Genomic DNA, 288,358 nt, shown 5'->3' with positions numbered 1-288,358 from the left:
TGATTATGTTTTCATGATCCTTTGGAAAAAAATTTTTTCAAACGATCATACAGAGGAATGTAAAAAATAGACTAGAATACAGGACTACAATCCCCACAAGCCTTTGCTCCACTTCCCCAGAATGCCTTGTAATCTCACCTGGGCCGAGATCGAGAAGGTATTTAAGCTGATTCAAAGGCTTTTGAGGGCTCTCTTGGACTTCTGTTTGGGGCAGACTTTGATTATTTGGGACCCTAATGTAGGTGGTTTTGTGGACATAGTAAAAATGTTAAATGCCTTTTATTTGTTTTAGAAGCTTCTCTTGTTAAAGTTCTTTCAGAAGTCCAGCTTTTAATTTGACCCTTGCCTTTGTAAAGGGTATAGAGGTTATAGCATTGATACCCCTGAGGCTGGCTATAAATCCCTTTGCAAACCTTTTGAGGTTTTTCTCTGCAGGCTTCCTGTACCTAGTTCTCCAGAAAGTTATAAAGCGCCCCAAAGTTCAGTCTCTTTTTGCAGTTGGCGTCAGAGCTGGCATCTATTTTGGTGTCATTCCCAGAGATAAGTCCCCAGAGTAGCCAGGGTGAGGGCACTGTGTGGTATTTTGGCACTGGGCTCTGTGTGGTGGCCAATATTGAACCTTATCCCTTTTCCTTATTAAAGACTAGGTTTTTCTGACTACTTTGGTAGTTCTGAGTTATTTTCAAGTTAACATCCCTTTTTCTGCATTTTACTTCCCCAACTTCTTTCAGTTGATGTTGGAGAATACCTCAATCCAGAGAGTCTCCTGGAGAGTCATTCCACCTACCTAGATCTATTTGACTAGAAGTTAATAAATCAGGAAGCAAAACTCAAAAATAAAAAATTTTAATTAGCATCAACCCAGGGACAGTTGAAAGGAGGTTAGCAACTACAGAACAAAGGGAGATACATATACATAGAGAATTTTATACAGCTTTAGGGCAGGTTACCTCAGCCATTTTCCTTATTTAGGAGAACTATTTAGAAGGCTGAGTATAAATGACAGGATATCAAGTGATATGGGGCAGAGAATGTCTTAATTTGGTTACAATTTTGGTTTTACCCCAGGATCAGGTCTGTTCTGTAGTTAATCCTATCAAAACTTTTTGGGCCTGGAAGTTTCTAATTAGTCTCATCACAGTGTGGAAGGGCAAGGAATGGACCAGTGAAATAGAATCAGCCTGAGACTCATCTTTATTTACCCAGTCCTGTAAGCTATACTTCTTTGACGTCTGCTGTTACTTTTGATTATTGGAAAGGGAAGAGGGCAGGGTTCTCCTAAAGTCATAGTATTCCGTACGCATCTTTCCCAATGATAATTGCATCATCATGGCAATAAGGTTGATAACTGATATAGAGATCTACAGATAATATCTAAAACTATATCTAGGTCCATTTCTTCATATAACTGGCATGGGCATTGTACTGCAGAAACTCAGGCAAACTATTATCAGGGAAATTCCTTTGCTCTCTTATATCCTCATGACTCCTAACCCAAAATATCTAATAACCACTATAAAACCCTTAGAGAATTATCCTCCTTTGATACTCCTTTAGGTTTAAGATGGACTGAGTGATGAACCTCCAAGCTACATCTCCATACCATTGGGCTGAATCTTAGGCATCAATCTGTTCCCTAAAACTAAAGAATCTTTTATGAGCATCATTCCCTATGTCTCCAGTCAGATGATGCCCCATTGAATGTCTGAGTGGCTACCACTCTAGAGTCATGTCCACACCATGACACAGCATCTCTTGTAAAGAGTATAAAACCCCCAGAATTGATTTTGTCTGGGGGACAGCTTTTCCATCCATGCTGTCCTCCCAAGGAGCAGCCTTCCATCTTGCTGTTCTACCTGTACTATTCCCCTGGCCATTCTCAATATTACTTTCTAAATTAATAAATTTCTCTTTTTATTTTTAAGCTAAGTTTCAGAGTCTTGCATTCTTGCAAAAGGTATCCTTCCTGAACCCTAGGGGTTCATCTCTATACCCCCACAACATAACCACTATGCTATGGATTATTTTTCCATATGTTATGTACTTATCTCTTTATAGACAGACATACTGTATATTATCTATATATTATCAAATTAGAGAAGTTGAGTTATGGAAAAGAACAAAAAAATATAAAACTAATAAGCATTTTATTTGGACAGATCAAATTAATTTCCAATCAGGACCCTGCATATATTTGATACAAAGAGGCCCACCATGTTCTAGTTACACAGAGTTTATGAAGAGAAAAACCACAAAGGTTTTGGTAAGGTATACACAGTGAGGATTACCTTTTGGTTGGAGGTGGGGCAGATATAGGGAAAAGCACATAGTAGCATAAAGTTTTCTTGGAAAAAAATGTACTACTAGGTACAGGAGGAGAGACTGTAGCTTTAAAGGGCAAAATATTGGAGGTAGCTGGGTGGCTCAGTAGATGAGAGCCAGGACTAGAAACAGGAGGTTCTAGGTTCAAAACTGATCTCAGACACTTCCTAGCTATGTCACCTTGGGCAAGTCATTGTCTAGCCCTTTCCACTCTTCTGCCTTGTGTCAAGAGGAAATTTGGATGCCTCAATTTTACCCCTGCCCTTTGGGAAACCCCAGGACCAGGCAAACCTGTTTTGGTTTGAACTATAGACCTTTAGCTGTTTAGAGATCATAGTGTGGGTGGATTCTGTGGACATAGTAAAAATGTTGAGGGCCTTTGCTTATTTTAGAGGCTTCTCTTACTATGTTAAAGTTTTCTCAGAAACCCAGCTCTTAATTTGACCCTTTATTTTTTAATTGTTGTAGTGACTGCTCCCTGACACCCCTGAGGCTAACTGCAAGACCTCTGTGCAACCTCATTGCAGTGTGTTCATGCAGGCTTTCCATACCTAGTTCTCTAGAGAGTATGAGACCCCTAAGCTCTGTCCCTCTTTGGAGTTGGCATCTTGCACAGTGCCTTCTCCTAGGGGGACCTGGAATCCATCATGGTTTCATTCCCAGGGATATGTCCCCAAAGTCCCCAGGGTGATAGGCTCTGTGTAGATCTTGGCTCTGGACTCTGTGAGGTGTCTGATTATTGAATCTATCCCTATTCCTGATTAAAGAGTGATTTTTCTAACTACTTCAGTAGTTCTGTGCTATTTCCAAGTTGACACTTGTGTTGTGAAATAGAAATCTACACATTCCATATAGACAATTTAGGTAAATAAAGTCAAAAAGTCAAATTTCTCCAAGTCAAGGTAGAAAGTTAGATTTTATTGGAAGAGGGCCACGTCCTTCAATAAAACTGTTCTCTAGCATGTATTACATTGTCGGACCCTGTCAAGAGACAACACCCAGAGGCTGAGACCTGGTTTATATAATGAAATGACATATCAAAAGACATAACATCATATAGACATTATTTTAGAAACAGTTACTCAATTACAAAGCTGATTGGTTAGTTCATTTTGGAAAGCCCATATTAATCTAAAGGTCAAGTCAAATGACCATTATGTCTCTCTCATCTGATCTGGGGGGAAGGATGGTTATTTTCAAACAGGGAAGGGTGTGTGATGTTTGTTCCATATTGGGACATGATATTCAGATAGTCAGCATCTTATGATAAAGGGAAGTACAAACTTAGGGAGGGGCTAGAAATCCCTATAGAAGTAATTTTTTATGCTTTAGTTAGAAATCCTTGTAAAAATCATGAATTCTACTGATTGTTTTAAGATTAAAATGGAACTTATAATAATCACTTTAGAATCAAAATACTGATTTTTCTTAAACCTATCACTATCACTAAAATCCAATCAAATATAAGGGGGTAGAGGTCTATTTTCCTTATACATGGAACCAATACCCAGTATTGATTCTACGATGTAAGGTAAGCATTTTAAAAAATAAAATAACGGGCAAAATATTGGGGGTATAAATTGGTATGGGCATTGTATCCCCAGAAACTCAGGCAAAATATTATCAGGGAAATTCCTCTGTATCCTTAGGCTCTCTTGACTCCCAACCCAAAACATATGACTATTAATATTACCCTCCTTTGATTGTCCCATTGAATTGAGATGGATAAAGATACACATCCCATTCATTCATCCTACAAATCAAGAGAAACCCCCCATGCCCTTGAGTAAACCTTTCCCCACACCCTTGCTCCAGAATCACACCATCACTGTTGTAAAGAATATAAAAACCCTGGGGGCAGCTGGGTGCTGGATAGATTGAGAGTCAGGCCTGGAGACAGGAGGTCTTGGGCTCAAATCTGGCTTCAGACCTTTCTGTATGGCCCTAGGCAAGTCACTTGGCCACCATTGCCTAGTCCTTACCACTTTTCTTCCCAAGAACCAATATACCCTATTGATTCTAAGACTGAAGGTAAGGGTTTAAAAAATAAGAATATAAAACCCCCAGAATTGAGTCATTTGAGGAGCAACCCCCCAGGTTGCTCCATTCATGCTGTGTTGCTGGTCAAAAATTCAACATTATTAATAAATCTTTCTCTTCACTTTTAAGCTATGTTTTGGAGTCTTGCATTCTTGTGAAAGGTATCCTTCCTGAATCCAAGGTGTTCATACTCTTAACTGCATAACAAAATTCCTTCATTACATATGTGTATACATGTATATATATATGCATATTTGCATATTATATATGCATTATTCAAATATAATTTTCTGTTAATTTTTAAAATAAGTACTGGAATAATTAACCTTTGAAAAAATGCTTTAAACATTTGATGAATATAGTTCTTCACAACTCAATAAGTAACAGTTATCTCTGCAACTGTTGCTCATTGTACATAGCAAACTTTTAATAAATATTTTAGCTAAATTAATAAATTTTCATTTGCTGATAATAAAATATGAACAAATTCTATTTTAATTCTGTTCTTTTTCCCCATAATAATTTTATTTTATGAAACACCAAATTAATCCATGCCTAATGGGATTTTCCTTCAAGAAACTTCCTGACTAAATTTTGTCCCACACTGAACAATAGATCATCAAGCAGGCATTGAGCACATTGGATGGTAATCAAATTTTCCCTGCCCTTTTCTCTCTTAAATTTAGTTTATTGTATATAGGCAGTTTCCAGGTACAGTAGATTCCCTTATGTAACCAATCAGTTGCTTCATTTTTTTAAAAATTGTAGTCCCTAAGGTATAACTAGTACCTCAATTTCTTCAGTTGGGGTAATTCTGATTCTTGTTTTTTTTTTTCTTTGTTTTGTTTCCCTCTTCCTCCTGACAGTGTTCCCAGAGTCTCTGTATAGTGTGTGTGTGTGTGTATGTGTGTGTGTATGATTCTATATAGTGGTCATAAGAGCATACATTCAGAGGGGTAATAGAGCCGATAAAATCTGAGAATTTTCATTTCCAGTTTTCAGGTTCTACCTTTGGCTCATAAAACTATATCACCCTGGGGAAATTACACATAGTTCCAGTGAGCCAGGAAACTATATAATAATAGTATATGTTAAAAAGCAGGTGCCAAACTGCATTGCTAATCTGAATTTCCTTAAAGGGAATTTCCTATATCAATGGGCTCATCAGTATCTGTGACGGCATATTCTACCTATAAGTCAAGTTACTTCTATTATGTGGATAACAGGAGACGAAAGCACCTAAAAATTAAAGGTAACAACTTAGTGATCCAGCTATACTACCAAAATATTCTATTGTAAAACATATTTAAAAATATACATTATAACTTACCTCAGAGTATGTGATGAATATGACAAAACATTTACCTGAAATGACATTTAATAGCCAACTATAGCCATCATATTTTTATAGTTCTTTTAAAGTTTGAATATTTATTATGATCAGCCTTATTTTCTATAAAAGAATAGGAAAACAATATTTGTTGACAATTAAATATTTGTTTAGTCATTCAGATAAAACTTGCATTTTTCTGCTTATGAAATAATTCACATTTGGTAGTACATATCTATATCTAGATCTAATAAATCAATTATGGCACTTCCATATGTAGTTATGTAGATATGCATATAAGCACATATATCAATATATACATAAAGGTATTTATCACAATGATATTTTAGAAGTAGATATATAGATACATACATAGATGTATGTGTTTTTGCAAAAACATGTATAGTAGTCAACCTGAGAGAATTAAACAGTCCTGAACTTAGAAAGACTTAGAAATCATCTCCATTTACTCAATATTATGCAGCCTATCATCTGACAAGGATACTATATGAATATTTGGCATCCTTTTGTAAAAGGGACTATCATAGTTTCTGGGTATACAAATATAACTACAATAGTTTCAACCAAAGAACCTCATTAAAGAAAACTTTTGAGTTTGAAATCTTGTTCTAAAATGTTGGGGAAATTTTCTTGGATAATTTCCTATAGGATGATTTCCAGTCTTTTTCTTTTGTCATAGTCTTTCAGCAGACCGGTGATTCTTAAGTTGTCTCTCTTAGACCTGTTTTCTAAATTTTGTGGATGAGGTGATTCATATTTTCCTCAATTTTTTCATTCTTTTGATTTTGTTTTATGGTTTCCTGGTGTCTTGTGAAGTTCCTTGCTTCTAATTGCTGTATCCTAGTTTTTAAGGACTGAATTTCATCCGTGGAATGTTGCTCATCCTTCTCCTTCTAGTCTGATTTTCTTTGGAGGTCATCTTTCATTTTCTTTGCCTCATATTTTATCTCCTTTGCCTCATTTTCAATCTGATTAATTTTGGCTTTCAAGACATTATTTTTTCATTTTAGTTCAAGTGCCTCTGTTTCCAGATGACTTATCTTACTTTTTAAGTTCTCTTCCAAGTTGTCTTCAGCCTCTCTTAATTGTGTTTTGAATTGTATTTTGAGTTATTCCAAAGCCTGTGTCCAATTCACTGGAGTTTCTGTACTTTTGCTTGGTATTCCTTGATCCTCCTCTGTTATATTTGTTCTTGTTTCATTGCCTGGATAGAAGCTGTTGATTGTAATTTCTTTTTTCTTTTTCTTTTGTTTGCTCATATTTGCCCCTTTTTTCCTTCTGCAGTTGCCTGTAGTCTTGTTTCTCTCATTATGTGCTGGATCTTTGGGCTTGGGCTTTTCTGTCAGCCTTCATCCTTGAAACTTGGTCAGTAAGGCTCTCAGAGCAGTCTGAGAGGGAGTGGTGTTGGAGCTTCAGTTTCCCTGCCCTCTGAAGGCTTGATAAGATTAAGCCCAGGTGGAGATGAACCTGCAGAGCTGGATATTCCCTGAGGCCAAAACCCTGTGAAGGAGGGAGGCAATATAGAGTGTCTCAGCTGTAATTGGGCTGCCTTCTCTAAGGTTCTCCTCAAGCTGACTCCCCACCAGCTGTGTTCAAAGCCCTGAGCCTGACACAGCTTTGCCTACGAGGTACTATGTCCAGACTACTGCCTTTGCCTGCCCAGAGATTCCAGCCATTGCTGGAGGCTTAGTACTGTAGGTGGGGAAGGGTCCTGGGACCTTCCTTCTTTCTTCCCCTTAAACCTGAGTGTTCTCAAATTCAGACTTTTGGGGGGTGTACCTTTTAAGTTGAATCCAGCAGGAGGGTTCATTAACTCTGTCCTGTTTTTACATTTGTTTTTCAGTCCCCAAGGAGCATTTTGGTTTTAATTGGTGAGGAAGGATTTTTGGAGGTCTGAACTTTCACTGCCTCTATGCAACCATCTTGACTCTGCCTCCTGAAATTTTTAAAAATGAAAATAATCAGTAATATCTTGTAATAAGTTAGTAAAACAAATCATGTTCTCATTTTCTTGGGGAAATAGAGTGATGTCAACTGGATGATGAAATTTTGATAATGACTACCTTTAAAATTAATCAAAATACAAAACAGTCTTTAGTCCATGAGGCCTTCTTTCTATAGTGATGAGAATAGCCACTAGGAAAAAGGATAGGATTATAAAAGCCATGTAGTTCTTATTTTCTGTGATAATCATTTTTATGGGATATGGAAATATTTTTTTAAATTACTGGCAATCTAACATTACTTTCCACATTTTCAAAAAAGAAATGTGGAATGGGGTGGTGAAAGGGTGAGCATTATAGTTAAAAGAATTCTTGCTAGTGAAATAGAGTAAAACAAAGTCCCTGATTAGTTGGTAAAGGTAGTAATCAACAAAGTATATTTCCCTTATAAAAAGCAGGCTTTAGGAATACGTTTTCTCAAGACATAACAATAGATGGTCAGGGAATGGTTCCTCAAGGAAGAGATAAATCAAGTATAGGAGAAGATATAAAAAGAATGTCCATCATCTGTATTAGGTGGTTTCTTTACTGGGTTGTTCATGGTAATTGGAGGTCCTGGGCAAACACACTGAGAAATAAGGTAATAGGAAGACAGAATTCTTTCCCTCCACCCCCCAACTGCTGCTGTCTTTTTCAGTTGGAATCAAGGTGGAATTCAGAATGGGCAAGTTGACTAAAATTTTAATAGAAAATTCACTCTCTAAAATACCAGAAACAGGGATTTATTTTAAGGAAAGAGAGATAAAGGGAATTTGGATAGGAAAAAGGGAGTTTAGGATTTCCCTAATCTATTATAAATGTCAAGATGAATAGGCAAAGGAGTAGAGTTTTTAAGAGGGTTACTATTAACAGCTTTCTAAGGTCTTCAGAGCTAAGCTCCAAATCTGTCAGAGAGAAACCAATAACCTGAAAGGCAGAGAAGTCTCCTTTACCTCTTTCTTCTAAAGTCCCAGGAAAAAAGAGTTAGAGTAAGAAAGAGTTTGTGTCTCCTCATTCAACTGCCTTCTCTAGCCCACATTCTTCTCTGGAATTTTCCTTGATGGATACGTCTCTAAGCTTCCATTCATTGGATCTGCTTTTGCAGGTTTTCTGTAGCATTAATCCCTTACACCTCCCCAGTAGATGGTAGATCTGGCTTGTGTCTGATAAGACTTGATCCTCCTGGTCAGTCTGCCCCAGGCCACATTTCACTTTTTTTTTAAACTTAAAGCCATATATCCTTCATTAGCTTTGTATCACCATATTCTATTTTTCACATCTCTCACCTATATAAACCTATAAAAACTGTCTATAACTTTGCCTTGGTGCAGATTTCACTAGGAAGGCAGCCCTGGCCAGTTAGGTGTGTATTATTAATCAATATATTAATAAAAACGAATAAGACTAGAAGCTCGTACTTTGAAAAAACAAATAAAATAGACAAAGTACTGGTCAGTATAATTTAAAAAAGTAAAGAAGAAAAAGAAATTGATGGTATCCAAGATGAAAAGGGAAACCTTACCTCTAATGAAGAGGAAATTAAGGCAATCATTAAAAACTATTATGCCCAATTATATGGCAACAAATATGGCAATATAGATGATATGGATGATTACTTACAAAAATATAAATTGCCTAGACTAACAGAGGGAGAAATAGATTACCTAAAGAACCCCATATCAGAAAAAGAAATTGAACAATCCATCAAAGAACTCTCTAAGAAAAAATCCCCAGGTCCAGATGGATTCACAAATGAATTCTATCAAACATTCAAAGAACAACTAATCCCAATATTATACAAACTATTTGACAGAATAAGCAAAGGAGTTATACCAAATTCATTTTATGACACAAATATGGTACTGATCCCAAAACCAGGCAGGTCAAAAACAGAGAAAGAAAACTATAGACAATCTCCCTAATGAATAAAGATGCAAAAATCTTAAATAGGATAGTAGCAAAAACTCTCCAGCAAGTCATCACAAGGGTTATTCACATTGACCAGGTGGAATTAATACCAGCAATGCAAGGATGATTCAGTATTAGGAAAATCATCCACATAATTGACCATATCAACAAGCAAACCAACAAAAATCACATGATTATTTCAATAGACACAGAAAAAGCCTTTGATAAAATACAACACCCATTCCTATTGAAAACAATAGAAAGTATAGGAATAGAAGGGCCTTTCCTAAAAATAATAAACAGTATATATCTAAAAACCATCAGCAAACAGCATCTGCAATGGGGATAAACTAGAAGCCTTCCCAATAAGATCAGGAGTGAAAAAAGGATGCCCATTATCACCTCTGTTATTTAACATTGTTCTAGAAACACTAGTAGTAGCAAAGTGAGAAGAAAAATAAATTGAAGGTATTAAAATTAGCAATAAGCAGACCAAGCTATCACTCTTTGCTGAAGATATGATGGTCTACTTAAAGAATCCTAGAGAATCAACCAAAAAGCTAGTCAAAATACTCAACAACTTTAGCAAAGTCACAGGATACAAAATAAACCTGCTTAAGTCATCAGTATTTCTATTTATCTCCAACCCATTTCAGCAGCAAGAATTAGGAAGAGAAATACCATTTAAAATCACCCTAGAAAATATAAAATATTTAGAAATCTATCTGCCGAGACAAACACAGGAACTATATGAACACAACTATAAAACACCCTCCACACAATTAAAACAAAATCTAAGCAATTCGAGAAAAATTGATTGCTCATGGGTAGGATGAGCTAACATAATAAAAATGACAATCCTGCCCACATTAATTTACTTATTTAGTGCCATACTCATTGCACTACCAAAATTTTTTTTTACTGAATTAGGAAAAAAACATAACAAAATTCATTTGGAAGAACAAAAGATCAAGGATATCCAGGGAAATCATGGAAAAAAATGCAAAGGAAGGAGGACTTGAAGTCCCAGATCTCAAACTACACTATAAAGCAGTGATCCTCCAAACAATTTGGAACTGGCTAAGAGACAGAAAGGAAGATCAGTGAAATAGACTAAGGGCAAATGACCTCACCAACACAGTTTATGATAAACCCAAAGATCCCAGTTTTGAGAACCAATACCCAATATTTGATAAAAACTGCTGAGAAAATTGGAAGACAGTATGGGATATATTAGGTTTGGATCAACATGTAACACCTTACACCAAGGTAAACTCAGAATGGGTATATGACCTGAAAATGAAGAAGGAAACTATAAGCAGATTAGGTAAACAGAATAGTATAATTGTCAGATCTTTGGGAAAGAAAAAACTTTAAAACCAAGCAAGAGCTAGAAAAAATCACAAAATTTAAAATCAATAATTTTGAATACACTAAATTAAAAAGTTTTTGTACAAACAAAATTAATGCATTCAAAATTAGAAGGGAAGCAACAATTTGGGAAACAATCTTCATTACAAAAACACCTGACAAAGGTCTATTTACTCAAATTTATAAAGAAATAAACCAATTGTACAAAAAAGTCAAGCCACTCTCCAATTTATAAATGGGCAAGGGACATTAATAGGCAATTTTCAGTTAAAGAAATCAAAACTATTAATAAGCACATGAAAAATAAGCACATGCTCTAAATCTTTAATAATCAGAGAAATACAAATCAAAACACCTCTGAGGTATCATCTCACACCTAGCAGATTGGCTAACATGACAGCAAAGGAAAGTAATGAATGTTGGAGGGGATGTGGCAAAGTTGGGACATTAATTCATTGCTGGCAGAGTTGTGAATTGATCCAACCATTCTGGAAGGCAATTTGGAATTATGCCGAAAGGGCACTAAAAGACAGTCTGCCATTTGATCCAGCTGTAGCACTGCTGGGTTTGTACCCCAAAGAAATAATAAGGAAAAAGACACGTACAAAAATATTCAGAGCTGTGCTCTTTGTAGTGGCAAAAATTAGAAAATGAGGGGATGCCCTTCAATTGGGGAATAGCTGAACAAATTGTGGCATATTGTTGATGTAATACTATTGTGCTCAAAGGAATAATGAACTGGAGGAATTCCATGGGAACTGGAACAACCTTCAGGAATTGATACAGAGTGAGAGGAGCAGAAACAGGGAAACATTATACACTGAGACTGATACACTGTGGTACAATCAAATGTAATGAACTTCTCCATTAGTGACAATGCAGTGATCCTGAAAAACTTGGAGTAATCTATGAGAAAAACCACTATCCACATTCAGAGGAAACATTGTGGGTGTAAAAACACCAAAGAAAAACAACTGCTTGAATACATGCTGTTAATTTGCATTTCTTCTTTCCTTTTTTTAATTAGATTGACCAGTACTTTGTCTTTGTTTGTTTTTTCAAAATACCAGTTTCTAGTCTTGTTTATTAGTGCAGTAGTTCTATCACTTTCTATTTTATTAATTTCTCCCTTAATTTTTAGGATCTCTAGTTTGGTTTTCTTTTGGGGGGGGTTTAATGTGTTTGCTTTCAATTTTTTTTATTTGCATTTCCAATTCATTCATCTCTGCTCTCCCTAGTTTGTTAATATATTCACTCAGGGATATGAATTTACCTCTGATTACTGCTTTGGCTGCATCCCAAAACGTTTGAAAGGATGTCTCGCCATTGTCATTTTCCTCTATGAAATTATTAATTGTTTCTATGATTTCTTCTCTAACTAAAAGATTTTGGAGTATCATATTGTTTAATTTCTAATTAATTTTTGATTTGGTTTTCCATGTACCATTACTGATCATTATTTTTATTGCCTTGTGATCTGAAAAGGCTGCATTTATTATTTCTGCTTTTCTGCATTTGTATGCCATGTTTCTGTGACCTAGTGTATGGTCAATCTTTGTGAATGTGCCATGTGGGCTGAGAAGAAGGTGTATTCGTTTTTGTCCCTATTTATTTTTCTCCATATGTCTATTAACTCTAATTTTTTCTAAGATTGCATTCACTTCTTTTACCTCTTTATTATTTATTTTTTGATTTGATTTATCTAAATTTGATAATGCTTGGTTCAAATCTCCCACTAATATGGCTTTACTGTCTATTTCTTCCTTCAATTCTCCTAGTTTCTCCATTAAAAATTTGGGTGCTATATTATTTGGTGCATACATGTTGATTAGTGATATTTCCTCATTATCTAAAGTCCCTTTTAACAAAATACAATTACCTTTCCTATCCCTTTTAATCAGGTCTATTTTTGCTTTGGCTTTATCAGATATTATGATTGCAACTCCTGCCTTCTTTCTGTCAGTTGAGGCCCAGAAGGTCTTAATCCATCCTTTAATTCTGACCTTGAGGGTGTCTACCCACCTCATGTGTATTTCTTGAAGACAACATATGGTAGGGTTTTGGATTCTAATCCATTCTGCTATTTGTCTACGTGTTATGGGTGAGTTCATCCCATTCACATTCAAAGTTATGATTGTCACTTGTGGACTTCCTGGCATTTTGATATCCTTCCCTAATTCTAACCTTTTTTCTTTAGCTCTAACCTTTTAATACAGTGATTTATTTTAAATCCGTTCCCCTTGTCCCCTCCCTTGATATGTTTCCCTTTCTAGCCCCACCCTTTTTCTTCCCTCCCCCTCCCCCCTCTCCTTCCCTCCCTTTTTGTGTTCCCTTTCCCCCTACCCCCTTGGTCTTCTCTTCTCCCTACCCTTGTTGGGTAAGATAGTATTCAAGATCCCAATGGATCTGGATGTTTTTCCCTGTCAGAGTTGATTTCCCTGAGAGTAATTGTTTAAGTAAAACTCTCGTCCTCTCCTTCTTATAGGAGTTTTCTTCCCCTTCCCTTCCCGTGTGAATCTTTGTGTGAGAAAGATTATTCTATATGGTTTTTCTTTTCCCCCTATTTACACATTAAATTTTCCACACATTTTAATATATATATATATATATATATATATATATAAATGTAGTCCTCATAGAAGAGAGTTTGAATAAAAGAAAAAGATAACATTTTCTCCTTTTACCTTTTCAGATATTCCATGCTCTTTGTTTTTCAATATCAACTTTCCACAAAGCTCTGGTCTTTTCTTTGCAAAAACTTGGAAATCTTCTATTTTGGTGAACGCCCATACTTTCTCTTGGAAGTATATAGTCAGTTTTGATGGATAGCTGATTCTTGGTTGAGGACCCAGCTCTCTTGCCTTTCTGAAAATCATGTTCCATGCCTTATGATCATTCAGAGTAGAAATTGAAAGGTCTTGTGTGACCCTGATTGGCATTCCTTTATATCTAAATTGTCTTTTTCTGGCTTCTTGTAAGATTTTTTCTTTTGCTTGAAAGCTTTGGAATTTGGCAATTACATTCCTGGGAGTAGTCTTTTGGGGATTTAGTGTACAGGGTGTTCTGTGAGCTCTGTCAGTGGCTGTATTGCCCCCTTGTTCTAGAATCTCTGGGCAATTTTCTTTGATTATATCTTTTATTACGATGTCGAGTTTGCTGTTTATTTCTGTCTTTTCTGGTAGTCCAATTATTCTCAAATCGTCTCTTCTTCCTTTATTTTCCAGGTCAATGACCTTGTCAGTGAGATATTTTATGTTCTCTTCTAATTTCTTGGTCTTTCAGTTTTGCTTTATTAATTCTTGCTCTTTTGCAAGATCATTGTCTTCCAGTTGCCTGATTCTGAACTTTAAAGCCTTTTCAGTTTGGTCAAACCAGTTTTGTAGTTGCGTGAATTCCTTTTGCATTATTTTCCACTTTTCCTGTAAGAAGGCTTCCATCTTTTTGATCATTTTCAATTCAAATTCTTCAAGAGTTTGTGGAGAGTTCCCATTTCCTTTGGAAGGTTTTGGAGCATTTGCTTGTGTTTCCTCTTCTATCCCTCAGTATTTTGTATTTTTGCTCCATAAAATGTGTCCAAAGTTGCCCACTTCTTCTTGTTTTTCTTGGTTTTTTGAGGCTTTTGTACCTCTGTACTGTTTGCCATTTCTATCTGAGTAAGGAGGACTAGCTCTTCTTGTATATGTCTGATGTTCAGAGGCTTTATCCCCAGGCAAATTTTCCGTTCTCTGCAGCTGTTCTGTCTTCCCAGGGAAGCCCAAGGTTTGTTGGTGTTTTGGGTGTCACTGCTCTCAGTTCCCTCCTGATGCTTCTCTGCTGCCTTACTTCCATGCTCTGAGCCTGATTAATCACTGTCCTCAAGGTATTTCAGTGCACTTGCCAGCCCTGAGTTTACTGTTCTTTCAGAAGACCCTGCACTCTGAGGGGAAGGGGCCGTGGCTTCCCAGAGTCCCAGGGCTCCTGATAGGATTAAGTTCAGCTGGGTTGGACTGAGTGTGCCCTGAGGCAGGGACCTTCAGTGAGACTCAGATAGAAAGATCCAGCCAGGAGGCTACAGGCTCCCCTCCACCCCCCGTCTCTCTCTCTTTCCCTGCTCTCTGTGTTGGGTGCCCCCTTTACTGGCTCAGGTTGTTTTCAAGATGCGGCCTTCAGAATAGCCAACCCTGAGGTCCTTTTGCTGGCCCTGAGGTTCCTGCTGCTGCCTCCGGCTCATCACTCTGGGTTGGGGGGATGGGTCCTGGGACCTTCCTTCTGCCTGCCCCTTAGGTCCGAGTGATCTCGGGTTCTGGCTTTTGGGGGGCCATACCTTTTGATCAAGGTCCAGGAGGAGAGTACCCGGGGTCTATCCTGTTATTTGTTTTGAATTTTGGTGCCCTAGAAGCATACAGTTTGTGATTGGTTAGGAAAGGTTTTCGGAGATCTGAACTTTAGCTCTGTCTAAACCACCATCTTGACCAGAAGTCTTCTCTAGCTTCTTTTTAAACTCTTATGGAAAGGTGACTCCAAATAATATATTTTTTTTTCTGCTCCACTACTGTTAATGTCTCCTTTCCCAAAATTAACTTAGCATTTAATTTTAATATATTTATTTTCTACTTTTCTCTGTGTATATTATCTCTAGTAATAGAATGTACGTTTATTGAAATCAGGACTTATTTTGATTTTTATTTGTATAGCTAGAATTTCATGTAATCTGGTATATAGCACATATTCATAAAATGATATTAGATTGCTACAGTGGAGAAATTTACAGATTCAAGAAAGTCCAAGAAGGGTCTATGTATCTTTTTGGTTCAATGTAATTGAAAAATCTAATAGAAGGAAAAAAGCAACTCCAAGATATTTGTGTATTACTTGCTATATATCACTCTTTTTATTACATGGAAAATAAGAGCTGCCCCAGAATATACCAAAAACTGTCCCCTGGAAAATAAAGGCCTTCAAGTATACTCTGTATAATATTCTCCATCATTTTGGCTTACCAAAAATAACCAGTAACCTCATGAATTGCTTGCTGTATTGCTTTTATAACCCAAAACTTTTATAAAAGATAATAAAATGACAAAAAGTGCTTCCTGGCCAAGAGCACATTAATGCATAATGCTCTTGCTAATGAACTACTGAGCATACTTTAAACAAATATTTTAGGCTGAATATAGGAAAGACTATTAAGTTAATTAAAAGATAATTACTTTACTATATTAGGGCAAAAGTGCAAGAATTTCTTTTAAATTATTTTCATTTTTTACTTTATCTAAAATTAGCATATTAAAGAAAAATCAAACACTGTGTAAGAAGGAAATTTAATTAAGAAGACCCTCATTTGTATTAACTTAAGATCTCCTTTACTTTCATATCTTGCAATTGTGTGATTTGTAGTAAGGCAATAGTTCCAGGCAAAAGACTGTGTGTGAAACCATTAAGAATGTAGTTCTAAGGTGGTACCTGAGTAATAGTTTTAAGTGTGTGTTACCATAAGTGCATTACTACATTAATAATAAGTATGTGATTATACTATATACTATTCTTTATATCAAATTGATTCATCTAGGCAGGCAGCATGAGGAAAGCTGGGGATTTCCCAGAAATGGGGATTTGGATGTACTACATTAAGAATGACCTCCAAGAAACCTATGTGTCCTAATGTGCTTTGTACTGTAAGAAGTCCTAATCTGTCCATGACCAAAGTTTCTACTACTTACATCAAGAATTACCCCTATAATTCTTACCCCCACTCTGTAAATTCCTCTTTTTTTCCTTTAAAAATCTATCAAAGGTGATGGTGAAGTATCTTGGATTCAACTGTGGAATCTGTAGACCTCTCACTTGTTTGCCTTGCCCACCAAATAAAGTTGTACTTGGCTGAGAGAATACTTTGCTCAGTCTTTTTCTTTCAAATACCTCATTTTCATGAAATTGTTTTTTAAATATGACAAAAATAAGCAGAGATTCTAATTACTATTTCATATATTCTTAAAATGAATAATTTGTGTCTTTGTTTTTAACCCATGGTTACTTTTGAATATATATCCTATTCCTACCACTCCAAAGCTTCTCCATATCTGACAAAACATACAACTTCCTGAATTCATAACTTCATACCCCAGAGATTCTTTTGGAGAATAATTTCTCTCCCCTAGGTTGATTGAAAAGCGATCAATAAATCAAGATTCAAGACAAAAGAAAAAATTAATTTAAAACATCAGCTGATAAAAATTGGTCAGATGGCAGAACAAAAGGAAAGATACAAATAGTAGCTACTCAAACACTTTGTTTTTTTGAGAGATATATGAGAGGATTCAGGTGATTTAGAGTGAGTATGTCTTAAAATTGGTGTAATCTTATAATATTAGAAGCTAGGTGGAACAATGTTTATAATATTGGACCTGAAGTAAGGAAAACTAATATTTTTCAGTTCAATTGTGGCCTCAGATGCTTATTATGTATGTGACTGTGGACAAGTTATTTAACACTATTTGAAAAATGAGCCAGGGAAAGAAATGATTAAACCAGTCCAGTATCTCTGCCAATAAAACCCCAAATGGTGTCATAAAGAGTTGTACACAACTATAAAATGGCTGAACAAAAAAAATCTTGGTATTTAATTCCAAGTTATCTGGAATGTCTTGAATGTTTCAAGGCTATTATTGTTCCTCTAAAATTTAAAATTTCTGTGTTTGGCTATTTCCAAGTCTTGCAATTATCTTGGAATTTTGTGATTTTTTTAAAGGGATAAATGGAGGAGACTGAGATAAGAAGTCCCAATATTTTAGGATTGGGAGAACACTGCTAGTTCTTAGAAATATTGAGAAGTTGGTGTGTTGGTCTTTGCATATTACCTTTAATAATTCTTGTCTACCACAAATAGTTTTCTCTTCATCTCTTATATTCCAGACCTCCATGTGAGCATATTAATTTATACTGTTTTATTCTCTGGAGGCTTTACACATATCAGTATTAAATGCTGTTATCAGAATGGACTACACTGATGTCACTTGACCTCATGGTTGGAGCAGGTCTTTTGAAATCTTTGGAAATGCATTACTTCTAGAGCCTGTGATTTGATCAGACTTCAGTTACATATAGAGCATTCAGGCTCATTAAATGTTAGCCATTCCATCACACCTAGAGCCTTAAGTCTCACAAAATGTTAGATTCCTCCCCCCTTGCTGCCTGTTCTGATCCCTCTTTCCAGTTGACTTTTTTTAAACCCGTTCTTTCACTCTCAGAGGAGGTACTCCTATACTATCCCATATTGTCAATAACCCCCAACTATAATTTTTCCTCCCTGATTAAAGACCCTTATTGTCACTTTCCTAGTCCTCTTTATTTTCAGGTTGACACATAGTTTATAAAAGATCCTCCCTAAAAACAAACAAACAAAAAAATCATAAAACCTCTTTTGGAAGGGCTCTTGGGTGATATCTACTCTACACTTTTGCCTATACATGAATAAAAATCCCCTCTATAATATATTTACTACATAGTTAATCAACCTTTGTTTAAATCTTTCACTAAGGGAAATTCTAATTCTGGATATTGCTCAGGAAACTCATCTGACTGCCCATTCCATATTTGTTAAGAAATGTTTTACTATGTCAATTTAAAATATTCCCCTTTGCATATCTAACCTGTTATTCCTAGTTCTGACATCTGGGACCAAACAGAAAAATCTATTACATCTTCTTGTTTAATGTCCCTCAGACTCTTGAATATAGCTATTGAGCAATTGTCGTTGATTTATTCCTCCTACTCCTGCTTTTTTCTACTTCTCCAAATATCCTTGAGAAGTCAACAACTAACTCTACTGGCTCTGGAACAGCAGCATCACAGACAGAACAATTTCCCACAATTTTCTAGAAATAAAAAAAATCTTATAAGTTACTGTAAAACTCATAAAATCTAGTAATATTTCATACTCAATCTCTGTGAGGATAGAAATGATAAATTCTCAAAATATAATAAGCTGGAAGAAGAAATAAAAACATGTAGGATAATAAGAATAGATACATTATATCCCCATTATCTTAGCCTCAGTGGTGTTTTATTATCTTAGTCTCACAGGTGTTTTCTGTGCAACTTCAAAAGATGAATTTATATTCCTATATGATAATTAAATTTCAAAGAGTAATCTTTTTATTCACCTATTTAATAGTCTGACAGATCTAAAAAGAAGAGGATAATGATACAAAGACAATATCTAGAACTATGTCCATTTCTCTTACTTCAAATGAATTTAAAATGAGAATGATAATATCCAGGTGAATTAGTAATAATTATCAAGATGCATTTTTTTTATTCTCTGGTTTTATTCATTTAAATAACTGTATGAAAAGGAAGACAGTCACCATCCTTTTCCAATTCAGTTCTGATAATTGATTCTAACCTTCATTGTATTTTACCCATTTCTATTTGCTTCAGGCTTATATCAGTCTGTGGATCTAATTCTTGTCTTCTCAAAAAGATTATTATCATTCTTGATACTCTCTCCTCCCTTGGTTTCCATGACATTATCTTCTCTGCAGTCTCCTCCTACTTATATACTTTGCTGGTTCATCCCTTGCCTTCTTTTCATTACTTTATATTCTCTCTCTTTCTCTCCTCCTCTTCTTCTCTTTATTCTCCCTTTCTTCCCCCTCCTCTCTTCCCTTCCCAAACCTCCTCCAAACTTTCCTAATTCTCTATTAATGGCATTGCTATTGTCCCAGACACCTATGCTCAAAATCTGAGTCATTTTTGTCTCCTTCCTCTAGCTTACTCACTACATTAAATTAATTGCCAAATTTTGTTGATCCTACCTTTGTAATATTTTTTGAAGTTGTTCTCTCCTATGTTCTCTCCTCTGCCACAACCCATATTTCAAAGCCTTCATCACCTCTCACCTAGACTAATGTAATAGTTTCTTAACTAATCAATCGCTCTTTCCAATTTCTCTCTTCCCCAATTATAAGGCTAGTAACTTTTTCTTGTTGCATCAATATGCATTATTAATGTACATGAGATTAGATAGATTTATTATTTGATAATAGGTAATCACTTTGGTTATCAGTATTTAACTATGATTTGATCCAACAATTTAAAGAGTTATCATGTGGTGACAAAAGAACATCCTTGTTCTATTTGTCTCCAGAGGCCTAAATCATTAAAATATGTTGGAATTTGTAAAATAAAAAAAAATTTGGTTATTTTATAGGAGGGAAAAAAGAAAACTCCTAATGATTAGGGCTGCTTATAAATCACGTGAATAGAATTATGACAAAAGGGCTTTAAATGACTGCCTGCCCTTTGATCCAGCTATACCACTGCAAGGATTATATCCAAAAGAGATAATAAGGAAAAACACTTGTACAAAAGTACTTATAGCCATTCTCTTTGTGGTGGCAAAAAATTGGATAATGAAGGGATGTCCTCTGGTTGGGGGATGTCTGAGCAAATTGTGGTGTCTGTTGGTGATGGAATACTATAGTGCTCAAAGGAATAATAAAGTGAAGGAATTCCATGTTAACTGGAATGACCTCCAGGAATTGATGAAGAGCAAAAGGAGCAGAACAAGGAAGATATTATACACAGTGACTGATACACTGTGGCACAATTGAACCTAATGGACTTCTCTACTAGCAGCCATGCAATGACCCAAGAAAATTCCAAGGGATTTATGAGATAGAATGCTATCCACATCCTGAAAAAGAACTGTGGGAGTAGAAACACAGAAGAATAACAAGTGTTTGATTACATGGTTCAATGGGGATATGATTGGGAATTTAGACTCTAAATGATTACTCTACTGAAAATATTAATAATATGAAAATAGGTCTTGATTGATGATGAATATAAAATTCAGTTGAATTGTGTGTTAACTACAGGAGGGGGGAGGGACCAGGGGAGGGAAAGAACAAGAATCAAAACCATGGAAAAATATTCAAAACTAATATTTAAATGAATACATTTAATTAAAAGATCAATCAATCACATGAAGAGTCTAGAAACAGTCAGGAGTCTAAAAGAAGAGATTGTGATGTATATATAATAGAAATTCTTTCAGATTTATTTTGGATTATATGTTACCTAAAGTCCTTTCAAACACTCAAAGTATAATTATATGACATTGCCATGACTTTTATCATTGTTGCCTGACATATTTAAGCTGTAAATATCATTTCAGGATTTTTTTCCTTATTTAAACATATATATATATGTATATATATGTTTTACATATATATAAACATTTCCAAGTCTAAATATACTATATAGTACCATTAGCTATAACATCTATTTATATGGAAAAGAGCAACTTTTATTAGAATCACAGAAATTTGAAATTTTCATGAAACCAATTAACCTGATATTTCAGATGATGAATCTCAATAGAACAAGTGAGAACAACAAGGAAATAACTTTTCATTTTGAAGTAATCTTTCATAGTGGAATTTCTATTTCCACTCTTAAGCTACACAAAATGATGTTTCAGAGGCAGATAAGTGATGCATTGAATAGAGCAATAGATTTCAAGTTAGTTCATATCCAGTATTAGATATTCAATAACTAGTTAATTCTATTTTCCTCAGTTGCTTAAACTAAAATGGGAATAATAAAAATACCTACCTCAGAGGGTTGTCATTAAACTCAAAAGAGATATTATTTGAAATAAACCTAGCACAGTATTTGGAACATTAATGAATGTTTGATCTTTCTTCCTTCCTTCCTTCCTTCCTTCCTTCCTTCCTTCCTTCCTTCCTTCCTTCCTTCCTTCCTTCCTTCCTTCCTTCCTTCCTTCCTTCCTTCTTTTCTTCTTCCTTTCTTTCTTTCTTTCTTTCTTTCTTTCTTTCTTTCTTTCTTTCTTTCTTTCTTTCTTTCTTTCTTTCTTTCTTTCTTTCTTTCTTTCTTTCTTTCTTTCTTTCTTTCTTTCTTTCTTTCTTTCTTTCTTTCTTTCTTTCTTTCTTTCTTTCTTTCTTTCTTCCTTCCTTTCTTCCTTTCTTCCTTTCTTCCTTTCTTTTTCTTCTTGTGCAGGAAATAATAGCACCTACTTCCAGGGGGTTGTGAGAAGCTCAGAATAGGTTCTCTGATAGTTCAAATATGTTTTAGGCTGGAAATAATTTAAACTATTTAACAGCGTTGATGATAATTGAGGGAATAAATTGATCCAATATAGGGTTTGAGGATTGTATTTTCATTCAAAATATGGAGTTTTATTTACCATCTTTTTTTTTTCAATTACTAGTTGACATTTGCTTTGAGTGAATCAGAATAACCTTTATCTACTAGAATAAGTATGAAATCAGTGATCAAAAGATAAACAAGAGAGAAAAAAATACAGCTACATCTGCATGGCAGCAATTTTCCCCACATACATTGTGATTAAACAATGCATGCATTACTTTAATGTTCAGAAAAAAGCATTTGTCTCTTTTAAAATTCCAGCCTGCAATGGGAGGCCATGCTTAACAAGTACAGCAGCTGTTGTTCTCCTCCTGACGACTTACTGTATGTTATTTCTGTGCAAATCAGATGCCTAGGAGACAAGAAATTAGGAACAGTATGTTTTATATTATACTACTTTTAAAGTAGACTATTATGCTTATGTTAGTAACAAACATGTTATAAAAGAGTAGTTTTTAGAATGATGCGAGGAAAGGAGACAACCAAATGGTATAGTAAATAAGTGAGTATAGTAAAATTCAAATGCAATTATGCTGTTGACTAAAAATGAATTGTAGATAACTATGCAAGTGAAAAATGATGCCCTTCCCACATACAGCTGGAGAGGTCCTCCACAAACACACACACACACAAATTTATTCCTTTTTAGTATAAAGGCCAATATTTATTTTATATTTATTTTCCTTATAAAAAAGACCACTAATCTATACTTAGAAAACACTATAAATTAGACTACTTGAAAATTATCCCCTTTCAAAATTTAAACATCTCTGAATTCATTGGAGTAGATTTTTTTGGGCCACATTTGAGGTGAAATTGTCATGAGTTAGAGAAAAGAATGGTTGTAACCCCCACAAAAATAAATATTATTTTAAAAACAATCACCTCATATTGACTTGATGACAATCTTAGATTAAAACTGTCAATTAAACCATTTATTTAAGCATACAAAATAAGTTTTATGAAATTAATTTTACATCTTTTATATGACAATTTTATCTAAAATCTAATAGAAGTAGTTAGAGAGAAACAACCTGTCACTTTAAATATTTTACTTATCCAAGATATATTGGGTTCCTTTAATTTTCTTTCTTCTTTTCTTCTTTTCTCTACTACTTAATCCATTGATTTATAAAAATATTTCAATCATTCAATTTGTATTTTAAAATTGTTTTCTATTTTTCATGTTATATATTCCCAGCAAGAAAAAAAATGTAAAAAAAAACCTCATGACAATATGTGTAAACAAGCAAAACTAATTCCTACTTGACTTTGATATTGGCATTGTATTGTATTGTTTTTAATTAATGTATTGTATTATTTTATATTAATATTATATTTTATTGTTTTGTATTATATTTTATATCATGTATATTTTCTTGCATTGTATTGTATTATATTATATTATATTTTACATTATATCATACCATAATCATATCCTATATCATATGACATTATATTTTATTATATTTTAGTATATCATATATCATATCATATCATATGTCATATCATTGTATCATACTGTATTGTATCATTGTTGTATTGTATTGCATTGTATATTATCTTACATAAATTTCCTCAATATTCTACTTCTTTTGTTCTTCCAGATTAATTTGATTATTTTTTCCTAGCTCTATGAAATGATTTTTGGTTAATTTGATTGATATGACACAAAATAAGTAAAGTAATTTGAAGAATCATAATTTTTATTATATTCTCTCATCTCACCCAGAAGCAAGTAATATTTTTCAGATTATGTGAATTTGATATTCTTTGTGTTAAAAGTATTTATTAGCTGTGATCATAGAGTGCCTAGGTTTGTCTTGGTAGCATAGAGAAATTCTGGTGATTTCAATGACTTTATTTTATATCCTGAAACTCTCATAAATTCGTTAATTGTTTGAATTAGTTCTTTGGTTGATTATCTTGAATTCTCTAGGTATATCACAAGATCAAGAGCAAAGAGTGATAACTTTGTTTCCTCATCCCCTATTCTAATTTCTCCTATTTCTTCTTCTCTTATTGTTATAGCTAACATTTCCAATGCAATGTTAATAATAATGGAAATAATGCACAAAAATTTTTTCACTCCTGATCTCATTGGGAAGACTTCAGGCTTATATCCATTGTCACTAATGGTTTGAATAGATACTATTTACAATTTTGAAGAATGTTGCATTAATTCTAATGCTCTCTTGTGTTTTTAATAGGAATGGATGTTGTATTTTCTCAAAAACCTTTATTGTATCTGTTGAAATATCATATAGTTTCTCTTGGCTTCATTATTGATATGGTCAGTTATGGTGTTAGCTTTCTAAAACCGAACCATCTCTGAATTCCTGGAATAAGACACATGTGTTCATAGTGTATGATTCTTGTGATGAATTGTTGTAATCCTCTTTGAATATTTTTAAAGACATTTGTATAAATATTCATTAGGAATATTACTGTGTAGTTTTTTTCTTTTTGTTTTTTCTGGTTTACTGATCAGCACTATTTTTGTGTCATAAAAGGACTTCAAAAGCATTCTTTCCTCACTTATTTTTCCAAATAGCTTATATAGTATGGAAACAAATTTTTTTTTCAAATATTTAGAAGATTTCACTTGTGAATGCATTTGGCTCTGACAGTTTTTTTTTTTTGTAGGAAATTCATTGATGACTTGCTCAATTTATTTTTTTTTTAATTTAGATTGGTTAAGTATTCTATTTCCTCTGTTGTGAATATGGACATTTTATATTTCTTTAAATATTCATCTATATCACTTAGAGTAGCAAACTTTTTGGCATATACTTGGTCAAAATAACTTTAAATACTTGTTTTAATTTATTTCTCAGGTTGTAATTCCAGTGTTTTAATTTTCAATAATGATATTTTGTTTTTTCTTTCTTTTTTCTGTTCAAATTGATCAATGGTCAATCTATTTTATTGATTTTTTATAAAAGTAATTTTCTAATTTTAATTTAATGGTTTTCTGGCTTTTTATTTTATTAAACTCTCATTTGATTTTCAGTATTCCTAATTTTTTAATTAATTGGAAGTTTTGAATGTGTTCTTTTTCTAGTTTTCTGTTGTTGTTTTTGCATACCCAATTCATTGACCTAGTATTTCTCTGTTTTATTGATGTAAGCATTTAGAGGTATAATTTTTTTCCTAAATTCTGCTTTGGCTACATCCCAAAACTTTTGGTTGTGTTGTCTTCTTATCTTGCCATTCTCATTAATGAAATTGTTGAGTGTTTTGTGATTTGTTCTCAAATTCCCTCATTCTTTAAGATGAGGTTATTTAGTTTCCTATTAATTTTTGGACCTTTCCAAGCCCTTTATTCAGTATAATTTTTCTAACATTGTAGTCAGAAAAAATATGAAATTTATATTTTTGCTTTTCTAAATTGGGTTGTGTTGCTTTCATATGGCATTATATAATTTCATTCTTATGAAAGATACAGTCCTTTTGATTCCCATTTGGTTAGCTATGGAGGTCTATCAGGACTAATTGTTGTAAAATTCTATTCACCTCATTCATTTCTTTCTTGCTTACTTTTTGGTTTGATTTAACTAATTCTGAAAGGGTAAGGTTAATGTCCCCTACTAATATAGTTTTATTGTCCATCTCTTCTGATAATTCAAATAATTTCTCCTTTAGAAATTTGTAGGCTATGCCATTTGGTGCATCTATGTTTAATACTGATATTAACTCAGTATCCATAATTCCACTTATCAATATAATTTCCTTCTTATGTCTTTTAATTAGGTAATTTTTTACTTTTGCTTTGTCTGAGATCATAAGTGCTCCCCCTGACTCTTTAATTAACTCAAACATAGTTTAGAAGGGCTCTAGCCCTTCACCATCACTCTGTACTTGTCTCTCTACTTTAAACAAATTTCTTGTAGACAGCATATTGTAGAATTTTTGCATTTTAGATGAATTCATCCCATTCTCAATGACATTCATAATTACTGCATATTTTCCTCCATCTTATTTTTAATAATTAATTCTTTTCTTTCTGTCATTTCTGGATTTCCCTTTTCATAATTTTTTTCTTCTTTTTACCCACCTCCTTGACTTCTCCCTCCCTTCTCTCTGTTCTCTCCATCCCCCCCTCCTTTATAACTTCCCTATTGAGCTCCTTACATTTCTAAATTGGTGTGAATTTTATTTTTTATTTGTGCCAATTCAGATGAAAGATTGCTTAATTGCCCATCCCTCCTCACTTGTACTGTTTTGATTATTAATGTCTCTTCATATGACATAACTTATTCCAACCTTCTTTCCTTTTCTCTTTATTCAGAGTATTCCTTTCTTATCCCTTGAAATTTTTCAGTACCTTTATATCATGTTCAATTTATTCCTTGCTCTCTGCCTATATATCCTCCTATTCATTACCCTAAGATTGATACATTCTTAAATATCTTTTTAACCTTATGTAGCTAAGTAACCTTAGGTATCTTAGATACTTAAAGTACCTTATATATATGTTAAGAATCTTTATAATAGCTTTTTTATGTTTCCTTGATTATGTTACATATCTTCATTCTTCTACTATAATTATGTTGAGTAATCTGATTTCTACTTTACCATGTAAGAAATATAATCACTTTGACCACTGTTTCCTTTGATTACCTTAAACATTCAATTCTTTATGTGGATCTTACATCACAGAAATCTGAAATTACTACTTTTTACTTTCCCATGTAGGGATGTTATTAAAATAATCACACTAATTCCCTTGAGTTTTTCTTTTTTTCTTTTTCTCTTTTTTATGGTTCTCTTGAGAGTCAAATTTTTTCACTTAATTTTCTTTTTAGCTCTTGTTATAAATGCCTGGAAGCTATCTACTTGAGTATGTGTTCATTTCTTTCCAAAGAGTATAATACTTAGTTTTGTTGGGTAGATGATTTTTGGTTATAGGCCCTAAAAATAGCATATACATACCTTCTGATTTTTTTAATTTAGAAGGTCCTGTGTAATCTTGACTTTAGTTCCTTTATAATTTGACTTTGGTTCCACAATATTTCATTTTTTCCCCTTGTTGCTTATAGTATTTTTTTCTTGACCTGGGAGTTCTAGAATTTCATTGTAATATTCTTGGGTTTTTTATTTGAAATGTCTTCTAAGAGGTGATCCATGTATTGTTTTGATTTTCCAATCTTGTTCAAGAACATCAGAGAAATTTTCCCTGATAATTTCTTCCAAGATGATGACCAGGTTCTCTTTTTCTTTTGCATGATGACTTTAAGGCAATCCAACAATTATTAGATTATAACACACACACTCATGCACACACACACACCCTGGATCTTTTTCCAAGGTCAGTTATTTTTCCAGGGAGTGATTTCAGATTCTCTTGGTTTTTTTCCCCCATTCTTTTGAATTTTTAATTTTTCCCCCTGGTGCCTAATGATGTTATTAGCTTCCATTTGTTGAATTCTAATTTTGAGGACAATTGGAAACTATTTAAAAGAAAAAATAGCCGTTTTCTTCTTTGAGATTCTTAACTTTCTTAGACTTTTTTATCTGTTTGAGATATTGGGTTTATTTTGGGGAATGGGGGACAGTTTTCTTCAGCATATTTTGTAAACTCTTGATTTTTTCTATCCTTTTCTATTCTAAATTTTCTTCTAAGTATCTTGCTATTTTCTTTTCTTTTTTTTGTAACTTTTCTTGGAGTTCATTTTTGGCTTTACATTTGTTCACTTTTTTCTTTGATTCTTCATTCACTTTTGTTTTTCTATTGTAATCCTTTTGTGATCTCACATTTTTTGTCAATTCTCTTGTTGAAATATTTTTCTTATATAGATTTTTTCCTCTGTCTTTGCTTATTTAGGAGTTATATTTTTCCCCTTGATTTTATAAGCTTAGCTCCATTCCTGGGGTGTAGTATCTTGGATACTTTAAGTTACTCACATGATTCAAGTGTCATATATATCTTAAGTCTCTTTAGAAATTGAATAATAACATCTATATCTTTTTGGTCCCCAACAGAATATTGTGATTTTAAGGAAAATACAATACATTTGATGTTAATCCTGAAGATCTGAACTGACTCTTCCCCTAGTCTTGCTTAAACCAGATGGAGAAAAATTATTTCTTTATGTGTAAAAAAAATTTAGTTAATGAATGTCTTTCTGGGAAACACCACATCCACAGTAGTATCATTCTAAAAACCACATGATTATTCCTGGCATCCAGAAACCCCTCATTTTGTCCTGATTGCAATCTGAATCTTCCAATTGGAGAATCTCAGGAAAGGGATATCATGATGAGCATAAGTTGATAGAGAGGAGAGGAAGTAGTTCTTTTTGCTTGGAACCACATACAGGAGGGAGTGTGGTCTGACTCAGAGCTGGCACAGCCTGCTCAAGGAGGAAGTGCCTGAAAGAGCTAGATAGCCGCAGTTGGATCATACTTTCTTTCTCTGGCCTGCTTTATTTGTCATTTAATAAATAGTAATGATAAAATTAAGATTTGGTCACAAAAGAATTTTAGTCACAATAAATAGTGACCAATGAATAAGGAATTTGAATTCTTCATTTTTAATTTTTGCTTTTACTAAGTTTTTTTTCCCCCACAAAGATTGACTTACCTGAAGAGTAGAATTTTTTTTTTAATTCTAATTTCTTGAAAAACTGAAACTGTCAAGAAACAACTTTAAGTAAGATTTTAAGTTCTTTGTAACTTTTTCATGTCTATTTTTTTGTGTGAATAGGTCTCCTGTAGTTTTGTATATATGTATTTGCTAATAATAGTGTTTTCTTTTCAGTTGGAAAGAAAAGAACAAGCCAGAAATATAAAAGGAAAACCTTCCTTAAGGTCAGGAATGGAGTAAAAATACCACAGTAAAAGCAAAAGGAAAAAAGTTTGGAAGAAAAACAACAGTTTTAGCTTACTTTTAAGAATATAGGAGTAAGAAAGAGATGACCTTCAGTTTGTTTTATGTTTTTGTGTTTTTTTAAACAAACTAAGCTGTCGATAGGTAGTTCAGCCAAACTTCATGACCTCATGTTTTTCTTGTAGTCTTTGGATTCAGTGCTTTATTCTATTGTCTTACTTTTTGTCTTCTTCGGAGTTTATGTTTTGATCTTCCTTGTCACCAAAATACCTTTCTATGTTGAGATTTGTTTTGCTCATTTTTCAGTATTTTTCTTCCATTTTTAATTTTAAAAACTAATAAAGTTGAGATCTGTAAGTGAGACAATCCTTCAATTCATAGATATCATTAATGGAATGATTGGTTCAGTTGGGGATACTAACATGTCCCCCAATTAATCAGAGGAAGGAATGTGGAAAATTAATATTAATTTTTACCCCTTATTGGCCCACACAATATCTTTTAGATTTTAAAGCAAAAAAGAAAAGTTTTTCTTTGTCTTAAGACTGGCACTTCAAACTAACTTGTACCCCTTGCTGAGCCAGGCTAAAGAAAAGTTCTATTTTTATCTCTAAACTAGTCTCTTAGTAGATGATACCAGGCTGAAAAAGACTGCATGTGTTCTGAGGCCATTCTAAAAGACACCTGGTTACTCCTGGATACAGGAAGCCATAACTCTTGTGTTGTTTGAGGTCTTAATTGTCCAGAGAGACTTCGGAAAGGAACATTATGAAGAACAGAAGTTGATGAAGAAGAAAGAAAGATGGTCTCTTTCTGGAACTAAGGCCTTAGGAGAAAGTAAAGTTTGGATTGGCATAGACTTGTCTGCTTGTTAAGGAGGTGGATGAAAGAACTAACCACCTCTATGAGAATTGTGCTTCTCTCTTTCTCTGGCCTATGTTTTACTATTTAATATATCATAATTATAAAATCAAGATATAGTATTCTGAGAAATTTAAATAATATAGCTTAATTTAATAACATGAACATACTAAATTCCACCGTATCCAACTTTTAAGTTTTCAAATTCTTCTTTATCTTTTTATGCTTCCCTTCATTGTTTAATTCAGTCATCAGATTGGTTTTTGGCAATAATACCTGAAGTCTTCCATTTCATTAAATGTCACTTTTTTTTTGTCCCTGGAGGTTTATGCTCAGCTTTGTTGGGTATATGTTTGTTGCTTATAGGCCTTTATCTTTCAAAATATCACATTCAATGCCTTCCAATCCTTTCATGCAGAAGCTGCCAGGTCTTGTGTAATACTACTGTAACTCCACAATATTTGAATTGTTTCCTTCTTGCTGCCCACAGTACTTTTCCCTTTGTATGGGAATTTATGATTTTTGCTATAATAATTCTGGGATATTTTATTTCAGGGTCTCTTTTAGGAGGTGATGACTGGATTCCTTCAATTTATTTTTTCCTTCCTACTTGAAAATATTATTAATTTTTGTAATATGATCTCCCAGCACTATTTTTTTTTTGGTTTACAGCTTTCAGATATTTTAATGGTTTTTAGATTGTCTCTCCTGGATAGAATTTCCAGGTCAATTAATTTTCCCAGGGAAGTATTTGAGATTTTCATTATTTTTTCATTCTTTTAATTTTGTCATTATTTACTGATGCCTCATGGACTCATTAACATCAATTTTGCTCAATTCTCATTTTAGGAAACTTTTTTTTTCTTTCTTGAGGTTTGATGTTTCCTTTTCATTTTGGTCTATTGTAGATTTTAGGTTGTTTTTTTTTCTTCTTAATTGGTGAGTTTTTTTGCCTCCATTTCCATTTGGCCTATGTTACTTTCCAACTTACTGAATTTTTTTTATCATTTCTTTTCTTTTTCCTTTGTTGACTTATTTCCAAGTTCTTTCAAGAGGTCTTTTGGGGCCTGACATCATTTCTCACTTTTTCTTTATAGCTTTACCTATATCCTTTTTTCTATTATTGTTTTTGTCTGGATTTATGGTTTGGTCTTCCCTTTCAATAAAATAACTTTCTCAGGTCAGTTATTTTTTTCCTAATCTTTTGGTCATTTTCTCAGTTATTATTCTTCCTCTTGTTACCTTGTCTAAATGTTGAAGTTCTGTTCTGCTTTTGGGTTGTTCCAAGTTTGTAGCCTAGTGTGCTCAGCTACACTGGTGCTCAGTGTAGGTCTTTGCCTTTGGGTCCCTCAGTGCACACTTGCAGGGACTGAACTGACTGCCTTCTTGTGAATTGGCTTGTGGAATTTTTTTTCTTCTAGATATATTCCTCTCCCACTTCTTTTATTCACCTCCATTGTCTCCTGTGTCAGGATGCCCACTGCTCTGTGGACTTATTGTCTTAGGTCATGTGAAAGCACATAGTGCTAGTTCTGGGCTACTCCCCTCTCTGCACTTTTGTTATGCCAGGCCATTTGGAATTGGGTAGAAGTAGCATTGGGCTACTCCTCCATTCTGTAGTCTCATTGCCTTAGGACGTTTGATAGTCCATGTGCTGCTGCTGGATCTGCTTTTCTTTCATTCTCAGGCCACTTGCTTATAAGTAATGGTGCTCCCCTATCTGGTTGACTTTTTATCTCAGGCTATACTTGTGGAAGTATTCTGGACTGTTCTGTGTTCTATAAGCTCCCTCTGATGCAGCATTCAATAGGCTAACCTCTCACCTCAATGAGATGTGTCTGTCCTGCATTCCTTTGTTTTGAGGTGTTTTATATTCTATTTTCATCTTTTTGGAAGGTTTGGGTAGGATGACTATCCTGTGAAACATTAACACTATCCTGTCAAGACAAGTTAGAATTTTAAAATAAAGGATCTTACTTCTGAAATTTTGAATAACATTTTTTTTTCTGAGGTGATGTTTGGAGTTCCAATAATTCTGGGAAACAGTGTGCTGTTGCTGTGTTGCTCTTCTAGGGACCAAATGGTATCTCTTGACATCCAGAAGATCCACCTCTTATTCAGACTGAGGTTGGAGTCTACAAAATCAGATGGGCTCAGAAAAGTTTAACAAAATGAGTATAAAAAGAATAGGAAAAGGAATGAAGTTATTTTTCTCTTACAACTGCATAGAGATGGAGTGACTTTGAAAGCACTGATACATCTGTAGTGAAACTATGCAACTGACTCTTGGGGAGGCTGCTAGAAGAGTGCCAGAAATTGCAGATAACTGCCTATGGGGGCCCTGGTGCACATATTTGTTTGACTTCTGGTTATCCAAAACAGTGTCCCAATGTGCCTGAGGTATGACAGAGAAGCTGGCTGAGGGAAAAATATTGCAAAGGGAACAGCCAGACACATGAGGCTGGTGCCTATTCTTTCTTTGCCCTTTCTACTATTTAATAAATAATTATAAATTAAGATACAATTAAAATAATAATTCCTTACTTTGGCAAATTGGCTCCCAGCCTCTCTCTGATTCTCTCTGACTCCCTCTCTCTCTCTCTCTCTCTCTCTCTCATGTTTTTCACACAAATAAAGTCAGATCTAAACCAGAAAAATGTTAATTGTTCATAGGTAGGCTAATCTTATTGTAATGATGTGGAGTAGGACAAAAGAATCATTGAGGGAAATGGAAATGTTGAGAGCTCTACAGTTGCATGAGGCAGAAATGTAGTTGGAAATGGACCGAGGATTTCTGGGAAATTCTCCTGAGGAGAGGGGTCTTGAGTGTGGAGACACAGAAGGGAGTGGAAGGAGAAGCTGTTTCTCATGGCCATTCAAGACACCATTGGGGAATTCTGACACTGATGGAAATTTTAACATCAAGGGTTCCTGTTTAAATCATCACTGGTTCCTATCAAGAAACCAAATTTCTTCAAAGACTTTCATTCTATGAACTATTGAGATACTGTACTCAAATCAGTAAGTAGTGCTCTCTTCCCCTTTTCTAACTCTCCGCTGCTTACAAGAAAATCTAGTACTTCAGTAATTAGTTTTATTAGAAAGAGATTTAGGGCAGTCCACAACCCTTCTAACCTCTACCCTTTGCCTCAATCAACAATTAAATGAAATAAACAGTCAGTCAGCGAATTAAATCTCATTAATTTACATCTAGAGAGTAAGTCCATTGGCAGACTCCATCTTGTTGCCAGTTTTCAAGAAGACATGAGAATGAGGCTTGTGAGCACCCCAAAGCTGTGCATATCTGGATTGAGGTTCCACATATCACTCCTTGTAGAGAAGACTTCCCTGCTGCCCTTGAGGCCTGGCACAGCAATCAAGAGGCAAGCCTTCACTGAGGGAAGATCTCCCTCAGTGTCTCCCTCAAGTAATTCAGGGACTCTGGGACAGAATAGTGAGGGAAGTCTTTTTCATCAACCCTTACTGCCTTCAACACTCATTTCTCCATCTAAGGAGTGTGAGTCCCCCAAAGTTACATTTGTATGTGGGGCAGTAGTTCCTGAAGAAGGTCCTAATAGTGCTGTTACATTCCCTTAAAATTTGCCTCTTTTCATATGGTATTGCTTGCTCACTAACTTGGGCATATCCTAAAATGGTTTCCATGTTCTCTTTTGGGATCTTGTCTGGTTAGCTCAAATTTGACTCATACATTAGGACTAACACAGAATGACTTAATTGCTTCTAGGAAGTCTTCTCTAGCTTTTTTGAGGTAAGTTAGGTTCTAGGGTCTAGAAAATTCTATATCTCCATAATAGTCTGGCCACCTGATGAGATTTGGATCCTCTCTGGTTTTTCTAATGAATTGGGCATGTTCTTGGGGAGTAAATAATTCTTTCAATAAAAGTTCAGTATCCTCAAAATTTTGATCAAATAATTTAAAGGCCTGGTATAGCTCCTTCAGACATTTGAAAGTCTCGGTGCAAAAATGGGCATTCATTTATGAAGTGTCTCCAAGTCCATGGCTAAAAAAGGCTTCTGAAGTTTCATATGGACAATGCCTGAATTTGGCATTATTTTTACAAAATACTGAAGAGGAATGAACTTTTGTGCCCCTGCAGCCCCTCCTATTTGTGTGGATTCTATATTGGTTTGTTTTTCTGCCATGGATTTCTCTGTGCAGAGCCCCACAGGTAAAGCAGTTAATGAACTTCCCTAGTATTATTGAATTTGTCAGTATCTGTGTTTGCCATAGTCCTTTCCCATCCCCAACTTGTCTATCTTGGTCATGATGTCTCCTTACATTTCTGTCATGGGGGCGATGTGAGAAAGCACTCTCTCTAGTTTACTGTCACTGTTGTTGTCACCCTTGCCCATGGTCACTCTTAGTCCCCTTTTTACAGTGCTATAGACTTGCCATGCCATTGTTACAGACCCACAAATGGCAGGAAATATTGGCCACAAATTTTTTATCTCGAATATTATTTACTCCCAATACTTAGATGTTCAGTACTGTCACTATAACATTATAAATGATGTTAGTTATCATCCCAAAAAGTGAGTAGTATATGTGTGCCCTTATCAGTAGCACTATGTAGCTCCCTAGTATCTTTTGGTTCATTTTGTATATCAATGTACCTCAATTTCACCCCTTATTCTTTTACAAGCCTCCCCCAGAAAAAGAGGCTGTTACATCTGTTTGAATTTGCCCTTTAAGCACTTCCCCCATAAGGAGTACTGTTCACAGGATTCTGTGTGTCAAGATGGTTACCCCTCCCCCCAGTCACTTCTAACTGCCAATAACTCCCAATGATGGATTGATTCCTGTTCTCTAACTGGGGTGCCACTTGTAATATGTCTTAAAATCTTAAAATCTCTCTCTCTCTCAAATGTTTTGCATACAAATAAAGTCAGATCTAAACTGTAAAAAAAATGTTAATTGTTCATAGATAGGCTACACTTATTAAACAAAAATGACATCTTATATATCAATTTATTTATTTAGTTCCATACCAGTCATTCTACATAAAAAAGTATCTAGATATACTAGATCTCACACAGTAGTATAAAATAGTAATTATCAATATTATCTGTTACTGGCTAAGAAATGGAATGATAGATCAAGAGAATAGATTAACTACAAAATATAGAGTAGTAAATTACCATAGAAGTATAATGTTTGATAAAACTAAATATCCTAGCTTTTTGGAAAAGAATTATTTAACAAAATTTGCTTGGAAAACAATATGGTATAAATGACTGATAGGCCAGTATTTCATAACTTATATCAAGATATGGTAAAATGAGTATATAATTTAGACATAAAGATGGTAGTATTGACAAATTATGGTTGAAGTAGTTTATTAATTAGATCTATGGAAAAAGGAACAGATTCATGACCAAACAAGAGAGTACATTTTGGGATATAAGATGAATAATTTTACTTTACATGTAATTACTTTACATTAAAAAGGTTTTATATAAGCAAAACCAAAACAATCAAGATTAAAATACAAATAAGGACAGGGATAATTACTAGAAATTTATCTGATAACATCTCATTTCTCAAATATATAGGGTCCTGAGCCATGTTTTAATAATTCAATTCATTCCCTAATTGACAAATAGCCAGAGAATATGAACAGTTAGCTTTCAGATAAAGAAATCAAAGCTATTTAAAATCATAGAAAAAAAGGTTCTAAACCATTATTGATTAGAAAAATGAAAATGAAAATTACTTTGAAGTACGATCTCATGCCTATCAGGTTGTCTAATATGACAGTAAAAGAATGTTATAAATATTTGAGGGGATGTGGTAAAATTGAATCACTAATGCATTTTAGTGAAATTGTGAACTAATCCAACCATTCTGCAGGACAATTATGACTATGCCCAAATGTTATAAAACTGTGCATACCTTTTGATTCAAAAATACCACTACTATATTTGTATCCCAAAGGGATCAAGGCAGTAAAAGAAACTATCTGTACAAAAATATTTATAGCAGTTCTTTCTGAAATGGCAAATAATTGAAAATTGAGGAGATGTCCATCAATTAGGGACTGGTAAAACATATTGTGGTATATGATTGTGATAGAATACAATTGTGCTATGAGTTATGAAGAACAGTATCATTTCAGAGAAAAACCTACAATGTCCTACTTTGAATTAATGCAGAGTAAAATAAGCACAACCAGGACAACCTTATAAATTGTAACACCAATATTGTACAAAGATCAACTGAAAGACTTGGTTATTCTCAGCAATACAAAGCTCCAAAATAATTCAGGACAAATTATGAAAAAGAATATGATCTGTCTCTAATGAAAGAACTGATGGAGTCTGAATGCAGATCGAAGGATGTTACTTATTAGTATTTTTTATTTGGGGGTTTTGGTTTCATATGAGTATTAATTGATAACATGACCAACACAGAAATATGATTTGCATGATCATACATGTATAATGCAGATTAAATTATTTATCTTCAAATGGAGGGATAAGATAAAAGAGAAACAAAGACAATTTAGATATTATTATTTCAGAAAATATATGTTAAAAATTCTTATTACATTAATTGTGAAAAATATTTCTAAAAAATTTTAAATTAAAACTTAGGAAAGATCAATGTCATTCTACAACATATTCAATGCGACCAGAATTTTGTTGATTTAGGAGATGAATTGTGCAAAGTCTATTAAAATTTATTGCAGTTCTCTTAGATTTTAATCTTGATATTTTTACAACTTTAAAGTAACATTTTGTTTTCCTTGATAATATATGTATAACCCAGACTTAAATGCATGTCAATTCTAGGAGGGAGAAGAGAAGAAGGGAGGGAGACAACATGACTCATATGACTTTGTAAAACTTATGTGTAATTTTATTATTAAAATAAAATAAAGAAAAAATAAAAGTAACATTTGTAAAACATCTATTATATATAGATGAATAAAAATGGACAAATTTCCCTGAAGTAATGTCAGGGAACTCTGAATGAGGAAGTACTAAGCTGGAACCTGAAGTGCTCAAATGATTCCAACTCCGGCATTTTATTACTCACAGACATGAAAGTCTGTGACTTTCTTGCCCTACAATTCCACAGACACACAATGTTGGCTTGAGCATACAATGTGTTACGTACACTGCTTGAGAGCACAGTTGTCCTGGGTCTCTACTCTTTCTTTTTTTTTTCTCTGGGAAGATACTCAGAAATTCAATGTGAATGGGGCATTTGGATCCCTTGGTCAATAAATGATCTAGACTGTTCATCTCACTCTTCAACTGAAATTTAAGTCATAAGTAATGTTTGCTAACCTTGTATTAGGTTAACTTCCCCATTTTGCCTTTGAAATGTTAAATGTAGCTGACCAAACCAGTTCTTGGGTACAAAGGACATTCACAGTATATAACCCTATTTTGTCAGTGGGTACTCTCTTAGTCTTTCTGTATATCCCCAGCAGTTAGCATAATGCCTGATATATAGGAAGTACTTGTTATATTTTTTTAATATCTTTACTAAAAATCAACTTTCTATCTGCTCCTAGAGGCCATCTCATGACCATCTCCTTTTTGGGCATGAATGGATAGAATGATGCATTGAGGTGAAAGGACATTGTTATCCTATTGGTATTCTATCTTTCATCTGCCTCAGTGTTTGGGGACATTGTTGAGACTTTAACAGGTTCTTTACTGCTGTGTTTAGTTAAGATGAGAATATTTGGAGGACTCTCAATGGATTTTAAAAAATTTAACAACTTCCCTATTTTATTTGTACACTCCAAAAAGAAAATTTATTAAATAATTGTTCTTCAGACTAGGCATATTCACAATCCACCCTCCTCATAGTTATTGTGTACAGGAAAGGTAAAACTTCACCTGCACAGTTCATTTACTCATTCCACTCTCTTCCCAGACCATTATACACTTTTCTAGTTCCATTGCTAGTTGCCTATCATTTCTATCTTATTCCACTGTGTCTCTAAATTCTACCTCTCTTTCATTGAATACTATTTGGATATATTTATTCTCTTGAGGGAAAGAATTGTTTTCTGTATCAATATCTACAGCACTGGCTATATTCTGGCATATTATAGATGCAAAATATACATACATACATATATACACACACATATATATATATATTATTCAATCACTCTTTTGAGTAACAAAATAATTCCAACATTATATCCAAGTATTGAAATTTGGGAATTGAAATTATATAATATAAAACAAAAAGAAATAAAGCATTTTAAAATAAAAAAGGACTATACAATGTTATTATTGACTATTAAATTCTTTATGTAGAACATTTTTGACTAAATCTTTGTGGGAATTTTTTTGTTGTTAATTTTTAAGTCTTCATATTGACAATTTAAATTTGCATTTTAGTGAAGAAAATGCTATGAACTTGGTTTCTTAAATGCTAGGTCAGAGGAGGACAAGTTCTTGCGGGTCTTGCCAACTTTTAAAGGTTTCATGTTTCAGCCTGGAGAAGAGACTTCTAATTAACCTGGCCACTCTATGTTACTTTAAAAATCTAATCATTAAAGTCCCAAAGCATTTATGGAGTTATATATGTTATATTAATAAAAGCTGATTTTAAAAATAATTATTAGGGACTTTTGAATTTTCTTCCCTCCCACCCATCTCTTTTTTCTCTCCTTCTCTTCCTTCTTTCCTTCTTCCTTTCCTTCTTTTTACATTGATCAATAAAGAGAAAAAAAGAGGTCTTTCTAGATATACAGTGTTCTAATACGTATTCTTTAATAATGTTAGCAAACCCATTATAACCAAATTAATATGCTTTCCAAAATATCATTGTAGAATTATTATTTTTTGCATAGGGCTTTTCACCCTATGGTTTATGAATTTTTATAAGTAAATTTTCATAACTAAATTCAAATAAATGTTGTTTCCTTAAAAATTCTACAAGTTAATATGTTTAATGATATTATTTAAAGAGGGGGATTCTCATATTTCCCAAGATTGGCAACAGGGTTTATAACACATGATAACCCAAAAATGCTTAGAACCCTTTGAGGGATTACATTTTAGGGGTTGGAGTTTGAACAAAAGTCAAGAGAGCAGCTTCTTAAATGCAAAGCACTTAGTTTATTATTAGGCAATATGGATAGGAAATAGGAAGGAGGAAAGTGGAAGTAATATTACAATGTCTTGTAACTATACCCAAGATCCCAATACTAACTAAATTTTTCTAGAAATCCTATATCTATCTGCCTCAGGAGGCAATATCTTCTGTTAGGCAGAAGCCCTCTCCTACTCGTACTACTCTCTCTATTTGATAATATATCCAACTATCTATCTAACAGTCTACACTAGTTATTAATAATCAACAAACCTAGCAATACACCCTCTTCCCAGGAAAGCCAGAGAAAAAGCTTTTTTTTTTTAAGTTTCTATATAATTTTCTTTTGAAAATGTTATTTACTTAGTAAATTGAGAATATTTTTCCTTGGTTATGAGAATCATGTTCCTTCCTTCCCTACCCCTACATGCTCCCATAGCCAACTTGCAATTCCAATGGGTTCTACATATGTCCTTGATCAAAACTTATTTCCATATTGTTGATGTTTGCACTAGGGTGATCATTTAAAGTCTATATCCCCAATCATATCCCCATCAGTCCATGTGATTAAGCATTTAGTTTTCTTCCATGTTTCTGCTCCCACAGTTCTTCCTTTGGATGTGGATAGTGTTCTTTCTCATAAATTCCTCCCAAATATTCTGGATCATTGCATTGCTACTGATAGAGAAGTCCATTACATCCAATTGCACCAGAGTGTATCAGTCTCTGTGTACAATATTCTATTGGATCTGTGCCTCTCACTCTGCATCAATTCCTGGAGGTCATTCCAGTTCACATGGAATTCCTGTAGTTCATTATTCTTTTGAACACAATAGTATTCCATCACCAACTTATGCCACAATTTGTTCAACCATTCCATAATCAGAGAGCATCCCCTCATTTTCCAAATTTTTGCCACCACAAATGGTGTGGCTATGAATATTCTTGTACAATTGTTTTTTCTTATTGTCTCTTTGGGCTATAAACTGAGCAGGGCTATGACTGAGTCAAAGCACAGACAGAATTTTAGCGTCCTTTATGTATAATTCCAAATTGCCCTCCTTAATGGTCTGATCAATTCACAACTCCACCAACAATGCATTAATGTCCCAATTTTGCAAAATCCCCTCCAACATTCATTACTTTCCTTTGCTGTCATGTTATTCAATCTGCTGGGTGTAAGGTGATACCTCAGACTTATTTTGATTTACATTTCTCTAATTATAAGAGATTTAGAACACTTTTTCATGTGCTTATTAAGACTTTTGATGTCTTTATCTGAAAATTGCCTATTCATGTCCCTTACCCATTTATCATTTGAGGAATGGCTTGATTTTTTGTGCAATTTATTTAGCCCCTTATAAATTTGTGTAATTAGACCTTTTTCAGGGGTTTTTGTTATGAAGACTTTTCTCAATTTGTTGTTTCCCTTCTTATTTCGGTTGCATTGGTTTTGTATATACAAAAAATTTTTTAACTTAATGTAATCAAAATTATTTATTTTACACTTTGTGATTTTTTCTAACTCTTGTTGGTCTTAAAATCTTTCCTCTCCCAAAAATCTGACAAGTATACTATTCTGTGTTCACCTAATTTACATATAGTTTCCTTCTTTATATTCAAGTCATTCACCCATTCTGAGTTTATCTTGGTGTAGGGTGTGAGATGTTGATCCATACCTAATCTCTCCCATATTGTCTTCCAATTTCCCCAGCAGTTTTTGTCAAATACTTGATTTTTGTCCCTAAAGCTGGGATCTTTGGATTTATCATAGATAGTCTCACTGAGGTCACTTATCTCAAGTCTATTCCACTCCTTCTCCTTTCTGCCTCTTAGTATCATATGGATTTGATGACCACTGCTTTATGGTATAGTTTAAGATCTGGTACTGCTAGGCAACATTCCTTCACATTTTAGTTTTAATGATTTCCCTGGATATCCTTGATCTTTTGTTCTTCCAAATTAAATTTTTTTTTCTAATTCAGTAAAAAAGTTTCTTGGTAGTTCGAAAGGTAGGGAACTAAACAATTAAATAAGTTTGGGTAGGACTGTCATTTTTATTATATTAGTCCATCCTACTCATTAGCAATTAAGGTTTTTTAACTTGGCTTCAAAATTACAGCTGCAAGAACGGGTGAGTAAAAAACCTTTTTGATTCTCCTTAAATTAAGCTGTTTTAGATCTTAGCAATAGGGCTCTAAAGTCCTGGCTAGGATAATTATTTCTAAATCCTTTCCTTTAGGGAACAACTGCCTAAATTAAGATTAAGACAAACCTGGGGAAAGTTCTAGCCTTGTCCTTCTCCCCACGTGTTTACTTAAAAAATGTGTGGTTACAGCCAGTTCACAACCTACTTAACAACTGGCTATCTAGTTCCATGACCAACCTTGTAAGATTTGAATTCTTTTTCTCTCTAAAATTTCTCATACCATGGGATTTATGGCAAAGTATAATCAACACAGTACTCCCCCTTGGGATTTTGATTGTTATAGCTGTAATATTGTATTTCCTTTAAAAACACACTTCTCAGTCAAACCAACCGAGTGTTCCTTCTACTACTCAACAAAATGCAGAACAAAATACTCAGCTTGAACTTATAGAGGAAAGTTTGGGGGAACTCACAGCTTTTATGAGAAATATTAAATGAGAGTTAAGAACATCATCAGAATCTCTGTCCCAACTTGCTCTGGACATTAACCCTCCTAGCCAACCTACTGCTCCTCCTGCCAACTCTGCCTTAGAACCCCCTGTTCCTAACCAACCCACCCCTCCCTACCCCATCAGCCTCAGAAAACCCTACTCATGCTTCTGATCCTACAACCTCAACTCTAAGTTCATAATCTGCCCATACTTCTGATCCTAATCCCTCTCCTTCACACCTTACTGATTTCTCCAATCCTGACACCTCAATATCCTTTCACACTTCTTCCTTTGCTCCTCCTTCTCACCCTACACAATTCACTTTAAGTTCACATTCCAACCTAAATTCATACCCTCTGATCCTTCTGGCACTATGGGACAACAACAAACCCTCTCCCTTAGTGTGCCCAACTCTTCTTTTTCTCATACTTACCCCCACTGAGAATGGAGCAAGAAGTCTAGAAACAGGAGTACCAAATAATTCAGATAGCTTATTTCCTTTAAGGGAAGTACCCACTTTTAATAAAAATGGAAACTTGGTATCTGTAAGACATCATACACCTTTTAGCCCTGAGGATTTAAATAAATTGAAGGAAGATATGCCGTCATTTGAGGACAAACCAATATTAATTATAAAAAAATTAGAGAACATATTTAGAACTTTTGACCCAACTTGGTTGGATGTTGAGAATTTATTAGAAGCAATATTGACAAAGAGAGAGAAAAATAATATCGTCTCTCTGGCTAATCAAAAGTGAGGTAAAAAAGGAAGTTATTGGCCAACTGAAGATCCACATTGGAACCCCAATGTTGAACTAGATCACACAAAACTAAACCAGGCCAGAGAAGCATTATTGACAGCCATGAGAGCTTGCTCTGATAGACCTGAAAAATGGTCAAAATTTGAAAGAATCCGACAAGATATTGATGAAACACCCTCCCAGTTTGTGGACAGACTTATTGACATATGAAATACATATATGGACCTTGATTTATCCAGAGAAAGAGACCTTAGACAAATATGTAGGCAGTTTGTTGAGAATTGTTGTTCAGTGGTAAGAGACTACTTTAAAACTAGCTGTCCTAATTGGGACTCTATGGACCTTGAAGAATTGAGGAGAGTAGCAACCTATGTTTATAAAGGTTGTGTAAAAAGACCTGAGGAAGACAATACATTAGTGGAAGATTTAAAGAAAGAAATTGAAATGTTAAAGAGACAATTGAAAAATAAGGGAGAGACTATAACCCCTTTGCGGGAATTCACAAATAAATCAGTAACCTGCCACTTCTGTGAGAAGAAGGGTCACAAAATGATGGAATGTAGAACCTTTCTTAAGATGATTGGAAGAAATACACAGTTTAATAACAGCTTTAGAAATAACAACTATAGAAATGATGATAATGGTCATAGAAACAAGAATTTTAGAAATTCTTGAAATTATAATGATGTTTATGAAAATAACCATAATGAATATAGAAATCAGAACTTTAGAAACCAGAATTATAGAAATAGGAATTGGGAAAGTAATGATAATGCTCAAAATGAAGAAAATGATAATACTCAACAACAATATATGAGAAATAGAGCTTGTCCAAAAAATAGAGAGGTGCCCTTCAGAAGGGTGCCCAAAGAACTTCCCAAATATAATGAAGGTGATTCTTCTCAGACTCTATTGATTTTGTTGATATTAATTAACCTTTTTCAGTTTTGTCTTCACTCCAAATAGTAGGAAAGAATGAACAAAGAACTTAAGACTATGATTGGAAAATTATGCACTAAGACACATTTAAAATGGCCTGAAATTCTCCCTCTGGCCCTATTTTATCTCAGAAGCAGACCTAGAGGAGACCTACACATCTCACAATTTGAGATGCTTTTTGGACATCCTCCTATACAGGCTAAACCTTTTTCCCCTGCATATACCTCACTATTAGGGGGAGATACTAGTATTGCTTCCTATATACAGGAATTACAGCACAAACTACATGAATTTCATGAATCTGGAGTGGCAGTACAAGCCGGACTACTAGACTTTTCTCTTCATGACCTGAACCCAGAGACAAAGTGTATATTAAGAATTTCAAGCGTACTGGAGCAACTCAGCCTTCATAGGAAGGACCATTCCAAATATTGTTAACTACTCCAACATCTATAAAGATTGGAGAAAAAGACTCTTGGATTCATTGCTCACATTTGAAGAAAACATCGCCTGTTGAGACTGATTGACTGTACCCTATCATATGAATTGGAGATAATAATCCATTGACAAGTGGGTACTGTTTTTCTAGAACACATTGAATTACTAATTTTTCCTTAATTTTTATTATTGCTTTTCTTTTATTTTGATTAGAATATTTGATTTTTTTCTCATTTCTTGTACTAAAGGTACATATAATTAATATTAATATTTTTTTCTGCAGTAATATAAGTTTAACATATATATTCTTGCTATAATGTCAATGCATACCTAAAAGCTTTAAACTATGGGAACCTGCCATTTATTGATAAAATATTATAGGACTGTGATTAATGTTTATGTATCTTATTCCAGAAAAATGGGATAAAAACAAGGACCACAGACAACCTGAAAAGTGCCAAAAAAGAGCACACGTGAAATACTAATTTGAGACTCGAGGTTGCGACGCTTGACATATGTTAAGTTGTAGGACTTCCTTGTATCTACATTCTTTGTGAAGTACTCATACAAGTACAAAATTTGACTATCATGCTGGGTCCCTATATCCCTGAGAATGACAAAAAGGTCAGATAAGGGAATAACACTTCCCTATCAAAATAGAATTCTAGTTTTTTTTTTTCCTTATATTATGGCAACTTCCTATAGTCTTGGCTGAAAATGGGTAAGTGAAATATTACTGCATTCTGTCCTACAGACTTGTGGGATAGAGATTACTTTATATTGGACCTATACAAGGGCATATTTTGATTTTTTTCTTTGTGTTTTTGATTGTTTTTCTGTTCTTTTGATAATTGACTCATACACCCCCAACATTCAACATTGTAATTCTCAGGGATATAGGGACCCAGCATGATAGTCAAATTTTGTACTTGTATGAGTACTTCACAAAGAGTGTGAGCTGAACTGGATGTTTTTTAACACCTACTTCAGGGGGAATTGTATTTTAATTTAAAATCCAAGAGTTTTGATTTTTTTGTTTGAGATTGTATTTTTATGAAAATCCAAGAATTTTGATTTTGTTCGAGAAAAGATCTTCAAGAATGAAGTTTGCTAACTCCTGAATCCAAAGAATGAACTGTTGCAGAAAGATGCAGAAAACCCCAAACTACATCAAGAAGATCAAGAATGAACTTCAGATATGGTTAATTGAACTGAAGTTTGATTGAACATTTATTGTAAATGTACACATTTATGCCAAAAGGGACTGCCCCTAATTTGGCTTTCTGTCAATGTGCCTAGCAAAACATTGGTTTTTCTTTCTTTCTTTTCTATTCCTCCCTCACTACTCTAATTTACTCTTAGAAAATTGAATATTGTATATATCTATAGTTAGTAGTGCATTTAGGACTACAAGATGATTATGTTAAATGATCAATTGGGAGACTAGTCTCCCAATGATCATCAGGGGGGATTATGAACCTTAAAAATTCCCAGACCCTATTTCATAAGATTGGATTAAGACCATTCCCCATTTGGGCAGTGAACTCTACTTAGATCAGGAATGTAAGACCTCTACTCCACCCCTACTTAAATCTGCCCTAGGGGAAGATAAATTTGTAAACTCTTTTCTGAACAATGAAAAGTACTTAAACCCATACTTATAATAAGGCAAAAAGTTCTTAAGCTAAGTACCTATGAATGTCAGGCAACTTGTAAATTTACAAGGAACAAAGAGCTGAGAGCTTTCCTGGTGTGAATTACGCAAAAAACCACACCTTCTTAGGTGTGGACTAAGAATGGTCTGTCCTTTGAAAACCATCTACTGTGATTGGTAGATGTAAGAATTTAGGGGAGGTGACAAAGGAGAAAATTCCCCATATGAGGAGATGAGAAATCTGAGGGAAAAAAACAGTCTCTAAGGAGGCAATTGAGAGAGGGTCTCTAAGGAGGCCCTGAAGGGAGGCTGACTCTAGCTGGAACTCCCTCTGAGGAGACTCTGTTCCTCTGAATCCTTGCTTGAACAGATCTTATGGTGAGTGATTAAGGACTGACTGATCTCTCTCTTAAGACTCAGGTCTATACCTTTTGGCTAAGGCCCTTCATGCTTATTCCTTTCTTATTCTCTCTCATTTTCTTAATTCCACATTTGTATTAATTAAAATCTCTATAAAACCCAGTTGAATTGGGTATATTCATAATTGGGAATATTTCCCTGGCAACCACCTTATATATTGAATTAAAAACAAGACACTGTAGTGAAAACATATTTCCTGGGGTCACAATTTACTCATCCACTCTTTTATCTACAACAATTTAATTCTTCCACTATTTTAATCACTTACAGTTTATGAGGTCAACCTTTTTAATTATCACAAACTTACTGATTTTGGAGAATCATATTATTTAATTTCCAATTAATTTTTGATTTGCCTCTCCATGTACCCTTACTATTTGTTATTTTTATTATATTAAGATCTGAAAAAGTTGCATTTATTATTTCTGCTTTTGTGCAATTGTTTACCAGGTTTTTATGCCCTAGTACTTGGTCAATCTTTGTAAATGTACCATGTGTTGCTGAAAAGAAGATTTATTCCTTTTTGTCTCTATTTTTCTCCATATATTTATAAACACTAATTTTTTCAATATATCATTCACATCTCTTCCCTCTTTCTAATTTATTTTTTGGTTTACTTTATCTAGATTTGATAGAGGAAACTTCAGGCCTCCTGCTAGTATAGTTTTACCATATATTTCTTCCTTCCATGGCACTACTTCTCCTTTAGAAATTTGGATGCTATAACATTTGATGCATACATGTTGATTACTAATATTTCCTCATTGTCTATACTGCCTTTTATCAGGATGTAATTACCTTCCCTATGTCTTTTGCTAGATCTATTTTTGCTTTGGCTTTGTCAGATATAATAATTGCAATTCCTGCCTTCTTTTTCTCATTTGAGGCCCAATTGATTTTGGTCCAACCTTTAATTCTAACCCTTTGAGTGTCTACACGCCTCATGTATGTTTCTTGTAGACAACATATGGTAGGTTTTTGGTTTCTAATCTACTCTGCTATTTATTTTCTTTTATGGGTGAGTTCATCCCATTCATGTTCAAAGTTATGATTGCCACTTGTGTATTCCCCAACATTTTGATATCCTCTCCTAGTTCTGCTCTTTCTTCTTTCACTATATCCTTTTAAATCAATGGTTTGTTTTTAATAAGTCCCCCTAATCTCTAACCTTATTATGCTTCCCTTTATGCCCCCTCCCTTTTTGTTCCCTTATTATAATTTTTTAGAGTCTTTTAAGTCCCCGCCACCCTCTCTTTCCATCCCTTTTTGTACTCCCCACCCCACTCACCCTCTTGGTTTCCCTTCTCATTCCTTTAAACTGTTATTTTCTTTTTAAACTATTTCTCACTTTTTCCCCCAAAGCCCTTTCATATTTTTGATAAGCTCTGATTTAAATTCTTTAAGAGCTTGTGGCCAATTTACATTTTTTTTGAAGGTTTGGATCCATTTATTTGTATGTATGTCCTATTCTATTTCTTCTGTAGTCTGGATTTTTTCTCCATAAGAATTATTCAGGGTCAATGCCTTCTTCTTGTTTTTCCTGGGTGTTGGTTGCCATTACTATGGAGGTTTTTCCTTCCCTTTCCAGGCAGAAGTCTGAGTGAACAGGGCAGACTCTCTGTGTATGGAGCTAAGGAGTGAGGTTTTTTTTTTTTTTTCCAGAGGCCACCTCTGGAGTCTCTGGAGCTTCTACTCTTTACTGCCCTTCTCTGAGCTATCTCCACATGGGTGCCCAAGGAATGTGCTCTTCAGCCTGCTGAGGTCTCAAGTATAGCTTTTCTCAGGGATAGGTCTTTGTTTGTCTTAGTCAACTACCAAGGACCTAGAGGTGACCCTTGCCACTCACTAACTGATTCTAGCACACTGGCTCTGACTCTGGCTCTGTAGGTGGGGTGGGGGAGGGTTGATCAGCTCGCATTTTGGTGGAAGCTATTTTAGCCCCTTATAGTATGGAAATGCCCATATCCCACATACCTTCAATGCTGTTCCCTACTGTAGAGTTCCTTTGTTTATATGGATTTGTTTGTTTGCCTTTTGATGTAGTCTATATTGGTAGGTGGTGAGGAGAGGGAGAATCCTGACTCTACACTGCCTCCAAGTCCCAAAAGCTCTTTTGAATGATCTGCAACTTACAAAACCACAAAACCACATCTATCCACACCCTTCCTACTGTCACTAATTGCCAAATGGCACAACAGGGTATTCTCTAACTGCCAAACTGCACAACAGAGATTCTCTAACTGAAAAACAATATTATTCCTTTCCTCTTAATTATAAAAAGTAGAAATTAATAAAAACTATCTTAACAACCCCTATATTTGATAGAAGAATCCCCAAACTCTTGGGAATGCCTCTATCTGGGATGAGTGTTAAATTCAGCTAATCAGAAAACAATTACTGGAAAGGCCCAGAAAAATACAAGGAAAACACAGGTAGCACAGAGAACTGACTGCAGAGATGTAAGGATCCATGATCTAATACAAGGGTCCCCAAACTTTTTACACAGGGTATAAGTTCATTGTCCCTCAGACCATTGGAAGGCCAGACTATTAAAAAAAAAAACTATGAATAAATCTGTATACTGCTATCTGATAGTGGAGGCTGCAGCGCTGACTGTGATGGGCCTGTCACACCTACCACAAGTCCATCACCACCAGTACTACATGGAGCAGAAGTAAACATAGTGCAGAATCCCCTCCCCCAGATCACTGCTCACCATGCTAACATTGTGCAGTCACATAATCCTTTGTATTGAGCCTCTTTCTGGTTCAGTTACTCTCAGAACAAGGTGCCAATCAAAGGATTATGTCACTGGAAGTAGTACTGTATGTGAGTGAAACCTCACTTTGAGGCACCACCATATACAGGACTCCAGTAGCATAGGATACATCCTGTGCTCCTCTCACTAACCACCAATGAAAGAGGTGCCCAGAAATGCAGTGGGGGTCAGATAAATAGCCTCAGGGGGCCACATGTGGCCCACTAACTGTAGTTTGGGGACTCGTGGTTCTATACTAAAGATGTATGAATGTGGAAGGTTTCTATTTGAAATAATATAATAAGCTTACAGGAACACAATACAATCTACTATTTCTCCTTACCATCAGAGTTTGTGTAGAAAATTTTGAGGAAGTATTTAGGAGGAAGAGGAATTGATATTACTACTGTTGAAAAAAAAATTAGATTCTAACTTTGTGTGTGAGCTTCCTTCTTCCCAAATATACAAGAGGAAGAGAATTCAATGACCACTGAATGCGACAGGGGAGGGATATATCAATGGCAATACTATAGAAAAAGCCTCTCTGATCCCAGAAGAATGACACATTGCTACTGTCAACATGGAATCTAGGAATCCCAAACTTGTTACCTAGTGAGATCTGATGAACCCCAATTTTCAGGACCAGCTTGTGGATTATAGACCCCAAAGTTTGTATTTGTTCCCTGTTCCCATGGAATCTTCCCTGAAGGGAATCACAAATTAGCAGTTTCATACTGAGTGGGGAACCCTCAGGGAAATAACAATCCTGGTTGGGTGAGACTAAGCATATGCTAAGGACTCTCTTTGTTTTAGGTAGTCTCCCCTATTGTATTAGAACCTTTCCCAAGAAGATCCACACCTGAGCAGGAACCATCCTTTAGTATTCATTGTAAGCAGCCCCTTCTCTTACACCCTAGCCTCTAGCTATGATTCCTTTCCCAAGATTGATTGTATCCTGTCAGTGTAGCTAGAACACTTCCATTTTCTTTGTAGCTATAGTGATGTCAATCATCTTTCCCTGCCCCTGGATTTCCCAAATGGTATATAGGTTCCCCAAATTCTTTTGTTCCCTGCAGTCCATCCTGAGTCGGTGGCACTCCCAGGGTGTCAGTGAACAGGGCATCCAGATTCTGTGCAGTCTCGTGGCGTAGCTCTGTTTTCGTGGCCTATTAGTGTTATTGGCATGAAAGATACCCTTGGGTTCAGGAAGGATGCCTTTTGCAAGCATGCAAGACTCCAAAACTTAGCTTAAAAACAAAAAATAGATTTATTAATTTAGAAAGTAATGTTGAGAGTGGCCAGGAGGATAGCAAAGTGGAACAGCAAGATGGGGAGCAGTTCCTTGGGAGGACAGCATGAAAGGAAAAGCTGTTCCCCCAAACAACATCAGTTCTGAGGTTTTTATACCTTTTTACTGGTGGGGAATTGACTTAGAGTGGTAAGCCCTCAGGCATTTGGTGGGGTGAGGTGGTCATCTGACTGGGGTCTGCCTGGAGCCATAAAGATTCATCTCTTTGTCCATCTTAAGTCTCCAGGATGTTCAAGGGTAGATAGTCATCTTAAGACCCTGGGGGGGGGGTCATTGGGTGTTTCTAGGTTAAGAGTCACAAGGATGCAAGGAAAGGGAGTTTCAGTGGTAATAGTTCACCTGGGTTTCTGGGGTACAGTGCCCATGTCACCTCACACAACCCATTTGGGGTTGGGTCAGGAGTCTGGTTAGCAAGGGCCAGGTAATTGGCTCTTGGAAGTAGGTCTTGCATCTTGTGTTTGGGAGTGACTCACTCTTTAATTAAGGGATTGTTGGTTGGGTGTCTGTGGGGTACACAGAACCACATTGTCCATAGCCACCCAGGCACTACTGGACATGGGTAACAGCTTGTCTGTTGTCCCCAGGGAAGGTGAGGGCAGTCAGCAGCCCGAAGAACCACCTCGAAGTACAGCCTCAAGTCACATGATTTATAAGTGTGGACCTGGATGCAGGTTAAAATTTCCAAGTTAACACTACAATCACAAAGCAGATCCAACTAACTTCAGATGTTTGCCACCATTATGGTGTCTCTGAGATTGAAACTCTTCAAAACATCTTTGTTCCAAGCCAAGCAAGTTCTATATTGTGGCTTCCCATATATCATTCCTTGAATTGTTCCTCTCACAATTATCTTTTCTTCTAAGATACAATAATTAATGATTAACTTCGGGCTGTCTTTGAGCAGCTAAGGCTAGATTTTCTCTATCCCATGTCACTGCCCATATTTTCAGAAAATAAAGGCTTTGTTATTATGCCAATGGGATCAGTTTTAAGTGTACAAATGTATACATTTGTATTAAAATGTTAAAATGATATATAATCTTTCACTATAATACTTTATGCTAAATAATAAATTGAACATTATTTAAATGAATTTTTGCTAGAGCTCTCTAAAGTATTTGCATTGTTTTCTTTGTTAAACCTTTACCTTCCATCTTAGAATTAATATTATCTATTGTTTCTAAGGCAAAAGACTTGTAAAAGACAGGCAATTGGGGTAAAGTTATTTGCCCAGTGTCACAGAACTATGAAGTGTCTGAGACCATATTTGAGCCCAGGACCTCCTGTTTCCAGGTCTGGTTCTTTATCCAATAAGTCATCTCACTGCCTTTTAGAGTATTTTCAACATTAAGCACACAATGAAGAAACAGATTAATATCATAAGAACTTGCCCTCCACATTAATCCCAAATGGGCCTCATATCCCAAGAACTAAGAATGATATATCCTTATTTATGTTGTACAAGGATATGTTATCCCAGGTTTCACAAGGATATGTTATCCCAGGCTTCACAAGAATATGTTATCTCAGGACTTCAGGTTTCACAAAGATATATGGTCTTGGGGGTCACTGATCTGACCTAGGTTCTCATGACCATATGTTGAACATTTGGGTACCAAAGACTAAGATTGATGTGTCCTTCCTTTTGGCACCTGTTAAGGTCTGGGATTTCACCTGCCACCATGGAAGTCCACGAACAATGCAAACAGGCAGAGAAAGGCCATTTATTGAACTGATACTTGCATCAGTGGGAACCTCTATCATCAGAGTTCCGAGTTGCTTCTGACAGGCTGGGCTTTACATACTTTTCTGTAAGCATGGTTTTCTAGCCCCTTATCTACTATATACCATTCTTGGAATTTTGCCTGCATGTATGGCTCTTATCTGCTTCCTACTATTCTTGGAACTTTGACAATTCTATATTATTGGGGTCCTCCTGCAGCTGGAGTTTGGCATATTTATTGGGGTCTTCCTGGCCTTTATCTGGTACTCACTACAGCTGGGGTTTGGCATGTTTATGGTTCTTATGTTATTGGGGTCTTCTTGGCCTTTATCTGGTACCCACTGCAGCTGGCATATTTATGGTTCTGACAAACTCCCAAGGCCAGCCAGCTTGTCTGTATTTTCAAGGCTGGTCAATTTCGCCTCCCTCACACCCTTTCCTTACTGCCCCTATACAAACCTCCTCTAGGAAAGGCTCGGGATCTCACTTCTTGTGAAGACCCTGGCTATAGCTTGTATTAAAGTACATCCTGTGTATTGCATTACTGTGTGTGTGTCCTCCTTGGAATCTGAACCAGAATCAGACATTACAACATGTCGGAAACAAAATCATTGAGGGGATAGATACCTGAGTGGCACAGTACTTTGAGAGGCAGGCTTAGGGATGGGAGGTCCTAGGTTCAAATATGGTCTCAGACACTTCATAGTTCTGTGACCCTGGGCAAGTCACTTAACACCATTGCCAAGACCTTACCATTCTTCTGCATTAGAACCAATACACAGGCTTGATTTTAATACAGAAGGTAAGGGTTTATAAAAATGAAAAAAAAATCATTGATATAATTTTTAAAATTCCTGTTAAAATAATCTGAATAAACATTTGTTTTGGAAATGAAAATATAACAGGTCAGCAAGTATATAGCATTAATATTTCATTAAAATATGTAACAGCATGACCTAATTTTGCTAGATAACACAGTATGCTAAATGACTACTATTTAGGAACATTTTCTGGGTCCTTTTAAAACTAAACAATAGTCATTTCTATGAAGAAGAAAATATTGATGTGCATTTGGAAAGATTACAATGATAAGACATCTTTTACTCCACCTTAAATAATGGTACTCTTTGTCCTGAGAATTCTTTGGTATAGGAAATATAATTATTCCAACTCAGTTTAGATAAAACACCCTGCAAAAAGGAGGGAGGACTCTTATTGTTTCAGCATCTTCTGTAAACCTGTAGGTGTAAAGCACTGAGCTCACACCCTATTGTGTTTACTCTGTGGGAGGGACAATTTCTAATTAAATAGAGATGGGAAGTAGAGGAGAACAAATATTGCACAAAGCTCCATAAGCTCTTAATTGTAAATAGTTAATGGTGATGGGCCTTGGAAAGCATCTGACTAATACTGAGCTAAGTAGTAATGAAGGAAGGGAAATGGAAGAATGGGGGCAGGGTGATTCGGTACTTAACATTAATGGGGTCCATTGACCAGTTTAGTTTTTGTGTTGTAATCCTCCTGAGTTTGAACATTGACTTCTATCATCCTCTCTTTTGGGACTTAAATCTGAAACTAGAGGTAAGAACTAGAAAAATCACGTAAGGTGAATTGTCAGTTAGAATGACTTGGTTGTTTCCAAACTATACTGCAGGCACTATGGCAATTCTTATCCAATACTCACCAGGATTCAGACTACCTCTGGAATTCAGGACTCTACATTGGTAAGTTTACACTTTATGCCCCAAAGACCCAGCCTCCTGCCCTTCCCAGTCTTATTCTATGTAAAAAATAGACTCAAATACAGGACTACAATCCCCACAAGCCTTTGCTCCACTTCCCCAAAATGCTTTGTAATCTCACGGGAATTCTGAGGTGGGCTGAGTTCGAGGAAGCATTTAAGCTGGTGGCAAAGGCTTTTGGCCCTTTTTTGAACTTCCATTTTTGGAGCAGAGGCATCTCTTCCATGATGTGAGGTTATTTTTGTCTAGGCCTCTGGCCTAGGCACATGTTTTTTACTTGTATATTCTTTAATCCTTAATCCTTAATAAACCTCTAAAAATATAATACTCCTTGCAGAGAGAAACTAATTTCTACCTGTCTCAGTCTCCCCATATTCCTAAATTTTAATCTTTGCAGTTTGGCGACCTAATGGGAAAAAAAAAAAACCTCTCAATCTTCTGATTTCTTTTCTGATCTTTAGTTAGTAATCTTTAATAGCTAGTACCTAGAAAAAAAATTTTGAGCCACATCTCTCTGGCCAAGGTTTTTTTTTTTTTACCCTCACAATTTACCCTGCAGTCCCCAATCCAGACCTATTGCGTTTGCCGCCCACCTGGCCCCTGGCTGCTAAGTTCTGCCTGCCTGCTTCTCCTGCTTCTGCACCTGGCCTCTCACCTGGTGCCTGAGCTCCCAGCCCTGTTTGTCTGTGCTCCGGCTCTCGCCCCTGCCCTGCTCACCCCAGTGGTTTTTCTCTTGCTCACCTGGCCCACCTGATTCAACCAAAATTGCAATCACCTAGTGACCTGCCTGCCCAACAAACCCAGTTCCTTGGAGCAGATCACTCAGGACTCATTTCTATCAGCTGGTAATAAAACGGGGTATTGGCTCCACGTGGGCAGCCTGGGCTCCACGTGGACTGGGGCAGGAGGAGGTATCAGAGCAGGGGAGAGAGAAAAGGGAGAGGAGAAGAAACAGATTTTTTCAAACAGAAACTTAAAAAGCAATGGGCTGTTTAAAAGGATACCTTTTGACTCTTCTGGTAATTTCATTGATTTTACCTGCCTGTCAGGGAGCAGATTCAGACAAAAGATTCAACTTTAACTTTGAAGGGGCAAATGGGTGGCTCAACAAACTGGGAGCCAAACCTGAGGACATGCGGTACTGGGTTAAAATATGGCCTCAGATACTTCCCAGCTGTGGGGTCCTGAGCATACCGCTTAGACCCCATTGCTTAGCCCTTACTACTCTGCCTTCAGACAATAGACATTTAAATGGATAAGAACCCAAGGAACTTTGAAGAGACTAAAGGCTATATTCTAAGGCATTTCAGACTCCAATGGTTTATAAAAATCTCTGTATTCTATTGCATTTTTTGTTATGGTTTAACTTTGTGATTTTAAGTTCATATATTACTGGATTCAACATTATTCTGCTTGAACTGAAGATTGATTGAATTTATTTTGAATGTAACTAGTTTTAAAAATTCTGTTGTTTTTCCCCTATAACTATTGAACCCATATTATTGTGAATAAGCCTATATATGAAAAAAACAGCTTTTTTCTATTTTGCCGAGGATAGATGGACTTCAGAACTGGTTATAATTGTATTAACAATCTTGGAAAAATTTTATGTGCTAAATACCTCAAATGATTTGATTTTAAGGGTTTTTTAAATATGATTTTTGGAATTGTTTTTTAACAATCTGGTTATTTTTGCCTGCCCCTACCACGAGGTAAGGACATTAGTAGCTGAAGTGAAATACATTTTATAACCCCCAACCTTCCCGCATTTCTAAATATGTGAATGGAAGTTAATCTCAGGGCATTTGTATCCCTAAAAGCCTCCAAAAGGAGCACCCCTTTATTTATACTCTTCAGCTCACTACTTTACTTGCGCCAGAATGATATCTAGATTTCTTGATTATGTTCTTAACCCAAGATGAGTTTTACTTTGTTTAAAAATTTGTTTATTACCAAGGTTGAAAGATTGCTATGTTTGTAAAAATTGTGACAATTGTCCATCAATTTATAGGTTTTAAAAATGCCATACAGCAACTTATGTGAAATATGAAAGTGTGTTTGTTTGCTATTGTAATTAATTGGGCTATTGAAAATTTTGGGGATTTTGGTAACTACATATGTGTACTACTGTATTTTTGAAAATGAAAAAATTGTTAACCTTGTTCAATTCATTTGCCTTCTACTCACAGTGATCACGGCCAGATATTAAGAGGAAATGGATCTCATTTTTGGTGAGAAAGCCTTGCATTTCATATTTTCTTAGCTGACACAGAGTGTCAATGATTATAAGCTATATTTTTGAATTTTTAAAGCTGTTTTATTATTATTTTTTTCTTGCATGTGCAATATACTTTTTCAGTTTTTTTATTATTTTTTCTCTCCTTTTTATATTTGAAGCACATGTCACCAGCATTAAGATTTTCTTTAACTTTTTTACTTCTCTGTGCTACAAGTTTGAAATACATTTGCTAATGCATGTCCTAAAAAGCTTGTGACTATAAAAATGATGCCACTAATTATTTAATAAATTATGAGACTTTGCTTAATAATTCTATCTGATTCCAGGACAAGATATACACAAAAGAGCCATTGCACAGAGCCAAAGAAAGGCCAATCCAGGATGAATTGATGCACATATAGGCCAATACAAAGGTCTTAAACCTAGTGTGAAGACTCAAGGTTACTATGTTTATCATTGCTAGACATAGGCTTTCCTTGTGTCCACACTCACTCTGAAGATACTCACAGACGAGTATCCCCATACTCAGCTTCTACTTGCCTTCTATTGTCTCGTCCCTTTCTTTTCTGCCTTTCATAGTGTGGTACCTTTCTGTAGTCCTGGCTACTGACTTGATAAATGCATCATTGCTTAGATCATTTTGATTGGGCCCTATTCAAGGACCTGTTATAGATTTATTTTTCTTTTACTTGGAATTTTTACACATAAGACTTTGATAGTCTATATTTTCATCCAGAAATTTTTCTTTTTTTATTTCGATTTTTCTGATGTCTTTTAATATCTCTTGCCAATTGATTCATATACCTCATATCTCAGCCATGCATCCCTAAGTGATCCTGTATTTGTCAGTCACCCTCTTAACGGGGGGAATGTAAAAAAATATCATTATTTAAATTGCAAAGTTTAAATTCCTTTTCTGAAGAATTTTAGGTAAAGAAGATCCTACCTCTCTGAATCCAGAACTGAACTGTTGGAGAAGCCATCATGAAGAAGCCTCCAGACCACAAGTTGCACAAAATTGAACTTTGTGTATGGTTGATTGAACATTTATCTGTATGTAAACTTTTATGCCAAAGGGGACTGTCCCCTAACTGGCTTTGTGCCAATGCACCCAGTAATTATTGGTTTTGTTCTTTTTTTTCTTATCCACAAATTATTGTAATCTTTAAATTGATTATGTTTTTATGTTCCTTTGAGGAAGGACTTCTTCCCAGAGGATCAAATAGGGATATGTAAAAAATAGACTAGAATACAGGACTACCATCCCCACAAGCCTTTGCTCCACTTCCCCAAAATGCTTTGTAATCTCACGGGAATTCTGACGTGGGCCGATATCAAGGAAGGATTTAAGCTGGTGTCAAAGGCTTTTGGCCCTTTTTTGGACTTCCGTTTTTGGAGCAGAGGCATCTCTTCCATGATGTGAGGTTATTTTGTCTAGGCCTCTGGCCTAGGCACATGTTTCTTACTTGTATATTCTTTAATCCTTAATCGTTAGTAAACCTCTAAAAATATAATACTCCTTGAAGAGAGAAACTAATTTTACCTGCCTCAGTCTCCCCATATTCCTAAATTTTAAACTTTAAATCTATGCCATGACAGTATATTCCATATTTTTAATCTCTTTTTTATATAATTTTTACCCTATAAATTGAAAACTCCTTGTTATGGGAGAAAAATGTTCCTAAATAGTAATTCCTAAATATAGCCAGAAAAATGTTTGTAAAAAGTAGTTATTTAGCATACTGTGATATCTAGAAAAATTAGGTCATGATATTACATATTTTAATGAAATGTTAATGATACATTAACTCTAATGTGATGAGTAACTGCTTCTGAGTATATATTTACCACAACGCAGAAATGATGGAGGTAAAAACATGGTTTTTATTATTATACTGAAACATAAATTAGAGCCTCAGAGAAAATCTGAACAAACACGAAGATTCTGCCAATGCTTCTTATAGGAAAATTATATCAGTGGTAGAGAAATAATTCTCTTATATATTTCAATCTTGTCTATTCCTCTTAGGCCATGAAAGTTAAAGTGCAAATAGATACATAATCCCATAACTTCCTTTAATGTCATTAAAACATCATTTAAATTGAACAAATTTAATTTGTGATCTCATACATCTCCTAAGGAAACAAATTTCATCAAACAATAGGTAAATTAAATCAGGTTACAGATTAAACTGTCTTTAGAAGATTGATAATTACGCTGATTGAGGAGGTAGATTTAGAGGAGAAGTAAGGGATAGTGGCTTCTGTTCTAAAGAAAATTTAAAATTCTTATGAAAAACTTTACATCCCATGGAATTATTTTGCCAGAATGAGATTAATATTAAACAAAAGGAGGCAGAATGAAAGAAAAATTTAAAAAATTCCTATAACCCTTTTGAAGGCACAATCTATATTGTTTGCCTGTGTTTTTATTACCAGCACTTTGCATAGTGACTAGCACCAAGGATATATTTTTATCCTCCTCCTTTATATTCCTCCCTTCCCTTCCCAGGTATCCTATTTCAGTTATGGATAAAGCATTTTTCATCAATTTCCAATGTTTTAAAAGTTAACGATTATTCACTCTGCTAATATGTTGTACATATACCTGCTAGACTTTTTTTTTTGAGGGGGAGTCTCTACTTGTGATTTTATTATTATTGGGAATTCTTGATTTGGAAAATGTCTCCAATAACACAGCTTAGAGATTTAACTTAATTTGTACTCTTGAAGAGTTTATGGGATACCAAGATCTTGGGTGACTTGACCAGTCTGATAGCCAGTATGTGTCCAACTACTCACAAATGAGTAGCTTTCTAACATTATGAATTCATTGGATTCATATTAAGTGCCCCATGGTTTAATGTTTATCTTCCTGTTAATTGTTCCATGTATTCACAAATAAACTACAATGAAAATGAGATAAAAAAAAACACTGAATAAGTTCATACGCAGGATATATATGCCTACAGAAAAACTTTCCCTCTCTGCCCTTTGATGAATCCAAGTCACCAAACCTATATGACCAACATTGTGAAGGAATTGTTTTTGAGAAAAAACAACCGATGCATCTGCTAACATAATGTCATTGATATTCTAAAGATCATAGTAAAAAGGAAATTTTCCATAATATTTAAAAACAGCAATAGAAATACAAATAATTATTAAAAAAACTTTACTAACTAAAAGCCACTGAGTTTGAAATATATTTCTGAGAATATTCAAGAACTGATCATTACAGTAATGTTGGTGAACACCTGGATGGAAAAAAACCCAAAAAAAAAACAAAAAACATGATTATAAAGAACTGACGTATGTTCATGAAGAAGATGTTGTACCAGATTAACTTCAATTACTCTTTGGGAAGGATTACTAAACTAGAGACTAATGCCAAAGTCAAAGTATACTTAATTTTTTCAGGAAGAGTTTATAAAGCCCTATATATATATATGTGTGTGTGTGTGTGTGTGTGTGTGTATACACACATATATATATAATAAAATAAGTATAATACTGCTACTTTGAGGATTTTTATCTCTTGAGGGGATCTGTAGGACTCCAGAGATAGGTGAGGGATAACTATACTTCTTAAGTACAACTATCCAGCAAATTCTGAATCCATATCATTATTTCATTCTCTAATTCATTCTTTCCCACATTTTCCACAAGAATATAATAAAGTACATTTTCTGCATTTTTTTCTAGTTGACAATATCTATTGAAGGATCTGGTGCTGTGGGTTTGGGATCTGCCCTGTCCACAGCTTTGGGGGTCCTCAACTTGTTGTGGCAGCTCCCGCATGAATTAATTATTTAAAGACTGTAAAGAGTGTCAGCCTGGAGCCAGGCGTCAAAAGGAACTCCTCCATCTAGCCTAGAGTTGTGTATATTTTTATACCCATGTTGTGTAATAGAAAGCCACCAACTGAATACAGAGAATTTAGGTAAATAAAGTAAAAAAGTCAAATTTCTTGAAGTCAAGGTAGAAAGTTAGATTTTATTAGAAGAGGCCCAAGTCCTCCAATAAAAGGGTTCGCTTGCATATATTACATTGTTGGACCCCAGCAAGAGACACCGCCCGGAGGAAGAAACAGTTAGAACAAATGAATATTTCCATACAAGCTTAATGACATACCACCAGATGTAACATCACATAGACCTTATTTAGAAACAGATACCCAATGACAAAGCGAAATGGACAGTATATTTAGCAATGTCCACATTAGTCTAAGGGTCAAGTCACAAGATGATACCCTTATTTGGGCAGATAGTGATGACCATTACCTCAGACTCATCTGCTCTATAAGGAAGTATGGTTATTTCCAAATAGGGAGGGGTGCAAGATGTTTTTCACCATATTTGGTCATGAAACTTAGATGGTCAAAATCTTATGATAATTGGAACTACAAACTTAGGGAGGGGTTAGAAATTTCCTTAGTAGCAGTTTTTATGCTTTAGTTAGAAATCCTTATAAAAATCATAAATTCTACTGATTATATTAAGATTATAATGAATTTATACTAATCACTTTAGAATCACAATATTGATTATCTTAAACCTATCACTATCATTAAAATCCAATCAAGTATAAGGGGTTAGGGATCTTTCTTCCCCACACTTATCAATAGTTACATATTTTCTTGGCACACAATTACATAATTCAACATACCTGTTCCTTACAAATAATTGGATAAGTGATACATTAATTTTTAACAAATCATTTGATTAACATTCTGTGATCATTCTACCTACTATGTTACTACTGATTCTGATAACATACACAAAGTTTTTGCAAAAGATAAATGATTTTGTCACTGATGGCATAGCTAGAGGTCAGTTTTCATTAACCTTTGAGGTGCTTGGACTTGTGGATAAACTAAGAGGAATCATTTGTCACCTTTAATAAAATACATTAATCAATCAGAATGTCTTAGGAGACAATCAACAAAATGCTATTGTCAAGTTTTTTAATATGAGGTGAATCATTTTTCTAGTGTTTCACTGGGGGTTTCCAAGACAGATTACTTATGCTTTGTTGGTAAAACAAGTCAAGTCAGTGAGGCATGATGCACCAGCCTCTCCCTGAAGGGTAATTAATATACTAGCTTAGGATAGCTTGTTCTGTACATGGGGGTAGGGAATTTTGAGTGTAGTTTCATTAGAAGTTAACCCATGATAGGCTCTAGGTTTGATTTTGTAATTATGATCTTTTGGTGGCACTCTGGAGGAATAACATGGGGCATCCATATTATTCCTTCAAGTATTTTGTTTTCATATTATTTTTCCTGAACCTAGGCAGAGAACAATAATCATGGAAATTCCAAAAATAAGGGATGTTAGGGAAAGAATTCACACAGAGTGGGGCTGAGTGGGTGTCTCCATCCTTCCTGGGGGTCGCTTTGCAACCCTTCAGTTTTCACAAGTGACCATGTCAAACAACATGCCTTGATGATTCCCAGCAATCTAGGCACATATTTAGATTAGAAAAAGGAGGACTCAGAGAGATTTACTAGATGACTTCAGATATTCAAAGGGTTGATTCATGGAGCCTTGTCACATTTGAGCTCCATAATAAATAGATATACATACATAAAATGCATTTGCATGTGCAACTATGTGCTTATGTATTTTTCTTATCTTAAGTTTAGTAGAATTAATTGATTTTCATTCTGCAAGTACCAGACTCAATTGCAATTATCAAAAGAAAATAAAAATTATTTAGCAATGGATATAGATCAAAAGATAGCATCACCCAGGTGCCTCTTGGCTAGACAAGTTTCCTTCGGTGAAATCTTCAAAATGACATTCTCGTGTGGCTAAAATCAGCCAAAATGCCAATAAAAGAAACAAAGTCTCTAAACCAAAAAGAAATAGGTCTACTGAGAGAAAGCTGGTCTCCCAATAAAGCCAGGCTCTAGTTAATACCAACAACAAGATGAAAGACCTTGAGCATTATGAATGGCCTCTTTATATACCTAAAAGTTTTACCATTACTTATATACTCAAGTATTTAAAATAACCGAAAAGGGGAAGTGAACAGTTTTACCAGTATGAAAGTTTTATTCACATGAACAATTTTATAGCACTGGTGAGATAAGCTTACCACACCAGTAAGCTAGAAAGAACAGGACTCTAAGCTAAGAATTGATGTACAGTGGATTCTACTATAATCACGAGAGGTTAGGAAATATCAGAGTAGACGAGAAGAATGCACAATTTAGCTAGCTAACATAGGGAGGTCAATACAAAATAATTAGTGTTGCAGAACTGCAAAATATATAGATTATTTCTAAAGCTTCCTGAGGTGGGAGAAGCTTTAAGGGAGGAAGATAGAGGAAGGATAGCAGTTTTGGATACCGCGAGGGGGGTGGTGGAGTCAAATTAGAGATATGAGGTGGCAGGAATGAGTCAGAAATGCAGGCCTTATTAATTATCAATGAGCCACAGCAAACTCCGATCAGTGGACTACTCAGAAGGCTTGTACCCGTCCAAAGATCCAAACTTAATACCACACAAGTCAGAGAGATGATAGAGAAAAGAAAGTGCCTGGCCGAAGGCCAGGTCCCAGGTGAGAGAGATAGAGAAGGAACGGAATTAAAGATAGCCAGAGGCCAAGCTCCAGCAAGGACAGACATCAGTGAGAGCTGAGATCCAAGTGAGGAAGAGAGAGAAGAGAGAGGGTGGAGATTGCTGTGGCTGCAGCAATGTCTTTGATATGCAAATATACATGATACATAGGGATAATCATCATTGGTTAATGACAATGTATATGTGTGGTTTCTCTTAGCCAGGTGAACACAAATATACCTGTTTTCCCACCTAACCTGTGGGAAGTTGAGGTCAAGTGTCAGAGGCTTTCCTAGCCAAACACAAGAGCATGCTCTCTTCTAAGACAATCTATACATACTAACTGTCTCCCTTACCCATAGCTAGGGATGGAATGCTACAATTTCAGAATTATAGAATATAATTTCAAAATCATAATGGGTAAGGGGTTTTACAATCACACTTGACTTATCCTTTTGTAAAAAAGAAACCACTCAAAGTGTCATTTTGTTTGTAACACTTGCTTTGAAATATTATACTCAGGGTCATCTAATTGATGTATCAGAAATTAGAAACAAGACATAAAACCATTCTACCTCTAAAAATTATCCTTAGGAAATTTTTGATAATAATAATTCATATTTATGTAACACTTTATAGCTCATAAAAAATCTAAGTTTTTTGGTTCCTAAAATTTATTCAAAATCGTTAGATTTTAGTACAGCTTAAGAACATGGGAGCTATTATATAAGCTGTTTTCTGCATTTAGTTTTAAAGTTGGGTAAAATATTCTGTATATATAAGTGCACTTCCAATGTAAACAAGGGCAAGATTATTACTGTTACTGTGGGTTAGAAGTAAAAAAAGCGAATTATCCTGAACTGTTTTTGAAAGCCATGGGTTTATTATGCAAAATATTTATTTTTTAAATTATGTGACACTGTTATAGAGCATAGCTTCAGTGGATAGAGTTCTAGTCTTGGTGTCAGAAGAAACTGAGTTTGAGGTTGGTCTCAGGCACTTACTAGCTGTGTGACCCTGGGAAAGTCACTTTACTCTGCCTACATTTCCTCATCTGTAAAATGAACTGGAGAAGGAAATAGCAATCTACTCCAGTATCTTTGCAAGGCAATCCCAAATGGGATCACAAAAAAAATTGAACATGACTGAAATACTACTGAACCACAAAAACTAAAAGGAAAATTTTAATAACTTTTTTAGAGAACTGCTAAATTAAGGGAACAGATATTTTTGTAACAACTGATTAGATTTAGCTATATTTTGACAAATATGTGTGATTACATAGAAAATGAATTCCCTTTTTTATTTCTCAGTCTTCTTGAATAAAAATGAGAGAAAGAATTGTTAGATTACTTTTAGTGACTTGTTCTACCACAAAAGTTGTACCTATATTTCTATAATTATAATAGCATAAATAACTATTCATAATAATCTCTCAATAATTCATAAGTCTCATAATGGCAGAACCAGATTAATTAAGGAAAAGTAGAATTGCCTATGACTTTGTGTTGCAGTTTTTCCAGGGCCATTTAAAGTGACCATTTCTTGATTATTTTCATAATTTGTTCTTGAAACTTGAACTGTGGACCTAATCACTTTATATTCCCACATATACTCTAACTGATTATACTTTGGCCTAATGACACCAAGACAAATTTATGAATAAAAAAAAATAAGCACTTAATTAATATTCTAAATTCAATATTCTCCAAGTCTTCATTTTCTTTTAATGTTAGTATTCATTTGTTATAACTGTGACTATGAGTATAAAAATATCATTCAGAAAACTTTAGGTGACAGAAGAAAAACATTTAAAATTTAATTACCAATTGTAATTGTAAATATTAATTGTAATCCACTAAATTACATACTAGAGGAGAATAGCTCACTTCATTATAACCTTTACAAATCAAACCCAGAGTCAAGCATTTGAACATTCATTATGATTAATTAATAAAAATTCATCATGAGATATTGTGGCATTTACAATTTGGTCTCTGCTTGAAACCATGCTAGATAATCTGTTCATATTAAATTACTTTCTAAGAGATTACTTTTAAATTTCTGTTCTTCTATATTCTTTAATTTAATTAAGGTTCAAGTATAATGCAAACTATTTACTATCAAATTTACTCAACAAAAGACAGACAAGGTATAATAAAGTTAATCTCTGTATACAGACAACAGAAAAGGACTAGATTATTTTTAATATATCTGAGATGAATTAGTCTAACATAAAAATATAATTAGTTGATTCTTAGAAATTTCCATGGTAAGTTGAACTATTTTAGACTGTCCTTTGTTGTTTATATATGACTGATGAAATGATATATTCTGTAACATTTCTACTTGCAAGTTAAATTTAAAAATAATATCTATTAATCTATAACATTTTTTTATTCTTTTGTATTTTTCATTATTCTATGTAATCTTATGATATTCTATTGTGTCACATAAGAAACAAGAAGCATGCTTTGATATCCTAGTTATAAAATGGTTTCTTTGTATAATAAGTACTGTTTCTAGTGAAATACAAGTGTATTAATATAACAGTTTCAGAGGAATAACAAAATTATTTACCCATTTACCTATTTATAGTTATATAGCAGACTGATTCACTGAAAAAGATTTCAGTAAAATGTAAGGTTTAAAATTTATCTCATTCAACCATTATTTTTAAGTTCATTTAATTAATTTATTTAGATTATTTTTCCATGGTTACATGATTCATGTTCTTTCCCTCCCCACCTCCCACCCCCTTCCCATAGCAAATGAGGAAATACAGTGGGTTTCACTTGTGTTATTGATCCAGACCTATTTCCATATTATTAATATTTGCACTAGGGTGATCATTTAGAGTCTATGACCCCAATCATATCACCATTGAACCATGTGATTAAGCAGTTGTTTTTCTTCTGTGTTTCTACTCCCACAATTCTTTCTCTGAATGTGGATAGTGTTCTTTCTCATTAGTCCCTCAGAATTGTCCTGAATCATTGCATTGCTGTTAGTAGAGAAGTCCATTACATTCTATTGTGCAACAGTGTATCGGTCTCTGTGCATAATATTCTCCTGGTTCTGCTCTTTTCACTCTGTATCAGTTCCTGAAGGTCATTCCAGTTCACATGGAATTCCTCCAGTTTATTATTCTTTTGAGCACAATAGTATTCCATCAACAACAGATACAACAATTTGTTCAGCCAAATAGAAGGACATACCTACATTTTCCAATTTTTTTGCCACCATAAAAAGCATAGCTATGAATATTTTTGTACACTATTTTTCCTTATTATCTCTTTGGGGTATAAACCCAGTAGTACTATGACTGGATCAAAGGACAGGAAGTCTTTTAAAGTCATTTGGGCACAGTTCCAAATTGCCTCCCAGGATGGTTGAATCAATTCTGAACTCCACCCCCAATGCATTAATGTCCCAATTTTGCAACATCCCCTCCAACATTAATTATTTTCCTTTGCTGTCAGGTTAGCCCATCTGCTAGGTGTGAGGTGGTACCCCAGAGTTGATTGATTTGCATTTTTCTAATTATAAGAGATTTAGAACACTTTTTCATGTGCTTCTTGATAGTTTTGATTTCTTTATCTGAAAATTGCCCATTCATGTCCCTTGCCCATTTATCAATTGGGGATTGACTTGATTTTTTGTACAATTGATTTAGCTCCTTATGAATTTGAGTAATTAAAACGTTTCCAGAAGTTTTTGTTATAATTTTTTCCCTCAATTTGTTGCTTCCCTTCTAATATAGGTTGCATTGGTTACATTCAACCATTATAAAAGCAGGAGAAGGACCCTACTTTATTAGAGTTATAAATCATAGTTTATACAAGAAGAATTTTGTCTAGAGAATAATGCTATTTTCATGACCACAGTTTAGCTCTAGATTGAATTTGGCTCATCTCTAAGACAGAAAAATTCAAATGAATGGTTCTTAGAGAACACTATTAAACTCTGTGGTTCAGATTGTAAACCTTAAAATTTCTTAGACTTATGAATGTTGGAAATTTCACCATTGGAAAATTTCATACTTGGAAAAAATTTCCTACTGATAGTAAGAACTCTATTGGAATGTGAACCCCCTTGGCATGGGAGGATCCTTCTCCTCCCTACTTAAGACTTCTTAAGGACAGAAACCTTTTGCTAAACAATGGAAAGGGCTTTGACCTATGCTTAAGCATAGAACAGGAAGTTCTTTGAGTCATGATTGATTTTAGAATTGATACAATAGACATACTTGGAATGACAGAACCAGGTCTTGGAAAATACAATCTCCACCCTACTTAGAGTTACAGGATTTGGGAAGGACTGCAGCAAGATCAAGATTTAATTATTTGAGAATATGACCTTCAACAGACATGTGCAAAGCCACAGACCTCTGGGTGGTCCTGGGTTAAACTAGAGCCACCATTGGAACAGGGGAGACATTGACAGTGATTGGTAGATGTGAGAACTGAGGGGAGGGAACTTAGATGGTTTCCTTAAAGATAGCAGGGTCTGAGGACAGAGAGAGGAGAGTTTTTGCTCTGAGAGGTTTTGCTCTGAGCGAGGTGGCTCTGAAGGAGGACTGAGGAGGTTGCTCTGTTGGGGGACCAGGAAAGAAGGCTGGCTCTGAAGGAGGAGAATTCTCTGGAAACATTTCTTGAAAGGAGGCTCTCTTGAAGGTGGAGCCTGAGGTTGGCATGAGAAGCCTTACCTAGAGAGATCTTGGGTGAGTGATAAAACCAACTGACTGATTTATTCATTCTTATTCCTTTCTTACTTTCTTTCTTTTTTCTATTGATTAATCAGTATATTATAAATTAAATTTCTCTATAAAACCCAGTTGGCTTGGGCATATTCGCAAGTTGGGAATATATTCCCTGGCGACCATCTTATATTTATATAAATCCAAGACACAGTAGAAAACATATTTCAGTGGTCATAATTGATATATATATATTTCCCATGCTTCCAGACATTTTAATTATCACAAGATAGAAATTCTGTATTCTCCTCTTGCCTATCAGTTAACTGGCTCTGTAGTCAGTGGAATATACCTTTCCTTGGCTTAAATGAGTCACTTAACCTTTCTGATACCTTACCTATAAAATAGGACTAATAATACTGAACAAGTTCATTATGACTAGGTGGCATAATGACTCAGACATTTTAAAATACAAAAAAAATGCAAATGATTCCTGACTTACAAATAGATTGTGTATTCTAAATGTCAAGACATAAGTCACTTGTTTGATAGAGGCTGGCACTAGAGGAAAAGTGCCAGACTGAAGAGTATATGAAATTGATCACCTCAATGGGGCAGGGGCCTCAGGAGTGAATATCCTGAGAGAGAAGACTCTGGTGAAGAGATCAGTGAGGGTCTCTCCGTCTTGAGTCATCAAAGAGAGAAGGTGGATATAAAGACTTTCTCCTGAGGGTTACTCATTTTTCCTGCTGTTGACTGGAAATCTTTCCCCCCAACATTTCCCAATTGAAAGGACTTTCTGAAGAGAAACCTGAGCAGACTTTACCTCAGCTCCTGTTGCCCAGGGGTGAGTCCACCTGAGGGCAGAAAAGGGTTTAGATAGAGACAGGGACCTCCTTTTCCCACTTTCCTTTTCCCATTCTTCCCTGCCCATTATTCCTTTTGTATTACCTGATTGAGTTAACATTAAAAGTTATCTGTTCCCCAAGCTGAGTGTGAGTGAACAGAATCAAGGGGAGGCCTGGACTTTTTGGTATGGAGAGGGAGGGAAGAGAGGAGAAGCCCCCTTCCACAAAGTGGGGTTCAGGGGAGATAGAAGATGTAACAAGTTGGGTCAGAGAGAGGAGAAGGGGTTTGAAGATTTTCTCTCTCTGCCTTACCTCCTTAGCTAAAGCTGCCCTCCCCAATTCTCTCTTGCCCCTCTTGTCCCCCCTCCACTACTCGAGACCAAAGGGTCTCCCCTTGATTCCTGTAGAATTTGGAGATTTCTCTGCCTCTGACATGGTAGGTGGGGGATGGGGCTGTCAGCCTGTGCTTTTTCTTCTGCAGTTTTGCCCCATTATAATATGTCAATCCCCTTTTCACAGCCTACTTTTTATGCTGTGTCCAGTAGAAGAGTCCCTTTGCTTATCTTGCTTTTACTTCTGTCCTTTTGAGATGCTTTTCAATGATCAGTTTGGAAGGAAATTCAGAGTAGCTTTAGGATTTTCCTGCTACCACACCTACATCTTGACTCCATCTCCCTAATAAGTTTTCTTTAAAGAAATTTACTCTTTTAAAAACCATGATCTACTTTACTTAGTTATTCATGATTCTAAGTCTTCTGAGGGACTGGAAATAAGTGAAATAAGAGACGAACCTTATAATAGAATGAATTTCCAATAACTTATCAACTTTTATTGATATACCTCTCTAAATCTCTAAGAGCACAATTATTGCACATAGTATATGCTATATAAAGGTTAACTATTATAATTATCTGTCCTTCTCTTTCTCTGATAAGTCAGCAGTTAATTTATGATGAAGCAACTCCCAAAGGATCATCCTTTGTCCAGTATCACTACTCTCTATCCATACTGCACATGGCATCCAAAATATTTTTTCTAATCCATAGGTCTGTCTATATCTTTTCATTAAAAAATCACTTGGTCCTTTTTAACTGACAGATGAAATAAAAACTCCTCAATATGGCTTCTGTAGGTGGAATCCAAATCCAACCTTAATTTTCAGACATTTCTTATTACCTTAGGCATTACATTCTAGTTAAAAAAGACAAGTAACTGATCTTTGCCCTTGGTTCCCCATGATCTTTCAATATGCCCTCCTACTTTGTCCATTCTCCATTACCTTTTAATTTTTATTCTATCCGCCATTCAAAATATCCCTTCCTTATATCCACAACTGTGCCCTCTTCTTTCTTGATAAGAGTCTATGATTCTAATAATCCCTCCCCTTTCAGACCTAAGAGTCCCTCCCTATTCCCTCACCTTGCCCCTCTATCTCTTGATATATAATCCCCTCCCCAGTACCCCCCCTTATCCCATCCCTCTTCCCTTCTGTTTTTCTGTATATTAAAAATATATACATTTTACCCTTCTATTTGTGTACATCATTATCTCTTTATCCTAGATCTGATATCTTATAGGGACTTTAAGGGAAGGGGAAGGGGGGAAGATTGTAGGAAAGGTAAAACACACAACTATATAAATATGTTTATTAATAAAGGAAGGGAATGATGGGGAAGGAAAGGGGAAGATTGACCCTCTGACTATCACCCATTCAGATAAGTTCCTATAATAAGCTTAACCTGTCTAAACTAAATTAAACTAAAGTTAACTAAGGATAAGTCCAAAGAGGCAGCCCAGATTCTCACAGAGTCCTTGATGGGTCAGACTGTAGACATCCAATTTTAAAGTCCAGAGAAGTTCCAGGAAAGGGAGAAATTCTCTTCCAAAATCACTCTCTCCACCAGAATGAATGGGGAACTTCCTCTCCCTTTTCTTAATGTTGATCTAAGGCAGGCAGTTTGAAAGATGCTTTATGCAAGGAGAATCTCAAAGTCACAGATTCAGTGTGGAGATCCAGCTTCAGGCAGACAGTTGAAAGATTCTCCAACCCCCTTAGAATCTTGACCCAGCCAGCTCTTGTAGTATCCTTGGTTTGAGGGCTGCCAATCAGTCCTTACAATCCACTTTGCACCCTCCCTAGCTAAAGTCCTCCCTTTGCACAAAGCCAAAATCATGTTGAAAACACTATTATTTTCGCATTTGTTCGCTAACTTGCTTATATATTACTTAAACTAAACTATCTACCCCAAATAACAAACAACCTATACTCAACTATCTTAACCTATCTAATACTATCCTATTCTATGGATTTAATCAAGGAAAGGAAAAAGGGAATTAAATAATGAACAATTACAAATTTTAAAATACAGCTCAAACATATGCAAAAGCATAACAAGTAAATACCATTAAGAGCAAAAAATAAACACAACTTTCATACAAAACATTAAAATCATAAATACTACTCTTATCAACTAATTTATAAACTTATACTACTATTGTAATGCATAAACATCAAACTGAGAGAAAAATTTTTGAAAATTACAATAAATACATCTCATTAGTTTTACCAAAAAATTGTTATAGTTTTTAGATCTTTTTTTAAAATTCATGAAAATTGGCTCAGTGAATTGGTATACCCCTGGGGAAGGTGAGTCCAAGTCCCCTGGGTTTTTTACCAGGTAAAAGCAAAGATTTTTGGAAAATCCTCATGAATTGGAATAGAGAAAAAAGCTTAGTACATATCTTCCACTGTTAAATATCTTACCTGGGTTAGAATGGAAGAAATTATAGGAGCTGGGCTTGGTACAATAGGGTATGTCTTCATCATGTAATCATTTACAACTCTTAAATCCTGAATGAGTCTATGTACCACTTTGTCAATTTTGATCTAATTTTGGCTTTATGATTGGAAGAATAGGTGCATTATATTCTGAGAAGCAAGGAATTATGATCCCTTGTTGGATTAGGGATTGAATGATTGGTCTTATACTCTCAATTGCTTTTTTAGTTAAGGGATATTGAGGTACACAAGGAACTGGCCCTTCCTTAGTCCTCATCCTTAGAGGAGTAGTTGATTTCAATAGAACTACATCTGTGGAAGACTTTGACCATAAACCTTCAGGGATATTCTTAGGTACAGGATAGATAGAATCTGAGTCATCCTCTATACTGACTGAATCTAAGAACAGCAATAGAAAACTTTCAGAGATTCTTCTGGTAGATGTAGTGAGATATCACCAGCATCATTACACTGCATTGTTGCTCTTAATTCACATAATAAAACTCTACCTAAAAGATTCATGGGACAGTATGTCACATAAAAAAATGCATGCTCCACAGATAAAGACCTAAAGTAGTCATTTTTGATTATAATTTTGCTGCTCTCTCTGGTTATCCATTCTATTATAGCCTTAAATCTACAACAACTCTATTCTTATATACAATAAACATACAGATACATAATAAAGGGACATGGGATAAAACAGTTTGTATAGATAAGGATATACAAGGCTTCATCCATTGATAATCTAATAATATATAACAATCATTAAGAAAAAAAGTGAAAATAATGAAAGGTATATGTACAACACAATCCCAAAAGACATATAATAAATTACTTAATGTATCCCCAGACATATTTACATTTACCTTTGTAAACCTTAAAATTTCACAGACTTATGAATGTTAAAAATTTTACTCCACATTGAGGAATCCTCCAATTCCCTACTTGAAATAATTCCCTACCAGATAGTGAGAACTCTACTTGAATGTGAAAACTCCTTGCTATGGGAGTATCCCTACTCCACCCATACTTAATACTGCTTTATGGCAGAAAACTCCTTGCTAAACAATGAAAGTACTTGAAAACCATACTTATAAAGGAAAGGAGTTTTTTGAGCCATGCCTGTTTTTGGAATTGATATAATGGGATGCTAGGTGCCTATAAAAGTGGGGCAATTTGTAAACTACTTAGACCTAAAAGGTGAAAACTTACTCAGAGGTATTCTTTAATGAAATTAGTCGACACAGCAGCATTTTTTTTCTCTCTTACTAAAGAGATTAATCTACTCAGCTGTGAATTCAAAATGGGCTGTCTTTTGGAAAACATCTACAGTGATTGGTAGATGGAAGAACTTAGGGGAGGTGACATAGGAGATTTTGCCCTTAAAAATAAGAGCTCAGAGAAGAGCTGGAGGTCATTCTGAAATATTCAGATTAAGGAGGACTCATTCTGAATCATTCAGATTGAGGAAGGACTGATTCTGAAACATTCAGATGGAGGAGGGAGCTGGTGAAAGCAGCTGAGACAATGCTGGCCTGGTGTCACTAGAATCCTTGCTTAGGCAGACCTTGTGGTGAGTGTTAAAAGACTGATTGACTGATCTCTCTCTCTTAAGACTCAGGTCTAGGCCATTTGGGTTAAGGCCCTTCATACTTATTTCCTTTTTCTCTCTTTCTCTCTTTTCTTTAATTTCACATTTGTATTAATTAAAATCTCTATAAAACCCAGTTGACTTGGGTATTTGAATAATTGGGAATATTTCCCTGGCAACCACCTTATATTTTATTTAAAAACCAAGACACTGTAGTGAAACATATTTTCTGCTGTCAAATTTACTCACTATCTCTTATATCTATCACAATTTATATCTTCCACTATTTTAATCACTACAGTTTAAGACCTCAACCATTTTAAATCTCACAACATTAGAATGGTATATACAACAGAATTAGTACTATTATAATTCACTGTGATCACTTTTTACCCACACACAGTTAAAGAACAAGAGAAAAAAAGTAAAATAAAAAATCCAACAAAAAAAAAATCCAAGATGACCTCCTAGTCCATATGCCAGGGGTTTAAAGTTTAAATGTCTCTCCCAGTTCAGTTAGATTCCCAGCATACCTGCTAAGAGTGGAAATGGAACCTTCCCAGCCTCTAACTGTTTTTCCTCTATTAACTGATTTTCCTAAATAAAAACCTAATTTTCTAAGTTTTATCTATCTGGCTCTGCCAAAACTATTATAGGGAACTTAAGGGAAGGGGAGGGGGGAAAGGCTGTAGGAAAGAGAAAACATACAACTATATAAATATGTTTATTAATAAAGGAAGGGAATGATGGGAAAGGAAAGGGGAAGACTGACCCTCTGACTATCACTCACCCAGATACTTAACCCAATAAGTTCCTATACTAAGCTTACCCTATCAAAACTGAAAAAATCAAGCCATTCTCCAATTGATAAATGGGCAAGGGACATGAATAGGCAATTTTCAGATAAAGAAATCAAAACTATTATTAAAGCACATGAAAAAGTTTTCTAAATCTCTTATAATCAGAGAAATGCAAATCAAAACAACTCTAAGGTATCACTTCATACCTAGCAGATTGGCTAACATGACAGTAATAGAAAGTAATGAAAGCTATAGTGGATGTGGTAAAGTTGAGGCATTAATGTACTATTGGAGTTGTGAATTGATCCAACCATTCTGTGTAGCAATTTGGAACTATGCCCAAAGGGAACTAAAAGACTGTCTGCCATTTGAGCCAGCCATAGCACTGCTGGGTTTATACCCCAAAGCGATAATAAGGAAAAAGACATGTACAAAAATATTCATAGCCATGCTCTTTGTGGTGGCCAAAAATTGGAAAATGAGGGGATGCCCTTCAATTGAGGAATGACTGAACAAACTGTGGTATAAGTTGGTGATGGAATACTATTGTGCTCAAAGGAATAATAAAGTGGAGGAATTCCATGTGAACTGGAACAACCTCCAGGAATTGATGCAGAGTGAGAGGAGCAGAACCAGAACATTATACACAGAAACTGATACATTGTGGCACAATCGAATGTCATGAACTTCTCCATTAGTGGCAATGCAGTGATCCTGAACAACTTGGAAGGATCTACGAGAAAGAACACTATCTATATTCAGAAGAAAATCTGTGAGAGTAGAAACACCGAAGAAAAACAACTGCTTGATCACATGGGTTGAGGGGATATGATTGGGAATGTAGACTCTAAATGGTTACCCTACTGCAAACATCAACAACATGGAAATAGGTTCTGATCAAGGACACCTCTAAAACCCAGTGGAAATTTGTGTTGGATATGAGAAGGGGTGGGGAGAGGGGATAGAGGGAAAGAATATGATTCATTTAACCAAGGATTAATATTCTAAATTGACTAAATAAAATTTTCAAAAATAAATAAAATTAAATAAAAAAAACAAGCAAACAAACAAACAAAAACTAAACTAAACTAAAGTTAACTAAGAATAAGTCCAAACAGGGAGCCTAGATTCTTACAGAGTCCTTGATGGATCAGACTATAGACATACAATTTTAAAGCCCTGAGAAGATCCAGGAAAGGGAGAAATTATCTTCCAAAATCACTCTCTCCACCAGAATGAATGGGGAACTTTCTCTCAATCTTTTCTTAATGTTAATCTAAGGCAGTCAGTTTGAAAAATGTTTTGTCTAGGGAGCATCTCAGAGTCACAGCTTCAGTGAGGAGATCAGACAGTTGAAAGCTGCTCCTTGACTCAGTCAGCTCTAATAGAATCCTTGGCTTCAGGGCTATCAATCAATTCTTGCTATCCACTTTGCACTTTTCCTTGCTACAGATGAGAATAGAGTTCTAGTACCATTTCTCTTTTTACTCCTCCTCTTTTTTGAGAAGTTCTTCCCTTCATTCTTCTTACATGTGAGAAAGACATTCCACCCTACCTGCTTCTGGTTTATTCTATCATTTTGGCTTATTTCACTATATTTACCTCAACCTCAATTCTTCTATCTCTTCACACCCTTTCAAAATATTCAGGAAATGATGTAATTCTTATGGGTCATAAATAACATTTTCCCATACAGGAATCAAGCCTTTTGACCTTTTGGGTTTCTTATGATTATTCTTTCATGACCTTTGTGTGTTTCTTATAGATCAAATTTTCTGTTAAGTTCTGGGTTTTTCTCTAGGAAAAATTAAAACTCCTTTTGTTCATTAAAAATCAGCAACAACAACAACAAAAACTTATTTTTCGCTTTTTATAATTATGTTCACCTTTGCTGGGTATTCTAATCTTGATTATAAGCCCATTTCTTTTGCTCTACTGTGTTTCATATCCTGCATTCTTTTAATGTTGTGGATGCTAATTCTTGGGTTATTTTGACTGTAGATACATAGTATTTAAATTATTTTTCTTTTCCTTTTTGTTTGTAGTATTTTCTCCTTAACCTTGGAGCTATAGAACTTTGCAATGAGATTCTTGTACATTTTCACCTTTGGGTCTCTTTGAGGATTATTTTTATTTCTATTTTATTTTATGTTTCTATAATTTCTTGGCAAATGTTTCTTGATATTTTCTTGGATTATGGTGACTAAATCCTCTTTTTAAAATTTATTTTAATTTTCTGGGAATCCAACTATTCTTTTATTTTCTCTCCTTGTTCTGTTTTTGGGAAAGTTGTTTTTTAAAAATCTTTTAAAATATTATTTCATTCTTTTGATTTTGCTGTATTATATCTTATATTTCAAAATTATTAGCTTCCCCTTCTCTGATTCTAGGATTGTAAGTGGGAAATTTATGGTTGAGACTGAATATAAATTTAGTTGGTTACCAGGTATTTAATTTCTAAATCCCAATAAAAATACTCAAGTCAGTTTGGGAATTTTATGGTGGTTTAATTAATATAGAGGGAAGGGATTAAGAAGAAGAGAGAGGGAAAAGCGTATAAGATTTCTCTGGCCTAGTCTGAGCCAAGGGGAGTTCAGATACCTTCTAGCCATGAGGTCTCCTCAGAAATGAGGGGACTCCTAAGAGGATGGCATTCTAGGAAAGGTAAAGGGAAAAAAAAGAAACAGCCTAAACTCCCAGAGAGCTCAGGGAAAATGTCTCACCTGACCCACAATATTGAGCTTCTCCCAGTCTCTGCACTAAGGATGCTTACCCCTAAACCTGGAAGAGAGCTGCAGGCATGCCAAGATACTCAGCATGCTGCCACCAGCCATGTCTTTGCCGTGAAATAGAGCCAGAGCCACCTCTCCGCAAAAAGAGGTCCATGAGAGGAAGTGACATAAATACATATAGACCATTTTTTACATCACTTCCTGAGTCTAACATGTATGAATGGTAGCTTAAGCTTGACTTAGGACAGCCCAGGGTGTCTGTCAGTTTTTTCTTAGTTGTCACTTGCTAGCACATGTCTGTCATAGACCATCCTTCTCAACACTTAATCCTTAAGTAGGGGTGTATACATTTCTGATTGGTAGACTAAGCAGGGTGGATTATATCTAAAATTTACAGTTTCCAATAAAATATTTTCTTCTGTGAGTTTCTGCATGTTTTTTTTTCCATTTGGGTAATCTTTCTTTAATAATTTTCTTGATTTTATTTCATTGATCTTATATTTTTCTTATTTTTTCTAAACTTCTCTCATTTGGGTTTTTGAATTCCCTTTTAAGCTTTTCCAAAATCTCTTTTAGATCTTATCATCATTTATTCTATTTCTTTGCTGTTTTTGAAGTGTCTTTACTTCCCTCTTCTCCGAATTTCAGCTGAGGACTTATATTCTTACAATAGCTATCAAAAGGTGGAGTTTTTCTCCTTTGCCAATTAATTTCATTTAGTTACTTATTAAATATAAGTGGTAAGGCAAATTGATTTAATTATTGGCTTTTTTAGTGGACTCACAGGGTTCCTATTTTGCTGGGGTATATTACCTCAGGATTTAGGACATTTGTGTATGTTTGTTTTCATAAAGGTCCTACTTAGTTATTCAATTATTTTAGTCTTCTTCTATGTCTACTACTTTCATCTTTCTCTTTTTTACAGATAGTAGTTACATGTGATCTAAAAGATACTATTACAAAGATATAAGTGATATAAATAGAATAAAATGTATCATGTTTAAGAACTGAGAATTTATTTTTCATATATTATATTAATTCCTATGTATTTGGGAGAATTTGTATGATTCTATGTCTTGGACTTGTGTCAGAGAGACCACCAAGAATGTCGCTTTTGCATTTTCTTTTTCCTTAGAAAAGCCCCAAGGATGTCTCACATTTTTACTGAATTTGAGATGTAAAGGAAGGTGACAAGAGTTTGTTTCCTGCATATGTGTCTCCCAGGATATATGTATGGGGAAGGGTAGATAGATTGAGTGAGTACCTCTTAATTAGTTATTTACCAATTAAAGGTATGTTGGAATGTTTAAAGGAAGGACTGAATGAGTTCCTAAAAATCTATTTATTTAGTTGCTTCACCCCATTCTGGTAATTTCTGTTCCTGAGGGACAACGATGGAGACCTATATCACTTTATTGATTATAATGCTGACCTAAACAATGAACCTGATATAGTCAAAATTTATATTCTTACCTCAAATCAGTGTCCCAACTGTTAAATGTCATAGTTATGGCAACATGTGAAGAAATTATGAAATCTTTCTTTTATTTACCAGAAAAAAAGTTTTAGTCCAACAATGGGTTCATGTAGGACCTATTCTCACACAGTGTGATTTTTTTCTGTTGGATCAAAGATAGTGGGAAGTTCATCTCTGCTCCTGTTTACCAGATCATATAGGAGTAAGATTTATATATGTGTGTGTGTATGCCTTTTGGTTGTATATACTAAATATATCATTTTGTATATCTGTATATCTTTTATGAGGTGTCTAGGGGAAGTCTCTACCCCCATATCAGTTCTGTGTTAAAATCTCTGTGTGAAATTTAACTTCTCAAGTAAAACATGTCCTTAAAAAGGAGGGGGTGAGGCAGGGTGGGTGGGTTGCCCAGAAACTGGAAGTATCCAGTATGATCTGAACTCCCTGGTGGAGTGAGTAGGCATTTCAAAATTTCTGGGAAAGATTTAGCTTCTCAACAACAAAAATGTTCATTAGAAGCAGGAGAGGCCCTTTTAATTAATTAGGTTAGTCAAAATTTTGCTCCAAGTGTAGAATTTGTGATGTGATATGATATGTGTGTGTGTTAGAGAAGGAGAAAGACAGAAAGAGAGAGAGTGAGACAGACAGAGACAGACAGACAGACAGAGACAGAGACAGAGAGAAAGAGATCACTAAGGAAGGAATGATGCAGAGTGGGGGGGGATGAGGAGGAGAGGGAATGTCAAGTTTCAAGGAGAAAAAACTGCAGGGAGAGGTTTTGAGACTAACTAAAAGTGTTTCTCTTCTCCCTGCTTGAGTCTGGTTAAAATGAAAGACTTCCACTGGAATTAAAAAAAAAATAGTCTTGCTCTGTGTTCAGGCAAGCGATTGTTCTCCACTCAGGTGAACTTGCATTTGAAAAGCCTTTACTGTGGCTGGGGTCTAGAAAACTCCTCAAGCTTGTAAAATACTGCAGCTGGACTTTTTTGTTATCCCAGTTCTGTCAGCTTGGATCTGTAGCATACTGGGACATAAATCCACTCTTTTAAGAAATCCTTATCTTATAGTAAGTTTGAAGTGTATTTTCTTTTCTTTTCTTTTTTTTAAGGTGTGGTATTGTATTGTAACATCTGATATAAAAAATGTAGAAACTTTAGCTGAAAATTTATTTCAACATTGATGTTGTGGGAGAAATAATTTGTTGTGGAAAAGCAAATGCAGGTTCTCACTGAAAGAATTAGCAGTTCAGATTCCATTCATCGGAAGTTATAAATGTGTTTATTTGAGGGTAATACAGAGGGTGTGGTCAGTAGGGGTGGAAATAGCCAGGGTGATGAAATGGCCCTTGGGACAATGGAATAGCCACAGCAGCTGCAGAGATTCAGGTCTCTAGATTTATTGAGGGCATTGTCTCTTCCCAATCTTGGAAACTCTGGTATATCCTCAGAATGTTCCTCCCCTGGGTATTTTGGGGATTGTCCAGGATAAAATCCCAGAAAAGGGGCATTGATAAGGCAGGTGCTTTTTAAGAAGAAGATGATATTTAAGATTCTAGACATCCCAAAGTGAATGTTAGGGCATAAAAGTAGAGAGCAGACATGTGCAAGGTTTGGGAAATTCCTCTAATAAAATTTTCCTCTAATAATGTTTTTTCTAATAAAAATAATAATAAAAAAAAGATTTGAAAGAATATTTAGTGCACATGTATGACCTGCTTGACAGAAGCTATCAACCTTCAAGATATTTTGGGTACCTTCCTCTAAAAATTTAAAATCTTAGGCAAGATCTTATCAGTTGGGAGGAAGGCACAGGGAAATCACAGTGATATATATCATGACTGGAAAGCACAGGGTTGGTATATAATTTTCTATATTCTATTTTGCAATATTTCCTAACTGGTTAAAAGCACTGTATCTCATTATACATGGTCTCATCTCCATTACTTTTTATTCCCATTATTGGTATTTAATTTTGAATGGAATAAAAGTTTAATTTATTTAAATTTAATATTTTGTCAATATTTCACTTATATCATTGAAACATTATAATGTAATTAATTTTATTACAATTTCTTTGTCTATTTTTAATTTTTAATTTGTATAATATAGGAAAATTTTTGTTTTGTATTGTAATAGTTAAAGGAATTATAGAGGATTGAAGAGGTACAAGGGATAAGGAAGATTTTGTAACAAAGAATGGAGGATTTGAAGGGATAGAGGGAATATGGATGCTGTTTAAGTAAAAAGAGAGAGTTACCCCTCTCTTGCTGAGAGGCTGTCTTTGAAAAATGGGGTTCCTGAAAAATGGGTCTACTCTGATAGCCCAGGGGAGGTAAGCACAGACCCTTCTGAGGGACAAGTCTCCTCCTAACCGAGGTCACCCAGCAGGGGTCAGATAAGGACCTTTTAGGGTTGAATGGCTGTCCTTAGGTTCTCTTCCCTCTATGTTCCCATGAAATGATAGTCCTCTTATCTGACTGTGGGTAATTTACCTTGAGATGAATTTGATAACAAATTTGGATCGGGAAGATATCAGGGTAGAGGGAAAAATGGATTGCCCTATACATTTCCACAGATTGGGTTTGAATCTCTCCCAGCTTTTGAGCTGAGGCCAGGCCTCACAGGCTTTTGGAGGGTTTCTTTTATTCCAGTCTATGCTAATCTATGCTAGCTTTCTCAAGTTCAAGTTTTAGCAGTAGACAGCAAGAGGAAGAAAAGGTTCCAATCTTCAGAGGTGGTTGGGCCTGTCTCTCTGGGCTAATGCCCTAAAGACCTGCTTTAAAGTTCAAGCTCCTCACCTTAAATTCTTTTGTTTGAGGACATGATCACAGAAATTCAGGTAGAGTACACAGTTGGGAAAAATCCAGGAATAGAGGTACTTCTATCCAGATGCAGGGAGAGAGTGTTCCTTGCAGTTCAAGAGCCAGGAAAGAGAGACATTGAGAGCAACTGTCACTCTCCAAGTCACTATTCCCCCCTACCAAATGTTATCTCTGTCCATCAATCTTCACTCTAACATTCCAAATGTTGTTTGTTCCACCTCAGTGGTAGAAAATCCAGAGCTTGATTCAGTTTCCCTTTCCACAGTATGTTTGTTTCATGTTCTGTTATAGATGAATAATTTTTTTTCTCTCTCATATTTCTATATAGGGGCTAATATGTGGCTACTTCAGAGAGCATAGAAATGCATTAGAAAGTACTATTGGGGAAAAAAGTTTAAAATTATGATGTGAGAATTTTGAGTAAGTTAATAAAGGTAAAAGTTATGTTAGTAGTTATAAGAACTAGATTTGATTTAGTTAACATTTATTTTTAATTCCCCATTCTTTGATTAAATGTGATTGGTGATTGGACATTGTAAAATTAGTGCTAAAATTTTAGGTATGATTAGTTGAGTATTCTTTATGATATCAGTTGATAGGTTAGACTGAAATGTTCTTAATTATGTATTTATGGTAAGTAAAATTTCTGTTATTTTTGAATTGAGACCAAGAAATTAAGTCAGATTGCTTCAATTTTCAACCATTTTTAGCTAATATTACTGTGGGGGACTTGAGGTAAACCTCTGGGTTTGGGACAGGTACTCTTTGCAAGAATGAAAGATGCCAAAACTTAGCTTAAAAATAAAAAGATAAATTTATTATTTTGGTAGTAATGTTGAAGAGTCAGGAGCAGGTACAAGAGTGGACTTTGCCTCATAGCGGGGATGGATTATAGGTTTTTTATACCCTTTTGACAACAGGTGCTATGTGACTGGAGAAGGGCCTATGATGGTATAGGTTTAGCCAGAAATGGATTTTTTTTTTACTTGACTGGGACTAAAATGGTGTTTTGTGTCCCAGAGACACAGGATTTGGCTGGCCATAATTCAGGGGACAAGTAGAAGTAGTAGATTACAACCCAATTTTATCAGGGCATAACCAGAAGATATATATCTGTGTCCATCTCAAAGTTTAGGGCATAATTCAAGGGAAAATTTTTCTCAGGGGTCTTGTCTGATCTTGAGCCTCTCATGTCCAGTCACCTTTTCCTCAGCATTACAAGAATACAAAGAAGGCTCCCTGATCTGAAACACTTCTGGAATTTGGAGTGTCCAAAGAGAAACCTTGAGTCCCATGTCATTATGAGTGTGATAATTAATAGTATTGGGGATGTATTATAATGGACTGGGTTGAATCTGCCTTTTACTTTCAGAAAGTGAACCCCACTGCCTAAAAATCTGCAGTGAAAATTGTAGATGAAATAGATTTAGATATAACTTTTATTTAATTGGAATGGGACTTACATGCAATAAGGAATATTGCAGATCCTTGCTAATTTATGGGTTTCTGTTTGAAGAGCCAATTCCTGAAGGAAATTCTAATTAAGGAATTCTGGATCTTCTTTGGAATTGGAACCTGAAATCAGTCAAAATCCAAAATATCTTGGACCTCCACTTTGAAAAATCCTAACCTAGACCAAGGTATACAGTTTTGGGAGAGGGTAAAATATGCCAGTGTAGTGTTTTGATTTTTGATTTTTTTTTTTAGTTTTTAGTTTAGTGTATGTGAAACCAACTTCTCATAGGGAAATTTGTAATTTGAAAGAATGTGTCTCTTAATTTGCACTGTTATTGCCTCTTTTCCCTAGCAGGTTTCCAGGTTTAAGAGAGAGATTTAAATTTCTGTTTGATGGCTGTTGTGTTTGATGGCTATTGTCAGCAACTGTAGATGATAGAATACCTAGCTTAATTCCTTGTGTCTGCTCAGAAGTTTCCATCCCAGGAACTTCATTTGGGACATAACCTGCTAGTCTGAAATAACAATTCCTTAAATCCTTTTGGGGCAAAGGGATGTCTCACTGCTCTTTTGAAACCAATCACAGAGCATTTGGTATATGATTAACAGGACAAGTATTGGCCCAGATCTTTTAAAGAAAATAGAAATAAGATTATAGGGAGCTGTAATTTCAAATTGAGTAAGGATATTTTTCCCTTTCTTTTAGCAACACTAACTTTTTTTAAAAACCCACTTTCTTAAATTGAGACAAATGTGCATTAGTAATTATAAATCTAGATTTTATTTGTCAACCTTGAGAAACTCAAAACCTCTAAAGTAGTTACAAAGAACAAGTCTTTAGTCTGGAAAAGGGAGACAATGCTCTTATGACCACCACACAGAGTTATACAGAACACTACACAGAAATAAACTCTGGGACTCTGGGATTTTTCCACTATAGGAATTTCCTTCATGAGCATTTCCAAGGGACTAAAGAACTATGGATCTTATATTCCCTTTGGAGAATAAAGGAAAAGAAGGAGAACTGATTAACTTACATGGAGACAAGTTAAAAAGGATTCCCAAAAGGGGCTGGACTCCCTGGGAGAGGCCTGGATATGATCAGAGAAACTTCTAAGACAAAGGGGTACTTAAGATTTGGTATCTACTGTCAACTGGAGCTTCCATCAAGATTTAAAGGTATGGCCGCCCATGCCCACCTGCTTAGCAGACTCCAGATGTGTTGTGCCCATGGGAACCCCTTGTGTTCCAGTCAAGACTCAGCTTAGCAGATTAGCTGGGTAAGGGACAACTGGTGAACAAAGAACTCAGTCTCCGGTATTTGTGGTATTTGTGGAGGAACAAGGGCCTCTCTTTAATCAGGAGCTAAATGAGCAGTCCCAATGCTACAAATGCCCCAGTGATCCCTCTTGTGGGACTGCTGCTGTGGAATTTATGTCGATAAAGTATGGACCAGGTACCTGTGAGTATTTGGATGAATGGCAAAAGTCGCCTAACTGACCCTGAGCATTTTTCTTTTTGGCCAAAATGGAGATCTGTTCAAATGAATGTAACCTCCATATTTGGTCATATTTTTGGGTTGTCAGTCAACCATTCTATACAAAGAATTTATGACCAAACAAGACATAGACAATGTTACAAAAATTAAATATATATAATTTTGATTATATTAAATTTAAAAATTTTTGTTTGAATAAACCCAACCATTATTAAAAGGAAAACAACAAATTGAGGAAAGGTTTTTATGGCAAGTCTTTGACAAAAATCTTATCTCTAAAATATAGGGAGAACTCAGTGAAATTTATAAGGACAAAAAGCATTACCAAATTTAAAAATGGTCAAAGGATAAGAACAGTCATTTCTCAGAGAAAGAAATTAAAATTTCCTACAATTATCCACAAAGAAAAAAAAATATTCCAAATCATTAAATAAATACAAATTAAAACAACTCTGAAATACCACCTCACACCTTGGCTAACATTGATAAAAAAGAAACTTAAAATATTGGAGAGGGTGTGGAAAAATTGGATTATTAATATACTGCTGAGGAAACTGTGAACTGAAATGGCCATTCTATTTTTTTTTTGATACAACCATTCTAGGAAACAATATGGAACAATGTTCAATGGACCACCAAAATCTATCTAGTCTTTCACATAGAATAGCAATACTGCCTTTGTATCCCAAAGAGATCAGAAATAAAAGAAAAAGAGCTAGCTGTATCAAAATATTTTTAGTTCTTTTTATGGAAAAAGAACTGGAAAATGATAGGTCATCCATCACTTGGGGAATAGATGAACAAGTTGTGGTGTAAGGTTGTAATGAACTCCTATTGTGCCATCAGAAATAATGAATAGGATGAGTTCCAAAAATCTGGAAAGACTTTTATGAACTGATGCAAAGTGAAGTGAGGATAACCAGGAAAACAATGTATATAGTAACTGAAATATTATATGATGATAAATTGTGAAGGATTAAAAAATTATTAGCAAAGCACATCTCCAAGGAACTCATGATGAAAATGTTATACTTGGTCAAAAAAGGAACTATTGGAGTCTGATTGCAGATGAAAGCATGTCATCTTCTATTATATTTCCTTCATTAGATTTCTTTATATGTATATGTGTCTTCTATCATGACATGAGTAACATGTAAATATATATTATGTGAAAGTATGGGTACAACTGATATACTATTCACCACTTAGATGTGGTGAGGGTATGAATGAAGGAAAGAGGAATCCTAAAATGTAAAAAAAAATTGTAAAAAATTGTTGCTATTTATAACTGTAAAATTTAAACAAATATTGAAATAGTTTTAAAAAGGAAAATTGGGAGAATCTTATCAAAACCACCCTGTAAGTATGAACTAAAAAGAGAGTCTCTGATCAGGATAAAATTAATTATCTGAGAAACTATTTAGATAAACTGGCTCAAGAATTGTTCCCATAATTAGAATTCCTTCTAAAATTGGGTTCTTGAAAGCTTTAGCTTTTTGTCCATCTTTGGGTGTTATTTGTTTTGTAAATAATTAGTCCAGTCTCTGGAAACAGCCAATGTTTTGTTTTCCTTTGAAGCTTAAAACTTTCTCTAAAGAAAGATGTGGTAAATGAGACAAATAGTTTTGTAAGCTGTTAGGTGTTTGTTGCCTGTGTCTGAGTAGCTACAATAGTGTCTGTATTTGGTCTGTCTGTGTTATTCTTAATGAGAATTTTCAGAGAATTTTGTGCACAAAACTTAATTTTAGCAGAAAAGTCTCTATGTGTCTGGCAATGTGCTTTTGTTTTATTTTGCTTTCTTTTATGCCTTAAGGACAACTCACTGTCTCTCTCCTTCAATTCATGAATACTGAAGACATTTTGGGAGAAAATGTGGAGTGAGATAAATAAGAAGCAAAGGGATTTATGACATGGTAGATACTAATTAAAATTTTTGAATCTTTGAATACCTAAATTGCATTTTAAATGATTTCCATACAACCTGAGATATTATATAGTGACATGTTATTTAATATTCTCTGAAATTTGAATCAAGATAAATCATTTTAAGACAAGAAAGAAAAGAACCTCTGCCCAGAATTGACAGATTTGCTGTTTAAAAAAGCCAAAAAAGTAAAATTGTTCTGATTGGAACAACTTGCCAGGAATACAGTTCACATTTAAAGAAAAGCTTGTGCAAATTGAGGACCAAGTTAAAAATAAATATTTTTTATTATAACACTTAATTGGATTCTTGAGAGTTTTACAAGTTGAAGTGAAGTGGAAATCAATTTAGAAATTATTTTTGAATTTTCATGTTTTGAAATTAGAAATTTGCTACAAATTATATGACTCTTACCTATTTTTATAGTAGATTATGTATTTGAATTCTTAAGAATTGTCATCTTGCCTCCCAAAAAGAGAAGCTTATTTAAGATTACAACTAGAACTGTATATCATATTTGTTTAAGGCAAAAAACAAAAACAACTGCCTGTGTTTCTTTTGTGAATAATTTCCAGAATTTAATTGTTGTATTAAAGATTGTTGTACTTGTTAAAAGCATCTTAAAGGAGTTTAGATGTTTCATGTCTTGGTCAATAGCAGAACTGGCAAAAAATTCAACAGATTAATAATATTGCAACTTGAAAATAAAAGTTTTCAAGTTTTGATAAAATATTAGTTTTATTAAAACAATTTATATTAACATATAGAAGGAATTGGATAGATTAATGATTGGAGATCTAATTTGAATTAGTTTTGGAATAAGAATGGTTTGAAGGAATTTTTAGCTTTGCTTAAGTGGAAGATGTAGAACTTTATGTGATTATTTTATTGGGCACATAATCAATTACAAAATTACAGTTTGATTTGAAGGTAAAATATGAAGAAGTTAATAGTGGGCTAAGAGTACACTGAAAGCAACAGGTTCTTTGGGATATCTTAAACTTTGCTATTAGTAATTGTAAGACACACATTTGAACTAAATTTAAAAGTATTCTTCAGCAGGAGATTTTTGTATTTGTTAAAAGCATCTTAAAGGAATTTAGATCTTTCATGTCTCGATGAATAGCAGAACTACAATAAAGATAAGCCTCATACATGATGGCCATTTCTGACTCTTCAGCATTAGATTAATTGGGAAATAAATAGCTACTGTTAAAAAGGGTAGAAAAATATTGGTTTTAATATGAGCTTTTGATATGGTGTTTGCAAATTGCTTAACACAAAACAGGGCATATGATAATCATTGCATGTTTGCTTTGTTATTGCTATTTTGTTGATTGGATGCAAAAATCACACTGGATAACTTCGTTTTCAGAAGTGAAGTTTTAATATGAAGTTTTCAATGTGAATTGTGAAAAATTCACATATCAGGAATTTTCTTAATCATCTAATCTTACAAGAAATTATCTTAATTTACTAATTTTTACTAGGGATGAAATGTCTGACATGGATATGTTTTATCACTATAATAGATCTAATGTTTAAATGGTAATTGCATTCTTTCTCCTCTTTGACTGCCCCAGCATCAGGGGGATGGACTGGAGAGAGAAATAAATAGAAATTAAAATGCTCAGGAATGTGAAGATAATTTGATATATGGTGTCTAAAAGGAAGTAGAAGAAGGTATGAGATGTATTGGATCAGAATATAAAAGAAACTAGACATGAAGTTTTAGTAAAGGGTTTTCATGAAAATCCAATGGATGGATATGTATATAGAAAGTTTAAACTAGTAGAAATGAAAGGAAAGAGGGTAGCAAGAAAGACATAATATGTTTACAGGTTTGAAGAAAGAAATGTTCTAATGCTTTTTATTTTTGATAAATGCTATTAAGTTTTGAATTAATTTTAATTTGGTTTTGTAGCATACCAGGTATATTAGCATCTTGAAAGAATTATTGGTATATTAATATTGTATCATATGTGTTCATATACCAGCCTCATGGTCACGTTACTTCTTGATTATTATATTTCCAAATCTTCAGTCCAAAGGATAAAATAATTCCTGAGCATGACATGAGTTACCACAGGGTCCTAGCTCCCACCTCATAGACCACATTCCATACCAAGTCTCATGTATGACTAACCTCCTCCTCTATGATTACCTGGTTGTCAATCGAGCCAATGTTAAATCATATGTCATATCACATGTTCATTAGTTACGTCCCACTCCACATTCCTGGATTATTCAATAAAAGTTCAGGAACATGTGAAGCTCAGAGAATACCATCAAAGGAGCTCACTGGATCCCATATATTTTAACTCTTTGTCTCTGACTCTTTGTTCCTTTGTTATTTGATGATATTTTCTCAGGTGTATACCTGAGAAAAAGAATGGAGATGGAGGGAAAATGGATAAAGGAGTTAGAGAGAGAGAGAGAGAGAGAGAGAGAGAGAGAGAGAGAGAGAGAGAGAGAGAGAGAGAGAGAGCATAACAAAGGAATAAAGATAATAGTGAAAGAAGAAAGTATAAAAGCTGGCTTCAAGCTCAACATTAAAGCAACAACTACTAATCATTGCAATTAGTCCCATCTCTTCCTGGTCAACTAGATAAAGAATAAATAGAAGCAATGCTATATTTTATAATCATGGGCTCGAAGATCTCTGCAGACATTGACTACAGTCATGAAATTAAAAGATGTTTTTTCCTTGGAAGGAAAGCCATGCAAATATGAATATACTAAAAATAGAGATAACACCTTGCTGACAAAGCCCATATACTCAAAGTTATAGTTTTCCCAGTAGTAAAAGCTGAGATATAGGAAAAGCTGAGTGCTTCAGAATTGATGCTTTTGAATTATGATGCTTGAAAGGACTTTTGAGAGTCCCTTTGACATTAAGGAAACCAATACATAAAGAAATTAATTTAGACTATTCATTAAAGGGAACAAAATACTTGCTTGAAGCTTAAATTATTTGGCCACATAATGAGAAGATAGATCTCACTGGAAAAGAATCTGGTATTGGGAATGACTAAAGATATAAAGCAGAAGAGAATGGCAGGGAATGATATGAATAGATAGTGTCATGGAAGCAACAAACTTGAACTTGGGTAGACTTTCAGAATTAGAGGAGGATAGAAGGACCCAATGTGCTATATGGTCTATGATTTCAGTAAGAGTTGGACATTACTGAAAGAATTAAAAGCAAAACAGAAAAAAGTCATTTCTTCTTCCATTGTTTTCAATCAAATCAATCAATGGTTTGCTTATTTCATTCTTTTTTATATAACTTTTTTATATAATTAATACCTAGTCTTATTTAAAAAAAGAAACAGATTTTTCCTTCTGACTGTACATCATTAGGACCTATTGTAACAAGTGAAACACAACACTAACTGGTGGACATTTAAACAAGAGGTTGACTAAGGGTTTTCAATTTTTCCTGATTATTTCCCTGTTGGGGTATGGAGGTGACTTGAGGAACCAATGCCTGGTCATGAGCTTTAATATCTAGCAATCTAGCAACCCTACTCAGTATCTCCCTGGATTAGTGGCACCTTAATAGTATGTCTTTTCCAACCTCGACTAGAAAACAAGTAAACAAGGGCATTGTATTTAATGCTGGCTTCTGTATTCATGTGGTAAACAGAGAGGCCCAGTGGAGATTTTGGAAGGGTCTGAACTGTAAACACATTTCTTAGTCAGGTCCTAGGAACATTTTTTTACATTGAGCTAACCTAAAATATGGGGAGTGCAAGAAAAAATATTCTAGAAAATGGAATATTGTAAATTAATATTAATAAGTATTACTAAATAATAAATAATAATAAAATTATCAGCAATAATTAAATTTCTTCATGCTTATTTTTTATCTTTGTTTCCAAGCAGCCTTACTGAATGTAACTGTTATTGCAACATGGTCCAAAAGAAGATATATTTACTATTTTTGATTTCTTGAGTTGGATTGTGACTTATTTTTGGCCTGATCAATGACAATTTTTGCACAAGTTATTTCAGCTGAGGAAAAGTGACACACTTGGCTATTTTATTTTTTTCTCCAGAGATCTATTATAAATAACTTTTCTAAAATTATATGCATATCCAAAACTTCTTCCTTATTTATTTTATCAGTATAATTTGTATTATTCTGAAAAGAGAGAGTTGTGGACTTTTATTTCTTTTTATAGTTTATTTCTTGCTATAATTTATTTAACTTTTCATTTCAAGAATCTGAGTGTTCTCCCATTTGGGGGCATATATGTTTAGTATTGACATTACTTTATTGTCTTTGATATCTTTTAGGCATTTATTGTTTCCCTCCTCCTAATTAGGACAAATATTATTTTCACTCTGTCTAAGATCATGATTGCTACTCCTGCTTTGGAAATACTCAGCTAAAGCCTAATAGATACTGTTCAACCTTTAAAAAATTGCTGTCTTTTTCTATCATATTTTCCCAGTTAAATGTTGATGTAATTTTTAACAATTCTTTCTTGACATTTTGTAGTTCATGTTCTTTCTATTTCTCCCTCCCTTTCCTTTGCCTTATATGATATGTAGTATGATAAATGTTACACCTGAGTTTTAATGGAATAAATTTTTCCATGTTCATCATATTTTGAAAGAAAATATTTTATTGTTTCTTCACATCTCAAAGAGTCATTTGCTTCTACTTACTCAATTAAAATTTTTTAGGTAATTTTTTTTCATAGAGCTTTTATATCTATTTTTCCCTCTTGCTAGTTTTGCTTTCTTAAGAAGTTCTTTTCTTTAGCGAATTTTTGGGCCATTTTATAAAAATGTTAATTGTCAATACATTTATTTTCCCAATTTTTTTCTATGAATCTCATCTCTTTTTTAAACTTTTATGTGAATTCTCATTGGAGTTGGGTCTAATTCACAATTTTCTTTGAGGTTTTGCCTATAATTATTTTCACATCTTTTTCTGAATTTGTGTTTTGATCTTCCTTGTCAACCTAAATGATTTTTATGGCTATGTGCTTTTGTGTTGTTGTTTGCTTTTTTGTTTAGTTTATTTCTTGATTTTGGACTTCATGACAAACTTGAGCTCTGCTGACCTTGGTGCAGAGAGACATTATCTCAAGCTAAAGACTTTTTTCCTCAGTGTTATTTTCAGAGATAGTTCTGGATGTATGTTTTTGAAGCTTGTTTTAATTTTTATTTATTTAATTTTTAAATTTTTTATTGATTAATTAATTTAGAATATTTTTTCCATTGCTACATGATTCATCTTCTTTTCCTTCCCTCTTCCTTACCCCCTCTCAGGGCTTCTGAGCAATTCTCCCGGGTTTTACATGTTTCATTCTTCAAAACCTTTTCCCATATTAATAATTGCAATAGAGTGATCATTCAAAGTCAACATCCCCAATCATATACCCATTGAACCATGTGATCAAGAAGTGTTTTTTTTTTCTGTGTTTCTAAACCCACAGTTCTTTCTCTAAATGTGTATAGCATTCTTTCTTATAAGTTCTTCAGGATTGTCTTGGGTCATTGCATTGCTGCTAATAGAGAAGTTGATTATGTTTGATTGTACCACAGTTCATCAGTGCATCAGTCTCTGGTTCTTCTCCTTTTGCTCTGCATCTGTAGCAGTCCACACATGTCTAGGGGCAAGGGAAACAGTTAGTATGTACAGATTGTCTTAGAAGAGAGCATGCTCAGTCTTGCACTTGGCTAGGAAAGCCTCTGACCCTTGACCCCATCTTCCCCCAGGTTAGGCAGGAAAACAGGTTTCTTTGTGCTCACCTGGATAAGAGAAACCACACCAATACCCTGTTGATAACCAATGATAATCATCCCTATGTATTGTGTATATTTGCATATAAAAGAGATTAAATATAGCCGCAGCAAGCTCCACCTTTCCTCTTCTGCTCTTCCTCTCTTCCCTCTCTTCCTCACTTGGATCTCAGCTCTCACTGATGTCTGTCCCTGCTGGAGCTTGGCCTCTGGCCATGCTCCATCTTTAATCCTTCTCTATCTCTCTCACCTAGGACCTGGCCTTCGGCCAGGCACTTTCTTTTCTCTATCATCTCTCTGACCTGTGTGGTATTAAGTTTGGATCACTGGACGGTACAAGCCTTCTGAGTAGTCCACTGATCAGAGTATTGCTGCGGCTCATTGATAATTAATAAGGCCTGGATTTCTGACTCATTCCTGCCACCTCATATCTACAATTTGGCTCCACCATCCCCCTCGTGGTATCCAATACTTCTATCCTTCCTCTATCTTCCTACCTTAAAGCTTCTCTCCCCTCGGGAAGCTTTATCATCAATTCATGGAGGTCATTCCAGTTCATATGGAATTCCTCTAGTTTATTATTCCTTTGAGCACAATAGTATTCCATCACCAACATATACCCCAATTTGTTCAGCCATTCCCCAATTGATGGGCACCCTCTCAGTTTCCAGGTTGTTTTTTTTTTTTTTGCCACTACAAAAAACACTGCTATGAATATTTTTGTACAAGTCTTTTCCCTTTTTATCTCTTTGGATTATAAACCCAGCAGTAGTATGGATGGATCAAAGGGCAGGTAGTCTTTTAATGCCCTTTGGGCATGGTTCCAAATTGCCTTCCAGAATGGTTTGATCAATTCACAACTACATCAGTAGTCTATTAGTGTCCATGTTTTTGGAGCTTCTAAGGTGATGTGATCTGAAAAAAAGATATGGTCACTGCTATCCTGCTATGTACTCTGGTATTTACTGAGGAAGAGACCCTATCCCCTTCAGACTCAATAGGTCATACCCCTTTCTTCCTTGGAACTGCAACCAGGGTTTCTGTTTCTTTGAAGCCACAACTGCTTCTCTTTGGTCTACAACTACAACCTGGAACTGTGTAAGAATAACAGAGTTTCCAAACAGCACAAGGTCTTACACACAGAACCTCTTCAGGATCCCATTGATCTCTTACTAATCAATTGTACAATTCTTACACTCTATCTAGCCTGAGACATTCAGAAGCTACTGCTATTTCTGTTGCTGTTGCTGCCGCCTCCATGCCCAACAAATAATATCATCACCACCTCTGCTCTTGGCTGGCTTCCACCCCAATGTTACAGACCTCTTTTTCTACCTCTAAGTTGTGTTGGGATTAAAAAAAATATCTCTTGGATTTGTTGTTGTTTTGTTGTTGTTGGCTCTCGACTTCAATTTGACACATTTTAAAATGGTTTGAATGGGAATATTGAAAGATTTTAGTTAAGTTTCTGTCTCTACTTTACCATGGTGAATTCTCTTGTTATATCACATTTCCTGGAATCTTAGAATGTCTAGAACTGACTGCAAGTTCATTATATTGCAAAGGTTGTAAACATCAACTATGTACTGATCAGATTTCCATGTGTGTGTGTGTGTGTGTGTGTGTGTGTGTGTGTGTGTGTGTGTGTGTGTACAAACTGTAGAAGCTTCTGCAACCACCAAACTACATAAATACAGTACACTTTTGACTGTGGTTTTTTGGCTAACATAGTTGTAAAATTTATTTTTCCATGATGTTTATCCCTCTGATTCCCTCAGTATCACCTTCCCTCCTCCATTATCATCCTCTTCCAAAAATAGAACATATTTTAAAGAAATAACTTAAGGGGGTTATTTAGAGGAAATTCAGCAAAATTGATGAATACATTAAAAAGTCCTCTAATTTTACATACAAAATTTCATTCTCATGTTTCTTTAAAGTAATATAGTGAGATAAATTATTACATCTACTTTGATAATAAGTTTTAAAAATATGAATGTGGATTTAAAAATTCATCTTTAACTAGGGAGTGTTATCCTTTCCATTTACATTGTTAAAGTCATTATATATGTATATATATACACATATAATTTTCTACTTCTCTTAATTCACTTTGTATAAATTCATATGTTTTTCCATATTCCATTCTTCCTTATTTATCACATTCATCATTTCTTATAACAGCAATATATATATGTATATATGAGATTATTCTTTTAGTATTCAAAAAGTATATTTCCCCACAGAAGTCAGAATTATTAACAATAACCATTGTAAGAGAGAAATCAGATCCAGCATGGAAAAAGAGAAACCCAAGTGAGGGAAGGGAAGGAAGATAGATGATTCCAGGAAGGAACACAGAAGAGCTGAGGGAAAACTGCCAGATCACCTTACTTCTCTTTAGGAGTTCTACTGGAGTGGTTGGTCTAAGAGAAACCTCTGAGACAGAAGACTTTCTGAGCACTAATCACCTCTCAGTGAACTCAAACCCCTTGGATCCAGCTGAGCATAAAAGGAGTGGATGAAACCCAAAGAAGAACTCTCCATTCCCTAAAATTTGTCCTTTGAACTTCAATTAGCTACAATTAAGCTAGACAGAAGTTAGGACAGATCTCACAACTGACCAAGGAGTGTCAGGTAGACAGCCTGAACCCTCAGGACTTGGGGAGGGGGTCAGTTGTTAGCTCATAGGGATTTCCCATTTCCCACTTTCCTTGTCCAACAACCACACTCTCCCTGTCTTGTGTGTCTTTTTCGAATAAAAGAATTATTGCTCTTAGACCAAGTTTGCCTGCCTCATAACATCAAGGAAGGAACTGAAGCTTGGGGAGAAAAGCCCCACTTTCTCCTCAACCACAGAGAGTCAAAGTCCTTAACCTCTATACTCTACTCAGTCTCTGAAGGGACATATTCTGTCCCACTAAAAGACAACTTGTGCTGTCTTCCCTAGGGGAAGAGAGGGGAGGATCAATCTATTCCCTCTCTCCATCTTCTGACTCTGTCACACTTCTCTCATTCTCTAGTCTCCAAAGTAAATGTAGGTGACTCAATTCTGGTCATCTATTACACACTTCTGTCTCTATGAAGGTGAAAAACAGGCAGAAATAGCCCCTTCACCCTTTTTCTCAATCCACCATTGCTCCCATTATCTGGTGTACACACATTTTTCTCCATTTTTATAAGAAATAAAACAAGGCAAAAATATGTAACAGTTTACTCTGTTGTCAGAAATAAGATCTGCTCTGCAAAGCTTGATATTAAAAACACTGTCCAGTCCCAGATGTAAAGGGAATTTTATTCAATCAGTGTAATGTTAATCATACTGAGCACTGGCTCATCAACTGCAATAACATATACACACATGCATATATTTCATTTACCAAAACATATTTATTTCTATTACTTTATTAAAAAATTCTGTTATAAATGTTTTAGAGTATTCAGAACCTTTTCATTATTTTTTTATCAATGGCATCCTTTGGGAATATGCCTAGCAGTATAATCTTTGTGTCATAAGATACAGAAAATTTTAACAATTTTATTTAAATAATTCCAAAATGCTTTCTAGAATGTTTGCCCAATTCATAACTATACATCCAGCCTCCAAAATTAATGTCTAACCTTTAATCATTTATGCCAATTTGCTCAGTGGATGTGATATACAATTGATTTTTATTCATTAGGAATTTTGAATTTTTCATCTGATAATTAATGTTGCATAATTTTTGAGCATTGTTTGCTTATATTCTTTGCTTTTTTTCTAAAGTATTTTAATTGTGTCTATATCCTGCATGACAAAAATCTCATCATAGTTATTTTAAATTTTCCATGGTATTAAATTAAAAAAAATGAAAAAAACCCTTAAAGTATCTTATCTCAAGCTATATTATAAAGCAATGGTCATTAAAATTTTGTGCTATTACCTTGCATTTCTCTGATGGGATATATTTTCTGCTGGGGCCAGGAGTATCACACAATTATATTTTTCCCTTGTAACTAAAAATAACTGATGCTTAAATATGTTATGCATAATTAATTGATTCATTGGTTGAGGTTTTATTCCCTCTTGTTGAAGATATTATTAATGATATCACATTAAACTCCAATATCTTATATGATGAAATAACACATTAATTTAAACTATTACTTCAAATTTAAGACATGTGGTATTTTGAAAGGAGTATAATTCCTATATGAATCTTATTTTCACTCATATGCTTAGTAATTAGGTTCATCTGAAGATAGTTATGAGCAACTAGGTGGATAGAGGGCCTAGAATGAAATTAAAAAAAACTTGTCAGGAGATCAAATCCAACCTCAAATAATTATTAACTGTGTAACTGGGCAAGTCATTTACTCTGTCTTAATTCCTCACCCATAAAATGGAAAAGGAAATGAAAAATTATTCCCCTGTTATTGGCAAGAAATTCAAAATGGAGCAATGAAGAGTTCAATACAACTGAATGACAAGAACAACAAAATGTTATTTTGACTACATTTTTCTCATCAAGCATATAGAAACATAATTTTTCTTGGCTTAAAATTCCATTCATATGTTAAGGCAATAGTTGATTGTTTTAATTTTATTTTTAATTTTTTAAATCTTTATTCCTAATGTTTTTCCATGGTTGCACAATTTATGATCCTTCCTCTGATGCCTGCTCTCTCCTTCTCCCTCCCAAAACTGACAAGCAATTCTATCATTATTCAAAATCCATTTCCATATTATTAATATTTACAGTAGAATGATTCTTTAACATCAAAATCCCTATCACACTTCATGACTGATCATATAATTTTCTAATGTATTTCTGGTTCCACATTTCTTTCTCTGGATGTGGATAATGCTCTTTCTCACAAGTTCCTCTGGAGTGTCCTGCATCATTGCATTGCTGCTAGTAGAAAAGTTCATTATATTCAATCGTGCCACAATGTACCAGTAGCTGGGTACATATTCTTCTGGTTCTGCTCCTTTTGTTCTGCATCAATTCCTGGAGGGCATTCTAGTTCACATGGAATTCCTCCATTTCTTTATTCCTTTTGGCACAATAATATTCCATCACCAACATATACCACAATTTGCTCAGACATCCCCCAACCAAAGGGCATCCCCTTATTTTTCAATATTTGACACCACAAAGAGCACAGCTATGAATATTTTTCTTCAAGCCTTTTTTCCTTATTTTCTCTTTGGGGAACAAGCCCAGAAGTGGTATGGCTGGTTCAAAGGGATGGCATTCACTTAAAGCCCTTTGAGCATAATTACAAATTGCCCTCCATAAAAGTTGGACCAATTCACAACCACACCAGCAGTGTATAAGTGTCCCCATTTTGCTACATCACCTTCAACATTTATAACTTTCCTTTACTATCATATTGGCCAATCTGCAGGGTGTGTGGTGATACCATAGAGTTGTTTTAATTTGCATTTCTCTAATCAGGAGGGATTTAGAACACTTTTTCATGTGCTATTAATATTTTTTATTTCATCATATGAAAGCTGCCTATTTATGTCCCTTGAACATTTATTGACTAGGGAATGGATTGAACTTTTTGTAAATTTGATTTAGTTCCTTATATATTTGGGAAATTAATAGTTGATTGTTTTTAAAGGAAACACTAAATTGTCCAGTAAAACAGTAAAAAATAAATAGAAAAGTGGCTAAGTGTACCTTGTTCCTAGACATTATAAAAATACAATTTCAAAAAAAAAATTCAAAAATAAAAAAAAAATTCTTAGATTTTAAATTAAAATACAATCCCTCCTGAAGTAAGTATTAAAAATATCAAGTTTAGCTCAAAATGCAATGTTCAGTTATGGGGGGTATATGTGTCAATTATCAAAAGAATAGAAAAATAATCAAAGACATAAAAAAATTCAAAAAAGGCCTTGTATAGGTCCAGTTTAAAGTAATTTCTATCCCACAAGTATGTAGGACAGAATGCAGTAATATTTCACTTAGCCATTTGTAGCCAAGACTACAGGAAGTTGCCATAATATAAGAAGAAATTAATTAGAATTCTATTTTGATGGGGAAATGTCATTCCCTCATCTGATTTTTTTTTCTTCAGGGATATAGGGAGCCAGCATGATAGTCAAGCTTTGTACTTGTTTGAGTACTTCGTAAAGAGTGTAGATACAAGGAAGTCCTACCACTTAAACATAAGTTAAGCGTCGCAACCTCGAGTCTCACTTTAATATTTCTTGTGTGCTCTATTGGCACTATTCAGGTTTAGTCTGTGCTCCTTGTTTTTATCCCTTTTCCTGGAATCAGACACAAACATTAATCACAGTCCTATAATATTTTTCAATAAATGGCAGGTTCCCATAGTTAAAAGCTTTTAGGCATATATTGATATTATAGCAAGAGTATATATATATATATATTAACTTGTATTACTGCAGGAAAAAAATAATATTAAAATTAATTATGTGTACCTTCAGTACAAAAAATGAGAAAAAATTCAAATATTCTGATCAAAAAATAAAAGAAAAGAAATAAGAAAAATAAGAAAAAACCAGTAATTCAATATATTCTTGAAAAAAAAGCATCCATTTGTCTATGGATTATTATCTCCAATTCATATGATAAGATAGAGTCACAATTCATATGATAGGATAGAGTCAATCAGTCTCAGCAGAAGATGTTTTCTTCACATGGGAGCAATGAATCCAAGAGTCCCTTTCTCCAATCTTTATAGATATTGGAGTAGTTAATAATATTTGGAATGGTCCTTCCCATGAAGGTTGAGTTGCTCCAGTTTGCTTGAAATTCTTGATATAAACTTTATCTCCTGGGTTCAGGTCATGCAGAGAAAAGTCTAATGGTCCGGCTTGTACTGCAGCTCCGGATTCATGAAGTTCACGTAGTTTGTGCTGTAACTCCTGTATATAGGAAGCAATAGTAATATCTTCCCCTAATAGCGATGTATAAGCCAGGGAAAAAGGCTTAGCCTGTATAGGCAGATGTCCAAAAAGCATCTCAAATGGTGAAATACGTAAGTCTCCTCTAGGCCTGCTTCTAAGATAAAATATGGCCAGAGGGAGAATTTTGGGCCATTTTAAATGGGTCTCAGTGCATAATTTGCCAATCATAGTCTTAAGTTCTTTATTCATCTTCTCCACTTGGCCTGAGCTCTGGGGGTGATATGGAACATGAAATTTTGGAGTTATCCCCAAGCAAGAATATATTTGGTTTAAGACAGAATCGGTAAAATGACTCCCTCTATCGGAGTCAATACGTGCTGGCAGGCCAAAATGAGGAATAATTTCCTTTAAAAGTATCTTTGCAACAAAATCTGCTGTGGCTTGGGTCATAGGAAATGCTTCAGGCCATCTGGTTAGTTGATCTACAATTACTAGACAAAATTTATAACATCCAGCCTTTGGCATCGTTATGAAATCTATCTGTAGATGTTCAAAAGGTGTGTAAGCCAGATGATGTCCCCCAAAGGCTTTTCCATGATATGCATGTTGGTTATATGCCTGGCAAATGGAGCAGGCTGAACATACTTTAGAGGCTATTGTAGTTATACCAGGGGCTATCCATACTCTCTTGACAGAGTCCACGATGCCCTGGGTGCCAAAATGACCATTTTTGTGAATAGATTGGCAAATTTGGTTATAGAAACTTCTAGGGAGCAGGGGTTTTCCTTCAGATGACACCCATACTCAATTAATCTGTTTTGCTTTAAATTTTTGTTTCCATTTTTCCACTTCCTTTTCATTATAGGAAAGTGATAAATTTAAATTATCAGTGGTTGTTAATGTTAAAATAAATCCAGGTCCTTCTATGGCTGCTACTTTTGCAGCGGCATCTGCTCGGTCATTTCCTCTAGAGACAGGGTCAGAGCCACCTGTATGGGCAGAGCAATGAACTACAGCTAGGGCTTTAGGCAGTTTGAGAGCAGAAAGAACTTCATTAATAATTTCTGCATTAGCTATGGATTTTCCAGCTGAGGTTAAAAATCCTCTCTGCAGCCATAACATCCTGACTAAGTGACAAATGCCAAAAGCATACCTAGAATCCGTATAAATTGTTGCCTTTTTATCCTTGGCAATTATACAAGCTTGTTTTAGAGCTATGAGTTCTGTTCCTTGAGTGCTAATGTTAGAAGGTAGTGAAGCTGACCATTCAGTGGCAAATTCTGAGACTATGGCAGCTCCAGAGTAACGTATGCCATCCCTCATAAAAGAGGAACCATCGGTAAATAAAGTCAGATCTGCATTGTCTAAGGGAGTGTCCAAGAGATTATCTTGAGGCTTTTCTGCAATGGACACTAATGTTTCACAGTTATGTAATGGTACTCCTGAAATAGGTAAATCTGGAGGCAAGGTGGCAGGGTTAAGAGTTGAACAGCGTTTCAAGGTAATATTTTCACTATTTAATAAAGTTATTTCATACCTTGTAATTCTCTGATCCGAGAATTCCTGTGTTCTATGTTTTATCAATAATGCTTCTATCTCATATGGGCACATTATTGTTAATGGACATCCCAATACTAAATCAATGGTTTTTGTTACTAGTAAGGCTGTAGCAGCTATTCCTCTAAGGCATGGTGGTGCTCCTGCTGCTACTGGGTCTAGTTGGGCAGAATAATAAGCAATTGGGCGCTGAGAAGGTCCCAAAGTCTGAGTTAACATGCCAGAGGCTACTCCTCTTCGCTCATGCACATATAAAGTAAATGGCTTGTTGTAATCTGGGATGCCTAGAGCAGGGGAAGACATGATAGCCTTTTTTAGATTTGATAGAGCTGACAAGTGTTCAGGCTCTAATTTGAGGGGTTCAGGAACCGAATCCTTTGTTAATGCTATAAGGGGTTTAGTAATTTGTCCATAGCAAGGAATCCATTGTCTGCAAAACCCTGTTGCTCCTAAAATTGCTCTCAGTTGTTTCTTAGTGGTAGGAGCACTCAATTTTTTAATATTCTCAATTCATTTTGGAGAAATATAACGAGCACCCTCAGTCAAGATGAATCCCAAATATTCTACTTTTTGGAGACACCACTGAACTGTATCCTTAGAGATTTTATGTCCTCTTTTGTGTAATTCCAAAAGAAGGTGTTTGCTATCTTCTTGACATGTTTTTGCATCTGTTGAAGCCAAGAGTAGATCATCTACATATTTGATTAATTTGCTATTTTTAAATGTTATATTGTCTGTGTCTTGGCTCAAAATTTGCTCAAATAAGCTCAGACTTTCGACATAACCCTGTGGCAGCCGACACCAGGTATATTGTGAGCCCTTCCAGGTGAAAGCAAAAATATGCCTGGAGTTATCATGTATAGGTATGGAGAAGAAAGCTGAGCACAAGTCTACTACTGTAAAGTATGTAGCTGTGCTAGGAATGGATGAAATAATAGTATGTATGTTAGAAACTACGGAGTGTCTCTTTATAACGTGATTATTCACTGCCCTTAGGTCCTGTACGAATCTATAGAGGTGCTTGCCATTGGGCCCTCTTTTTGGTTTTTTAATTGGCAGGATGGGCGAGTTGTATTCAGATTTGCAAGGGATTATTATTCCCTGTTCTATTAATGAGTTAATAACTGGTGTAATACCCTCAATTGCCTCCTTTGAGAATGGATACTGAGGGATAGAAGGAGGTGGGCTAGATTTAGTTTTTATCTGTACAGGAACAGCTGACTTAAGTAAACCTACATCCGAAGAAGATGTGGCCCAAAGAGACTCCGGTATATCTTTAGGTATTGCAAAAATGGGATGCTCTTTTTTCTCCTGACTCTCTGAGAGAATTACAGGGAGTAAATTTAAAGATTCCTCTGGTACTTCTAAAGATAATGAACCATCTGGGGAGCAGGTTATTGTGGCTCTGAGTTTGCATAGAAGGTCCCTCCCCAGCAAATTTAAAGGGGAGTCAGGCATCAAAAGGAAGGAGTGTTGTACCTCTAGGTGTCCTACAGACTCCATTCTAGGAGGAAGTCTTTTAAAGCTTGGGGTTATTCCTGATACTCCCATTACATTCTCTGAGCCAACAGAATAACATTGTAAATCAGGTGTTCTCTTTAATACAGACCAGGAAGCTCCAGTGTCTAATAGACAATCATAATAGGTGTTACCCACCTTTAAGGTAACATGGGGTTCATTAGTATGGGGGGGCAGTGGATAGGGACAACGGGTAGTAGGACATCAGGGTCCGGGAAATCAAAGGTTGTATCCTCTGATTCCTGTGCCACAGCCCTCCCCCCCGGACACCATCATTGTGTTTGGGATATTCCTTGGGTACCCCCTGAAGGGAACCTCTCTGAGGGTCATTAGTACCTCGAGTATTTTTGGACAAGCGCCATTTCTCATATATTGTTGTTGTTCATTATCATTATAATTTTCTTCATTTGGAGCAGTGTCATTATTTTCCCAATTCCTATTTCTATAATTCTGGTTTCTAAAGTTCTTATTTCTATATTCATTATAGTTATTTCCATAGTCATTATTATAATTTCTAGAATTCTGGTTTCTATAACCATTATCATCATTTCTATAGTTATTATTTCTAAAGCTACTATTAAACTGTGTATTTCTTCCAAACATCTTAAGAAAGGACTACATTTACATCAAATTATATATATTAATATGTGGGGAAAATGTATTGTGTAACTCTCAAAAATTGTATGCATCATAAAAGTAGTTAGAAGACTCATGCATAGGGAAAGATTGGGGCACCAAGAAGATTTGGTGAAAGGGGGGGCAAAGTAAGAAGAAGGGAGGGGGGAATCATCGATAATACTAAGATTTAATTCAAGAAATAGGGGGGACTAAATAGAATAATTTTACCCATGCAAAGATACACATGGGGGGAGGGGAAGAACTCTGATATGAGAAGGAGAGGAAGAGAGTATGAAGTGGTATTACTTAAACCTTACTCTCAGTGAAATCAACTCTGACACGGAAGAACATCTAGATCCAGTGGTATCCTGAATTCTATCTTATCCAACAGGGTAAGAAAGAAAGGAAAATTAATAAAGGGGAAGGGGGAGGGATTATGAAAAGGGAGGGAAGGAGAGGGGGGAGGGAAAGGAAGCCTAAAAGGGAGGGGTTAGAAAGTGAAACATATCAAGGGAGGGGACTAGGGGGACTGACTTAAGTAAATCACTGGTTCAAAAGGAACCAGAAGAAGAAAGAAAGAACAAAGATCAGAACTATGGGAAGATATCAAAATGCCAGGGAATCCACAAGTGACAATTATAACTTTGAACGTAAATGGGATGATCTCACCCATAAAACATAGACAAATAGCAGATTGGATTAGAACCCCAAACCCTACCATATGTTGTCTTCAAGAAACACATATGAGGCGGGTTGATACTCTCAAGGTTAGAATTAAAGAATGGAGGAATGCCTTTTGGGCCTCAACTGATAGAAAGAAGGCAGGAGTTGCAAACATGATATCTGACAAAGCCAAAGCACTAATAGAGCTGATCAAAAGGGATAGGGAAGGTAAATATATTCTGATAAAAGGGAGTATAGACAATGAGGAAATATCACTAATCAACATGTTTGCGCCAAATGGCATAGAATCCAAATTTCTAATGGAGAAATTAGGAGAATTGAAGGAGGAAATAGACAGTAAAACCATATTAGTGGGAGACATAAACCAACAACTATCAAATTTAGATAAATAAAACCAAAATATAAATAAGAAAGAGGTAAAAGAGGTGAATGAAATCTTAGAAAAATTAGAGTTAATAGACATATGGAGAAAAAATATAGGGACAAAAAGGAATACACCTTCTTCTCAGCACCACATGGCACATTCACAAAAATAGATCAAACACTAGGTCACAGAAAAGTGGCACTCAAATGCAAAAAAGCAGGCATAATAAATGCAACTTTTTCAGATCATAAAGCAACAAAAATATTGATCAGTAAGGGTACATGGAGAGCAAAATCAAAAATTAATTGGAAATTAAATAATATGATACTCCAAAACCTTTTAGTTAGAGAAGAAATCATAGAAACAATTAATAATTTCATTGAGGAAATTGACAATGGTGACACATCCTTTCAAACTTTATGGGATGCAGCCAAAGCAGTACTTAGAGGAAAAATCCATATCCATGATTGCATATATTAACAAATTAGGGAGGGCAGAGATCAATGAATTGGAAATGCAAATCAAAAAACTTGAGAACAAACAAATTAAAAACCCCCAGAAAAATCAAACTAGAGAACCTAAAAATTAAGATAGAAATTAATAAAATCTAAAGTGATAGAAACATTGAACTAATAAACAAGACTAGAAGCTGGTACTTTGAAAAAACAGACAAAATAGACAAAATACTGGTCAGTCTAATTAAAAAAAAGGAAAGAGTAAAGACAAATTAACAGCATCAAGGATGCAAAGAGGAACGTCACCTGCAATGAAGAGGAAATTAAGGCAATCATTAAAAACTACTTTGGCCAACTATATGGCAATAAATATACCAACCTAGGTGATATGGATGAATATTTACATAAATATAAATTGCCTAGACTAACAGAAGAAGAAATAGTTTTCTTAAATAATCCCATATCAGAAAAAGAAATCCAACAGGCCATCAAAGAACGTCCTAAGAAAAAATCCCCAGGGCCTGATGGATTCACCAGTGAATTCTTTCAAACATTCAAAGAACAGATAAACCCAATACAATACAAACTATTTGACATAATAAGCAAAGAGGGAGTTCTACCAAACTCCTTTTATGACACAAACATGGGCAAAAATCTTAATAGGATACTAGCAAAAAAACTCCACCAAGTGTTCAGAAGAGTCATTGATGATGATCAAATAGGATTTATAACAGGGATGTAGGGTTGGTTCAATATTAGGAAAACCATTCACATAATTGACCATATCAACAAGCAAACCAACAAAAATCATATGATTATTTCAATAGACCAAGAAAAAGCCTTTGATAAAATACAATACCCATTGCTATTAAAAACACTAGAAAGCATAGCAATAGAAGGGTCGTTCCTAAAAATAATAAACATTATATATCTAAAACCATTAACTAATATCATCTGCAATGGGGATAAATTCGATGTGTTCCCAATGAGATCAGGAGTGAAACAAGCATGCCCATTAACACCTCTACTATTTGACATTGTAATAGAAACTCTAACAATAGCAATTAGAGAAGAAAAAGAAATTGAAGGTATTAAAATAGGCAAGGAGGAGACCAAGTTATCATTCTTTGCGGATGACATGATGGTCTACTCAATGAACCCTAGAGATTCAACCAAAAACTAATTTAAATAATCAACAACTTCAGCAAAGTTGCAGGATACAAACTAAACCCACAGAAGTCATCAGCATTTCTATATATTTCAAACACAGCTCAGCAGCAAGAACTAGAAAGAGAAATCCCATTCAAAATCACCTTTGACAAACTAAAATATTTAGGAATCTATCTCCCGAGACAAACACAGGAACCATATGAACACAACTACAAAAAACCCTCCACACAACTAAAACTAGAACTGAACAATAGGAAAAACATTGATTGCTCATGTGTAGGACGAGCCAATATAATAAAAATGACCATTGTACCCAAACACATTTATGTATTTAGTGCCATAACCATTGAACTTCCAAAATTTTTTTTTTACTGATTTAGAAAAAAAACATAACAAAGTTCATTTGGAAGAACAAAGGATCAAGGATATCCCTGGAAATAATGAAAAAAATACAAAGGAAGGGGGCCTTGCAGTCCCAGATCTCAGACTATATTATAAAGCAGAGGTCATCAAAACAATTTGGTACTGGCTAAGAGACAGAAAGGAGGATCAGTGGAATAGACTTGGGGTAAGTGACCTCATCAGGACAGTATATGACAAACCCAGAGAGCCCAGCTTTTGGGACAAAAATCCACTATTTCATAAAAACTGCTTGGAAAATTGGAAGACAGTGTGGGAAAGATTAGGTTTAGATCAACATCTCACACCCTACACCAAGATAAATTCCAAATGGGTGAATGACTTGAATATAAAGTAGGAAACTATAAGAAAATTAGGCGAACACAGAATAGTATACATGTCAGACCTTTGGGAAGGGAAAATTTTAAAACCAAGAAAGACTTAGAAAGAGTCACAAAATGCAAAATAAATAATTTGGAATACATCAAATTAAAAAGGTTTTGTACAAGCAAAACCAATGTAACTAAAATCAGAAGGAAACAACAAATTGGGAAGCAATCTTCATAAAAACCTCTGACAAAGGTTTGATTATTCAAATTTACAAGGAGCTAAATCAATTGTACAAAAAATCAAGCCATTCTCCAACTGATAAATGGGCAAGGGATATGAATGGGCAGTTCTCAGCCAAAGAAATCAAAACTATTAAAAAGCACATGAAAAAGTGTTCTAAATCTCTTATAATCAGAGAAATGCAAATCAAAACTACTCTGAGGTATCACCGCACACCTAGCAGATTGCCTAACATGAAAGCAATGGAAAGTAATGAATGCTGGATGGGATGCAGCAAAGTAGGGACACTAATTCATTGCTGGTGGAGTTATGAATTGATCCAACCATTCTAGAGGGCAATTTGGAACTATGCCCAAAGGGAGATGAAAGATTATCTGCCCTTTGATCCAGCCATAGCACTGCTGGGTTTGCACCCCAAAGAGATAATTAGGGAAATGACTTGTCCAAGAATATTCATAGCTGCACTCTTTGTGGTGGCCAAAAATTGGAAAATGAGGGGATGCCCTTCAATTGGGGAATGGCTGAACAAATTGTGATATATGTTGGTGATGGAATACTATTGTGCTAAAAGGAATAATAAAGTGTAGGAATTCCATGGAGTCTAGAACAATCTCCAGGAAGTGATGCAGAGTGAAAGGAGCAGAACCAGGAAATCATTATACACAGAGACTGATACACTGTGGTACAATGGAAGGTAATGGAATTCTCCATTAGGGTCAATGCAATGTCCCTGAACAATCTGCAGGGATCTAAAAAACACTATCCACAAGCAGAGGATAAACTGTGTGAGTAAAAACACTGAGGAAAAGCAACTGCTTTACTGCAGAAGTGAAGGGGATATGACTGAGGAGAAACTCTAAATGAACACTCTAATGCAAATACGAACAACACGGAAATGGGTTTGAATCAAGAACACATGTGATACCCAGTGGAATCATGTGTTGGTGATGGGAGAGGAGGTTGGGGGGAGAGGAAAAGAAAATAATCTTTGTTTCTAATGAATAATATTTGGAAATGACCAAGTAAAATAATGTTAAAAAATAAAATAAAAAAATAAAACCTGATTCAACCATCAAAAAAAAAAGAGAGAGTTAGATAGTTTAATTACTGTTACACAAAATAACCCTATTTCTTATTAAGTATAAATTGATTGAGAAAATCTATCATTACATTTTAATAATACACTCAAGCTGAAATGTTTAGTTATTTTCAACATTTGACAATTTTTCAAGAGTAAGCCAGCAAGATAAACATTAACATAGTTATTTCATGTAGGCTCATTTTTTGCCAATTAATTTACATAATTTAATTAATGCAAACCACTTTTTGAAAGTCATTTTCTTTACTTTAATACAAGTTTAATGTCTTAATAAGAATATAGTACACACTAAGTAAGATAATTTGATGAAAGTATTCCATATTTTAGCTTTTTATTACAATAATCAAAAAGATTTAATCAGTTAGTCATTAATATGTCTAAAAATTCCTGATCCCAAATTATGAAATCAATTGATAAGCCAAATTTCAATAGAGGTATTCTCCTTCCATCTCTGAATTTTGTAAATTTTAATGAGAAGAATGATGCTTTAAAAATATGGTATTATATATAAACCTCAGACTAGATTAACATCTAATTACCCTTTTACAGTGATGACATCATCATTGTGTATATCCTTTTATTGAATTCAGATTTCAAACTCTTTACTTTAGTCCATGATTTTATGAGTTTTTTCAGCTAAAAATATATTAACTAGTGCCCTTTCAGTTCTCTCATCAAGAAAGTCTCCAATTTTCCTAAAATATTTTTGGATGATTAGCATATATTATAGTCAAAGTTTTTCATTTAGTCTTTCTAGATAAGTGTGACATGGCAAAGACTAAATTCTCTTACTATAGTCTGTAAGAACTAAAGATCTCTTTGATATTACCAATGAAGCATAACAGTAGAAATTTCAGGAAAAATCAAGGAAAAATTGTAAAGCTGTTTGTAGTCTCTCTCTATCTATCATATTTTTGTGGTGATTTGAAAAAAAATCCTTTTTATAGGAATATATATATATATATGCATATATATATAATTTATAGGAACAAAGCAGCCAATAATATCTGAAAAAGCCTTTGGCTAAATCGGAATTGAGCAAAAATAAAACAGTTCCATTGCAAGGAAAGTTGTTGTTTACCATACAATTTCTGGTTACCAGAGGTTACAGCATCTAAGAACTAAAATCAATTTACTTCATTCAGTTTTCTATTATTTCAAGGAAGTTACATTTATACTCTGCATCTACTAAAGGCTTTAATTTTATATTTCTAGAAGAATTCTACTCTTGAAATTTCTTAATAATGGCTAAAAGTGAATTAAACGATAATTCTAGGAAGTGTGAAATGCTCATAGAAGATTAGTACTATTTAAAAGCATCCAACTGTGTGCTCTTATTATATATTTAAGGACAAGGATACTTAGGTCAGTGAGAACAAGTTAATAATGTTTATAGTCCCTACTCACAGATGAGTCATGAGGATCAAATGAAATAATCGCTGTAAAATACTTTACAAAATTTAAGGTGCTATAAAAATCAACTGTTTTATTTCTTCCCCATAGACCTACAATTCTATCATCATGAAGAAGTCCTGATGTGGATAATATTTCTACTTGTGAATGTTATAAGAAAGAAATAAGTTTGTAAACACCTGGAAGGATTTGCTGTCAAATACCTGTTGGAGTTCCTGTGCCTGTCCTTGCTGTCAATACCTGTGTTTCCCTTGGAAGAAGATCTTTGAAGCTAGCCTAAAACAACATCTAGTCATCTGCAGCTTTCAGTGAGGGAGAGATCTGAGTCCATCTGGACTTGGGAACTTTTCCTTTGGGTTCCTGTCTAATCTGCCACAGACCAATACTGCAATTAACAATCAAAAGAAGTTTTGGTTAGCGCAGGATAACAAGACTTTAGGGTTGGAGATTTTAGGTGAGAGAGGAGAGGGAGATAATATTAATTCAACCACTCTAAGAAGACTCTTCTTGCCAAGGTTTAGTACTTGGGTTGTTTAGCTAGTAATATAGTGGTAGGAATTCCCTTTTCCCTCCAAACCTCTTTTAATAATAAATGACAATTTTCAGTGACTTTTGTCTACTCTCTGACAGATTGGTTGTGTGCTGGACCCTAGAAAAGGTTCTGACCTGGGTAAGCCTGCCCTTGTACCCACAGTGTAAATCCTTTGTTACTGACCCAAAATAGTCCATCCAATCCCATCCCCAAGATATCCTCTCTTATTTAGCCTCTCAGAGAAGAGTCTAGGCACAATAAGAGGTTTATTGATTTGCTTATGCTAAACTAACTACCATTTCAGTTGCAAGAAATGAACTCAGGTCTTTTCAACTAGGAAATTAAAAAATTGTGTGTGTATGTATCTGTGACTGGGTGTGTCTGTCTGTGTGTGTTTTACTGGACCTCTGATTTCATGCATATAGGAAATTCCTGGTAAGGAAACTTCATTTACTAATGGAGATTAATATCAGTTCTACAAAGTATGTCTGTAGAGAGTTTTGGGGGTATACTGAGAGGTTAAATGATATTTTCAGTGTTACTTATAAAATGTTTAAGAGCTAGTTCAAGTTAGAAATTGAACACAGTCTTTTTTCTGTTTTCCTGGACCCCCTGTCCCCAAATTTTTCTTTCTCTTTCCTTTTCCATTATACCATACTGCCTTTCTATAGCATTTACCAGTAGCAGTTATCATTGTAATAACATGACTATTACAATGTCTATTAAAATTCTGCAAAAGAGGATTTTGATAGAGACAGTAATAGAATCATAAGATCATATATTTTGAGCTTGAAAATATCTGAGACCTCATCAAATTCAACTCTTCTTTTAGAGGTGAAGAAAATGAAACAATGACAGTTTGAATTGATTCTTTTATGTTCACATGTTATCATAGAAGAAGTGGGAACTGAAATGAACTCCTCTGATTGCTAAGAGTATTATTTTCAATGAGGCATATTGCTTCCATGTTCCTTTGGTTAATACCAACATTTCCCATCTAAAATTCAAATTCCCAGAAGAGTTGGCAATTATATATAATATAGGAAATAAGAAAAAAAAATAATTCTACTTACTACTTGATCTGCAGCCATAATGTTATATGGAGGCCTCTGTCTACTACATGCAAATAATTACTGCCTTACTTTACCAATAAAATATTTTATAAATTTTTATTGAATTGAATTGATAAGCCCCATTCCTGATATATTATAACATTTCATTTTCCTGATTGTCATTATTATTTCTAAATGTGTTTCTATTATTATTGTTTCTATAGTTATTATTATTTCTAGAATAATCATTGTTCCTAAAGTTTCTTTCTGAACATCTGATTCTAGCTTCTACAGTTTAACATTAAGTGACTCCTTTTTCCCACATAAATACCACATCCACATTATAATAGAGGGTTAAATTTGGTGGCAAAGAGAGAGAGGGAGAAAGAGGGGAGACCTCCCCTCTCAAATGCTGTTTAACTTGGTCAAGGGAGAAGGGAGGGGGAGTGAGTATTTTCCCTCCTTTACACTCCCCTCAACTATGGCTACTCTACCCCAAACTGCCTCTTGACTTGCCTCTACTACTAATTTATAAAGGTTCCCTTCTCTATGAGACAGAGAGTTACCCTTCCCCCTCAAGTTGGAACTGTTTCCCACTCACACTAGAGTAAGTTGGGGAAAATAGCAAACTTTATTCTAACTGAATCAATTTGGGAATAACACAGGAAAATGACTGTAGGAAAGGTTTTTTTTTTGAGGGAAGAGGGAAACAGGCATCCCTATTCTAGCTACCCTTAACTCCCTCCTCAAGTTGGGGAGCCTTGGCCTTGGCAACCTTGTGTCCCTGAGAGATTGGTGTTTGGATGGTCCTGGTCTTGGTCTACAGGCACAGCTCAGACCCAGGGCACCAGGAGATGTGAGGTGATCTTTTCAGCTACTTGGCTGTCTTCTCCAATGACACCTCCAGTTGAGAATCAGTGGGGGAGGGGGGAAGGGTGTCCAATCACCAGGAGAAGAGGTAAGTCTTTCCTCAGGAGAAAAGTCTTAATCAGATCTCTCCTTAGGCTGTCTCAGGATTGAGAGCTAACTGCCTCTCTCTGACAGAAACTCTTACACTCCCAAGCTTCCAGAAAATCTCCTGGGGCCCCTCCCCTCCTGTGGCTGAGAGTCCTTCAATTTCCCAGACTGTAACTCCTGTTCTAGGGTTTGAAACCTCTATCACAATACCTGATTTGTAGATTCTCTCAAAGGGGCAATGGTCACCCCATAATTCATATTTACTTTTTCAATTTTTCCCCTTAATATTTTTATTTCTTTCCTTAATGCCTCAACTAAGTCACTGTCATCTTCATCACCCTTTTCATGGTCATTATTTACAGATACTGCTACGTTCCTTAATTCTTCAAGGACCATACTAGTTCAATTCTGACAGCTGGTTTTAAAATAATTCTTGACCACCCTGCAACAGTTTTTTTTTTAAACAAACTGCCTTCTTATTCTGTCTGACATTCCTTTCTCTGGTCAGATCCATAACTAGATATCTACCTCCCAGCTCAATAAGTCTGTCCATGAACTAGGAAGGATTTTCACTCATTTTTTGTCTGAAATTATCAAATTTTGTCCAGAAACAAAGTCTGTCAGAACATTGAAATTTCTTAACTCTCCTCTTTTTCTTTATTTCTGCCTCAGTCAATAGATATTCATTCTAAAAAAAATGTTTAGTTCTTTCATTTTTTTCATAATTCCTTATTTAGCATACAAAAAATTCCATCTTGTCCTAGAATAAAGTAGAATTGAGGATAACTCTTATTTTTTTTACTCTCTTCATTTGCAGATATGGCAGTCCAAGAGAAAAGGAAAAATGAATGTCCATGGTATATAGTTCAATGTATAATCTTGAAAATATTAATACTAATTGTTAATTCATAAATAATATGAGATAAAATGATTCTATTAATTAATTTTTTTCTAAAATATTCTAGCATAGGTAAAGCAAGACCTAAGATGAGTCATTTGGAATTTCTGCCTTTTGGGAGTCTGCTTTGGTGATTCACCTTCCTTCTTCATTGTTTCCCCTCTTCCTTTAAGCATGTATAAAAATAAAATCTCTATGTGCCAAGAAAATGCAGGGTAGGGGCACAGAAGATCTCTAACGTCCAAGCAGCAATGCTGAAGATCAGAGGATGAAGTGAATACTTCTCACATTCATTTTCAAATTAAACCTTTAAATACCTATATAATACATAAGATATACACACACATACTGTATGCTATGTGTATACTACACATACACACCCACATATTTATATATACATACTATACATATAGTGTATATTATATATTGCATATCCACTAAATTGAACATTTTTATAATAAAAATAATCTGAAAATATATTTATGATGTGAGTATATCACAGAAAGGTAAGTGGTCCATGTCTTCAGCCACTGCTGTATCTGGAGAAGTGATCAAACATAATAGCATATTTTTTAAGCAGAAAGATGAAACTATACATTTAATTGCTGCAAATTCTGCTTTTGATTTTTAGATTACATTTCAAATGACTGTAAGAGGCTCATTATGTGGTTTGTTTTTTCTCACTTATTCCTTGAACCATGAATTTTCATGAATTTTTTACCTCATATAAATGAGAGATACAGGAACTTAGTTGAACTTGTCTCTCACCTCTTCTTCCTAACTCATCTATCCCTGACCAAGGGAAAAAAAAAAACTTTTAAGTTTTCCATGATTATGAAGTATAGTGATATTGTAGCAATCGTTTTTGGCACAAAAAAAATAGGAACATTACTTTAGAAGAAACATCTGAGGACATAGAACTAAGCAGGGAACATTGGGATACTTTATTGGACAGAAGGTTAAGGGTTACATGACAAGCATCTTGAAAACCAATTTGAAGAGAGACTCAGTGACCCTTGCTCTGGAGGATGATCTGCTAATGTGAGGGTAGCATGGATCAAATATTTTTTGGTGGAAACAGGTATTTTGTAACTTCAAGGCTTAGTGTAAAGTCTGGTATACAAAATGCTTAGGCAGCAGGCTTATACAGTGAAATGGATTAGATAGTGAGAGAGAAGTAACAAATCCTTTTCTATTATTTAAAATGAGGAAGAAAATTGTTCTACAAAATGAAATGGTCAGATAGCTTGAAAGGTCTTTTAATGCAAGGCCAGATGTGAGATTTTCACACTTTAAAAAAAATTGTTCTTGGTTATTTCCCAAGAAAGCACTTTATTGTCTGATAGGCATTTGTCACACAATTCACCTATTTGATTATACCATGAGAAGATTATTTCGGCTGATCTGTGTGTTTATCTATGTGGACAAAAAGCCCTTTGTACTCTACACCAATACATCTCTTAACCTCTGAAAAATGAACTTTAATTATGTAGAAAACTATTAATTTTGAATTGTTATAGATGGAAGCTAGAATTTAGCATATATGAACAAATAATAAAGTACAGATAATTGCTTAAATCTACTGTAGTGAGACTTTGAAAAAGGAAAAGGAAATGCCAGTCTGACAATTTTTTCTTTTGAAAATTAATGAGCAAATAATGATCCTAGAGCAGACCTCAGTCCCTTTAAAGAGACAGTATACCTTTTGAAATGTTTAGCTTCTCAGAAAATCTTTATTGAGAGAATAACTTCAGATTTGTGAAGAACAAAGTAATGATTCTCAAAAAATAATATAGAATCCATCACTTCCACAATCACAAAGATCTGAACTGTTCTCAAATTATGAAGATAGATTGTTAACTCATTGAGCAGGATAAGTAATGTTTGATTTTTTTGTTTTTATATATACTTTGTATGAGAATAAATATGAAAATGTAGAGATAGATAACAATATTTATTTAAAACATGTGAAGTTCATTCAAGAACGTTCAGGAATAAAATATTTGGATTTTGTAAAATGTATCTAGCATCAACCTTCCCCTAAAGTTTTTAGTTTTAAGACCCAATCTTACAATAAATACTTTATTTCATGTTGCCCTTGTTGCTGTTTGATTGTCAAGTCATGTGTATCTCTTCATGAACCCATTTGACATTTTCTTGGAATAGATATTAGAGTAGTTTGCCATTTCCTTCTCCAGTTAATTTTACAGATGGGGAAGCTGAGGCAAACAGGCCTTAAGTGACTTGCCTGGGATCACACAGCTAGTAAGTATCTGAGTCTTGCTTTAAACTCACACCTTCTTGACTACATGCAAAGGCTTCTATCAACTGCAATTACTAGCAACTAATATCACCACTAGTTAACAAATAAATCCTATGAAGTCAGGAGGAAACGAATCATTTCTCCAATTTATAAATAAAGGAAATGAGTGCAAACTAGAAATGAAGTCTTTCTGATGTATAAAAGATAGTTTGCTCTATTTATTAAAATATGATATTCTCAGGACCATTCTTTCATAGATATCATTTTTTTCTAAAAGAATTCACAGAATTAAGTTCCAATTGCTATTTAAGGAAAATTTTATTTTTGAAGTTATGTTGTCTTTCATATAGTGTATGTTATTATGGGGTGCATGGGGTGCTCAGGGAGGAGTAATATCTTTGGTATGGAGGGCTTGTCGTGCCCTCCTAGGGCAGCTCTCCAGCCTCTGACCCTCACCTGAAACCCAGCTCTCACTTGTGGCTCCCAGTAGCTGCTAGCATGCGGCAGCGGCCACACCCCGGGCAACGGCTTCGACAGGCCGTCTAAACCTTGTGAGGGTAGCCATCGAGTCGTCGTCGTCCCCTGGTGAACCAGGGCTTTGCTCACCCAGCCTGTGAAGACTGCTTCGGCAGAACAGGTGGAAGAAACCAACAAGAAGGTTCAATGGCTGAGAGGGTGACGCAGCAAAGCACTATGGAGTGCTTAGGGCATGTTGGAGCACAAAGGACAACACGGCCATCCAATGCAGCTGAGGAAGTCTCCAGACGTAACAACTTTTCGTGCCACTGGACCCAGGCTTCCAACGCCGAGAGAGTGGGACTGTCTCTGTGCATCGACTTTTCCACTTAAATCTTCATGCACAAGTGTCTTTGTGCACAAAAACACACAAAGACAATAGTCATCCTCGGTTACTGAGAGACTACTACTACTATGTTATTACTATAAAATTCTATTTTTATTGTTTTGCTGCTTGTAAGATATGCTAATTTCAGGAAATGTATGGGTGATGTTTCCCTGCATATTTGCTGGCATTTAGCAGAAAATGTTTACTAAGTTATTGGTTGTTTTATATCTATTACAATCAAGTCATTAAAAAGTTAAAGAACTAAAAGTAAAATTTACCAAGAGGGATTTGCCAATGGATTTAGCATAATTATATGACCTAAATTTCATGTCCTAATTTCATGTCATAAATTACATGTCCTAAAATTATGGAGATGGGTTTTAGAATTTGATGGATGTTCCTTATGGACTTTTAATGGAACTTTTCCTATCATGTTCCATGATATCAGTATTTTCTTGATGGCATCAAAATTGACTGAGACTAGATTGTTTTTAATTAGATAGTGAAAATGTTTTTATGGTCGTCAAAGGAAATCTTTCCTTCAAAGTGGCTTTAAGGTATTTGAAATTGCTGATTTGCCTAAGCATTAACAATTGAACTTTGAACTAATCTTTTTTTTTTAATCCAAGTTCTTTATCTTCTCCACAACAATAATAGGTGATATTGTATCAAAGGTTTTGCTAAAATCTAACTAAACTCTTTCTATAGCAATGTCTTAATTTAACAGCTAAGTACAACTCTAAAGTAATCACTAATTTCTTTTAAAGATTCATCAATAACTTCTTTAATGATATATTCTGGATTATTCCCAGAAACTGAAATCATGATTATTAGCTTATATTTTAACTGTGTTTATTTTCCTTAAAAACAAACTAAAGAAAACATTTTTTTCTTTTTGTTCATCATTCATTTTCCATGTGTTTTCAAATATTGCTGACAGTCATTCACATAGTTTTTTACTTACTTGATGATGTACTTCAGCTAGTCCAGAAAACTTGAATTAATGAAGTATAGCTATGTACTCTTTTAATTTATCCTATTTCATTTTGCATATTAACTCTCTGTTAGCTATTATCTGACACTTGAGTTGTTAGTTACTTAGTAAATAAATGTTAACTTTTCCAATCAAATTAAAACTTAACAGAAAATAACATTAAATTCATATGATAGATTGAAATTATAGATTAAAACATGGAAATATTCATGAAAATTTCCTTGGAAAGAAGAAACATTAATATCTGAATGGAACTGGGTGGATAGATTTGGAGTTAGGAAGATATGAGTTCTAATCCAAACTCAGATACTAATTGTGTGATTTTGGACAAGTCACTTAATCTTTATGTATCTTCATCTACAAAATAATGATAATGATATCTACTTCACAGTCATGAGAATTAAATAAGAGATATGTAAATTGTTTTATAAAACTTCAAGTGCTACATAAATGATAATCATTATATTTAGAACAGTAATGTTCAACTTTCTAATATGTTTTCTATGTAAGATCTTTGATATTCATTTATAATTATTCTACATTACAGCCCAGAAACCTTTTCAGAAGTATTGACTTCAGACTAGTTGAATAACTCTCAAAATGAAGCAAAGATGGTGCAAAAAGACAGTTTGCTATTGAAGTCTCTCAAATTCACCTCCAAATAACTTTTAAAAAGTCTCAAAATGAATTCTGAAAAAACAGAAAAAAAATAGTGAAATGATTTTCCTGTTCAAGACAACTTAATCAGCAGACAAGGCTATTATTGATTTGAGAAATGAAAATTAAAACAGCTCTGATATACCATATCATGCTTATTAAATTAGCTAGTGTGTCAGAGAGAGAAAATGATAAATGTTGGAAAGGAGGTCAAAAAATGTCACTAATGTACTGTTGATGGAGTGTTGAAGTGACCCATCCACTCTGGAGAGCAATTATGCCCAAATAAGTATAAAACTCAGAATACCTTTTGATCCATAAATGCAACTACTAGGCCTTTATCCCAAAGAAAGTTTTAAAGAGGGAAAATGATCTATTGGTACAAAAATGTTTATAGGAGCTTTGTGTGTGTAATGGCAAAGAAGTGGAAATTGAGGAGGTCTCTATCAATTTTGTAATTGCTAAACATATTATGGTATTCAATTTTCATGGATTATTATTTGGTATAAGAAATAATGAGCAGGATGATTTCAGAAGAACATGAAAATATTTACATGTACTGAAGCAAAGAGAAGAAAGCAGATCCAGGAGAACATTGTACTTAGTTATACCAATAATGTATGAAAATCAGCTTTGAATGACTTAATTATTCTTAGCAATACAATTATTCAAGATAATCTCAAATGATACTTGAAGAAAAAATGCTACCCACCTCTTGTGAAAGAACTGATCAAGGCAGATGCTCATTGAAGCATACTATTTTTCACTTTATTTTCTTTGAATGTTAACAATATGAGCAGTATTGAAAGATATTTTGCTTGATTGCCCATATATAACCTATATCAAATTGCTTACTTTCTCAGGTCAAAGAGCAAGGGTAGAGTCAGGGATAGAATCTGAAAATCAATATTTTAGAAAAAAAAGAATATTCAATTTGTTTTTATATGTAATTGTGAAAAAAATAAAACAATATTTTAAAAAGATATACATCAAACCTGCAAATAATTCTGAGAGCAGTTTATGTCATCACTGTCATTTCCCCAATTAATATTATAACCATCTGCCACTGCTATTATTCCCACATCCTTGAACATATCTAGCTAAAGGCACTATTCTCTCAAGGTTTAATTATATCATATCCCCTTTAGCTGTATGGACTAACTCTAGATTATTGCAAAACACTTACACCTGAGGGAAAGGGCCCAGAATTCCTTGATATCTTGCTTGTATGCTTGTATCAGCATACTGAACAGGTTAGCAGATCAGTTTATCTTCTACTTATGCAAAATTGCAATGTATTACTTTCAGTTCTCTAAAGACCACTTTACTGAGAACATCATTAAATACTCCACAGATTGTTTATGAATAGACTTCATACATGTGCTAACCAGTTGTTTGTATGTGTGTGATGTTCCCCTTATTTCTGGGCCCTGTTGCGATTCAATTATAAGACATTTCTACTTCAATTGACATAGTGTCAAGTTGCTTTAACATTTCTTTTCTTGTTAAGGCCTCTGTAAGCACCCTTCTCCCCAGCATGTGTGTTTTTGCTTCAGCAGTACTGTGGAGCATCACAACTGGTATTGAACCTAATCCCATCAAGTACCTTAGTCATGCTCTTAAATTCATTAACTAGATATTCAGGGTACCTAATGAGCTGTTCTATCTCATTATGGTTGCTCTGGCTACAAGTTTTTCTTTATCTCCTTATTAAGTACTTCAGACTTGAGTGAAGTAGAACTGCATAAAAGAGAAGATATATATATATATATATACATATATATGTATATATATATATATGTATATACATTTTTTTTCTTTAACTCATTGATTTCTTATCCAATGTAGGATACAATAGTGGTAGTCTCTTGGTGACTGAGAATGACTATTGTCTTTGTGCAGTTTCATCTACATTTACCCTCATGTGGCTTTGGAGTCCAAAGGCTGAGGCGCAAAGTTTGTGGCACATGGGGCATAGAACGCCAGTTGTTACAGGAGGTGCGGTTCTGGCCTGATATCGGTGTTCACGCGCAGCGGCAAGACATCCACGTTGTTCATCTTCAAAGGTGGTGGAGGCATGGTTAATGTGGGAGGATAAAATGGATAGGAATAAAAAATGAATCTAGTTGATTAGTTAATGCTATTCTGTCCTTCATTCCTGTTATTTTTTTTTTTACATTCTGACTCTATACTTAACTGTATGATGACTCCCCTCATGGAGGAGGAAATGTTAATTGTTCATTCTTTCTTATATTGACACTATCAAAAGAAATTTGTTATATGAGAATACATTATCTTTCTAATCAAATAAATTAGAAAAATGGGGACAGGGGTGTGGCTCATTAGATAATAGTCTGGCCTGGAGGCCATTTGAACCTAGGTTCAAATCTATCCTCAGACATTTTTAACTGCATGTCCCTAGGTAAGTCACTTAACCACAATTGCCTAGCCCTTTATACTCTTTTGCCTTGTAACTGAATATTTTTTTCTAAAGAGGAAGGTAAGGGTTTTAAAAATAAAAATAAATAGGAACATTGGACAGAAGGTAAGGAAAGGCATGTTTAGGCTCAGAAAATGATACACATCCTAAAAATTTGACTTTTCCAGAAATAAAAAGAGCTGCTTTGATAGTCATGTGAATTATTTGCAAACCCTTGATAGGTTTATTATTAGAGATTATTCATAATTCATATGGGAATTAAATAAGATGAAGAATAAAATTACATTTATATTCTTAGAGATAGAAGCAAGTCCTTGTATACCAAGATTCCAGTTAGGGAAATAGAACAAAATAAAACAAAACTCTGAAGTTAATTTTTGTCTCATGGTACTAGCTATGAATAGTGTTACTCTCAATAAAGAGAATCTTGCTTCTAGAACCCAAGTTCATTTAGAAGACCAACTAAGGAACCTCAGCAGAAGCCAAAGTCATTTCATTTATATTTTAAACCAAAACTCCACCTTTTCTGTTCAGCATATCTCTCCTAAAACTTTCCCTCTGATTTAGGTTAGGTAAACTTCCTTCATCTACATGTTATCATCTTCTACCTTTAAAAATAGTTTTCAGGCACTTAATTTTTGAAAATTACAAAGTACTGCCATTTTCTCAGATACCAGGAGTTTGTAGGAACTTATTAAGAATCAGCAATGAACTAGGCAGAATTTGCATCATTACATGTGTGTAGTCATTACAGGTTTTAGAACCATCACACAAAAATTATTTAATTTGAAAGTTAAAACAATCTAATGTGGTGATTATAGACTGATGATTACAAGAATCAATACCCTAATTTATATGCTTACTTGAAAATGTATTAACTAGTAAAAATGTATACACACATGTGAGTATGCAGGGATATAGACATGCAATTGGACAAATATATAAATGCCAGCATTTAACAATTGTTATGTATATATACGTATATGTCTATGCATACACATGTGTAGATGGTAAAGCTAGCTAAATAATTGTATGTATTTGTAATGTGTCTATATTTTTTATTTTGATATTTTTCCCATGTCTCTGTTATTTTAGAAAACCATCATAGAATATCTCAACATTATACTTTATGATGGATACTACTTCAATTTTCTTTGATTTTATATTTCCCAAGATAGTTTGTAGTTTGTCTTTAACTAGAAACAAAAAACAATTCATTTCAAAATGTGGATTGTTTTCTTTTAGTAAGTATTTAGAATATATTTTATATGATATACTTATTTGCATTAGAATTAGAATTGTTCTATTTTTTTAGAAAAAAAATTATATACTAATTCTGTACACATACTCATTTCACCTCCAAAATTTAATTTTATCTTACTCTGTCTAAATTTTAGAATATCTTATGTCTTTAGGAAATTTGACAGTTAATCAAAAATAATAATTTATTAATGCTTTATAAAAGAAACAAGTAAACACAGCCCTTTTTTCATATAGAAACTGTAGTAGAGAGTGAATATTCCACAAAGTGTATTCATTGATAAGGAAGAGAGAAATAGATTGTAGTCACAGAGATCAAGGTATAGGGGATACTAAATGTTGTAATGAAATGTCAATTTGAATAAGGAAGTTACAAGAGAAGACAGTGAAGAAATGAAATAAGTTATGATCTTGTACATTGTCACATACATCAGTATTCTAATGGTCTTCTTAAAGTTCTCTAGGATTGATTAGTTATCATCAGAAGAAAGCATAAGATATCTAAAGAAATATAACATTAGAAGAATTTTCTTCCTGTCAAAATTCAATAAAAGTCTTCCCGTCTGATGTACTTAAATGACAATCAAATGAAGAACTAGGAAATCCTTTAGGAATAGTAAGCAGGAAGCAAATGTGCTCAAAATTCACAAAACTCATTTTGAACCTCTGTGAAATCTGAACCAAAACAATAAAGCATAGTTATCAGAATGCTGGACCATCAAAATAGAAGAAATGCAGTGGGTGTCATTGGGTGTCATAAAATATACTTTCACTTTCATTAATAATGGCAGTGACTAGTCCAAGATACTACCTGCGATAGAACAAGAAGAAGCCCATTTAAATTTTATCTGGGAAACTCAGCAGTAAATCAAGAAGGTATATGTGTTTATATATCATCTGTGCCCAATAGAATACATCAACTATGAAAAAATGATGTTCTGTGATGGATCTGGTATTTACCACCATATGGATTTAAATAAGTAAGGAAAATTAATCTTAAAGATTTTTCTACTTTTTAAAAATTATGTTATTGTTACTAATTAAAAAATAGCACTGGGTAGTCAATGGTAGATTTTAAAAATCTAACAAAATATTAGGCACCATTGTTTTTTTTTGTGAATGCCTTAAGTAATTCCATTTGACTTGTTCATGATTTATTGATTCCTATAATAAACTTTGCCTTTTCACACAAAGCTATAGGAGACATTGCCTTACTCTTAGTACTGATCTTGATTTTCTCAAGTGGTCAGTTATAAAACATTCTGCATTTTTTCCCTATTTCCTCAGTAGCAGTTTCTGGGAAGATTTTTCAGAGCTATACATAAACAAATTAATACTTTAGGTGATTGAGAAATAATCAATACCAAAATGGAAATTTCCAAAATTGATTTACTTTTTTTTTAATGTTTTTTTTAATGTAAATCAAAGCTGAATTTCCTACATTTTAGATCAAAGGCAAAGCTTTCATTATTCCTTCCCAATGACCATTTCTAAACAATTAAGATAAGCAGAAGTAAAAAGATTATTTTGTCTGTTATTACTGCAATTACCTTCTTTGTAAATGAGATTTTATTATGTTTTACCATATGTAGAACTCCACTTTAACATATAGCATACTGATGGTAGTAAGTAGACAGAAAGATATTCTAAAAGTCACTGACCTATATACACACCTTCTCATTTAGGATCATGATAGCTTGGTGACAATAGTCAAAGTCTCTGAGCTATTTGGAAATTAATAAAAAAGCTATATATCAGTGTTCTCTACCTCATTATTGTGAATACAAGTCAAGCAACAATTATATGAGGAGAAATAGATGACATCAGGTACATGACAACATATTAAGAAGACAGATTGTTTCTTTCTACTTGAGATCTGTTTCAATTTTTTTAAAAGCCTGATAGATTGATGGTTTAATCCAAAGAGTACACCCTTCCTGATAGTTCCATATCTTTTCATATTCTATGATCTTCTTTTCATGGCCTTCACTAAATCCTCTCTATGGGGTCTATCCAAGGAACAGAGACCACTCCAATTCTTTACCAAATCTAGACATAATTAATTTAATACCTTGCCTTTTTATCTGTGGTTTCTTTCCCCCACAAATGTGCATACTTTTTCTGCAATACAAATATTAATATTTTCAGAATCTGTGGTTTTCTTTATTTTCCTGTAGGGAATTCTTACAATCCAGTGCAACAAAGATTCATTCATTAGGTACTATAAGCATGAAAGTGTGCTAGAACCTGGAGGTAAAAAGACAAAATGAAAGACAGTGCCTTCCCTCAGTGAACTTTTATTCTACTTGCTAGGTAGAAATGTAAATTCTGCATTTGTAGATTGCAGCATATTTTTAAAGTTCTATAGTTCTCTGGAGACCATAAATTTAAAGTGACTTTTACATAGTCAAATAGATAGTGTAAGTTATGTAATATCACAGGACATGCATCATAATATAGCTAACATTTCTATAACACCTATTGGGTTCTAAGCACTATGTTCTTTATAGAGAAATTATGTATGGTTTCTTAGACTCTTATGTTCATAGATTGTTAGAACCTTACAGGCAATTTATTTTAACCTCTACCTTCATAGAAGTTCTCTATAAACTTTACAAGGGCCTTTATACATATCCACAATACATAATAATACTATCAGAGTTTTGTTTTCTATTATCATTTGCAAAATCATGTCTCTAAGGGATGATTTCCCATCTTCTTCCTAAACTGCATTTTTATCTATGTATTCTATTACTCCACTTGAAAAATCTTATTTGTTTCTTTGACACTGACAATGACAAGTCTGCACTAACTATTTGATCTCTCCTTCTGTTGCAGTATCTTTCCCAGTCTTGTTAACTTCCTGACATTTCCCCCTGGATATATCAGATGATGCTAAACTCAACACAGTGAAGGCAGAAAATCTTATATTTTCCCTTGAGTTGGAGGAAACATCCTTTTCCCTACATGCCTCAGATTATTTAATAGATTTTCTTAGGTATCTAAAATCAGATGATTTACTTTTTGTAGAATTTTGGTTGCCAAGTTTTTTATTTGTTTGCTTCTTTTTCATATTTTCATGTTATATACAAAAGAACACAATCTTATATTCCTTATAAAATTAATAAATAAAAATAATAAGTCTTAGTAGATATAATTAACTCAAGCATTTGCCTCTGCTTCAGTAAATTTTGAAAGTACAAATGTCAGATCCATTTCATATTCATGTAGTCTTGGTCACTTGTTAAAATTCCTGGTGATAGAATAAGAAATTTGATCTGTATTAATGCCACTTTTTAGCCCTCATGACTAACCAAGTTGTTTTGATTTTGGGACTCTCTTCCTTCTAGTGAAGAGGCACCTCATTTTTATTCATTCTGATTGGTTTCCTTGACTTTTTCATTATACACAGCAAAATAGCCTTGCTAGATGACTGGCATGGTGTTTTGGTGTGATATATGCAAAGCAAGGAATGCACATATAATGTTAAAGATTTGACTTCCCTAGAGATATGAAAGAAGCAGAAGAGAATAGATGTTCTCTTGTTGTCATCTTTGGTTATTAAATCCAAAGTTTCTAATACAGAATGGAAAACAAATTTGTTAGTGCATGTTGAGATAAGTACCTTTCCTTATTTTGCTAAACTTTTTTTCTTTCCTTTAACAATTTTTATTTTTCAAATTACATGTAAAACCAATTTAAAAAAACATTTTTTGTTAAATTTGAATGCCAAAATATTGCATTCCTTTCTTCCTCTTCCCTCTTTGAGAAGCACTCATTTGACATAGATTATACATGTATAGTCTTGCAAAAAATATTTCCATATATCATATTTGAAAGATAAAACAGACCACCTAAAAAACTCAAGAAAAATAAAGTAAAAAAAAATATGCTTCAAACTGCATTCAGACTCCATTATTCTTTTTCTGGTGGTAAGTAGAATTTTTCAGAATACATTCTTTAGAATTGTTTCAGATTGTCATATTGCTGAGAACAGTTAAGTGTTTCATGGTAACTAATCATACAATACTGTTTCTTATAGGACAATAGTATCACAATCATTTACCACAGCTTGTTTAGCTATTTCTCAATTGATGGATATTTCCATAACTTGCAACTTTTTTGGCACCATAAAAAAATAAGCTGCTTTAAATATTTTCTTGTAAAAGTAGCTCCCTTTTTCTTTTTAGTTTAGTTTCTCTTTGGGATAGAGAACCAGTTGTGGTATTGCTAAGTCCATAGATATGCGTGATTTAATAAATCTTTGGGCATAGTTACAAATTGCTGTACAGAATGGCTGGATCAACTCACAACTCTACCAAAATGGCATTAGTGCCACATTATTTTATAAGTTCCCTCTAACTTGTCATATTAGCCAATATCATAGATGTAAGGGGTTATCTCAGAATTGTTTTAATTTGTGCATCCCTATTCAAAAGTGATTTAAGGCATTTTTTCACATGACTACTGTTGTTTGATTTCTTCTTCTAAAAACCACCTCTTCCTATCTTTCAATCATTTATCAATTGGTTAATGACATGTATTTTTTCTAAATTAGATTTTTTCCATATATATGTATACATAAATAAATGAGAAATTAAAATTTTATCAGAAAAACGCTATAAAATTTTTCCATTTTTTTGTTTCCTTTTAATCTTGGTTGAACTATTTTTGATTGTACAAAAACTTGAATGTAATAAAAAAATTCTCATGTTATATCTTGTAATGTTCTCTACCTGTTTTTGTAAAAAAATTCTTTCTTTATCCAGAGATATGATGGATAAGTTCCCCAAACTACTGTAAATTTGCTTACATCATCCTTCATATCTCAATCATGTATCCATTTTGATCTTATCTAAATATATATATATATATATATTCTGAGAAGTTTATCTATACTTAGATTATCAGTTCTCTGAGAAACTTTATCAGATGAATTCTTGTCCCAATACCCAGTATCTTTGTGTTTATCAAACATTAGATTATTATGTTAATTTAAAACTATATATTGTGTACCTAATCTATTTCACTAGTTCATCACTTTATTTGGTAACCAGTGCCAGATTATTTTGATGACTATTCCTCTGTAATATACTTTGAGATCTGATATTGATAGGCCAGCTTTCTTCATATTTTTTCATGAATTCCCTTAATATTCCCTTTATTTTCCAGATGAATTTTATATTTTTTCTAGACATTTTGGACACTGAATAAGTAAATAAATTTAGGGAAAATTGTCATTTTATTATGACTCAGTCTACCTATGTGCATTTAAATTTCTCAAATTGTTTGGATGTGATTTTATTTGGGTGAAAAGCATTTTGTAGTTGTATTCATATAAATCTGGATTGCCTTGGCAGGTAGACTCTCAAGTATGTTATATAGTCTACTATCTTTTTAAGTGGACTTTTTCTTTCTATCATTCTTTACTGGACTTTGTTGGTAATATATTGAAATGCTTATTTAGATTAGAAAGTTTTTTTTTTTCTTTAAGAGAAATGAATCAACTAGAAATTCATTACTACTCTGTGTTGGTATATCTCTGAGCAGATAATCAAAAACTACTCAGTATTAATAAAGGGATACAAACTTATTTTCCCTAATCCAAATGTATGAAGCATGAACATGGCCTCCATCCTTTTTGTGGTAATACTTTGGTATTCATAGATGAGGTCATTGGGCCTGAATCAGTATCAAAAGACCATAGATGGCAAAATAATTTGAGTCACTCTAGTCTAAAGCTTTTATTTTACTGGTGAAGAGACTGAAATCACTTTAGGTTAGAAGATGTTACATGGATCATACAGACAGTCAGGATCAGGTATCAGGAAATTGCTATCATCCCTCTTTCTCATCATTCTGGAATGTAATCTCATTCTTTCATATTCTTCCATAATGAACACATGACTATGTAAAGGATCTATACTTTTTTCCTCTGTGTAGGAATTCTCTCCACTATGAGCACAGATTTAATAATATATAACTTAGTGATTAAGTATAAGGAAAATTAAAGATAGTGCATGAAGTTTAAGTAGCATGACCCAGGTAAAATAGCTAAGTTATCCTCAGAAGCAAAATATGAAAGTCAGGTTCACACTGAAAGTCTGGGGCTATATCTAAGATGCCATGCTTCCTCTGTGTTACCACCTTGAAAAAATAATCCTTCTAGACAGTTTATACATAGCATTTATGTTTCTAGCTTCCCACTATAAATGGCTACTATTTAAACTAAGCTTCATTAACATCTTTCTAGAATTAGTTTCTAATCTAATAATAAGTAATGGGAACATATCCTAAAGAAGTCTACTAGATTATGCAGAAGATAATTAATTTAATGTTCCATTGACAAAGAAATATTATGTTAAAATGTGTCACTCAGGATTGTACATTGGTTAAAGTCATCAAAAAGGAAGGGGATTTTTTACTTATTTTAGAATATGACCTCATAAAATATGTCTTCAAAACTCTTTCATGTCATACAAATGATTCTTCTTATTGAAACATGATCTTAAATTAAGTTCTTTGGAAACCACACAGTTGTGGTGATTCCATGTGGTGATTCTCCATGATTCCATGGAGAACATGGTCATAATTCCTGCCCACCATACAAAAACTACTGATGGTCAGGGAAAGCTGCAGGTAAATCAATATTATTCTGTTCTTTAATTTTAGTTTCTGAGGTCTTAAAATTTTTAGTCTCAAGGGTTAAGTAAGTCAGTAGAGATCAAATCCTAGGAAAATAGATTTATGCTTCCAAACTGAAGACATTGTTTCCTTTTAAAAATTCAATACCATAATTTATATTGAGAATTAAAATTTTCAGGAAGATTTCTTCATATCGACTTGTCAGCATATTTTTTCCCAAAATAGTAGTCTATTTGGGATATCACATTAATATTAGAATATCCAAAATTATGTAGCATGCAAGGATTCAGATTTTAGATAGTTCCTTGTGAAATGACTGTCCAGGCTCATTCTATTTGGTGATGTTAGCAGTATTTGTGGAACTGAAATAAGCTACCAAATTTCTCAATATTTTTCTCTTAAATAATTCTCTAAGCATAATTTTTGTTATTATATTTAGTTCAGATGATCTTTAGTTACTTCAGAGAAAGAGAAAATGTTTTCATTCTCTGGGATTTTGATTTTGATCAATCAATGGAGGAAGAGTTTTTTGATCATATGACCTTTCAGAATGTCAAGGTCCAGGTATTGACATCCCTTCTATTTAATACACCTGAATTCAGAGGTATACAGTGCTAGTTTTTAGACTATGATGTCATTTAATTTTTTAGATTATCTGTTATTTGAAATTATTTCTGTAAAAATTTCCCAACACAATTCTAAAATCCACTTAACCTAAATTTAACTTAAATGGAATTATTGATAAGGAATTTTAGAAAATCTCAAGGGCAACAGTAGAAATAGGCACTTACCAATTTTAGACACCATATTTTTGGTGCAAATTGTGCTAGGCATTTGAGCAGATAATAAGTTTGGATAAGACACAGCCTCTGATTCTTAAACTTATAGAGTAGGTGAGGAATAGGATACCAACATAAAAAGTAATATAAAATGATATAATAATTTCATTAAAATATCACAAAAAAGAAGTAATATTGTATTATTACCAAAAAAATCTGTGGCTGATGTATTAATTAAGCTGCATATTACAGGGTAAATAGGAAGGAAGGAAAACCAATATCACATTCATTTTCTATTGATATAGTTCTTTCAGGTGGTGGGTTTCTTGGCTACCTTAATTGTATCTGCTTCTTTGTCATACTCTGTTCTATACCTTCTATAAAGGTTTGCTTTGTTTTGTTTTTCATATTTATGGCATTATTTGTTCAGTTATACATGTATCCAACTCTTCATGACCTCATTTACCAAAGCACACGAATATTGTTCATGAAGTATTCTTAGAAGTATAAAAGATAACCTAACTAATGTAAAAGAGAATTTTTTACTCTATTGTCTATGCTGAGTTAACACTAACTTAAGTACCTCACTATATTGTGAAGACAGGATTAACTCTCTTTTCTCTACCTTTTAATTGAATCAACACAAGCTTGAACTAGGTGGTGGAGCTAGCCAACCACTTAGGAATTCACACTGTCAGAAACTCAATCAGCTAGGATGAGTAGTCACCTCTTCAGAAGGTGAATTTTAGAAAATTCATACCCTTAGATGAGAACTTAAGCTTCAGAAGGTGAGAACTTAAGCTTCAGAAGGTGAGAACTTAAGCCTCAGAAGGTGAGAAGTCAATCCCACAAACACTGCCCCTATAGGAAGTGGTAGACAATTTGGATACTGTGATTGGCCCTTGTGAAGAGGGGAAGGGACAAGAAGCTACCATAAAAGCCACAAAATCCTTTGGCTTGAGGAGATTTTCTTTGAGAAGATAGTCTGAATAGTGTCTTCTGGAGATAGTCTTTGAGGGAGCTTCTCTGGAGACTGAGGCTTAGATTGTGGGCTTGGATCTTGGTTTCAATTTAGACTCTGACTTCTGAACCACTTCTTTGGTGAGTGAAAGGCTGACTCCTTTCCTAGTTTCTAAAGAGACTAGCTTTCATCTTGGAGGTGGCCATGTAGTTACTAACTGCCAGCCTTCCTGGTTGAGAGCTACTTAATCTCTGCCTGGATTGAGCAGACCCAGAGTAATACTTTTAGGTTGATACAATAAATAACCTCTATGGCCTCTTCACATTTCTCTGCTTTCTTGTTTCCTTTCCATTTTGTAAATACATTTCTGACTTGAGATATAATAAATATTAATGACTACATAATTTCATGAAATTATTTCCAACCATTAAATTTGACTCTTATACTAAGCAATTCCAATACATATTGATTATGTTATATTTCTCTATAATTATATATTCTCTGTATGTAATCCTACTAGATAATCACTACTTTATTTAATAATAGTTAATCATAATTGCTATAATCATAATAGACTTAATATTAAGGAATGATTCCAATTACTAATTGATTAAGTAACTTTATATAAGAGACAATAAATAATTATGGTATGCTTTAAATTATCAATAGAATCCCCTGTAGAAATCTTTGCCTAGGAAAATTTATGTATGCCATCAATCTTGGAAGTCTTCAGATGGGTCTGAGGCTATTACCTGATTTGGCTCTGAAACTAAAGAATAATATTGTCTCTCCTCATTATCACCATATATGGAATAGAGGGTTACATAATCTGACCTACAGAAAAGAGAGATGATAAGACCTGACCTTCTTGTCTATAGTGGGTTCAGACTTCACAAGAAAAATCCAAAATGACCAGCCTCTAATGAAAGATGACCTTCATGCTAAGGGAAAAAAAAATCCCACTTTCCTTGCCTCCAGGGGAAGACCTTCTTGCAAGAAAGATCCTGCTTGTCAGACCTTTTCTAACCTGAATTTATATAGTCTAGCTCTATATAAATATCATTTCAGTACAAAGGCTCAGTCTCTCAGGATACTGGGGAATCTGAAGACCATGGATTTGTGTGAAATGTGCATTCACACTAAATTCTCTTTCAGTCAGAAGTTTGGTCCCAGTATTTTTGGAGTGGTTTACCATTTCCATTTATATATTTACATCAGAGGGTAATATATAATTAAGGAAGTTTATTATCTTAGTCTTGTAATTTTTAGATGTCTCCAAGACTGTAAATAACAGAAATCTTGCTGATCTACACTTTTAGAGAGAGTTTACTCATTTAGGGGTTCATTACACCTATCTTCTCAAGATCCAGTTTTTGGCCTTCTCACTGCTGTTATTCCTGCCTAGACTTCCATTAAATTCTTCATCTCATAATTGTAAACTTTTTGTCAGAGTCCTTCAAAATTGTGCTAAAATTGGGCATGTGCTAGTCAATAACAAATCAGAAATAACTATCTGCCCACCTGGCCTGTCCTAAGCCAAGCTAGAGCCACCATTGGCACTTGTGAGGCACAGGAAGTGAGGTAGGGAACAGCCTCTGGAATTCGCTAACTTCCTCTAGAGAGTGCTAGACACCAGTTGGTGTTAGAAACTTGAACAGAGAGGAGGCCCGCAGACAGCTTCCCTTCAGATCAGTCACGTGAGTCAAGGACTGATTTCTTCCATATTGGCCCTTTGGGCCTAAACTCCCTCTGCCTTGGTCAGAGGTTGAGTAACCCCTTTCCCTTTTCTCCTCTCTCCTTCTCTCCCTCTCCTTTTCCCTATTCCCATTGTGATTAAACCTCCATAAACTCCATTCTGACTTGAGTGTTTCATTTTAGGAATTTCATAAGTAAATTCCTTGGCGGCCATTGTTCAATAGTATAATAATCTTAAAAGGTGAAAATTTTCACCACAACAGAAGACACCATGAAGATGCCTCCAAAGACCACAAGCTGTGCACAAGAAGATCAAGACTGAATTTTGGGTGTGGTTGATTGAATATTTAATTTGTATATATACCCTTATGCCCCTACCTGGCTTTTTGTCAATGCACCTGGTAATCATTGATTTGTTTGTTTTTTTCCCTCTTATCCTCAAATTATTGTAATCTTTAAGTTGATTATGTTTCCATGACCCTTTTGGGGAAACTGGTTTCCCAATACGATTACAGGGGGTTAATGTAAAATGGAGATTTGAAACCTGGACTTCAATCCCCAGAAGTCCTTGGTACTTCCCAGAATTCCCTATAATCTCACCTGAGTCCCCAGCTGGGCGAGAACACAATTTGTATTTAAACTGGCTGAAGTGCCTACTTTGGCCTCTCTCTCTCTTCCTGTACTCCGAGATTGCAAGATGTAGTGAGTATGCTAAGCGCAGGGATTCTGAATTGGCTAATCAGCCATGGACACGTGGTTTTCTACTTTGTATTCTTAACTCTAATAATCCTTAATAAACCTCACAAAATATAATAATTTAATTATTAAAAACTAATTTAACTTTTACAACATGTGCCATCGATCAATACCCATTTCCTTATTATTATTATTATTTGCACTAGGGTGATCTTTTAGAGTCCACATTCCCAGTCATAGCCTCCCTGACCCATATGATCAAGTAGTTGTATTTCTTCCATGTTTCTTTTCCCACAGTTCTTCCTCTGGTTATGGATACCATTTTTTCTCATATTTCGCTCCAAGTAGTTCTGGAAAATTGCACTGCTACTAGTAGAGAAGTCCATTACATTTGAATTTCCCACAGTGTATCAGTCTCTGTGTACAATGTTCTTCTGGTTCTGTTCCTCTGACTCTGCATCAATTCCTGGAGGTCATTTCAGTTCCCATGTAATTCCTCCACTTTATTATTCCTTTGAACAAAATAGTATTCCATCACCAACAGATATCATAATTTGTTCAGCCATTCCCCAATTGGAGTGCATGCCCTCATTTTCCAACTTTTTGCTACTACAAAATGCACAGCTATGAATATTCTTGTACAAATATTCTTCCTTATTATCTCTCTGGGGTACAAACCCAGCAGTGCTATGGCTTGATCAAAAGGCAGAAAGTCTTTTAGTGCTCTTTGGGCATAGTTTCAAATTACCTTCCAGAATTGTTGGATCAGTTCACAGCTACACCAGCAATGCATTAATGCCCCAATTTTGCCACATCCCCTCCAACATTCATTACTTTTCTTTGCTGTCATGTTGGCCAATCTGCTAGGTGTGAGGTTATACCTCAGAATTTTTTAGATTTTCATTTCTCTGATTATAAGAGATTTAGAACACTTTTTCATGTGCTTATTAATAGTTTTGGTTTCTTTAAATGAAAATTGCCTATTCATGTCCCTTGCCCATTTATCAATTGGGGAATGGCTTGATTTTTTGTGCAATTGATTTAGTTCCTTATAAATTTGAGTGAATAGACCTTTGTCAGAGGTTTTTATTATAAAGATTGTTTCCCAATGTGTTGCTTCCCTTCTAATTTTGACTGCATTGGTTTTGTTTCTACAAAAAATTTTAATTTAATGTAATCAAAATTATCTATTTTGCATTTTGCAATTTTTTCTAACTCTTGCTTGCTCTTAAAATCTTTCCTTTCCCAAAGATCTCACCAGTATATTATTCTGTGTTCACATAATTTTCTTATTTTTTCCTTCTTTATGTTCAAGTCATTCACCCATTCTGAGTTTATCTTGGTATAGGGTGTGAGATGTTGATGTAAACTTAATCCCTCCCATACTTTTTTCCAAGTTTCCAGCAGTTTTTTGTTGAATAGTAGATTTTTGTCCCAAAAGCTGAGATCTTTGGGTTTATCATAGACTGTCTTACTGAGGTCACTTACCCCAATTCTATTACACTGATCCTCTCTTCAGTCTCTTATCCAGTACCATTGGTTTTGATGATCACTGCTTTATAGTACAGTTTAAGATCTGGTATTGCTAGGCAACCTTCCATTGCATTTTTTTCCTATTATTTCCCTTGATATTCTTGATCTTTTCTTCTTCAAAAATAAAATTTGTTGTTGTTATTTTCTAATTCCATAAAAAGATTTTTGGTAGTTTGATGATTATGTGCCCAAATAAGTAAATTTATTTGGGTAGGATTATAATTTTTATTATGTTAGCTTGTCCTACCCATGAGCAATTAATGTTTTTCCATAATTATTTTTCCATCTAATTTTAATTGTGTGGAGAGTGTTTTATAGTTGTGTTCATATACTTCCTGTGTTTGTCTTGGCAGATAGATTACTGAGTATTTTATATGCTCTCTAGTGATTTTAAAGGGAATTTCTTTTTCTAACTCTTGCTGCTGGGTTGAGTCAGAATTTTATAAAAATGCTGATAATTTATATGGGTTTATCTTATATCCTGCAACTTTGGTAAAGTTGTTCATCATTTCCACTAGCTTTTTAGTTGATTCTCTAGAATTCCTTAAGTAGACCATCATATCATCTGCAAAGAGTGCTAGCTTGGTATCCTCATTGCCTATCTTAATACCTTAAATTTATTTTTCTTCTCTAATTGCTACTACTAATGTTTCTAGTACAATGTTAAATATTAGAGGTGATAATGGGCATCTTTGTTTCACTCCTGATCTTATTGTGAAGGATTCTAGTTTATCCTCATTGCAGTTGATGTTTGCTGATGGTTTTAGATATACAATGTTGATTATTTTTAGAAAAGGTCCATCTATTTCTATGCTTTCTAATGTTTTCAATAGGAGTGGACAGTGTGTTTTTTTGAAGGCTTTTTCTGCACCTATTGAGATAATCATGTGATTTTTGTTGGTTTGCTAGTTTATATGGTCAATTATGTGGATGGTTTTCCTAATGTTGAACCATCCCTGCATCCCTGGTATGAATCCTACTTGATCATGGTGAATGATCCTTCTGATCACTTGCTGGAATCTTTTGGCTAGTATTCTATTTAAGATTTTTGCATCTATATTCATTAACAAGATTGGTATATAGTTTTCTTTCTCTGTTTTTGACCTGCCTGGCTTTGAAATCAGTACCATATTTGTGTCATAAAAGGAATTTGGTAGAATTCCTTCTTTGTTTTGTCAAATAGTTTGTATAATATTGGGATCAGTTCTTTGAATGTTTGATAGAATTCACTTCAGAATCCACCTGGATCTGGGGATTTTTTCTTAGAGAGTTCTTTGATGTCTTGTTCAATTTCTTTTTCTGATATGGGGTTGTTTAGGTAATCTATTTCTTACTCTGTTAGTTTAGGCAATTTATATTTTTGTAAGTATTCATACATATCACCTGGATTGCGATATTTGTTGCCATATAATTGAGCATAATAGTTTTTAATTATTGCCTTAATTTCCTCTTCATTAGAGGCGAGGTCTCCATTTTCATTTTGGATGCTGTCTATTTGGTTTTCTTCTTTCCTTTTTTTAATTAGACTGACCAGTTCTTTGTCTATTTTATTTGTTTTTCCAAAGTACCAGCTTCTAGTCTTGTTTATTAAATCAATAGTTCTTTTACTTTTACTTTTTATTAATTTCTCCTTTGATTTTTAGGATCTCTTATTTAGTCTTCATCTGAGGATTTTAATTTGTTCACTTTCAAGATTTTTAATTTGCATGCTCAATTCATTGTCCTCTGTCCTCCCTAATTTGTTAGTATATTAACCTAAGCAAATAAATTTCCCCCTGAATACTGCTTTGGCGGCAACCTATTGATTTTGAAAGGATGTCGTATCATTGTCATTTTCTTCATTGAATATAAATTGTTTCTATGATTTGTTCTTTAACCTATTTTGGAGAAACATATTATTTAATTTCCAATTAATTTTTCATTGGCCTCTACCTATACCCTTACTAATTGTTATTTTTATTGCATTTTTGTCAGAAAAGGTGGCATTTATTATTTCTGTTCTTTTTCACTTGTGTGCAATGATTTTATGCCCTAGTACATGGTCAATCATTGTGAATGTACCATGTGCTGCTGAAAAAAATGTGTATTCCTTTTTGTCCTTATTTATTTTTCTCCACATGTCTACTAACTCTAATTTTTCTAATATTTTATTCACTTCTCTTCTGTCTCATTTATTTTTTGGTTTGATTTATTTGATTCTGATAGAGCATGGTTCAGGTCTCCAACTAGTATAGTTTTTTCTATCTATTTCATCCTTGAGCTTCACTAGTTTATCCTTTAAAAATTTGGATGCTATGCCTTTTGGTGCATACAGGTTGAGTACTGATATTTCCTCATTGTTTATATTGCCTTTTTCCAGGATGTAATTACCTTCCCTATCTCTTTTAACTAGATCTATTTTTACTTTGGTTTTGTCAGATATAATGATTGAGATATCTGCCTTCTTTTTATTAATTGATGCCCAATAGATTTTTCGCCATCCACTTACTTTTAGATATGCATATCTGCCCTCCTCATGTGTGTTTCTTGTAGATAACATATGGTAGGGATTTGGTTTCTGATCCACTCTGCTATTTGTTTCCACTTTACAGGTGAGTTCATACCATTCACATTCAAAGTTATGATTACTACTTTTGTATTTCTCAACATTTTCATTTTCTCTCCTTGTCCTGCTCTTTCCTCTTTCCTCATTTCCTTCTACATCAGTATTCTGTTTTTAATCCTGACCTTTATTTTACTTTCCTTTTCACCACTCCCTTTTTATTCCTCTCTTAATTTTCTTTTGGTGTCTTTTTAAGCTACCACACCCACTCTCCCCCTTGAATTACTTCCCTCCCCACCCTCCCTTTCTTCCCCCTCTCTTTTTATTCCCCTTTTGTTTTTTTTAGTCTATTAAATTCTCTTGACCCTCTTTCCCTCCCCCCTTTTTAACTCCTCTCCACACTCCCCACCCCCTTAATTTTCCCCTCTCAACTTCCCTATAGGGTAAGATAGAGTCCAATACTCAAATGAGTCTAAATGTTCTTTCCTCTTAGAATTGATTCCACTGAGAATAAGGTTTGAGTATTACCTTTTAGCACTCTCTTCCTCTCCTTCTTATAGTTGTATTCTTCCCCTCCCTCTGCCCTTTAACTTTTTGTGTAGTATAGGTTATCCTAATTTTTTATTCCTTCAAGATTCTCTTGATGCCATCCCCCCCTTTCTTTCTTCTTTTTTTATATATAATTTTAAACCACTTAGTACTCCAATCTCTACCTATAGATAATTCTTCTAACTACTATAATAGTAAATATAATTTTTGACACTTACAAATAACATTTTTCCATATAGGAATATAAACAAGTTGGCCTTATTTGAGGCCCTTAGTGAACCAAAAAAAAAAAAGCTTCTCTTTTTTATTTACCTTTTCATGTTTCTCTTGCTTTTTGGATTTTTATGTCAAATTTTCTACTTAGTTCTAGTCTTTTCTTTACAAACATTTGGAGGTCTTCTATTTTGTTCAATGCAAATACTTTCCCTTGGAAGTATATAGTCACTTTTGATGGGTAGGTGATCCTTGGTTGAAGACCCATTTCTCTTGTGTTTTTGAATATCATATTCCAAGCCTTGTGGTCTTTTAGTGTGAAGGCTGCCAGATCCTGTGTAATCCTGATTACTATTCCTTGATATCTGAATTATTTCTTTCTGGCTTCTTGTAAAATTTTCTCCTAAGCTTGGAAGTTCTTTAATTTGGAAATTACATTCCTGTGGGTGACTTTTGAGGATTTAGTGTGGTGGGTGATCTATGGACTCTTTCAATGTCTATTTTGCCCTCTTGTTGCAGAATCTCAGGGCAGTTTTCTTGGATAATTTCTTGTAGTATGGTGGCAAGTTTTTTTTTCAAGTTTTCAGGTAGGTCTATGATTCTCAAATTATCTCTCTGACTTCTATTTTCAAGGTCAGCCACACTCTCAGTGAGATATTTTTTGTTGCTTTCTAATATGCCACTTTTTGGCTTTGCTTTATTAATTCTTGCTGTCTTGTGAGATCATTCATTTCTACTTGAGCAATTCTATATTTTAATGACTGGTTTTCAGCTATCTTTTGATTTTCCTTTTTTGTTTGATCTATCCTTCTTTTCATGACTTCCAGAAGGTCATTTTTGTTCTTAATTTCCTTATTATTTCACTTGATTTCTGGGCTTCAATTTACAAGTGGGAGATCCTGTCTTTTAAACTGTTATTTTCTTTTTGGACTATTTCCCACTTTTCTTGCCACAACTCTTCCATTTTTCTGACAATCTTGGATTTAAATTCTTCAAGAACTTATGACCAATTTCCATTTTTTCCCAAAGATTTGGGTGTGTTTAATTGTTGGTCATCTTCTGCTGCCTTTTATTTAGTCTGGGTTTTTTGGTATAAAAATTATCAAGGGTCAAAATTTTCTTCTTCTTCTTCTTTTTTTTTTTGGTGTTTGTGGATTGTAATTCCTGGGAGTTGGTGGCTATTACATTTTTCCTTCCTGGTCATATGTCTAAGTGAGGAATGTGGGTGATCTTTGTATTGGTCTCTGGAGAGGTTTTTTCCCCTGAGGATATTTTTCCCCAGTTCTCAGTAGTGTCTATCTGGCAGCACTAGAGAAGTTTTCATCCAGAGGCTTTGTTTTGGGTCTCTGGCATTTTGCTTTGAGCCTCCCCTCTCTGCCTAAGCTCTCTGCCCTATCTCCACATTTCCTCCACCTCCAGGGGTCCCTAGTCTTTCTGTTCTTACAAGCAGGTCTGGCCCCTGAGAACTTAGAGGTTGCCTGGAAGAGGTCTGGGTGTAGGGAAATCTCTGTATTGTGCACTGGGGTGGTTTTAGCCTAAGGACTTTTTTATGATTTTCCGTGGTGTTTTTTGCTGTGAGCCACCATCTCTCCTCAAACTCTGCAACCCCCTATCTCCACATTTCCTCAGCCTCACAGTGTGCCAAGTCTAGTTTCTCTTAGGGTAAGTCTATTTTGAACTCAGCCATACTCCCTCCTAGAACTTAATAGTTTGTCTGGTGTAAAAGGTAGGTGAAGTGGGGGAGGGGTGGTGAGCTCGACCTTTGGTCGTGGAAATTTTACCCCCTTTTAGGGTGGAAATGTCCTAACTTTGCCTACCTTCTGTGCTGTGTCCTACCTTGGAACTCCTTCATTTGATCTTGGTTTTGTCTATTTGAGGTACTCTTTCTTGATCAGTGGAGAGGAGAAGAGCTCTGCTCCTACTCAGTAGGCATTTTGACCAGAACTCCTTCTCTTTAGAAATCTTGAAGAGGATTTCCCATACACATATTGCACTCAGCATATCTAGAACTAAAACTTGTTACATTTTGTCCATATTTTCTTAACTTTCTAATTTCCCTGTTAATATCCCCTAGTCACCAAGGCTCAGAAGCTAGGTTTCACCCTGGACTCTCTACTTAAACCAGTCAATCATCAAGTCCTATAATTTCTACTGTAAGGGTCAAATTAGGAGTTCTGACAAAATAAAAGTACAGCTTTTAATAATTTAAGTTTTGATGAGAATATAGTAGAGTTATGAATTAATTTTATCCCTTTAAGCCAGAGAAAAGAAAATTTCTAGCAACCTTTCACAATGAACAATTTAGTTTATTTAAAATAGAGACAGTAAATGAATATAATATACGTAGTTTTTTATACTTTAACCATCCAAGTGATTCTAATAAACTTTATTAATTTAAGGTCACTATCATAATTTTAATTCTTACAAACAGATGTGATTTCATTAGCATAAATGATATTAAAGAAAAGGTTTTACTATATATTTTGCCTTTGCATCATGAGGAATATGGTATCTTTCCTATGGCTTTCAGTTTAAAATTTCTAAATTTATTTTATACCCTCATCAGTGTATTAATGGGGAGTATGGTATGTTCAGGGAAATTAGCACCTCTTTTGGAATGACTTGCTAACCACCTTTCCAGGTTATAGGCCACTCAACTGTGGCTCCAAAAAGGTATAGTATGCCTAGTAGCCACACCTCACTAAAACAATTTTGTTAGATGGACTAAACCAAGTTAAAGATAGTCAACAGGTTTCAAACACACCAACCAGTTAGAGGTATATCTATAATATACATGTGAAGAGCTTATGCTGGTAGGATGTGAGATAAAAATTATATATTTCAATGACTATGCAGGTGCTTCAGAGTGCTTAGAGCTACATCAGATATTAAACACCTAGGTTATCTACTGCATCTTATTTCCAGTAATCCTGATTTGTCTTGCCATTGGACTTCAGTGATGCTGGATGGGAAAATAAGCCTCAGGACTTTATGCAATTCTGCCTCACTTAAATCCAGTTCTTATAAGTCATGACATCACCTTCTGATGTTATTGGTACTCTTTCAAAATGTAGGATAAAATTGTAATGTGAGTTCTTTGAAAATAATGGATGTCTTTTCTATTTATACCTTTAGTTTAAAGCACAATGATGTGCTGTGCTTTGAAGATAATATCTATTTAATAAATATTTTATTCATTCATTCATACATTACCATGTTATAGCAGGGTTCGGGAAAGTCATATCAGAGATATATGATCTCTTCTGTAACATGGAGCAAAAGCTCTGCCTGAGTTTATCAAGGTGGAAAGACTTTGTGAATAAATCCAAATATGATAGCTTGATTATAGAAATCAACCTAGCCAAACAAGAAGAGACTTCTTGCCAAGTGGTTTACGTGTAATGATTTATTTTAGTTATAACAACAGATCTAACATTCATGCTAAATAAAATCATTTACCTATTTCTCAAATGACAGTCACATAAGTCCACTGGTTGAGCTAGTATGTAAATTTTTTTTTCATTTGCTAGAAACCAATACAAGTATTCTTTTGAGAGAATCTTGGAGATTTCAGAATCATGCATACATACAAGTGAGGCATTTTAGGTGTTATAAATAAAAATTAATCTTGGAGACTTTATGTTAAATTTATAAGTACTTTTTAATAGGGAGAAAGATAGAAATAAAGTTTCCAGCCTAACTTAAGTATGAGCTGATTCCAGATTCCATCCCTGATTGATCTGTTTGTCACAAATAGGAGATAAGATAAGAGCCACCAGACCAGACAAAGCTTCCCAAGCTGGTTTTTCAAACCTAAACTCCTCCCCGCCAGATTATTCCATTAACCAAAAACTTTCATACATCATGCAGTCTGGTCTCTGTGGCACCTTCATTTCAGGCCATCAGGTCAGCATCAGGCTATTAAACACATATTGTGTAAGAGTTAAAATAGTTGGTTGTCATAAACTGTAGTGATTAAAATAGTGGAAAACTTAAATTGTAGTTGATATAAGAGTGGATGAGTAAATTGTGACCGCAGAAAATATGTTTTCAAGACAGTGTCTTGTTTTAAAATCATATATGAGGTGGTCACCTGGGAAAAATCCCCAATTATTAAATATACCAAAGTCAACTGGTTTTTATAGAGATTTTAATTCATACAAATGAGGAGTTAATGAAAATGAGATAGAATAAGAAAGGAATAAGTATGAAGGGCCTTAGCTGAAAGGTCTAGACCTGAGTCTTAAGAGAGAGATCAGTCAGTCTTTAATCACTCACCACAAGATCTGTCCAAGCAAGAATATAGACACCAGTTCAGTCAGCCATCCTTCTCCAGAGAGAGATTCTTCTAACAGTCCTCAAGAGACTGTTCCCAAGAGACTGTCCTTAATTACAGATTTTCATCTCTTTATAAAGGGAATTTTCTCCTATGTCACCTCCCCTAAGTTCTCCCATCTACCAATCACAGTAGACATTTTTCAAAGGACAGACCATTCTTAGTTCACACCTAAGAAGACTAATCTTTTGAGTAATTCACACCTGAGTAAACTAGAATCTCTGAGTAAGTTCTCACCTCTTTGCTCCTTGTAAGTTCACAAGTTGCCTGACCTTTATAGGTACTTAGCACCCTTTTGTATTATATCCAAAAATAGGCATAGTTTAAGAACTTTTTGTCTTTCTATAAGTATGGTTTTAAGTACTTTTCATTGTTCAGCAAAGAGTTTACAACTTTATCTTCCCCTAAGACATGCTTAAGTATGGTGAAGTAGAGTTCTTACATTCCTGATCAAGTACCTTCACTATCCAAATGGGGAATGGTCTTAACCCAACCTTATGAAGTAGGGTCTGGGAATTTTTAAGGTTTACAATTGCTGACTACTATGTTGAGCCTTTTCTGGGAATGAAATGGGTTGTTAGCCCTCCAGATAATTAATTTACACAAAGGTCTACAAGTTAACCTCATAGTAAAAATAGTGAATTGAGTTTACAGAGGACCTGGCTTCATGCTCTATCTTTGTTAACTATTACCTATGTGATCTTGAGAAGTCATTTAAATTCTTTGGCTTCATTATCTTCGTCTGTAAAATAAAAAGGTTTTCCTACATGACTTCAAAGACTCTCCAAAATCTACATTTGTGATGTTGTGCATCTTTGAAAATGTATGTAAAATAAGAAGAAACATAACTTCCTTGAGAACAAAATAAAGTTTCCAAGATGATTCCTGCTTGCCACACTGCATTTTTCTACATGTATTCTTACGATCTAGATAGTTGTATGATTCAAAGAGGTAGCTAGAAAATTAAGTGACCTGTGGCATAGACTAATTTCTGATGCTCACTGGATGCCTTTGGGTTTATTAGGTAACCACCCTGTGTTTATCCTCCATTATATCTGAAATGAAAACAAAATATTGAATTGAAGATGATTTCCAAAGTACCTTCATATATTAAAATTCTAAAAATTTACTAAGCACTTCATTTTTTATGACCCTTGAAAAATATTATGGCTAAAACCATGATCTCTTCCTCAAAAAACTATTATATTCTTATGTCAAGTCCTAACAAGATAGCTAATACTGTGAAAGAATTCAGTTTCTTAAGGAATATGCAATTGATTGGGCCTTGTGACCATTTATTTCACTATAAATTCCTGGTTCCTTAATGAGATAATTCAACATAATACAAGTATCAGCAAATTTGGAGTCAGAGTCATTAGGCATGAATTCTTCTTTGTTCCATATTGGCCTATGACAACTATGGCAACTTCCTTAATCTCTATCATACTCAGTTTTCCCACCTGTAAAATGATAGTAGATCTTCATTTCTATACAATTCTAGATAATTTTACTATCACCCAAGTTATTAAATTATGATTTTATCTATTTGTTTGTAACATTTATGGAATTAATTTCTCATATCCTTTCCAGTTCACATGCTGAAATGATATCTAAGGAATAATTTTTTTCATTTCTGTGTTCCTCTTTTCCTAAACTTCTTTTGTTTTTGCCATTAAAATTGTGACACAAATGAAGTTTCACCAACAAAACCATTTTTTACACTTTTTATTTCCTTCTTTTGGTAGAACTGAAAGCACTTCACATCTTCCATTGCTTCAACATAGGGCACAGATAAATCCAATCTGTACTCTTAGTTGTGACACAGCCTGTCCTTTTTTAATGAAGCCCCCATAGCTTTACTCCTGTGGTGCAAACTTCTTGACCTGTTATTCTAAAAACAAGGTATTTGTTTGCCCAGGAGTTATTTTCCAAACAGTCTTTAGTCTCCCAGCTGGGGAGAAACAGATTTCTGCCCTGCAAAAGAGCACTTCTGTAACAGGACTCTAAGGCCACTAAAGCAATCTTCCATAAAGTAATTCATCCAGAGCCCATTAAATCACTTAACAGCATCCATAAGCACAGCAGTCTGTAAACAGGTAGAATTATACATAATTGCTACATTTATTTCAGTGATTTTCCTAGAGGAATTTTTTATTATAATAGTTCATAATTTCTTTTTAAAAATAATTCTTATACCTTAATTTAAAGTTTTTTCCTACATAATGTCTAGACTAACAACCTGTAGCTTCAGATTATTTTTAAAATTAGAAAAACCACCCCACCCCCATTTTTAATTCATAAATGCATGTAAAAAGTATTAATGTAGAATAAAGATAAAATTAGAAATCAGTTTTTACTTATTTTCTGCTCTTAAAGTACAAAAAAAATGAATGTCATTACCTCTTCTGCTGAGGAATATAAATATAGTAGGGGTTTTGAGGATATTACCCCATTGAGAAGGCTCAGGAACCAATTTTATAGGAATACTTCATATTTTTGCAATGGGTAACATATTTTTATGTGCATATAACTATTTAGAGGGAGCATAGGATTATAGAATGTAGAAGTGAAAAGAAAAATATACATCATCCAGACAAGTAATGGTGAACCTTTTAGAGATGAAGTGCCAGGCCTCAATCCCTAAACCAAGTGCCATGCTGGACCCCCACTAAAGACTGAGGACCATTATATTCCACCCCCAGAGACTGAGTGTCTTGCTCCCCCCCCCTTATCCCAGACAGGAAAGGGAGGAAACTATCCCATTGGGCTGCTGGGCAGAAGGATGGGTGATGAAAGGTGTGTGTAGAGAGGGAGAGGAGAGTGGCCCTAGTACTCAGCTTCCCTCCAGCTCTGCCACCTGTGAGCTGCCCACCTTAACCCCTGTGTGCTCCAATTGGGCTTCTGGTAAGAGAAGCAGGTGATGTGAAAAATGTCATCAAACACATTGGAGACAAAGGAGCAGCTCCACCTGAATTCCTTTACTTTTCTAGTAATGAACTTAGGGGGGAGGGAGTAGAAAATGTGGCCTGCATGCCCACAGAGAGAGCTCTGTGTGCAATCTTTGACCTAAACTCTATTACATCCTACTCCATTAATACATTTGGGCTAATGTATGTGCCTTATTAGACTGGAAATTTGTCTCTTACGTGCAAAAATATGTTTTACCACTCAGGATAAACTTAGTAAATCTTAAGCTGGCTACATGACATTTAGAAATAGAAGAAAACATAATTTTGAAATACTTAGGGGTTTAGCTATGAAACTATATTTCCTTCCCTTTGGTACACTATTTAGTACGTCATTGTAGACATTGTAGAAGAGCTGTTGAAGTCATTGAGAGAATGTTTTTCAAAGTTTATACAGTCTTTTAAGAAGGAAATATCAATTCGATGAAGTTATCACTACTGAACAAAGAGTATTCATTTCAATGGAAAATGAAGGCAACGAAGGACTACAAAAGTTATGAAAGGAATTTCATGCCTTTTGCTTCCATTAAATAATTTTAATATGTATCTCTACTTAAAATGAAAATTACGTTATATATACATTTAAATATTTCACATAGATATTTCCATCCCAAGACATTGTGCACTTAGTATTCCCATCATTTTTAATATCTTTTGCTCCTTTGTTCTTTTCATAAGACTATTTATCTAGACCTGAAAGTAACCTCAGAGGTCATAGAGTCCAAAGCATTCATATCAAAGACGAGTAAAATAATGTCTAAGGAGTTAATTCGCTTATTGGACACTAGCACACATAGTAAATGTCATAGTCAATATTTTAACCCATGTCCCCTGAATAAAAAGCCAATGATTTTTCTATGTTGCTTCTATTTCAATTCACAACTTGTCAATCCTAAATTTTATTTACATCTTCCTTGACTGGCTCCTTCTCCCTTACTGTCAAATAGCATTTAAGGTAGTCCTGCAACCTAATGAACTGAATTCATGATAATTCTATCTTGCCATTTCTCTTTTTTATATTTTATATAGATACAATTTTTAATCATTGTTATCTGACATTTGATGATCCATGTTCTGATCCTCCTTTCAATCCTTTTCCTTCTCCAAGATGGCACGTAATATAATATAGATTACATGTGATTTCATCCAATATATATTTCTATCTATCTTGTGAAAGAAGACACACATCACTTATACTAGATAAAAACTCATAGAGGAAATAATGAAGAATGGTACCCTTCAATCTAAATTCAAACTACATCAGTTCATTGAATGGTGGTGGATAATCTTTTTTGTCATGAGTCTCTTGGAATTGTTCAGGATTCCAGCATTGCTGATAATAATTCACTCATTCACAGCTGATCATCATATATTATTGTTACTATGTACAGTATTCTTCTGGTTTTGCATTTCTTCCTAAAAGTTTTTCAGGGTTTGCTTGTTTGTTTGTTTTGTGCATATGTGTGTTCTTCTTTTTCATCATTCTTATGACACAATAGAATTGCATTAAAATACATATCATGACTTGTTCAGCCATTCCTTAGTTAATGGAAATCACTTCAGATTCCAAAGTTTTACCACCACAAAAATAACTTCTTTAGATATTTTTATACAAGTTCTTTTTCCCCTATTTCTGATTTCTTAAGGATACAGGCCTAATAGTTCTATTGGTGGGTAAAATGGTATATAGTTTTATAGCCTTTTGGAAATGGTTCCAAATAGGCCTCTGAAATGGTTGTTTCATTTCACAACTTCACCAAAAGTATATTAGTGTCTTATTTTTCCTATCCTCTCCAAAATCTAGTATTTTCCTTTTTTTGTCATGTTAGACAGTCTCGTGGTTGTAAAGGAGTACATTGGAGTTGTTTTAATTTACATTTCATTAATTAATAATGATTTGAAGAATTTTTTCATATGATTAAAGATGGTTTTAATTTCATTTCAGAATTGCTTGTTCATATCCTTTGTTTATTTGCCATTTGAGAAATGCTTTGTATTCTTATAAATTTAACCAAGTTATATATATTTTTGAGAAATGAGACATTTATCAGTGACACTAGATAGAAATATTTTTTCCTAGCATGTTGTTTGCCTTCTAAACCTGGTTGAACAGTTTTTATTTGTGAGAAATCTTTTTTTCACATTTTAATATACTCAAAGTTATGCATTTTAAATTCCATGAAGTTCTCTATGTCTTCTTTCTATATAAATTCTTCCATAATCCATGATCTGATAGTAAAACTAATTCATACTCCCTGATTTATTAATGTTATCACTTTTTATTTATTAATCAAGCATTCAGTTTTGCTTTATGCTGATTTATAGTGAGTGGTGATAGTATATATTTTTTTCAGTTTTGCCAACATGTTTTGGTGTATAATGAGTTCTTCCAAAAGCTTATGTCTTTGGGTTTGTCATCCTCCAGGTTACTGTGTTTGTTTACTATTATGTATTGAGTATTTATGTGTTTCCATGATCCACTACTATTTTCTTATCCAATACCAAATCTTTTTGGTGGCTGCTGTTGATAATACAGTTTGAGAACAAGTAAAGCTGAGGAGTCTTCCTTCAAAAATTTTTCATTCATTCTTTTGATATTTTCCTCCTTTGTTCTTTCAGGTGAGTTTTATTACTTTTTCTACCTTTTTGAAATAATTTTTCGTAGTGTAAGTAGTATAATACTAAATAGGTGAATTAATTTTGATAAAATTATCATTTTTATCATATTGGTCCAGGCTATCCATGAGCATTTACTTTTCTAATTGTTTAGATCTGACTTTATTTGTGTAAAAGTTGAAAGTAGTAGTTATCATATAGTGCCTGGGTTTGTCTTGGAAAGTTAATGACCAGGCATTTGATGTTTACTAAATATATTTTAATGTAATTTCACTTTTTATTACTTGCTATTGAGCATTTATTGGTTCTATAGAGAAACATTAATGATTTTTCTGGGTTTATTTTAAATCCTGCAAATTTGTTAAAGTTGGTAATTGAATTGTTTCAATTCTTTTAGCTGATTCCTGATTCTCTAGGATTCTCTACATGTACTATCATGCTGTCTACAAAGTATGATATGATCCTCATTACCTATTCTAATACCATCAATGTTTTCTTATTCTCTAATTACTATGGCTAGTATTTCCAGTGCAATAATGAATAGTGATTGGTGATAATGGGCATCCTTTAGTCAATCCTGATCTTACTGGGAAGACTTTTAACTTATCCTCATTACAGATTATGTTTGCTGCTGACTTTAGGTAAATACTATTTATTTTGATAAATGTTACTTTTATTCCAATGCTTTCTAGTATTTTTAATAAGACTGAGTTTTGTATTTTGTCAAAAACTTTGCTGTATCTATTGAAATAATCATATAGTTTCTGTTGGTTTTCTAATCCAAATGATCAATTATCTTGATAGTTTTCCAAAAATTGAACCATTGCTGCATTCTTGGTATAAATCTATATAATCATAGTGTATGTTATCTATTATCAATTGGATCATCACATCAATAGGGGAAACATTTTATTTTCTTTGATTGAATCTCACACGTTTCTAGAAATAACTGTTCCAAACAATTCACTCAAAGACATTCTTCCAACACCCCTATTCTTGGATTCTGTAAAATGTATCTTAAATGCCAGATATGAAGATAATAAGAATAATTGATGAAGTGACACAAGGAAGTTGTGTGTGTATCTTACATAGCTATCTATAGTTGGCAAGCAAACTACAAGCAATTAATGATATTTGATGAAATTTGTATCCAATGATATTTGAAGTTAGTAAGTAGACAGATTCTTTGTTCTTCTCTTGACCTTGCCCACAGTAAGTCTTGTCTCAAATCCTTTGTGTATCCATTGCTATTTATATGTCATTTCTGAAGATGGGATTAACTCTTCCCTCACCATTTTAGACTTTATCACCAAAAGTATATATACCCTACTTATCCTTAAGCATAGGTAAGTCATGTTATAGTGGGTGATGAATAAGAAACCCACTGACTGCCACCTGGGCAGTCCTAAGCAAAGGTATAACTATAATTAATTCATATAAAAGTGGAAGGAAGGCACAGGAAGTGACAAAGGGAATGGTCTTTAAAATTGGTAAGAACTTCTTGTAAAAGATCTTTCATTTGGAACTTGAAGTGAAGGAGCTTGAGGACCTCAGACTGATTTCTCTTTTCTATTAGGACTACCACTTGGCTCAGTAAAAAACAATGACTCCTTCCTGTTTTTTTTTTTCCATAGGTACTAGCCTCTAGATGGGCCCCTCCTCTTGGAGTAGGCCTTGTGACTAAAATCCTTCTTAAATTTACCTCTGAACCCCCTTTGCTGGGGCCTCTTAATCCCTGCCTGGTTTGGACTGGGCCAGAGTAAATAATCTACTCTCTCTGATTTTCTTACTTTCACTCTTTCTTTTTTTAAAATAAACTACCATAAAAAGTCATTCTGACTTGAAATATATTATTCTCTGGTGACCACACTTAAATTTAGTTCAACCCTTTTATTTTTAACCCTTACATTCTGACCCTTACAAATTCTGGTGACAACACTAATCATTCTAGAAAACTGAAATTGTTGTAGACAGCATATTGTGAGGGTCTAGCTCTTAATCCATTCTGCTAACCTCTTCTAATTTATGGTTGAGTTGATCCCATTTACATTCACAGTGTATGAAGTGAAAATTAAGGGGACCTTGAAAGTTTCAAAGTGAATGCTTTTTAACCACTATTAAAAAATATCACCTGGGAGAACCATCACTTAAAATGTAATGCTTCATTAAGAGAGAGAGAGACAGACAGAGAGAGAGAAACAGAGACAGAGACAGAGACAGAGACAGAGACAGAGACAGAAACAGAGACAGAGACAGAGAGAGCCTGCAGGAGGAGAGGACAACTAGGACATCTGTCCCTGGAAAATTTCTAGCCAAACTCACTTAAGGCTGTTAAGGAGTAGTTTGTGTAATCTTATAAGAGAAATGAATGGGAAGAACCAGCTACTAGATATTAATAATAATATCTTAATAACTTAAGAAAAACACTAATTTCTCACTCCACACAACAATTATGAATACTGAATATGTGTGTCCCTCCATTTTACTTTCTCCCTTTTAGCCTTCTTTTTCTATTCTTTAAATCTTTTCCTGTTTAAAGATTTTTATATATCTTCCTTCCCATGTTCCCACTTCCACCTTAATGCTCCTCTTTTTTCCCCTCTCCTCTCCTTCTTATTTTACTATTGGGAAATATGTGTTTTATAATTGAGTGTGGATGTTATTCCCACTTTTTGCTCAATCCAGTGAAAGTAAGGTTGCCTGCCACCTATCTTCCAACTTCCCTTCCATTTACTGATTTGTATATGCCTCCTCATATGAGATAATTTACCTCCAACTCTTTCTACTTTTCTCTTTTCCCTGTGTATTTCTCTTTCTCATTCCTTATTTTTTATAAAATCTTCCCAACATATTTGACTTAGTTCCTGGTCTCTTTATGTATATGTTGCTATTCATTTCCCTAATGATAAAATTGCTAAGAATTTTCAGAACAAAATATTCTAAGTACATAAGGTATTTTGAGTACTTAAAATTATCATAGATATATTAAGCATCTTAGCTTTTACCTTATTAGTAATATAATCAATCTAATCTCATTCATTCTCTTGATTATCTTAAAGTATCTCAAGTATGTTAAATCTCTTGAACCATGAGAATTTTAAATATTCTTAGTTATCACTTTACCATGCAAAGTAGTTAAGCAACTCAACTCCATTGTTTCCCTTGGTTACATTAAGTATATGAAATTCTTTATCTCTTATAGGATCAAAATTTCAAGTGTCCTAGTAACCACTTTCCTGGGCTGGATTAGTTTAATGCCTTTTATTCCTATCAGCTATTTTTCCTATTTACTTTTTTATGCTATTATTGAATGTGGAATTTGTTTTTCAAATTTTCTTTTAAGTTATTTATTTTTATGTAACATAAGTAAAATAACAATATGGTGCATATAGTTTTAATGAATATGTAATAAATTATAACTAATATGCTTATCTAAGAGAAAATAGTTTTTATAATAGTTGCATCCAAAAATCTACATCTTATACTTTTCCTGTCTCTTTTGCATCTTTTTCCTTTCTCCAAAAAGACAAGTAATATGATACAGGTTGTATATATTATCCTTTAAGATATATTTTCATGTTCATCACATTGTGAAACAACATATTGCTTACACTAGAGAAAAATTCATAGAGAAAATAAAGTAATGAATATATATTTTGATCTGCATTTAGACTCCATCTGTTCCTTCCACAGGAGTGGATATTCTTTTTTCATTATGAGTCTTTTGTTGTCTTGGACATTTGCCTTCTTGATAATACTTAAGTCATTCACAGTTCATCATCATACATTATTAATCTTACTGTGTACAATGTTGTCCTGCTTCTGCTCACTTCAATCTGAATCACTTCATATTAAGGTTTCCAGGATTTTATGTCAGTGTGATCATCTTGTTTTTCATTTCTTAGGGTGCAATCATATCACAATATTTTAGCCATTTCCTGACTGATGGATATCCCTTCAGTTTCCAATTATTTGCCACCATTAAAAGAGCTATCATAAATATTTTATAAAACTTAATTTCTCTTCCTTTTTCTTTAAATACCTTAGAAAATAATGCTAATAGTGGTATTAATGCTTCAAAAGGAATACACGGTTTTATACCTCTGTGTATAATTTCATATGGTTCTCCAAAATATTTGGATCAGATTAAAATTCAGCCAAAAATATATTAATGTTCCAATTTTTCCATATTTCCCACAACATTTGTCATTTTCCTTTTATCATTATTGATAAAAATAAGTTGTTTTATTTGTTTTATTTAATCAGTAACAAATTAGAATATTTTTTCATATTTTGACTATTTATCATTTAGCGCATGACTCATATTCTTACATATAATTTTCTTTTCAGTTGTGATAATGTTGACAGGAATGCCTCTATTTCTGAAAACACTCACTTTCATTAAATGTCCATTTATTCCCCTGTAGTATTATGTTCAGTTTCACTGGGAAGATGAATTTTAGTTGTAGGTCTTGATCTTTTCCTTTGCAGAATATCATATTCCTTGCCTTCTGATAATTTAATATAGAAGCTAGTAGGTCTTAAAAATATCTGAACTATGTTTCCACAATATTTCATTTTTCTTTCTGGCTGCTTATAGGTTTTACTTCTTATCTTGAAAGTGTTGGAATTTGGCAACAATAGTCCTGGGATTTTTAAATTTGGGACGTTGTTCAGAAAGTTTTTCATGTATTCTTTCAATGTCTATTTCCCTTGTATCTATTTTCCACATCAATATTTTTCCTGTAAGAGACTTTAAAATTTCTTCTATTTTTTTCAGTCTTTTTAATTTACTTTATATTTTCTTCTGTCTGGTGAAGTCATTAGTTTTCATTTGTCCAATTTTAATTTTCAGTCAACCATTTTCTTTGAGGCTTTGTACCTCCTTTCCTGGGACGTTATTTTCTTGTTTAAGGTATTATATTTCCTTTTTTAAGAAATTGTTTTTTTGAGTAAATTTCTGTACTAAGGTGTCCATTTTTTCTATCATTTTCTTATGTCTATTTTTTTATTCTTTTCTTAGGGTATTCCAGGAATTCATTTGGACTTGACATCATTTCAAAACTTCTTTTGTGGCTTTACATATTTTCATTTTTGTATTGCTATTCACATCTGACCTTTCATTTGTTCATCTCTGAACAAATATTTTCCTAACACTGAACTTTTTCTTTATCTTTTGATCATTTAGGAGCTATAATTTTTCCTTTTATTATGTACATATATGCCTATACATATATAGATTCACATATCCATGTACATATATACATATCCACATATATACATACATGCATACATGCTGCTTCAGGCTTATAGGGTGGTTGGTGGGTTCTGAATGTTTCTTATTCAACTATTTTGGCAAACAGAATCAATCTCTTAAAAACTCAAATTATTAAATCATTTACTTATAATTACCTTGATTTATGTATAATCAACTCCAGGTGAAAAGAATTTGACACAAAGATTCTTGAATGATGGTAGCTTGCTCAAATGAAAAGGGAAAAGAAGTTAGAGGAATCATTACAATGAAGAATTACCGTAACATTTTTTTCTGTTCTTGTAGCCACTATACATGGATAGAGGACCAGAGAAAGAGAGTCCTAAGAGAGGTGATAGCTCCTGAATTACCCAGGAGATATTACACAGTTTCAAAAAATTTTTCCCAAGTAGATGGTTATATTAGATCAATTATATGTCAACTTTAGCTAAACAGGTAGTATTTGTGATAGGGGAAAACCAATAAATGTGACTATAATGTATATATAAGGATATAAACTTGAGTGCCTTGGAAAGAAGAGGTGATCATGGAAAGCTCTAAGTAATATCCTCCTCCAAATACAATATGAGGTATGAAAGATTTCTCTGGACTTGGAAGACAAAAATATTTAGAGCCATGAATAAAGCCACCCAAAAAATAATAGTTGATAAGATAAAGGACACAGCATTGGTCCTGAAATCAGGAGAACTTGTGTTCTTATCTGGTCTCATAGACTTACTTAACTCATTGACCCTAAGCAATTCACCTTACCACTATCTGCCTCAGTTCCATATTTTGTAAATTGAGAATAATAACAATTATACATGCTTCCAATAAATAAAATAAAAAGAGAAATAAAAGGAGTCAACTATGCATAACTTATCTTTGAACTAAATGCTTTAATAATTTAAGTTTTCAAGAGATTAACTTATGGTTGTCAAAATAGTAAAGTAAGAAATACACAGAGTCCACCAACCATTATCCCATCCAGGCACAGCACAATCAGTAGGAGTGAAGAAGTGTTCTAGTAGGAACAATGTTGAAAGACAACAAAGAGAACTCATCTCTCTGAAGAAAGAGGAGAGAGCACTGAACAAGTCTCAGAAAAACTTGGATGGGGAACTGCACAAGAAGCAGAAGAAAGAGCACATGTAGCTTAATCCATCCACAGTAAGATAAGAGCAGAAACCAAATCTTTTTATTTTAAAGTATTTTGTATATAAATACTATTAGTCATATTTATAGTCATGGTTGTCATTGCCATCATCATAGTATTATAAGCAGAAAGAGTGGCATTAATAGTTATAGTAGTAATGTTAATAGATATTATTGTTGGTGTTATAGCATTAAGTCATAATCAGCTCACTATATCATTGAAGATGTTCTGCCCAACAATTAGTCTGACACATAATATTTTAAAGTACAATGGTGGTTCATATTTTATATAAATGAATATCTCAGGGATAAAATATTGGGTGGTCAAGGCCTAATCAAGGGATATAGTAGGGAAAGGTTTTTTTTTACCCTGCAACAACCCCATTAAATCCTAGATCCTAATAGTGGAATGACAAAAATCTTGAGGTCAATGGGCATAATAAAGATTAAGAAGATGGGAGGAAAAACTAAGTATAATAATAGATATAGAGGGCAGATGGATTTAGGGGAAAATATAACATGGAAAAATATTGTTCAATTCATGTAGACCCTCTTGACAATTGTCTTAATGACCCCCCAGGTGAACACACAGCATAGCACCTAATAGCAATTGTGAAATAAAAGGGTTTGCAAAGTGAGGGGCTCTTTCTCCTGTAGAGATCTCTGTCTCATGATGGAAGCAAAAATACTATTTGTGCATCTCCTTCACTATGATGTATGTCTCTTGAATCTGATTGATTGATACTCAAGTTTTCAGTTCAGGAATGACAAACAACTTCCTTTATTTTTTTCCCCACAGATTTGCTAAGAAATAGCAATGGTTGAAAATTCATGGATCTAGGGAACTCACTGACCTGAAAATACAAAATGAGCCTTCCCCAGACCTTATGCATTTTTCCTCAAAAACAAGTTAATTCTTTAAACAATGAGCTATGTACTTTACAATATTTTTGAGTATTAGGGCTTCCTAAACCTCAGGTAAACATCTAGTATTTAGAAAAAATACACTCAGAATTTTTGGTAGCCAACCAGCAGTCTCCCTGAGGGTGAGGGCTCATTCCATCTAGATGTGACAATCTGGTAGAGTAATGGAGAGGAGTAGCACTGTGTGCTCAGGCCCATGTGTATAGGTGTCACAAATTCTACCATAGCATGGAGGTTCATTTATTATATGGGGTTTCAAGTACATAATTCTTTGGCACACAATCAATTTTCTACATATATGTTTCCATGGAACTTAACCACAAGATACATAGCCTAAGGAGATAGTCAATGAAACATTGTTGCTATAGATGAATGACATAGACAGGGAGATCTAGAGGTTAGTTCTCCCTGACCTAAGAGAATCATGTTACTTTTGGTGAGCTTTCACAATCAATCACAATTACTTAGGAGATGGATAATAAAACATTCCCTAGCTAGGTACAAGGTTAGAGGGCAATTTAATTACACACCAGATTTGGAGTTTTCCTCAATTTACAAGTTCTATTTTTCTTATGTTACTTTAAAGCACTTGGCAATGTTGCCTGGTTTCTGTCCATAAACAAAATTCAGTGTGTCTTGAAGGTGATTGATGTTCTTGGTTTGCCTAGCTCGTAATGGGAGTGAATGTGCCTCTGTGGAGAATGAAATGGGTGGGGGGCAATGGGTTTTAATAGGTTTTAATTCTGTGAATGTAATCTTTTAGGGTAATAGTCATGTGGGGATTAAGGTGGGATATGTGTTTATTTTATAAATCTTGTCTCTTTATTATTTCTCCTGTATTGGAGGGAATAACAATCATATCAAGTCCATTAGTTAGGAAAGTTGGAGAAAGAGAAGTCACAGAGGGGGATCAGTGGGGGCCTCATTCTCTGGTGGCTGCCTTACAGACCCCATTTCCCCAGATTATGACATTGTCAGCCAGTGAGGGTATGATGGCCTCCAGCACAGAGTGATATGGCTCTGGAATCGGGAATCATCTGTTATAGGAAAAGTTAAGATATGTAAGTTTGAAAATGACAGAAGCATGGGCAGCAGAGTACAAAATTCCAGAATTTTGTTGGAAGCTGTACTGGTACTAAGAGACAGTTGAGCTGGGGATAGGTTTTTCTCTCTGGATTTGGATCTGAGGAGACTAGCTATTTCCCTGTGGCCTTTTTATACCTTATTTTCTCATTTTACCCACTGCTTCTGTTGTCCTGTTTCCCTGCTGGCTGTGGCTGAATTCCTGTGTTGATCCTGAGACATCTGGCATGAGTGTGAGATCTGACCTAGAATTCTTTTGGATCTTGGACCATGTTGGGTCCTTTCTGGCTTACACAGAACTTTCCTTAAACCCATCAAAGGGGGGAGGTTTAGTTTTAGTTTAGCCAAGTACAGGAATTTGGTTTAGATAGTGAGGAAAGGAGTAGAGTAGGGAAATCACTCAGAAGAAATCTCTGAAAAGAAATATTTTAGATCTGGGGGGAGGTGTTTGTGGTTAACAGTAAATTAAGTTTTCTCCAAATCCCTTATAACCTGTACCTTGTTAATTAAATCAAAGGTTATTACATATCTTAGTGGTCTGTCTATGTCATCTCAGTATCTAGCTCTGTTGCACTGGGCTTGGGTGGCCTTTCCAAAACAGTTTAATCTTCTTTAATTGGCCCTAATAAACATCTAAATCCATCCCCCAAATCCCACAAAGGTGATATGGCTCTGGAATCAGGGACCACCTCCAAATTTGTAAGTCATCCTTTCTGCTGTTCTCTCTACATTCTAAATTCATCACACTTACAAAGCAGAAAGAAAGTTATAGCTTTCAAATCTTTTAGTTGGCCTTTTTTTCCCTTCAGAAATCAGACCAAAGAAAGAAATAATTTTAAACAGATAAGTAGAAACAGAGTACAATCACAGCTGAATCATAAACCCTCTTCATACAAGAAAGGCCTAACAAATTTAGTTGAAAAAAAAAACTTTTTTTTTCTTTCCCTACAATTTTTTTCTTCCTCAACTGATTTTCTCATGTAGCTTTAACTCCCTATTTATTCACCTCTGTCTTTGAATTTGGATATGTTAAATTGTTAAAATGACTACTGGAGAGGATATTAGTTTCAACTGTGGTCCTAGTGCTACCTTTATTGGGTCCTTACAAGAGATCAATGAACTTTTTTGCTTGTTTTCCTCATACTCTGTAAGTATGAACCATCTTTCCCAGCATAGAGAGGAACATAGGTTTGTATCTTCAAATCTGGCAATTTTTCATTGTTTTTCAGCTCCTTCTGGACTAATAATGCCAATCTATTAGCATATATTGGGCATCCCACTTTACTTTTCTTGTAGGTTTTGTTTTGTTTTTCCTTAAGTCCTCACAGTACTGTGCAACTGAGCTTCTTCTTAATCTCCCTATATGACACTGGCTCATTAAGAAACAACAACAAAATTTCACTTGACTCTTCTATCCTTTAAAGATATTATAGTTGACCTTTCTTCATTTCATTATCAAGTTTTCTAGAATGTAAAGTATTCTTACTGCTTCCAGTTCCTCACTTTACATTCACATGCTAGTCATCTGCAATCTGTACAAATGTTCTCTTCTGACAGAATATAATGTGGTTGAAGGAAGAGGTAGTTTTGTTCTTGTTGCACAAAGGAGATATTTAATTAATACATGGTTATTATTAATTGGGTTTTAACCTCTCATTTGGTCTAAACTTTTTTTTTTCCTGAGATGATGAAAATTATCTTAACTTTTGAATCTAATGAACTCTTTTCAGTAAGCATTCTCTGAAAACCATTAAGATTTTGATACTTTTTTACTGCTCTTTCTCCCTGAATAGTTTTCCCTTAGCCTTCTGACATTTCTCTCTTCTGATTCTGTCCTTCAGGTATTGTGACTCTTCGGTGAATCATCCATCCATCTCTCCCTACCTACATATAAATGTTAAGTATCCATCTTTAACCTCTTCAGTGTTCTTTCTTCTAAGTCACATGCCTTGGTGATCTCATCATCTTCTCTGGGTACAATTTTCATTTCTATACAAAGGATTCCTAAAACTTTATACTTAGGTCTGATCTACCTCACAATCTTCATTACTTATTATTGGAAATTTTCTCTCATATTCTAATTTAAATCCAACAATACAACACAGAATTGATTATCTTTGTCTCTTATTTTCCCTAATTTTCTCTTTCTCTTGAATACCCTTTTACTGTTGTAGGGAATTATCCAACTCCTTCTCCCCCAAGTTTTTAACTTTTGAGTACTCCTTCATAGAACCCCCTCCTTCCTTAAAGAATTAAATTACCAAGTCTTGTCAATTTCTCCTACACAATACTTCCCATATCCATTCCCTTCTCTTCATTTCAGTGAACACACCATTTCAGGCTTTTTCCATTTTTTCATGAAGTATACTAATAGGTTCCTTTATTCTCTCTGCTTCTTGTCTTTCTATTCTAACTTTTTTTAATTCACTTAAGAAAAATATTCCCAAGACAAAAATTTGACTATAATTATACTCTTCAAAACATCTTCCTTTATGATAAAATGCCAAGATACTTAGTCTGTCATTTAAGACCATCCAGTATTTGCTTCAGAATTTATTTAATATTATTACTCTTCATAAATTCAAAGTTTCAGTTAAACTGATACTTCATGTTTAGTCCAAATATAACCTTGTATCTCCTACTATTTTTGTATTTTTAAACCTGGAAGATACTTTATCCTCTCTTTTCATGTTTAACTTATAGAATCATTATGTAGGCAGCTAGATGGTACAGTTGATGGAGAAGTAGGTCTGGAATCAGGAACACCTGTATTGAAATCTAGTCTCATATAATCACTAGCTGTGTGACCTAGGGAAAAAACAAACAAAAAAAAATTAACCTATCTTTGACTTAGTTTCTGTATCTACAAAATGAAGATACTAAGAGCACCTAACTCTGAGGACATGTTTGTTTGTTTTTGAGAGTCAAATGAAATTATATTTCAAAAATTCTGTATATAGTGCCTGGTGCTATATAAATGTTGGCTATTTTCAATACTGGGGCAGCTAGGTGGCACAGGGAATAGAGCTTGGAGCCTAGAGTAAAGAAGATCTGAGTTCAAACCTAACCTCAGATTTTAGCTGTGAAACTCAAGGTAAGTCACTTAACTATGTTTGCCTCAGTTTTATCACATGTAAAATGAGCTGAAGAAGGAAAAGACAAAATTCTAGTATCTTTCACAAGAAAGCCTTATATGGGATCAAAAAAAATTAGACATGACTGAAGCAAGTGAACAATTACAAAAAATTATCATTATAATGTTTATTCTCAGTTCAATTCTGGAATGACTAATTTGAGGGCCTTAAATTTGTAGGAGCCTGATGAACTAATTGATCAATATTTAGGTTCAAATTAAAGAGAACATCAAATCACTCACATTAGATCCTTATAGTTAGAAAGGAAATGCTTTTAAAGTGAATTGGAAGTGAAATTCAGAAGGAAAAAATATTTCTGATGTTTACTGACAATTAGGCATTCTCTTCAGTATTTAGCAAGATTTGGAAGTGCTAGTGTTTGTCCAATTAGGAAACAGAGAGCAAAAAAGAATGAATTACAATGTTCTTATGTATATGGTGATTTTAAAAATTTATGGTTGGGAAGAGCTTTGCTAGGGACTCAATCCCCTTTGAAGAAAAGAAGCCAAGAAATGAACACAGCTATTCTAAACATGATATGATATGAGATGTGTAATGTGTTTACAAATGAATTTTAATTGAATCAAAGAAGAGAGGATTACCCCTTGTGATGTCTTAGAGAGAGAAGATGAAATTGCTGCTACTAAATTTGCAAGTTAGTCTAATAGTAGAGTTAGAGAATGAAAAGATTGTCTACTGTACTCACTCATATATATGGAGAATATGTAGAGTGGAATTCAGGGGAGGCTTTTACCCCCAGAATCACTCTAATTAGCAGACAGCAGACTTGATAAGATGCTGGCAGAGAATAGCTGCTTTATTCAAAGAAAACAGTGGCCAGCAAGGGGAAAAGGGATTCTGCCCATATAGGCTGCTTGCTCAGGGCAAAAATGTCCTCCTTTTCTTCTAGGTACAGTCATAGACTTTTATAATAATCCTGACACAAAGTTCTTCTCCTTCCCTCTGTCCAGTCTTGAGCATGTGATTTTCTACAATATGTACCCCTAAAGACCCCCATGATCAAGGAAAATTTGTGACTATGATGGGATTCCCAGTTAATTACAAAAAAAGATACTTTTGAAACTCCCTGTACTTTCCCTCCTGTAGCTTATCTTATGTTTGGCTTTCTTCTCAGGGTAGAGATAAACTCTTCTCAAGGCTTTTGAAAATAGGTCAGGAAAACTAAAAAAATAATGGGAAGTCAGCTCTACTCCAAGAAATAGTAATACTATAAGGCATCTTGAAAATTGTGCTTACAGCAAGCCAACTACTACTCTGAGAATTACACACTGAATCTGATCCCACCAGAGAAGAACTTGGAAATATATGATATAGTTCTGCTCCCTCTTTGTATGCTGCAAAGTGTAGAAGGAAAGAAAGAAAAATAAAGAAGAGAATGAGAAATAAAGAAAGAAAATAATTTAGAAATGAAGGCAAGAGAAGAAGAGAGAAGGAAGGAACCATTATTTTGGAAAAAAAGGAGTTGTCAACAACAGTAAACAATGGGAAAAGGCAATGAAGTAGTTAGGGATATTCAGATTAATTCTACATCATGTGATTAATCAGTTAGTAGTCAATTAGGATTATTGTAAGAGGCAAGAAATATCAAGTGTTGTATGAATAAGATATAAAAATAGCAAATTTGACAATTTCAAGGAATAAGATACTGTAATTCTATTTTTAAAATGTCTTAAATTTTTGTTTGTTTTTTGTATTTATTTTGTCATTATATTTATTGTTTCTTTGTGTTGAGAACATTAACAAATTCCTTAAAGAGTATATATGCATAAAGGTATGTTTCCAAGTAGAAAAGACTACAGAAATGCTGTCCAGAAGGTAAAGGTTGTAAAGATGGAAAATAGGTTGTTTTCATGATAAATATAATTCAGAAAAAAACTTTGGAACTGATAGAAAAAGAAGAAAAAACATCCAGTTAAATCAAGATTATTTCATTCATTTTCCTTTGAGAATTTTTTAGATAATGATTGTCATCTTGTTAATAGAAAACAATCAATTTTCTCAGCCATACCCACAAGTTGTATATTTTTAACTTCCCCCACTCAATTATATGTAGAAAGAATTTTGACAATTATTATCTCATATTTTGTGATTTGGATTCTCTTGCTCCCAAGGCAGTTAATATTTTGATATAGATTATATAAATGCTGTTATAAAATACATACTTTAAATTCCACTTGTAGTAAAAGAAGATATATTCCAATAGAACAAAAAATGAAGCAAATAAAAAAAATTAAGCTTTGATTTGCAATCAGAATCCAGCAGTTCCTTCATTTGTATATTGAAGATCTATTGAACAAAAAGAACAAAGCTTTTATGGAATGGCAAAATAATCCAAACTCTGCTCCTAAAAAGAACAGAATCAAGGCTCTCCAAGCCACGTGCAGTGTGAGATCAGGAAAATGCAAGACCGATGGTGGGAAAAAAAGGCAGAAGAAATCCAGCGCTTTGCTGACACAAAAACTATAAACAATTTTTCAGTGCCCTCAAGATTTTCTATGGACCATTAAAATCCGCCACTGCCCCCTTGCTAGCCTCTGATAGTGACACACTTCCCACTATGATTTCTATAGGTAAGTTTTTTTTTTTCCCTTCCCTCCCACCCCTTTCCTCTCCTCAAAAAGGCAGGTTATATGATAATGGTTGTACATATATTATCATGTAATACATATTCACCTGTAGTGACACAAAACATGTATTGCTTTTAGTAGAAAAATATCTATGAAGAAAATAAAGTGAAAAACAGTATATTTCAATCTGAATTTGTACCCTTTTTGTGGATATCATTTTTTTTATCATGAATCCCTTGGAGTTGGTCTGGATCTTTACCTTGTGGATTGTAGGTGCCATTCACAGTTGATTTTTCAACATTATTGTTGCTACTGCATATAATGTTTCTGGTTCTGTTCACTTCATTTTACATCACTTCATAAGTCTTTCCAGGTTTCTTATGATGATTTTGTTTGTCATCTCTTATAACAAAATAATATTCCATTACAATCATATGCCACAATTTGTTTAGCCATTCCCCAAATAAAATAGGTCTTTTCAGGTTTCAGTTCTTTGTCACCATCAAAAGAGCTTCCATAAATATTTTAGAACATATACGTTATTTTCCTTTTATTTTTGACAACCTTAGAGGAAAAAAAAAACTAATAATGTCATTGCTTTGTCAAAACTATAGTCTTTTAACACTTTGAGGATAATTCCAGATTGTTGTGCAAAATGGTTGGATCTCTTCCTAGTCCTACAAACAATGTATCAATTTTCCTATTTTCCCACATCCCTTTCAATATTTGTCATTTTGTCTTTTTATCAATCTCATTGGTGCAGAGTGTTACTTCAGAGTTGTTTTTATCTGTATTTCTCTAATCCGTAAATATTGATTTGGAGCAATTTTCTCATATCTATATGTGGCTTTCATTTCTTCATCCAAAAACTGCCTGTTCATAACTTTTGAACATTTATCAACAGGAGAATGGCTCATATATTTTTATAAATTTGACAAAGTTTTCTATACATTTTAAATATTAGGCCTCTATATAAATTTCTCCCCAATTTACTCCTTTCTTTCTAGTCTGGGTTTCATGAAATTTAATTGCACAACAACTTTTAAATTTCATGTATTCAAAATTATACATTTTACATTTCACAGTGTTTTATCTTATTTATTTATAAATTATTTTCCTATTAATAAATATGGTAGATAATATGTTCTTCTTTCTAATTTGTTCATAATGTCTCCTTCTATATCTAGGTCATATCAGTTTTGATTTTATCTTGGCCAATGGTGTAAAATTTTAATATATATCTAGCTTATGCCAAATTACTTTACAATTTCCCCACCATTTTTTACCAAATAGTGATTCTTTTTTCAGAAATTTAAAAATATGTCTCATTTAATTCAAAGTTTTATCATCTTTTATGACTATTCTATTTTGGAAATCTAGTTTTCTATTTCTTAGTCAGTAGGAGATATTTTTGATAATTACAGAATATTTTGAAATCTAGTATTATTAGATGTCCTACCTTAATATTCTTATATCATTTCCTTTGGTATTCTTAATGTTTTGTTTTTTCCAAATGATTTTTTTTTCTATTTCAATAAAATTAATTTTTGAAAATTTAATTGGGATGGCATGAACATGTAGATTAATTCAGGTAGGACTGTCATTTTAATTATATTAACTCCTGCCCACTCATGAATGATTACCATTTCTCCAATTATATAAATTTGATTTTATTTGTATAAAAAGGGTTTTCATTATATTCATACATTCTCTGGATTTATTTAGGAATATGTAGTCTTAAGAATTACATTCTATCTTAAAGTGGGTTATATCTTACTATTTTTTTTGTAGAACATTGAAATATTACCAATAGAAATGTTGATAATTTATATAGGTGTATTATTATATTTCTACTTTGCCTATTCTTATACCATCAATTAATTTTTCTACTTTTATCATTATTCCTAGAATTTCTAACACAATATTAGATATTCTGGTTGAAAATGAGCATCCTTGTTTTCTACTTTCTTTTATAAGAAAGCCTTCTAGTTTATCCCTATTACATTTGGTTACTGATGATTTTAAATACAGTGATCCTTCAACTATCTTGGGAGTTATGTTCCAGAGACCCCTGCAGAAAGTGAAAATCTGGGAAATAGCAGCATAATATATATATGGCTTTATAAAACCTACCCACTCTTCTATAAATCTTTCCCACACCCTTATTAACATACAGTCACTGAGTTAAAGAGTGACCAGAATATAGAACACAGTGTTGTGGTTGGTTGCCTTTTATTCCATCAGTAAATAGTGTGCTGTAATAAGTGAAACTTCATGATTGAGAATTAGATATACTTAAAAAAAACCAAACTGCTATATAGTGAAAGCCTGATAAGTGAATCATGATATAGTGAGGGAAAACTGTAATTATTTTTTATTAATATAAGGAAAATCCATGTATATACATATGATTTCATAGTTTTAAAAATATAAATGAGTGTTATATTTTTGTGAAATAAATTGAAGGAATAAGAATGGGCAAAGAGGCAATAAAATATCACTTTTCATAGATTATAAATATATAAAGTTTTAGAGATTCACTAAAATAATTGTCAATAATTTTAGCAAAGTAGAACAATAAAAATAAACCTTTTGATCCTTTAAGATTTATTTAATCTCCAATAAAATTTTATTCTGTGATTCTATTGACTTTTATAAAATTATTCTATTATGAATTAAAAAGGATAAATACAATATATCTGCATTTTATTATAAAATGTTTACATCTTAATATATGATCTTTTTTTGGTAAAAGAAACATGTGCCACTAAGAAAAAGTATATTCCATTTTACCCCCATACAATTCTCTCTAGATATCTAAAATATAAAAATTATCTTATATTTTATTTATCTCCTTAACTTATTTCCTATTTATGTTTAATTTAAATTTATCCAGTTCCTGTAGGGCAAGTTTTAAATCCTCCACTATTATAGTTTTGCTACTTACACCTATAACTCTTTTCTCTTTTCATTTAAAAATTTGGATGCTATAACATTTGATACATAGGAATTTATAATTCTTTATTATCGATGGTCTCCCTGTTGGTCTATTTTAATTAGATTTCCTTCAGTTTTAACTTTTTCTGAGATCATTATTGCTTGCCCTGCTTTTTTTTTGTAAGCTGAATCAAATATTCTTTTCAGTCCCTCTATTTTTTGTGTGTATGTCTCATTTTTAAATGTGTTTCTTGAAAACTAAATATTGTTGGGTTTTGTTTTTAATCCATTCCTCTATCCATATCCTTTTAATGGGAAAATTCATCCCTTTAACATTCAAAGTTATAATTATTACTTATATATTTCCCTTCATTCTATTTTTCTTCATTCTTTTACCTCCTTTGTCTCCCTTTTATCTTATTTTCATCTAACTACATTGTTATTCCCAACTTCTTTATTCTCACTTTTAGTTCCCTGTCTGTCCTTATAACTTTCTTTACCTTTTCTCTTCCCTGAGACTTCTATGAGTCCCTCACTAATCCTTCTCTTACTCTATTATTTGTTAATATAAACAATTTATATTATACCTTCTTCTGTCTTATGCTCTTGCCCTCTTTTTTCTTAATCAATATTCCCTTCTAAGATTCCCTCCTTTAATCCTTATCCCTTCCTCTCTTATCTCCTTATAAGTTAAGAAAAATACTATTCTATGTTTATATATTATTCTTTTTTTAGTTTTATTTGGCTCATTTCCTAGTTATTATTTTCCCCTTGTTATCTTGTCTATCTACTTGGGTTTTGCCCTGCAACAGGGGTAGAGGGATGACTTTTCCAAATGTTTGCTATATCCTTCTCTGCTGCTTGGGGTAATCCCAGCTGTCTTTGGTTCCCAAACTGTACATTTCAGGGGGATGGCCAAGCTGATTTTTTTATGAGACTTGAAGCTATTTTGTCCAGCTGGATTCTGTTGCTGGTCAACATGGAATCTAGGAATCCCAAACTTGTTACCTAGTGAGATCTGATGAACCCCAATTTTCAGGATTAGCTTGTAGATTGGAGACCCCAAAGCTTGTATTTGTTCCCTGTTCCCATGGAATCTACCCTGAAGGGACATGATAATTCTGATTGGGTGAGATAAGCATATGCTAAGGACATTCTTTGTTTTAGGTAGCATCCCCTATTGTATTAGAACCTTTCTCAGGCAGGTCAGACCTGGGCATGAACCATCCTTTAGTAACCATTGTAAGCTGCCCCCTTCTCTTGCACCCTAGCTTCTAGCTTGATTGCATCTTGTCAGTGTAGTTTGAACACTCCCATTTCCCTGGTAGCCATAGTGATGTCAATCATCTTTCCCTGCCCCTCGGTTTTCTGAAAGGGTATATAGGTTCCCCAAGTTCTTTTGTTCCCCGGATTCCATCCTGAGTTGGTGGCACTCCCAGGGGCTAGTGACCAAGGCGTCTTGACTCTGTGCAGTCATGGGAAGCAGCTTTCTTGTCGCATTAGTAGCACTAACCCCTTTTCCCTTGATTAAAGAGTGCTTTTGACTATTTAATAGTTCTGTGTTTTTTCTAGTTGACATGTCCCTGCTATCAGATCCCCTATTGTCTCCTGTGCTGGGCAGATCCATTATCTTGCTGTTTCAAAGCTTTAGGCAACCTATAAATTCTTGGGCTGCTCCTTTGCTCTGCAGTATTTTGTTTTGTTTTTTCTTTGTTTATAAATTTTCCCCCTCTGGGTATGTGGCATTGGTTTCCTCAATGTCTCTTGTTTGCTGGACTACTCTCCCTTCTTACCACAGTGAGATGTCTTTATTTTCTAATTCTGTATTTTTATGGTCTATGAGCAAGTAGACTCATTTTCTTCCTTCTTGGTTTCTAGCATGTAATTCTTTCTAAGTTGCATGTTCTTAATATGAGGTCCATGAAGTTTTAAGAAAATATTTATCTCTATTTCTTGGTACCTATTAACCATAACAAGTACCTTTTAACCTTTTGTGATGTGTGCTATATTGTAAAGATATGTTCTATCTCCATTTTTAAAAGTCTATATTTTCACTATGTCAATTGGATCCATGATAGAAAAATAAAAAGATAAAAAAAAACCTTCTTTAAATAAAGTAGGGCATAGATATCTAGAAGTGGAAACTAAGGAATAAACGAAGACATTTAAAAAAAAATGAACAAACCAAAAACTATAGGCATCTTTGCTCACACCAACAATAGACAAAAGTCTCTAAAACCAGAGAAAAATTAACAATGGTCATAGAGAATGGAAGATAAACTACAAAACAGAATAGGCTAAATACTAAGATTAGAAAGAATATCCAATAAAAGAATATAGAAGCCCATAGAAGACTTCAGGGGCTCTGTGATAAGATTTCCAATTAAAAATGAAAGGAATCCTAGCTGGTGCACAAATGCTACTGTATGAGTGGTATGTGTGTGTGTGTGTGTGTGTGTGTGTGTGTGTGTGTGTGTGTCTAATAACATTTGGAAGTAAAATACTTTGTCTATGGAGGAGAGCTAGTTTTTTTTCCCCCTTGGCTGGCCCCTACCTTAAGGATATTTGCTAGGAAAGGAATCTCTGTAATAAAAAACAAACAAACAAAAAAACTATCATTCTTAGTCCTTCTATATATAACCAACCATATCCTCTTTTTTACCTTCATTTGCTGTCCCAAGAATTAATATACATCATTGATATCATGAATTATCTTGATATATTACATTATCTTAGCAAAACTAGATCATTTAAAAATATCAAATAAAGCAAAACAAACAAAGAAACTCTTAAAGAAAAAAATTTCTGGGGAAATATTCATAGCTTCCCAGGGAAAATAGAAGGGTCACAATGGGGTTAGGGTGGGGAAAGTTTAAACACAGAGATAACCAGAATAGATTTTAGCTGAGCAATTAAGCCTGAGCTTTCCTTCCAATAGTCTTGTTCCTCTCCCCTCCAATAACAAGTCTCTGATTTGACTTCTCAGCATTCTCCTTTCTTTGCTCCCCAAGCCAATGCCTTTGGCATTTTGTAGTGCTCAGCAGTAGTGATAACTGCCCTACTTGCTTGACCTATCAGTGTCTTCAAAGTGAATGCACTGCCATGGAGTTCTTGCTTTCTCTTGCTGTGAGAGATTTTATCACATTTCAGAGATATTACTTTGCTTTTTTTTTCTGTCCTTACTCACTATACTATGTTGTCCAAAACAAAAATATTAGGAGGAAAACACCAGATAAACACCAGATAAAAGCAAAGAATAAGTTAAGAGTGGGTCAAAAGTAGATTAAAGAAGCAGAATAAAAATAATGAAAATCAGTAGATATTCTGGATCCACATAGATAGAATAAAGAACAATACATAAACCATTCCACTCTATTCCCTTGTAGTATAATACTTAACTCCTATAGCCCCATCAATAGATATTTTATTTATGCAGTCATTCCTTGCTATATCACAGTTCACTTATTATGGCTTCACTGTATTCCACGTTTTCTCACACACACACACACACATATAAATATATATATATATGTATATATATATATATATATGTATGTATGTATTGCAGAGTTTTCTCTATATCTCAGGATTTTGTGGATGAACACCATAAGTACACAATGGAAATGCAGTATGCCACTCCTGTTTGCTCAAGTTTGCCAAAGTGAGATTGGACACACACACACACACACACACACACACACACTATTGGCTCATGGAATGAAAGATGACCAACCCACAGTGCTATGTTCTGTATCCTGGGCACTGATTGACTCAGTGACTAAAGCATTGGTCTCTTTACTCTCCTACACTGTGTACATACATTCAACATCTCTCTTTGTGGACTTCACATCAATGTCTGATAGCTGCATGTAGTGTTGCTCTGCAGTGTTATGTTTTTGTGAAGTTTTTGTAAAAGTTTGAATTCATTTGAAGCCCTATGCCACCCATTCTGTGCCTTCTAAGCAGAGAACCTAAGGGCCAAATTACATAGCTGTAAGACTGTGGAAAGCGTTGAGAACATATAAAGTGTTTATAAGAGTGTGAAAAAGGTTTATAGAAGAGTGGGAAGGATTTATAAAGATTTTAAATAAATAAATATAATAACACTACTTTGTGGCCGGGGTTTTGGGAACATAACTCCCGCAATATGTAAGGGATCACTGTATATAAACATATATCTTTATCTTCCTTCCTTCTTTCCTCCCTTCCATCCTTCCTGCTTCCCTTCTTCCCTCCCTCCTTCTCTTTCTTTCTTTCTTTCTTTCTTTCTTTCTTTCTTTCTTTCTTTCTTTCTTTCTTTCTTCCTTCCTTCCTTCCTTCCTTCCTTCCTTCCTTCCTTTCTTTCTTTCTTCCTTTCTTTCCCTGTGTTTCAATCCTGACCCTTTTAATTACTTCCTTGGTTGCTTTGAAGAATTCTCTAGATCTCTCTGGGCATCAATTTCCTAATCTCTCAAATGAAGTTTCACTAAATGAGCTCTGAGGTCTCCTCCATCTGTAAGCCTATGATCTTATTATTCTATGATTAACTCATTACTTAGAAACAGAGGATCCTTAAAAAAAACCTTTTAACTGTATAAATTCTTTAATACTGTAATTACAGGCAGGGAAGTGGGGAATATCAAGCGGATTATGACATCAAATGTATACCAATGATCTGAGTAGCCTTTAAAAAATAAACATTATGCTTCATATAGCATTTTTTCTTTCATAGAATATCATAAAATGCTCTGCTGCTACAGTAAAAGGCATTTAAACTTGAGAATAATTTCATATACAAAAAAACATATCTTTTTATGAAAATTTAGCTATTTTATAAAAAAAGGTAGTTGTTTTGCCTCATTCTAAAATTGCCCCAGACTGGAAGCTCTTTAATAGTTAATAAAACAGCAATATATTTTAGTTATTAAAGCTACATTTCAATACATACATTGAAAGAGGCCCTTATATTAATGCAAATAACTCTATATTTAATTGAAATTAAACTCTGAGATCACAAAGGAAAGTTATGTCCGCTTTGACAGGTTATGAACTTTGGTCATTATGAGACAATAATGCTTTATAAATCTAAAGAAACATTTCAAATATGGTCTTTGAATATGAGAGGTGATGTTCTAATGATCACACAAACCTAACTGATAAATAGTAGATGATTTTCATCACAGTAGATAGAGCACTCAGCCTGGAAACAGAAAGATCTAAATTCAAATTTTGCCTCAGCTATTTAATAGCTGTGTGATCCTGGGCAAGTCATTTAAATGCTGCTTGTCTCAGCTTGCACATCTATAAGATGGGGAAAATAATAGCATCTAGCTCACAGAGTTCTTTCAAGTGTCAAGTGAGATAATATTTTTATAAGTTTAGCACATTTTGGACATCATAGGCTTCATTTCAATGTTAGCTGTGTTACATTTTAGAAAATAAAATAATATATGATCAAACAGTTGGAAAATTTTAAAATGGCATCAGTACAAGAACTGTCCATTGAAATACCTTCAGGGGTAAACTATTGACCAAGAAAATTAACAAGGTGGTATAAACTGCAACTTTTCCTTAGACAATGTTAAAAGAGTTTTTAACATATTTTTTTCTTTTTTTCTATATAAGAGGAAAAAAAAAAGCAATAAGATTTCTGAGTAAGAGACCACCTGCTGTGCAGGTTGTCACTAGGTAACCCCCTGCTGTGCAGTTTGTCAGTTAGTGATGGTTAGAAGGATGTGGCTGAGTGTCCTTAATAAATTGCAGATGATTGGAAGGGGCTTTTTGTCTCTGACTCTCCTGGGGAGAGGATGTGTTGCTAGCACTCTCTCTTACTGGAGACAGAGAAACAGAATAAGGCCTTAATAGCCTTATTGATTATTGATTAACTTGGACAGATAAGGTACATAGATAGTGGTTATATTATCAGATAGATAGAATAGGAGTGTAGGCTAGTGGCATAGCAGAAGATACTTCCCTCTGAGGCAGATAGATTTAGGGTTTTCTAGAAAGATTTAGTTAGAATTGGGAAGAGCAGGTAGGGAATGGAGACAGACCAACTATTTGGCATTCTTTTAGATCTCAGATTTCCTGCTTGAAGGTTTCTATCAGTTTCTGATTTCCTGTAGTCACACACTGGACATCTTACTGCTAGGAGTAGAACTGATCCTCTACCCTGAGGACTTAGTCTTTAGAGTGAGTTTTTTTCTAGTATATATATATATATTTGGGGAAGTGGTTAAGAATATTTTGATAGATTATATCAAATATAGTGGTTAGGTCAGCATCATAGCAAATGAAGTCATATATGTCTCCATGATTATCTCTCACAAATAGGGATGACCTGAAAAAGAAATTATTTTTTTCTATTGGAAGAGGGAAATCTAGACATACTCTGTTGGGACTTAGTTTAAGCCTAAGAACAATTCAGAGAAGCTAAGTATACATATAGTTGTGGTAAGAAAAAAAGAAAAGGAAACAGGATATAATAGCAGCAATGGCCAAGTGTGCTCAATAACAAGGCATAGTTTGCCCAGTAATAAAGTGTCTTTATGTGAGGGCCTCATAAACTGGATTTGATTGATGTGGTTTCTGCAGGAATTTGCCCAACCACAGGGATCTTGATTTCAGCCATTTTAGTGGCTTTAAAAGCAGCAAAGTTTATCCAGAATGGACACACAAAGGGCTGTTATTATGTCAAGCTCACAGCATATCTATATTGGGTGAGATAATTTCAGCTATTAGGTCTGGGCCTGGAGAACATACCAACTCAGGAAAAAAAACAAACAAACAAAAACTAGAGTTATTAGCAAGGGGTTAATGTTGGGGTCCTAACTGCCATTATTTGCAAATTATTATTGTTTGTTATGATTAATATAATCCCAACAGACTGATTTGGGGAATAAGAATTGATTGATTATATCAAGTATATTGGTCAGGTCAGCATCATAGTAAATAAAGTGACAAATGTCTCCATGATTGTCTCTCACAACTAGGGATGACCTGAATTGGATGAGGGAGCTTAATAGAGAGATTTTTAGAAGCTTATTATTCAGCCACTCTCTTGAAAATCCAAAGAGATGATTAATTGCTAAGAATTCCCCATCAACCTATGGGTCTCTCCCCATACATACATCAGGGGGAACACATACACAGGAAAATAATTCTTTTCTTCTTTATTAATGACAATTCTGTTAAAAAAAGAAGATATTCCTTGGAATTTCTAAGGACAAAAATGTAAAAAGCAACAGACTGGATGGTATCTCTGATACAGATCCCAGACACAGAAAAAAAAAATTCTCACTGATTCTTTCAGGAAAGTTAACATAATATGAAAATGTATTCTGTTTCTTGGGGAAAGTAGGTCTCAGTTCATCCAATGAAACACTCAAATTATGTTTACTATACATTATATGCAAGCCATAAATGTTATGCTTTCATGTTTCTTAGTAAAATATAAAAAAAATAATTGATAGATGTTTTGATAGGTAGCCATTAAGTTGAACTGCCCTTCTGGCACAAAGGTCTTACAAACTGTGGATGAAAAAGATGCAGACTGCACTGCAAGGACTTGATTTACAAGGAAACCTCATGAAGGAAGGAAATGGAAGTTTGACTGACAATGGGGAATGGGAATAGAACCTCTAGTCAAGAAAAGCAGATGGACAGTTGAAAAGGAGTTCTCATTCCCTACTGAACTGAAAGGGAGAAGATTATCTCACTGAGTTTAAGCTGCTATAATCCCTCATTGATCTGAAGAACTCAGATTAGCCATCTTTCCTCAATTGTGGTGAATAGAGACTTTTTCCTTTTGGGGAGGACAAGAGACTATTCACCTAGGAGATTTTCCATTGACATCTTCAAATGCTGTGTCTCTATATTAGGAAATTATGACAGCCTGACTCCACAACATCCTCAGGGACCCAGGTCCCCAGACCTGAGCCCTCAACCCCTTAAAGGAAATTTAGGTTGAAATAGAAATAGGGACTTCCTACCTGTTCCCTAAACCTACCAATCCTAAATCTCCAAACAATAAATAGATCTTATAAATTACAGAACTAAATATCTCATTCTTCACTGTACTAAGGGGATCAAGATAATATCCATCCAGGGAAAAAAACAGAAACCAGACACTAAAGGGGATTTCCTCTTTACCTTTCAGCTCTGGACATTGATTCAATTTCACCTTCTCTGGGACAGCTCTGCTTAGGAGATGAAGTGGTGCTTCTCTTCATTTGTTCCCTCCCTCTCTGAGACCTGTCTAGCTTTGGTTCCTGAGCTCCAGTTAGTACAAAAAAAAAGTAACAGTTCATAGGAAAGAGATGAAAGAGATATGTTATCCAATCCCCACTGTCCAGCACATTTATATGCAAAGACTAAAGTCTCATGATGCAAGAGTCTGCTTTCTGGGACCATTGCTATTGCCGTCACCTTTATTAGCCATCGGGAATCATACTGGTCCTCAGAGCAGCTTTTCTGAAAGATCTATTTTTTCCTGGTCCAGGGTCACTGATAACATTTTCCCCTAAAATTATTTGAAAAATATATCTTAATTCAATTTAATAGTCACTAAAATTTTGCATAGAAAAAAGGCCAGATGGTGAGAGTTAACTCAAATTTTAGGATTCTAATTTTATTAATATAAAGGTTATCCAATTTAAAAAAAATGTCTACATTAAGGAATTTACATTTCTTATATTTTTGCTATTCTTTACTTCTGTTTGAATCAGATACTTGTTTTGGAAAATTGCTAATAACAAACCAAAAGGGAATTCAGAAAAATATTCAAAGACTTAGTATTTAGGGTTAGTTTTTCCTAGTTTATTTTTATCTCTCTCTCTCTCTCTCTCTCTCTCTCTATATATATATATATATATATATATATATATATATATATATATATATATTAATATATACACACATGTGTGTATAATCTGACTGTTTTACTTTCCTCAAAAATTTTTCACTTCAATTGTTATCTTCTATTATTGGTTACTATGTGTTGCTTTTTATTATTATTTATTTTAATCTTCTCCAATTTTAATTCTTAGTGTCGCCTCAGGAGAATGAAGTTCTGCAATGAATCTTATCCTTCTGCAAGAAACTTAGAAAACATCATTCTGCAAATATGTAGATTCTATGCATAGTCTTGATAGTAACATACATTAATTTACTCAAATGATTTATCCTTCTATTATAATAAGATTGTATGAGATTTATAAAAAATCTAGGCAAATTAATTTATTTTATATAATAGATTGTATAATAGATAACACATTATCTATAGTCTAACATAATCAGTTTCTAATGATTATCAAATAAATTAGATATTACACTTAATAGAATAATGATATTTAGAACATCTTCATACCCTTGTGTAATGTTTGTATCACAATGTATCTCAACATATATATGTTAGTATTACAACAAATAGCAAGTCAAGATGTCACATAGAGATAATAAAACATAGTACATAAATACTTTCTCTTTAAGATAAATGATTATACCAAAGTCTTTTAACTCAAAACAAAAAAAAATATTATTGAAGTAACCTTATGAAACATGACTATATCCTGGTTTAGACATCCCCAAACTAATTCCAGTTTTATCATCTTGTATCTTGTATCACTTTCATTTCTCTTTCCCACTTTCTGCCTCTCTTAATTGGTTTTTGAAGACTTTTTTTAACTCTTCAAGAATTTGTGTCAAATCCATATTTTCATTTGGACTTTGCATGTGTTTCCTTTGCTTTCACTGCCCCCTTCTATGCCTGTACCATTCCTCTTTGTTTCCATAAAAATTCTTTAGAGTTAGGTGCTTTTTTGTTGTTTTCTTATTTTTCCTATTTAATTATAAGTAGGAACTGTTTTCTGAGAAATAGAGGTACCCTCTTAAACTTCAGTCCTTGCTTGATATTACTATCAGCTTATTTTCTGGGTATGAGAGCCGAGAGCTCTGAGAACCCCCTCCCCCAACTGATTCAATTGACACTTGAGATACTGATGTCTTAAAAACTTGCCTCATGCATGGGTGTAATCTTTTGATTTCACTCTCACCTTGATCAGGTCAGGTGCTGATCAAATTCTAGCTTAGGGGCTTAGGCTCAAATTTTTGGTCTTGCTGTGTACTTGATTGAATCAGGCACACTCTTGATTGCCCTATCTTGGTACTCTGCCCTGAGCTTTAGGCAGAAAGATTACTACTTAGTATTTAGTACTAAAAGTCACCCCAAACTGTATAATATATCCATATCCCAAGACCAGATTGGAAATCCTGCCTTTCCTGTGGGCCTACACAGATCAGCTCAATTCAGCCCATACTGTCATGGGCTGGGGCTCTAGACTTCTTTACAGTTTTGAAATTTCAAGGGGTATGGTTTGGCTTGTACCACTATCTGCCCAGAAAGGATCTCAGAATATGAATGTTAGCTTGGACTTAAATTCCAAACCTGGGGCAGTAGACATGATGTGGGGGTGAGGGAGTGGCTTGCTCTTGGTTTGCTCTTCCCTCCTTTCTATAGACTTTTTCTGGTTCTGCTTTCATCCCATCCCAGTTCCTCAGATGATATCTGCCTACCATTTGGATTTTTCTTTGCTCAAAAGTTGTTTCATTCTGTATCCTTGTTGGTTATTTCAATTGTATTTTTTGTGACTATATTTTAATTTTGGTTGGGGAGGATTTTTGTGGTAGCACAGAACAGCTCTGGTTCACTCCTTCCTGGATGTTGGCTAATAGAATTTAAAGCGAATTGCTCAAAGTAATATAGATGGTATGTCCCTGAGACTGAATTTGAACTCAGGCCTATGACAGGTGCTTTGTAATATAGAGAGAACATCACAAACTTATATGATTGAAACATTAAAATGTGAAATCTAATTTTCATATATATACAACATATGTGTATTTCACATATATGTATACATGCACACATATATAAATAAATATATATGTATACATACACACATATATAAATATATATACATATATATATATATATAATTAGTTCTGCACAGTGTGGCCCAATGAAAAAAAAGACTATATTTTGAATGAGAGCATTTGAATTTTAAATTTGACTTTATCAATAACTATGAAATTTTATATAACTGATTTAACTTCCCTGGTTCTTATTTTTCTTATTTACAAAATCAATGTGCTTGAGTTAAATATTTCTTTGATAACTCTTTAGTTCTCATGTGTATTTATTTCCTATTCATCCTTCTAAAGGTTAACATTCACAACCTTATTAAACTCCTTGATCAGTGACTAAATAAACCAATATCTAATCTAATATTATTATTCTATTAATATTATATTATAATATCAGCAAGAGATTGAAATATGTCAGACTAATATGTTAGACAAATGTCATATATATGCATTACCTAACAATCATTTTTGAATCACTTTTTCCATTTAAACATTTGTCATGAGAATGAAAAGATTAGTATATGAATTTTAAGAACAACTGTCTTTATATGAATACTTTCCCTTGTGATAAGTGAACAAGAAGAAAGTCAAGATGTGATTTAATACTTTGTCTTCAAACCAGAATCATAGGTCATGATATTGGTTTGAAGAGAAAGAACTAAATCATTCTTTGACTTCCCCTTGTTCATGTCCTCATGATAATATGGACTTATAGCTAGACATTCATCTTTGGGATTCATGTCAAAATAATTTTATGGGCAAAAGAAAGAAGGTTATGTGAGAATCCAAGGATTGCAAGATTATTTTTTCTGGATATGTATCCTCTGCATTTCAGTTTTATGGGCACCATATTTTGGAACAAAGATTTGTAACTGTCTCTGTTATTATACAGTATTTTCCTAAAGGTCTGTAAGAATGAAACAGACATTTGCTTCATTTTTCATATTTGTAAATGTGAAGAAATGCCCACTTATAATTGTTTTTCAAGGGCTCTTCTGCTAAAAGTTATTAAAAGAAACATGCTCTTAAGAAGCAAATGTAAAAGTAGTTGATTCCAAAATAAACTTGTTCACTTTCCAGTTAATATTAAAGGAAATTGTGCTCTGGCTAAGAAAAATACCCTTGTTTATATAATATAGAAATTACCATGTTCACATGTTTTGATGCAACAACATAACACATAAAGCCTATATTCAAATAAGTAGATCTTGTTATTTATTTGGTTAGGAAAGAAAACATTTTAACAAATAGGGACCATTTTTTACTAGACTTCTTGCCTCTTCTTACACTGATCTAGATGTGGCTCTCTCCTTGTGAAAAGGTATTGCTGCCTGCCTTATCATGTTGAAGAATCCAGGTATTAAATCTTTTCCTTTGGCACTTCCTTCCTTCCTTCCTTTCTTCCTTCCATTCTTCATCCAGAGACTCATTTCTAGGAATTTTCAGTTATTTTATCTAGATCATAATCTATTGACATTCCATTTTAACTTTTGTGTTATAACCCTTGTCCTTATTTCTTATTCTCACTATGACTTTCAGGATGTACCAACCTCAATTATTTTCAAGGCCATCACCCCTACTATGTAGTCTCTTCCCTTACCCATCGTGACTACTGGTGAATCAATTCAATGACTCTAAAGACTTGAGATTATTCCCATTCACATGCTGTGGTCAAATACTCACTTCCAAGATCCAGCCTTGGATTACTTCCATTCTCGTTCTTTCATATCGTTAAATGAGTCTGATAAAAATAATAAAACTATTCTAAATATAGTATAAATTTATAATAACAAGTAATAAAGTAAAATAATCTCAAATGGATTTATGCACAATGAACATGGTAATCTTTTTATACCTCCCTGATCAATTTACTATTCCATTCTCCACAGCACTTTTCTTAAACTTTTGTACCTTTCCTCAAGCTTTCCATTGATCCCCAACCAATGAGGTGAGCATCTTGCATCATGTTTCACTGAAAAAGAAACAACTAGTTTCTTAGTCCCCTCTAATCATTCTTCTTCAAGAGCTGGCTAGGTAAAAGTGCAATCCTTCTCCTTTATACCCCTTTCTCTTCCATAATCCTATTACCACCATAACACTGATTAAGCTTCCTTTGGTCTCTTGACTCACGTCTCTTTCTACTTCAGCTATTAAAATTATCTTCCTAAAGTTCAGGACTGGATATGTCATTCTTCTAGTCAATAAATTTCACCCCTTCCTTCATTTAGAACTCCTTACTAATCCTCCTTAATACTAGCTACTTCTCTCAGAGAATAATTCCAGTTTACTTGGGATGTGTCGTGTCATAGTTTGCAACATATCCTCCCCTTAATTACATTACAAATTATGAGGACAGGTAATATTTCACCATTCTTTGTATCATTGCACATAGTATGATGTCTAGCATGGAGTTGGTTCTTGTTAAATGCTTGCTGATTTGACTTGGAAAAAATAACACATAGATATTGCTCTTCATATGATTTCCATAGCACTGTAGTTAAGAAATTGGGATATGGAAAACTGATGATTGCATTAATTGGTAGGAGGAAGTAGATAGTATCAAGTATATTGTAAAAAATAATGAATTCAGAAAATGGTTTTAATCTAAAAATTATTACATCATAAGTAAGTGGTTGTCATATGCTGTTAATTCAACATAATGAATAACAACAAGTACTTAGGAATGGTAAGAGAGACTAGAAGGTATAGTGGTGGTAACATTTTGTTTGTTAGGTTTTATTTATTATTGGATCATTAAGATATGTGTGGATTGATTTCATATTGTATTTTCTCAAGAGGAAAAAAACTCTTTGAAATAGGTATAATAGATATTATTACTCTCATGAGGTCAGATCATTAAAGATCTGGAGCACTTTTTAGTCTGCTATGTTGTTTTTTCAGGATGTGTGGAACAATGAGTTCTTTTTGTTTTGAAATTTTTATATTTTATTTTTCTCAATTACATGTAAAATTTTTAAGACATTTTAAAATTATTCACAAATTTTCTGCCTTACTTCCACACTCCTTGAGTAGGCAAGCAAATTTGATTAGACTTTACATGTGTAATTGTGCAAACAAGTTTCAATATTAGTCATATTGTGGAAGAAAAAATTTCCCCTAAGGTGGGTGGGAGTTGTTCTTTTCCTTCCCCTTTATGTTTTGATCTACATTCAGAGTTCAACAGTTCTTTCTCTGGAGGTAGATAGCTTTTTCATCATAAATTATTTGGAATTTTCTTAGATCATTTCCTTGCTGAGAATAGTGAAGTTTTTCACAGTTGATCATCATATAATCTTGCAAAGAATGTATACAATCTTGCAGAGTGTGTACTATGTTTCATGATTCTGCTCATTTTACTTTGCTTTAGTTCATTAAAGTATTTCCAGGTTTTTCTGAAAGTAACCTGCTAATCATTTCTTAAAGCAAAATAGTATTCCATCACATGTTCAGTCATTTCCCAATTAATGGGGATTCTCTAAATTTCTAACTTTTTGCCTCTATAAAAAGAGATGATTTAAATATTTTCATGCAATTAGATCTTCTTTCTTTCAACTCTTTGAAATATAAACTTAATAAAGCTATTACTTAGTCAAAGAATATTCGGTTTTATAACCCTTTGGTCATAGTTATTAATTGCTCTTCATAATGGTTGATCAATTCACAACTCCACCAACAGTGCACTGATGTCTCAATTTTCTCACATGCATGTCAACATCTATCACTTTCTTTTTCTCTCATATGATAGGTGTGAAGTCATACCTCAGAGTTGTTTCAGTTTTGATTTCTCTAATCAATAGTGATTTAGAACATTTTTCATATGACTACCTATAACATTCATTTCTTCTTAAACCTGCTGGTTTTATAAATGTTTAAGGGAAGATATATTATTAAAATTTTGTAAATTAGGCCTTTATAAGAAGAACTTGCTGTCATCCCCCAACCTTAAGTTTTCTGCTTTCCTTCCAATGTTGGCTGAATTGGTCTAATTTCTGCATTTCAAAAAATTTGATGTAATCAAAATCATACCTTTTATATCCTATAATCTATAATACATTCTATCTGATTTGGTCATACAATTTTCTCATCCATAGAACTGACAGGTAAATTATTCTATACTTCTATAATTTGCTTACAATATCACCTTGATATTTAAATTACGTATCCATTTTGACCTAATCTTGTTATAAAGTATGAGATGTTCATCTACATCTATTTTCTGACATGCTATTTTCAAGTTTTCCCAGGAATGTTTTTTCTCAAAAATATATTCTTGTCCTCAAAGTTAGGTTCTTTTTCTTTATCAAATGCTATATTACTATGGTCATTTGCTTTAGTATATTGTGTAACCAATCTATTTTACTGACCTACCACTCTATTTCTTAGTAACTACCCAGATTGTTTTAATGATTTCCAATTTGTAAAACATTTTGAGATCTGGTACTGCTATGTCTTCTTCTATTACATTTTTTGTGGATGTGCTATAGTCTGTGAGTGACCACAAGCACTCTTTTCCTACCTGGAACTGTGCCTACGTTGCCCACACACATGACTTTACTCTGTGGTGTGGTATTTTATAGAAAGGACCTGTATTGAACTGATTTTCCCTTTTACCCCAGTAACACAGAACTTTCCTACCAAATTTCTAAGTAGCATTTGGTTTGAAAATAGTTTCATCTAGTCCTTTTCTTGGTTCTGACATGCTAGAATTGGTTTTGAGTTATTATTTTTAGGATTTTAAACTTTTTGAGAGGAATGTGGGATATGTCAGGTAAGTCCCTACTTCTATTCTACCATCTTAACTCCAGATCCCTATTACAATAAGTTCTGATAACTACAATTCCAGAAAAATAGAGACTTTACCTTTTTTTTACACTGAACCACCTGTGACTACTTGGCTCATGCCATTTATACTACATATATACTCCTTGGATAATGATAAAAAACTGCCATTCTTTTTGTTTCACATATTAAGAAAATGAACACAAATGTAGGGCAAATTTTCTTTTCCCCCACAATTTTCAACCAGACCAAACAGGATTTGGAATAAAATATTTTTACTCTGAGGAATTTAGGGAATAATGAGTAAGCCAGTAGAGTTAGAAAATGAAGTGCATGAATGATAATATTATAAAAATAAGCCTAGCTTTGAAGGTAGGAGCAATATTGTGGAGAATTTTTAATAGAAACTGAGGAATTTGTATTTTATGTTAAAGAAAATAAAGGCTTTAAAATTTGGGGTGCAATAGAATATCTTACTCAGATCTGAGTTTTAGAAGTAATTAGGCAATTTTGTGAAGGAAATGATGAAAAAGAGGAAGAAAATAGTAAAAGAGAAAAAGGAGTTTTTTGTAACAATTCAGGTGAAATATGAAGGTCTGGATTATACTGGTTACCATTTGAACAGAGAAAAGGAAATAGATGTGAACGATTATGCAAAGCAGGATTGATAAATTCTGGAGACATTGTTATAAAGGTATAAGGAAGTCTGTAATATCTTGGAATCTTCATCATCACACTAACATATTTGTCCCATCAGATCATGTAAGTCTTTTCAATTCTTTCTAAAATTATTGTTTGCCATTTCTTATACCACAATAGTATCCCATTACAATCATATATCATAACTTGTTCAGTCAATACATTTCCAATTTTTGCTGTCACAAAAATATCTCTTTGGGATACAGACCTAGATCAAAGAGTATGCACAGTTTTAAAGCCTGTTGGGCATAGTTCCAAATCACTCTTCAGAATGGTTGATTAGTTCTCAACTCTACCAATAGTACATTAGTATCCAAATTTTCCCACATCCTCTATAGAGTTGTTTTAATTTGAATTTCTGGAATATGTATCTTTAGCCAAATTAGAAATGGAGGCAATTATCAAAAATTAGAAAAATTTAATTACTTAAAACTGAAAAGCTTCTGCACAGACAATATTCATGCATCCAGGATGAGAAAGAAAGTGATTTAATGAGGAAAATATTGGCATCAAAATTCTATGAAAAGAGTCTGATATCCAAGATAATAATAAATAACAATAAAGACTAATATTCATTCTTTCTATATATATGGTCAAAGAATGAAACAAAAAGTTTCCAAAATATTGCCAAGTGTTCACTGACATATAAAAAAAATCATTAATCAAAGAAATGCAAACTGAAACAATGTTCATACTCTGTGAGTGGGGAAAAATAACAAAAATGTGCAGCAATCATTTTTGGAGGGGTTATGGAAAGATGGGTACACTAATACAGTGTTGGGGAAGTTATTAAATGGTAGAAATTCATGAAGATCTGACTTCAAATTCAGACTCGGACAATAGCTTTATATCCTGGGAAGTCAGTTTGCCCCAGTTTCTTGAACTGTGAAATAAAGAGAATAAAAACATCTATTTAATAGGGTTATTGTGAAGATTATTTGGGGGAGAAGATAAATTACTCCATTTTGCCTGTATTATAATTCCTTGACTTTCAGCCAGATGCCTCTTTGACAAGTATAGAATGTTTCCTTCACTATCTCTCTATGCCCTGTTTGAAAAGAAAACATTCAGGCCTTCCAGAAACTCACCCCTTTCTCTGGATTTTATTTAACTAGGGAAAAACTGGATCTTTAACAAATGATAATTAACAAGATAAAGAATGTACCCATTTTCTAGACCAGAAGGTACAAATAGATTTGCTTAAGGTCTTTGAACTATGAAAGCTATTCTTTTGAAAAAAGGACCCTCTTTCTGAACATGTTTCTGCACAAGGGTCCTCAGGTAGGTCAGAAGAAGAGAAGCAGTGGTATGGGCCATACTCTTTAGTGGACACATTGTCCCTATCTGGGTATACCTTGGGCTGCCTTAATTCCAACTGTCACTGTCAAGGACTGTGACAATTCTTGCACCAGGATCCAATGGCAGATAGTAGCTCAATATGATAAGCCCCAAACCCCTTTCCTGTCTTCTCATACCTCATTCCTTTCTCCTTCCCCTTTATGACTCAGTAGCAGTGGCCTCCTGGCTGATACTTGGCCAAGACCTTCCATATCCTGATTCTGTGCCTTTCCACTGGCTGTCTCCATTTTGGGGAATGTTTTCCCTTCTCACCTTGGTCTCTGGCCTTCTTTTTTAAATCTCACTTTCTGATAAAATGATTTCCTAGTCTTCAAAATTGTTAGAGTTTTCCCTCTGAGAGTATATCCCATCTACTATGTACAGAGCTTATCTGGACACAACTGTTGACATTGTCTTCTTCATTAGTCTGGAATCTCCCTGAGGATGAAGTCAGATGAGTGAAGCATGTGGGCAGGTCATCAGCAATAAATGAATGAGAGAACTTCTGCTTCCAGGAGCTAAGATGGTAAAGTAAAGAAGACTTGGAACTCACCAAACTCACTTCCAGAAAATCAGAAAAAACAATTTAAAATGAATACTGGCATGTTTCAACCAACAGAAGACAATGTGAAGCAGTATTTTGCCCAAAATTACATGAATGGGCAGCAAAGAGGGACCCTTTCAATGAAATAGGAGGGGAGAATATAGTCCAGTACACTGGAAAAGAGCTCTGACAGGAAATAATGCAAAAAGCAGGGGAAGGAAAGGAGTCCTGGTTCAACCCAGCCTCAACAGGGGCAGAATGGAAACAAACAACATGCAGTACAGGCATCAATAGGAGGAAATCATTCCAGCCTCAGTTCGAGAGGGTAGAACCTAATGCCATCCAACACAAGTGACATTTAGATGGAATAGCTTCATTCTTCTCCATAGCAGGTCAGACAGTGTTCCTCTGCAGAAATGAATATGATGGGGTTTTCACTCTTTTTTTCCTTACTATAATATTAAAATGCTTTAGTATTTTTGGCTACCTCATCATACTTTTATCTCCAATTTGTGTCTAAATTACATGAATCCCTTAGAATGTGGGGACTATGATTAAATTCATGCCTCTAAAATTTTAAACCTCAAAGGTGATATTTTTCTTCATATATATGAGTATTTAATATTTGATTATTATATTTACATAGTGAATATGTCCCATGTTTTAGCCTATAAAAATTATATTGGATTCGGACTCTATCATCTACTATGTTAGCTATTCCTTTCAGTTTTCTATCATCTGAAAATCTAATTAGTATTGCATATGTGTATTTATTCAAATAATTGATAAACATATTAAACAGTATAACATTCAATGTCCTATCTCCATCCTTTTGAATTGCTTATTTCCCTTTCCTCACAGATATTTATTATAAATTATTACTTCCTTCTGAACTAAGTTCAAATATCATCATATAAATAAAGGCTGCTATTGCCATCCATAATTCCCTTGTCATTACTATGTATTTATTCTGTATTTATCCATGGTGTCTTCTCTATTATCTGTAAAAAATAAATTTGTCTCTAGTAATAAAAATATCATATTTTAAAAGTTTATTAAGGATTATTAGAAATCAAGGATACAAAATAATAAACCACATGCCCATGGCTGATTAGCCAATTCAGAATACCCATGCTTAGCTTACTTACTACATCATTGCAATGGTAGAGCAGAGCATAGAAGAGAAAGAGGTAGATGTTACTGCCAGTTTAAATACTAATTGTGATCTTGCCTAGGTGGAGACTCAGGTGAGATTATAGGGAATTCTGGGAAATATCAAGGACTTCTGAGGATTGAAATCTGGGGTTCAAAAGCTCCATCTTTACATTCCCCCCTGAGGCTCAAGGAAGACTAGTCTCTCTGATGGGTCTTGTAAACATACCAGCTATGAAAATACAATAATTTTAGGATAAGAGGAAAAGAAAACAAAACCAATAATTGATCGTCACATTGACAAAAAGCCAGTTATTGGGCAGACCCCTTTGGCATAAGAATATACATACAAAACAAATGCATTCAAACCCCACACAGTTCAGATCACCACATCCAAAATTTCACTCTGGATCTTCTGGTGCAGGGTATTGTCTAGGAGGCATCTTCATGGTGTCTTCTCCAAACAGTTCACTTTCTGGATTCAGAGAGGTAGATGTTTCTTAACCTAAAATTTCTCTCAAAAGGAATTTAAACTTTGCAATTTAAAATAATATTTATACATTCCCCCCTGAAGAGGGTAAGTGAAAAACACAGGGATCACTTAGGGATGCATGGCTGAGTTATGAGGTATATGAATCAATTGGAAAGAGAAATTTAAAAAAAATAAAAAAATCCAAATAAAAAAGATAATTTTGGGATGAAATATAGACTATCAAAGTCTTATGTGTAATGATTCTAAATAAAGGAAACTTAAATCTATAATAGTTCCTTGACTGAGGGCCCAATTAAAATGATATAAGCAATTAAGCAGTTACCCAATCAGTAGCCAGGAGTACAGAAAGTTGCCACACTATGAAAGACAGAAAGGAACTAGATTATAAGAACCAGATAAGAGCCAAATTTGAGATACTTGTCTATAAGTATTTTCACAAAGAGTGTGGGTACAAGGAAGGCCTACATTTTAACATATGTGAAGCATCGCAACCTCAAGTCTCACACTAGTTTCAAGTCCTTTGTATTGACTTAGAAGTGTATCAATCCTTCCTGTATTGGTTTCTTCTTCTTTTTTTGACCTGTGTGCTCTTTTGGCACTATTCAGGTTAAGCCTGTGCTCCTTGTTTTGTATTCTCTTTTCCTGGAATCAGACAGAATCATTAAGCAAAGTCCCATAATTTTTTTAAAAATAATCAGTAGCATCATTTTTATAGACTCAAGCTTTTGGGTATGCATTGACATTATAACAAATATATTTTAAATTTATATTACTGCAAAATCAAAAAAGGTTAAAGAAAATCTCAATACTGGTGGCATATGCATCAAATATAAAAAGGAGAGAAAAAATAAAAAACTGAAATAGTATATTGAACATGCAAGAAAAATATAATAATAAAAGAGTTTTTAAATTCAAAAATATAGCTTATAATCATTGACACATTGTGTCAGCTAAGAAAATATAGACTACAAAGGCTTCTCACCAAAAATGATATCCATTTCCTCTTTATATCTGGCCATGATCCACTGCGAGTACAAGAAAATAAATTTCACAAGGTAACAGCTTTTTTTTTTTTTAATAAAGAACAGTAGTACCACATGTAATGCAGATTCAAAAAAGTATCAATATCCCTAAATTCACAATAGCACAATTAATTTAAATAGCAAGCAAACCCACTATCATATTTCACATAAGTTGCTGTATGACGTAAAATAAAACCTTTGAATTGATGGATATTTGTCACAATTTTCACAGATATAGCAAATCTTCTATCCTTGGCAAATATATTTTAAACAAAGTAAAGCTTATTTGAGTTTAGGTCATCATCAAAAAATCTACAGACCATTCTGGTGGAAATAAAGTGAGCTGAAGAGTTATAAATAAGAGATGCTCCTCTTTTGAGAGTCATCCAGGGGTACCATGCCCTGGGATTAACTTCCCAGCTCCTTTGATATGAGACTGTGATGTCCCATCCTTTCACATTTTTATAAATGTGGGAGGTGGGGATTATAATTGTATTTCACTTCAGCTACTAAACTGGACCGTACCTCCTGTTATAGGCAGGCAGCAAAATGATCAGAGTTGTTAAAAAAAATCTAAAAATCGTTTCTAAAGACCCCTTAAAATCAGTTTGAGATATTTAGCTCATTAAATTTTCCAAAGGTTGTTATACAATTTTAACCAGTTTTGATGAAGTCCATCCATCCTCTCTGTTATAATTTACAGTCAAAATAGAAAAATAAAAGCTGTTTTTTTTAAAAATATGGGCTTATTCAATAATATATGTTCAGTATAGTTATAGGGGAAATACTAATTGTGATCTTGCCTAGGTGGAGACTCAGGCGAGATAATAGGGAATTCTGGGAAATACCAAGGACTTCTGGGGATTGAAGTCTGGGGTTCAAAATCTCCATTTTTACATTATCACAAAAGCTATTTGAAAGTAGGTAGTTTCAGTTTAAAAAAAATGAATGCTTGATTACTCAGCAGCTTTAATAATTCTGTGCACATATAAGATACTTTATAAATGTTTGGTGTTTGAATGACTGTAGCAGTCCACACCTGTCTAGGGGCAAGGGAAACAGTTAGTGTGTACAGATTGTCTTAGAAGAGAGCATGCTCAGTCTTGAGCATGCTCAGTCTTGCACATGGCTGGGAAAGCCTCTGACCCTTGACCCCAACTTCCCCCAGGTTAGGTGGGAAAACAGGTTTCTTTGTGCTCACCTAGCTAAGAGAAACCACACCTATACCTTGTCATTAACCAATGATAATCATCCCTATGTGTTGTGTATATTTGCATATCAAAGAGATTAAATACAGCCGCAGCAGGCTCCACCTCTATCTCTTAACTCTCTTCCTCATTTGGATCTCAGCTCCCACTGATGTCTGTCCTTGCTGGAGCTTGGGCCAAGCTCCATCTTTAATCCTACTCTATCTCTCTCACCTGGGACCTGGCCTTCAGCTAGGCACTTTCTTTTCTCTATCATCTCTTCGACCTGTGTGGTATTCAGTTTGGATCACTGGACAGGTACAAGCCTTCTGAGTAGTCCACTGATCGGATATTGCCATGGCTCATTGATAATTAATAAGGCCTGGATTTCTGACTCATTCCTGCCAACTCATATCTATAATTTGGCTCTGCCATCCCCCTCGTGGTATCCAATATTTCTACCCTTCCTCTATCTTCCTACCTTAAAGCTTCTCTCCCCTCAGGAAGCTTTAATGACTGTTACCACAATATAGCAGCTATATCAAGAATGTTGCCTTAGAGACACCAGACTTTAAAATCCTATGGAAGTTTGAATTTTCCAGAACATGGAAGGCACTGTTGGTGATAGAATCCTGGGAAAAAGAAGAAAGATAATCTATCAAGTATAGATTGAAAAGAATGAGGGCAATACACTGTGTCTGAAGTTCTAACTTACTGGCCTTGGGATCCTGAGAGCTGCTATTTTAGACAATTGTAATTAGAAGCTGGGCAACAAACCATTTCTGCATGTAAGTAATGAGGGATGACCCTGGTAAGAGAAAAGAGCAGTAATACACATCTTTATTATCCTCTATACCTACCTATGTCTAGAGAAAGATAGATAAAATACAAATCTTATAATTCAGACAAAATGGTGGAGATTGAGAAGAGCAGAGTCAATATGACACCATAGAGGCAGCAAAAGTTCAGTCCTCTGAAAACCCTTCCTTACCAATTAAAAATCAAATGCTCCTAGGAGACTGAAAACCCAACCTAAAAACAGGACAGAGTCAAATAACTCTCCTGCTGGACTCAACTTAAAAGACTGCTCTGAGATCCTGGCTAAGCTCCAAGGGTAAAGGTTGACTAAAAAGTCTGAGCCCACAGATCTAGCACATAATGAGAGGAGCGAGAGTGGAGGCAAATACAGGGGGAAAAGAAGGGACAAATATGAGCAAAAAACAGATAAAGAAAAAGGAAATTATAATCTACAGCTTCTATCCAGGCAATGAACAAAGAACAAATGTAACAGAGGAAAATCAAGGAACACCAAGCAAAAACACAGAAACTCCAGCGAATTGGATACAGGTTTTGGAAGAATTCAAAATACAATTCAAAACACAATTAAAAGAGCCTGAAGTAAAAGGGAAAAAGAACTTAAAAAGCAAGATAAATCATCTGGAAACAAAAAACAATGTCCTGAAAGCCAAAATTAATCAGCTTGAAAATGAGGCAAAGGAGATGAAAGATCAGGAGAAGGATGAACAAAAGGTCAGAGATGAAATTCAGTTTTAAGAACCAGAATACAACAATAAGAAGCAAGTGACATCACAAGGCAGCAGGAAACTACCAAAAAAAATAAAACCAACAAAAGAATGAAAAAAATTAAGGAAAAGATGAACTATCTCATTCACAAAACAGAAGAATTAGAAAATCATTCCAGGAAAGACAACTTAAAAAATCATTAGTCTACCATAAGACCATGACAAAAGAAAAATCCTGTACATTGTATTACAGGAAATTATCCAATAAAACAGCCCTGACATTCTAGAACAAGATGGAAAAGTGGATATTGAAAGAATCCACAGATCACCTCCTGTACTTAATCCCCACTGACAACACCCAGGAATGTTATAGCCAAATTCAAGAACTATCAGACCAAGGAAAAAATATTACAAGCTGCTTAGAAGAAGTCATTCAGATACCATGGAACTACAGTGAAGATAACACAAGATCTGACTGCATCTACACTGAAGGACTGAAAGGCATGGAATATGATATTCCAGAAAGCAAGGGAACTAGGTCTACAACAAAGAATTAACTACCTAGCAAAATTGACTATATTCTTACAGGGGAAAGTATGGTCATTCAAAAAAATAGAAGAATCCCAAGAATTTTTAAAGAAAAGACCGGACCTGAACAGAAATGTTGATGCCCAAGCACAGAACTCAAGAGAATCATCAAAAAGTAATTTAAAAAGAGGGAAAATGGAAAAACAAAACAAAACAAATAAAAAACCAAACTTTTTTTAAAGAGACCCAATAAGTTAAAATGTTATGTATCCCTATTAGAAAAGAGGTCATTGGTAACTCTTAAAAACTGTAGCTATCACCTGGGCAGCTCGAAGAATTACATTTAGAGGGAACAGTGATGAACTGCATAGGATGAAATGAGAAGAAATAAATATGTATATAGATATATATATGCATAAATCCTATAAATGTATATATATGCATAAATCTAGAGCCAAAAAGAGGTTAATACAAAAAGAAATGGAAAAAGAAGCAGAAGGGGTTAAATTTATATGTCACAAATAAGTAAATGATGGGAGGGGGGAGAACATCAATACACTGGAAGAGTAAAGAGGTTGGAGATAGGAAAAACTCAATTCTTACAGGCATTGAAATGGATTCAAAGAGGGAAGAACAATCAAATACATTGGGGCAGAGAACTGATTTCCGCTTCATAGGGAAGTAGGAGGGTAACAAACTGAATGGTGGGGAGGGAAGCAATACAAGGGAGGAGAGGGTGGGGTTTTAGATTAAAAAGACTGTAAAGAAAATATGAGTGGAGTAATAGGGGAGGGGGTAGAAAGGGAAGTAAAATAAAGGTAGGAATCAGGGGGACTGATTAAAAAGAAAATGGTGGAGATTTTATTCCTGGGCTTTCTCTCCCACTACACGTGCTTAAAGGAGAAGAATGGAACTTATATGAAGAAACTTAATTTTATTCCCCATTATAGGCAGTTTCCTTAATAAAATCATATGTTGAAGAGGCAGTGATGCTTACATTTGGAAGGAAATTTCCTAGCATCTAAATTCAGACCTTGCCATACCTTGTCTAGGAGACTGTATTTCTATAAATCAGTCACCTCTCTAAATCCTTATGAACTATTTTAATGCATTCTTTTACATTTCTTTTTGGAGAAAGTGAAAGGAACTACATATCACAAGTGATATTTTGGTAACCAAGTTTCATTTTAACAAAGGGTGGCTCCATGATTTCCTACTTTTCATGAGGGAGCCAATTAATGTAGTGCTTAATTTAAGGTGTAACTGCTGTTTAAATACTATATGTGGCATCCTCTCATGCCACACTTAAAGGCTTGTGGGAGATAGCTATAACCAATTTTGTTTTCAGGTTATATTTGGGGATACTTATGTTGTGGTGAAAAATCACCTTTAAAGATTTTTATAATATTAATTTATGGTTGCCAAGGAATTTACTTATGAAATTCCTAAAATGAAAACTCAAGTCAGAATGAAGTTTATGGTGGTTTAATCACAATGGGAGTAAAAAAAAAAAAGAACAGGGAGAAGGAGAGAGGAAAAAAGGAAAAAAAGGTTAACTCAACTTTCTGGCAGAGCCAGAGGGAGATTAGGTCCTAAGGCCAAGGTAGAAATGAGAATCATTCCTTGACTTATGTGACCAATCTGAAGGAAAGCTGTCTGTGGTCCTCCTCTCTGCTTCAGTTCCTAGCACCAATTGGCATCTAGCTCTGTCCACAGGAAGTGAGCGAATTCCAGAGGCTGTTCCCTACCTCACTTCCTGTGCCTCACAAGTGCCAATGGTGGCTCAAGCTTGACTTAGGACAGCCCAGGTGGGCAGTTAGTTATTTCTGATTTGTCATTGACTAGCCCATGATGGGGAGTGTGGGTGTGCACAATTTTGGGTGCTAGACCAAGCAAGATGGAGATTTTAAAATTCACAATTCCCCCTGATGATGATTGGGGAACTAGTCTCCCCAGTTGATCACTAAACATAAGAGTACTGCACCCCGAAAAATTCTAACTGCAAGTGTATACAGAATTTACCCACTAAGAGGAAAACTACAATAGTTGCAGATAAGGGGAAATAGAGGAGAAAGACACCAAACTAATGTTTTGCTGGGCGCATTGACAAAATCCAATTAGGGGGCTGTCCACTTTGGCATAAGAGTGTACATTCAAAAAATATTCAATCAACCACACCCCAAGGTTCATTCTGGATCTTCCTGTGGTGAAAGGGTTTAGACATTTTTCTGCAAACAGTTCATTCTTTGGATTCAGTCAGCTAGCAAGCTTCTTCTCTGAAGATCTATCTCGAACAAAATTTAAATCTTAGATTTTATGAAATACAATCTCCCCTGAAGAAAGTGTTAAAAAAAAAAAACACCGACTCCAGCTGAGGATGCAAGGTTTAATTGTGGGGGTGTGTGAGTTAATTAAAAATGAAAACAAAAACAAAAATGAAAAGAAAAAAAAACAAAAGAAAAAAGGGAAAACATTAAGGGAAAAATATAAACCCTTTATATATACATATATTTATATTAAAGAAGAATTCAAAATTAGTATCAAAATATCAAAAATCTATATATACAAAATTTTGAGGAAGCAAGAATAAATTTTCACACTGGCCCCCATATTAGGGCCCAGTTAAGTAATTTCTAATCCCACAAGTCTGTAGGACAGAATGCAGCAAATTTCACTTACCCATTTAAAGCCAAGGCTACAGGAAGTTGCCATACTATAGGAGAGAAGAAAAAAAAAAGGACCAGATTCTTATTTTTATAGGGAAGTGGTATTCCCTTGTCTGATTTTACCTTCATTCTCAGGGATGGAGGGAGCCAGGATGGTAGCTGACCTTTGGTACTTGTCTGTAGGTATTTTTCACAAAGAGTGTGGATACAAGGAAGGCCTACGTATGTCAAGTGTCACAATCCCGAGTCTCAAACTAAATTCAAGTCCTTAGTATTGACTTAGAAGGGCATCAATCCTACCTGGATTGGCCTTTTGATTTCTTAGACCTGTGAGCTCTTTTGGCATTATCCAGGTTATCTCTATGCTCCTTTTTGATCCTGTTCCTAGAATCAGAAACAAATATTAATCATAGTCCCACAACAATTATCAATAAATGGTAGGTTCCCATAGCCTAAAGCTGTTTGAGTACATATTAAAAATAATAGCAAATATATATATATATTTAAACTAATATTATTGTAGAATAAAAAATAATATTGATTTTATGTACCTTAAGTACAAAGAAATGAGAAAAAGGGAAAAAATAAAATATTTTAATAAAAAAATAATAATAAAATAAGGAAAAGAGAAAAAGGAAAAAAGAAAAAATAAATTCAGGAATTCAATGTGTCAAAAGCAAAATAAAACAGTTCCACTTGTCAAGAGGTAGTTTTTTCCAATGCATATATAGGATACAGTCAATCAGTCTCAATAGAGGATGCTCTCTTTACATGTGAGCAATGAACCCAAGAGTCCTTTTCTACAACCTTTATAGATGTTGGAGTAGTCAATAATATTTCAAATGGTCCTTCCCAGGAAGGCTGGGTTGCTCCTGTACTCTGGAAGTTCTTTATATACACATTGTCTCCTGGGTTCAGGTCATGAAGTGAGAAGTCTAGTAGTTCAGCTTCTACTGCAGCTCCAGATTCATGTAGTTCACCCAGTTTGTGCTGAAATTCCTGTATATAGGAAGCAATAGTAATATCTCTCCCTAATAGAGATGTATAAGCCGGGGAGAAAGGCTTAGCCTGTATAGGCAGATGTCCAAAAAGCATATCAAATGGAGAGATGTGTAAGTCTCCTCTAGGCCTGCTTCTAAGATAAAATAGGACCAGAGGGAGAATTTCAGGCCATTTTAAATGGGTCTTAGTGGCCAATCAGAGTTTAAAGTTCTTTATTCATCCTTTGAACTTGGCCTAAACTCTGGGGATGATATGGAACATGGAATTTAGGAGTTATCCCCAAGCAAGAATATATCTGATTTAGAACAGAATCAATAAAATGACTCCCCCTATCGGAATCAATATGTGCTGGCATTCCAAAGCAAGGAATAATTTCTTTTAAAAGCACCTTAGCAACAATAGCCACTGTGGTGCAGGCTATAGGAAATGCTTCTGGCCATCTAGTCAGTTGGTCTACTATGACCAGACAAAATTTATATTGTCCAGCCTTTGGCATCATTATGAAATCTATCTGCAGGTGCTCAAAAGGTGTGTAAGCCAGAGGTCGCCCACCAAAGGCTTTTCCACAAAAGGCATGTTGGTTATATGCCTGGCAGTTAGAGCAGGCTGAACATACTTTAGAGCCTATGGTAGTTATACCAGGGGCTATCCATACTCTCTCTTTTTTTTTTCCTTTAAAAAAAATTTTTTTTTAATATATTTTATTTGATCATTTCCAAGCATTATTCGTTAAAGACATAGATCATTTTCTTTTCCTACCCCCCCCACCCCCCATAGCCGACGCGTAAGTCCACTGGGCATTAGATGTTTTCTTGATTTGAACCCATTGCTTTGTTGATAGTATTTGCATTAGAGTGTTCATTTAGAGTCTATCCTCTGTCATGTCCCCTCAACCTCTGTATTCAGGCAGTTGCTTTTTCTCGGTGTTTCCACTCCCATAGTTTATCCTTTGCTTATGAATGGTGTTTTTTTCTCCTGGGTCCCTGCAAGTTGTTCAGGGACATTACACCACCACTAATGGAGAAGTCCATTACGTTCGATGATACCACAGTGTGTTTGTCTCTGTGTACAATGTTCTCCTGGTTCTGCTCCTCTCGCTCTGCATCACTTCCTGGAGGTTGTTCCAGTCTCCATGGAACTTCTCCACTTTATTATTCCTTTTAGCACAATAGTACTCCATCACCAACATATACCACAGTTTGTTCAGCCATTCCCCAATTGATGGGCATCCCCTCATTTTCCAGTTTTGGGCCACCACAAAGAGCGCAGCTATGAATATTTTTGTACAAGTCTTTTTGTCCATTATCTCTTTGGGGTACAGACCCAGCAGTGCTATGGCTGGGTCAAAGGGTAGATATTCTTTTAGCACCCTTTGGGCATAGTTCCAAATTGCCCTCCAGAATGGTTGGATCAGTTCACAGCTCCACCAGCAATGAATTAATGTCCCTATTTTGCCACATCCCCTCCAGCATTCATTACTTTCCTTTGCTGTTATGTTAGCCAATCTGCTAGGTGTGAGGTGATACCTCAGAGTTGTTTTGATTTGCATCTCTCTGATTATAAGAGATGTAGAACACTTCTTCATGTGCTTGTTAATAGTTTTGATTTCTTTATCTGAGAACTGCCTATCCATTTCGCTTGCCCATTTATCAATTGGAGAATGGCTTGATTTTTTGTACAATTGATTTAGCTCTTTATAAATATGAGTAATTAAACCTTTGTCAGAGGTTTCTATGAAGATTTTTTCCCAATTTGTTGTTTCCTTTCTGATTTTAGTTATATTGGTTTTGTTTGTACAAAAGCTTTTTAGTTTGATGTAGTCAAAATTATTTATTTTACATTTTGTGATTCTTTCTATATCTTGCTTGGTTTTAAAGCCTTTCCCCTCCCAAAGGTCTGACATGTATACTATTCTGTGTTTACCCAATTTACTTATGGTTTCCTTCTTTATGTTTAAGTCACTCACCCATTTTGAATTTATCTTGGTGTAGGGTGTGAGGTGTTGATCTATTCCTAGTCTCTCCCACACTGTCTTCCAATTTTCCCAGCAGTTTTTATCGAATAGTGGATTTTTGTCCCAAAAGCTGGGATCTTTGGGTTTATCGTATACTGTCTTGCTGAGGTCGCTTTCCCCCAGTCTATTCCACTGATCTTCCTTTCTGTTTCTTAGCCAGTACCAAATTGTTTTGATGACTGCTGCTTTGTAATATAGTTTTAGGTCAGGGACTGCAAGGCCCCCATCATATGTGTTTTTTTTCATTATTTCCCTGGATATCCTTGATCTTTTGTTCTTCCAAATGAACTTTGTTATGGTTTTTTCTAAATCAGTGAAGAAGTATTTTGGTAGTTCAATGGGTATGGCACTAAATAGATAAATAAGTTTGGGTAGGATGGTCATTTTTATTATATTGGCTCGTCCTATCCATGAGCAGTTAATGTTTTTCCATTTGTTCAAGTCTAGTTTTAGTTGTGTGGCGAGTGTTTTGTAGTTGTGTTCATATAGTTCCTGTGTTTGTCTTGGGAGGTAGATTCCTAGGTATTTTATTTTGTCTAAGGTGATTTTGAATGGGATTTCTCCTTCTAGTTCTTGCTGCTGAGCTGTGTTGGAGATATATAGAAAAGCTGATGATTTATGTGGGTTTATTTTGTATCCTGCAACTTTGCTAAAGTTGTTGATTATTTCAATTAGCTTTTTGGTTGAGTCTCTAGGATTCTTTAAGTAGACCATCATGTCATCCGCAAAGAGTGATAACTTGGTCTCCTCCTTGCCTATTTTGATGCCTTCAATTCCTTTATCTTCTCTAATTGCTACTGCTAGTGTTTCTAGTACAATGTCAAATAGTAGAGGTGATAATGGGCATCCTTGTTTCACTCCTGATCTTATTGGGAATGCATCTAGTTTATCCCCATTGCAGATGATATTAGCTGTTGGTTTTAGATATATACTGTTTATTATTTTTAGGAATGACCCTTCTATTCCTATGCTTTCTAGTGTTTTTAATAGGAATGGGTGCTGTATTTTATCAAAGGCTTTTTCTGCATCTATTGAAATAATCATGTGATTCTTGCTAGTTTGCTTGTTGATGTGGTCAATTATGTGGATGGTTTTCCTAATGTTGAACCAGCCCTGCATCCCTGGCATGAATCCTACTTGATCATGGTGAATGATCCTTCTGATCACTTGCTGGAGTCTTTTTGCTAGAATCCTATTTAAGATTTTTGCATCTATATTCATTAGGGAGATTGGCCTATAGTTTTCTTTCTCTGTTTTTGACCTGCCTGGTTTTGGAATCAGTACCATGTTTGTGTCGTAAAAGGAGTTTGGTAGAACTCCCTCTTTGCTTATTATGTCAAATAGTTTGTATAGTATTGGGATTAACTGTTCTCTGAATGTTTGATAGAATTCACAGGTGAATCCATCAGGCCCTGGGGACTTTTTCTTAGGAAGTTCTTTGATGGCTTGTTGGATTTCAATTTCTGATATGGGATTATTTAGGAATTCTATTTCCTCTTCTGTTAGTCTAGGCAGTTTGTATTTTTGTATATATTCATCCATTTCTCCTAAATTGGTGTACTTATTGCCATATAATTGGGCAAAGTAATTTCTAATGATTGCCTTAATTTCCTCCTCATTGGAGGTGCTGTCCCCCTTTTCATCTTTAATGCTGTGAATTTGCTTTTCTTCCTTCCTTTTTTTAACTAGATTGACCAGTACCTTGTCTATTTTGTTTGTTTTTTCAAAGTACCAGCTTCTTGTCTCATTTATTAAATCAATAGTTCTATCACTTTCGATTTTATTAATTTCTCCCTTAATTTTTAGGATTTCTAATTTGGTTTTCTGCTGGGGGTTTTTAATTTGATCGCTTTCCAGTTTTTTCATTTGCATTTCCAATTGATTGATCTCTGCTCTCCCTTGTTTGTTAATATAAGCATTCAGGGATATGAATTTACCTCTGATTACCGCTTTGGCTGCATCCCAAAAGGTTTGAAAGGATGTTTCGCCATTGTCATTTTCCTCAATGAAATTATTAATTGTTTCTATGATTTCTTCTTTAACTAAACGGTTTTGGAGTATCATATTGTTTAATTTCCAATTGGTTTTAGATTTGGTTTTCCATGTACCATTACTAATCATTATTTTTATTGCCTTGTGATCTGAGAAGGCTGCATTCATTATTTCTGCTTTTCTGCATTTGTGTGCTATGTTTCTGTGACCTAATGTATGGTCAATTTTTGTGAATGTGCCATGTGGTGCTGAGAAGAAGGTGTATTCCTTTTTATCCCTATTTATTTTTCTCCATATGTCTATTAATTCTAATTTTTCTAAGATTTCATTCACTTCTTTTACCTCTTTCTTATTTATTTTTTGATTTGATTTATCTAAATTTGATAATGGTTGGTTTAAGTCTCCCACTAGTATGGTTTTATTGTCTATTTCTTCCTTCAATTCTCCTAGTTTCTCCATTAGAAATTTGGGTGCTATATTATTTGGTGCATACATATTGATTAATGATATTTCCTCATTGTCTATAGTCCCTTTTAACAAAATATAATTACCTTCCCTATCCCTTTTGATCAGGTCTATTTTTGCATTGGCTTTATCAGATATCATGATTACCACTCCTGCCTTCTTTCTATCAGTTGAAGCCCAGAAGGTCTTACTCCATCCTTTAATTCTGACCTTGTGGGTATCAACCCGCCTCATGTGTGTTTCTTGAAGACAACATATGGTAGGGTTTTGGATTCTAATCCATTCTGCTATTCGTCTACGTTTTATGGGTGAGTTCATCCCATTCACGTTCAAAGTTATGATTGTCATTTGTGGACTCCCTGGCATTTTGATTGCCTTCCCTAATTCTAACCTTTTCTTCTTCGGCTCTACCTTTTAGTCCAGTGATTTACTTTGAAACAGTCCCCCTTGTCCCCTCCCTTGATGTTTCCCTTTTTAGTCCCTCCCTTTTTGTTCCCTCCCCCTCCCCCCTCTCTTTCCCTCCCTTTTTGTTCTCCCTCCCCCTCTCCCCCCCTTGGTTTTCCCTTCTCCTTACCCTTGTTGGGTAAGGTAGAATTCAAGATCCCAATGGATCTGGATGTTTTTCCCTCTCAGAGCTGATTTCCCTGAGATTGAGGTTTAAGTAACCCCCCCCCTCTCTTCCTCTCCTTCTTATAGGAGTTTTCTTCCCCTCCCCTTCCCATGTGAATCTTTGTGTGAGAATGATTATTCTATTTGGTCTTTCTTTACCCCCTATTTATACATTACATTTTCCCCACATGTTAGTATACATAGGTTGATATAAATGTAGTCCTTATAGAAGAGAGTTTGAGTAAAAGAAGAAGATAACATTTTCCCCTTTCCTTAATATTTACCTGTTCAGGTATTCCTTGCTCTTTGATTTTCGGTATCAAACTTTCCACAGAGCTCTGGTCTTTTCTTTGCAAAAAGTTGGAAGTCTTCTATTTTGTTGAATGCCCATACTTTCCCTTGGAAGTATATAGTCAGTTTTGCTGGGTAGCTGATTCTTGGTTGGAGACCCAGCTCTCTTGCCTTTCTGAAGATCATGTTCCATGCCTTACGATCATTCAGAGTAGAACTTGCAAGGTCTTGGGTGACCCTGATTGGCTTTCCTTTATATCTAAATTGTCTTTTTCTGGCTTCCTGTAGGATTTTTTCTTTTGTTTGATAGCTTTGGAATTTGGCAATTACATTCCTGGGAGTTGTCTTTTGGGGGTTTAGTGTAGAAGGTGTTCTGTGAGCTCTGTCAGTGGCTGTATTGCCCCCTTGTTCTAGAATCTCTGGGCAATTTTCTTTGATTATATCTTGTATCACCATGTCCAGTTTGGTGTTTATTTCTGGCTTTTCTGGGAGTCCAATTATTCTTAAATTATCCCTTCTCCCCCTATTTTCCAGATCTATCACCTTGTCGGTGAGATATTTTAAGTTCTCTTCTAATTTCTTGGTATTTTGGCTTTGCTTTATTGATTCTTGCTCTTTTACACGATCGTTGTCTTCCAGCTGCCTGATTCTGGCCTTTAAAGCCTGGTTTTCTTTTACAGTTTGGTCAAACTGGTTTTGTAGATGCGTGAATTTCTTTTGCATTATTTCCAACTTTTCCTCCCAGAAGGCTTCCATCTTTTTGGTCATTTCTGATTCAAATTCTTCATAGGTTTGTGGAGAGTTTCCATTTCCTTTGGAAGGTTTTGGAGCATTTTCTTTTATATTATCTTCTGTCTGCTCTGTATTTTGTATTTTGGCTCCATAGAATGTGTCCAAAGTCGCCCCTTTCTTCTTATTTTTCTTGGTATTTTGGGGCTTCTGTGGTTCTGTGGAGTTTGCCATTTCTGAATGTGGAGGATTAGTTTTTCTTGTCTCTGTCTGGTGTTCAGACGCTTTAGTCCTGGGCAGATAGTTCTATGAGCTTTCCCTGGGTTAAACTGAATATGCCTCACTGGAACTGGAATGGAAGGGTCGGACCACGAGGCCACACTCTCCCCCCGGCTCGCTTTCCGGAAGTTGCCTTCAGAATCGCTGGCCGTGAGGCTGTTTCGTCGGCCTGCGGGGGGATGGGCTGCAGCTTTCCCAAGCTCCGGGCAAGGACTTTCACTGAGACTTGGATAGCAGGATCCAGCCCGTGAGGCTGTCTTGTCCGCCCTGAGGGTTGCTGTTTTTTTCGACCAGCTCTCTGCAGCGGAAGCCCCAGGCAGTAACTTTCACCGGGACTGTAGAAGGCCCTGAGGGTTCTGCTCTCTGAGCCCGGCCAGGCTGCGGCTTCCGGGAGCCTTGGACTCTGCGCTCCTACCCCTGAGGTCCGAGGGATCTCGGGTTCTGGCTTTTAAGGGGAGCCGTACCTTTTGATCCGGGTCCAGGTCCAGGAGGAGGGTTCCCAGGGTCTGTGCTGTTGATCGTTTTGAATTTCGGCGCCTTAGGAGCTTATCGTTTGAGATCGGTCGGGAAGGGTTTTCAGGAGATCTGAGCTTTAGCTTTCTCTAAGCCGCCATCTTAACCGGAAGTTATCCATACTCTCTTAACAAAGTACACGATGCCCTCGGTAGCAAAGTGGCCATTATTATGAACAGATTGGCAAATTTGGTGATAGAAACTTCTAAGGAGCAGGGGTTTTCCTTCAGGTGACACCCAAACTACATTGATCTGTTTTGCTTTGAATTTTTGTTTCCATTTGTTTCCACTTCCTTTTCATTATAGGAAAGTGATAAATTTAAGTCATCAGTGGTTGTTAATGTTAAAAGTAATTCAGGCCCTTCTATGGCTACGAGCTTTGCAGCAGTATCTGCTCGGTCATTTCCCCTAGAGAGAGGGTCGGTGCCACCTGTATGAGCAGAGCAATGAACTACAGCAAGGGCTTCAGGCAGCTGAAGAGCAGAAAGGATTTCATTAATAATTTCAGCATTAGCTATGGATTTTCCAGCTGAGGTAAAAAATCATCTTTGGAGCCATAGCATCCCGAATGAGTGACAAATGCCAAAAGCATATCTAGATTCCGTATAAATTGTTGCCCTTTTACCCTTGGCAATTATACAGACATGTTTCAGAGCTATGAGTTCTGCTCCTTGAGCGCTAATGTTAGAGGGTAGTGAAGCTGACCATTCAGTGGCAAATTCTGAGACTACAGCAGCTCCATTGTAGCCTATGCCATCCCTCATAAAAAAAGAACCATTGATAAATAAGACCAAGTCTGAATTGTCTAAGGGAGTGTCCAAGAGATCATCCTGCAGCTTTTCTGCCATGGACACTAATGTTTCACAATTGTGTAATGGTTCTCCTGAAGTTGGTAAGTCTGGAAGCAAGGTGGCAGGGTTAAGGGTTGTATATCATTTCAGAGTAATATTTTCATTGTTTAGCAAGGTTATTTCATACCTTATAATTCGCTGATCAGAAAATGCCTGTGTTCTCTGTCTTATCAATAATGCTTCTACCTCATGTGGGCACATAATTATTAATGGGTATCCTAATACTAGATCAATGGTTTTTGTCATGAGTAGAGCAGTAGCAGCCATGCCTCTAAGGCATGGTGGTGCTCCTGGGGCTATTCGGTCCAGTTAGGCTGAATAATAAGCAACTGGGTGCTGAGAAGGCCCCAAAGTCTGAGTTAAAACACCTGAAGCTACTCCTCTTCACTCATGTACATACAAAGAAAATGGCTTGTTGTAATCTGGGATGCCTAGAGCAGGGGCAGACAGGATAGCCTTTTTTAACTCTGATAGAGCTGACATGTGTTCAGGCTCTAATTTGAGGGGCTCAGGGACCGAATCCTTTGTTATTGCTATAAGGGGTTTAGTAATTTCTCTATAGCAAGGAATACATTGTCTGCAAAACCCTATTGCTCGCAGAATTGCTCTTAACTGTTTTTTAGTGGTAGGAGTACTCAATTTTTGAATATTCTCAATTGCTTGGGAGAAATAGAATGGGCTCCAGCTATCAGAATGAACCCCAAATATTCTACTTTGGGGAGATACTACTGAATTTTATCCTTTGAGATCTTATGACCTCTTTTGTGCAATTCCAAAAGAAAGTGTTCACTATCTTCCTGACATGCTTCTGCATCTGCAGAAGCCAAGAGTAGGTCATCTATGAATTTTATTAATTTGCTGTTTTAAAATTTTATATTATCTGTATCTTGTTTCAAAATTTGTGCAAATCAGCTCAGGCTCTCTACATAACCCTGGGGCAAATGACTCCACAAATATTGGGTGCCATTCCAGGTGAAAGCAAAAATATGCCTCGAGTTCTCATGTATGGGTATAGAAAAGAAGGCTAAGCACAAGTTTACTCCTGTTAAGTGTCTAGTTCTGCTAGGAATAGAAGAAATAATAGTATTGATATTGGAAACTATGGAGTGTCTCTTTATAACATGATTGTTCACAGCCCTCAAATCCTGTATGAATCCATAGAGGTGTTTGCCATCGGGCCCCCTTTTTGGTTTTTTAATGGGCAGGATGGGCATGTTGTATTCAGATTTACAAGGTAAAATTATTCCTTGGTCAATTAAGGAGTTTATTATTGGGGTAATGCCCTCTGTTGCCTCCTTGGAGAGAGGATACTAAGGAATACAAGGAGGTGGGCTGGATTTAGTTTATATTTACACAAGAACAGCTGATATAAGTAACCCTACATCAGTAGAAGATGTGGCCCAAAGAGACTCTGGTATATCTGTAGGTATTTCAAAAGTGGGAGGCTCTTTTGCCTCCTGGCTCTCTGAGAGAACTACAGGGAGTAAATTCAAGGATTCCTCCAGGACTTCTAAGGAGAGAGAGCCATCTGGGGTGCTCATTATTGTGGCTTGTAATTTGCATAGTAGATCTCTCCCCAGCAAGTTTGTGGGGGATCCAGGCATTAAAAGAAAAGAATGTTCAACAGTTAGGGGTCCCACGCATACCATGCGAGGAGAAAGTTTTGGGACCTTTAATGGGTTTTCCTGATACACCTACTACATTTAGGGAGCCAACAGAATCACACTTCCCATCTGGTTTACTTAGTCGAACTGACCTAGATACTCCAGTGTCCAAAAGACAGTCATAGAATGAATTTGCTACCTTTAAAGTGACATGAGGTTCCTTACTATTTGGGGGGGGAATGTATAGGGATTATTGGCATTAAAATATCAGGGTCTGGAAAATCAAAGGTTTCATTCTTTGATTCCAAGGCCCTCACCCCCCCCCCCCGCCTTCACACCTTCATAAAGATGCTTGGGCAGTTTTTTGGGACCCTCCACACTGTTGGGGGTGTTCACCCTGAGTGTAGCATGGTCGAGCTCCATTTCTTATATATAGTTGTTGGGCATTGTGTTGGGTATTATCATTTTCCATGTTTGGAGCACTTTCATTATTTTGATTGGCATTGTGGTTCCTATAGTTATTATTCCTAAAGTTGTTATTATTTCCATTTTTTTGTAGCCAGCTCCTACAGACTATCATTGCATGGCCTCTCTTCCCACAGAAAAGGCATATTAAGGGGTATTTCAATGATTTATCTGTGGATTCCTGCAAAGGGGCCATGATCTCTCCCTTATTTTTCAATTTTTCTTGTATCATTCTTTCAATTTCTTTTTTTAAGTCTGCCACTGATGTATTGTGTGTCTCAGGTTTTTTTGTATGGCCCTTATAGACATAGGTTGCTACTTTCCTCAGTTCTTCGAAGTCCATAGACTCCCAGTTGGGACAGCTAGTTTCAAAGTCGTCTTTTACTAACTAACAACAATTCCTAACAAATTGCCTGTGTATATATTTAATATCTCTTTCTCTGGTCAAATCAAGGTCCATATATGCATTTCCTACATCAATAAGTCTGTCCATAAAGTGGGAGGGGGTCTCTTCAATTTCCTGTCAGGAGCGTTCAAATTTTTCCCATGTTTCAGGTCTATCAGAGCAATCTCTCATGGCTCTTAATAATGCTTCTCTGGCCAGGGCTAGTTTTGTGTGATTTTGTGCAACATTAGGGTTCCAGTGTGGATCTAAAATTGGCCAATGGTGTGCTCCTCTATTTCTTTTCTAATTTGCTAGAGAGATGACATTATTTTTCTCTCACTTTGTCAGAAATGTATCTAACAAATTTTCCACATCCAACCAAGAAGAGTCAAAGTTCCTGAATATATTCTCTAATTTTTCTATAACCAATATTGGTTCTGCCTCAAGTGATGGAACATTGTGCTGGAATTTTTCTAAATTGTCAGGTTTAAAAGGTGTATGTGACAAGGAAATCACTTTTAAAAGACTGATATATATATATATATATATATATATATATATTAATTTAAGATCGCCAAGGTATTCAGCTATGTAATTCCTAAATGAAAACTCAAGTCAGCCGTCAACCTTTTATAGAGTTTAATTACAGACAGGAGGAAGAAAGGAATTAGAGAGAGAGAGAGAGAGAGAGAGAGAGAGAGAGAGAGAGAGGGAGAGAGAGAAAGGGGAGAGAAGGGAATAGGGCTTAAATACCCCTTCTGTTTAGGCTGGGCCAAAGGGCCCAAGCCCTTAGATAGCTGGGGCAAAGAAAAGGGATCAGTCCCTATTACTTACGTGACCAAAATGGAGAAAAAAGTCTCAGAGGCCCCCACCTTCAGCTTCCTTCAGAGCAAGCTTCTCAGAGCACCTCATCAACCAGAGCCAAAACTCTCCAACCACCCCCTCAGTCCTCAGACCCCTCTATCTTTAAGGAAACCATCCAAGTTCCCTCCCCTCAGTTCTCACATCTACCAATCACTGTCCATCAATTTCCCTGTGCCAATGGTGGCTCTAGCTTAACCCAGGACCGCCCAGAGGTCTGTGGCTTTGCACATGTCTGTTGGAGGTCATATTCTCAAATAATTAAATTTTGATCTATGCTGCAGCCCTTCCTAAATCCTGTTAGGACTGAGTGGGGTGGAAATTGTATTTTCCAAGACCTGATTCTGTCATTCCAAGTATCTCTATTATATCAATTCTAAAATCAATTATGACTCAAAGAAATTCCTGTTCTGTGCTTAAGCATAGGTCAAAGCCCTTTCCATTGTTCAGCAAAAGGTTTCTGTCCTAAAGTAATCTTAAGAAGGGAGGAGAAGGAACCTCCCATGCCAATGGGGTTCACATTCCAATACACTATCAGTAAGAAATTTTCCAAGTATGAAATTTCCCAATGGTGAAATTTCCAACATTTATAAGTCTAAGAAATTTTAAGGTTTACAGTATAGTGTCTTACAGACACTAAGTTCCCCTCTTTATTAAAGGTGGGTACTTCCCTCAATGGAAATAAACTTCTGTCTAAATTATCTGGTGTTATTGTTTCTAGGCTACTTGCTCCTTTTTCAATGGGGTAGGTAAGAGAAAGGAAAGGGTTAGGATTATTGGCTGTCTGGGCATGGGGGTTGGGGATGGGAGCATGAGCATGGGTGGGAGAAGGGCTGGGACAGGAACAGGAGGCGGGGCTGAGGGGACAGTGTAGGAGTCATGGGGTGGGATTAAGGGGCAGAATCAATAGGGACAAGGCAGGGAGCATGGGTTGGGGGTGGGACCAGGGCAGGATGGGCAGGAATGGTGGGCAGGGCTGAGGGGACAGGGTAGGAGGAATTGGGTGGGACTAAAGGGATGGAGGCAGTGGGAAAAGGGGGAGGGGCCAGTCAGGAGGGAGAGGAGCTGGTTGGTCTGAGGGGGCTGCTATTTGAGAACTAGGAGCCAAATTGTTTTGGGCAGGGTTGGGCAGGGAATCTGATAATTATGGAGAATGGAGAAATAAATCACTCCTATTGCAGGATGCCCTTAACTCTCTTTTAATGTTTTGCAGAAAAGTTTTGATCTCTTCCTATTTTTCCTCCATAAGTTCATCCTGTTCCACAAATCATTGATTAATAAAAATATTTTGTTCCATAATTTGTTGGGTAATAGAAGTATTTTGTTCCTTGATTTGTTGAATAATAGAAGGAACAAGCAATTGTTCTCTCTTAGAGAAAATTAGGTATATTATTACAACTCCATCAATTACAATCCCAAGGAAGAGAAATACAAGGGTCATGTAGAGACTAATAGTCTCTGAAAAGAGGATCCTATAGGAACACTTATTAGGAATCCCATGCACTTGGTTATTGAAATTATAAGCCAATTCCTAAGTAAATCATGTACTGGCTGGAGCCACATTTTTTTTCTTTTCTTTTTTTAAGTCAATTACTAAGTTACCTGTAACTTTTCCTTCTTGTCAGTAGGTGGCTCTCTTTACTGCCTGCTGCCATGGGCCTATTCTGTTGTAAATTCTCCTATCTTTTCTCTTAGGCTAGGCTTATTTTAAAGGTCTGGGAGGGGTCACAAGTACAGAGAAAGCCAGACAAAGCCTTATGCCTGGAGGCAGAGGCTGTATGAAAAGTGGCAGATTAGGAGTGAATAGGCTGTAAACAAAGGGTAGAGATAAAACTCCTTCTTTTAAAAAGTGTGTATGTGGAAGGGTCCCAGCAATGTTCTTTAGCCCTCAGGCTAAAACTGCTAGTACCATGTGCTAATTTCCTTGAGCAAAGCTCTCTTAAATCTTTAAGACTAGAAAGGCCAGGAAACAGGCAAATGGACTTGTTGGCTCCCTAGCTGTACTCAGCTGTTTTTGTTGCAAGGCAAGGGCTCCATTCTCCAGAGTTTCCTTGCTGCTGATCAGTTGATTAGATAAACCTGGCCTGGCTCTCAATCCACTGAGCCACCCAGTTTCCCCCTTAAAATTAAAGGGAGGAGGAAAAGAAAAAAAACTGCTGACCCCAAATTTAAATTAAGGAGAAAAGAGAAGAGAAAAAGTGTTTTATACTCACCTGTTCTGGCAGCTGTGTCTTTAAGCCGAGTTAGGAGGTAAAAGGACTGACTGAGTGAGGAGGAAGTAGGGTGAAAAGGCAAGAAAATTCAGGATATTTATTGAGGGAACTCAACAAACCTTAGTGATCTGCCAACTGTTGTAGTGAAAAATCACCTTTAAAGATTGTTATAATATTAATTTATGGTCGCCAAGGAATTTACTTATGAAATTCCTAAAATGAAAACTCAAATCAGAATGAAGTTTATGGTGGTTTAATCACAATGGGTGTAATAAAAAAAGAACAGGGAGTGAAGGAGAGAGGAGGAAAGGAAAAAAAAAAGGTTAACTCAACCTTCTGGCAGAGCCAGAGGGAGATTAACCCTAAGGCCAAAGTAGAAATGAGAATCATTCCTTGACTTATGTGACCAATCTGAAGGAAAGCTGTCTGCAGTCCTCCTCTCTGCTCCAGTTCCTAGCACCAACTGGCATCTAGCTCTGTCCACAGGAAGTGAGCGAATTCCAGAGGCTGTCCCCTACCTCACTTCCTGTGCCTCACAAGTTCCAATGGTGACTCAAGCCTGGCTTAGGACAGCCCAGGTGGGCAGTTAGTTATTTCTGATTTGTCATTGACTAGCACATGACAGGGAGTGTGGGTGTGCACACTTTTGGGTGCTAGACCAAGCAAGATGGAGATTTTAGAATTCACACTTATACTAATATGTGATGTGTGCTATTCCCTTATGCCATAGAGGTGGGGATTATTCTTAGACTATTCTTTTAAAAGAAAAGGAAATATACAAGAGAGATGAAATGTGTTGCCACTATCACACAGATGGCCAGTGAAAGAATGGAAATTTTCATCCTGGACCTTTGATTTTGAGTTCATTACTTTTTCAACCTTACCATATTCCTTATATAATAAAATATTATACTTTATATTGGTTATACATTTTGAATGAATTTTAGTTTTGTTCACAGGTTGTCTACTCCTTTTAAAAGGTTCCTTCACCTTTAGTGAGTGATCCACCTCTTTCATTTTCAGTGCTAGTAATTTGGTTTTCTTTTTATCTTTTTTAATCATATTAACCAATGGTTTATTTAGCTTATTTTTTCGTAGAGCCAATTAAGTTTTATTTATTTATCCAATGGTTTTCTTACTATAGTTAATATCACCTTTAATTTTTAGTATTTCTGAATTAGTATTTAATCGAGAATTTTTGTGAAATCCCTTCCTTCTTCTTTAAGATTATTACAATATAATGATCCTAAGGCAGAGGTATGGTAAGGGCTAGGCAACAGTCATTAAGTGTTTCACAATGAGGCAGTGTCTAAGGCTAATTATGAGCCCCAAACTTCCTATATCTAGATCTGGCTTTCTATTCATCGAGCCACTGAGATTTCTTTTTAATTGGGGATTTTAAGTTTGTTCTTTTTCAATATAAGTTAAAAGCTGTACTGCTTAACATTTGACAATTTAATGATTTCATTCCTTTTAATTTTTTAGAAGATTAGTAAAAAGAAATTTCCTGTTATACTCTGATTCCAAAACCATTCTCTACAAGTTTTCAGAAATCATCTATAGTGACTTAATAATTTTTGTTGATTACTGGTTATTTAAGCAATGACTTTTCATTTTTCAAGAAAGAAACTTTTCATTTTCTAATTTTGTGTTTTCCTAGATATCATTTTGGTGTTCAGTCTGATTCCCCCAGGCTATTGAGCTGCTTCTCAATATGAAGGCATTATGTTCCTCATTAGTATTTTTACATGATAATACTCCCATCAAACTAGCTATGACTATATTAAATAATATAATATATGATGATAATAACCCCTTATAATATTCCTATATGATGTTGTAATGCTTGCAAAGAACTTTATAAACATAATTTTAATTTATTCTCAAAAATTCCTCTGAGTAATGAAGTCTAACTAACTATTTTTCAAATGAAAAAACTTAGGCACAAAGGGGTTAAGTAATTTTCCCCAAGCCACACTCTTAAATATTTAAATTTTAATTTGAACCTAGATCTTTCTAACTCTAAGTATAGCAATTTTTTACTAAAGTAGGATACTTTCAAAAGAAAGAAATCTAAGTGATATTAATTCAGCCTCTGTATGTATCCCCTGTGATGCCTTATGTCCATTCAGGGGGGATAATCAACTTTTTATTAAACATATTTCTTTTATTTAAAATATAATATATATATATTTTTTTCCATTCCTTACATCATCATGATTATCTCCATTATTCTTCCCTCCCCACATCTCAAAGGACGATCCAATATAATACATTTAACAATCAAAACATTAAGAGGAAGTAAAAAGGAACACAATTGATCAATAGGCTAAAATATCTGAAAACACATTTAATTATTAATACCCATGTAAATTTTGTTATTTTCACTTCTGGTTTGCTTTAATCTATGGCTCTTCTTTCCACTTAAAAGTTTGTATTGACTATACATTTTTTTTTTGTTTAGCTTACTTCACTTTTCATGAGTTCAAGAAAACTTTATATTATTCTCTGAATTTATCAATCTCATGATTTCTGATAGGATAAGAATATTCCATTATATCCATGTACCACAATTATTTAGCCATTTCAAAATGAGTAGACATCAGATTTCTTTCTTTTATTTCTCTTTTAAAACCCATACCTTCCATCTTAGAATGTATACCATGTGTTCCAAACACAGAGTAGTAATAGCTAAGCAATTGTGCTTAAGTGACTTTCCCATGGACACACAGTTAAGAAGTCTCTGAGGCTAGATTTGAAATCAGGACTTGTCATCTCTATGCCTGGATCTCTACATATTAAGCTGCTAGCTGCCTTGTTTTCTTATCCTTTTTCTATTACAAAAGTTACTATTAGAAATAGTTTGTTTTAAGATGATGTGTAAAAAATGAGGGGAAATATAAGATAGCACCAAGAGAAACAAGAAGGAATAAGAAAAATAGGATAATTTATTCCACATAAAGAGATGCATGGGAGGGGGAGGGGAAGAATACAATCATAAGAAGGAGAGGAAGAGAGTGCTAATAAGTAATACTTAAACATTACTCTCAGTGGAATCAATTATGAGAGGGAAGTACACCTAAATCAAGTGGGTTATGAAATTCTATGTTACCCTTCAGAGAAGTTGAGATGGAAAAACCAAAGGGGAATGCGACGGGCACTACCAAAAGGGAGGGAAAGAGAGGGGCTAGGGAATTTAATACACCAGAAAGTTAAAACAAAGCGTAATAAGAAGAGAGTGTTGGGAAAGGAAGTAAAATAAGGGTTGGGATTAAGGGGACTGATTAAAAGCAAAACAATGTTATAGAAGGCAATAGTAAAAAAAAAAGAAAGGGCAGAACTAGAAGAGGAAATCAAAATGATGGGGAATGAACAGGTAATAATCATAACTCTGAGTTTGAATGGGATGAACTCACCCATAAAACACAAGCAAAAAACAGAGTGTATTAGAAACCAAAATCTTTCTTTATGTTGTCTACAAGAAACATAAATGAGACAGGTAGAAACACACAGAGTAAAAGTAAAAGATTAGAGCAAAATCTATTGGACATCAACTAAGAAAAAGAAGGCAGGCATCACAATAATAATCCCTGATAAAGCCAAAGTAAAAAAGAAATCTGATTAAAAGAGATAGGGAAGGTAATTATATCCTGTTAAAAGGCAATATAGATGATGAGGAAATATCAATACTCACAATCTATGCACTAAATGATATAGCGTTCAAATTTTTAAAGGAGAAATTATTGGATTTTAAAGAGGAAATAGATTGTAAAACTATAATATTGGGAGACCTGAACATATCTCTATCATATCTAGATAAGTCAAGCAAAAAATAATGAGAGTTAATAAATGTATGGAGAAAAACAAACAGGAACATAAAGTCATATACATTCTTGATAGCAGCATATGGTACATTTACAAACATTGATTATCTATTATGGTATAAAAATGGCAAACAAATGCAAAAAAGCAGAAATAATAAATGCAACTTTTTCAGATCATAATGCAATGAAAATAATAATTAGCAAGGGTACATGGAGAGTCAAATTAAAAAAATAATTGGAAATAAAATAATAAGATTCTCCAAAATCAGTTGAAGAACAAATCATAGGAACAATTAATAATTTCTTTGAAGAGAATGACAATGATGAGGCATCATATAAAAATCTATGGCATGCAGCCAACTCAGGGTTCAGGGAGAAATTAATATCCTTGAGGGCAGATAGTAACAAATTAGGGAGGGCAGAGGTCAATGAATTGGTTATGCAAATTAAAAAACTGGAAAGAAAAGAAATTAAAAATTTCCAGATAAAAACTAAATTAGTAATCCTAAAAATTAGAGGAGAAATTAATAAAATTGAATGTGAAAGTACTATTGAATTAATAAATAATTCTTGAAGCTGGTATTTTGAAAAAATGAAAAAGGTACTTGTTAATCTAATAAAAAAAGGAAAGAAGAAAACAAATTAATAGTATAGAAGATGAAAAGGGAGACCTCACCACTAACAAAGAAGAAATTAAGAAAATCATTTAAAACTATTTTGACCAGTTCTATGGCAATACATATGACAAACTAGGTGATATGGATGAATATTTACAAAAATATAAATCGCCTAGTTTAACAGAAGAAGAAATAGAATACTTAAATATTCCCATATCAGAAAAAGAAATTGAACAAGCCATCAAAGAACTCCCTATGAAAAAATTCCCAAGGCCTTATGGATTCAGAAGTGAATTCTATCAAACATTCAAAGAACAACTAATCCCAATACTATACAAATTAGTTGATATAATAACCAAAGAAGGAATTCTACCAAATTCCTTTTATCTCCAAATATGGTATTGTTTCCAAAGCCAGGCAGATCAAAAAAAGAGAAAGAAAACTATAGACCAATATCCTTATTTAGCATAAATATAAAAATCTTAAATAGAATACTAGCAAAAAAAGATTCAAGGAAATGATCATGACTGTTGTTCATTATGATCAGGTAGGATTTATACCAGGATTACAAGGATTCTTCAATATTAGGAAAAACCACCCATATAATTGACCATATCAACAAGAAAATCAACAAAATCACGTGATTATCTCAATAGAATCAGAAAATGTCTTTGAAAAAATACAACACTCATTCCCATTGAAAACACTAGAATGTATAGGAATATAAGGGCCTTTCCTAAAAATTATAATAATAAGTATATATCTAAAATCATCATCAAGGGAAATAATGAAAAAAAATACGTGAAGGAGGGGGGTCTACCACTAACACATCTTAAACTGTACTATAAAACAGTGGTCATCAAAACAATATGGTACTGTTAAGAATCAGAAGGGAGGATCAGTGGAATAGACTTGGGGTAAATGACCTCAGCAACTCAGTGTATCCAAAGAGCCGAGCTTGGGGGATAAAAATCCACTAGTTAACAAAAACTGCTGAGAAAATTGGAAAACAGTATGGGAGAAATTAGGTTTAGATTAATATCTTATACCCAATACCAAAAGAAATTCAGAATGTTTGAATGACTTGAATATAAAGAAGGAAACTATAAGTAAATTAGGTGAACACAGAATAGTATACCTGTCAGATCTATGGGAAAGAAAAGATTTCAAGATCAAGCAAGAGATAGAAAATATTACAAAATGTAGAATAAATCATTTTATTACATTACATTAATTTCTTTTATAAACAAAACCAATGCAATTAAAATTAGAAGGGAAGCAACAAATTGGGGAAAACATCTTTATAACAAGAAACTCTGCCAAAAGTCTAATTACTCAAATTTCTAAGGAACTAACTCAATTGTACAAAAAAGCAAGCTGTTACCCAATTGAAAAATGGACAGGGGCGAGGGGGAGGGGGAGCTGGATAGCTCAGTGGATTAAGAGCCAGACTTAGAGAAGGGAGATCCTAGGTTCAAATCTGGCCTTAGACACTTACCAATTGTGTGAACCTGGACCAGTCCCTTAACCCCCATTGCCTAGCCCTTACCACTCTTCTGCCTTGGATCCAATGCACAGTATTGATTTCAAAATGGAAAGTAAGGGTTTTAAAAAATGGGCAAGGACATGAATGGAAAATTTTCATATAAAGCAATCAAAACTATGAATAAGCACATAAAATTTTTCTAAATCTCTTATAATTAGAGGAATGCAAATCAAAACAACTCTGATGTACCACCTGACACCTAGCAGATTGACTAACATAACAGCAAAAGAAAATAATAAATATTGGAGGGTATTTGGCAAAATTGGGATATTAATTCATTGCTGGTTGAGTTGTGAATTGATTCAATCATTCTGGATGGCAATTTGAAACTATGCCCAATGGGCTTTATAAGACTGTTTGCCCTTTGATCCGGCCATATCACTGCTGTGTTTATACCCTAACAAGAATAAGGAAAAAGACTTTTACAAAAATATTTATAGTTGCACCTGTTTGGTGTCAAAAAAAATTGAAAATGAGGGGATGCCCTTCAATTGGGGAATGGCTAAAGAAATTGTGGTATATGTTGTTGATGGAATACTATAATGCTCTAAGGAATAATCAATTGGAGGAATTCCCTGTGAACTGGAATAATCTCCAGGAATTGATACAGAGTGAAAGGAACAGAATCAGGAGAACAATGTACAGAGACTGATACACTGTGGCACAATAAAATTTAATGGACTTCTCTACTGGCAGTAGTGCAATAATCCAGGAAAATTCTGAGGGATTTATGAGAAAGAACACTATTTACATCCAGAGAAAGCACTGTGGGAATACAAACACAAAAGAAAAACAACTGCTTTATCACATAGGCAGATGGGGACATGATTGGGGATGTAGACTCTAAATGGTCACTCTAGTGCAAATATTAATAATATGGAAATAAGTCTTGATCAGTGACACATGTAAAACCCAGTGGAACCACTTGTTGGTTACAGGAGATGGTTGGGAGGAGGGGAGCGAAAGAACATGAATCATTTAACTATGGAAAAATATTCTAAATTAATTAATTAAATTAAAATTTTCAAATAAAAATATCATTTGCTTTCTTAAAAACTTTCTTCTCCTTGATAGATTCCCTTGTGATGTAAGAATGGTAGTGGATTCTCTGGTACTAAGGTATAGATGTAATACTCATTTTATATGCGTAATTTCAAATTGCTTTCTGAAGTAGATATCTTTTCAAACCTTCAAAAACAATGTATTATCTTCCCTATTTTTTCATAATCCATAGATAATTAAACATTTACATTTTGGGATATTTTGCTAGTTTTCACAGAATAACCTGAAATATCAAATTTATTTTCATCAGCCATTTTACTTTTAGTTATTTGAGAAATGATTTCATTTATTTGCAAATAATTCTCAACTTTTCTTTACCTATAATATCATCCATTTAAGTCATTTCAACACAGTTAAGTTCATATTTATTGTTTAATGTCTGCACAGAGCTATATATCTTCAGGATTGAAATCCCATTAGATAATCAGTATTTTAATGATAAATTTTAAATAATAATAATCCCAATTATTAATTTATTGAATCATTCTGTTTGATAATTAATACTTTTAATTTGAATTTCTGCTTGGTAAAAATAACCAGGCTGTGATCAGGGTTTAGTTTAATGACATTAATTTAGGTTCAAATCCTTTATAAAGACACCAAACTGGTCCCATTATAAGCAAAAAGAAAGAAAAAATAATTTTGAAGCCAGTGAACAACTAAAAAAGTAAGTAATATTTAGTGTTTTGCTTTAATAAGTTAAAGTAAGAAAAATGAAAAGATGCATTTAATCTCTGATTTGAAAGGAAAGTGAGAATATATTCACTACAGGTGCTCCTATTTGATATATACAGATCTTTGTGTATAATTACAGGTCATTTATATGTATCTACACACTCTCCTAAAGTAAATTAATTTAATTATAACTACAAAATACTGGGGCACAGCACATGGTCTCTAAAAGGGTTACTATCACTGACATAGAGGATGGGCTATTAAAATTCAAGGAGACTTGATATTAATGTTCATTATTATGTTGCATTTGATTTTTGTTTTATTATATCTATATACTGAATTCTTCTGTTTACAAGCTTTTTAATAGAGAACTTATGATGATAATATGCACAAAATGTTTTAAAAACCACCTCAAATAGTCTAATATTTTGCCGTTAGCCTTTCTCTAACTTCTGTAGAGACAAAAGGGGATCATTCATGGATCAGCTTATCAAATATTGTTAAATCCTCATTCTTTCAGTGCTTCCTCCGTGTATACAACTTACTACTGGAAGGAGCCCTTTCTGATTCCTCTCATATCAAATCACTCCCGAGATGGCAAAAGGAGATATATAGAACAGGACTTAATACATAGTTTGGATTTCTTTAATTGTGTTTTGTTTTTCTCTATACAGATTTTCAATGTGGTGACTAAGTCTAAGTCCAAATTTTCCACTGTATTGGAGGTACTCAATGATCTGGAAAAGATGATTCTGTATACTGGTAATAACTCTAAGCATTGTTCAGATTGAAAGAAAAGACTCTTGGATCCTTTGCTGTCATGCTAAAACTGTAAGCACAGTCAACTTGTTCTTCATTTCCTCACTGTGGAATGAAGGGAAATGAGCCATTATTAATTAGTTTTCTATTCACAAATAAACACCTCTGGTGATTAGTCACAGATGTCTACTCACTCCAAGAGATCTAGCAAATGACCATCAAATTGCAAATGTGATTCATGTTTCTTCATCTTACTCATGGTGGGACCCATTTTTCTTGCCTTTCCTCAGCCTTTTTTTTCTGACTTTTGTGTATTGTCTTCAGATGGACATTAGTTGTTCTAATCATTATTATCCTTGGCATAACATTTCTTAAGTGTTGCTTATTTGCTCTAGTAGATTTTGTTCAAACTCAGGCTTTTATCTTTATTTTTATTCCAAGGAAACTTTCAAGGCAAAAACATACATTACCAGCAATTATCATGATGATTTACAAATCTGCAGACAATAACTATGGTGACTACATGTTCCAGGAATGTAAAAACCCAAAAGATGATGCTTTTGAAATAGACCCAGGTTATGACCCAGCTCTTGATTATCCTCCCAGTAATTAAGAATTTTCCAGTCCATTTCTATATAGGTCTATTGTATTTTAAGCCTTTTTTATGTACTTCCTTTCAGTTATAAAAATGAATCAAGGTGACATTTCCTAGATCTAATCAGGTTCCTCATATATCATCATTTACCTTCAAAATATGATACTTCTTAATATTTATTATATGTGCAAGCCAAGTTTATTGATTGACAGGTAGATGCATATTCTGTGAGAAATTCTAGCTTCATAACTTTTAAAGTCATCAGAACTTTCTTTTAGTTTACAGTGTTTGATTTATTTCTATGAAAAAGGGACAGATATTAGAGATGGTTGATCTGCTTTCAATTCAAGGTTCTTTAAGTCATCAGGACTTGGCAAAAACTTGAGCAAAATTGAGATTTAACAACATAGCATAGATGTCACAGTGACTTAGGGAAGCTTGAACTTGAATAACTGAAATTGGAGTTATTCAAACTAGCTATTTGGGGAAATAGATTCCTATCCCTATTGTGACTGACAATTGCTAAAGTGGGATTTAGTTTGCTAAATTTAATATTAGATACATTTGGTTGTCCAGTTTTAGCATTTACAATGTGATTCTATACATCAATGAAACTTTTTACCATTTCTCTCTCACACACATACATCTTTCAGTATCTGTCTATTTCTGTCTCTGTCCACTTTCAATTTCTGCCTCTATCTTTTTCATGTGTACATATATATGTATATATATATATATATATACATACACATACACATATCTGTAGATATGTAGATGAAAGAGAAATAATTCCTCTTAGTATTACATTTTCCTCAAATAAAAATTATTATTAACACTAATAACTGTGTAAATTACACAATTCTTAATGTGGTTTTGATGAAGAGGAAAAATGGGACTTTGATAAATTGTATATATCAGGTAAGACTATATAAAAAAACTTCAATCTCCTAAAAACAATGAAAAATGTCATATGAAAATACTCTCCCCCCTGCCCAAGAAAGAGTAAAGGTGCTAATAAATGAAAAAAAAAAAGCTTAAGGAATCAATCTGAACCTGAAATTCAACTACACTAAGATTTTCATATGTATAAATTGAGTTCTGGCAGAGATATAAAAATTTTAATAAACCTAATGATCTTCTCACTACCAGTTGGCTAAAAATGAAAACAAAATTTGAACATTATAATGTTCCACCCATCAGTCAGTTATGTTATCTACATATTTATATATTTTAAAAATTTAATGAAACATTATCATAATCTCTATATTTAAATGATTTTATGTTCCAACATTTTATATTTAAAAAAAAAACTAGATCACAGTATATATAGTTAGTGTGATTCCTTCTGTTTAACTCCATTATAACATTTATCAAACATTTTGTTTAAATTTAGGTAAGTTTTATACCTGATATGATACTCCCCTGACCTACCAGTTTAATAATTTTGAGAACAACAACAAAACATGTTTTGTCTGACATGTGTCTTTTTTTAAAGAACTCAAATTTAAATGTATGTTAAATAAAAAAAAATCTGTGATAGAGATATCAAGAGAGAAGTTTTTGCAGGATCTGTAGAACAAGATGCAAAAGAAGATTCCAATGGAATGTCCCCTGGTTGTTGACAGTTGGAGCTGGGGGACAGGTCTTTTGGTATCTATGTCTGGGTACTGGAAGTCATTTTTCCCCTGGAGGTTTTTGGTTGGCCACACTGAGAAGAGAAACCGGGCTTTTGAACTTAGTCTCTGGCTCTCTGGCTCTGAACAGTTGGAGTTGACCAGGGGGTTTTTGGTATCTGACTGGGGGACACACACTTGCCCTCTGGAGGTTGAAAGCTGGCTGAGAGACTTTTGTGAGGCTGACTTGACTTTTGGACTTTCGTCTCTGGCTCTGAGCAGTTGAAGCTGACCAGGGTAGAAGCTTTTGAGTTGGTGATCTATTTGGCTTTTGAGCTGGCCAAGAGAAAACTTAGACTTTGAACTTTGTTTCTTTCTGGGTTTTAAGCTGAGAGATCTGGCTAATTTGAGAAGAAGAAGAAAGAAGATCTTGAAAAGCCATTGACCTCCATCTTTTTAACTGTCTCAGAAATACACTTGCAACTCCCCAAACCCTCAATTTTATCTCATTTAGATTAGGGATTTCCTCATCCCTCTTACCTCAGTTTCCCATCCTATTATCCCAATAAATCCTTGACTGAGAAAGCAACTAGAATATCTTTATAGTTCACTCAGGAGGGAGGGAAGAAGCAAAGGCTTCAAAGAAGATTTGGGAGGTGAGGGAGGAAAAAGAGAGAGGTTGGTAAGGGAGGGAGGGAGAGAGGGAAGGGTTTAGGAAATAGAGTGATCCATCATCAATCAGTAGGAATCAATAGGCAAACCCCAGAGCAAACCCCAAGGCTAATCCCAGATTAGTCCTCTGTGTACCAGCATCCCTGTGTGTGTCATCCCCTGGCATTTCTCTGTTTCCCTCCATTACATATAAGCCGGTTTAGGTTCCTGTAACGGCCTCTCTAGTCACAGCCAGCCAGAGAATAGAGCCATTGTGAAGAAATAGGTTGCCCTCAGTTTATCCTCTCTGTCTCAAGAAGTAATAGTTTCCAGTCAGTTTACTATCTTTATTACAAATCATAATTTTACCCATTTATTCCAGTATTTCTTTTTTAAATTATTTTATTTAGAATATTGTTCTATGGTTACATGATTCATGATTTTCCCCATCCATCTACTCTCCTCTCTCCTGGAGCTGACAAGCAATTACACTGGGTTATAGATGTATCATTGTTCAAGACCTATTTACATGTTATTCATATTTATAACAGAGTGATCTTTAAACACCAAAAACTCAATCATATCCACTTTAAAACACATAATTGATCATGTCTTTCTTCTGTTTTTCGACTCCCACAGTTCTTTTTCTGAATGTTGGTAACATTCTTTCTCATAAGTTCCTCAGTGTTGTCTTGAATCATTGTATTGCTACTACTAGAAAAGTCTGTTACATTTGATTGTGCCACAATGTATCAGTTTCTGTAAGCAATGTTCTCCTGGTTCTGCTCATTTTGTTCAGCATTAATTCCTTGAGGTCTTTCCAGTTCACAGAGAAATCCTCTAGTTCATCATTCCTTTCAACATAGTAATATTTCATGACCATCAGATATCAAAATTTGTTCAGCCATTCCCCCTTAGATGGACACCCCTTCATTTCCTAATTTTTGTCACCACAAAGAGTGCAGCTAAGAATATTTTTATACAAGCATTTTCCCATATTATCTATTTGGGATACAAACTCAGCAATGGTATGACTGATGTCCAGCACATTGTTGGTAAAGCCATCATGTCTTTTAAAAAATCCTGAATTCCTTCTCTAAATTCTTTTATCCATCTCAATAATGTCCCATTCTACTACTTTTCCAGAATCAAAGTCAAGTTGACATTCATTTACAAATTTGATGATTGCCACTTTTAAAAAACTAGGACATTTTGTATATCTCTAGTACTTCAGTGTATCTTCCATTTTCCATGCTCTTTCAGATATTTACTGACAGAAGTACAATAATAAAATCAGCCATCATCAGAAACATATTGATTACTTATTGTGTTTCAGGCAAAATGTTAAGAAAAAAAATCCATTACTTAAAGGAAGTTACATTCTATCAAAAGGAAGAACATATAAATATGTAAGTAGAAAGAAAGTAAATGAAAACTGACAAAGAAGGATGGGGCACAAGCATTAAATCTGAACTTGGAAGGAAATGTAGCATTCCAGGAGTTGGAAAGTCAAAGGAATGCACATCAGGTGGCCTACAAAATCATGAGAGATAAGTGACTTAAGATCATAGTGAAGTGTAGCAACCAATTCAGTTTCATTTGAATCCAGTTTGTAAAAGGCTTTCAATTTCACTCAGGGTAGATTCTCACTTATTTATTAATCTGTTTATTTGCTTGTTTAGTTATTTATTCATCTATCCATTCATTTATTTATTCATTCACTTATGTATTTATTTGCTTATTTATTTACTTATTATTCATTCATTCATTCATTCATACTGATTTTTAGGAGCAATGTGATGGGATCCTTCAGGCAATAGAGAACTATTTAGCTTTATGGAAAAGAATATTGAGATATTCGTATTTTGTATTTTAGGAACATCATTTTGTCAGTTTTTGAATGGTAAAATGGAGTGAGGAGAGACTTGAGGAAAGAAGGACATTTAGGGAACTATTGCAAGAGAACAGAAGGCAAGGAAGAAAATAAGACTTGAACTATGGTGACTGTTCTCTGATAATAGGGGAAAAGGAACAAATGCAAGTGATGAAGAGGCAATATTATCAATAATACTAGATGGATAATTGAACAGCTGGTATGAGAACCAAGATTTATCAGGGTCCACTGGAAACAGAACAGTGATTCATTTTTTTTCTAAAATGGCAAGAAAGCTGATCCCAGGACCTGAATGGCCTCTTCCTTTCTTGAGGCTGCTTCTTGGTGAACTAAGGACATAAACATCCAACCCAAATGGAGTCAGTACCTTTGAAACTTCTTGGATATCTGAAGAACACTTGTTTCATCATATCTTGCCATACTTGAGCAGACTTTTTTTTTCTATCAGGAGGAAAAGAATGTCCCAGCTTTTGAAACTAAATGTCACTTTATTGTTGTATATATCTGCTATTTTAGAACTAAGCAAAATTCCTCTTGTTAACTGTTCAATAACATGGAGCATTTAATTTAATCCCCAAATTGAACAATCAGGAAGGTGTTATCAGGCCCACATCCAAACTGAATTACATAATTGTTAAAAAAAAATAAAATGGCCTTAAGGCTCATAACATGATTAAGCTGAGGAAAGATCCTCGAAAATATACATTGGGGTGACCAGGCAGCTAAATATTGCTAAATAGGTGCTCAGGAATTTCTATTACCCATTCACAAGCCAGGAAATAAAAAAAAATTAACTGAAAGCAATTCAATATATGCTTGACAAACTTCTTTAAGTGAATTTTCATAATATTTATTTGAAAAAGCCAAATTTTTGTTCTTGCTTTGTAAATTTCACAATTGTAATATCTAGGCTAATTTATACAACTCTAAACTCTGAACTCAGTCTAGTAGATGAGAAACTCATCTAGCAACAATTTGGACACTAACTTATTAAGACTAGTACTATATAAATGTGTTTTCTGTACGCATTTTCTAAAGGGAAAATGTGACTTTGGAAAAAAGTGGCCTCAAAGAAGTATATATAGGACAGATATATTTTAAAATCTATTGTTATGGTAAAAACTGATTGATAGTAAATATTTAAATGGAATGAGAATGCTATCAGCTACCAGTAAGGTCAGTATACTAGAATGGGAATTTGGGCTTATAGTATTAAAAATCCATTAATTCATGTATATTTGCCCTACTTCAAAGAAAGTGAGACCATCATATTTGCCATATGAGTATGGGAAAGAGTATCAAACTACATTAATAATGTGATGGTTTTTAATTATATGACCATTATATGTGAATAACTATAGCACAGCAGAAAAATATGGTCTTTGACCAAATTATCTCCAGAATATACATGGGATAGAACTGACACCATTTTTATTAACTTTTGTTTCCAAATTATACTGGAAAAAATGTGTTGCTTTTCCCAAATTTATTCAATCTAATTGAGGATCATTACCCAGTCATAAATTTAGTTCCCATTTCTGACAATTAATATGTATAATTACTGATTTTTAAAAGTTGGTTTTTATAGTCTATAGTAATTGTCTAAATATTACAGTATGAAATTCACATTATAAATTTTTCATCTTATATTTTTTAAATAGCTAAATTATCTAGATACTTAAATGATTAGAGAATTTTTTCAAAGGTATTATTTTTGTCTTACATTATCCAAACTGACCTCAGCCTAAATTAATCTGATGTAATTATTTCACTTTGCTTTAGAGATGTAATCTCTGTTCACCAGGCACATAGTTCCAAACTTTTTTCTTGATTTTGTAAATTACAATAGTCTGATATTAGACCAAATCTCCTGACCCTGTCAAAGTAATAATTAGAAGATAAGAAACTAATGAGAAGAGATTATGAAATTCATTCACTCTATAAGTTGTTCAACATACTTCCATATAGCATGATCTAGGTTATTAGCAAATTTGTATTCTTTACAAGCCATGAGACTGAACACATTTGAAGAAAAATATATATATATATATGTATATACATATATAGTTTTTCTTTTAACGTGCATTAAAAACCTAAGAATCTCCTAGAATGGGAATGCAAGGAAAAAGTGATTAGGTACAGCCACAATCAATTTAACAATATGCAGTTCATTTTTCATAAATTGTATGTTGTAATAGCTTTTAGACTGTTTTGGCAACATTCCAAAATATAACCATATTTTCAGGTTATTAATATTGGGACAAAGGGGAAATGCATACTTAGCACATGATTAGGTATTAATGTAGTTGGAAAGCATACTCTTTAGGACCTTTAATAGACCTTTAGGAAATTCTCATTCTTTACATTTTCCAATCATAGCACAATTACTTTTTAGCAACTTCTCAAGCTAGTAAATCAAGAAAGAATTAAGACTGATTTAATTTATTCAGACTAATTTTATAGCAATTGCAATGAGGCTAATCATTCTGCATTTATTTTTCTTTGGGCTGTAAAGAATATTAGATTTTTTTCATATATGAATTGAGGGAGAAATTGTATATTTCTGTGGAGTAAGGTCTATAGGCCACATGTAAATAAAAATCATTGGAGTTGGGAGAAAACATTCACATGAGTCTTCAATGCTATCAAGCTGAGTAATATCTTCAAATCCTTGGAAGTGATTACAACTCCAAATTTGAGGATATATGTTTATATACATCTGTGGGGCATATAACTTTGAGGGTTAAAAATGACAGGAAAAATCCCAAACTATCATAAACTTCCTTTGTATCTTTGAGTAGATTAGTTACTAAATGTATAAAGAAGAGGAAAAAAAAAACTACTTCCTATAGAAGTAAAGTTATATGGTTAAAACATTAGTGAAATTATTTTTAGAAGAATACTCTGCTGAATAACTTGCTATTGATTCATGCCAAGATGAGTCCTTCATTTAGAGTAGCCACCAATTTACACAGGCAACTACAATTACTTAATGTAAACATCTGTGAATAGGCATTTAATTAAGAAAATTCAGAGAAATTTTTTAATCATTTGAGTATCTTTCAGTAAGTTCTGAGATAAGATCTCATTTTATTTACTATTGTGCCCAAAATGAAGGGGGAGTGGAGTAACAGTTAAATTTTAGGGAAACTGAGGCAGGTAGAAATTAATTTCTCTCTGCAAGGAACATTATATTTTAGAGGTTTATTAAAGGTTAAGGATTAAAGAAAATTACAGAATAAGAAAGCACATGTCTATGCCCAGAGAGGCCTAGACACAACCTCACCTACATGATGAAGAGAGACACGTCTACTTGGAAGCGGCAACAGGAAAGAGAAGAGATGAGCCAGAAGCCTTTCCAATCAGGTTAAATAACCCATCTTGATCTCGGCCCAGGTGAGAAATCAGTGATATTACAAAGCATTCTGGGGAAGTGGAGCAAGGACTTCTGGGGATTTAAGACCTATATTCAAGTCTCCATTTTTACAATGGAATTATATATGAAATATAAAAGGAAGAATTTTCCACAACCATTCATTTTCAGACATTTTCTGTTACCATGTTTAACTTGAAATTAATAAAGTAAATTCTTAAAATTACTATTTGAAAAGCATCCTGGGTTGGCTCTGGAGAAAGTCATTTTTTACTTATTGCTTTTGATTTGCTTTAAATTAGCAGCACAATTTTGGCCAAAATAAAGAACTCAAATTTCTCAATATAAATTAAGCAAACTCATGATTTCTGATACCTATAAAGTAAATATCTAAAATTCCTCTGAGACTAAAATCCCCATGTTTATGTCTGATTCCATTGGTTTAAGGAAATCCAAGTGAAGACATTCCTTTGGGGGACTGAGGGTAGCTAAAATGGCAAAGTAAGAAAAGTTCATAGCTTACCAACTCCAGACAACCACCTCAGAAACAATTGTGGTTTGAAGAAACAGAAGACAGTGTGAGGTAATGCTTTGACCCAAAAAGGCGAAGATGCCCAGTCTTTCTGGGGCAGAAGAAGCAATTGAAGTTCAGAGTGAGACAGAATTTGGGTATAATACAGAAAAAGTGGCAGAGGAAAGAGAACAGCCAGGATCAGTCTAGCCTCATGATAGTACAGGTAGCAGTGGGAAAAATATTACTTAGAACTCTCTAGCCATAGCAGAATTTGGCCATGACCCAGTATGGATAGGAGTGGGAAAAATTTAATGAAAAAAGTGCTGTCACAGTGGAAGAAAGTAGAAAACCATTGCCAACCAGTGCAAGTGGCATCTGGAAGGAACAGCTGCAAACCTCCCCACAGAAGGCCAATTAACCTGCCTCCGTGGAGTGCTCAATCTAGGAAAAAGACAGGTGGCCTTACACAAGACATGGGAATAGACCACAATACAAATCTGGAAAAGTACTTCATCCACCATGGAAATAGTGCTAAGCTTCAACATATAGACAAAGTCAGGAACCCCTAAGCCCCAACAAATACAAACAAACAAAATGAGCAAAAGACAGAGAAAACTATTTCAGCAACAGAGATGACCAAAATGCAAGCTCAGCAAAAGACAATAGAAAATGAAAATGTGTGAGACCTCAAAGAAAATGTGAAAAATGTCGGACCAAAGATGAAGTACTGGAATAGCTCCAAAAAGAGAAACTTCCGGCAATTTTCTATAGCAATTAGTAATAGTTGTCCCTCATCTGACAAATTAAGAACCTAACAGTTATATAACAAGAGTTTGTCACTGGCAGGACAGGAAATTTTTTGTCCTGACTCTGAGGGCAATTCTCTATCTAGTGTGCCATGTGCCATTTCCCCTATTTACTGAAACTTTTTGAAACTTAGACATAACTCAAGTCAGACTCTTTCCAGACATGAAGTACAAAAACACAAACATATTGTGAATCATTTTCTCACTATTTTGAATAGCTTTTATCCAAGAAATTTGGGAAACTATCCATATGATACCTTCAAAGTATATTGAGATTGATTTACTATTTGGAAAACATTCAATTCACAAAATTAAAAGACAACATTGGGGGCATCTACGTGGCTCAGTGAATTAAGAGTCAGGCCTAGAGATGGGAGGTCCTAGGTTCAAATCTGACCTCAGGCACTTCATAGCTATGTGAGCCTGGGCAAGTCATTTAAACCCCATTGCCTAGCACTAACCCATTGCCGATACAAAGACGGAAGGTAGGGCTTAAAAAAAAGAGACAACATTCACTGAAAAGTGGAAGAAAGGGGGAGTCATTGTAGATGTCAGAATAGGACCAGGAGCTTTTTCTCTCTCTTAATCCCTCAAAGACAACCAAAAATAATTCCACAGATCAAAGCTAAAACTGGCCAAAATAGAAAGAAGTCTGGATTAAAGCTGAGTAGCACAGAAAAACTAGGAGGAAGATTTCTGACTTCCTAGGCCTCAGTTCCACAACTGTAGAACCTAGGGTCAGAGAACATAGTAAAAAGGGCAGAATCAACAAGGAAGCAAATGAGTACAATATTAGCAACCCCATCTTGTTTTCTAAGTCTCTGGAGTCTGTATTCCAATGTATGCCGCTGGATTACTCTGGTAGAGAGCACTGGGAGCAGCTGTGTCTGTTGTGGACACAGATCTGGAGACCTCTACTGTCCACAGCTGTGTATCAAAGAAGTGTACTATTGTCTCTAAGTCCTAAGGAAAGGAGCTCAAGTATCATTGCTAGTGAAGGAAGGACTTTGGAGGCCCTTGGGGTGAAGGGGATAGATTGGACCAAGCTCAAGCTTCCTGTTAGTGAAAAAAGTAACATGAATTCAACATCTGCTCTGTCCCAGGCTCTGGCACTAGGAGAGAACTGAGGAATGAGTGTGCACAGATGAGAGTTATTCTGAGGGAGTAAAGCCCTATCACCTGTGATCACTCTCTGAAGAGTGCGGTTCCTAGTTGTTTCCACAGGGAGAAATGGACTGGACTGTCTGCTTTCAGCACAGTGTCAGAACTGCCCATTCCTCTGGTCAGAACACCTAAGGTAAAATCATGAACTTGAACTTGAGCAGGAGACCCAAGATTACATCAGGTCCTGGACTATAAAAATGGGTATAATTAAATCGAATCCAGGCAAAAACAAAGACACACACAGAAATACTGAAACCTAAGGAGGCATAGTTCAACACACTAGGAACATTAAGAGTCAAGTAATAAATCAATTAATAAATGTTTTGGCCTGGCTGCTAAAATAAAATTAAAAGGACTTCCGGTCAAGATGGAGGCTTAGAGAAAGCAAAAGTTCAGATCTCCGGAAACCCTTTCTTACAGATCTCAAACTATATACTCCTAGGGCGCCGAAATTAAAAACGAACAACAGCATAGACCCCAGGAACCCTCCTCCTGGACCTGGATCAAAAGGTATGGGCCCCCCAAAAGCCAGAACATGAGATCACTCGGATCTAAGGGGTAGGCAGAAGGAAGGTCCTAGGACCCATCCCCCCCAACCCAGAGAGCTGAGTCTGAGGCAGCAGGGGGAACCTCAGAGCCTGCAAAAGGAACTCAGGGCCAGCTATTGTGAAGGGTCATCCTGAAAACAACCAGAATCAGTCGTGGAGGCACCCAACACAGACAGCAGGGAAACAGAGAGAGATGGGGGGGGGGACCTGTAGCTCCCTGGCTGGATCCTTCCATCTGAGTCACACTGAAGGTTCCTGCATCAGGGCATACTCAGTCCAACCCAGCTGAAGTTAATCCTATCAGGAGCCCTCGGAGCTCCAGGAAGCCGTGGCCCCTCCCCCCTCAGAGTGCAGGGTATTCTGGCCAGTGCCAAGCCAGGCTCAGAGTGTGAAATAAGGCAATGGAGAAGCATAGGAAGGGAACTGAGGAGGGCAGCAACACTGAAACACCAGCAATTCCTGGCTTCCCTGGGAAGAAAGAACAACAACTGCATAGAATAGACAATTTGCCTAGGCCTAAAGCCTCTGCACAGCAGACAGAAATAAGAAAAGCTAGTCCTCCCCACTCAGATAAAGATGGCAAACAACACAGAAAATCCTCAAAACACCAAGAAAAACAAGAAGAAGGGGGTGACTTTGGACACATTTTATGGAGCAAAAATACAAACTTCAGAGGAGATAGAAGAGGAAACATAAAAAAAAAATGATCCAAAACCTTCCAAAGGAAATGGAAACTCTCCACAAACCCATGAAGAATTTGAATTGGAAATTATCAAAAAAATGGAAGCCTTCTGGGAGGAAAAGTGGGAAATAATGCAAAAGAAATTCATGCCTCTACAAAACTGGTTTGACCAAACTGAAAGAGAAAACCAGGCTTTAAAGGTCAGAATTAGGCAACTGGAAGACAACGAGCATGTAAAAGAGCAAGAATTAATGAAGCAAAGCCAAAAGACCAAGAAATTAGAGGAAAACATAAAATATCTCACTGACAAGGTCATAGACTTGGAAAATAGAGGGAGAAGAGACAAATTAAGAATAATTGGAATACCAGAAAATCCAGAAATAAACAGCAAACTCGACATCATAATACAAGACATAATCAAAGAAAATTGCCCAGAGATTCTAGAAAAAGGGGCAATACAGCCACTGACAGAGCTCACAGAACACCCTGTACACTAAATCCCCAAAAGACAACTCCCAGGAATGTAATTGCCAAATTCCAAAGCTTTCAGGCAAAAGAAAAAATCTTACAATAAGCCAGAAAAAGACAAATTAGATATAAAGCAATGCCAATCAGGGTCACACAAGACCTTCCAATTTCTGCTCTGAATGATCGTAAGGCATGGAACATGACTTTCAGAAAGGGAAGAGAGCTGGGTCTTCAACCAAGAATCAGCTATCCAGCAAAACTGACTATATACTTCCAAGGGAAAGTATGGGCATTCACCAAAATAGAAGATTTCCAAGTTTTTTCAAAGAAAAGACCAGAGCTCTGTGGAAAGTCAATATTGAAAAACAAAGAGCATGGAATACCTGAAAAGGTAAATATGAAGGAAAGGGAATAGGAGAAAAATGTTATCTTTTTCTTTCATTCAAACTCTCTTCTATAAGGACTGCATTTATATCTATATCTGTATCTATATCTATATCTATATCTATATCTATATATATCTATATCTATATATATGGGGAAAATGTAATGTGTAGTTAGGGGGAAAAGAAAAACCAAATAGAATAATCTTTCTCACACAAAGATTCACACGGGAAGGGGAGGGGAAGAAAACTCCTATGAGAAGGAGAGGAAGAGAGTTTTTACTTAAACCTTACTCTCAGGGAAATCAACTCTGAGAGGGAAGAACATCCAGATCCATTGGGATCTTGAATTCTATCTTACCCAAAAAGGGTAGGGAGAAGGGAAAACCAAGGGGTGTAGGGGGGAGGGAACACAAAAAAGGGAGGGAAGAAGAGGGAAGAGGGAGGAGGGAACAAAAAGGGAGGGTCTAGAAAGGGAAACATCAAGGGAGGGGACAAGGGGGACTGTTTCAAAGTAAATCACTGGATTAAAAGGTAGAGCTGAGAAAGAAAGTTTAGAATTAGGGAAGGATATCAAAATACCAGGGAGTCCACAAGTGACAATCATAACTTTGAAAGTGAATGGAATGAACTCACCCATAAAATGTAGACGAATAGCAGAATGGATTGGAATCCAAAACCCTACCATATGTTGTATTCAAGAAACACACATGAGGTGGGTAGACACCCACAAGGTCAGAATTAAAGGATGGAGTAAGACCTTCTGGGCCTCAACTGACAGAAAGAAGGCAGGAGTGGCAATCATGATATCTGATAAAGCCAAAGCAAAAATAGACCTGATTAAAAGGAATAGGGAAGATAATTATATTTTGTTAAAAGGGTCTTTAGATAATGAGGAAATATCATTAATCAACATATATGCACCATATAATATAGCAACCAAATTTCTAATGGAGAAACTAGGAGAATTGAAGGAAGAAATAGACAGTAAAACCATATTAGTGGGAGACTTGAACCAACCATTATCAAATTTAGATAAATCAAATAAAAAAATAAATAAGAAAGAGGTAAAAGAAGTGAATGAAATCTTAGAAAAATTAGAATTAATAGACATATGGAGAAAAATAAATAGGGACAAAAATGAATACACCTTCTTCTCAACACCACATGGCACATTCACAAAAATTGCCAATACACTAGGTCACAGAAACATGGCATACAAATGCAGAAAAGCAGAAATAATAAATGCAGCCTTTTCAGATCACAAGGCAATAAAAATAATGATCAGTAATGGTACATGGAAAACCAAATCAAAAACTAATTGGAAATTAAACAATATGGTACTCCAAAATCATTTAGTTTGAGATAAAATCAAAGAATCAATTAATAATTTCATCGAGGAAAATGACAATGGTGAGACATCCTATCAAACCTTTGGGATGTAGCCAAAGCCATAATCAGAGATAAATTCATATCCCCGAGTGCATATATTAACAAACTAGGGAGAGCAGAGATCAATGAATTGGAAATGCAAATAAAAAAACTCAAAAGCAACCAAATTAAAAACCCCCCAAAGAAAATGAAACTAGAAATCTTAAAAATTAAGGGAGAAATTAATAAAATTGAAAGTGATAGAACTATTGATTTAATAAATAAGACAAGAAGCTGTTACTTTGAAAAAAACAAACAAAATAGACAAAGTACTGATCAATCTAATTAAAAAAGGAAAGAAGAAAAGCAAATTAACAGCATCAAAGACAAAAAGGGGGACATCACCTCCAATGAGGAGGAAATTAAGGCAATCATTAAAAATTACTTTGCCCAATTATATGGCAATAAATACACCAATCTAAGTGACATGGATGAATACATACAAAAATACAAACTGCCTAGACTAACAGAAGAAGAAATAGAATTCTTAAATAATCCAATATCAGAAAATGAAATCCAACAGGCCATCAAAGAACTCCCTAAGAAAAAAATCCCCAGGGCCTGATGGATTTACAAGTGAATTCTATCAAACATTCACAGAATGGTTAATTCCAATACTATACAAACTATTTGACATAATAAGCAAGGAGGGAGTTCTACCAAACTCCTTTTATGACACAAACATGGTACTGATTCCAAAAGCAAGCAGTTCAAAAACAGAGAAAGAAAATTATAGAATAATCTCCCTAATGAATATAGATGCAAAAATCTTAAATAGGATACTTGCAAAAAGACTCCAGCAAGTGATCAGAAGGGTCATCCACCATGATCAAGTAGGATTTATAACAGGGATGCCGGGATGGTTCAATATTAAGAAAACCATCCACATAATCGACCATATCAACAAGCAAACCAAAAAAAAAATCACATGATTATTTCAATAGACACAGAAAAAGCCTTTGATAAAATACAACATCCATTCCTATTAAAAACACTAGAAAGCATAGGAATAGGAAGGTTGTTCCTAAAAATAATAAACAGTATATATCTAAAACCATCAGCTAATATCATCTGCAATGGGGATAAACTAGATGCATTCCCATTAAGATCAGGAGTGAAACAAGGATGCCCATTATCACCTCTACTATTTGACATTGTACTAGAAACACTAGCAGTATCAATAAGAGAAGAAAAAGAAATTGAAGGCATCAAAATAGGCAAGGAGGAGACCAAGTTATCACTCTTTGCAGATGACATGATGGTCTACTTAAAGAATCCTAGAGATTCAACCAAAAAGCTAATTGAAATAATCAACAACTTTAGCAAAGTTGCAGGATACAAAGTAAACCCGCATAAATCATCAGGATTTCTATACATCTCCGGCACAGATAAGCAGCACAAACTAGAAAGAGAAATCCCATTCAAAAATCACCTTAGACAAAATAAAATACCTAGGAATCTATCTCCTGAGAAAAACACAGGAACTATATGAACACAACTACGAAACACTCTCCACACAACTAAAACTAGACTTGAGCAACTGGAAATACATTAACTGCTCATGGGTAGGACAAGCCAATAGAGTAAAAATGACCATCCTACCCAAACTTATCTATCTATTTAGTGACATACCCATGGAACTTCCAAAAATTTTCTTTACTGATATAGAAAAAAAAAATAACAAAGTTCATTTGGAATAACAAATGTTTGAGGATATCCAGGGAAATAATGAAAAAAAAAATACAAAGGAAGGGGGCCTTGCAGTCCCAGATCTCAAACTATATTACAAAGCAGCAGTCATCAAAACAATTTAGTACTGGCTAAAAGACACAAAGGAGGATCAGTAGAATAAACTTGGGGCAAGTGACCTCAGCAAGACAATATATGATAAACCCAAAGATACAAATTTTATGGTAAAAAATCCACTATTTGATAAAAACTGCTGGGAAAATTGGAAGACAGTGTGGGAGAGATTAGGCTTGGATCAACACCTCACACCCTACACCAAGATAAATTCAGAATGGGTGAATGACTTAAACATAATGAAGCAAACTTTAAGTAAATTAGGCGAACACAGAATAGTATACATGTCAGACATTTGGGAAGGAAAAGACTTTAAAACCAAGCAAGACATAGAAAGAGTCGCAAAATGTAAAAGAAATAATTTCAACTACATCAAATTAAAAAGCTTTTGTACAAACAAAACCAATATAACTTAAATCAGAAGGAAAGCAACAAATTGGGAAAAAATCTTTATAGAAACATCTGACAAAGGTTTAATTACTCAAATTTACAAAGAGCTAAATCAATTGTACAAAAAAATCAAGCCATTCTCCAATTGATAAATAGGTAAGGGACATGAACAGGTAATTCTCAGCCAAAGAAATCAAAACTATTAATAAGCACATGAAAAAGTACTCTACATCTCTTATAATCAGAGAGATGCAAATTAAAACAACTCTGAGGTATCACCGCACACCTAGCAGATTGCCTAACATGAAAGCTATGGAAAGTAATGAATGCTGGAGGGGATGCGGAAAAGTAGGGACACTAATTCATTGCTGGTGGAGTTGTGAATTGATCCAACCATTCTGGAGGGCAATTTGTAACTGTGCCCAAATGGCGATAAAAGACTGTCTGCCCTTTGATCCAGCCATAGCACTGCTGGGATTGTACCCCAAAGAGATAATAAGGAAAAAGACTTGTACAAGAATATTCATAGTGGCACTCTTTGTGGTGGCCAAAAATTGGAAAATGAGGGGATGCCATTCAATTGGGGAACGGCTGAATAAATTGTGGTATATGTTGGTGATGGAATATTATTGTGTTAAAAGGAATAATGAAGTAGAGGAATTCCATGGAGACTGGAATATCCTCCAGAAAGTGATGCAGAGCAAAAGGAGGAGAACCAGGAAAACATTGTACACAGAGACTAATATACTGTGGTACAGCAGAAGGTAATGGAATTCTCCATTAGGGTCAATGCAATGTCCCAGAACAACTTGCAGGGATCTAAAAAACACTATACACAAGCAGAGGATAAACTGTGGGAGTAAAAACACCGTAGAAAAGGAACTGCTTGACTACAGGGGCTGAGGGGAAATGACTGTGGAGAGACTCTAAATGAATACTCTAGTGCAAATACCAACAACATGGAAATGGGTTCGAATCAAGAACACATGTGAAACCCAGTGGAATCACGCTTCGGCTATGGGGGGGAATAAAAGAAAATGATCTTTGTCTCTAATGAATAATGCTTTGAAATGATCAAATAAAAATTATTTTAAAAAAATAGACAAAAAAAATAAAATTAAAAAAAAAAGATTAAAAGGAGCAAGCAATGGAGAAAGGACCCAACTATTTTTATGTATGTAGCATAAGGACAGAAATATCTTGTCTCAAAATGAATATGACAATGAAATAAATTAGATCTACTTCAAAAACAGGAAATGAATACAATAAGTGGCTAGAAGTTCAAAAATAGATTTTGGAAGAACTTTTTTTTAAACAGATCTTTAAAAAATCTACTCCCAAAAATAATCAAGGTTGTTATTGAGTATATAATAATAATAATAATAATAATTAATAATAATAATAATAACATAAAAAACAAACAAAAGGTGGAGAAATAATTAGAAAAAATAAGAGCAATGCAAGAAGATCAAGTAAATTATTAAAGAAAAAATTACTCAAATGGAAAGAAATCCAGAAATTCATTGAAGACAATAATATATTAAGAGCTATAATTGGACAAGGGAAAGTTAATGATTTAGTAAAAAAAAAAACAAGAAATGAAGGAACATCAAAAGAATGAAATAATAGAAGAGAAGATAAAAACATCATATAAAACAACAACAAAAACCTGGTAAATAGGTCAAGATCAAGGAGAGGGAATATATTAATAAGCCTATGCTCACACATAATCCATACATAGTTTTTCTGTTGAAACAACAATGATTTTGAGAGTGTAAATATTCTGCAAAATATTACTTAAACACTCATCATTCTGGTGAGGTAATCTTACATTCCTCATAAAACAACTAAGCACATACAAATGGTAAAGTGACTATATGTAGTGGCATATAGAACCACTCCCTATAAATTTCATTAGGAATTGCCCAAATATGTGACCACATTTTTCATTGGATTCTATTCTTACAATTGATTTGTGATCCTTTTCATAGTCATGAAGAGAAAGAACAAATTACCTGTCTTGTAAACAAATAAAAAATACACACCAATAATGTGTTCTCTCTTTATATTTCTGGTGATACATTGTCAGATTTGGGACTGTTTTTCTTTTCCATTTCTCTGTCCTAATATTTACATAAATGTCATTGTGTTTATCCAATTTATTTTATGGAATATCAAAGTTATATTTATGGGGATAAGTCAAGTAGATAAAAAAATAAAACTCAGTAAAAGCTGAGTTCAGGTCACACTTTAGATACTTATTAGTTATATGACCCAGGAAAGATGAGTAAACCTATTTTAGTCTTTGTATATTTATCCATAACACCCTTGGCAAACCTTCTAGAGATCCCATGTCCCCTCATTACCTTAGAGAACAATGGGAGAAAGTGCACATACTGCTCTGCTGAACAAAGGGATGGGACTTGCAAAAATGTCCTCAGGCACAAGGGCAATGGAGCAGCCCCATCCCTGCCTTTTGTTCACAAATGCCATGTCTTTACTACACAGATCCATAAAATGAGGAAAATCACACATACCTTATAGTATCACTATTACCACCTACAAAATCCAACAAGGACAAAGATGGGGACATGAATCCATATGTGCAGAGCACAGTGGAATAGCTTGGCATTACCTTAGCCACTTGGCCATTGTTATTAAAGACTATGAAGGGTAAAAGATAGGACAGGAGAGTGTTTTATAACATATGAGGTTCAGAACCCCTTCAATAAGGACATAAGATTTGGATAGAGCCATAATTGTGATTTGGCAGTTAGAAGAGACAATAATCTTGACTATTTTTTTTTGACCTCTGAATTTTTTTCACATATATCTATATAGGAGAAAGAGTAATTTTACTTCTTACATTGGTGAGCTTCACACTTGTTTGTGGTTTTAAGGCAAAAACAAATAAACTATTGCCTATTCTATAGTTTATCCTTTAGAGACTAAAAGTAAGAAACACATGGAATGCTTACTAAACATGTCTGAGGTTTGTGTGGGTAAAATGAACCCTGGGAATGAGAGGGAAAATATAAATAACAATCTCAAAACAATAATAAAGCTCAAGGACATTAGGTAGTAGGGAAGATCTATTTTTGAGCCTCTCACATAGTAGGAATTTTATGAATGCTTATTAATTGAATTGAGTTGTTTTGTAGGAATTGGTCATTCTGATAGAATGCTTTATTTGAAAGGTAAGAGGCTAACAGGCCAATTTTTCATAGCAGGAATATGAACAATACTTAAAATCTTGTTCATTTTCATTCTAAACCCTTATTATGTATAGAAGCATATGCAAGATATTGGATCAATGCAACATTTTATAAAACCAATATCCTTGCCCTAATGTTGCTATCAGGATAGATTTGGTTATTTATAATATACACCCCCCCCCAACTATTTGTTTTAGTTTACCATATACAGAGTAAAAACTATCTCTATGGATGAAAAAACACTTTCTAGGGATGAGGGTTTTAAACAAAGATTATGATTGGATATATTAACATTAAACACACCTAATAGAGAAAAAAAGTTAAAAAGCTTCAACCCACAAATAGGGCTTGATGGGATTGATGACCTCTCTGAAAAATAGAATTGACCAGGACATTTAAAAGTCCCATCAACCACTTGGTTTGAGCAAAGGTACAAAGCTATGGTTAAAATGGAGATATTTGGGCATTAGTTCTTATAGCCATAACTGGATAGTTGCTAAAAGGCCACCCACATGCAAGGAAGTCTATATCTAAAGATGATGTTGAGCTATCTATACTATGCATACCCTAAAGAAAAAAGCAGTTACCAAGTTCTATTTAATTACATATCGATTATCTCTAAAATTAAAAAAAAAACTACTTAATCATTTAATTTAATTTCTTATGAATGCAATTTTAGTTACTTCTGAACTTTTTCCATTGTTTATTAAATTACTAACATGAAGATATTTTAAAATTTTCTAAAACTCCAATCTTGTATCACCTATGTTCCTTAAATTTTGTTAACTTACATTGTTAAAAAAAACAACTTAATATTTTGGTAATTAATATTTTATTGTGGCTGCATTTTTAAATATTTCTTAATGATTAATAATTAAAAATTAAAATCAAAAATTAAAAAAAATAATGATACTGGAAGAACTTAAGGAAAGGAAAAGAAACATACTAAGGCAACTTCATTTTATTAAAGCCATTATATGAAGTAGGATAGAAATGTCTATCAAGAATGTGAGAAATTTAAGTTGAAAACACTTGCTGTTGCAAAAATAGATAATTTTAAGAATGAAAAATTTACACAACCAAGATAGAAAGTGCCTGTGGGTTTAGTATTTTTAATGTGATATATGTATATGTATATGTCTTAGTCATTACATCAATAATTAAGTAATTCTTTACATTGACTTATGAGGACTGGTTCATTGAAGAGATACATGTTTCTTGTATTTCATTCATAGTTAAAAGTTGTAGTAATAATACGAGCAATATAATGATTAGAAATAATTTTTATTTTTTCCTTTCAAAATACAGTCTAATATTAAAATAAATCTTTAAAGACTTTTTAAAAAATCAAATAGAGTTTTCTTAGTATTTTTTTACTAATACGATTATTCAAATTTTTGTGGATTAATGAGATTTTATTATTCTATCCTCTCTCCTCCATCTGAAAAAGAAGGAAAAAATGTATTCTGGTAAAAAACATAAGTAATCAAGCAAAACACATTGTCACACTGGATATATAAACATATATATCTGACTGCATACTGAGTCCACAAACACCCCATGAGCAATTCATCCCCATTATCAGTTTTCTAAAATCAGGGTTGGATATTGCATTTGTAAGAACCCATAAGTCTTACAATATTGGTCATCTTAATGTCATTATAATTTAAAAATGAAAACATTTCTCTTAAATCATACTACCTTATTTATATATCTTACTAGGTCTCTCTATTATCCTTTTAGTAATTTCTTTGTTTTAGTTTGTACTTTACTCTAAATCTATCCTTATTCTGTTCTTTCTTTTCTCCACTCTTTGCCTCCTATTGGTATATTGAGCAAAATGTATTTCAATGCCCATCAGCATGTGTAGATGGGTAGATGGGTATATATATTTCCCTTTTTACAAATGAAAGTGACATTAGTGCTACCTTATTATTTCTTTTTTGATAGTTTTCTACTTGTACAAATAAATGTTAAGATAATTTCTTGAACCCATCCTCTTCTTTTTATCCTTCCTAATATATTATTTCCAGTCTTCTTTTAAGATAATAAGAACATTAAAAAAAAACCTCCCAAGTTATCCATCTTATTAGAATGCCTTTATAATCTATGAGAATGATAGGAATATGAGGCAACATCCACATCAATGTCTTAAATTAGATAAAAAGTTTATTTTTGCCTAGTTTATTCATGTCTAATTCTAGAATGTTTCTATTTACCTTTTTAAAAATATTTCTCTTAACTTGTATGTTTATTTTAAATTTCTAACATGCCCTGGTTTTACTAGGAAGACTTTATTTGATGAAAGGTGAATGTTTTTCTCCCTTTAGTACTATACTCAGTTTTACTGGGGAAATTATTTTCTTATTGCCAGTCAATATCTTTTCCTTTTTGGAATATTATACTCAGAACTCTCTATTCTTTTATGATCATAGAAGATAGATCTTGGATAATCTTGACTGTCTCCTAGATATTCTTTCTGTCTTGCAATATGTTTTATTCTGGTCTAAAGATCTAGCTTTTTTATATAATATAGGGGAGAAATCTTGTTTTAGTATGTCTTCCAGTGCTGGGAACCATCAGGCCATGACACCTTGACAAAGTCATGTGTGGCAGCTAAGGAGGTCACAGAGTGGCCCTTGGCAAGATGTGACTGCCCACTCTATCCCCTTTGCATAACCTCTCCCATTAACATCCCTTACATATATAATTAACATGATTATTATTCACCCTAGTCTCAGAAGGAATAATTCAAGAGCAAAATACCTGTACCCTAATTCTTTAAAATATCACCAAAAGATCAGACCCTCAAACCCAATCCCAAAAGTCTACTATGGCTTAACTTTCACTTAGGTACATTACTCCCAGTAAAATTGCAGCTGCAAGCCAAGCCCAGAACTTTCCCACTTACAGAAACTTATTCTCATGAAGCCATCACACAAATCAATCATAAAGGCCCATAAAAATGTATGGTACAGGAAGCTTCATCATACCGCAGTGACTTGATTCTTCCCCTTGAGAAACTCCCTAGTAAACCCTGAAAAATGATCAGTCTAATATTAAATCTGAATTGTGTTCCCAGTACCTCTCAACCTCAATGATATGATTGTTGAATTGTCTTTTAAGAACTTATGATTAATTATTCCTTTTTATTAAAAGTAATAAGTAATTTTCCTTGATTGTTTGTAAGTCAAAACTCCTCACAGGGTAGTGAGAAAATTAATCCACCTGTGACAAAATAATTTACCTTGTGTGAAACCTTTATCCTGTCAAGAATCTGTAATCATAATACAAGAATGCAGAATGTTAATTAAGTGATTTGTTAGGTTAATGTATCACTTTTCCAATGTGTGTTAGGTAATGTATCTGTGTGCCAAGAAAATGGGTATAAAAATAATCAAGCCTGGGGATGGTGGAGGAGCTATCAGATGCAAAGCATGCCTATGGCCACAAATATACAGCTATCTCCCCTTTGTTATTTTCTTGACTGATCGTTCACCACCTGTTGGGAACCCCTAGAGTCATGAGTGAGGCTGGACCTTGTCTGCATAGGCAAGTTCCCTTCCCCAAAGCCCCATATGTTTCAAGTGGATCAGGTTCTCCCCCTGAAAGAGATTCTGGACCCCCTGTGTATGGAGAGGGTTTTGGGGGGGAGTAATACAGGGCTTCAAATATAAGAGGAACTGGAGAAGATAGAAGAAGAAAAAGAGCTTCTATTGGACACAGTGAATTGAAAGAAAGAAATCTATTCACTGAAATAATTAAACAGTTTTCAGAAAAGGGGAGTAAAAGAGAGAAAAGTAAGCAAGTCACAGCTGATTGCAGTTTATTCAAAATTGCAGTCTGTGGTTAGTGCTGAATTAAAATCTTATAACATTCCTGTTCAGGCTAGACAACCACGAGCAAGCCCTCCACCTGAGGGAAGGAGGAGTGAATGGACTGGAATGAACCTCCTCCTCCTACACCTCCATGGCCCCCAGATCCTTGTATCTAGCAGAGTAAAGCCCATTTTTCAATCCCTTGTCACTTGTCTTTTCAAATGTTTACACTTAGGGCTCTTGGAATCAAAATTTTTTTTCACCTCTCACAATTTTAAAGGGACAGTACTTTGGAAACAGCAAGATGGGTTTCTTCATTCTTTCTTCTTCCTTTTTCTTTCTTCCTCAAGATCTTGAGTAAACACCTTAACTCTTAAAAGCATGCTTCTCTTAGTACGTCTTTAATGTTTGTTATGTATGACTCCATGTGTGTCTGTGTCATAAGTTTTGTGTTCCTGTTTCCTTAATTGGTCATTTACAAAAAAAATGCTTCAAAGTCCTCTGCCAAAAAGAGGTAACTTATGTTCCATAAATTTTCTCTCCTTTTGTTTTGGAAAGGGCCCAACCAGAAAAAAAAAGAGAGAAAGAAGGAATTGGAACACACGATGGGAATTTTTATCCCCCAAATTGGCTATTCTCTTAGATTTAATATTAAAGATTTACATAGGTAACTTTGGAAAACTGCTAATTAGTGTGAAAATGTACTGAGGAGTGGAATTTTATAGTGATGATTTTGCCTCAGTTAGAAGTGATATATTAACTAAATTCAATTCTGTTCAAGCCAGAGGTCTGTTTATCAACACTAGGAACTGTAAGATATAGTGATTGCAATAAGTTCAGAACTGGTTGAAGGTAATTAATAGACAGCTTGACACCAAGAGGAATTTTCCTTTTTAAAAGGCAAAAAACGAAACTGGATGCTTAGGAAACCATGATATTTATGGGTAAAATTCAGTCAGACAATAGTTATGGTAGAGAACTTTTTCTAAGCATTAAATGTTGGGTTTCAAAATGAGATGTCCTTCAAAGACAGCAACAAGTGACTACATGTTAGCATTGAGATTTTAGAAGTTCAGAACTGGTAATTAGCATATATGAATTTGCATAGTTGTTAAGTATGTGATGTATGACTAAGGTTGGAAGTTTTAAACAATGTTATACTTTATTGGGAATATATGTACTATGAATAAGAAGGAACATATGTATTTAAATATAATTTGTTATAATATCATCATAGATGTACACAAAATGTGTATTTTTTCAATTTACTTATTGCCCTTTAGTATTATTAGATCTAGATAATTTTCTGTCATAGTTTTTTGATATGTGATTTATAAGTTCTTATGTGGTCATAAGTTTGAGACATTTCAATGATGTATTAAATTATCCCTTTTCTATTTTGTAGCTCAGTAATATGTATATATAATTTCCAATATTTCTTGTTGTCTCACTTAGTATATTACAATTTTTAATAAGTCTCTTCTTCAGATAAGGTAATGTTCCTCTCTGTCTTAGCTGTTTATTTTATTTCTTTATTTCCACAGTTTTCATTCTTTTTCTATAGCATATTCATATAATTTCCAATTGTTTTTTCCAGCAATGATATTAAATAATAAAAATAATTTTAGCTTTTAAAAAAATCTGTATTTATCTCTTCCAAGAATTCTAATTGAATTTGTACCCAAACTGTTTTCTTTTCATGCTTTGCTTGTATATGTTTTGTTTTCAAACTCCTTCTGGTTTTGTATCTGGAGTGCCCTTTCTCCATAATATATATTTCATGGTAGAATTATTTATTTTTAATTTTTCATTCTTTAAGCTTCACATCCAGACATTGAGCTTTGTTTTTTTTCTTTTGTTTTTCTCTCAAACTCTACACAATTATGGATGGAATATTTGTTCTCTTTTTGGTTTTATTTTGTGTTGTCTTTGGTTGTACTACCTCTTTCTTGTCATATTCATTCTTATTATGTTCCAGGATCTTAAAAATAGCTCAAACATGGATCCATAAAATTTTAGTATTCCAAAACATTTTGGTGCAGAATGAAATTTGAGTCCTACAATCCTTTTCTTAACAAAGAAAAATTAGTTCTGAGCAATATAGATCTGGACTAATGTCTGATTGAAGATTCAATAGTCTGATGCTAGACCCAGCTTTCATCAGTCACCTAAAAATTATGTACTTATTCAGAGTGAAAGAACTGCAGCATTATCTTCAATCTGGATTTCCTGATCATGATTTTTCAAACTTTATGCTTAATATGAAAAGATATGTCACTCTTGGGCATCAAAGATTTAATCTTCTTTTTCCTTCTATAACATTCTATTCACTGTATAAAACCTACATCCTCTTATTGATGCTTTCCCTGGATCATGATCTAGGTGGAGGTTCCCTTCTCATATCATACTGGTTTGTCATTCTTTACTGAAAATAAAGCAATAGGGATATTAGTTGACACATATTTGTGCTCAGTTCAAAGTTCAGGCTCCAATCTGATGGAATTTGGATATCTTCTTGCATTTAGACATAGTAGCAGCCAATATCCCAGTTCAGATTCTGCAATGATTCCAAAATATTCTTCCAGTCAAATTCTTATTATCAACTATCAATGGTTGAAGACCTCTCTCATTGTGTTTATGTGTAGTAAAAATAGGAACTACTGTTAAAATGAAAATATTTTACTAATTTTTGTTTAATTAAAATGTTATTAAATATTAGATCACATTTTTGTGTCTAGTCATTGCAACCACAAGTCATATTAGCAAAATGTCCACAAAATTAAATGTAGGAGAAGATAGAAATATATGTTTTACGTGTTACAAAATGTTTTTCTTTCAATTAATTATCTGTCATCTATCTATATTTCTTTATCATCATCATCTCCTTGCCTTTATATGTATACCTATAAAATTTCAACTCATAGTAGTGCTTAAGAATCCCATTTATCAATTATGATATAGCTCATTATGAACCTAAACTCACAAGTCCAAGATATAGTTTTTTTATGTAACTTTTTGCCTTTTCAGCCCATAATACTTTGCTTAATACTTAAATATAAATGTCAAAAATTTATACAAACATACAAGGTCAGTATTTAAATGCAATCTAAGTGATGATGTATGAAATTTTAAAATTATATTTGTTCTCTAGTTATGTTGCTGATCACTAATTAAAACAGTATTTCTTTAAAAAATCCCAATTGATGAAAGCTAATATTTCATTTATTTAAACAAAATGAATTAAATATATATATGTATATATGTATACATATATACACATATTTAGGGACAAATGTGTACTGGTGCATATATACATATATGTGTACATATGAAATGTAAAGGTTAAATTTAATGGTTGGATATAGTTTATTTACCAAAATAGAGGGGAAACAATAAAGTAAAGAAATGTGAAAGAGGTTAGAGAAAATATATATACTAGTCCTCAGCCTGGAGGGACAGTAGTGAGTAATTATGCAGTCCTCCAAAAAGATGGAAGCTAGTCTCTTAGGAAAATAGAAAGGGAGTCAACCTTTTCACTCACCAAATCAAGTAGTCTAGGAGTCAGAGTCTAAGTTTAAGTCATGATCCATGCTTCAGTTTCCAATGAAGTTGCCTTCAAAGACTATCTCCAGGAGACACTCTCCATGACACTCAACTTCACCAGACTGCCAACTGAAGGATTTTGTGACTTTTATGGTGATTTCCTATCCCTGCCCCTCTTCACAGGGGCCAATCACAGTTTCCAAAATTGTCACACCTCTCATCTTTTGAAGGTGGCAACTCTTATCAAAGGCCTCTGAAGGTCAGTTTTTCATTAAAAAAATTAATACTGTCTGAGGGTGTGAACTCTTAAAAGAATTCACAAGTTTCTGTTTGAGCTATAAAAATGGGTAGAACTCTTCCAAGTATCTTGCTGGCTTCTCACCTCTAAAGGTATTAACTTTCCTCCTAGGAGAAAAAGTTTTGTGGACTTCCCTTACTTTACCCTTAAGTATAGGTGTATTTGCTTTTGTTGATTAATTCAAAAGTATGCAAAAGAGAAGTAATCTTGTCTTCAGTCTAATGAGGTACTAAGTAAGGGGACTAAGTTATTGTTATTCCAAAGTTACTCCAACTAGGCTAAGAGAATAACAGATTCCCTTTCCACAAATGCAAACTCAGAATAGCCAAAGAGAACCAAGAATTTCCTTTGTGATCAGGCAAAAACATAAAAGACATTTTAAATAAATTGTCCTTTCATATTGTTTTATTCATTTGCTAACAAGCTATCAATGTTGAAAACAGTGAATGATGATATAAAATTGAAAACTTAAAATCAATAATTTTGCAATTAAGAAGATACTTCCTTTTAAGTAAATAATATTATATAACAATTTGGAAAGGAATTTATCAGAGATAGCACACTAAAAAGAGCAATGTGCATTTTTTCAAGGACTTAGAATTATATTTTTAAATATATAACTATGTAAGTAATTGTTCACTAAGAAGTCTCCTAGCAAGCACTAGATTCCATCTTCCCATGGGCAAATGTGAATTCATATAGAATCATATACACAATTCTCACAATTAATTTTCATAATGACTATTAGAATAGTCAATATGAAGTAAATAATTGGAAAAATTACTATACATTGTAAAAATTTTACATTAAAGGATATCATATGTACATATGACAACTGTATTATTTATATAGAAGTCTATTGAAATTATTAAGTAGTATTTTGAAAATGAATTTCAAATAAGCAACTTTTCTTATGAAAGGCTATAAATAAACAAAAGGGAGAAACATTGAAAAATAGGAAGGTTTTGAATATACACACTTTTAAAATAAGAAGTGTATATTCAAGGTTTCCTATGAAACCATGTTTCATTGTTTTTGTTATTTGGTGTGTATGGAAATGTTTTTGTGTGTTTATTTAGAATAAGATCAAAATAATAATACAAAAACATAATCCATAGGATCATGGCATTCACTTATATAATACAAATATACATAGGTATTTGGGGGTATATAATTTATTATAATCATGTTATAAATTAATACATTAAAGTGTGGATTTATATATACAATCGTATACACATAATATGAGTACAATATCACCTAAGCCCTTTCTTGATTGTTTTATTAGTAGTCATAGGGCTCGATTTTATTAAATTCTAGATTTAGCATAGTTAATCATAGTTAGCATTGTTATCAGTTTGAGCCTTAGCCTTAAAACTTGACATGTCTTACATCTTCAGCAAATATGGTCTTGAACTTGTCATTTGGTCTTCATTAGTACAGAAGCTTTTCTCTCTGTTTAGAAGTCTGGTGCCAGCCCTTAATCTTTGTTTACAACCCAGTATACAACATCAGGCCATGATTAAATTTCAAAAGTACATTTTCACATAAAGAGACATATTCTAATATGATTTAATGAATCTTTATATTATAATAAAACTTTATGTAATGTAATTTTTGGAAAGAGTTTTCTCACACAGACATTTCTAACATTTTTTATTCACCACAAACACGTTTATCTAGCCTCATGTTAATTTTTTCCCCCTGAGGTACTATATCTTCTTCCACTTTGAGCAGTTTTGACTTTTGATTTTGCAATCACTCAGCTGACTCATATTCATCAAGCACCTTCTAGGCTATTGGCATTGTGTCAATCTATTGATATATAAAGGAATGTTAAAGACAGTCACCATCCTCAAGAAGAATGTAATCAATTGATTCCATATTAGGTTTCACTGAGAATAGTGTGTTCTCTACAGCTTGTTATTGAAATTGATCTCTTGTAGATATGCTTATTCAGATAGTGAGCAATACTGCAAGGATAATAAGAAGAATAGGTAAAAATAATCTCTAAATCTCTTTAGTTTCTCAAACTCTGATGTCTTTCCTTCCCTTAATGTCAGTAGAATGTTTAATTTAATTTAATGCTTGTCCTGAATTATAATTCAATAAGAGCCACCAGTGATTGTCTTGAAAGGCTGTGGAAATGAAGTTGATATAGAAACATGAAATTTAATGTAACAAAAACATGGAAAATATCTTGTTTATATGGATGAGTTGTTAATTTTGTTTTCTGTGATGTTTGCATCCTTAAATATAACCTTGTATGATAAAAATCAATATGTGACACTATGAAAAGATTATTTTGAAGAGGCAGACATTACTTTTTGATAGTTTACATAAATTTTATAAGAACCATGATGGCATATGTGATTGTAATAGCAACTTGAGTTATTGCATTCTTACCACCAATGTTTTGGCAACACTTTCCACAGATAACTCAGTGTATGACACCTGTCAGAACTGAAGGTATTTAAGAGGAATAATATTTTAAATCTCTGTAAGTCTGGACAGAAAGTAATAATTAAAATAAGAGTCTGAACAGTATTTCTAAAAGCTTTTTTGTTGAAAACAAATTACACTTTTCATTTTATAAATGTCCTACCAAAGACCTTTATAGCAGAAATGTGCAAGTGACTGATTTTTATTTAAAAAATAATCCACAGTCAATACTATGCCAATCATATTCTTCAAGTTCTCAAAAGAAAAAAGCTACATTGAACATTTTGCTTTATTAACATCAGCCAAGACAATGAGGTAGTATTGCTATTTCATTTGTGATAAGTTAGTACATAGTAAATGATAGATTTAGGAAAGGTACACTGGAATTTGTAGCCAGTCATTTAAATATTGAATATTGAGAGATGTGAAGGAATGACTTTGTTATTTTTTCTTGAATATACATATATTCAGAAAGCATATATATGTATGTGTATATATCCATGAATATTAAATATTGTTTTTATATAAACATTTTTAGAAGATAATTTGGGCAGAAATAGAAAAGTAATAAAAATACATAGCAATTAGTTGATTCAAGGAGTTAATTCATATTGCAAAGGTTTGAATATCATTCATAGGATGCTTAAACTTTTTTTTGTTCACAAAATTCCATTTATTTAAATGGCAGATAGTCACATTATAATATGCCTCCCTATATTTCAATTCTTCCTGCAAGTATTATTGCTATTATTAATAGCTACTACTGCCATTACTGTGACTACAACTATGACTTCTGATACTACTGTTGTTGCTGTTGTGGTGCAACTACTACAACTATATTACTGTTACTACTAGCTAGTTTATATAATTCTGTAGAAATCTTTATTTATCTTAATGCATTAAATGATAATTATGTTATCTAATATTTATAAAGCACTTACTATATACTCAGTATTGAATAAATGCCTTAAAATTATTCTTTATTTGATCCTCACAACAACCCTGCAAGGGAGGTACTATTATTATACCAATTTTACAGATGAGGAATTTGAAGCAAATAAAGTTTAGTATGTGAATTTTTAGTTTTACTTAACCCAGCTTAGTCTTTAGAAATTCTAGCAACCAGAAATGAATACACCCCTAAATAAGGATGAAGTGTTGAGGAGAATGGCCTATGACCACATGTGCTAGCAAGTAACAAATAAGAAACAACTGACAGACCCCTTGGGCTGTCCTAAGTCAAGCTTAAGCTAACATTGGTACTTGTGAGACACAGGAAGTGATGTAAAGAACAGTCTAATTATTTTACAGCATTTCCTCTCTCCAAGGTCTTTCACACTGGCTCTTGCTGGCTCTTGTAGATGTCGTGCTTTTTCTGAGTTGGGAGCTCATGGCATCGTGCTTGGCATTTTGGCAGTTTGGCATTTGCAGATTGCTGGTGAGGTGACTGGGAGAAGCTCTTAGAGTGCTTGGTGAGTGATTAGGATGATTCTTATTTTCTTTACCTCCTAAATTAAACTATCCTCCAAGGAGGCCCTTCATCTCAGAGGAAGCCTCGTGACTGGAAGCCAAGCTAGATTTAGAAGGCCCCTTGGCCAAAGCCTCTGAACTCCTGCCTGGCTCAGCCCTAGCTGGAGCAGTTTAAATTATCTTTTCTCTCTCCCTCTCCTTCTTAATTTGTTCCCTCTATTGTAATTAAACCACCATAAAAACCCCAAACTGACTTGAGTATTTTATTGGGATTGAAGTAATCCCTGGCAATCATTAGTATAATATATTTAGTCAATAACTCCTAATTTTACCCCTTATAAGTATGACTATTCCATGGTCACAGAGGTGCCAGTAAATGTTTGAAATCCTAATTAAACTAAATTCTCCCTGACTCCAGGCACAATGCTTCAATGCTTTATTCATTGCACTATCTAGCTGATATTTTATCCCAATAAAAACTCTACAAAGTAGATACTATTATTATCCTAATTTACAGATTGATAAACTGAAGTAAAAAGAGATATTAAATGACTTATCTCAGCTCATTAAGAAGGATTAAAACTCATATCTTCCATATTTCAAGTCTCATGATCTGTTCAGTATGTTGTCCTGAAAAATGTTGAAATAAATAATACTACTATATCCACAAAATCTTGCTTTACTACTTCATTGTGATACAAAAGTGTAGCATTGAGGTCACCAACTCTATGTTTTCAGAAGACAAGTACACACTGATTCTGCCAACCTGAAAAGGGTCTGAGATGGGTCCTGGCTATATATATTTGAGAGCCAACCTCAATAAATTTGGAGGAGCTAAACACCATATAGTTCTAATGAACATATTTTTTTAAATCATAACAACTCAAGAAGACTCTCTGCCAAGATGTAGAAGATTTGTGATTTGCATTGGTATAGAAAACATCATATATATGAGAAACCAAAAATTCCAGAAGCATTTCATTGAATATTTAGATATTTCTACAAAAAATGAACAACAAATAATGTCTAAAAGAAAGAAACTAGTAACTAGTATTGGCATATTTTACTTTACCTGACAGCTTTAAACATTTAGGAGATGAAGAGGGGCTGTAGGGATACAGGAGAATAGAGGGAAATAACACATTATGATCATTATCATTTGAAAGGAAAAAACAGTATATCTATAACACTAGAGGTTGAATGGGCAAATACATATGGTTTCTTACTAGAATTATATATTTTCGAGGCATGGCAGGAAGAGAAAGGGAATTAATGATTCAAGTGAAAGATAACCTTCTGCATTCATTGCCATGTCAGACTGTCCATTATTCTGCTAATATCTCTATGTAGTTCACCTGATCTATTCCACATAAGAATAGATTTTGAAGGGCTATATATAACTAGTGAATTCAGTTGCTTTTTGACCACTGAGCTACAAATTGGAAATAGAGGGAGGAGCTAATCAAGCTTGGATAAGACCTATGATTTAACTAGCGTAAAAAATACCAAAATGCAGAAAGTTACATTAATCAGATTCTTTTTGTAACTTGTATCTTTACAGAGTCACTTAGAAAACTGAGATTGAATGACTTGAGCAGATCCATTCAGGCAGCATTCATCAGTGGTAGGACTTGAATCTATATCTTTTTGGCTTTTAAACTACCTAACTATATATTAAACCATATAACAGCACAAAACTTAGCTGTAATGCAAGACAAACTCAGGATATGCAGTGATGTCAGGTATTTAGTTAAAGAGACTATGGGAATAACAAATACTAATTTTTATAAAAATGCAAAAGGTAGTTTTTGACTTGAAGATATTTCTAAAAACACTTGCCTATACACATTATTATATCTTTGATAAGTAAAGTGATAAAGTGATTGAGAAAAGGTACTATAGAGACTTCAAACATTTTTTAGAAAAAATATAATTCCTTTGGAATAATTATATATGGGAACTAAAAGTGGGATAGTGACCTATATAGATCAGTCTTAGGCATAACTCTTGTGTGTCCATAGTAGCTGACAGATACTCCATATTGTTGCATAATTTCTTGGCAAAGGAATGCAAATAAGAGGATCAAAGTCTCTAATCCCAAAATACATAGGTTTATTGAGAGAGGGCCAATCTCACTATAAATCTGGACTTCTGGTCATGGCCAAAAGACCTGGAGCCATGTGAGAGAATTTTTTGTATGCCCAAAGAATGTAAAGATTAAAATTTAGTAAGATGGGGAGACTGATGCATCTGAAATTAGTTTCTCTCTGCAAGGAGTATTATATTTTTAAAGGTTTATTAAGGATTAAGGATTAAAGAATATACAAGTAAGAAACATGTGCCTAGGCCAGAGGCCTAGACAAACCAACCTCACATCATGGAAAAGATGCCTCTGCTCCAAAACGGAAGTCCAAAAGAGAAAAGAGGACCTAAAACCTTTGCCACCAGCTTAAATCCTTCCTCGATCTCGGCCCACCTCAGAATTGCATGCGATTACAAAACATTTTGGGGAAGTGGAGCAAAGGCTTGTGGGGATTATAGTCCTGTATTCAAGTCTATTTTTTACAAGAATTAGAGAACTTACATAACAGTTTAAAAGTAATTCAGGACAGTAACAAAAGTAGAGATGAGGAATGGTTGAAGTAATCAGGAAATACTCATTGCTAGAAGAAGTCACTTGATGATGACTTGAAAGTCACTTGATAGACAAGGGGGGAGTAGGGGAACCAGAAATGATGATATAAATGATAAGAGTGGGTGGTACTGGGTGGTATCAGGCTTTGAATCCGAAATCAGGCCTAGTGACATTTACTGGATCACAAATTCAAGATCATAATTCTTTCTGAGGGTGCATGATATAGCAATTTGAAAGGCTAAGGCCCAAAATTGAGGCCTATACTAACAAGAATTACCTATGCTAAAGCAGTTATTTATTTCATTCAATACCTTAATACTTATACTAAAATAATCAGAAAAGGCCTACTAAAATCATTATTTAACTATCATTATTAAGCTATCATTATTTAACTATCTTAGAATTACAATTATAATTAACTCAATACTACTGCTAATATTCAAATGTATTCTTCATATAGGGGAGTAGGGGATTTTTCACTCACAATACATTTCATAAAGTACTACTACTTTTATTCCTAAAAATAATTTTCATTTCTTAACTCTTTTTTAAATTTGCTGTTTCTTTGCATTAGTATTTTTCAGCATAGGTACAATATAAATGGAAATAATTTATTGACAAATATAATGCTGATATTTTAAAAAATCTACTCTATAATGATACTGAGATGTCATAATTTCCTGATAACTTGCATTATCAAGCCAAACATTTCAGGAACTAAAGAGATATAGTCATCTGAGTTCTGTTACATTCATTCATTAAATTGATTGCATATTGAGAAAGCCATAGTTAACCTACCAATATTAAAATGACTGCCTAAATAATACAAATATTATCTGATAATTTTTAAAATGTTCTGTTTATTTGTAAAGTGTCAAGTCAATGTCCAAACATTTCTTCTTTTCCCCCCTCTAATTTCTTTCACCATTTACAGTCTCTATAGAGTGTAATTTTTACTGGCCATTTTTCAGTATAGCAGTGAATCAAGTTCTACTTCTTTTTACCCTTCCTACTTTATAAATTCTCACCCATATTAAATTTGGGACTTAAAAATAGAGCATAACTTTGCAACTCTTACCCAAAATGTAAAAATATGAAAAATTATCTCTATAAATGCTTAGATAACAGAGGCCAAAATATATTATTAATTTCTTGGCTTTACTTTGGGAGCATAACTGTATTCTAAGAATGCAATTAACTTATTTTGTCTGAATATCCAGTATTTATCACATTTCTTTTAATATAGTAAATATTTAATAAATATTTTGAATGATTAAAAAATCACTACCAAAATGATCTTATTTTAAAGTGGGTCTTAAATTCTCCTGTATTCCATTTGTCAATTAAATATTTCTCTTTATATAATATTAATGATGAAAATTTCCAGTTCAAAGACTAACATGAAATCTGTGTATAGTATCCTCTCAATACTGTAATTGATGTCTAATTTGATAGATTTTTTGTGTGTCATGATACATTATTGAAATTCAGGCAATAATTTGGATAATGAAAATGTGCATAAAAACTTGACTTATGCTTATCAGGTTTTTTATTTTCTTTTCAAAAGATTTAAAGAAAAATTGGATATGTACTTCATGAACTTTTTACTTAACAAACATTAAACACATACATTTTTAATGAATGTGATGCAGATGTTTTTCCAGCAAGGAAAATGTCAGTTAAAAGTTATTTCAAGTGGACAATATATGTATATATATCTATATATATCTATATATATACATATATATGTGTGTGTGTGTGTGTGTGTATAATCTCCAGAAGGCTAATAAATATTTCTTTTCTATTTTCTGTAATTTTCTATGTACATACCTGAAATACTTCCATTCTCCAATATTCTGCCAATAAAAATGAAGACAGAAATAAATCAGCAAAGCTCTTTTTTTCACATTCAACTTGATTGTACATAAAGTAATCCTAAAAAGTCAAGCCCAGAGGTAGTAAGAAAAGAATCCTAGCTCATTAAAAATATGGATCTGTTTCACACAAATTAGATCCTCATTTTTAAAACCTTCCTAAATTAGAGGCATAGTTAAAACTTGAATGAAAAAGGTACAGTTCAAACCTAAGCTTATTATTTTTCATTCATTTCCTTGTTTTAAGAAAAATTCCATATATTAAATTACAAATTCAAGGAGTTAACATGTTTGCTGTTATTATGGTTTTATATTTTGTAATTGTCTAAATGACACTTATTTTAAAATCTGCTACATGTACTGTTTTTATCTTTTTTTTAATCATCATTTTCTATCTTAATAATAACTCTAAGACAAAAGAGCAAAAGCTAGAAAAAAGAAGTTCAATGATTTGCCCAGGGTCACACAGTGAGAAAATAACTGAGTCTAGGTTTGAAGTTGACATGCATCTACTCTGTTACTTACTTCTCCTCCTTTTCTTGTGTTAAAGGATAAACTTTGTTGGTGGCCCTATAGATGTGTATAAGCTCTTTTGGGAAGAATTTGTTAATAAACAATGAGTTATAAATCTGATCATGAATCATTGGTCTGATGATCTAATCCCAGTAACATATACTAAATATATTATTAAAAAGGGAATATTTATTTGTAAAGGGCTGTCTGCCCCAGAAGAAAAGCAATAAACAAATCTTACAGAGAGACACTGCTACTCTCAACCAAAGGTCATGCACAAAGCTGATCTCTTACAGTGAGCAGCAAGTGCCTTATCTGGAATGTGTTTAAGGCTCCTTCTGTAGTATTTTTGTAAGCCTCTGGAGATGATTTTGTTTTCTCTCTGGCAAAGTTTTAGACCTTGTGTACCAACCCACCATAAACAAAAAATCTTTATGTCATATCACAGGTCTCCTGTATATGTATATCTTGGAAGTATGAATCTAATTGCCTAATAGAACTCTCTATAAAAGTTTGCCTCTTTCTCTTACTAAACAGAGTTTTTGCATAGCCTTTGTCTGGCCCTACTTTTGTATCTCTTTTTCTCCCTACCTCCCTTGTTCTCTCAGAGTCAGAATCCTGACATCAGCATTTATTTAGAGGCACACACACAAAATTTTAAATATTATATTTCAAAAAGTAAAAAAAATATTCTAAAATATAGCAATTGAATAACCATTGAGATAATACTAGTGTAATAGAATATTTTCCTTAAAATAATGTTACATATAAAGACTAAAGAAATATGAAAAAGTCAACAAAGATGATTTCCTCCAGAAAGCCTTGATATAATGATCTGTTCATTCTCCTTGCCAAAATCAGGCATTCAGCTCTTATCTTTTCTCTTCCCATTTTCTCTAAGATCTGATTATTTCCCTTTGCTTTCAATTAATACATAGTCTCCGAGAGAATTTTAATTCTAAAACTGGGGGAACAGCATGACAAGGAGAGAGGCTTCCATCAAACAAGGCTTTGGAATGCCCAATATACTTAATCATGCAAGGTCACTGGGAAGCCATAGTTTAGAAAAAGCTAGACACATAGCTTCCTCCTCAAGCATAAGAACTCAACCCCTCCTCTCCCCGAAAATAATGAATGTTCTTCTAAGAAATTTTGTGAGAAGAACATACAGTATTCTGTAAAAAGCTGGGTCACACATCAACATGTTGAACTGACATATTGAATTATCAACTCTAGAAAACTCTGATCACAAGTCACCTATGTCATTTAAATCCATTGTTTTCATCCTATTAATGATTAACATCCATTGTGAGTGATCTAATCACTCTGCCTGATCCAATCTATAAATCTATAAATAGCTACCTGAAATAAATAAACATTGTCACTGACCAGCTAGAAGTCTTGTTTCTATCTGTAAGTCTATCTATGACCCTCCTGATCCCAACCTCATTCCACTTATTTCATTCCATAACCAACAAGTCATTTGTCTAGCCAGATTCCACATAAAACTACTCTATACATAATTTGTTAATTTGTGTTTCTCAATAATGCTTTGTATATATATATATATGTGTGTGTGTGTGTGTGTGTGTGTGTGTGTGTGTGTGTGAGAGAGAGTGTGAATATATATGTACATATATACAAATATATTGATAACTACATCCATATATGTTGACAAAACTATATAGCAATGTGTGTAGCATACAGAAATACATATATATATGCATGTGTATATATACATATATGTATATATGTGTATTCTATATGGATATGTAAATAAAAACAATCAGAATGAAATGTCCAATTCTGAGAAAAAATGATATTGATTGGTATAGGTCACTTTAATTTCTAGGAAAAATAACTTTGTGTTTAAATTTCAGGCTTTCCAAAATACTACTCTGGAAAGAAAATTAACAGAGGAAAAGAGGAGATTTTTGTCAAGTCACCAACTAGAATCATCAGATATATAAAAAAGGACTAAAACACTGGCCTAGTTTATGCATATTTGTGACTTATTAATAATGGTCATAAATGTTAGCTTTAGTGTTGATTCTTTTTCACTTGATATAATCATTCTAGACAGATAAGAATTGAGAAAATAAGGTCCTTTATTTTAGGTGTTGATGTGAGTGATGTACTTTTCAGTCCTAGGGAGGTTCATGAATAAGAAAGATCTGTTCCTTCCAGGTGTGTGATATTGATAGATAAAGCAGAAAAAGAGAGAGAGAGAGAGAGAGAGAGAGAGAGAGAGAGAGAGAGAGAGAGAGAATTATAAAAAAGGAGGTGGAGGATGCAAGATCTCCATTTATTATGACAAAGAGAAAGGTTTTTATAGAAAGTAGAATATTAAGCATTACATCATTTAAAAGTTGTAACTTTCCCACAGGATATTGTTTAGAAAAGACTTTACCCAAAACGTTTCTAGGGCATTCCTACAAACCCAAAAAATTGATGAATATAGACAGTAACTTAGGGATTTATAGGAAATGGGGAAAGAGAGTCTGGGTCATTTGGTCATGACATTATTAAGATTTTTTGTTCAACAAAATAATGAACAACTCGGACTTCCAGGTAAATATGGCTGCAATCTAGACGTGAATCGCTTCCTCTCCCCTGGCACAGAATGAAATAGACTACTTCAAAAGAGCATAAAAATCATCCTTGGAAGAATGGAGGGACTCTCCAGAAGGCCACAGCAATGAAGATATGTGGGGTTTGAATATTTCCGCACTATAAGAAGGAGAAAAAGCATGCACAAAAACATGAACTTAGCTGCCCTCCCGCACCTCCCCCACAAAACCAGAGTAGGGGCCAGCATGAGCACTGGAGACAGTGAGTGAGTGAGGAGCATCTCTGTCTGGGGGGATACACCAGGGTCTTTGGGATCTAACGAGGACTGCCAGGGAACCACCCCTCAGGGCTGTATCACTGGAGAACCCTGCGCACTGGAAAATGCACAGACCGTGGGGGCCCTTGCAAACTGCAAACACTGTGGAGACTCTAGAAACTGGAGAAACTGCTTGAGGCCAAAGATCCACTCTTCACTATAGTAAGGGGGAAGGCACACCGGGGTCCTTGGAAACTGACATGGGCTACCAAGGAACTACCCCCTCAGAGCGGTATTACAGGAGACTCCTGTGCACAGGACAGAAGAGACCACAGAGCACTGGGGCTGGCCATCACACTAACAAACCACTGAGTAGGGGAAGAACCAGCCTGAGGCAAAAAAAATCACCTCTTAAATCCACAGAAAACCTGCCCATAACACCTAGACCTCTGAACAAAAAGGAAAGGGAAAACCACCAAAGGGATAGCTAATAGTGCTCAAATCAACCCTCCAAGAAGAAAGTGAAAAAAGTGACTATTGAAAACTTTTACAGAGGGAAAACCCAGGCTACAGAGGAAAAAGAGGATGAAATTCAAACAAAATCAAAACATGCCCCCCAAAATGGAAATTATCCACAAGCTCTGGAAGAACTCAAAATGGAGCTTATCCAAAAGATGGAAACCTTCTGGCAATAAAAGTGGGAAAAAATTCAGAAAGAGGTGATCAGACAGACAGACAAGAACTCAAAATTGGAGAAAAAACTGGAAGCCTCAAACAGAAGGAGAAACAAAACTGAAAAGCAAAATCAGTCCTTAAAGATCATAATTAAGCAACTGGAAGACAATGATTTGCAAATCAGCAAGAATTAATAAAGCAAAGTAAAAAAAAATAATGAATTAGAAGAAAACATAAACTATCTCACTGACAAGGTGACAGACCAAGAAAAGGGAGGAAGTAGAGACAATTTGAGAATGATTGTTCTACCTGAAAAATCAGAGATAAACAAAAATCTTGATGCCATACGACAAGAAACCATTGAAGAAAATTGCCATGAAGTTCTCAAGCAAGGGGGCAAAATAGAAATAAAAAAGGTTCATAGAACACCCTCTATACTAAATCCCCAAAAGACAAACCCCAGGAATGTAATCACCAATTTCAAGAGCTCTCAAGCTAAGGATAAAATCTTACAAGAAGCTAAGAAGAGAAACTTCAGATACAGAGGAGCCCCCATGAGGATCACACAAGACCTAGCAGCAAACACTCTAAGACACTGAAAATCTTGGAACACAATATTCAGAAAGGCAAGAGAACTGGGTCTTCAACCAAGAATCAGCTACCCATCAAAGCTGACTATATACTTCCAGGGGAAAGTATGGGCATTGAACAAAATAGAACATTTACAAGTATTTGCAAAGAAAAGACCAGAACTCAGTGGAAAGTTTGACATCCAAATACAAAGAGCAAGAGAAACATGAAAAGGTAAATATGAAAGAAAGGGAAAAGGAGAACATTATTTTTTTCCCCTTTATTCAAACTCTCTTCTATAAGGGCTACAATTAGATAAAACATATATAATAACATATGGGGGAAATGTTATATGTAACTTTCAAAACTGGTATGCATTAACATAGTAATTAGAAGAATCACTCATAGGAAAAGATCAGGGCATTAACATGATTTTGAGGGGAAAAAAAGAAAAAAGGGAGGGGGGATAAATGATGATACTAAGATATACTTGAAGAAACAGAAATAAATTAAATAGAATAATCTTTGTCACAAAAAGATAAACACAGGAAGGGGAGGGGAAGAATTCACTTATAAGAAAGAGAGGGAGAGTGCTAATTGATATTATTTGAGCCTTACTGTCAGTGAAATCAACTCTGAGAAGGAAGAACATCTAGATCCATTGGAATCATGAATTCTATCTTATCCAACAGGGTAAGGGAGAAGGGAAAACTAAGGGGCCTGGGGGGAAGGAGTACAAAAAGGGAGGGAAAGAGAAGTGGGAGGGGAAGGGAACTAAAAGGGAGGGGCCAGAAAGGGAAGCATAACAAGGGAGGGGACTGGGGGGACTTATTTAAAGTAAACTACTTATTTAAAAGGTTATATCAAAGGAAGAAAAGTCAGAATTAGGGGAGGATATGAAAATGCTGGGGAATTCACAAATGACAATCATAACACTGAAGGTGAATGAGATGAACTCACCCATAAAATGTAGATGAATAGCAGAATGGATTAGAAGCCAAAAACTCTAATATATGTTGTCTTCAAGAAACACACGTGAGGCAGGTAGATACTCACAAGGTCAGAATCAAAGGTTGGAGTAAGAACTATTGGTCCACAACTGACAGAAAGAAGGTAGGAATAGCAATCATGATATCTGACAAAGCCAAAGCAAAAATAGACCAAATTAAAAGGGATAGGGAAGGTAAATACTTCCTTATAAAAGGTAGAATAGATAACAAGGAAATATCACTAATCAACATGTATGCACCAAATGGTACAGCACCCAAATTTCTAATGGAGAAACTAGGAGAATTGAAGGAGGAAATAGATAATAAAACTATACTAGCGAGAGATCTGAACCAACTACAATCAAATTTAGATTAATAAAAGATAAATAAATAAGAGTTTAAAGAGATGAATGAAATCCTAGAAAAATTAGAGTTAATAGACATATGGAGAAAAATAAATAGGGACAAAAAGGAATACACATTCTTTTCAGCAGCACATGGTACATTCACAAAGATTGTCCTTACACTAGGTCATAAAAACATGACCTACAAATGCAGAAAAGCAGAAATAATTAATGCAAACTTTTCAGATCATAAGGCAATAAAAAGTAATGATCAGTAAGGGTACATGGAGAGCAAAATCAAAAATCAATTGGAAATTAAATAATATGATGTTCCATAATTGATTATTTAGAGAACAAATCATAGAAACAATAAATAATTTCATTGAAGAAAATGACAACGGTGAGACATCCTTTCCAACCTTATGGGATGCAGCCAAAGCAGTATTCAGAGGAAAATTCATATCCCTGTGCATATATTAACAACTTAGGGAGGGCAGAGATCAATAAATTAGACATGCAAATCAAAAAACTTGAAAGCAAACAAATTCAAAACCTCCAGAAGAAAACAAAATTAGAAATCCTAAAAATGAAGGGAGAAATTAATAAAACTGAAAGTGATAGAACTATTGAACTAATAAATGACAAGAAGCTGATATTTGAAAAAACAAACAAAATAGACAAAGTACTGATCAATCTAATTTAAAAAAGGAGAGAAGAAAAGCAAATTAACAGTATAATAGATGAAAAGGGGGATCTTACCTACAATGAAGAGGAAATTAAGGTAATCATTAAAAATTTCTTTGCCCAAATATATGCCAATAAATATGCCATTCTAGGCGATATGGATGAATACTTACAAAAATGCAAATTGCCTAGACTAACAGAAGAAGAAATAGAATTCTTAAATAATCACATATCAGAAAAAGAAATCCAACAGGCCATCAAAGAACTTCCTAAGAAAAAATCCCCACAGCTTGATGGATTCAGAAGAGAATTCTATCAAACATTCAAGGAACAGCTAATCCCAATACTATACAAACTATTTGACATAATAAGCAAAGAGGGAGTTCTATCAAATTACTTTTATGACACAAATATGGTACTGATTCCAAAGCCAGGGAGATCAAAAACGGACAAAGAAAACTATAGACCAATCTCCCTAACGAACATAGATGCAAAAATCTTAAACAAGATACTAGCAAAAAGACTTCAGCAAGTTATCAGGAGTGCCATTCCCTATGATCAAGTCAGATTTATACCAGGAAGGCAGAGCTGGTTCAATATTAGGAAAATCATCCACATAATTGACCATATCAACAAGCAAACCAACAAAAATCACATGATTATCTCAATAGATGTAGAAAAAGCCTTTGATAAAATAAAACACCCATTTCTATTAAAAAACACTAGAAAGCCTAAGAATAAAAGGGTCTTTCCTAAAAATAATAAACAGTATATATCTAAAACCATCAGCTAATATCATCTGCAATGGGGATAAACTAGATGCATTCCAATAAGATCAGGAGTGAAACAAGGATGCCCATTATCACCTCTATTATTTAACATTGTACTAGAAACACTAACTGTAGCAATTAGAGAAGAAAAATAAATTGAAGGCATAAAAATAGGCAATGAGGAGACCAAGTTATCACTCTTTGCAGATGATATCATGGTATACTTAAAGAATCCTACGGAATAAACCAAAAAGCTAATCGAAATAATCAACAACTTTAGCAAAGTTGCAGGATACAAAATAAACCCACATAAGTCATCAGCATTTCTATATATTTCCAACACAGCTCAGCAGGAAGAATTAGAAATAGAAATCTCATTCAAAATCACCTTAGACAAAATAAAATACCTAGGAATCTATCTCCCGAGAAAAACACAGGAACTATATTAACACAACTACAAAACACTCTCCACACAACTAAAACTAGACTTGAGGAATTGGAAAAAAACATTAATTGTTTATGGGTAAGACAAGCCAATATAATAAAAATGAACATCCTACCCAAACTTATCTAACTATTTAATGTTATACCCATTGATCTTCCACTTTTTTTTTACTGAATTAGAAAAAAATAGCAAAGTTCATTTGGAAGAAAAAAAATCAAGGATATCTAGGGAAATAATGAAAAAATGCAAAGGAATGTGGCCTTGCACTCCCAGATCTCAAACTATATTACAAAGCAGAAGTCATGAAAACAATTTGGTCCTGGTTAAGAGACAGAAAGGAAGATCAGTGGAATAGACTTGGAATAAGTGACCTCAGCAAGACAGTCTATGACAAACCCCAAAAACCCAGCTTTTGGGACAAAAATCCACTATTTGACAAAAACTGCTGGGAAAACTGGAAGACAGTGTGGGAGAGATTAGGTTTGGATCAACACCTCACACCCTACACCAAGATAAACTCAGAATGGGTGAATGACTTGAACATAAAGAAGGAAACTATAAGTAAATTAGGCGAACACAGAATAGTATACATGTCAGACCTTTGGGAAGGAAAAGACTTTAAAACCAAGTAAGACAGAAAGAATCACAAAATGTAAAATCAATAATTTTATTACATCAAATTAAAAAGGTTTTGTACAAACAAAACCAATGTAACCAAGTTGAGAAGAAAAGCAAAAATTGGGGAAAAAATTCATAACAAAATTCTCTGATAAAAATCTAATTACTCAAATTTATAAAGAGCTAAATCAATTATACAAAAAAATCAAGCCATTCTCCAATTTATAAATGGGCAAGGGACATGAACAGGCAGTTTTCAGCAAAGGAAATAAAAACTACTAATAAGCACATGAAAAAGTGCTCTAAATCTCTGATAATCAGAGAGATGCAAATCAAAATAGCTCTGAAGTATCACCTCACACCTAGCAGATTAGCTAAAATGACAGGAAAGGAAATTAATGAATGTTGGAGGGGATGTGGCAAAGTTAGGACATTAATGCATTGCTGGTGGAGTTGTGAATTGATCCAACCATTCTGGAGGGCAATTTGGAACTATGCCCAAAGGGCAATAAAAGACTACCTGCCCTTTGATCCAGCCATAGCATTGCTGGGTGTGTATCCCAAAGAGATAATAAGGAAAAAGACATGTACAAGAATATTCATAGCTGCGCTCTTTGTAGTGTCCAAAAATTGGAAAATGAGGGGATGCCCTTCAATTGGGGAATGGCTGAACAAATTGTGGTACATGTTGGTGATGGAATACTGTTGTGCTAAAAGGAATAATAAAGTGGAGGAATTCCATGGAGACTGGAACAACCTCCAAGAAGTGATGCAGAGCGAAAGGAACAGAGCCAGGAGAACATTGTACACTGAGACTGATACACTCTGGTACAATTGAACGTAATGGACTTCTCCATTAGTGGCAATGAAATGTTCCTGAACAATCCCCTGGGATCAAGGAGAAAATAAAAACATTGCCCTCAAGCAGAGGACAAATGGAGGGAGTAAAAACACCGAGGAAAAGCAACATCTTGACTACAGGGGTGGAGGGGACATGATTGAAGAGAGAATCTAAATGAACACCTTAATGAAAATACCAACAACATGGAAAAGAGTTTGGACTGAAGACACTTGTGATACCCAGAGGAAATATGGATAGCCATTAGGAGGGATGGCATGAGGGGGGGCAGAAAAATAAAATGATCTTTGTTTCTAATGAATAATGTTTGAAAATTACCAAATAAAATAATGTTTTTTTTTAAATAATGAACATCTCAAGGATTATTATGAAGGAAGCTTTCAGGAGATGTCTTTATCTGAGTTACAGCTAGACAATACTTTTGAGCTGCTATATTGAGATCTGGCCTTGCCATGAAATCCCAGCAAACTCACAATCAAGACTTTTATGACTGCTTTTTCTCAGTGGGTGTAATTTGTCTTGGGTTCCTTCATAAAGGTTGAATACTTTAAAATTGCAGAGGACTCATGGTCGTACATCATACACAGTTCAAGAAATGAAAAAGAATGTGCTAGGCAATACAAACACCAAATAACTTGTTATAAATGATAATAATATTATTTATATAATAAAGTTAATTTATTTGTATTTTAACAGGCAATAATGGACACAATAATGATGTGAGGAAATATTCTATATTCTCGTATCTTTGTATAAACAAAATAAAATATCAGATTTTTTAGAGTTCAATAAAAAGTAATACAGAACAAGGAGAAATATGTTAAAATCATAAAAGGATGTAGAATTTTGTTAAATCAACTCTTTAACTTATTTAAATATAACATTATTGCTAAAAATGGGAAGTGCATGTGGAAAAGACATCAATGCTGATTAAAATAATTTCATAAAAAGTATAGCCAATTTAAATCATCATAATTAGGGGGGAAAGGAAAATAAAAACTAGGCAGTAAGAAAAAAATCTAATTGTTTAGCAGAGAGATATGACTGCCAATGGAGAGTCATACATGAAGTTATTTCACAAATTTTAGGGAGCATTGTCTTGGAAGATTATAAGCAATATCCCCACTTAAAGTGCAACATGCTGTGAACACAAAAGTAAGTTAAATTAAAGCATGGTGAGGTTTTGTTAGAGTCATTGCGAAGACATTTCAAGATACCTGTGGAAAATAACCAACAATAAAAATAGAAAATATCTGCAAAAAATGTTTTCAACAAACTTTTCAACATCGATGGAAGTGAAATCAGTATATCTATAATCTATTATGATATAGAAGCACCAAATGTACTTCAGCGGAAGTAAAAACAATGGTTTAAGTAAATACAATAAAAGAATACAGTGAAGAAGTTTCTAATAAAGGAAACATACTGAAAGTTTTGGAGGGTCTATCTTTAATGTGTAAGGAAGTAGGAAAGCTAATAAGGCATGGGTAATGTAAGGGTTAAAATAGGAGTTTTGACAAAATAAGAGAGCAGCTTTTAATAATTGAAGTCTAATGAGAATAATTAATATTATCCCTTTAAGCCAGAGAAAAGAAAACTTTTAGCAGCTTTTAAGTTAATTTAGTTTAATTAAAATAGAGATACTAAAATAATATAGAAAAATAGAAAAGAGGCAAGACAGTTTACAAATCTTACACTTTATAAATGTATCTAAAATTCCTAATAACTATGTCTATCTATCTTCTGAGGGTAGCTTCTTCTTGCCTGGTAAACACCAGTCCTAATATAACTCGCTCTAGCTATAAATTATTCACTAACTACCTAACTTCCTAAAACAATCAACAGCTACCACTCACTCACTCCTTCAATTCATTTTCTATAGCAGCCCAACTGTCAGTAGCCAACTGACAGCAGATCCTTGTCTCCTGCTCTCTAGAAATCCCAGAGTCAAAAAATCCTTTAAAGGCTAAAGCCAAAAGACCTCTGAATAAGCTCAGGCCCGCCTTATATTCCAGCAACTAAATGCCAACCCACACCAACCAACTCCTAATGACCAACTCGTGCCCAGCAGCCAACTTCCCCACAACGGCCAGCCCTAACTGTTAGCCAATGACTTACCAACAGTCAGCAGCTCACCCTCCTGTCAACAACTGATAGCCTTCAACTGAGGCTCACTCAACAGTTGTCTCCCCAATTCTTACTTCCTGTAGGGCTGGTTAATCCTTACCCATCTCTATGGTAAGAGGATCTCTAGGTCCCCCATTAAATTAAAGAAAATAAAGAATTCCTTTTTACAGTAAAAATATGTTTTTTTAAGTTCCTTTCTTCCTAAGTTGGGAAAAACAGAATAATAATTATCAATCATATGCTTATGTTTGAATCTGTATAAATTTTGAAAAGAATAATCTAAACAGTTGTCAAAATTGCCTATGAGAGTTTCAAAAGTAACAAAACATTTTTACATTTTAATATTTTGAATGGTCTATATGTTTATCCTTATACAATTGACTAGAAAACGTGAAGAATATAATGCAGTATAAAGCTGTTTTTTGACATAAAATAACTGTCCATAGAAAAATGGATATTTTGAATTCAGCGTATATTGGTGAAGTATTTATGATGCTCCCCTTTTGTGGATATCATTCTTGTGTCTTTGAACTGACCATTCCTTATTCTAGTAATATATATCCTCTTTACCTCTACCTTATAAAATTCCTTTCTTTCTTCAAAACTCAGTTCAAGTATTAGCTTCTAGATGAACTATTTCATTATTATACCAGCTCCTAATAACCTACCTTACAAACTATATTGTACTTAAATACTTTCCTTTTTTTAATATCTCTTTATAACTTTATCCCAACTCACCAATGCTAGGTACATGGTCCTCTCATTGTTTGCAAAAGTTTCCCAGAAGAATTTAGATTTCTTTAATACTATTGGCTCAATCCCCCATTCTGGAATTTTCTCAACAAAATTCATCTTTAATCATTGATTCTCTGTTTTCAATTAGCCAATTAACATAAATTGGGTTTTAGAAAGCCATATTTTCTAAAATCTATGTTTGGTGTACTTTGTACTCAGATGACCAAAATGACATCACTGGAGATGACTTTTGACTATAGCCTAAATTAGATTTAAGTGAGGCAGAGTTTCACAAAGTCATTGACCTCATTTTCTCTTCCAGACTTGTAAAAGTCCACAGTCAAGACAAAAGTAAAAACAACTGGTTATGGCTCAGGATGCAGGGGATGACCTTGGCTTATTTGATGTCTAACCAAATTCCAATAGTTCCACTGTATGTTCTTCCACAACTTTTGTGGTCATTGGAATAAATTGTTTATATCAGTCTCTTCTACCAGGGAAAGTTTTTCCATGTCTGGAGTAAATGTGCCCCTTACTCATTTAGAAGTTTGAGACTTGTTGGTTGCCTGCAATAGTACAAATATATAGAAAGAAAATAATTACCAGGGCAGCACTTGTGGATTCAGTCTCTTCTATTTCTTCTCAGTCCCTGGGGAAAGTAGCTTTGAACTTAAATCAACTTCTACCAAATGTTCACCTCAGTGAGTTCATTTCTAGTCATCTATGTGGACCAGTGAATAAAGTGTTAATTTTGGAGTCAGGAAAAAGTGAATTTAAATCCAACCTCAGACACTTAGTAGACTGTGGTCCTAAGCAAGTAATTTATCCTTTTTTTGTCAGTTTCTTCATCTATAAAATGGGGATAATTCTTCCTAATAATAAGCACCAAGCTCCTAAACTTTATGGATCATATGAAATAGTAATTGTAGTGTTTAGCATGCTACCTGACACATAGTGAACACCATATAAATGCTAGTTTTTGTTGTTTTTATTATTCCTTTCAAATTCAGTGCAGCTGATGTGTGTGTTACTGACCACTCTAAGTTGTCTTACAACTGTGTTAAGTCAAACCTGTCATTTAGTATTTCTCTCCTCACCATCTGACTTCTGAAAAATTCCAACATGAAATCCAAGTCTATAGAAATCTGCTTGCTTGCATTTGTGACTTTCCAAAGCTCATGAAGCTATAGTTTTTTTTAATCTCCTTTGTGTCAGTTTCATAATCTGTAAATGAGGCTAATATCCTTTAATAATAAAATGGGACAGAATAGTGATACAGTGGATAAAACACCTGGATTGGAAGCAAAAAAACTGATCTTCATGAGTTCAAATGCAGAATCAGACATTTACTAGCTGTGTGATCCTTGTCAAGTCCCTTAAGCTTGCTTGTCTCAGTTTCCTTATCTAGAAAATTATTTGGAGAAGGAAATGACAAACTACTCCAATATCATTGCCAAGAAAATCCTAAAAGGGTACCCCAAAGAATAATATAGGATTGAAACAACTGAACACCAACAACAACAGCAGAGGCTGTTATGACTATCAAACAAAATCATAATTTAAAAGAGACGACATAGAATCTGGGCTACACAATATTCATAAATCTGAAAATAGAAAAGATGCAAAGACAGAATCAATATGGAGACAGGGCAATTTGAGTGCTGTAGTATTTGGTTATAGGAGGGCTATATTCCTCCATGTTAATGTGATCCTTAATGGTACCCTTTGGGAGCAATAGTCTTATGAAAAAAAATGAACTATTACCCTCATATATGACTTAGATGCCTATGATGAAAGTGACGTGTTGCTCTTATTTCTTGATAGCTAATATCATTTAAGAGTAATGAAGCTTTTTAGATTTATTGAATTATGTCTAATTCCTAATGCCTGTCTGAAACCATTGTTGCCATTAGGTAAGAAATGATGAACTGATCTTTATGGAGATCATTTAGTTTTGTAAACTCCTTTGCAAAAGTTACAATAGTTTGTAATTAAAAAATAGTTTTTGACATTGACATTTTTGACAACTTGACATTGATTTTTGCCACTTTAGAATTCAAGTTTTCTCCCTCCCTACTCTTCCCATCTCCCCAATGCAAAGAAAAGTCTGGTATAGGTCACATTCATACTTCCATGAAGTACATATTTCTGCATTTCTCACATCAAGATAGAAGTCACATATAGATTAGAAGTTTTATGAAGGAAAAATAGTGGAAGATGGCATGCTTTAATCTGCACTCTAATTCCTTCTTTGGCTATGGATGGCATTTTCATCATGAATCCCTTATGGTTATCACAGAGAATTGCTTTGCCAATAATAGTTTTCTCCTTCACATTTGACTGTACCACAGTATTTCTGTTATTGTAAGGATTGTTCTTCTGCTTCTATATACTTCACTTCAGTTTATATGTCTATCCAGGTTTGTCTTAATTCATCCTCTTTTTTTATTTTGCAAGTATTCCATTATAACCATGTTCCATATGTTTATCCATTCTCCAAGTGATGGACACATCCTTAGTTTCCAATTCTTTACCACCACAAAATAAAAGCTACAAAATACATGTTGGTCCATGTAGGCCTTTTCCACTTATTTCTGACCTCTTTAGGATACAGACCCAACAGTCATATATCTGGGTGAAAGGGTGTGATCATCTTTGTCACTCTTTTAGTGTGGTTCCACATTGTTCTACAGTATGGCTGTATTAATTTACAATCCCACCAAGAAGATGTTTCAAATTTCCCACATCCCCTCCAGCATTTATCATTTTTCTTTCTGATCATTAGTCAATCTGGGAAGTGGGAGGGGTGATTTCTGAGAGTTGTTTCTCTAATCAATAGTGATTTGATGCAATTCTTTTTTCATATGCTAATGAATAGTTTTAACTTCTTTATTTGAAAATTGCCTATTCATATCCCTTGATAATTTTCAATTTGGGAATACTTTGTATTCTTATGTATTTAATAAAATTCTCTTTATGTTTGAGATAGAAGGCTTTTTTTTTTTGTCAGAGATACTTGCTACAATATTTTCCACAAAATTTATTGCTTTCCTTGTAATTTTGATTGCAGTGGTTTTATTTGTATAAAACCATTTAATTTTAATGTAATCAAAATTATCTATTTAATTTTTGGTAATGATCCCTATGTCTTATTTGTTCTGACAAACTTTTCAATGTTCCACTAATTTATATATGGTGTCAATCTTTACTTCTATATTGAATATACATTTTGACTTTATCTTGGTGCATGATGTGAAATGTTGGTCCCTACCTTGTCTCTGTCTTACTGGCTTTACAGTTTTCCCAGAAGTGTTTTTTTCTTTTCTTTTCTTTCTTTTTTTTTGTCAAATTGTGAGTTATTTCCCTAAGATCTTGGAATCTTTGGGTAAATTGAACACTAAGTTGCTATGGACATTGACTTCTATGTATTGATTGCATAATCAATTCCATTGATCCAATATTATATTTCATAGCCAGTACCAGATGGTTTTGATGATTACTGCTTAGAAGTATAGTTTGAGATATAGTACATTTAAGTCTCCTTCCTTCATTTTTAAAATTAATTACCTAGATTTTCTTGCCTTTTTCTTCTCCCAAATAAACTTTATTGTTATTTTACACAATCCTATTAAATACTTTTTACTTATATTGATTAGTTTTGCACTTAAGAGGTAAATTACTTTGAGTAATATTTTCACTTTCACTGTATCCATTAAGATGATCCATGAGAAATCATTCTTTTCCAGTTGTTTAGTATGATTTTATTTCTGTGAAGTATTGTAAATATGTTTATATAGCTGATTGGCTTTTTTTTTTTGGTTGGTATATTGCCAGGCATTTTATATTGTTACGAGTTATTTTTTTAATTGGAATTCTCTATTCTATCACATGCTGTTGGAGTTTGTTGAATAGAAATATTCTTGGTTGATGTGGGTTTATTTTGCAAACTGTCACTTTGTGGATGTTAATTATATGTTAGTTAATTATTTCTCTTCTCTAGGTATGAAATAATATCATCTGCAAAGATTGATAACTTTATTGCTTTATGTTCATTCTAATACCTTCAATTGCTTTTTCTGCTTTTATTACAATAGTGGACATTTCTATTATAATATTAAATAATAGTGGCAATAATGGGCTTCTTTGCTTTACCTCTGATCTTACTGGAAAGGATTTAGTTCCTCTACATTACAGGTGTAAGGGAGAAATTTGGATAAAATGTGAAGGGCCAGAGATAAGGATAAAGAAATGTGCTGGATGCAGAAAATAGAATGTCGGAGGGAGCTTGGAACTCTCATGGAGAGGTTTTGTATGTCTGCACTGGCAGTTGGAGAGAAAGTAAGGAATTGTGGAGAAAGACACAACTCTTGAACTCAGCTCTTTCCAGATCAAGTGGAAATCTACCTGAATTTGCCTACTTTGGTTGCATTTGTTCCTGATTCATCCCAGACAGCTCATTGACATCAATTGATTCCTGAGAGGACATTAACAGTAAAATTGACTTGGACTTCTGAGTTACCTCAAGTTGTCTCAGCCTAGAGACTATAGTGGCTAGGTCATTTCTGTCACCATCCTCCTAATTGATCAACTAGCTCTGACCTTAATTCAAAGACTATTTGAATGATCTTAGACTAGGTTATTTAGACAGGAAGGTAGGAACTAGACAGAGAGGGAGACAAAGTAGGTCCAACTGTGTTGGACACCAAAGAGATCCATGAGGTTCAGAGGGAACTGGAATAGATAGATTTTGGGAAAAGATTAGGGATCTTCCTAACCTATCATCCTTCCTAAACACCAGAATATCAATTTATATCAATCTAATTTTGTTTACAAGAAAAGTCAGATCACATTTGTCAGTGGATTCCAAGCCTAAGAGTATCCATCTTGCCCTTAGGCCATGGAGGAGCAGCAAAAAAGAACTGGTCCAAATTACCATCGAGCACAGTTAATATTTCTTGATGATATTAGAGAGATACCATTTATCACTTTAAGGAAGTGAACATTTATTTCAATGTTTTCTAATAGTGTTATAAGAAATAGGTATTGTATTTTGTCAAATATTTTTCTGTATCAATTGAAATAATCATCCAATTTCTGTTGGTTTTGTTATCAATATGGTCAATTATACAGATGTTTTTCTTAATATTGAATCATTCCTGTATTCCTGGTATAAAACCCACTTGATTGTGATTCATGACTCTTGTGATAAAATATTATAATCCCCTTGCTACCATCAATGTTTATTAAGATTAGTTTATAGTTTTCCTTCTGTTTTATCTCTTCGTAGTTTAAATTTCAATACCATATTTGTGTCATATTTGTGTTATAAAAAGATAAAAAAAATTATAATCCTAAATAGTCCCATTAAAAAAAATCTATATATGTATACATACATAGTTTTAATGGCCTTAACTCTAAGTGTGAGAGAAAATTAATTCAGCCCTACACTCCTCCACCAACAGTCACCATAAAAAGGATAAAATACATGAAAAAGAAGAAATGTCAGAAATATTAGGCTTTTATTCCACCTTTTAGGAAGACCAAATTTTATTTGTCAACATATGCATATGATATGTGAAACAATATATTTATAGTCTGCTGCATCTCCTAATACAAGGTGATGATATAAAGTCAAAGAGCTAGAACAGAATGGAGAATATCAGGGAATATCAGGGACAGACTAAAGGTTATAACACCTCCACATTCATTCATTATCCTCTTGATATAAGTAGTAATAATGGTCAAGAACAACAAAAGGAATATGATGGTCACAATATAGATAATGATGCTTTTGGCATAATCGACTATTATTTATTACAGTCATCTGTAGTTGAGTGAACAAGAGACCACACATTCTTTCATTTACCCTGTGCTGGGATAAAAGTTACTATCACCCACTCAATAATTCCATTACTCCACAAAATTTCTCCATCCCTAAATGTTAAGTAGCAAGCATCATAAAATGCCTTTGCTCCTTTATAGGCCTTTGTGGATATGTTGGCCCATGGGTTAAATGAGGAATTTTTTTAAGGAGCCCAAATTACCACTATCAACATGTGAATTCTCTTTCTTCCAATAATTATAGAGCAACAATTTCAGTTATCCCATGGTATTAGAAATCAAAGCATTTAGAAACAATACCAGGATCTTTATTGACCCAAATCCTTTTTTGAAAAGGAGCTATCTGAATCAACCCAGAGAATAAGAAACCTGACAATTAAGGGGGAATTTAACTACCTCTCCAGTTTGCAGAGCTCTTAAAGAATCAGTTATGTTGATGTCAAAATAACTCTACACTGGGGATAAAACAAAAGGAGACTAAAGAGTATGAATCAAAGAATAAACATAAATTTAATGCTGATTATGTCCCTCACATTGTGCTAAAAGCCAAAACTATGTGTAAAAGCTGACCAGATTTGTCAGGGAAGTCTTCCTGGAGAATGAATATTAGAAACTACTGGGCCAGAAAGCCCTTGCTCTTCCTAGAGTGATTATCACAAAAGTCTTTTAATGTTATTGAGTATTTTTCTTCTCATACATAAAATAGGGATGATTGTAATTGCATAATCACTTGACAGAGTTTTTTAGAATATGTTTTGTGAGTCACTATATGTTACATAAATATTTCATCATTATCATCAGTAAGAAAACATATTGGAGAATTATGTAGATTATAGAATTAAGTTACCAGAATTTCCCTTAATGATTGCTATTGAGTTTAATTAGTCATTAAATAGTTATCTAGCATAATTAGAAGCAGAGATAAATATCAGAGAAAGGATTTTTTCCTTGTCCCCTGTAAGACACTGTTAAGGAAAAATCACAGTGGTCACTTTCAGGAAGATTTGCAGGATGGGAAGACTATTAGAGAACTCTGGGCCACTCTCTTGTACTCACTGTCTTGAGAAGTGGTTGGAGACTTTTCTCTGGTGACTATCTGTTAATAATTTTGGTTAAATTTAACTTTGAAAAGTTAGAAGAACATCTGTGAAGCTGGGAAAAGGTTTGTTTGGTGTGAGATCTGTTCTCCTGAAGGGAGAAGCAGCTGCCAGTGGGGACCTGCTTTACTCTCACTGGAACAGTACTCTCATTTCACATATAAACAATTAGAAGAAGGAAACTTGTGAATTTTGAAAATTTAAGGAGGTTAATAATATTTGAAATTCATAAATTAGAATAAGTTTAGATAGATAGATTTAGGTCTTAGATAGTTGAGAATAGTTTCTAAGTAGGTTAATATAATAGTATAATATCTTTTCTTTGGTGTGATAGTTCTTGAATTTGGCTATAACATTCCTGGGTGTTGCCAGTTGGGGACAGACTACAGGAGGTGATCTGTGGATTCTTTCAATCTCCACTTTCCCATCTTGTTCTAGAATATCAGGGCAGTTTTCTTAGATAATTTCCTGTAGTATGATGTCCAGAATTTTTCTTTTGTCATGGTTTTCTGGTAGATGAATGATTCTTTTTTTTTCTCTCCTGGAATCATTTTCTAAATCTTCTGTTTTGGGAATTGAGGTATTTCATATTTTTCTCAATTTTTTCATTCTTTGGATTTTTTTTATACTGTCTTGCTGCCTCGTGAAGTTGCTTGTTTCTACTTGTATTCTGTTTTTTAAAGACTGGGTTTCATTCCTGGCTTTTTGGTCATCCTTCTCCTTCTGGTCTGATTTTCTTTAGATGTCACTTTTCATCTTCTCTGCCTCATATTTCATATTCTTTGCCTCATCTTTCATCTCCATTGCCTCATTTTCAAGCTGATGAATTTTGGCTTTCATTACACTGTTTTCTGTTTCCAGATGACTTATCTTGCTTTTTAAATTCTTTTCCCAGTTGTCTTCAGCCTCTCTTAATTGTGTTTAGAATTGTATTTTGAGTTCTTCTAAAGCCTGTATGCAATTCCATGGTGTATATATATATATATAATATTTATATATATATATATATATACATATATATATAATATATATATATATATATATATATTTATTTATTTTTTGCTTGCTGTTCCCCCTTCTTTGTTCCATTTGCTCTTTGTTCTTTGCCTGGATAGAAGCTGTTGATTTTAATTTTGTTTTTTTTCTGTTGTTTGCTCATATTTACACCCTTCTTTACTCCCTCTTACCTGCTCTTTTGCTCCTCTCATTTTTTTGTTGGATCTGTGGTTTGGGGCTCTTCTGTCAGCCTTCACCCTTGGAGCTTAGTCAAAAAATCTCTCAGTATAATCTGTGGGGTAGGAGTGTTGGAGCTTGAGTTTCCCTGCCCTCTGAATGCTTTGATGGGACTAATCCAGCTGGGTTGAACTGCATGTGCCCTAAGGCCAAAACCTCAGGAAGATGGTGGGGCAATATAGATTATCTCTGCTGCTGCAAGGGGGATGCCAGCTTTGTGCTTCTTTTCCAGCTGCTTCCCCATTGCCTATGTTCAACACTCTGAGTCTGGCACAGCTTTTCCCACAAGTTACTCCCTCCAGATCAGCACCCTTACCTACCAGGCATCCTGGGACCTTCCTTCTCCTTCCCCTTAAACCTGAGCGTTCTCAAATTCAGGCTTTTGAGAGGCATTCTTTTTAAGTTGAGTCCAGATGGAGGGTTCCTTGGCTCCATCTTGTTGTTAAGTTTGAGGAGAATTTGGTTTGTAATTTAGTTTGTAATTGGTAAGGAAGGGTTTTCAGAGGTCTGAACTTTCACTGCCTCTATGCTGCCATCTTGTGGTATGTATTCTTTTGAAGCCCTTTGGGCATCATTCCAAGTTGCCTTCAGGAATAGTTGGAACAACTTCTACTTTAAAGGATCAGAGGGCTTGGAATATTATATTCCAGAGGGCAAAGGGGTGAGAACTTCAACCAAGAATCACTTAGCAGAACTTAACATTGTTTTTAGGGGAAAATAGGTATTTAATGAAACAGAGTACATTCAAAAATTTTTTTAAATCAAGAGAAGTATAAAAAAATAAACAGGAATAAAATAAGCTGCTTACAAATTACCTGGAAAGTTGATTTTTATACTTTCTAAGAACCTTATACATATTATAACAATTAGAAGGAGTATACTTAGACAGAAGGCAAGAGATGACAAAAAACAAATATAATTAAGTCATATGAAAGAATAATTCTTTGATATGAGGGGGAAGGTAAAATAGAATGGGATAAACTATATCACATGAAAGATTTATGAAAGCATTTACAGTGGAGAATATGTGGGAGGTGGAGAGGGAAGATTTTGAACATTACTTTCATCAAAATTGACTCATTGAATTGAGTTTAGAAATCTATTTTATCCTTCAGAAAAGGAGGAGAAGGGGATAAAAGAAGGGAGGTCATGCTGAGAGAAAAGATAGTAAATAGGGGGAGATGGTTGCCAGAAACTAAAAAAGAGAGAAATAGAATAAGGACACAATAATCATAATTTTATGATACAATACACAATGACACAACAATCAAAAATGTTTTACAAGTGATTCTAATAATAGTCTAATTACTCAAATTCAAAGATAAATGAAACAAATGTATAGAAATACAAATTATTCCCCAACTGATAAAGGATATGAATAGGTAGTTCTTAAACAAAGTAATTAAAGGTCTCTAATGTCATGTTAAAATTTTATAAAATAATATTAATTAGAATAATGCAAATTTTAAAACTCTGAGGTATCATCCCATACCTATCAGATTTACTATTAAGACAGAAAAGAAAAATGACAAAACTTGGCAGGGATGTGGGAAAACTAAAACACTGTTGAGAGAGTTGTGAACAGATTTAACCATTCTGGAGAGCAATTAGGACCTATGCTCAAAGTGTTATAAAAGAGTACATACTTTTTGATATTGCAATAACATCACAAAGATTAAAAAAGGGAGGGAGAAGAACTTATATGGGCAAAAATATGTAAATTATCTCATTTTGCTGGACATAGAATTGAAAAGTGAGAGAATACACATCAAGTGTGGAATAACTGATAAAGTAATGGAATATTATTGTGCTCTAAGACATAAAAAGGAAGAGAAGCTCAGAAAAACCTGGAGAGACTTACACAAAGAAGCAGTGAAAGAAACAGAAACAACACATTGCTCACATTGATACGAATATTGTACAATGGAAAAATGAATAACATCTATTTTCTACAAAACAATGATAGAAAACAACTGCAAATTATTCATGATAAAAAAATGGTATTTGCTTCTGCTAAATTTTCTGCTTTACTTCAAATCTTAGCAATCCTTTCAAAAAAAGGAAAGAAAAATAAGGTGATGCTATGTAAATTTATAAAATTATTATACTTTACATACTTAATTATTAATAACTTGAAATATTTATATTTTAAAAAGTTAAGTGATAGGTTTTATTCATTCTTTGATAACTTTTGTTCATAAGCTAGGCTAGAAAGAAAATAAAAGTAGATAGATTTTCATTATTAAAATGAAAAATAGAAATTTTCATAGTAATATATTTCTAAATGTATTTGTTTATTTAATACTTGAAGATATTAATTCATTAAAAATCAAAACAAGTCATTGAATTAATTTGCTTTATCTTCAGTTAAAATTTCATGTTACTATGTCCTTAAACATTAATATAGATGATAAAATAATCATTAGCCTCTTATTGAAATAGCAGACCAGTATACATGGATTTTATTAGATTCCATCACATGAATTCTTATACCTCTCCATTTTGAAATGTCTAAGAAGTCTGAGTTATCTTTCTATCTAAAATATATATTTTAATTTAAAATCTTAATAAAATATATCAACAAAGCACAACAATGATGCATTGAAATTCCTTTTGGCTTCATGAATTAAATTTTTTTAATGCTTAAAAATGTTTCATCTGATATAATGTCATCCTAATCCTTTTTAAAACACATTTTGTTTTGTTTTTTTCATTGCGAATAATATTCCATGATTCTGAGAAATAAGAGGAAAAGAAAAAAAAGAAGAAAATGATGATGATTATTATGATGGTGGTGGTGGTGGTGGTGGTGGCAGTGGGGGTGATGATGATGATGAAGAACATTATAAAGGAGAAGAAAGAGTAGGAGGACAAGGAGGAGAAGTGTAATGATAAATAATAGCACAAAGTAAAGGGCAATGATAGAAAAAAAGAATAAGGAGGGAAAAAGTAAACAATAAACAACAATAAAATATTATTTTAGATTCTGAAAAAAGGTAATATCTCTAAGCATATTCAGATTTAAATCAATAGAACTTCTAGTGCAATTTGAATTTTACATTAAAAGTGGTAGGCAGTTGGTATAAATGACAAGGAAGAGTAAATAATCCTATGATTTTTTTTAACTTGTGACTTTTAAAAAAATTGTTTTCCCACTCAGTGATGGAAGTCCTAGAATGCTTAGCCATATCAAATCTCTCTCAAGATATACTGGTACATTTGTTGAATCTTAGAGTATCAAATCAATCTTCAGGTTATCATAAGTAGATTGGATAGGTCCAGGAAAAGGCATGGGACCAGCCCCACTTCCTCATCTAGTTAGTTAAATGTATGAAGAAAAGGGAACACTATCATTATTATGAAGTCATTAATACTATTAGTTTAGTTTAGTTTGTGTGTGTGTGTGTGTGTGTGTGTGTGTGTGTGTGAGAGAGAGAGAGAGAGAGAGAGAGAGAGAGAGTGAGAGAGAGAGAGAGAGAAAGTATGGTGGGACACACTAGAAATTTTCTCTTTTATACAGGTAGAAAAGACTAAGATTGAGAAATTTTCATTTTGCAAGAATAGGGCAAGTGAGTAAGTGACAGTCTAGGAACAAGAGAAAGAGATATAGAATCTTTTTCAATCCCAAATAAAGGCTATTTTCTCTGGGTAGTAGACAAGAATACAGGAATTTAAGAGTGATGGGCAGAGGTGTAGGAAGGAATTGTCTCAGTTTTCCTCAGGCATTATTTGGCAAAGAAGGAGACATTTATCTGGCAGAATTTCAGCCTCAGGTAAATGAGAATGCTATATCTTACTAGTTGTCTAGGGATTGCATATACATGAAAATGAACCACAAATTAAATGGAAAAGGTGGAAGGTCAATCATTTTGTGAGAAAGAATAATTAATCAGGTGAACCCAAATGCTACCTTTATACAAATGTAATGTTTAAAATAAAGTGTGTTGAGAGGTCTATGAAAGAAGTACAAAAGACCATGAATATTCATCATAAACTGATGAGAGTTGTGATATTCATGCCTAGGAGTCACCACATAAATGGGGTCATAGATCACTTGAAATACTTATCTACTTCAAAAAGGGTAATATTTCAGAAGAAAAGTAAGTGTTACCTAGAATCATGATAGCTCCATCAAAATCAAGTTATGCTAGAATAACTTCATTTTACTTTTTAGCAGGATTAATTGACTCTTAGAATATAGGATTGTTCTTCTCCTTGGAAAATGATTCATGTTATACTGATAGACAAGGTGGTGAGAACTGGATTAAATGACTTTACAATTTATTTTTTTTAAATAGATAGAATTATTGCTTCCAAAGAAGTCATTAACATATTAATGTCAATATAAAACTGTGAGGTATAGTGTATAGTCATCTTCTGAGAGTTATATAAAAAAGCACCCTTTGTTCATATCCTCCTCAAATTTATGGAACTAGCTATATGATCATGAAAATGTCATTTAACATTTCTGTGCTTCAGAAAAGTCCTTATAACCCCTTTCTTGGTCAAATGTATGCTATGATGGTGGCATAATGGATAGAACACCAATCTGGATTTGGGAGGGTCAAATCTCAAATGTTGAAGAAATTTTTAAGTTCTTCATTTTTTTGTGCATATGTGCATTCATGTAAACTTGGAAGTGGTTCCCTAGAGAACTGATCTAGGATTTTCCCTAGGCCTTTTGCTATATAACATTCATTAATAATGTAGAAATGAGGCTGAAAAAGAATACCTAGGGTTATTTATCATTAAGATTTCAGACAGCCAAACAAAACAGTGATTTTAAAAATTCAAAGGAGGTAATTTAGAGCCAAGATGGTGGAACAGAGCAGAGGAACTCTGAGTCACCATGAGAATTCTCTCCAGCCAATATTAAAATAATACCAAAAAATGAATATAGGAGTGAAAGAACCAATAAGGAGAAAGAGTGAAACAACTTTCAAGGAAAAAAAACCAACAGATAGGCAGAGAACATCTGGGGCACTGGGGTAATAAGGGAGACTGTCAACAAGAGGATTTAGCAAGGAGTGAAGAGCAAGCCAAGGGAAAGCCACACACCCACACCCCATATATGCCAACCCAAGGTTCAGAAGTTATCTGGAGTCAAAACTCCAGACCCTGAGACCCTGGTTGAGAAACTAGTGTTCTAAGCCAGCCTACACCCCTTGAAATTTCAAACCTTTGTAGAAGTCCAGAGTCCCATACCAGGGCAGTCTCTGCTGAGATGGGCTGATCTTTGTGGGCCCAGAAGAAAGCCAAGAGTCCCAGTCTAGACATGTGGCAAGGACATGGATCCCCATTTGGGGTGGTTGATAGTACTTGGGAAGGGGGGGTGCCAGATCTTCTTGCCTAAAGCTCAGTGCAGATCTGTAGGACAGGTCAATCGAGGATGTGCCAATTAGAAGAAGTACACTGTAAGACCAAAAACTTAACCCTAAACCTGAGGCTACAATTTGAGTAGTTCCTGACCTGATCAAGATCAGGTAAAACCAAAAGCTACATTCAAGATCACACAGGACCTAGTGGCTTCTACATTAAAGGTTTGTAAAGCATGGAATATGATATTCAGGAAGGCAAATGGCTTGGGTTTACAACCTACCCATCCAGTAAAACTGAATATACTCTTTTTATTGGTAAAAATGGTCATTCAATAAGATAGAAGATTTCTAATCATTCCTGAGGAAAAAGGCATATCTAAACAAAAATCTGAAGTACAAACACAAGACACAAGAGAAGCCCAAAAAAGGTAAATTTAAGGGACTCATTATGGTCAAAATGTTTATATGTCTACATGGAAAGTGGATACCTGTAATTTTCAAAAATTACTCTTAGTAGTAGATGTAATAAGCAAGATTAATTATGAGGCTGCTAGTAGCTTTAATAGCTTTATTACATCAAAAAGTAGTGATAGTAAAGAGAGGGGAATGTAGGAAAGGAAGAGAGTTGTCTAGACTACTACCCTATGTGCTGTTCTGATGGAATCAAGCTCACCACCAGCATATACTACTTCAGGTTCCAATCTCTAGCCAGAAGAGTGAAAGTGTCCATGACCGGAGCCTTGGATTCACCTTTAAAAGCAGTTTTCTCCACCCACTAGGTCTCCAACATCACATCTCAGAAACCAATCATATCTCCATAATTTGCCTTGTACCACCCAGTAGATAATACCTGTAGGTTCAGTTTCCTATGTCATTGATTTAAACTTCCTTTCTCTGAGGGCCTGTCTATCCCTGAACATCTCAATGGTAAATGACCTCCAGATCATTGATTGATAACATCAAAGGTCTGTGATTGATTATATCAAAACAAAGCAACATAATGGGGGGGAGGAGTTCCCTTCCCACAATCCCCCCCATGATTCTATTGGGAGATGTGCATCTTGAAATCTCCCCATTTTGGGGGAGTTTGGGGAAATTAACCTGCCTATTATCCCCAGTGAATCATTTTAAATAACCAGTTTATACCTCCAAAGGTTCTCTTATTAAATGTTTATAGAATATTGTACTTTACATAGATGGAATTACAGTAATTTGGGGATGAGGGAAATAAGAAAGAAAGAAAACAGAAACAATGATTGAAAGATGCATTGAGTGTACTTCTTCTTAAATAAACCTAAGTATTTTACCAAACTGCTCTCCTCACTTTTGGCAAACTCCTACCAGGTAACCCTTACAATTCTAAAATCAGACATAATTATTAGTAAAAGTCCCATAATACCTAATGATCAATTGTAGGTTTATATAGTCCAAATTTTGGGGTATTTATAGGTATTAGGACTAATAGATATTTTAAAATTATCATTCAAAATCAAAAACATTAATACTGATTCCATGTACTTCAAGTACAAAAATTAATAAGAAAAAATTCAAATATCCTATTGCAAACTGTAATGGTTAGTTGGTAGAAGTTTGACAAAAGTGAGCAAAGCAGTTTGGTAAAACACTGAGTTTAATTTGAGAAGAAGTATAGATAGAAAATAGAAAAGAGAAAAGAGAGATTATTTCTTTAATACCTTATGACTATACCTAAATTTTTAATCTTACCTAAAATTTCTAAAAAACCCTACTACTCTGTCTTCAAAGACAGTTTTTTTTTCTGCCAGACAAGGCGAGGGTTAATCTAATCTATGCTACCTAGAAAATTTATTCATTAGTTATCTACCTATACTTATAAATAAACATTAATCTTCTATGAACCCCTTAAATCTGTTTCTCTAATCCAATTGTCAGTAGTTAAAATGGCCAGACATCCCTTTCCTCAGAGAAAGACTTCTGCTCCTGCAAGTTCCAGAGGTAAAAGCACTCAAACTGACAACTGTAGGATAAAAGTTAAACTTCAATACTTGAAGTATTATATTTATAAAGTTTAATATCTGACAAAATTGAACCAGGAGACTAAATTTTTTTTTCAATCTGCTCAAAAATCCTGCTCCACCAAAGCCTCAACAGGAAAGAAAAATAGGCCAAGAGATGGAATTCCACCAAATTTATCTCCTGTCTACTTCAACCCATAACAAGAGGAAGAGAGTAGGGTCCTGGGAATTGTACTTTTACTGGGAATAGTAGTTTTGCTGGGGATCATAATTTTTAGGGTAACAGATTCAAATTACACAATCTCCCTAAGATCCTTTGGAAGATTAGTCTCCACAATGGATCTTGTAAACATAACCAACTTGCAAATTACAATAATTTGGGGATAAAAGGGAAAGAGAATAAAACCAATGATTACTATGTATATTGACAAAAAGCTAATTGGGGGGAGGAATTCCCCTTCAGCATAAGAATGTACGTATAAAATAAATGTGTTGCAATTCCCCACAGTTCAATTTCACTACAACCAAAGTTAACCCTGGATCTTTCAGTGCAGTGTTAGGTTTCTGCAGGCATCTCCATGGAAAAATAATTGATTTTACATTTTGTGATTTTTTTCTACCTCTTGCTTGGTTTTAAAGTTTTTCCTTTCCCAAAGATCTGACATGTTGAGATCAAACATAAACATGTTTACTGTTCTGTGTTCACCCATTCTGAGTTTATCTTGATGTAGGGTGTGAGATGTTGATCCAAACCTAACTTCTCTCATACTTTCTTCCAATTTTCCAAGCTGTTTTTTTTTATCAAATAATGGAAATACTTTGCATAATATTAGAATTAGTTATTCTTTGAATGTTTGAGATAATTCATTTGTGAATCCATCTGGACCTGGGGATATTATTATCTTAGGAGGTACTTTGATGGCTTGTTTACATTTCTTTTTCTAATATGGGTTTATTTAGGTAGTCTATTTCTTCCTCTCTTAGTCTAGGCAACTTATATTTTTGTAAATATTCATCCATATCACCTAAATTGCCATATTTATTGCCATATAATTGAGCATAATAGTTCTTAATGATTGCCTTAATTTCTTCTTCATTAGAGGTGAGGTCTCCCTTTTCATCTTGGATACTATAAATTTGGATTTATTATTCCTGTTTTTTAATTAGATTGACCAGTACTTTGTCTATTTTATTTGTTTTTTTTTCCATAGTACCAGCTTCTAGTCTTATTTATTAAATCAATAGTTTTTTGACTTTCAATTTTATTAATATCTCCCTTGATTTTTTGGATCTCTAATTTATTCTTCATCTGAGGGTTTTTAATTTTTTCACTTTCTAGTTTTTTAATTTGCATGCCCAATTCATTGAACTCTGCCCTCTCTAATTTGTCAATATATGAACTGAAGGAAATAAATTTCCCCTTGAGTATTGCTTTGGCTGCATCCCATAGATATTGAAAGGATGTCTCATCATTGTCATTTTCTTCAATGAAATTTTTAATTGCTTCTATGACTTGTTCTTTAACCAATTTTGGAGAATTATATTGTTGAATTTCCAATTAATTTTTGATTTCCCTCTCCATGTACCCTCACTAATTATTATTTTCATTGCATTGTGATCTGAGAAGTTTGCATTTATTAATTTTGTTCTTTTGTACTTGTTTGCAATGTTTTTATGCCCTATTACATGGTCAATCTTTGTGAATGTACCATGTGATGCTAAAAAAAGAGTATTCTATTTTGTCCCTATTTATTTTCCTCCACATATCTACTAACTCTAATTTTTCTAAGATTTCATTCATTTCTGTTACATCTTTCTTATTTATTTTTGGTATGATTTATATAGTTCTGAAATAGGAAGGTTCAGGTCTCCCATAGGATAGTTTTTCTATCTATTTCATCCTTGAGTTCCACTAGATTCTCCTTTTGAAACTTGGTTTCTATGCCATTTGTTGCATAAGAGTTGAGTACTGATATTTTCTCATTGTCTATACTGCCTTTTATCAGGATGTATTGACCTTCTCTATCTCTTTTAACTAGATCTATTTTTACCTTTGGCTTTGTGAGATATCATGAATTCTACTCCTGCTTTGTTTTTATCAGTTGATGCCTAATAGATTTGGCTCCATCCTCTTACTTTTGCCCTATGCATGTCTAGCTTCCTCACGTGTGTTTCTTGTACACAGCATATGATAAGGTTTGAAATTCTAGTCCAATCTGCTATTCACTTGTGTTTAATGGGTGAGTTCATTCCATTCACATTTAGAGTTATGATTACCAGCTTTGTATTTCCAAGCATTTTGATTTTTACTCCTAGTCCTGACTTTTCTTCTTTCACCATTTACTTCTACACTGGTGTTTTGCTTTTAATCTGTCCCCCTCCTTCCCACCATTATTTTACTTCCCTTTCTAACCCCATAACTTCTTATCCTCCCTAATTTTCTTTACAGTCTTTTTAAACTACCCCACCCTGTCCCTTCCTTGTACTACTTCCCTCCACACCAGTCCATTTGTTGCCCTTCTACTTCCCTATACAGTGCAAATCAATTCTCTGCCTCCATGGATTGGATTGTTTTTTCCTCTTTGAGTGAATTTCAATGAACGTAAGAGTTAAGTATTTCCTATCTCCAACCTCTTTACCTCTCAAGTTTATTGATGTTCTTCCCCCTCCCAAGATGAGCTTTTTTTGTGAAATATAAATTACTCCATTTTGTTTCTTTTCCCATTTCTTTTAGTATTAACCTCTCTTTTAGCTCTAATTGTAGATAATATATATATATTTATATATGCCTTTATGCATACAAATATCTATATACATATTTATGTCTTGGCATTTCATATGATATAGTTTATCTCTGTTCCCTATAAGTGTAATTCTTCTAGTTGCCCAAGTGATAATAATAATTTTTAAGAGTTAAAAATGATGTCTTTTCTTATAGGGATACATACATTTTATCTTATTGGGTCTCTTTAAAAAAGTTTTTTTTTGTTTTGATTTTATTTTATCCCTCTTTTTAAATTACCTTTTGATGATTCTCTTGAGTTCTGTGCTTGGGCATTAAATGCTCTGTTCAGGTCTGGTCTTTTCTTTGAAAATTCTTGGAGTTCTCTTATTTTGTTGAATGTCCATACTTCCCCCTGTAAGAATATATTCAGTTTTGCTGGATAGTTCATTCTTGGTTATAGACCTAGTTCCCTTGCTTTCCAGAATATCATATTCAATGCCTTTTGATCCTTCAGTGTAGGTGCAGCCAGATCCTGTGTTATCCTTACTGTAGTTCCATGGTATCTGAATGACTTCGTAGAAGCTTGCAATATTTTTCCTTGGTCTGACCATTCCTGGGTGTTGTCAGTTGGGGACTAAGTACAGGAAGTGATCTGTGGATTCTTTCAATTTCCACATTTCCCTCTTGTTATAGAATATCAGAGCAGTTTTCTTTGATAATTTCCTGTAGTATAATGTCCAGGCATTTTCTTTTGTCATGATATTCTGGGAGACTAATGATTCTTAAGTTTTCACTCCTGGAATAATTTTCTAACTCTTCTGTTTTGTGAATGAGGTGCTTCATATTTTCTTCAATTTTTTTTTTATTCTTTTGATTTTGTTTTATCATGTCCTGCTGCCTTGTGAATTTGCTCATTTCTAGTTGTTGGATTCTGGATATTAAAGACTGGATTCCATCCCTGGCTTTTTGGTCATCCTCCTCCTTATGGTCTGATTTCTTTTGGAGGTCATCTTTCATTTTCTTTGCCCCATCTTTCATCTCCTTTGTCTCATCTTTCATCTTCTCTGCCTCATCTTTCATCTCCTTTGCCTCATTTTCAACCTGGTTGATTTTGGCTTTCAAGACAATATTTTCTCATTTTAGTTCAAGTGCCTCTGTTTCCAGATGACTTATCTTAGTTTTTATGTTCTTTTCTCAGATGTCTTCAGCCTCTCTTAATTGTGTTTTGAATTGTAATTTGAATTATTCCAGAGCCTGTATCTAATTCGCTAGGTTTTTAGTTTGTTTGTTTGTTTGTTTTTGCTTAGTGTTTTCTTATCCTTCTATGTTCTCTTTGCTCTTTGTTCTTTGCCTGGATAGATGCTGTCAATTGTTATTTCTTTTTCCTTTTTCTGTCATTTGCTCATATTTACCCCTTCTTTAATTCATGCAATTGGCTGAGCTCTTGCTACTCTCATTTTTTGTGGTTTTGGGCTTTTCTTTCTGCCTTCACCCATGGAGCTTTGTTAGTAAATCTCTCATTGCTGTCTGAGGGAGAGGGGTGTTGGAACTTGAACTTCCCTGCCCTCTTGTGGATTTAATGGGATTTAGTTCACCAGTATTTTAAGTTGAGTCCAGCAGGAGGGTTCCTTGGCTGTGTCTTGTTAGGTTTGATTTTCAGTTCCATAGGAGCATTTAGTTTGTAATTGGTATGGAAGGGTTTTTGGAGGTCTGAATATTTGCTTCCTCTACACTGCCATCTTGACTATACCTCCCAATTATCTGCTCAAACAGCTTGCTCCACCAATTTCCTGACCCAGGAAGCCTCCTATGTTCATTACCAAAAAACAGTTGGGTATAGTCGGCTTTGGAATAAGAGTTTACATTCAAAATAACTATATTCAATATCCTTCAGTTTAATAAATTCTATTCCAAAGTTCATTCTGGATCTTCTTGATGCAGTGTAGGTTTCTGCAGGCAAGTTGCTCCAAACAGTTCATTTTCTTAATTCAAGGAGTTAGCAAGCTTCTTACCCTGAAATTTTTCTTCAAAAATATAGTTCTTGGAATTTATGAAAAATATGTCTCACCCAGCCATACTACTGCTGCATTTTTACCTCAAAGAGATAAGTGAAAAGGAATGTAAAAATATTAATAGCATAACTCTTTGTGGTGACAAAAAAATTAAAAAAATTTTGGGGTGTCCATTTATTGGAAAGTGACTGAACAAATTGTGATAACTGATGATGATAAAATATTATAGTGCTGAAAGTATTGATTAATTAGAGGGCTTCTATGTGATCTGAAATGGCTTCCAGGAATTCATGCAGGGCAAAATTAGCAGAACCAGAACTTTGTAAACAGATTTACTGTGGCACAATTGAATGTAATAGACTTTTCTATTGGTAGCAATGCAGTGATACAAGACAATCCAGAGGAACTAAGGGAAGTAGAATGCTATCCACATGCAGAGGAAAAAAAAATGTGGGAGTAGAAAGCCAGAAGAAAAACATGAGATAGATGACATATTTTGATGGGTATATGATGGGGGTTTTGTTGTTAAAAGACTAATCTATTGCAAATACCAATAACAGAGAAATAGATTTTGAACAATGATACAATTATAACCCAGTGGAATTGCTTGTCCATTCCAGGACATGGAGGGAAGACAGATGGGAAAAATCATGGATCATGTAACCATGGAAAAAAATCTAAATAAACAAATTTAAAAAAATCTGAATTGAGCAAATAAAAAGTAATTATTTCCTGAGAAATCAAGAAACATTAAAGCAGAATCAAAGGAATGAAAAGAAAAACAAAGGAAAACATGAAATATCTTATTAAAAGACAACAGGCCTGGAAAATAGAACTAGGAGAGACAATTTGGGAATTATTGGACTTCCTGAAAGTCATGATTAAGAAAAATGATTAAGAAAAATGCTTGGAGTTCATAATACAAGAAATTATCAAAGGAAAATGCACAGATATCTTCAAACAAGAAAGATGGAAATCAAGAATGGGGGACTGATAAAAAGCAAAATACTGTTGAGGAGGAACAGAGTGAAAGGGAACAGAGCTGGATCTATAGAGGAAAATAACATTTGTATAACCCAGTGTAAGAGTTCATTAGCTTGGGAATGGGGAGATAAGGGAGAGGAAAAGAAAATGAATCTTGTAAACACCATTATTTTTTAATGAATAAAAATAATAAAAATTAAAAAAATCACAACAGAATGAAAATAAAATTTTAGCTCATTCATATTTCCATTCATTTTTCTATGTATTACTTTATTTTTGTTTTGTTTGCCTCTTTTTGGTTTATTTGTTAATACATTTGTCCTGCATTACATGGCAATACTTTTTGTGTGCCTTGGAATTGAAGATACCTTTTGCAAAAAAGAGCATAAATCCATTGTGCATCAGTGGAGAGATATTTGCAACTTTGTTAGAATAACATATTGGGACATATTATGTGGATATTTCTGATTTTTTTCCAATACAACTTCTTTTGGTACTTTGATATAGACACTCATTCCTCTGTACTCTAGGTCTTATTTTATCATCATATATCTTTTGAGAAGGGCTAGATTGTTATTCTATTTCACTCTACCTATTTTGCAGATTTATAGGAGCAGTTTTAACGTACTGGCTAGATCATTAATTTAAGCAGTGTTGTCAACAGAGGCCAAGTCTCCAGCCTCACCATCACTTTCAATTAGCACATTGATGATGTCTGGCTATAAGGAGAATTCGATAATCATCATTATTAATTTCTAGAAGTACTTTAAAATATAGGCATTATGGGAAAATTTTGTCAGATGTGAATGATTATAAATATTATTGCCCCTCCAGAAAGAATGATATATTCAACATTAGAGGACCTGAATATGAATTCTGGCTATTATACTTACTTCCCTGACTTGGTCAAGTCATGTCACATCTCTTGAGAACATTTTCTCTATATTGTGAAAAGAATTGGAAATTCTTGGTTTTCATTCTCTATTCTGAATTTACAGTTGTGAAAAGGAAATTCTTTTTTCTCTTTGCCTAGTTGGAGTTAACACCTTGATTAACAACAACTTATGTACCCCTACTTAGTACCTCACTAGATTTTGAAAACAGGATTAACTCTCTTTTGACTACCTTTTGATTGAATCATCACAAGGTCGAACTAAGTGGAGGAGCTTGCAAACCACTTAGAGAATTCATACCTTCAGAGACTCAATCAGCCAGGAAACTGTGTACCATTTCTGATGAGAATTCACACATCCCAAAGGTGAGAAGTTGATCCCACAGACACTTCCCCCCTGGGCAGGGCTGGACAATTTGGAAGCTGTGAGTAGCCTCTGTGAAAAAGGGAAGGGACAAGAAGCCCCTATAAAAGGCCCTGAATTTCTGGGGTTGAGAGGTAGGCTTGAAGAAGGAAGTCAGTTTCAAGAAGAAAGTTAGCTTGAGGAAGAAAGTCAGCCCCAGGAGTCACCTTCAGCTCAAGTCTTCATACTGATGGCCTCTTAGAGAGAACTTGGTTGAGTGGATGGCTGTCGTTCCCTTTCTGTTTTCTGGAGAGTGTTTAGTTCTGGTTGAAGGTCAACAAGTCCTCTCTAAGTTGAGCACTGTAGAAATATTTAGATAGATTGGCTAATTGTATTTTCTACCCTTTTTTATTTCTCTACTTTCTTTCCATCTCCTTTTAAAATAAAAGCTATTAAAAGTCATTCCAACTTGGAGCAATTATACTTTGAATTGGAAACCACCATTATTATTTATAATTTTAATATATTTTAGTCAAACAATTAACATTTAATCTCTACAATATTAACATTGTGGTTGCTGTCAAGCTACTGACCACAAAATTATTATTATAAGATTATACTACAACATGTTAATAATAAGTACTATGACAGTCAGTTGGTCTTTTAATAGCAATTAGAGTCTTTTTTCTTTCAAAATGATCATTGGATTAGACTTAGTTTAGTTCCTATCATATTCTTTAAGATATATACATTGATTTTGTTTTTTAATCAGATTAAGTGTCCTCAATATATCTTAAGTTAAGAAATAATTATATTCAAAGTTAAGGATAAAAACTATATAATTGAAAAGTAGTAGTTATTTTATGAATATGGAGTAAAAAATACTGGAGATCACAATGAAATGATGCCTAATTGAAAGCACAGAATAACTTGAAATTTTAATCTATATTTATTTACTTAAAATCTCATTTGTTTAGATGGGACACCATTAAAGTTGATCCATATTTAATTTTTTATTTGAGATTTGAAAAAAATACAGAAGAAAGGAAATTATTTTGAAGTAATTACACTTTGTTCGCAATGATACTAATGATATATCTCCTATATATTCATATTATATTATAAAGGATTTCAAAGACTTACAGAAACATGACTATTTCTGCACTGTTTTATCATCATGCAAAACTTCTCTAGGTTATTGTATCATTGCTGAGATTACAACTTTATAACTGGCATCTTGGACAACTGATATCATAACCATAGAAAATGATCACTTATACTTGGCAATATTTTCCTTCTGGAAATATTTTTACTTTAAGACCCAAATTCTTCAGGTTTTCAAAGATAATAAATATTCTTTTCCCTCTCTTTGAGACAAGTATGGCATATAGATAATTCATATGTTTTATATGAAATATTGGATTTACATATCAAAAGTGGACTTTATGCATTATCCTGTCTACACATATAAAAACTTCCTCATGAAGATGTAAAACTTGGAGCTTCCCTAATGTCTTATTGTGATTCATAAATAGAATGGTGAAAAAGTAAGATAGTTTGATATTATTACATAAATTCTGAGGTACATGGTGAACTTAGGAGATCTTTTAGAGACCACCTGACCCCTGCCAATTAGGCAACTTCATGTCAGGGTATATCTACTCTAAACCTCTGAATCTTTCAGTTTCCAAATTGACTGATTCCACATAATTACTGGATCCTTGGATATATAAAATTAAGTTGCTCAGAACTCTAGGAGGTACTCTAAAGATTTTCTATCTTCCCAAATTCCCTGATTAAAATTGAACTTAACTTGAAGTAAAACACAAAAACAAACAAACAATAACAAAAAATTAAACACTCACTAGCTGTGTGACTTTCTGCAAGTCATTTAACTTTTTCAGTTCAGTTAGTTACTCATTTCTAAAATGAACTAGAGGAGTAGTTATTAGAATTAATTAGAAGTAGAATTAGTTCCAGTATCTTTGCCAAGAAAATTCCAAAGGAAATTATTGAGAATTGGGCATAACTGACAAAACTGAGCAAAAGATCAACAACAACAATATAACATCAAAGCAACTAATACTTATCTGATTGACTCTCTAAAAGTAGAGGAAATTGTCAAGTGGCTAGGTTCTCCTGGAACATACTCACTTATTATCCCAGTGGAATAATGAATAATCTCTATAAGAAGCAGGTTTTCCAATATTCTTAGAAAAATTAAATGAAAGATTTAAAAAAAAATCATCTAAACAGAAAAAAAATTGACTATTTAAGAAAATTTGAATTCAGTTATATTCTCTTGTCCATATTTATAGTGATTTATATGCATAAAGGAAAGGAAGAGATAAATAGTAAAATATTTTATTAGAGTACTAGGTTGATTATCATTTCCATTTTCATCATTGAAGTCATTGCATATATTGTTTTCACCAGTTTACTTAAATGGAATCATTTAAAATAATGTCATATGCATTTTTGCATTCTTTTTATTCATCATAAACTCCAATTCTGTCATATGCTGAGTCATTATTAATGCATCATTATGTTTCTACTATTTGAAATCAATTGAAATGTATTTTGATTATAATTCTTTTCTACTTTTAAAGAAAAATAATCTGACTTGATGACCTTTTCATCTTTGTGCATATCATGTAAACACTGTTGGCAACACCAACCTCTTTTCTAAAATGAGAAGTTTGAGCAGATGAACATTAAAATGTCCTACAGCTTCAAATGCTCTGATTAGTTTAAACTTTATTAGAATGAAGGGAAGGTGAGAATCATTGAAGTGTTTAATAATGCAAATATATCTTTCTTTATGGAAGATGAACTTTGTGACATATGGAATAGTAAATATAAATAGAAAAGACATTATTAGTCACAGTTGTGATTATATATGTGTATATATTTCTTTAGAATTATCTGTAAACTAATTTAATTTTTTGTCTTTGAATGCATAATGAAACAAATTGCCTCTGCAAAGAGAATCTGAGAACTAGCCTTACTTGAAGTTATGTCTTTCTTTTACCATCTGATTGATTTCTTTTATAGAGCAAATGCTAATATTGATATGGTTCAGTACCTCAATTGATATTTCATATTTAGGATACCAATGATATTCATACACTATAAATAAATCTGATTTTGGTAACCTTTATCTTCTTTCCCAGAAATCCCTGTCACTAAAAAAGATGGGAAAGGAATAAGCATTTATGTAGTGCCTAATATGTCGTACTTCTGCCTGAAAGTCTAAATGTTTTACAAATATGTCATTTGAATCTCACAAATTTATTTTTAATTGTTTTGTGGATTGCTAAGGACAAAGAATCCCTTAATTAAATAAATAACTTAATGATGATAAGCCTTTAAATATTTAATGAGGCTTGTCTTCAGACATCAGACCATTAGCTACCAGCAAGACACTTTAAGCTTTCTGACTTCATGATAACCATCATGGCTTTTACTCCCTTGACAAATCTTTTTGAGAACTTAGGTTCATTTATGCAACTGTGAAGCATAGAATAAGACATTAGTATAATTTTACATTTCATGGGGCACTTGACCATGTTGCCTTGTATAAATATTTAAATTTAGTTATTATGCTAAATAAGAGAATTCTAAATAATGTTGTGGTTGCTGATTTAAACATATTTATGTAAAAAATGACTTTTAGCAGCTTTATTTACAAAGAGGTGGAAATAGTGAAAGTGGAAAAATGTAGATAAAGAGACAGAAAGTACTGCCTAACTACAAAATACGCTAAATTTAATCCTGTCTCCAGACCTCAAATGAGAATCTGAATGTGGATCTCACCAGAATCCAAAGTCCTAATTAGGAAGCCAAAATCCAAAGAGTCAGGAGCCTCTGAAGAATCTAAGAAGAACCTTCTGTTTATAGGAGGCTATGATGGCCAAGAATCTCACCAGAACTCTGACTAAAGGAAGTGTCCCAATAAAACACCAATAAGCAGAGAGAGTTTCCTCACCAAAAGAACCAAAAAATAAATCACTCCACTTACCACTTCAAGCTGACATAGGATCAAGCAAAAGACTCTCCTCCTCCAGTCCAGCCCAACACAGAGAACCTCACTGAATACTTGAGCAGGCCTTATAAAGCAATTTTCTCAAGGATACTTCCTGTGACTCCCCCACTTTATAGGAACCAATCTCAGTATTTAAATTTGCCAAGCACTATCCAGTGGGTGGGCAGTGGCCTCTGGAGTAGTCATCCACTCTAGCAACTGATTTGTGAAGTCTCATACTTAGTGACTGGCAAGGTACTAAGTAGGGGTACTTAAGTTGCTATTGATAGACAAAGAGAGTTTGATTCACTCTTCACACTTGCAGTGTTCAAGAAAATCCCAAACCAGGAGGCAAGTGTAAAAATTAAAATGAATGTGTAATAATAAAAATATTATATTTTCATAGATTTTTAATGATCATTAGAAGTAAAGTAATAAAAAGATAAAAAAAAAATAAAACCAACCATGTGCCCATGGCTAATCAGTCTCTCTAACTTTCCTTCTTCACACCATCGCCATGATGACAGGAAGCCAAAGATTCTCAGGCCAGTCAACCCACTAGCTAATATTTCCTATTTACAGAAAGTAACAATAGGAAGTCAGTGGGCTCCTGGAAAATGTAGTTTCTAGGGTAAAATATTTCCAATTACTTATTCCCCCTTGATGATCATTTTGGGGAGCTAGTCTCCCCAGTTTGATCATTTAACATAATCAACATTTAAATTAAAGTAATTTAGGGATAAAAGTGAAAATAACAAAACCATTATTGCTAGGCACATTGACAAAAATCCAATTAGAGGGTAGTCACCTCTGTATAAGAGTATTCATACAAAAACAAATTCATTTCAACCCCACACAGTTCAAATCATGACATCCAAAAATTCATTCTGGAGCTTCTGGTATAGTGTGTGGTTTGTGCAGGTATCTTACTGATGCCTTCTCCAAACAGTTCACTTTCTGGATTCAGGGAGGTATCATGTTTCTTATCCTAAAGTTACTCTCAAAAGAATTGAAAATTTGAATTTTAGAATAATTATACATTTCCCCCTGAAGAGGATGTTGACAAACACAGGGAACACTTAGGAATGCATGGCTGAGTTATGAGGTAATAGAATCAACTGGCAAGAGAAATTAAAAAAAAATCCAAATAAAGAAGAAAAAATAATTTCTGGATAAAATATAGTCTATCAAAATCTTCTGTGTAAAAATTCATGCAGGTCCTTGAATCATACCCCAATTAAAGTGATGTAAGCAAGTATGCACTTATCCAATCAGTAGCCAGGATTATAGAAAGTTTGCCACACTATTAAGGACAGAATAGGGACTAGATTATAGGAGCAAATGGGATCCAGAATGGAACCAGAATAATCAAACTTGTGTACTTGATTTAGAGTGTGTATTACAAGGAAGTCCTGCATTTCACATGTGTTAAACAGCCACAAACTTGAGTCTCACACATGATGAAGTCCTTGTGCTCTTTATGCAGAATGTCATCAATTCACTTTGGATTGGTCTGCTCTCTTTGACCTTGTGCTTGATTGGTACTATGCAACTAGCTTTGTGCTTCTTTGGCACTGGGCAATGGCAATTTTCTATTCCCTTATCCTAGAATAAGACAGAATCATTAAGCAAAGTCCCATAATATTTTTAAAGAATCAATGGCACCATTCTTATAGTCTAAAGTTTTTTTGCACATGCAATGACCTTATGACAAATGTATTTTAAACTAATATTACTGTGAGAGCAAAAATAAATGAAGAAAAGTCTTCTCTATACCAGTGAAGTGTGCTTCAAATACAAAAAAACAGAGAAAAAATAAAACTAAAATACTATATTGTACATGCAAGCAAAAACAATAATAAAAAAGTTTTAAAATCATAAAACATAACTAACAATCATCAACACACTGTGTCAGCTAAGGAAAGTTGGAATATCAAGGTTTCTCACCAAAAATAAGATCCATTTCCTTTTCAAACTTGACCATGAACCACTGTGTGAATGCAAATGATTTTCTTTATTATAAAATAATAGTATTTTTTTAAATAAAGAACAGTAGTACAACAGGTAATATACATTCAAGAATTATCAAAATACCCAAAGTTATAATAGTCCATTTAATGACAATAGCAAACAAACCTACTATCATTAGGATTTACATGAGTCTGCTGTATGATATTAAAAAAGAAATCCTTAGAACCTAATAGATACTTTTCACAAGTTTTTCATATGTAACAATCTTTCAACATTGGCAGGGATTTTTTTTTAATCTATTACTGCCATTATTACAAAAATGTGGCAGAGGAGGCTAGAAAAGACCAAACTTCTATACTATTGATGTTGGGTCTAAAAATGTCACCAAAATTTTTGATCATTCTGGTAGAAGTTGTGAATTTTAGATTTACTCCACCCTGCTTAGTCTTTAGAATTTTAGCAACCAGGGATGTATAAACCCCCACTTAAGGATTAAGTGTGGGGGAGGAAGGTCTATGACCTATGTGTTCTAGCAAGTTGCAAATAAGAAACAACTGCCTGACCCCCTGGGCTGTCCAAAGCCAAGTTTAAGCCACCATTGGTATATGTGAGATATAGGGAGTGATGTAAAGAACTGCCTTTATATTTTGTGACACTTCCTGTGACAGGAACTTTGGGTGGTAGAACTTGACTTGGAGGAGCTCCAGGGTGAGACCATGGACTGATTCCCTGAGATGATCACGTGGTAATTATGAAGCCTGACTTCCCTTTTCCTTGACCTTTCTGGAGGCAACAGCCTCTGAGGAGGCCCTTCATCTTGGAGGAGGTCTCATGGCTGGAAGTCAAGCTAGGTTTAATCTTATGGGAAA

This window comes from Monodelphis domestica, chromosome 8, assembly GCF_027887165.1.
Source record: "Monodelphis domestica isolate mMonDom1 chromosome 8, mMonDom1.pri, whole genome shotgun sequence".
Lineage (NCBI taxonomy): Eukaryota > Metazoa > Chordata > Mammalia > Didelphimorphia > Didelphidae > Monodelphis > Monodelphis domestica.
This window is presented reverse-complemented; position numbering follows the sequence as displayed.